Source organism: Crotalus tigris, unplaced genomic scaffold, assembly GCF_016545835.1.
Source record: "Crotalus tigris isolate CLP2741 ecotype Arizona unplaced genomic scaffold, ASM1654583v1 scf7180000018197.359167, whole genome shotgun sequence".
Taxonomy (NCBI): Eukaryota; Metazoa; Chordata; class Lepidosauria; order Squamata; family Viperidae; genus Crotalus; species Crotalus tigris.
In genome coordinates, this window is record NW_024096876.1 from 21,291 (window position 1) to 309,648 (window position 288,358).

The window sequence follows — 288,358 nt, forward strand, 5'->3', positions numbered from 1 at the left end:
CTCTAGTTCCTCTGCCTCTTCGAAATCCTGCCTGTACTTCTGGTAGTTCTTGATCTACATACTGCTGGAGTCTAGCTTGTAGGATTTTAAGCATAACTTTACTAGCATGTGAAATGAGTGCAATGGTGCGATAGTTTGAACATTCTTTGGCATTGCCTTTCTTTGGAATTGGAATGTAAACTGACCTTTTCCAATCCTGTGGCCACTGTTGAGTTTTCCAAATTTGCTGGCAAATTGAGTGTAGCACTTTTACTGCATCGTCTTTTAAGATTTTGAATAGCTCAGCTGGAATACTGTCACCTCCACTAGCTTTGTTGTTGCTCAGATTTTCTAAGGCCCATTTCACTTCACATTCTAGGATGTCTGGTTCGAGGTCAATGACCATCTCATTGTGGTTATCTGGGATGTTAAGCTCATTCTTGTATAGTTCTTCTGTGTAGTTTTGCCATCTCTTCTTAATCTCTTCTGCCTCTGTTAGGTCTCTGCCATTTTGGTCCTTTATCATGCCCATCTTTGCATGAAACGTTCCCTTCATATCTCCAATTTTCTTGAAGAGATCTCTGGTCCTCCCTATTCTGTTGTTTTCTTCTATTTCTTTGCACTGTTCATTTAAGAAGGCATTCTTATCTCTTCTAGCTACTCTCTGGAATTCTGCATTCAATTGGGTGTATCTTTCTCTTTCTCCTTTGCCTTTCGCTTCCCTTCTTTCCTCAGCTATTTGCAAAGCTTCCTCAGACAGCCATTTTGCTTTCTTGCATTTCTTTTTCTTTGGGATGGTTTTAGTTGCTACCTCTTGTACAATGTTGCGAACTTCCATCCATAGTTCTTCAGGCACTCTGTCTATCAGATCTAATTCCTTAAATCTATTTGTCACCTCTACTGTATATTCATCAGGAATATGATTTAGTTCATACCTGAGTGGCCTAGTGCTTTTCCCTACTTTTTTCAATTTAAGCCTAAATTTTGCAACGAGAAGCTCATGATCTGAGCCACAGTCAGCTCCTGGTCTTGTTTTTACTGACTGTATAGAGCTTCTCCATCTTTGGCTGCAGAGCACATAGTCAATCTGATTTCTATGTTGACCGTCTGGTGATGTCCATGTGTAGAGCCGTCTCTTGGGTTGTTGGAAAAGAGTGTTTGTTATGACCATCGTATTCTCTTGACAAAATTCTATTAGCCTGTGCCCTGCTTCATTTTGTACTCCAAGGCCAAACTTGCCTGTTATTCCGGTTATCTTTTGGCTTCCTACCTTAGCATTCCAATCCCCCATGATGATAAGGACATCATTTTTTGGTGTTAATTCTATAAGGTGCTGTAGGGCTTCATAGAACCGGTCAATTTCATCCTCTTCAGCACCAGTGGTTGGGGCATAGATTTGGACTACTGTGATATTGAATGGTTTGCCTTGGATTCGAATTGAGATCATTCTGTCATTTGGGGATTGTATCCCAGTATTGCTTTTCCTATTCTTTTATTGACTATGAAGGCTACTCCATTTCGTCTGAGGGATTCTTGCCCACAGTAGTATACCTGATGGTCATCTGAGTTAAATTCACCCATTCCTGTCCATTTTAGTTCGCTGATTCCTAAGATGTCGATGTTCAGTCTTGTCATCTCTTTTTTGACTACATCTAGGTTGCCTTGATTCATGGATCTTACATTCCAGGTTCCTATGGAGAAAAAATCTTTACAGCATCGGACTTTCCTTTCACCACCAGATATATCCACAGCTGAGCGTCCTTTCGGCTTTGGCCCAGTCGCTTCATTCTTTCTGGCACTACTAGTACTAGCCCTCTGCTCTTCCCCAGTAGCATATTGGACACCTTCCGACCTGAGGGGCTCATCTTCCAGCGTCATATCTTTTTGCCTTTTAGTACTGTCCATGGGGTTTTCATGGCAAAGATACTGGAGTGGTTTGCCATTTCCTTCTCCAGTGGATCACATTTTGTCAGCACTCTCTGCTATAACCTGTCCATCTTGGGTGGCCCTGCACAGCATAGCTTATAGCTTCATTGAGTTACGCAAGCCCCTTCGCCACGACAAGGCAGTAATCCATAAAGGGGGGAGTACCTAGTGTTATGTCCCGAGCCTTGCAAACGGGCTCGGGGCGTTTGCAGGCAGTCCCGGGCAGGTGCAAGCTGCCTGGGACCAGACAGGCTGTCGCCAGCGCCTGTGCGCATGCGCTGGCGCAGGAAAAGTAACACATTGACCCGGGAATTGCCTATATAAGAGGCTGGGAGCTTTGGGGCATTGCTGAAGCCTTCACCTGTAAGCTGAACACAGAATAAAAGAAAACCTGAGAACTACAACTGCTTCTCGTGTCTGCTTTTCGCCAAGGACTCAACACTGGCGACGAGGGTGGGATGCCTTACATCGCCTGGAAAGGAAGAGGTGTAAGCTAACCCAAGTGAGTCCTGAGCGGCGGAACGGCGTTGACTCGGCAGCTACTCGCCAATCCAGTGCGCATTCGGGGGTAGGCTGGCTGATAGACCCGTCTCCTGAAAATGGCAAAAGTTGGAAGGCTTTCGGAATTCGACGTCTCACATCCAGAGCGGTGGGAGTCCTATGTAGCCAGGGTGGAAAATTATCTCAAGGTAAACCAAGTGAGGGAAGATAGCTTGAAGGCTGCCACCCTGCTTTGTGTCTGTGGTCAAGACGCCTTCGAAATCGCAGAGAACCTTGCAGCACCTGTCCCATTAGAGTCTGTCAGCTACGCAGATCTAAAGAAGCTATTGAAGGAGCACTTCCAGCCCAAGATGTCCGTCATCGCATGGCGCCACACCTTCGAGCAGAGGGATCAATGATCCGGAGAGTTGGCCAAAGAATACATCGCCGCATTGAGGAAGGCCGCCAAGCACTGCGAGTTCAAGGACCTCGAAGAACGACTGAGGGACCGATTTGTGTGCGGCTTAAGGCATCGAGATCTACAACAGAGGCTTTTCGCCAAAGAAGACTTGTCGTTCCAAGATGCCTTAAGAGAGGTCACCGCAGAAGAAGCAGCAGGCGGCGCCGTCAAAAACATGCGGCCGATCAGGAACAGTCCAGATGTTGCATCCGTGCACCAAGAGGACGTCCAAGGGAACTCCGAGGAGGGTCCGGAGGAGGAAGTCGACTGTCTCCACCCCACGAAGGAAGGGAATCAGAAAGGAAGCTCTGCAGCTCCCCTCAAGTGCATCGGCTGTGGAGGTCGCCACAGGAGAACCGACTGCAAGTTCCGCTCCGCTATCTGCCGGGCGTGCGGGAAACAAGGACATATTGCAGCTGTGTGTCTGGGCCAATGAAAGGTACAACCTCAGGAAGAACTGCGCCTGAAAGGTACCAGGGTCCCCAGCCAGAATAGGGTAGGTTTTTGCGCTTCGCGAAGAAGCATCTTCAGGACAGGCACACACAAGCCCATCAAGAAAAAGCTGTCACTCAAGGTGAAGCTACAAGGGGTTCCATTAAATATAGAACTAGATACGGGGTCTGCCCTTTCAATCATATCCTTACATACATTTAGGAAGATTTGTTCCGGCAGTGGAACTCAGGCTAAATTAAGGCCTTCTGACATTGTGTTAACAGACTTTCAAAATTCGAGAGTGTGTGTTAAGGGGGAGGCCACCCTTAACGTACAGTATAAGAATTTTGAAGGTCCACTAGACCTATTAGTAGTAGGGGGTGAACGAACGAGTCTCATAGGATTCGATTGGTTTGAAGCCTTGGGGATACACGTCACGGGGCTCAACAGCTTACAAACACTCGACCTACAAGAAGTCTGCAAAGAATTTGCATATGTTTTCAGCCCCCAGCTGGGCACATTCAAGGGACCCCCTGTGTCCTTAAAACTAGACCCCACTGTCACTCCCATTAGAATTAAAGCAAGAAGGGTCCCTTTTGCTTTAAAGAGTAAAATTGACACTGAGTTAGACAAACTGATCCCACAGGGAATCCTAGAACCTGTTGATTCCAGCCCTTGGGAGACCCCCATTGTCACGCCTCTAAAGGCAAATGGGGACATTCGCATTTGTGCTGACTACAAATGCACTCTTAATAAGGCATTGCAGCAACATGCCTATCCTGTTCCTGTGGTCAGTCATATTCTGGCCTCCCTCCAGGGGGGGCGCGTTTTTGCAAAGCTTGACCTAGCTCAAGCGTATCAACAGCTGCCTGTTGATGATGATGCTGCTATAGCTCAGACTATTGTGACCCACAGGGGAGCCTTTAAGGTAAAAAGGCTACAGTTTGGAGTGAATGTCGCTCCTGGGATTTTTCAAAGCGTAATGGAAAACACACTACGGGGCATACCGGGGGTTTGCCCTACTTTGATGATGTCTTAATTGCAGGAGACTCCACACACATTCTAGCTGAAAGGCTAAGGGCTGTTCTGTTAAGGTTCAGGAAAACAGGCCTCAAGCTCAAAAAAGACAAATGCAAAATTGGGGTGCATTCTACTGAATTTCTGGGATTCAAAATTGATGCTGCTGGGATTCACCCTGCTGAATCCAAACTAACTGCCATTTTAGAAGCACCTAGGCCAAAGTCTAAGGCCGAACTTCAGGCCTTTCTGGGCCTCCTGAATTTCTATAATTCCTTTCTTCCACATAAAGCTAGTGTAGCTGAGCCTCTTCACAGGCTATTAGACAAACAAGCAGTGTGGCAGTGGTCACAAACACATGAGGCTAGTTTCAATGAGGACAAGGCCTTACTCACTTCTAACAGTGTACTTGCACACTTCAATGAGTCCCTTCCTGTGTGCATCGCTTGTGATGCTTCCCCTTACGGGGTAGGAGCCGTCCTGAGCCACCTCAGGTCTGATGGAACTCAGATTCCTGTTGCATATTACTCCAGAACACTGTCTTCTGCTGAGCGCAACTACGCTCAGATAGACAGGGAGGCTCTGGCTGTTGTTGCTGGAATTAAAAAAATTCCATGATTTCTTGTATGGCAGGCATTTCACGGTCTTCACTGACCATAAGCCTCTGCTGGGACTGTTTACCACACGTAAACAAACGCCCCAAATCATTTCCCCTAGAATGCTTAGGTGGTCTATTTTTCTGTCTGCATATGATTTTTCCTTACTCCACAAGCCTGGGAAAGAAATGGGCCATGCTGAGGGCCTCAGTAGATTGCCCCTGCCAGTAGTAGAAGCTGACCCTGCGCCAGCTGTCAACATTCTATCCATCCAAGCCTTGCCCGAGTCCCCTCTGAATGCCAGGGATGTTGCCGATGAAACAGGCACAGATCACACACTTTCACGTGTCCTTTCTTGGGTTTTGTCTGGATGGCCTGAGCACTGCCCTAGTCCTGAGTTTCAGAGTTTCTGGTCCAAAAGGAACGAACTGTCCCTTTCTCAGGGTTGTCTGCTTTGGGGAAACAGAGTTGTCATTCCCACCTCAATGAGGATTAGGATCTTAGAGTCCCTCCACGAGGGTCATCCTGGCATTGTTCGCATGAAGGCCCTTGCGTGCAGCCACTTGTGGTGGCCTGGTTTAGATAAGGACATTGAGGCTAAGGTGCATGCATGCCACCTGTGCCGGCGCTCTCGCCCAGAGATGCCCCAAGCTCCTGTGCATAGATGGGAGGATACACAGTCCCCATGGTCTAGGGTGCACATTGACTATGCTGGGCCCTTTCAGGGCCAGTTCTTCTTGGTCCTCGTTGACAGTCATTCAAAATGGCTTGAGGTTGTACCTGTCTCATCCACCACCACTGCAACGACTATTCAGGTACTGAGGGGGATTTTTGCTGCACACGGGCTCCCAGATGTCATCGTGTCTGACAACGGCCCTCAATTTACTTCCTCCGAATTCCAAGCTTTCTTACAGGCTAACATGATTCATCATGCCACGTCTGCACCCTTCCACCCGTCCACCAACGGTATGGCTGAACGCATGGTCCGCATCACAAAGGACGCCTTGAAAAGACTCACCTATGGGGACTGGCCTCACAGGTTGGCTGACTTTCTCCTTTCTTACCGCACCACACCGTCCACTTCTACAGGGAGAAGCCCAGCTGAACTTCGCTGGGGGCGCAAACTTACTACGAAGCTTGACCAGTTGCATCCGGACAGACTGCCTTCATCTACCTCACATCCTAGGGCACCTAGACAACTACTTGTGGGTGCCCCGGTTTGGACTTGCAATTACGGGCCTGGTCATACATGGGTCCCCGCTTCTATTTCCAGGGTCATAGGTCCTCTATCCTATGAGATAGCCCTGGACAACGGTCGTATCCTACGTCAACACATCGACCAACTCCGCCCTAGGCGGGATCTTTCAGATGAGACTCCTGGGTCTTTTCCAGGGGGGGAAGGGGACCCTTTAGAGCAAAGGGAGGGGCACGAGCTGCTGCCTACCTCCAATGATGGAGCTACAAATGGCCCATTCCAAGATTCCGCGAGTGCCCCAAACAGGAATTCTAAGAGCCTATCCAACTACCAGGCATTCACGCCTACTCCAGCCAGGGAGTCACCCCGGGGGTACAATCACTATTCACCTGCACAGCACAGTACTCCAGTCAGGGAGGATACACGGGAGCATCCCAATAAATCATACCCCGCAAGAGAGCTGGCACATAATCCCCAGAGTTGGCCTGACCTTACCCCAAGTCCTACAGGGGGTCAAACATACAGGGAGGTGGTCGAGGAACCAAGTCCGACCGCAACACCTCTAGCCCAAATCAGGGAGTAACTGAGTTTTGGGAAGGTACAGAAACCCACACGAGCCCAGACACAGAACGGGGTTTAGGGAATGGACAGCCTCCTGACAGGTCTTGGACGGACCTAGGAGGTTCTACAGAGATGCCCAGCAGTGGCTATCACTTCAAGGGGCCCGAGGGCCTACAGCTAGGCAGGTCAACCAGGTCACAAAGTGACAGAAGCCCTGGCCTGACGAGCCTGGTGGGCGAGCAAGCAGGCCAGGCATTGGGGCACAGTCCTTGGAAGGCACCAAGGCATGATAAGGAGAACAGGCTCTTGTCTCCCCTCAGTCAGGGAACACCAGTCAGAAACCCAGAGCTGAGAAGGTCACAGAGAGCAAGGAAATCTCCTAAACACTTAGAGGATTACATAACATTGCTGGCCAAACAAAAGCCAGTAAACAGTAGAAGCACTGGGGAGTAGAACATTGCATCAAGAAATAATTGTATGTTGGTAGTAGTCTTAGCCCGGGGGAAAGGGGTGTTATGTCCCGAGCCTTGCAAACGGGCTTGGGGCGTTTGCAGGCAGTCCCGGCAGGTGCAAGCTGCCCGGGACCAGACAGGCTGTTGCCAGCGCCTGTGCGCATGCGCGGGTGCTGGCGCGGGAAAAGTAACACATTGACCCGGGAATTGCCTATATAAGAGGCTGGGAGCTTTTGGGCATTGCTGAAGCCTTCACCTGTAAGCTGAACACAGAATAAAAGAAAGCCTGAGAACTACAACTGCTTCTCGTGTCTGCTTTTCACCAAGGACTCAACACCTAGTACCCAGGTACTAATTAGCACTAACACACTCTCTCTCAACAAAAGACAAACTATAGACATCCTATTAAAAGAAATACAGTCATATCCTATCCTGCCTGTCAAATGAAGACAGTTTCTACATTGCAGTTTAGGAATATTAAAAATTATCAATTACAGTAGTGGCCAAAATTGTGGAAAGCTTTTGGGAAAAGTGTAGTTTTGAGGTTTGATGGCTAATAACATCACTTCTTTTTGGAGTAGTACCATAAAATTATATATCAATGGAAAGATAATTTAATCAAGAATATAATGCAACATAGTTTGTTGAATTATCTGTACTGCATTCTGTAAAATGTTATAGCCAAATAACCAGAAAAAGGAAGCACAACTTGCTTAGGTTGATTTCAGGTAGCTTTCCTTCATCTGATTTTAGCCAATGAACATGAGTGTTTAGAGAACCAATCAGGTATCTTCTTGCTTTGGCTAAGAGCCAATCAGATCACAGTAGCATTCAGTTATTGATGTCATGTATTGAAGCTGAGGACATTTGTCAGTGTGTTACGTGATTGCTATCAAGTTAGTTGGGTTTTTTTGTGTTCTTTCATTTAGTTAGCTTGTAAAACTTAATAAAATTTAACTAATGGTGCAAAGAGTTGACTGGTTGCCCAGAAAGCGATGTAAAATTATTACTTACTTAAATATATTCTTATTCTATTGCATAAACATTTTCTATTTCTCACCCTAGTACATCCACTTTAATGATCGAGTATCCTTTGTTAGCTCAAGTCCGTCATCTATATTATCTGGGTTAAGCAATAGTTCAAACCTATTTCCTAATAGTTAGTTTCATACTATTTTCCAACTATTTTAAGTCTCATAATCAAATTTCCCCTTGTCTCAAAGTCTCCTTTTAGCCCACTGGTTGGCAATTTAGGATACTCTCTAATAAATGAAAAGACCCCAATTTAGCAACCTAATTCTAGCTTTCTTCTTATGCCAACCAGACTTCCATACAAATGTTTTTAAATCATCAAATAGATCTCCCTTCATTCTTGTGTATGTTACTTGAATTAAAGGAGACCATTTAGTTGCCAGTTTTCTGGAAGAACTGGCCCATTTATAATCATTAAGTTGTCACCCATTTTTGCTCTGGTATAGTTGTCTTCTATTCCATCTGGTCTTCTTCTTTCTCTGGTTTCTTCTGGTTTGCGTAGAAAGTCATTTCCATTTTTAAAGTTGTTGTTTCATTGTCAGGATTTTCAGTGAACTGTACTTGTTGATCTTTAAGGCCCTCTGTCTTGGCATTAATTTCCTCCGCTTCTGTTGTTTTTTGGATTATAGGTTCTTTAGTTGCAGTCAGGGTTTCACTTTGTAGATTTAAGCTGGCACTTTTGTCTTTCAGTCTAGATTTGATTATCTTGGTGACTTCAAGAATTTTTCCAAGTATAAGTTTAAACATAGCCGAAGTATTTTGCTGCCCCTCCTCCATTTCTGACATGTTTATAGATAGTCTTTTAGTGAAGGCTATATATTAAACAAAAGTCGGTAAGTGTTCACCTCCACAGTTCCTAAAAACCACTTTCACTGCCCAGCTGCTCTCTCAGCTTTTAATCTCTCTTAGATAATACCAAGGTCAGATCTGAGCTATGAGCAAGTCTCTTTGTCAAAAGTAATAGCTTGCTGTACCAAGCTTCGCCACAAAATGTCCCCGATAGCATTTAAAGCAGCGGTTCTCAACCTGTGGGTCGTGACCCCTTTGGGGGTCGAATGACCCTTTCACAGGGGTCGCCTAAGACAATTGGAAAACACATATTTCCGATGGTCTTAGGAACTGAGACACTGCTCTGCATCTGTCTCCGCATCGCCTCCTTCGCCATTTGCAGAGAAAGAGACAGAGGCACTTTCGCTTCCCTTCTCTCTCTCTCTCTCTCTCTCTCTCAGGTGGACTTACCTCCTGCAGGGCTCCTGATTGGCTCTGCCCCTGGGAGAAGCGTGGCCAGGGCCTCGTGGTTTTGGAGCCGCCCGAGGAAGCCCCGGGATCCCTGCTGGGAGTGGCCCACTGGAGGCTCTGCTGGGTGGGCCAGCCCTCCCACAAGCTGCGGCTCAAGGGAGACCAGCCCCTGCAATCCCCAGCCAGCCTGACCATTGGCCCTGCTGGTCGGGAAGGCGTGCCAGAGTCCAGGCTGCCGGGAAGGAAGAAGGAGATGCAGCAATGGTAGGAGAGGAGAGCCTCCTCCTGGGGCCCGACACTGGCGGTGGCTTCCTTGCCCTCCTCTTCCTCCTCCCCTTCTTCCTTCTGCTGCCCCCCCAGGTGGCTCGGGTGGGCGCTGGGACAAGAGGGGTGCCTAGGGAGTGAGCAACCAGGCTGGCAGAGCGGCTGACAGGGGCTGCGCAGCACCAGCCCCCACTGTGGCTCCAGCGCGGAGTCCTGGCAGGGGTGGCTGCTTCCTCACCCTCCTCCTCTCCTTCTTCCTCCTGCTGCCCCCAGGCGGCTCGGGTGGGCACTGTCCCCACCATGGCTCCATCGATGGGCAGCGGGTGAGGCTGGGCAGTGCAGAGTCCTGGCAGAGGCGGCAGCTGAGCCAGGTACGGCAGGAACCCCCGACGATGCAGCCGTGCCACCGCCGCCGCCACCGCCGCCACCAGAGCCGCTGCCTCCCATCCTGCTCCCCCTCCCTGCCCATTTGGCTGAGGACATGGCGGAGGCTGGGCCAGGGGCGGCGGGGACCCCCAACAATGCTGCTGTAAGAGAGAGAGAGAAAGAGAGAGGAAAGAGAGAAACAGAGGAAAAGAGAGAGAGAGAGAGAGAGAAAGAGGGAGGAAACAGAGAAAGAGCGAGAGAAAGAGAGAGAGGAAAGAGAAAGAGAGGAAAGAGAGAAAGAGAGAGGAAAGAGAGAAAGAGAGAGGAAAGAGAGAAAGAGAGGAAAGAGAGAAAAAAGAGAAAGAGGGGAAGAGGAAAGAGAAAAAGAGAGGAAAGAAGGAAAGAGAGAGGAAAGAGGGAGAGAGAAGAGAGAAGAGAGAAAAGAAAGAGAGAGAAAGAGAAGAGAAGAGAGAGAGAAAGAGAAAGAGAGGAAAGAGAGAAACAGGAAAAGAGAGAGGAAAGAAAGAAAAAGAGGAAAGAAAGAGAAACAAAGGAAAAGAGAAAGGAAAGAGAGAGAGAAAGTGAGAAGAAAGAGAAAGAGAAAGAGAGGAAAGAGAAAGAGAGAGGAGAGAGAGAGAAAGAGAGAGAGGAAAGAGAGAGAAAGAAAGAGAGGGAGAGGAAAGAGAAAAAGAGGAAAGAGGGAAAGAGAGAGGAAAGAGAGAAAGAGAAAAAGATAGAGGAAAGAGAGAGAAAGAGGGGGAGAGGAAAGAGAAAAAGACTGGAAAGAGGAAAGAGAGAAAGAGAGAGAGGAAAGAGAGAGAAAGAGAGAAAGAGGGAGAGGAATGGTGCCTCTCATATCAGGCTGAGTGGAGCCGGCGAAGCAGCCTTCCTGCCCCCCTCCCCGGCCAGCTGGATGGGGGGTTGGGGGTCACCACAACATAAGGAAATGTATTAAAGGGTCACGGCATTAGGAAGGGTTGAGAACCACTGATTTAAAGTCTTTTTCAAATCACGGGCTAGGTTTTTATCCAATTTAAGTTCTTTTTCTTCTTTTTTACAAGTAAACAAAATAGCAGGTCCCCGTAAGAGTAGGAATTTTTTGGGTCCCCAAATTCCAAAAGGAGGTAAGTCCAATTATATTAAATTGTACTTTTCAATGCTTTGTTTCCCCAGGTAGTCAGATGCCGCCATTTTAGAGGGTGGGAGGAAAAAATTCCCTTCCCTCTCTCCTTGATGAGGAAAAAGTTTTCAGGAAGCTTTTAACAGGAAAAATACTTGGGGTACAGAGAAGGTAAAATCTCACCAATTCCTCCATATTGCTTTCAAGGTGCTTGTTAGTGAATTGGGCCTCAGCGGTCAGCAGCTTAATGAGGGCCATGTTGATGGCCAATCTTTTCCCCTTCAGTTTGAAGAGCTGCCCTGGATCAAACAGGAGGGCTGCCACCTTTCTGTGATCACTCGGAGATGCTCTTTGTGCTCATTGCCCCTACAGGGAGATTTTTGACCCTCTTCAGGGTCCCCTGGCAAGAGAAAACTGGATGGCAGAGAGAGCAATTGCTGGTCACATCCGCCAGAGCCACGATCGCAAACCAGAAGCCAGCATTACATTTCCATACAGTATTCTATTACCCTGTATGTCATTAGATAGTATATAAGCCTCAAATGAGAAGAAGAAAATGCTGTTCTTGTACTCATTTCTGTTCTAATAATAAACGCTTCTGAATGTGCCTAAATAATATGTTTACTAAGAACGACCAAATGCATCCTGGAAGTAAACACTGCATCAAACATACTGGAGCACGTTTTCTATCCAGAAGAAACTTCTATTGTCTCTGCCTGTCAAAAGAGATTTCTTTGATCATGGTGACCTAAGAGATAAGCTGGCTTCAAGCTTGGATTCTGAGTGAGAGAAAAGCAAGAGTGCACAACCTGACACCCTGTGTTCCATGCCAATGCCTAAAATGTTGGGTGCTGAGTTTTTACAAAATAGAAAATGCAAATTGATTGAATGCATGGTGAGACATCTTATTAACACCATTTAAATACATCTAAAGGCCTTCCCTTAGTCTCTGACTAGTTCCCTATGTTCCAGTATAGACTGCTCCTAATGCCTGTAAGGACAGATCTATAACATTCACATTTTGGCCTAGTTTTCTAACCACCTGAAGCAAATTTTTGCTTGCTACCTCAGAGAGAGATTTAGAATTTCTTTATTGTATTATTTTAATGTTATTCTTGAGAGTATTGTTGCATGGAGACTAAGAGTACTGTTGCCTTTTTCTGCTGCACGTCATACTCCTGCTTCCTCCTGTCAGCCCATGAACCCTTCCCCCCCCCCAGGAAAAACATTCTTCATGTTTTATAAAGAGAGACAAAAGATGTGTATATGTTCTGTGGCTGCCTTGTCATTGCTGTAAGTGCCCAAATCCAAGCGCGCTCTTTCTCTCTCTCATGAGAATTTAATTGAAAACTAAATACACACAAACAATGCAGATAAAACATTGTCCCATGTTATCAATCTTCAGTGTGATCCTAGGCTTTCTTGGTAAGAAAGAAAATCCAGTTGCCTTTTGGAACAGCATGTTTTGGATAACCATGACCTGGATGATTGAGAATCCCCACAGACAACTAGCAGCACTTGTGCCTCACTGATTATACCACTTATGATGAAAAATAATCAGCTGTCTTAACTAATATTGTTTCTGTTTTTGTTCTTAAAAGTCTACAAAACCAAACTACTTCTCATAGAAGAAAAAGATGGTAATGATATCTATGTGATGGACGTTTTAGAAATTATTAAAAGAGGTAAGATTTTTTCCCCCTAAAACAAAGCATATATTAGATCATGGGTGTCAAACTCATGATGTCACATGATGTGTTGTGATGTATCGCAACTTTTTTCCCATTGCCAGCAATGGGGTGGGCGTTGTGTTGACGTGACGCATTCGGCCCATGGGCCGGCAGTTTGACACCCCTATATTAGATAGTGGAAACATTTTCTTTAAATCTGAAAGTTCATATGAACCCCATTTGAAAGTTCAGATTAGTCTATTTAATTTGGTTTAATTTATTCAGTTTCAGTGTCATCCCACTTTTAATTGACTATTGACAATGTACAATAAATTCAAACAAAATAATAAATGAAGTGTAGTAAAATTACTAATGGAATAGGAAAAAAGAATAGAGAGCAAGAACAGATGCTGAATCCAGCTGATATCATCCATATCCCCAAATGTATCTGACAGGAGCCCAATCACCCTAACCCAAGGGCTTGAAGCCAGCTCTTGAAGCTTTCTAGAAGGCCAACAGGGTGGGAGTTACCAAGATATCGGGGGAATGTCACCTTCCTACTAAGTCTTTATGGTCAGAATGTCAGTGTTTCCTAGAATTTTCCTTGCGTAAGAGAGCTGTAATTCTCTCAAAATGTAAAAGAGGGCAGCCATTAAAAACCCAGTGGCTCAAGTGTCAGTAGAAAATATTTTATTGCATAGAAACTCACATTTCTATGGAACAGCAAAGTACTTCCCATTGGCAGTCAGATAGAAATTCTCTCAAAATGTGCATGATTGAATATTTCCCCTCAAATTTTATAACACTTTAAGATTCATCATCCTCACTGGAAAAGAGCTGATGTAGTTCCCATCTACAAAAAAGGAAAAAAAATGGACCCAGGAAATTACAGACCTATCAGCCTGACTTCAATACCTGGAAAGATCCTGGAAAAGATAATCAAACAACGAATCAGTGAACACCTAGAGACAAACAAAGTCAGTACTAAAAGCCATCATGGGTTTGTCAAAAATAGATCATGCCAGACAAATCTTATTGCATTCTTTGACCAAGTGACAAAATTAGTGGATCAGAGGAATGCTGTGGAGATAATTTACTTGGACTTCAATAAGGCATTTGATAAAGTAGATCACAACCTACTCCTTGACAAGATAGAAAAATATGGGGTAGACAGAATCACCACCAGATGGATCCGTAGCTGGCTGACCAGCCATACTCAGCGTGCGGTCCTCAATGGAACTGCATCTACATGGAGGGAAGTGTGTAGTGGGGTGCCCCAGGGCTCTGTTCTGGGCCCAGTGCTCTTCAACATTTTCATCAACAATTTGGACAAGGGGATAGATGGGGAACTCATCAAATTTACAGACGGCACCAAGCTGGCAGGAATAGCCAACACTCCAGAAAACAGGCTTAAGATACAGGAGGATCTTAAGAACACTGGCCGCTATCTAACAAAATGAAATTCAATGGTGAAAAAAGTAAGCTTCTACATTTAGGCAAGAAAAATCAAATGTACAGGTATAGTATAGGTGGTACCTTGCTCAATAGTAGTAACTGTGAGAGGGACCTCAGAGTCCTAGTGGACAATCACCTAAATATGAGCCAGCAGTATGCTGCAGCTGCCAAAAAGGCCAACACAGTGCTGGGCTGCATTAACAGAGGGATAGAATCAAGATCATGTAGAATGTTAATACCACTTTACAATGCCTTGGTAAGGCCACACTTGGAATACTACATCCAGTTTTGGTCGCTGCAATGTAAAAAAGATTTGAGACTCTAGAAAAAGTATAGAGAAGAGCAACAAAGATGATTAGGGGACTGGAGGCTAAAGCATATAAGGAACGGTTGCTGGAATTGGGTATGTCTAGTTTAATGAAGAGAAGGACGAGGGGGGACATGATAGCAGTGTTCCAATATCTCATGGGCTGCCACAAAGAAGAGGGAGTCAAGCTATTTTCCAAGGCGCCTGAAGGCAGGACAAGAAGCAATGGGTGGAAACTAAGCAAGGAGAGAAGCAACCTAGAACTAAGGAGAAACTTCCTGACAGTTAGAACAATTAACCAGTGGAACAACCTGCCTCCAGAAGCTGTGAATGCTCCAACACTGGAAGTTTTTAAGAAGAGACTGGACAGCCATTTGTCCGAAATGGTATAGGGGTTTCTGCCTGAGCAGGGGGCTGGATTAGATGACCTCCAAGGTCCCTACCAACTTTACTATTATTATTATTATTATTACAAATGTATTTCAGTAATTCCTTCAAACTTCCCTTATTCGTACCTTTATGAATTATCAAAAGGAATATGGGATAGCATACAACTTAACAAATCAATGTTTCTTAAAATTTCCCTTTTAGTGCTTCTGGTTACAGTAAGGATGCACAAATAGATGTAGGTCTGGTGTATTCTTTTGCTTGTAAGAGGAGCATGCCTTTAAATTGATCTCTTCACTCTTTTTTTCTGTGTTTTAAAGAGAGAAAATGTCTTATTCCTCATCATTATCACTGTTATTCAAACTCACAACAGGGCTTTTCTAAACAGAATGTTTCTGTTTTAAATAAGGATTCAGGATTTTATCTGTGAGGATGAGGAACTAGGGATGAGTTACACCAGAAAAAGAGAGAGGAGCCATTTTTATCATTCTATCAGTTTTTTATATCCTGATCAATCTGCTCCAGTGAGTCAGAAGATCCTCCAACAAGTGTGGAAAGGATCTGTTGTAGTGGGGTTGCCAATGGCCTCACTTCACTCTGCAAAAATGGCCTCCCTTTCACATCTGTTGACAGGAATCTTCTCTGGATGATCCACAGACAGATGAGGTTAGCCTGAAAAGTGCTCCAGTATTGAGATAGGGAACTGGTTTTTCAGTGTCAGATGCTGTGGTATCTGTGTGGCATATAATTGGCTTTTCTGAGGAAAAGGATAGAGCTGAGAAGATGGTTTGTTTCCCCCAGGGTGATAAATATGGTTCAGTAGCAATTGAAGAAAGAACCAATGCACCCACTAAATACAGCTATTCCTTCTTCTCTGATTACATAACATTACTTGCCAATGTAACACCATACCTCTATTGAAATATATATTCAGATTTTGTCTAATTTCTGCAGGCACTGACCGAAATCCACAAGCAACGCCCCGCCAGTATGTCAGTCAAAGGAAATGCCAGGAAGCTCTGAATCTGAAGGTGAACAATGATTATCTGATACTCAGCAGAAAAATGAGTATGTATTTCACTATTTTTTTTAATTTTCTAAAATTTTGTAGACTTTGCTGTTCTGCTATCAAATCCACAGAACACCTAACAATATATCTACAGTACCATTGAAAAAGCAACCAAATCTGAATCTGTTAATATCAAAATAGCCATTCTTCCTCAGATTTATTGGATGCCACAGAAGATTTCTGTAGGTTACATATGACCTTGTGGGGAAGACTGTGGAAGACTTAACCGGGATTTTTAGATTGCTTCATGAATGGTTAGCAGCATCTCCCCAGCAAAGTCTCTCTGGGAATATCTGAAGCTTTTGCCCGGATGCTCCAAGCCACACAGTCGGTATCCTGAGGAGCTGTGCTTGCCTGGAGGTGTCTTTTCTACCACAACCTCAAGTTTCCCAGAGCCTCCAGATCTAGCCTGCAAGGATCTGCATATGTGAGATCTTTCACTTAGCAAAGAATGAAAGTTGTCTGTATCTCTTTGCTACTGTCTAGTGGTTGCCCAGATTTTTGCAGCCCAGACCTACTAGTCCCATCCATCCTGTTCACTTTGTTCTGAATTATTTCCACCATTGTTTTTTTTAGTACAGACAGTTCAATAGGGGAAGGGTTGCACCTAGTTGTTCCTCTCTATACACTCAAACATGTAAATGAAAAAGAGTGGGTAGATTATCACTGTATGTTTAGGAACGTGCACCTGTTGTTTTAGATGTTTTGGGGAACATTAAGGTTGATACTCATTTACCTGAAGAAGATCAAAGTACTGCCTGGATGGTTTAACCTTCCAAAGCAACATAAGGATTTTCTCATTTCTATCTAATACTTCTTAAAGTCTTCCTGAATTTAGGGTTGTCTTAGATGCCACAAGTCTGATGCATCTCTTATTCTCCTTGCCTGGTTGACTTTGAGAAGTTCTAGCTATGAGCCATTGGAGGGATTATTCATTCCATTTGGGTTCTACAAACATACTTTAAAAATTTTGTTGATAGTATATATCTGTAGCATTCAGATACAATTTTCTATTATGTGTGTCAACTGAAATGTGTAAAGTCTTAGACTGGGAAGAAGCAATCTATGAGGCAAAACTGATTTGTCATTGAATTCATTCATTCATCACATCTGTATACTGCCAAATATTGCAACTCATGAGGTTGTATTTTTCCATTGTTTTACTAATAACATTTTATGGCAGGAGCCATTTGAATTTTATAGAATTCAGTTTTTTCAGGATTTGGATTTTAAGGAAAAAGAAAAGTTTCTTCTCTCACCCTAAAATCAAAATCTAAATTAAAATGTCATACTCATAGGATGAAATAATTAGAAACTATACTTGGATTCAGTTTAAACCAGGAACATTGCTCCAACAGTTGAACTAATTTCCTTGCAGGGTTAAGTTTTAAGCTAGCCTGTTTCCTCTTTCCAGAATTTCCTACCTGATTACAAAGAACACTTGGATAGAGAGGTGGCCAAATGAAGACGAATGTCAGGATGCAGAATTCCAGAATTTGTGCAATGACTTTGCTCAGTTGTCCAACACACTGACTATTTTTGGCTGCCCTAATTAAGGTACAATTGAGCCATAAATTTCTGTTGTGAAGTGGGACAGTTTTTAAGTGATTTTTGCCCCATTTTATGATCTTTGTAACCACAGTTGTTAAGTGAATCACTGAAGTTGTTAAGTTAGTAACATGGTTGTTAAGTGCATCTAGGTTCCCCATTGACTTTGCTTGTCAGAAGATCACAAAAGTTGATGACATGATCCTGGGACACTGCAACTGTCATAAATATCAACCAGTTATCAAGCATCCAAATTTTGATCATGTGACCATGGAGATGCTGCAATGGCCATGTGAAAAATGATCTTAAGTCACATTTTTCAGTGCCGCTGTAACTTTGAACAGTCACTAAACAAAAGGTTGTAAGTTGAGGATTACCTGTATGTCATCTTAAACCTAAAACTAAAGTATATTTTTAGAGTACTGGCTTTGATTGTTGAAAATCTTAAAAGTTGAGCTGGGCATTAAGGTTTGAATGTCAGGGCAAACTTAAATAAAGCACAGTGCATTGCCAGGGTAAAATGACAGAACATGGACTTTTGTTACATGAGCTTTTTAGCCATGAAAACTATGAGAATGGATTTTATTGCTCAGATTGAACATTAGAAACCTGAGCAGCAGCTTCCCAGTTCTTTTCAGGTCATCAATAGATATTTTTCTAGAATTTCTGCAGATATTTCTTTCCTATCATTTGACAAGTTCATAGTTTAAAGTCTTCTTGGCTTTGGAGTCTCCTAGCAACCTGAAACTTTATTGCATTGATACAACACCACGTATGCAAATAACTACTCTGGCAATCAGTAAAGGTCAATAAAAGAAACCCGTTGACTGTCAATTAATTTGCATAAAACTGTTAAATATCAAAGCATGTATTTATTTATTTAGCCTATGAAGAGAATATGACAGAAGAGATAACATATACACTCAATCCACGTAATTATATATAAAACTTCTATGTAGTATGGCAGTGGCCTCATATCTGGATGTCCAGTTCAACTATCCAGGCAATTTCCTCTGGATTTGCTTCATGTAGATCTTCTAGGGAACCAGAGGATACATGTCATAGGCAATCTTGCACAATATATTTGATTGTTTGCATATCAGCACCACAATAGCAACAAGGGGATATTAAAACAAAAGGAAATTTCTTTAATCTTGAAAGCTGATCACACTTTGAAAATAGAATCAGTTTTCCCTGTTAAGTTCAGAGCCACATGTTCCTTTTGAGTGTTTATTGTAAATTCTTAGAGGGAAGGTTATTGCCCACTGTCATGTCTCCAAAGCAAAGAGCAAAATGATCAAAGTTCTCTACCTCTTAATAATGTTTATCAGCATGCCAATAAAGTAATCCTCTGCTCTGTGTCCACATTGGGCTCACTCTTTCCCAATCTCAGTGAAGGTCAGAAAGGGGAGGTAAATTCTCCCAAATCCTGGCTGGTTCCCGGAATGGAGAGGAAAGGTGCTGCTGCTAGTGATGCAGTCTGTTGCAAGCTGGGTAAACAAGGTCAAGCCTTAACGCTCTCTTCATACAGACTCCAGATGTAGTAGCCTTTTTTGGGGGGTGGGAATGCCAATGAAAGAGTCTAAATGGGTGGTTCTCTCCAAGAGGACTAGGTGCATTGAGATTTTCAAAAGGAAAACAAAAACCTACAGAAATCCATGAATCTCATTGAATGAGCTTTCCTCATCTATCACTGACCCTCATCTCATTCCAACTCATTGTGGAAATAAATAGGAGAAAAAAATCTGTGTGTTGCCTTGTGTTCATTGGAGCAAGAAGTTTCATCTTTAATAAAATAAGTATGTTGCAGTGTCTTCAGAGCAGAAGTGGCACTGCAAAGGCCATTTTTCTGCCTTGCTCTGGTGTGGTCCAGTCTTGGGGAAAACTCCACTAAACCCATAGAAACACTCCCCCTGTTTCCAGGAACAAGCATATGTCTGGGAAAGAAGCATGGACAATCCATTCTTTCCATTGGGAAGAGGCCCTCCTGGGAAAAAGTGCTGCATCCTCCTGAAACGCCCTATGACCAAAAGAGAAGCAGGGCTTCAGAGCCTGCCTGAGTTAGGGGATGATATCTGTTGGCAGGGGTATCCACATGAAGGGGGCAAGGGGATCACATACATTGTGATATCAAGATATAAGCTCCACTCTACCTCTTATATTGTCAGATACAATATAAAAAGGAAGATTTCTGTTGGTTCTTTAATTGGGTGTACCCCTGGCCAAAATAGCATCCAAGCTGGAAAGCATCTTTTATTTATGCATAAGTAAAGATTAAATCTCCCACCGGCACAAGGAGAAAAGACTCTTAGATAGGGGAGAAATTGATTTATATACAGTTCAAACATATTGGGTTTGGAATGTTTTCTCTCATTGCCTAGTATAATTTGGGTCATAAGATGTCTTAGAGAGCATGCTCAATAACTATGTATCAGTGCTTGCTAACCAATAATATTTGTGTCAAACTACTGGCCTGCAGGCTGGATGCGTCACAAGGAAGCTGCACCCACCCCAGGGCAAAAAGTCGCACTATGTCGTGACGTGGTGAGTTTGACACCCCTGATTTAAATGAACTTCAAGAAACCTATGGGTGGAGAATTTAAAAGTTAATAGGGAAACTTCATGAAGTTACTTAGAGTCCATGAAGAGACAAACCAAATATCAATCAACACTAAAGAATTCTCTATCTTATCAAAAGAAAAACTACAGACATCCTGTTAAGACAAACACACTCCTATCTTATCCTCAACTGGAAAGCAAAGAGTTTATTTTGCAGTTCAAGAATGTTATAAAGTATCAATCAATAAATCCAACCACAGTCACAGAATAACAGAGTTAAAAGAGACCTTGGAGTCTTCTAGTCCAACCTCCTAATACTATTCCAGACAAGTGATTGTCCAGTCTCTTCTTAAAAACTTCCAGTGATGGAGCACCACAATTTCTGAAGGCAAGCAGTTCCACTGGTTAATTGTACTCACTGTCAGGAAATTTCTCCTTAGTTCTAGGTTGCTTATCTCCTTGATTTGTGTCCATCCACTGTTTCTTGTATTGCCTTGTTGACCCCCTTTTCTTTAAGGCAGCCCCTCAAATATTGCATCATTGCCATCATGTCACCCCTAATCATTTGATCTTGAGTCTATTCCTCTGATAATACAATCTAGGATTGCATTGACTTTTTTGGCAGCTGCAGCACACTGCTGGCTCATATTTAAGTGATGTTCCACTAGGACTCACGGTTACTGCTATTGAGCCAAGTTTAATCTAATCTGTATCTGTATATTTGGTTTTTCTTGCCTTAGTGGAAAACCTTACTTGTATAAAGACCTGCCTCAACTAGATCTCCCAAGAAAGCAGAATTCTTAAAGCAGGCATTGTCTCAAAATGAAACTTTTATTGAGAGTTAGTGATAGCAAGAGAGCAAAGCGAAGTCTGAGATTTGGTGTATAAAGGATTACATCAAAAAGGCAATTCACAAATCCTCCCTCCAGGGTCCAACCATCCAGATGAAATCCAGCCAATCCACAGGTGCCACCGTGTTATGAGAAGCTGGATATTAAGCACGCTTCTCAAGGTCTGTTTTGGTTTCATTTCCCAATGGCCCCAGGCTCCATTATCTGGAGATAAGGCAGATATTTTCAGGTCATATTCCTCTCACTCAGAGGGAGGGCATCTCGTACAGAGCAGAGCAAATAATAATCCCCATGCAGGTACCTCCCTCAACAGTATGGCAAGCCCTGAAAATACAAAGCCAAAGCAGGAAAGGGAAAAAGGGAGGGATTAAAGGCAAATATATGTGAGGGGCTATGACAACTTGCCTCTATACTGAATTTCATTTTTTAGGTAGGGCTCAGTGTTCAAATCTGTCAAGAATCATCTGGATCTTGAGCCTATCTTCTGTGGTGTTGGCTACTCCTGACAGCCTAGTGTCATCTGCTAATTTTATGAGTTCCCCTTCTATTCCCCAATCTAAATCATTTATGAAGATGTTGAAGAGTACAGGGTGTTAAGAATGAAACTGGCAGCTACCTGCTTCTTTGTTTCTACTTGCCATTAGAGAAGGGGGGGGAGGTATTGCTTTAGAATTGGTTAAGATGGAGAAATGAAACCTCTATGATTTTGCTAAAGACCATGAGAGATTGAAACCTTTCCATGGACACTGCAGCAGATGTGGAGAAGAAGAAAACAGTTCCCATAGCAAAGTAAAATTGTTTACATGAACTACGTGAGAGGGTGGGGGTTAGGCCAAGAAATTATTGTTTAATTCTATGAACTGGTGTCTGGGAACTTCAGAGTTAGTTTTGCTTCAACATTACCATGCCATATATTCAATAAACAGTAAAATTTTCAGAAACGGAAATGAACCTGGACTTTTATTTGGATCCTCAAGCTGGATATTGACATTAGGCCTAAAATGAAACCTGATGGTACCCCACTACTTATTTCCCTCCATACATGACTTTCTTTTCCCTAGTTAAGTCTGGGATACTTTTCTTCCTGCCATAGGAATTCTAGGTTGTGCATCTTTTTCAAAACTATTGATGACTGCTCTTTTATAAGTGTACGTATACTTTCTTCCAAAGGGAGGCTATGGAAATGATTGTTCAGTTCCAGAGGGGTTTCATTGGAGTAGGCTAGGGAAGTTAGTAGGAGCTATGCTCTCAGTTATTTTTTCTTCTTCTAAAAGTGACATGTTTCCATTGGTCTTTCTTTTTAGGTTCATATATAGGGTCATTTTTTACAGAAGGTGTTTGTTCACTAATGTTCAATTTGAGCATATTGGGTTTATTCTTTAGGTTCATATATGGGGCCATTTTTTAAGAAGCTGTTTACTTCCTATTGTGTTTAATTAAGATGTAGTCTTCTTCAGAAAAGCTAGAGTTGCCTCTAGATCAGTGGTTCTCAACCTTTCTAATGCCGCGACCCCATAATACAGTTCCCCATGTTGTGGTGACCCCCAATCACTTATATATCACCGGTTGCCAGGGCCGTGTCCAAAGAAAAGGGGGAAAAATGGCGGACAGCCTTGTTTGGCGACCCCCGTGAAATGGTCGTTCGACCCCAAATGGGATCCCGACCCACAGGTTGAGAACCACTGCTCTAGATCTTTTACTTTTTCTTCTTGGAATTCATATAATTTACATTTGATACATATATAGTTTGAGTCTTCCGTAGGCATAAGCTCAAATATATGATATATTTTGCCATATTGCTCACAGCCACCAGTCTGCTGCTACCTAGCTCCATTTCACTGCTGCTCGGCTGGCCTCTGTTTGCACCGCATTGTATTGGCTCAGCTGCCAGGCTGGGTTGCTGAGCTGCCTCTCCATCTCTCAGCTGGGCTGTAGAAATATTGCAGTAAAAATATTGTAGAAATATTGTAGTCTCTGACAATTTGTAATCCACAAAAAAAGTTGACTGATAAATGCAGCTCAGGACAATAAAAATTTACTATCCTCAGTTTTTCACAGGATCATTTAATATATATATATAAATTCATATTCAATTCATTCAATTAATAAAGACTATAATCTTTATAAATCCTTATAAATATGCAGAGAGAAAAAGGGAAAAAAATACTGTTGCAAACAGATCTGCACCTAATTCATGGCAAACGGGGAAAGAACACTTGTGCTGTACCTAATTCATTTTGCAATTATGTCTCTGTAAGTATGCACTGTTAATGGTAAAAAAACTATGCAGTCAACATTGAAGAAAACCGGTATAGTCCATATAGAGAAAGTTATCTCAATGCTGAGATGCTGTAATGTGCTTTGTCCCTTTCTCTTCAGCACAATAAAGGTAGCTGCAGAGAGCACACACTACTCAGCAGAACTTATCAGAATATACTTGCATCCAAATAAATGTTTGATTTTCAGGTTTTCTCTTCTCTTCTCTTCAATTCCAGTCTTTTCCTCTATTCACCTTTTTTTTTTCCTGTGGGGGCAATTCTGTGCATGTTTAGTAGGTTTTTGGGGCTTTTAAATAGATTACTCAGGAGAGTCCACTTCAGGAGAGCACATAGTCTTTTTTCTAGGCTGTAGAAGTGATAGAAACACCACTTTCAGATAGCATTATTTGGCTACCATGAAGCTTTATTCCTCAGGAAATAGAAGATAGGCTCAAATCCAGATGGATCTTGACAGACTTGAAAATTAACAAAATTAAATTCAATATAGAGAAAAGTAAGGTTTCCACTTAGGCAAAAAAAAACCAAATGTGCAAGTACAGATTAGGTGAAACCTGGCTGAATATAGAAGTAACTCCGAGAGGGATCTTGGGGTCCTAGTAGATAATCACTTAAATATGAGGGCAATTTGGAAATAAACCTCAGTTTGATTATCAATAACAGACACTCGCAGATACAGAACTTTTATTATACACATTAGAAAACTACAACATTACATTATTTTTTGACATAATCATTATTCAAATTGAGGCTCTTGTCATAACGTCTTACAAGATTTGAAATTCCTTAGTAGTAGTTGCTTGGCGCCAAATCTGGGCTATAAGGGGGGTGATCAAAAACATCCCACTGGAACTGCTTGAAAAGTTCTTGGGTGCATCTAGCAGTGTGTGCAGGTGAGCATTATCATGAACCAACATCACACTGGAAGTCAGTATGCCCCAATGCTTGTTATGGATGGCTCATCTGAGTTTTCATAAGGTTTTACAATAGACTTCTGAACTGATGGTCGAACCACGCTCCATGAACTTCACTAACAGTTGTGCTTTGGCATCTTCACATTTGGCGGGATTTTCTATGGCACCACTTCCAGTGTAGTGTTGATTCATGATAATGTTTGCCCACACACCGCTAGATGCACCCAAGAACTTTTGAAGCAGTTCTGGTGGGATTTTTTTGATCACCCCCCCTATAGCCCAGATTTGGTGCCAAGTGACTACTGTGTTTCCCCGAAAATAAGACTGGGTCTTTTTTTTTGCCTCCAAAAGAGGCACTAGGTTTTATTTTCAGGGGAAGTTTTACCTCCGGCACCGACAGCTCCACCCAGCAGGTCCACTTCTTCTTGGGCCAAGGGAGCAGCTGCATTCTGCACCTGCATTCTGGCCTGCATTTTGCAGTCAGGCCTTTCCAGAAGGCCTATGCAATCCATAGCTCAGTTCTCGGCTGCACAGGCCTTCCAGAAAGGCCTGACTGAAAAATGCAGGCCTGGCTACAAAAGACACTACAGAACTGGGCTGGTGAGGAGAGGCCTGGCTGCAAGGTAAGTGGGTACGGGGCACGTGGGGCAGCTCCTCCCCCCACCCGCACCCTAGCTTGATTTTTAGTTGGTGCCTTGCCCCAAAACTAGGGCTTATTTTTGGGGTAGGGCTTACTTTCAGGGAAACACGCTACTACTAAGGAATTTCAAACCTTGTAAGACGTTATGACAAGTGCTTTAATTTGAATGGCGATTATGTCAAAAGTAACATAATGTGTATAATAAAAGTTCTGTATCTTCAATGCCCTCCCTCCCTGAGCCTCTGGCACTCCACCTGCTGCTTTGGTGGCTCTGTAAGCAGAGCTGCGAAGTTCTCTTCTCTGTCAGAGAAGAGAGCGTCACAGCTCTGCCTACAGAGCCACCAAAGTTGTAGCTGAATGGGCAGGTTAAGGGGGAACCTTCCCCACTTGTTCCATGGCCACTTTTGGCTGAGTCGCATTGCAGCAGCATTGAGCGCAATACATGAGGCGGCAAACAGCCACGCCGCACCAAAACCAGCCGTTTGCTGCAGGGCAAGGCAAGGTGAGGCAGGGGCAACTGCTGCCTGACACCATTGGCCCCCGAACACAGTGAATACATGGGAGCCAACTGTGTCCATCAGCAGCCACAGTCTTCTGGCCCCTCAGTTTCGGCACAAGGTGGCTGTTTGCCGCCTTGCAAGTTATACCCAATATGGCTGCCATGAGGCCATGGAACAAGCCGGGCAGAGGTAAGGAACCAGTATACCAAATCCCTTCTCCCCTCCTCTGCCTGCTGCTGGAGGGCTGGCCCAGTATTCTCAGTGGGCTGCGGAGCCTCAGAGTGCACTGGTCGAGGGGCTGGCAGGCTGTGGCTGCTGACAGACACAATTGGCCCTCATGTGCTCACTGTGTGCTGGGGCTGATGGTGTTAGCAGCAGCCGCCCTGGCCCCTGCCTCGCCTTGCCTTGCCCTGCGGCAATGGCACCCCTGCCCTACCCCCTGCCTCGCCTCCCTCACCCAGCAGGATGAGCCTCCTATCCACCGTCCCACCCACCAGAGACCCCCTGGATCTCCCCCAACCCTGCCTGGTCCCCACAGGCATCCCTCCCCACAAGCAACATTGAGGTGGCCATGCCCACCCCGGCCACACCCATCCAGTTTGCCATGACCACCGCAGCCATGTCCACCCAATGGGCCACACCCACCCAATGGGCCATGCCCACCTGGCACCCAACAATATATAAGTGGGTTTTGGGTTGCAGTTTGGGCACTTGGTCTCTTAAAGGTTCACCATCTCTGGATTAGGGGCAGCATGATAGCGGTGTTCCAATATTTGAGGGGCTGCCACAAAGAAGAGGGGTCAGCCTATTTCCAAAGCACCAGAAGGCAAGACAAGAAACAATGGATGGAAACTAATTCAACATCTCTTCTAACTATGATGATGATCATGATATCATTTTGGAGCCCAATACCTCCCATTTTCTACTTCCTCATCTGCCTTTGCAGTTACAAACACATGTATAGATTAAAGAGCACTTTCCACACCTAAACATACTTTGCAGTAAACCAGAGTATACAGGTAGGTATGATGTGATTTATTGTCTTTGGAGAATGTCCAGACTTCACTGCTATCCAGATATCCTGCCAAGAAAAGCTCTTACTGGAAACCACCTGATAAATTGTATTTCCTGATTAACTCTTTACTGATGTACAGTTGTAAATAAATAAAATATAATAAAATGCTTCTTAGCTATCTTTTCTATACATTTTGTCTGGCAATAAGTGCAATCCATGGTTGTGGTACCCATGACCATATTGCAAATCTGCTCTGGATCATGGAAAATTGGGAATATCAAAAGATTATTTACATGTGTTTTATTGACTATAAGAAATCCGTCAATTGTGTTGATCCTGCAAAGCTATGGAGAGCCCTATAAGATCTAGCACATCTGGTCAAGTTGGTGCAATCACTGTACCCAAATCAGGAATCCACCCATATGGAGAAACCAATTGGCTTAAAATAGAGAAACGAGTGTAACAAGATTGCATTCTCTCCCCTTTCTTATTCAACCTGTGTGCTGAAATGATAATGATGAGGCAGCCAAAGAAGAATAAAAAATTAGGGTAAAGATTGGAGAAAGAAACATCAACAATCTTTGATATGCTGATAATACAACTCTCTTCTCAGGACCCAAAGAAAGTGTGTAACATCTGATAAAAAAGTCAAAGAAGAAAATGAGAATTTTGGTCTCTTCCTGAACATCAAAAAGATAAGCTCATAACCACTGCAAGGAATGAAAACCTCAAAATAGAAATTGATGGTGAACAGAAAGAATGTGTGGAAAACTTCATTTTCCTAGGATAGCAGATTGCTCAAAGCTGGGAATGCAGCCTACAGATAAAACATTGGATTGCACTGAGTTGCATAGAAATGATGAACATGAACCAAATATGGAAAAGCAAGGACATTAGCCTGGCAATGAAATGTAGATTAGTCCACTCTATTGTAGCTACCCATGCTTGGACCTTAAAAAAGCAAGACAGGTAGAAAATCAACTAATTTGAACTCTGGTGCTAGAGAAGGCTTCTGCATATTCCTTGGTATATGGCAACCAACAAGCAAGTACTGGAGCACACGTCACCAGGCATGTCATTGGAAGGCAAAATCACAAATCTGCGTCTTACCTATTTTGGCCATTTGTGTGGAAGAATTTAATGGAGAAAGCAATTATGTTCAGAAGAGTTAGCGGTAAAAAGAAACCAGGCTGCCAAAGAACATGTGGCTGGACACCATCAAACTGACACCAGCTAGAGCAGAGGTGTCAAACTTGATTTCATTGAGGGCTGCATCAGGGTTGTGGTGGACCTCAGGGGAGCGAGGTGGGGTGGTTGTGCATAGAAGATGGCGAGCGCACAGAGATCGACGTCCCCACTTGCTTACCTAGCCTCGCAGCCACAACTTCCCTTTCACCGGGACCACTTCCCTTTCACTGAGATAGCCATGGATGATGGCAGCATGGCCACCAGCAGTGCTGGCAATCTCTCCCCCTCCCATCATTCCTTCCTGAGAATGGAGGAAGGAAAGAAATGGGAATGACAAGGAGGGAGGGAAAGAGGAAAAAAGGAAGGAGAGGCAACTTGGTTGATCTGACTCTCGGGACAGCCCTGGAACTGGTGATGGGCTGCCCTGTTGCCTCTGCCTCGCCCAGGGTGTGCACACAGGAGGCTGCAAGCGCTAGTGTCCTGAGTGAAAGGGAAGCACTCGGAATGGGGCAAGATGATCAGTAGGCATGCTGGGCTCTGTGCACTCTCCACCTCCTGCATGTGCGCCCAGGGGGCAAGGGAGGCCCCTCACTGATTCCTGGGCTGAGCGCATTTTGGTGTAGAAAGCCATCACAGGTTGTAGACCAGCAACTGGTCACTCCTGGGCTGGACCAAGATGCCATGGGCCAGTCCTTCGCTGTTTCCAGGACAGCTCCACGGGCCAGATATAACCACAAGGTGGGCCAGATTTGGCCCACGGGCCTTGTGTTTGACATGTCTGAGCTAGAGCATAGAACAACTCAAAGATGTAGTACAAGTATTGGAAGATGTGGAGAGACCTGACCTGTACAATCACCAAGGGTCGGACAGAACAGATTGGATAACAGCATCATCATTATTATTCCTGTTTGTGTGGTGCCCTGCCAGAAGAGCACACATCCAAGGTATTGCTAGCCCAAAAAGGGGTTAAAAGGTACTGTACTGTGTAGCGAAGTAGATTCCTTTATTGCTTGCTTATTTATTTACCCATTCATTAATTTTTTTCACTTAGATTGTCTGCTCCATGAGACATGAGTCTAGGCTACTTATATCTAAACAAAAATAATTTCTAACATATTCAAACATGATTAGAATCACATCAAAAATCATCATCAGGGTCACATATCACCAGCTTCCCAAGTAGGTCATTTCCAAATAAGTGTCATTTCCTATTCCCAAAACCTGTGGAAACAACAGCAATGCCTTAATAAAATTACTGTGATATATTTAGGAACAGACTTTGGGGTGAGTCGCTGTAACCCAGAATTGGGCTACTTTAAAATCGCTTCCAAATGTGTGTATAAGGGAGAGGGGCAAAGTGAGTTTTTGAGTTCCAGATCATCAGATAAAAGAATATTTGCAGATGTAAATGAAGAATTACACAAAAACTGCTACTGAGCCATTGCATTGAACCCAGAGAAAAAAAGACAAATAATCCCACGTGATTTTTCATTAATTTCTCTGAAATTGCCTAGTTATTCAAGCTCCTCCTCCCTCTTGTGTACTGATTAAACATTCAGCAATTGCAAAAGGGCTTGGATTCAAGCAGGCTCTCTGGATAAATACTGGAGTTGTCAGCACGCCTCTTGCCCCTCTGGACTATCATGGAGGGAATGGCTCTCTCTCTGGTGGCTGCTCTATTGATTGGTTTTCCAGCGTCTTCCCTCGGGGGTCTGTAAGTATCACAGATATTTGACAAGTAAAGACAAGAATAAAGCAGTGCTGGGAAAGGCTTTCTCTTCCATGACAGTCTGTGCTAAGCAGAACCATCACGTCCAAGGCTGTGGTCCTTTACAGGGTAATGAATTTCCTTGCAGGTGGTCCCAAACTATTTGGAGCTTTCTCAGAAAGGCCAATATATCCCATGACAGGAATAAAAGTATTACAGTCATCAGTAAGGGGAACTGACAGACCCTGAAGTTCTTAAGCTGAGAATTGTCCTTGAAATGAAAATTCTCTGGACAAATATAAACACCTCATGTTCTCAGTTATGGCTAGTGTGTGTGTGTGTATGTGTGTGCATTTAAGCGTACTATTTTTGAAGGGTCAACAACTTCCAGAAAACAGTCAAGTTGGATAACTAGACAACAGTCATCCTACGTTCTTTGTTTCTGATGTCTTCAAGTAATCTTTAGCGATCATGACTTAAGACAGTGACATAGAGACTGACCTGCCTGCTTGTTTTGAGAAGATATTTATTTTGCTGTGTGTACCTATACTGGAAAACCAGGTATGACTTTGCAGCAGGTATACACTTTGTGTAACTAAATGATGTACAAGTGATAGCAGCAATGAGGCTGACTATATTTCTCTGGTCCCAGTATGGAGAATCAGCTACTGCAAAAGCAAAAGACAGGAGGAGGAAGAGGAGGCAAAAAGGTGGTTTGTCAGTATACATATAACAGCTTTTATTGCAGGAAAGAACAGTAAATGTGCAATTCTAGTCCAGAAGGCAATGTTTAAGCCCTTTACCATAGGAACCACTTCCTTTTCACTTTAGGAAGGCAATTTGAAGTGCAGGATTTGTTGTGTGTGGGATGTTCCAGTGGTGTTGTAAACAGCAAGGTTTGTGATTTTAGACAAGGCCTCTTACCTTTCCCTTCAGAATACAACCATTAATGGATAATTAACTCCTTGTTAAGGTTTCAACAAGCAGAAATTCAGAAGGGTTTTATTGGTTTGTTCATTTAACAATAATGAGCATTATAATAACAAAAGTGACATCTGTGCAAAAATGGGAAATATGAACATTACATCAGAAGAATGGAATGGAATAGAATGGAATGGAATGGAATAGAATAGAACAGAACAGAATAGAATAGAATAGAATAGAATAGAATAGAATAGAATAGAATAGAATAGAATAGAATAGAATAGAATAGTCCTTGGTGCTCTCTGAGCTTGCTTGTTTTCTTGCAAACGTTTCATTACCCTGACTAGGTAACATCATCAGTGCTAGTAAGGAGTGCTGTTTGCTGTCTGTTTATATTCTGGTGTCTTGCCTGTCTGGGGTGGGGTGGGCGGTCTTAGGGATTCTTTGGTTGGGCTGTTTACTGTTGACTTCGTTGGCAGTTTCTTGATTGGGGTATTGCTTACTTGATTGTTGGTCTGAAGTTGATCTTGTAGCTAATCTATGCTGATCTGAGTGCTGATTACTGGTGGAGGGGTGCTGGAGTCTTTTTCTCTTTTGGGCCATTAAAGGAGCTTTTTTTTCTTTTTTCTTTTTTAATTAAAAAGTTTTTATTTTCCATTTATTCATACAAAATACAATTAACCATTGGTACCGCCTGCCCATTCCCCCCAGGCTGCGTCCATCCTCTCTAAACCTTCCCTACTTCCCTCCTCTTTCTCTCCTCCCCTCCTACTCTCTTCCCCTTCCCTTCTCCTCTAACCATCCTACTTCCTCCCTACTCCTTCCTCCCCTCTCATCCTTCTCACACACATGAACGCAGCATAGGGGAAATGCCCAAGCATTTACCATGACTATATTATCATTACCCACCCACTCACCCACCCACCCTCAACCCTCCCCCTCCTCGCTTCCCAGAGCAGAGTACAGGTTTATTAATAAGAAGGTTAACAATAATGAAAAAAAGAAAAAAAGAAAGAAAAAAGAAAAAAAAAAGAAAAAAACCCCATCATACTTAACCTTTAACTCCCCTTAAATTAAGACATATAAACAAATCTCTACAACAGTTACTATAAAATTTACTCATAAAATAAATGAAACTTTATAGTCCCGTATTTTTTCTGAATATAATCTATCCATCTTCTCCATACAATAATATATATTTCTTGTGTATGATCCTTCAAATAAGCAGAAATTTTTGCCATTTCTGCAAAGTCAGAAACTTTAAATATCCATTCTTCTAAAGTAGGCAACGAGTCCTTCTTCCAATACGAGCCTACTAATAACCTTGCTGCAGTTAATAAATTCAACATTAAAGTAGTTTCTTTGTCATTTAAATCCACAAAGATAACCCAATAGGAATAATTGAGGGGTGAACTTTATCTTTCTTTTAAAAATCTTTTGAATGTTCCACCAAATCATAATCCAAAAAGCCTTTACCTTTTTACAATTCCACCAAACATGAAAATATGTCGCATCCATATTACCACATCTCCAACATTTGGGTTGTAAATTTGGATACATACAAGATAATTTTTTAGGATCTAAATACCATCTGTAAAACATTTTATAAAAATTTTCCCTCAAATTTTGAGCTTGTGTAAATTTAACATTTCTAATCCAAATTGTCTCCCATAAGTCCAATGGGATCAGTTCCTGGATATTCTGAGCCCATTTAATCATACAGTCTTTTAACCAATTCTGTTTCAGAATCTAATTCTATTAAAGCATTGTAAATTCTTTTTATATGAGCCTGATTCTGATCTTTAATCTGAATAACCAGATTTTCATCTTCTAATGTTATTCCAACTTTCTTATCTACAGTCCACCTGTCCACTATTTGTAAATATTGAAACCATGATATAAAATATTTTCTTGCCTTAATACATCTAAAGATTTTAAATGCCAGTCCAACCTGACCAAATTAATAATTCTTTATACGAAATTTTATCAAAATTCATCCCCTTAGAAATCCCCTCAATTGCATGTCCAGGAATCCCCCAAATAGGTATTTTATAATTTAACCTATAATAATACTTTTTCCAAACTCGAAGTAAAAGCATTCCTCAAAATATGTATTTAAAAGCCCGATCAACTTTCTTATTAAAAATTAAATATGCATGCCAACCATACATTAAATCCCACCCTTCAAGAGAAGAATATCCTTATTTGTTAAATTAAGCCAATCACTTATCCAAGTTAAGGCGGCTGCATCATAGTATAATTTCAAGTTAGATGCTTTAAGTCCTCCTCTTTCTCGGGCATCTTGCAAAATCTTAAACTTAACCCTTGGTTTTTCCCCAGCCCAAATGAATTTATTGATACCCTTCTGCCATTCCTCCAAATTTACATCTTTTTTTAAAATAGGTATCATCTGAAACAAGAAAAGAAACTTTGGTAGAACATTCATTTTTACAGCTGAAATTCTCCCCAACAGTGACAATTGCAGTTTTTTCCAGTCATTTAAATCCTTTTGCACTTTTGCCCATAGTAATTCATAATTATTTTTATACAATTTTCCATTTGAGGCAGTTAAATATACTCCCAGATATTTAACCTTTTTCACCATCTGAAAACCTGTGGCTTTAACCAAACTTTCCTTGTCATTGGCTAACATATTCTTAGATAATATCTTAGTCTTATGGTTATTGACTTTAAAACCAGAAACTTTTCCATACTGTGTTATAAGTTCTAATAGACAATCAACCGCTCTAATCGGTTGTTCCAAAATCAAAACCAAATCATCCGCAAAAGCCCATAATTTATACTCATTTTTTCTTATCTTTATGCCCTTGATTACTGTTGATTCTCGAATCTGGATCAATAAAATCTCCAATGTTAAAACAAATAACAATGGAGATAGTGGACATCCTTGTCTTGTCCCTTTTTCAATATTAAAAGTCTCAGTCAGTCCCCCATTAACAACAATTTGAGCATATTGTTGCTGATATATAGCTTTAAGTGCATGTAAAAAATTATCCCCCAAATTCATTTTCTCTACCAGTGAGAATAAGAATTGCCAATCTAATTGATCAAAGGCCTTTTCAGCATCCAAAAATATAAAAGCCGCAGGAATACTCAATTAAGTTAATAATTTGTTTAACATTATATTTCATGTATCGCCCTGTTATGAATCCTGATTGATCACTGTGAATCAAATCCTTCATAACCTGTATTAATCTATTTGCCAAAATTTTTATAAAAATCTTGTAATCTACATTTAATAATGATATTGGCCTGTAATTCTTAGGCTCTGTAAGATCTTGATCCTCCTTTGGAATCAATGATATAAACGTTCTTTTCCAAGAAGGAGGAACTTGTGCTCCCAGCAAGATACTATTAAAAAGCTCCTTTAATGGCTCCAACGTTTCTTCATATAAATTTTTATAATACGTCGACGTCAATCCATCTGTTCCTGGAGACTTTCCCACCTTTAACTGCTTGATAGCTAAGCCAATTTCCTCCACAGTAATTAAACAATTCATCCCATTTTGCTGTTCCTCAGAAAGTTTAGGAAAATGTACTGATTGTAAATATTTATCTATATCCATTCCCTTTATATTATCACTTGAGTATAGTTTTGTGTAAAAATCTAAAAAACTCTTTTTAATCAAATTTTGCTGAAAAACCTCAGTACCTTTATATTTTACTTTCTCTATAATCCTAGCCTTCTGTTTCTTTCATAACAGATAAGCCAACCACCTCCCAGGCTTATTCGCATTACAAAAAGTATTATGTCTCATATAACACAAATTAGTAGCCACCATCAACATATTAAATTGTTCCCTAAGCATCTTTATAGAAACCTTTAAGTTATTATCAGTTGGGTTAAGAACAAGCGCTTCTTCTTTTATTTTAATCTCATCTTCTATTTCTCTACGTCTTTGTATCCTTTTATCCCTAGAAACTTTATTTAAATGAATTAAATTTCCCCTCATATATGCCTTACTAGTGTCCCAGACCATGGGCATCGATGTACCCTTATTCATTTTTAAAGAAAAAAACTCCTTTAAATACTCTTTACATTTTTGTACAAATTCTCCCCGGGTAAACAAATTCTCATCCAGTCTCCAAGGCCTTCTGTTCCCATCTTCCAAGTATAGCTCCATCCACACAGGACTATGGTCTGAAAGGGTCCTGGGAAAGATTTTTACCTTCCTCACCCTAGAAAGAAAATCACTAGTAATCAAAAAGAAGTCAATCCTTGAAAATGACTGGTGTCTATCCAAACAGAAGGTAAAATCTCTATCACTTGTGTTTCTTTCTCACCAAATGTCAATAAGTTCCAACTCTTCTTTCAAATCAAAAAAAGTTTTGGGTAATTTAGTTTGAATGAAATTTTTTGAAGAGCTCTTTTTATCTATAGTTATATCCAAAACTCCATTCCAGTCACCCATCAAAATTACAGATTTATAATCCAACTGGGATATCTTCCCATGCAAAAGCTTATAAAATTGCTTCTTTTGTTGATTAGGGCCTTTAATCCAACAATAAGAACTTTCTTGCCTTGTAACAGTAGTTCCACAAAGACATATCTTCCTTCAAGATCAACCTCAATTAATTTAGCTGATAAATTTTTCTTCACATAAATTACAACACCCCCTTTTTTCCCTGGAGCTGGAGTTATAAAATGTGATCCCAAACGAGAATTTGTCAGATATTTTGAGTCTTTTGAAGTTATATGAGTCTCTTGCAAACATATCAAGTCATTATTATGTTGTTTCAAACAGTAGAAGACCTTTCTCCGTTTCTGAGGTGAGTTTAAGCCATTAACATTCCAGGTCAGGAACTTGGCCATCTACACCAGCCTGAAGCCTTTGAAGCATAGCCTGAAGATCAACTGTTGAAGATCTTTTAGGTCTTGCCCCTCCCACAGGCTCTGTAGTAACCATTCCTTCTACTTTATCGCCACTCTTCTGCTGCTGCTTTTTTTTCTTTGCGTTTATGGGCAGCTCATGTCATCCTTTGATCTTTTATCTCAAGATTCTGTACAGGCAACACCGCTTGTTCCATGACCATCAATGAGGAAGCTCCTGCCATAACGGGCTCTTCAATTATCCTTGTTTGTGGAGGTGAAGATGGTCTTGCCTTTAGAATAGAGTGATAGAAATCTCTTGCCTTTAAAACTGTAGTTAATCTTTAACGTATTCCATCATAATTCACTACTATTCCTCTCGGAATCTCCCATCTGAACTGGATTTGACAACATTTTAACTCATCAGACAGAAAAGTAAAATCTTTTCTACCTCTTAAAATTTTTGGAGGTATTTCTTTTAAAATTATCACATCTTGAGCTGCAATTTGAAACCTCTTTTTATAAAAAGCCTGTATAATTTCATTACGAATAGATCTTCTGGAAAAGTAAATAACCACATCTCTTGGTAAATTTCTCTGTCTGGCAACTTGTGAGTTGACTCTGAAGATTTTTTCTATCTCATTCCCAACTATTCTGGTCTCCATCCAAGATTAAAAGCAATATCTCTAACAATAAGCATCTTCAAATCTTCCTGGGAATTTTCTTTCAATCCTCGGATACGCAATGCAAACTCCATTTCTCTGTGTTGTGAAATAGTTTGTTCATCCTGTGTAACTTCTATCTTATTCTCCACTTCCTCCATTCTAAATTCCAGTTTTGCTGCATTTTCAGTAATCTCTTCCATTTTATCGTCAATCCTTTCAATATGCAGGGCAAGACCAGAAAACGCAAATAGTATGTCTTCTCTGACTTGCTTGTTCTTTTTCTCCAATAATTCTTCTGTAATAGCCCTCTCTGCAATTATAAGATCTTTTACCTCCTCTTTAATATCCAAAGCAGTCATTTTTAAAGCCTCTTGTAAGTCTTTGAGAGAGATTGCAGGAGGAGGAGAGGGTGGGGGTGATTTTGGTTTAGACTGAGAAGCAGGCTGAGTCATTGGGAAGGAGATGGAAGCTTTAGGGACAGAGACCAAATGTTTTGAAGCCATTCTGTTAAGTTCAAAGGAGCAAAATTCTTGCCTCTATAATATCACAGTTCTTTAAATAATAATAAAAAGAAAAAAAAGAAGGAAAAAAAAGAAAGAGGAACAAAATTCTTGCCTCTATATTTAAAACATGAACTTTTAACTTTGTTACAAAGTCAAACAAGAAAGACAGTCGCCATTTTGCCTTTCACTTTCCCTTTCTTCAAAAGGGAAAGTAAACAAAAAAGGGGGGGGGAGATGCTTGCAGGAGTTAAAGTCACAATCAATCTTAAATCCACTTTCTCCTGGTCTGCTCCATCTGCATTTGAATACTCACAAGCCTCCAAAAAAGCAGATGTGGGAGCAGCGCCTTGCTTCATCCCAGAACTTCGGGACAAAGACGTCCTGGAGTGCGGAGTTGGCTCAGGCTCCGAGGGAGCTCTACCCTCCGATCCCCAAAATTATGGGGATCCAGGGGAGCTCTTACCTCTACTTGAGCAGCTCTTCTCTTCCCAGGGAAGAGATTCAAGCCGCGGGACAGTTGATTGTCAAAGTCCTACGGCTTTTACACAACCCAGGAACGGGCTGCTTTGTGAAAAGCAGCCATCGTAGCTGCTTGATCCACAGGAAGTCCCGAGCCATTAAAGGAGCTTTTTAATAGTATTTTGTTGGGAGCTCAAGTTCCCCCTTCATGGAGAAGCACGTTTATATCACTGATCCCGAAGGAGGATCAAGATCTTACTGAACCTAGGAATTATAGACCTATATCTCTTTGAAATGTGGATTACAAGATTTTTTCAAAAATTTTGGCAAATAGATTAATAGAGATAATGAAGGACTTGATTCATTGTGATCAATCAGGATTTATAACAGGAAGATATATGAAATATAATGTAAGGCAGATTCTTAACTTAATAGAGTATTTGGATAAGAATAATCAGATCCCTGCAGCCTTTATATTTCTAGATGCTGAAAAAGCTTTTGATCAACTAGATTGGAAATTTTTATTTTTATTGATAGAGAAAATGAATTTTGGAGATAAGGTTTTACATTTTATTAAGGCTATATATCAGCAACAGTCTGCTCAAATTATTATCAATGGGGGTCTGAGTGAGACTTTTAAAATTGAAAAGGGAACAAGACAAGGATGTCCATTATCGCCATTGTTATTTGTTTTAACAATGGAGATTTTGTTAATTCAGATTAGAGAGTCAACGGTAATTAAGGGAATAAAAGTAAACAGGAATGAGTATAAATTGAGAGCTTTTGCAGATGATTTGGTTTTAACTTTAGCACAACCTACTCAAGTAGCTGGTCATTTGTTGGAAATTATATCTCAGTATGGAAAAGTTTCTGGTTTTAAAATAAATAATAATAAAACTAAAATGTTATCTAAAAATATGTCTAATAAAGAAAATGAAATTTTAGTTAAACTTACAGGTTTCCAGATGGTGAAAATGGTTAAATATTTGGGAGTATATATAACAGCTTCTAATGTAAATTATATAAGAATAATTATGACTTATTATGGGCAAAAGTACAAAAGGATCTAAATGATTGGAAAAAGTTGCAGTTGTCATTGTTGGGGAGAATATCAGCGGTAAAAATGAATGTTCTACCAAAGTTTCTTTTTTTGTTTCAAATGTTACCTATTCTAAAAAAAGATGCAAATTTGGATGAGTGGCAAAAGGGTATCAACAAATTTATCTGGGCTGGGAAAAAAACAAGGGTAAAGTTTAAGATTTTGCAGGATGCCCGAGAAAGAGGTGGGCTTAAAGCACCCAATTTGAAATTATATTATGATGCAGCCACCTTAACTTTGATAAGTGATTGGCTTAATTTAACAAATAAAGATGTTCTTTCTATTGAAGGGTGGGATTTACTGTATGGTTGGCATGCATATTTGGTTTTTAATAAGAAAGTTTTTTTTTTATTTTTTTTATTGAAAATTTTTATTTTTTAAAACATACAATCATTTATAAAAATACAATAAAATTTTAAAATAGAGAACCCCCCCCTTACCCTCCCTCCCACCCCCACCCCCCCTCCCTTCACTTCCCAGAGCAGAATACAGGGTTAAGAAAAAAAAAGAAAAAGAAAATTATAATAATTAAAAAAAAGAAAAAAAAAGAGAAAGAAAAAAAATATCATAATTAACCTTTAACTCCATAACTTATAAAACAATTCTCTATAATATTTGATATTCATTCATAAAATAAATAAAACTTTTTAATTCCATATTTTTTCTGAATATAATCTATCCACCTTCCCCATACAGTAATATATCTTTCTTGTGTATGATCCTTTAAATAAGCAGAAATTTTTGCCATTTCTGCAAAACTAGATACTTTAAATATCCATTCTTCTAAAGTAGGCAAAGAATCTTTCTTCCAATATAGACCTACTAGTAACCTTGCTGCAGTTAATAAATTCAACATCAAAGTAGTTTCTTTTTCATTTAAGTCAACAAAAATACCAAGTAAAAATAGTTGAGGAGTAAACTTTATCTTCTTTCTAAAAATCTTTTGAATGTTCCACCAAATCATAATCCAAAAAGCCTTTACTTTTTTACAATTCCACCAAATATGAAAGTATGTCGCATCATTATTGCCACATCTCCAACATTTGGGCTGTATGTTGGAATACATACAAGATAATTTTTTAGGATCTAAATGCCATCTATAAAACATTTTATAAAAATTTTCTCTCAAATTTTGAGCTTGTGTAAATTTAACATTTCTTATCCAAATTATCTCCCATAAATCCAATGAGATCGGCTCCTGTATATTCTGAGCCCATTTAATCATACAATCTTTAACCAATTCTGTTTCCGAATCTAACTCTAATAAAACATTATATATTCTTTTTATATGAGCCGGACCTTGGTTTTTAATCTGAATAACCAATTGTCTATCTTCTAGTGTTATTCCCTCTTTCTTGTCTACAGTCCATCTATCCATTATTTGTAAATATTGAAACCATGACTGTAGAATATTTTGCTGCCTTAATACATCTAGGGATTTCAAATGCCAATTCGAACCAGAACAAATTAACAATTCTTTATATGAAATTTTATCAAAATTTGTCCCCTTAGAGGTTCCCTCAATTGCATGTCTGGGAATCCCCCAGATAGGTATTTTATAATTTAATCTATAATAATACTTCTTCCAAACACGAAGTAAGGCATTCCTCAAAATATGTGATTTAAAAGTCCGATCAACTTTCTTATTAAAAATTAAATATGCATGCCAACCATATATTAAATCCCAACCTTCCAAAAAAAGAATATCCATATTTGTTAAATTAAGCCAATCACTTAACCAAGTTAGGGCGGCTGCATCATAATATAATTTCAAATTGGGTGCCTTAAGTCCCCCTCTTTCTCTTTCTTAATAAGAAAGTTGATCGGGCTTTTAAATTACATATTTTAAGGAATGCTTTTCTTCGAGTTTGGAAGAAGTATTATTATAGGTTAAATTATAAAATACCTATTTGGGGGATTCCTGGACATGTAATTGAGGGTGTTTTTAAGGGGATGAATTTTGATAAAATTTCGTATAAGGAGTTATTAATTTGGTCAGGTAAAGACTGGCAGTTAAAATCTTTAGATGTATTAAGACAAGAAAATATTTTATATTCATGGTTTCATTACACACAAATTGTGGATAGTGGACAGTAGATAAGAAAGTTGGAATAACATTAGGAGATGAAAATCTGATCGTTCAGATTAAAGATCAGAATCATGCTCATATTAAAAGAATCTATGATGAGTTAATAAAATTGGATTCAGAAACAGAATTAGTAAAAGATTGTATGATTAAATGGGCTCAGAATATCCAGGAACTGATCTTATTGGATCAATGGGAGAATATTTGGATTAGAAATGTTAAGTTTACACAGGTCCAAAATTTAAGGGAAAATTTTTATAAAATGTTTTATAGGTGGCATTTGGATCCCCAAAAATTGGCTTGTATGTATCCTAACTTACAGCCCAAATGTTGGACGTGTGGTAGTACTGATGCAACTTACTTTCATGTTTGGTGGACCTGTAAGAAGGTTAAAGCTTTCTGGATAATGATTTGGTGGAACATTCAAAAGATTTTTAAAAAGAAGATAAAGTTTACTCCTCAACTATTTTTATTGGGTATTTTTATGGATTTAGATGTTAATGAAACTATTTTAATGTTGAATTTAATAACTGCAGCAAGATTACTTGTAGGTTTATACTGGAAGAAGGATTTGCTGCCTACTTTAGAAGAATGGATACTTAAGGTTTCTACTTTAGCAGAAATGGCAAAAATTTCTGCTTATTTAAAGGACCATACACAAGAAAAATTTATTATAGTGTGGAGAAGGTGGATAGATTATATTCCACTTTAAAACTTTAAAAACTTTAAAATTCCATTTATTTTATGATTAATTTTTTCTTGAGGTTATAATTACTAATTTATAGATTCTTATAATATTTGATTTATAGTAGATTTGTTTATATTATTATTTTTTTTAAGTTTAGAGAGAGTTAAGGGTAATATATGAATTTGTTTATTGTATAGAATTTTTTTTTGTTTTAAAAGTTATAGATTGTGCTTGTTTTGTTTATAATAACCCTGTATTTTGCTCTGGGAAGTGGGGGGGGGGTAGGGGGGAGGGGAGGGGTGGGATTAAGTATATATAGAAATATTAAAGTATGAAATAGATGGAGTAATTTAGAGGGAGGTGCCGCTCGGGTGTTTCCCCTGAACTGTATCCGAAGAGGGATAAGAGGGGAGGAGGAGGGATGGAAGGAAGTTGGATGGGAGGAAGGGATGAGGGGAGAGAGGAGAGGAAAGGACAGGAGAGGAGAGGAGAGAGGGAGTAGGGAAGTAAGGAAGGCTGAGAGGGCGGACGCAATTGGGGGGAGATAGACGAGCGACACCTAAGGTCTTATTTTAAAGGTATTTTTTTAGTTTTATATATAATGTATGGAAAGTATTATATGTATTGAAAATTTAAATAAAATTTAAAATAAAAGAAAAGAAATCATGAAATTTCTTAATGCCAGCCACTATGGCCAAGGCTTCTCTGTCAATTTGAACGTAATTTCGACAGAGTCCTTGAATAATAGGCCACAGGGACCTGCGTCCCATCAGCCTTCAGGTGATTGAGTACAGCTCCAACCCCATAAGGAGATGCATCGCATGTGATGCAAACAGGCAGTTGTTCATTGAAATGCGTTAAAACAGCATTAGAAGTGAGCAAGGCTTTAACCTCATGGAAACTCTTTTCATGTACTTTGGTCTACTGCCAAGAAGCCTGCTTGTCTAAGAGCCGGTGTAAAGGCTCTGCTGCTGCAGCTTTATGTGGGAAAAAAGCATGGTAAAAATTTAATAGCCCCAAGAAGGCTTGCAGCTCACTTTTAGACTTAGGGCTTGGGGCCTGCTGGATAGCTTGCAATTTAGATTCAGCAGGATGAATGCCTTGAGCATTTATCCTGAATCCTGAGAAGTCAGTAGAAGTGACTCCAATCTTACACTTATCCTTCTTTAACTTAAGGCCTGCTTTTTGAAAATGAAGCAAGACAGCCCTTAATTTCTCTGCTAAATTTTGAGATGATTCCCCAGCAATAAGGACATCATCAAAGTAGGGACAGACCCCAGAAATACCTCGAAGTGTGCTTTCTATGACACTTTGGAATATACCAGGGGCTACATTTACCCCAAATTGTAGTCTCTTGACCTTGAAGGCCTCCCTGTGAGTTACAATAGTCTAAGCCTCAGCAGCTGCCTCATCAACAGGCAGCTGTTGATAGGCCTGTGCCAAGTCAAGCTTCACAAAAATGCATCCCCCTTTGAGGGAGGTCAGAATGTGACTTACCACAGGCACTGGATAAGCATGCTGTTGCAGTGCCTTATTCAGTGTGCACTTGAAGTCTGCACATATACGTATGTCCCCATTAGCCTTTAAAGATGTTACTATGGGGGTTTCCCATGGACTAGGATCTACAGGTTCTAAAATGCCCTGCTGGAGCAGTTTGTCCAGCTCAGCATCAATCTTGCCTTTGAGGGCAAAAGGTACCTTCCTAGGCTTAACCCTGATAGGCATGATGTTTGGGTCTAACTGTAGTAAAATTAGGGCCCCTTGTAGGATCTTAACTCTGAACTAAACACATCTGCAAATTCCTTGCAGACTTCTGCAAGGCTTAACATTTGCAAATGGTGCAGCCCAATGACCTGGATTCCCAGGGCCTCGAACCAATCGAGTCCAATAAGACTCGTGCGTTCACTCCCAACAACCACCACATCTAGGGGACCTTCAAAATCCTTATGTTGTACTCTAAGGGTGGCCTCCCCCTTAACACACACCATAGAATTCTGAAAATGTGTAAGTATTAGATTAGATTGCCTGAGTTTAACTCGAAGGCCACTGCAGCTGCATATCCTTTTGAATGTATTAATGGAAATAATGGAGAGAGCGGACCCAGTATCCAACTCCATTGATAAGGGGACACATAAGCCCCTTAAGAAGAAGCTGTCCATCAATTTAAGGCTGCAAGGGGTTCCCTTATCAATGGAGTTGGATTGTCCTTAAAATACTCCTGCACGATGCACAGAAACCCACCCTATGTTGGCTGGGGACCCTGGTACCTTTCAGCCACAATTCTTCATGAGGTTGTACCTTCTGGTGACCCAAACAGACAGATGCAATGTGGCCTTTCCTGCCACACGCTCTGCAAATGGCGGAGCGGAATCTGCACTCAGCTCTCTTTTGGTGTCCTCTGCACCCAACGCATTGAAGAGATGCTGGGGTCTTGTCTGGACTTTCGTTCTGCATCCTTCCAGCTGGCTGGTGAAGTCTATCCACCTCTTCTTCAGGATCCGCTTCCAATTCTTCTCTAGCATCCTCTTGATGGACGGTAGCTGACTCTGGAGGGCTCTTGGTGGGCCGTATGGTCTTCACAGCCCTGCCTGCTGCTTCCTCAGCTGTCACCTCTCATAGAGCATCTTGGAAAGAGATATCTTCTTTGGCAAAAATCTTCTGCTGTAAGTCTCTGTTCCTTAAACCGCATACGAAGCAATCTCGCAGCATCTCTTTCAGATCTTTAAACTCACATGGTCTAGCTGGTTGCCTTAAGGCCGCAATAAAATCTGTAGCAGATTCACCCGGCCTCTGGTCTCTCTGCTCGAACGTGTGCCTCCAAGCAATAACAGATAACTTTGGCTGGAAGTGTTCCTTTAGCATTTTCTTCAAATCAGTATACGTTACTGATTCCAGAGGTGTAGGGGCCACCAGATTCTCTGCAATTTCGAAAGCTTCCTGTCCACAAACACACAAAAGCGTTGCAGCTTTCAGGCAATCCTCTCTAATTTGATTTACTCTGAAGTAATTCTCCACCTTTGCAACGTAGGAGTTCCATCTCTCTGGGTTTGAGACATCAAAATCAGACAAACGACCAATCTTCGCCATCATATCTTTACTACTTTCACCACTCGCTCCTCTGCAAATTTCTGTTGGGGAAAGGGTTTTTTAGCCGAGCTCAACCTCCAGTGATGCTGTACTGGCAGGCTGGGACGCTGATTCAGATGCCATCTTCCCTCTTCAGTACTTCCTTGGTAAGTCCTTAAAACCTTCTATTTAGTTTGCAAAGGATCCCACCTTTGTCGCCAGTGTTAAATACTCCGTTCGCTTGCGAATGATGAATAAACATGGCGAAGTTCAACAGCTCTTCATTCCTCTTTAATCAATATTCGAACAGAGAGCAACAGGCACACAGGCCTCTTTAAGCGACCAGAGACCCGGACAAAAACAAAACAAAGTAGCAGGGCGTTTTCGTGCCTTGCGCATGCGCACAATGCCGGTGCCACTCAGTCTGGTCCCAGGCAGCTTTTGGAATGCAACATCCCGAGCCTGCTTTTGTAGGCTCAGGACACAACAAGAAGAATTCTGGAATGATGGTATTGAATGCTGAGCTGAAGTCTACAAAAAGGGCTCTTGCATAGATTCCTGGAGATTCAAGAAGTTGCAAAATGTAGTGCAGTGCCATGTTGACAGCATCTTCTGCCAATCTATTTGTTTGGTAGGCAAACTGCAAGGGGGAATAAAAAGAATAGAATAAAAACTGCAAAGGGTCTGTAAGGACCCACCCCACTTTGCATCTTAAGAAGACAGAATTCTTGGAATATTTCTTCCAACAGGCATCCTTTATTAAGAGAAAATGATTGCAGGCATTCTAGACAGGACCTGGGGCCCAAGCCCTACAGTTCAAGGTTTTAAGGGGTCCCCAGCAGCCCCACCCCACCATCTTTCCAGCGACAATCCCAGGTGTTACTTTTCCACCCCCTTTTTCCTCACTGCCGGTGGAAGGGAGATTTCAGAGAGGAGTAGATGAAAGCTGATGGCCCCATTGTTATGATTAGTCCTTTTGGTGCTATCCACATTCAGTCCCTTTGAAGTTGTACCGAAGGAAGTGAGGGCCGTAAAACCCCTTTGTATGACAGAATCCAGAGAGGGCAGAAATGGGGTTTTCCATAGTCGATAACTAGAGATGAAATATAATTGGATTCTGACAGGGTCTAACAGTGGATCCATGATGATTTTCAGATGGGACAGCACTAGCCTCTCAAAGGTCTTAATAATGACAGATGTCAGAGCAACCAGTCTGTGGCCTTTCAGCTCCTTGATTGAGGATTGGGAACCAGGATGGTAACAGAACATTCAAAGCAAGAAAGAACATCTAGTGATGTATTAAAGATGCTGTCAACCCCTGGCTGATGCTGTCAACCCCTGGCTGATGCTGTCAACCCCTGGCTGACAGCAAGCAAAATATCAGAGCCATTGCAAACTTCTAAGGATTACTTTTATTGAGCAGAATCAAACTGGTAGGGTCAAAGGGAAGCTAACTCTAAGGAAATGGTGGGAAGCACTTAATTAAAAGAATAAAACTTTTCCCATCCCTCTCTAATAGTACAGGTCACATTGTCCAATGCATCTTCTAGAAATTATTATGAGAACAGATGTCATGGTTCTGATAGATGAAACCATTTAAAAGAACTTCAAGGCAAAGATTTATTCCCCAAAGAACATTTTATTCAGGAAACAAAGTATCGGCACTTACATAGTTGAACCCAAGACTAAAATTCCCTCCCCCCCGATACAAAGTAACAAGTTGCAATTCCCACCCCAGAAAGGCTGTCATAAATCATATTCACCAATTATTCTAAAATGCGGGTTCTCCTCCCAACTTCTCAACCTGTCAAAATCTTATCTAACATTGATCTTGATTCTCACCCAACTTCAAGTGTTATGGCTAACAGAAAACATTCAAGCATTCCTCCCTTCTCCCCTTCTACATCTGAGAATCCCAAATAACAGAAAAAAGCACAAGGAAAACAAAAGGTAAAATGGTTATAGTTTCTCAATTGTCGCAGTGCTGACAACAGACTTTAGATTCCCAAACACGATTGTTCAGCAGCTTCGAGTCTCACACTGATAAAGTACACCTGTAAATTGAAATCACTCTTCTCTTCCTCCCCCCTTTATTGGCAAGTTAGAAGCACGCTGCGGTCCTAAAGGCAGTAGGGTTTGTAGCTTGACAGATGCAGGTGAAGATGGGGCCATTTGTTCAGCACAGCTTTTCAAGCAGGAAGGAGTTATTCCATCTGGGCCTGGTGCTTTTCCAATCTTGACAAGAAGTGCTTGTATGTGTTGGATACAATATTAAAAGAAAATAATTATGAAAGACTATTGAAACAAATAAAAACTGATCTGGAAAAGTGGAAAAATCTTCAACTGTCATTGTTAGGAAGAATAGCGACAGTGAAGATGAGTATACTACCGAAGTTACTCTTTTTATTTCAAACAGTTCCTGTAAAATTGGGAAAGAAATTCTTTGATGATCTCAATGCAACAATATTGAGATTTATATGGCAAGGGAAAAAAGCACGAATGAAAAATAAAATGTTACAAGAAGCTAAAGATAGTGGAGGATTTGGACTTCCAGACCAGAGACTTTATTACCAAACAGCCAATTTGCTCTGGCTTAAAAAATGGATAACATTGAGAAATAAAAGACTTTTTTACTTAGAGGGATATGGCTTACAATTGGGTTGGCATGCTTTTTTGTGGTATGGGAAAAATAAAGTACAGAAATATTTCCAAAACCACGCTGTAAGGAATGTACTTTTGCTAGAATGGGAGAGAATTAAACAAAAAAATTATACTAAAATACCTGAGTGGTTTTCAACAATGGAAGTGTTTGCTTACCCAAATCTAATTAATTATGATAAACTTGTTACCTATAAAGATGGAAGGAAAACTTAAAGACAGGCAAGACCTTCAACAACAAGGTATTGACTTAGCATGGTGGTTCTATCTCCAAATTCAAACAAGATAGGGAAAAGACGCAAAGTCAATGGGATTCTATAAAGAACAGATACAACTTGATAAATTACTTTTGAAAACAGATGAACATTTGATTAAGAAACTCTATAAATTTCTAAATTGGAAGATGGAAGAAGAACAAGTAAAAAAAACAATGATAGTCTGGGCAAAAAACTTCAGATATTCTAAAGATTTAGAAGACTGGCAAAAGCTTTAGGACAGAAATATTAAACTTACTAAAGCAGCCTCATACAAAGAAAATTTATTTAAAATGTTTTATAGATGGCATATGACACCAGTTAGATGGGTGAAAATGTTTAAAAATGTATTGAATAATTGTTGGAAATGTAAACAAAAACCAGGCACTTACTATCATATCTGGTGGGTATGCCCTAGCGCAAAAAAACTCTGGTTTAAGATGCATATATGGCTGGAAAAGATGACTAAATTACAGATAGAATTTAAGCCAGAACTGTTTTTGTTGGGAATACTAGGACTTAATTATGGAAAAGAGAACGAATATTTAATATTACATGTATTGACAGCTGCGAGAATAGCATTTGCCCAATTGTGGAAAAATGAAAATGTACCATCTGACCAGATTATAATTACAAAAATTTTTGAATGTGCAGAAATGGACAGACTAACCCTAGAGATTAAAGAGAAAGAAGATTCAGTTTATTTTAAAACATGGGAAAATTTTTTTATCAATGGTTAGTAATACAATCTAGTGAGAAAGGATTGTGAAGTCTATTAGGATGAATGATATCTATGGATGAATTAATATTTTTATGATTACTGTTATTTTTATTGACTATAGCTATTTATCATTATATTAATTACTGCTATTTAATACTTGTATCTGGACGACAGTCTACTTGCTAAAGCGTGGAATTATTGTTGGGGATAACCCCATTTTTGTACCTACCCTTACCCTAATCCCACTCCCGAACCCTACCTAATACCCATATTGACCCCACCCTTCCCCTATCCTTGTTAAACCTAATAAAATATTTTTTTAAAAGTGCTTGTACGTGTATTATCATAACTAACTTAATTAATTATTGGCAATTTTCACCATGAAATCTTATCTACACTTCAATTCTTGGATCAAGGGAAGGAACACTTTGTTAATCCAAGGAAACTTATATGGAGATGTACATTTTTAGGCATTTCTCTGCATTCTGTGGAGTGCTGATCAGTGGTGTTATTTGAAGTGTCTTATATTTTTTTAGTACAGTGGGCCTGGGAGATCCTGCTGGCTGGACATTTTATGAATAAACTTGCTCATATCTGCTCTAAGATGGATTCTGGATGGGCAAGGTCTCATAGCACAAGAGAAATAAAATCCTGAAAGTCATCTGGGATTTGTCCAGGCCTGTGGCACTGAAGTAAACATGGTCGTCTATGGAATAAGTTCAGTCTTCTGTAAAGTAGATTCGGGCCCTCCTGGCTAATATGTACCGCTAGAGAGGAAAGGGTAGCTGGACACAGGAGGCGGCACATTCATCTTTGAGGGATGGATGATGCCCTCAGCCGTGAAGGAGATGGTAATGTATTTCCTTGTCAAGAATCCATTACTTGACCTGGCTATTTAAGACAACTATTGACTGTTTTAGCATATCCCTTTAGGTGAGGTGGTTGAAATATAAATATATGGGAGTATATTTCATATAAACTTTTATATAATTTTTTTTAGCTCTACAGTGAAGGCGAATCTATGACACATTTGTCAAATTGACTCAGCACATTTTTGAGTGACATGTCAGCCTTCACCAACACCCAACAATTATTCTTGAAAGTGGTTTTCAGAGGCCAGTTTTTGTGTGGGGAAATCTTTTCTCTCCATGCAAGAGGACCATGTTCCCATGCATCCTCCGAAGCCTCCAAAAATCACAGGAGGAAGGGATGAGTTTTCACAGGATTTTCAGGGGCTGCAGAAGCCGCAGAAGAGCTTTCTCTGAAGCTGCCTCAAGAACAAAGGTCTCAGGCAACATGGAGCAATCTCAGGTAGGCCGCAGGGACCTGTCAACATAAAGAGAAGGCTGCCTGAAGATAAGTGGCATGAAGCAGATCCCGGGGAATCACACACATGATTGCACTGTATTTTTTTAAAAAAAACAAATGAATATATAAATAAGGTGACCAACTTTTTTACAACAAAAAGGAGGACACGAATAAATTTAAGAAAAAAATATCGTAAATAAAAGAAACATTGTATTTATTGCAACAATAATACAGAATACACTATAATATGATAAATGCATAATAAAAAACATTTGTAACAATAACATTTTATATTGTAATTATGCTTACATGCCTATTAATTATTTAAATGAGTACTTTTCCATTGAATGAATATTTTTTGTCAATGTATCATCTTCTAACAATATATTGGAAATATCTGAACAAGAAATATCCTTCATATTGAATTTTACGGCAAGTGCTGCAGCTAGAGTATCAATATTCAATCTCGATTTCTCACTTGTCCAAAAATCTACATGGCTGGACTGCGCGGGGGTGGGCGGCGGAGGCAGGTGGTGTGAGCCAGGCGCTCCAGGATGGCCATGTAGATGTGCAGGGTGAGGTGGTGGCAACGCAGGTCAGCACTGTGTAGACCACCAGCTGGTGCAGCCCATGGAAGGTCAACTGCCCGCCGCGCCCCCGCCCACAGCCGCCCCGCCAGCACTGCTGCCCTGCCATGGAGAGCCGGCCCTACGGCTCGCAAAGCACCAGCTGCGCCAGCTCCGGCCCTGCAGCCGCCCCCCAGCACCACCGCCCCCCCTGCCCATCCCCGTAGAACCAGCCCCGCGGCTTGCGAAGCACCAGCCCCGCTGGCTCTGGCCTTGCAGCCGCCCCCCCAGCCATCCCCCAGCACCACCGCCCCCCCCAGTCGCCTCCAGCACCACCGCCCCCCTGCCCATCCCCGTAGAGCTGGCCCCATGGCTTGCAAAGCACCAGCCGCGCCGGCTCTGGTCCTGCAGCCACCCCCCCAGCCGCCCCCCAGCACCACTGCCTACCCTGTGTATCCCCGCATAGAACCGAACAGGGAAGATCAAGTGAAACTTACCGCTCCAGTCTCCTCCAGCTATCTTTGGAACTAAGAAGTAGGAGATCGTGTAGTTGGGTAGCAGTGAGGGGTGCAAGTTCCTGCAACTTGCACGTGCAAAGTTTGCCGCCCGGGTGTTTTGTTGCGCTCAGCAGCAATTCCTATTGGCTTTCGAAAGCCAATAGGGGGAGTAGATGCAAAAGTTGAAAAAAAATTAAAAAAAAGGTCCCGGAACGCCTTCTGAGCATTCTATGAGGAAACAAAAGCCCTGAAGATTAGTCGTCAAAAAGAGGACATTAAGGAGGACATTTTCGAGAGAGGACAGAACTCACAAAAGGAGGATTGTCTTCCCAAAAGGAGGACGGTATATGGAAAAGGAGGACATTTAGGAGGACACTTTTCAAGGGAGGACAGAACTCAAAAAAGGAGGACTGTCCTTCCAAAAGGAGGACGGTTGGTCACCTTAATACAAAGAAGTGTTTCTTTTTAGTTGAGGGCATGCATGTGTGTGTGTGTGTGTGTGTGTGTGTGTGTGGTGTATGTGTGTGTGTGTTTGTAGAGACACAAGGAAAAAAAATAGCCATTTCCAGAATTTTTGACACACCAAAAAGTTCTCCACCATTGTCTAGCCAGGAAGGGGTGCTATAGATGCCCATCTTTCACCAGAAAATCCCCTTAACATGGCCTTCTCAGTAGCAGCTTCTTCACTTTGGAGCAGCTTGATCCCCAAGTTATTATCATTATTTTTTCTGTTGCCTTGCAAGTAAACTGAGTGCTTCAGTATGGAGATACATTCCTTGTGTGTCTAATCACACTTGGCCAAATAAAGTATTCAATTCAATTCATTTCAATTCAACTCAAATGCCTATCATTCAGGAGGAAAGGGAAAACTGTCCTTTCTTTTAGGGCTTCTGGAATGGGAGACCCCTCATTAGACGGGAATAATTTGCATGGATTTGAAAGGATTGATAAATAAATACATAAATAAATGCAATTTCTAATCTGTTTGTGTTATGTCCTGAGCCTGTTGAAGCACTCAGCAGGCTCAGAAATGTTGCAAATGGTCCCGGGCAGACCAAAAGCTGCCCAGGACCAGACTGGCTGTTGCCAGCCTTGTGCACATGCGCAAGGCGCGAAAACAGCCAGCTTCCTATTGGCTGACACTGTCCAGCTTCAGGACTATATAAAAGGTCTGCGTGCCTTTTGCTGCTTGCTTGGCTGTAGGGAGAAGATCAATAAAGAGATCACTTGTTCATCATGTCTCTTTGTCAATTGCCTAAGAACCGAATACATAAAAATTTGCATTAACCGCCCCAAGCATTGGAGAATTTTAATAGCAGGAGTCATGCATGAGTTTCTAATGCCACTTCATGCCACATGGGAACAATATTTCTTTCTCAGAAATGGACCCCCAACTTTAAATTGGTTGTGCCATTGCGGATTCCTATCCTGCCTCTTATTGCTTCTCTGCCCAATATTTTGCCATCACTTGACTTTCCTATACATGGGCAACAGCCAATTCTGACAATCATTTGATCTGTGCACTCTGATATAATGGTGCAAGTGTGATCGTTATTATCATTTATTATGTCTGTGTGGGGATACATTCCTGCAAGAATTAGTGATTACTCCAGTCTCCATATTCGGCATAGTTTGTAGTAGTAATCAGGTAGCTCTGAGAAGCCAATTAATTTACATTGCAGACAGTTTATGTGAAACTGCACACTTGTCAGATTACAAAGAGAAAACCTCCAAAGGCTTTACTTTCAAATTGCTCTGTTTAAAGGCAAACAGAGTGAGAGCCAATAAAATGCGATTCAGGATGTCAAGATATGTTAATAAGGCATTTGTTAAAAATATATAATATATAACCTCCTTCATGGATTACTGCCTTGTTGTGGCGAAGGGGCTTGTGTAACTCAATGAAGCTATGAGCTATGCCATGCAGGGCCAGCCAAGATGGACAGGTCATAATAGAGAGTTCTGACAAAATATGATCCACTGAGAAGGAAGTGGCAACCCACTCCAGTATCTTTGCCATGAAAACCCCATGGACAGTACCAAAAGGCAAAAAGATATGACGCTGGAAGATGAACCTCTCAGGTCGGAAGGTATCCAATATGCTACTGGGGAAGAGCAGAGAGCTAGTACTAGTAGCGCCAGAAAGAGTGAAGCGACTGGGCCAAACCCAAAAGGACGCTCAGCTGGATGCATCTGGTGATGAAAGGAAAGTCCGATGCTGTAAAGATCTTTTCTCCATAGGAACCTGGAATGTAAGATCCATGAATCAAGAAAAGCTGGACGTGGTCAAACAAGAGATGACAAGACTGAACATCGACATCTTAGGAATCAGTGAACTAAAATGGACAAGAATGAGTGAATTTAATTCAGATGACCATCAGGTATGCTACAGCGGGCAAGAATCCCTCAGAAGAAATGGAGTAGCCTTCATAGTCAATAAAAGAGTAGGAAAAGCAATACTGGGATACAATCCCCAAAATGACAGAATGATCTCAGTGCGAATCCAAGGGAAACAGTAGTCCAAGTCTATGCCCCAACCACTGATGGTGAAGAGGATGAAATTGACTGGTTCTATGAAGCCCTATAGCACCTTATAGAATCAACACCAAAAAATGATGTCCTTATCATCATGGGGGATTGGAATGCTAAAGCAGGAAGCCAAAAGTTAACTGGAATAACAGGCAAGTTTGGCCTTGGACTAGAAAATGAAGCAGGGCACAGGCTGTTAGAATTTTGCCAAGAGAATATGATGGTCATAGCTGTTCTATCCCAGCCTATAGCTGTCCTTGTTAAAGGCACAAGGACCAAATCCCTGTTATTAAAATAGGCTGGAGACTTTAAAACAAAACAAACCCCTTTTAATATGGGTGACAAACCTGCCAAATAGTCCAAAACACAAACAGCAAAACTCAATCCAAATGAAGGAAACAGTCCACAGGAAACACGATGCAAACAGAAGAGCAGTCACAAGCAAGATGAACAGAGCAGGATCCAAAGAAGTACTTTGCAAATGGTTGCCTTCAGCAACCAGCACCGCCCACACCTCCTCTTTTTATACAGCAGTCCCAAGGCGTTGCCTCTCAGTGCCTTCTCCTTTTACCCTGGAGTTGCTGTATTGACTGCTGCTGATTTACTTTTGCTAATTAACGTGTGTGCATCAATTAGCATGTCCATCAGGTGTGAGTCCTCCAAGTCTGACTCATTCTCCTCACACAGCTGAGCTTCATCAGGAACACGACTGGAGGGCTCAGGCTCTGCATCAAACCATGAGTCCTGTAATTCATTAGAGCCTCCCTCTGCCCCTGATGGCCCTTCAAATGCCTCCTCCACCTCCTTGTCAGATTCCTCAGACTCAGCTGTTGGGAGCACAGGCTGGCACGGAATCACAACAATAGCAAACACTCTTTTTCAACAACTCAAGAGACAGCTTTACACATGGACATCACCAGACGGTTAACACAGAAATCAGATTGACCATGTGGTCTGCAGCCAAAGATGGAGAAGCTCTATACAGTCAGTAAAAACAAGATCAGGAGCTGACTGTGACTCAGATCATGAGCTTCTCATTGCAAAATTAAGGCTTAAATTGAAGAAAGTAGGGAAAAACACTAGGTCACTCAGGTATGAACTATATCATATCCCTGATGAATATATAGTAGAGGTGACAAATAGTTTTAAGGAATTAGATCTGATAGACAGAGTGCCTGAAGAACTATGGACGGAGGTTCTCAACATTGTACAAGAGGTAGCAACTAAAACCATCCCAAAGAAAAAGAAATGCAAGAAAGCAAAATGGCTGTCTGAGGAAGCTTTGCAAATAGCTGAGGAAAAATGGGAAGCGAAAGGCAAGGGAGAAAGAGAAAGATACACCCAATTGAATGCAGAATTGCAGAGAATAGCTAAAAGTGACAGTATTCCAACTGAGCTATTCAAAATCTTAAAAGACGATGCAGTAAAAGTGCTACACTCAATTTGCCAGCAAATTTGGAAAACTCAATAGTGGCCACAGGATTGGAAAAGGTCTGTTTACATTCCAATTCCAAAGAAAGGCAATGGCAAAGAATGTTCCAACTATCATACCATTGCACTCATTTCACATGCTAGTAAAGTTATGCTTAAAATCCTACAAGCCAGACTCCAGCAGTATGTGGATCGAGAACTTCCAGAAGTACTGGCAGGATTTCGAAGAGGCAGCGGAACTAGAGATCAAATTGCCAACATATGCTGGATCATGGAAAAAGCTAGGGAGTTCCAGAAAAATATCTACTTCTGCTTCATTGACTATGCTTAAGCCTTTGATTGTGTGGATCACAACAAATTGTGGCAAGTTCTTAAAGAGATGGGAGTACCAGACCATTTTATTTTTCTCTTGAGAAACCTATATGCAGGTCAAGAAGCAACAGTGAGAACTGGACACGGAACCACTGATTGGTTCAAAGTTGAGAAAGGAGTCCGGCAAGGCTGTATTCTGTCACCCTGCCTATTTAACTTATATGCAGAGCAGAGCACATCATGAGAAAGGTAGGGCTAGATCAGGGGGCAGCAACCTGAAACACTGAAAGAGTCACTTGGACCCGTTCCCTCACAAAAGAAAAAACTGGGAGCCACAAAATGTGTGTGTGTGCGTGTGCACATGTGTGAGCGTGTACGCACAGAATAGGGCACTTAATTGAAGAGGCTGGATCAGCTTCATTTTCTTCCCTCCGAAGCTGGAACCCCCAACGCCCCTCCCCGCCTTGATCCAGAAAGATTTGCACCTTTCCTGGACCCCGAATTGGTTCCTTCCAGCGAGTTACCCAGCCTCCCCTCCCTCCTCCTTCCCTGGCAGCTACTGTGTTTAAATTTGCTTTTTCTTGGGTGGCTACAGAGCTTCCTTCGTTTTCTTTCCTTCCTATCCATCTTTTTCCCCCTCCCCCCACCTTCCCTACAATGCCCTTGTGCTGCGGTGTATCCTCCTCTCCCATACATGTTAAAATTTTAAAGTATGGGCAGTTCTGCCATCCTGGCTTCTCCTCCCCTCGGAAAAGACTGCTCTCCCCCCACCCCACGTTCTCCCTCTCTGGGACTTTCTTCTTTCTGCCTTTTGGCACGAAGGTTCTGAGGGAGCGGAGGAGGAGGCTTACAGGGAGAAGGAGCTGCTGCGGCAAATCTTCTGAGGCAGCAGTAGACGGCCGCTCAGGCTTGCCTATCTCAGCCTGCTGCAGGAGGCTGGAGTTCTGCCTCTGGAGGAAGGCAAAGGGACACGGCTGCCCATTCGCTGCCCCAGATGTGACTGCCACCTGGCCCGGCCCAGCCCAGGGAGGCACATGACTGGCTCAGCTTCCCAGAGAGCAAGGCCCCCGCCGGCCGCTGCCCGAGCCATGACTGCCGCTTGGCCCAGCCCGGGAAGATGCGTGGCTGGTTTGGCTTCCTAGGGAGTGATGCCCCCGCCAGCCACCAGCCCAGCTATGACTGCTGCCTGGCACGGCCCAGGGAGACGCGTGGCCAGCTCAGCTTCCCAGGGAGCGATGCACCAGCAGGCAGCCAGCCCAGCCATGACTGCCGCCCGGCCTGGCACAGGGAGACGCGTGGCTGGCTCGGCTTCTCAGGGAGCAATGCCCCCGCTGGCCACCACCCTAGCCAGGACTACCACCCAGCTCAGCTGCCGGGGGCGTGCCACCTGCCCCATGGCCATTTCGTGGCAGTGCTCCACGAACCCAGAGCCCCCTCCCTCCCTCCCGCCACTGACTCTCTGGCTCTTCTGCTGCTTGGCCAATGTCACACCGGCTGGGCATCAAAGGAGCTGCTCTCCCTTGGGACCACAGTTTGCGGGAGGGCTGGCCTGCTCAGCAGAGGCTTGGACGGGCCACTCCCAGTGGGGATCTTGGGGCTTCCCTGCACGGCTCCCCAGCCACGTGTGCCTGGGACTTCCTGGCTGCCCTTCTCCCAGGGGGCGGGGCACCCGGGCACAGGGCCAATCAGGAGCCCTGCGAGGGGGCAAGTCCACATGAGACAGAGAGAGGGGGGGAAGTGCAAGTGTCTCTCTCTCTCCTTGTCTTTCTCTGCAAATGGCGGAGGAGGCTTCGGAGCCGCGGGTTGCCGACCCATGGGCTAGATGAATCAAAAGTTGGAATTAAGATTGCCGGGAGAAATATCAACAACTTAGATATGCAGATGATACCACTCTAATGGCAGAAAGTGAAGAGGAACTAAAGAGCCTCTTGATGCAGGTGAAGAAGGAGAGTGCAAAAATTGGTTTGAAACTCAACATTAAGAAAACCAAGATCATGACATCCGGACCTCTCAATTCCTGGCAAATAGATTGGGAAGAAATGGAGGTAGTGACATATTTTATCTTCCTGGGCTCCAAGATCACCACTACAGCCAAGAAATTAAAAGACGCTTGCTCCTGGGGAGGAAAGCTATGGCAAATCTAGACAGCATACTAAAAAGCAGAGATATCACCCTGCCAACAAAAGTACGTATAGACAAGGCCATGGTTTTCTCAGTTGCAATGTATGGCTGTGAAAACTGGACCATAAGAAAGGCTGAGCGCAAAAGAATTGAGGCCTTTGAACTATGGTGCTCGAGAAGACTCCTGCAAGTCACCTGGACTGCAAGGCGATCAAACTGGTCAGTCCTAGACGAGATCAACCCTGACTGCTCTTTAGAAGGCCAGATCCTGAAGTTGAAACTCAAGTACTTTGGCTACCTAATGAGAAGGAATGACTCACTGGAGAAAAGCCTAATGGTGGAAAAAATGGAGGACGATAGAAGAAGGGCACAACAGAGAATGAGGTGGCTGGATGGAGTCACTGAAGCAGTAGGCATGAGCTTAATTGGACTCCAGAAGATGGTAGAGGACAGGAAGGCCTGGAGGAATGTTGTCCATGGGGTCGCAATGGGTCGGACACGACTTCGCAACTAACAACAAAAAATATGTATAACATGAGATTGATTTGATTTACACAGCTTAATCTCCCATTCACATAAGATAATATGTTGATTAATCTGCTATCTAAAAATATTTTTCTTTTCTCCATTGCTTTGCTTTTGCTTTTGTACATAAATATGCCTGTGGTGTTAGCAACAAAACCTCCCATTTCTTTCCCTGCAAGTTCTGTAAAGCCTTTCAACCGTTGACATTCCAGTATTGCAAAATGGCAACACAATACCGTTCTCCTCATGGCCCTTACTTGGGGCTGACCAACTATACCAATTTTTTAGAACCGAAGGCTGCCTCTGGAAAATACTGGATCAAGTAGGTAGGTACTGTTTTAACACCAGTATAGCCAGTTTGGTGTGGTGATTAAGTGCCGGCCTGGAAATTAGGAGACTATGAGTTCTAGCGCAGCTGAGTGACTTTGGGTCAGTCCACCAAAAAGTGGCTATCGGTTCTGCCGAACTGGTGCAAACCAGCTGAATCCCACCACTGGGCCAGTCCCTTTCTCAATCCAACCCACCTCACAGAGTGAATTTTGTGGGGAAAATAGGAGGCAGGAACCTTTTATAAGCTGCTGACTTGAGTTGTACAAAACAAAGGCAGGATATAAATTTATATTGGTGAACCTGATTTAAGACTCTCTGTGGAAGAGGGACTGCAAACCCAGGCAACTTCTCTGTGTGCAGCAGCCCAGGCACAGAAAACCATAAACCAGCGCCCAAAACATTGTAAATTTCCATCTTATTTTAGGTAAAGGTGGGGGTTAAAGATGGGCATCCCTAATTCCTAAAAAACAGCTTGATCTCATTTTGTCAGAATCTAGCCATTTTGCAGCCAAATTTCAGCAATGTAGTTTCAGATGCTGGGGTCTGCAGATGGGGTTACTGGAGGACTGCAGGCAGGCTGGGAGCTGCCTAACCTTGGCTGAAGGCACAATTCTAATTTTCCTATTCAAATCTGAGATCAAACTCTGCTCTTTCCTAAAAAAAAGATTGTCCTTCTTTTAGCTGCAAGGGGACACTGCATTTTTCATTATGTTGTGTACATTCCATTGTGCCCTACCTGCATCATGATCCATACCACTGTTTTTTATTTATAAGGCATTTGGTTTTGATGTCAGCTGTGATAGACAATCACATCAGAATACCACACAGTTTACTGTAACAGTAATGGTCAGTCCCAGTTTATAATTAAAAAAAAATTTAAAAATGCAATAAATTTACTCATTTTTCAAATGTATTTGAAAGCTTTCTGGGTCACAAAAAGGTAATTCAAGAGTGATCTTTAACCATTTATTTCTTCACTTTTCTAAAAAAAGAGATTATGGAGATGCCTCATCAAATTACACACTTTTGCTAAACAGATTAACTCAGGAGATGTTCTTTTTCTCTTCTGCAGCTACACCCTCATCACCCCTGGTGTTCTGCGAACAGACACAGAAGAGAAAATTTTGGTGGAGGCCCATGGAGACAATGCTCCGAAACAGCTTGACATCTCTGTTCATGATTTTCCACGAAAGCAGAAAATCTTGTACCAAACCAGAGTAGATATGAATCCAGCAGGAGGCATGCTTGTCACTCCAGCTATAAAGGTGGGTGAGTGGTGATGGTTGCAGTACAGTCTGTTGTACCCCTACCAGAAACAAACAAAAAAACAAAACAAAACCCAAGCTAAAATCCTGTCCAACCTGGCTTGAGGGAAAGTCCTATGCACCTTAGTCAAACATGACTAGATTGTCAGACGTGATAGCAGTGTTCCAATATCTCAGGGGCTGCCACAAAGAAGAGGGAGTCAAACTATTTACCAAGGCGCCCGAAGGCAGAACAAGAAGCAACGGATGGAAATTAATCAAGGAGAGAAGCAACCTAGAACTAAGGAGAAACTTCCTGACAGTTTAACAATGGAACACTTAACAATTAACCAATGGAACAACCTGCCTCCAGAAGCGGTGAATGCTCCAACACTGGAAGTTTTTAAGAAGAGACTGGACAGCCATTTGTCTGAAGTGGTATAGGGTTTCCTGCCTGAACAGGGGTTGGACTCGATGACCTCCAAGGTCCCTTCCATCATCATCATTATTATTATTATTATTATTATTATTATTATTATTATTATTATTATTATTATCATCATCATCATCATTATTATTATTATTATCATTATCATTATTATTATTTCTAAGGAGGAAAGAAAAACAGAGTTATGGGATACATATCTTTTTATTTTACAGTTCTTACTGCCACAATTGCTGAAAGCAGCATTTCACAGCAAACAAGTAAAATATAATAAATATTTAGATCAAAATCAATATCAAAACCAAGAATTAACCACAAGGTAAAATCTGTCACATAACAAAGTATAGCAAATTAATGGTTAGTAAAAATAGGGTATCAGTAGGCAAAAGAGCTGAATTTTCAGATCTAGAATATAGATATCTCAGGAAACTCCAAAGGCTTTTGGGCAACCTCTGTTCTCCCTTACTCAGGGAGGAGAAATTGGGTTAGTCTGATAGAACTATGTTCACTCTCAACATGAACAATGTAAAGGAAAAAAAAGAAGAATGCTGAATAATATATGTCTCTGACCAATCTGTTTCCAACAGTCCTGGATTTTCCAGAGGGCTTCAGTGTTGAAATGTGATTGCCTGACCAAATCCCATCCCAGGTTTCACTAACTCCGACTCTGCTATGTACTTGAATCCAAACAATGTCAAACAGCTGTTGTCATCTGGTGAGATAGATAAATTGAGAAAAGTTTTGCTAAATTTCTATATGCAACTATTTCCATGAGAAGGCACATTAAATGTCCTGATCTTGCAGTGATGAAATTACAATTTTTTCCTTGTTCTTTTCTTGTTTATTCCATTTCTATTTTATCTTGTTTTATTACATCTTGCTCAATCTTCCCCTTTTTCCCCATTGTCTTAACTTTTAGTTTTATATGACCATACACTACTCTTCCTATACATGATTTGGTAATTGCTGCTATGTTTTTAATCTTGTTGGTTAATGACTATATTTAAATAAATCTGTTTTGATTTGATTAACACTAGTTAAATAACATTAGTGTATATTTTCATTTTTTCCTGAATGAGTACGCTTTTACCTTGTTCTTATTTTGACTGCTTTTTGTTTAAGATGTAATAATTTTAATGAAATAAATTCAAATCCTAGGCAAACTCTCACCAAATAAGCCCTGCAAGGTTCAGAGACGCCTCTGCCAACGGGGTGCCCTCTGCAGTCCTTAAACTGCAGCCTCTGCCAGCTGCTTTTAATGGGAGTTGTAGAGCCAGAAGGCAGAGGTTGCCCAGTAATTCTCAGACACCCTTCTCAAAGAAATGTTCTTCACTGCAGTGCAGGTTGGGGATGTGGAGAAATTCTGAAAGTCACAGATTCTAACCTTGGTATAATTTCAGGGGGCATTGTTTACCTGCCAGTAAAGGGCAGGAATAATTAATGTGATTCCCTAGCTCTGGGGTGTCAATCTCTCAGCCTGTGGGTAGCATGAGATCACTTTAAAAAAAAAATCTGTTTGCAACAGCTCTTATGGATTAAAAATAACAAACCATAAAATAAACAATGTTCTATGGATGTCAAAGTCTCTCTGTTTTGATTTTATGGTGGATTTTGTTAGCTAAATGATTTTGGCTGGTTAAACGTAAGTTGTTTTCATGTAAACCTTAGATATTTTATTATTATTACAACTATTGCTATTATTATTACTACTACTATTATTATATTATACAAATATACATATATACATATACATACATACATACAAAAGGCAAAAAGATATGACGCTGGAAGATGAGCTCCTCAGGTCGGAAGGTGTCCAATATGCTACTGGGGAAGAGCAGAGGGCTAGTACTAGTAGCGCCAGAAAGAATGAAGCAACTGGGCCAAAGCCGAAAGGACGCTCAGTTGTGGATATATCTGGTGGTGAAAGGAAAGTCCGATGCTGTAAAGATTTTTTCTCCATAGGAACCTGGAATGTAAGATCCATGAATCAAGGCAAGCTAGACGTAGTCAAAAAAGAGATGACAAGACTGAACATCGACATCTTAGGAATCAGCGAACTAAAATGGACAGGAATGGGTGAATTTAACTCAGATGACCATCAGGTATACTACTGTGGGCAAGATCCCTCAGAAGAAATGGAGTAGCCTTCATAGTCAATAAAAGAATAGGAAAAGCAATACTGGGATACAATCCCCAAAATGACAGAATGATCTCAATTCGAATCCAAAGCAAACCATTCAATATCACAATAATCCAAATCTATGCCCCAACCACTGGTGCTGAAGAGGATGAAATTGACCAGTTCTATGAAGCCCTACAGCACCTTATCATCATGGGGGATTGGAATGCTAAAGTAGGAAGCCAAAAGATAACTGGAATAACAGGCAAGTTTGGCCTTGGAGTACAAAATGAAGCAGGGCACAGGCTGATAGAATTTTGTCAAGAGAATACGATGGTCATAACAAACACTCTTTTCCAACAACCCAAGAGACGGCTCTACACATGGACATCACCAGACGGTCAACATAGAAATCAGATTGACTATGTGCTCTGCAGCCAAAGATGGAGAAGCTCTATACAGACAGTAAAAACAAGACCAGGAGCTGACTGTGGCTCAGATCATGAGCTTCTCGTTGCAAAATTTAAGCTTAAATTGAAAAAAGTAGAGAAAAGCACTAGGCCACTCAGGTATGAACTAAATCATATTCCTGATGAATATACATTAGAGGTGACAAATAGATTTAAGGAATTAGATCTGATAGACAGAGTGCCTGAAGAACTATGGATGGAAGTTCGCAACATTGTACAAGAGGTAGCAACTAAAACTATCCCAAAGAAAAAGACATGCAAGAAAACAAAATGGCTGTCTGAGAAAGCTTTGCAAATAGCTGAGGAAAGAAGGGAAGCGAAAGGCAAGGGAGAAAGAGAAAGATACACCCAACTGAATGCAGAATTCCAGAGAATAGCTAGAAGAGATAAGAATGCCTTCTTAAATGAACAGTGCAAAGAAATAGAAGAAAACAACAGAATAGGGAGGACCAGAGATCTCTTCAAGAAAATTGGAGATATGAAGGGAAGTTTCATGCAAAGATGGGCATGATAAAGGACCAAAATGGCAGGGACCTAACAGAGGCAGAAGAGATTAAGAAGAGATGGCAAAACTACACAGAAGAACTATACAAGAATGAGCTTAACGTCCCAGATAACCACAATGAGATGGTCACTGACCTCGAACCAGACATCCTAGAATGTGAAGTGAAATGGGCCTTAGAAAATCTGAGCAACAACAAAGCTAGTGGAGGTGACAGTATTCCAGCTGAGCTATTCAAAATCTTAAAAGACGATGCAGTAAAAGTGCTACACTCAATTTGCCAGCAAATTTGGAAAACTCAACAGTGGCCACAGGATTGGAAAAGGTCAGTTTACATTCCAATTCCAAAGAAAGGCAATGCCAAAGAATGTTCAAACTATCGCACCATTGCACTCATTTCACATGCTAGTAAAGTTATGCTTAAAATCCTACAAGCTAGACTCCAGCAGTATGTGGATCGAGAACTACCAGAAGTACAGGCAGGATTTCGAAGAGGCAGAGGAACTAGAGATCAAATTGCCAACATATGCTGGATCATGGAGAAAGCTAGGGAGTTCCAGAAAAACATCTACTTCTGCTTCATTGACTATGCAAAAGCCTTTGATTGTGTGGATCACAACAAATTGTGGCAAGTTCTTAAAGAGATGGGAGTACCAGACCATCTCATTTGTCTCTTGAGAAACCTATATGCGGGTCAAGAAGCAACAGTGAGAACTGGACACGGAACTACTGATTGGTTCAAAATTGGAAAAGGAGTCCGGCAAGGCTGTATACTGTCGCCCTGCCTATTTAACTTATATGCAGAGCACATCATGAGAAAGGCAGGGCTAGATGAAACAAAAGTTGGAATTAAGATTGCCGGGAGAAATATCAACAACCTAAGATATGCAGATGATACCACTCTAATGGCAGAAAGTGAAGAGGAACTAAAGAGCCTCTTGATGCGGGTGAAGAAGGAGAGTGCAAAAGTTGGCTTGAAACTCAACATTAAGAAAACCAAAATCATGGCATCCGGCCCTCTCAATTCCTGGCAAATAGATGGGGAAGAAATGGAGGTAGTGACAGATTTTATTTTTCTGGGCTCCAAAATCACCTCAGATGGGGACTGCAGCCAAGAAATTAAAAGACACTTGCTCTTGGGGAGGAAAGCTATGGCAAATCCAAACAGCATACTAAAAAGCAGAGACATCACCCTGCCAACAAAAGTGCGTATAGTCCAGGCCATGGTTTTCCCAGTTGCAATATATGGCTGTGAAAGTTGGACCATAAGAAAGGCTGAGTGCCAAAGAATTGAGGCCTTTGAACCATGGTGCTGGAGAAGACTCCTGCAAGTCCCTTGGATTGCAAGGCGTTCAAACTGGTCAGTCCTAGAAGAGATCAACACCGACTGCTCTTTAGAAGGCCAGATCTTGAAGTTGAAACTCAAATACTTTGGCCACCTAATGAGAAGGAAGGACTCACTGGAGAAGGGCCTAATGGTGGGAAAGATTGAGGGCAATAGAAGAAGGGGATGACAGAGAATGAGATGGCTGGATGGAGTCACTGAAGCAGTAGGTGTGAACTTAAATGGACTCCAGAAGATGATAGAGGACAGGAAGACCTGGAGGAACATTGTCCATGGGGTCGCGATGGGTCGGACACGACTTCTCAATTAACAACAACAACAACATACACATATATATATATATGTCTCTGTGTGTGTGTTTTCTGAGGTTTTCGTGGGTGTTTGTATGTAGGTCTTTGGTTATTCGGGTTTTCTCCCACGTAAAATTGGAAGTGTCTTGGCGACGTTTCAACGAAGTCTCATTCGTCATCTTCAGGCTGGTGCTTTCGGCTTCGTGCTTCTAGGAGCAATGTGTGATTGTAGCTGTTTCCTCCTTTTAACAGTTAATATATATATGTATATATATATATATTCTGAGGTTTTCGCGGGTGTTTGTATATAGGTCTTTGGTCATTCGGGTTTTCTCCCGCGTAAGATTGGAAGTGTCTTGGCGACGTTTCGACGAAGTCTCATTCGTCATCTTCAGGCTGGTGCTTTCAGCTTCGTGCTCCTAGAAGCTTCTTGCACATGCATCAAAGGGAAGCAGGAAGAGGGTGGATATTGGTGCTATGGATACTTTCAGAATACAGCCCAATCAGCTGGGACCGGTAACAAGCTGATTGGGCTGTATTCTGAAAGTATCCATAGCATCAATATCCACCCTCTTCCTGCTTCCCTTTGATGCATGTGCAAGAAGCTTCTAGGAGCACGAAGCTGAAAGCACCAGCCTGAAGATGACGAATGAGACTTCATCGAAACGTCGCCAAGACACTTCCAATCTTATGCGGGAGAAAACCCGAATAACCAAAGACGTATGTATGTATGTATGTATGTATATATATATATATATATATATATATATATATATATATATATATATACACACACACACACACACACACACACACACACACACACACACACACTAGAATAAGAGAGCATTCTACTTATGAACAGGTTATGTTTTGAGAATTCACAAGTCCAAACAAGCGTATGTAAATTAACCTTCTCCTGACTTCCAAACCTTCTAGGTTGGAGTTATGGACAGATTTGTTCATCTTGGTAAATGTGTGTGTGGGTGTGTATTTGGGTGATCCAATAACTGCCCAATGAAAAAAGTTTCAATGTGTTTGGATTCATGATTCTTCAGAAAGGGGGTGGTGAGACCAGGAAAGTTGATGTGGGATGTCAGGGCCAAAACCTCATCCCAAGAAAGCAGGACTCTTGGATCAGTGTTAAGTCCCCTGTGAGAATGGAGCTGATAACGGAGTCCCTTCCCATGCCTGTGAAGATGTTGTTGGGCTTCGCGCCTTTCTCTTCTGCAACAAGTGATAAGCCAGCTGGCCGGAGGCTCATTTCTTTCTTGCCCCAGGTTGACATCAAGGGGAAACAGTTCAAAGAGCAAGCGGATAGAAACAGCAGAGAGTGAAAGGAGAAATAGTGCATCCCATGGAGCCTCCCCCTCCCCCTCAGGAGAATGACAGAAAGGTACCCACAGAAAGGTACCTGGAAGGTACCAGCCCCCCCAACAAGGAAATGGGTTCTGACATGGGGTGAGAGTTCCCTCACTCTCCCTCCGACTTGTTTTGAGCTTGGAATTGGGTGATGAGTTTTCTTGGTGTGTAAATTAAGAGGGAAAAAAGAAAACAGAAAACAAGGTAAAGTTTATGAGTGTACTGCAGTGGACAAATGTGGCTTATAACAGCAGAGTGGCAAGGTGAGATCTCGGGGATATGTTCTGCATTAGTTTCATTGACTGCTTTTTGTACCAGGAAAGATCAGAAACGTCCTTAGGAGAAGTAAGCAGCAAGTTTTTAAGATATAATATGTCTATGTTTGGCATTCTGCGATCCTCCTTGTTTTAATTTTTGACTCAGTAGTCAAACTTTTTGGATCAATGTTTTAGTTGCCTAGGGCTAAGGAATGAGGCCTCAGGTGGCCCTTAGTAATGATTAAGTTTGAAGTCTCTGCTCTACTGATCTTCTCATCCAGATTCCTGCGGAAGAACTGGATAAGGACTTCAGGAAAAATCAGTATGTGGTTGTGCAAGTAACTGCTCCTGGGGTGAACCTGGAAAAGGTGGTTCTCCTTTCTTACCAGAGTGGCTTTGTGTTCATCCAGACAGATAAAGGCATCTACACCCCAGGCTCTCCAGGTAAAAGCTTTTTCTGTCTCTATTGCTTCGCTCTCCTGGGATCCCACTGTGGTTATGTGATGAATAATACTATAAATAAAACCATTCCTGGGATTTGTGGTTGAAGTATCTCCAGAGAATGGGGGAAAGGAATAATGTATCTCTTGTGAGTGTTGCCATTAATGATACTGAGAAATATGTTTTGGAGACTTCAATATCAAGCATTAAATGTTCAAAAAATATTTTAAAAACACATTTATAGATGATGCAGTGGAATGCAGTCACAAATCAGGAAGAGAATGGAGAATCCATTCAAGCTATAAATCATGCAAGCTATAAAGGAGGGGGGAGCCTTGAGGGTTATATGAGTGATTTTAAAAAAAAAAACCCAATTCTTATTATGCTTCTTTAAAAGAAGAAGAAAATTTGTCAACTTGAAAACAAAGGCCTTTTTAAAGTTTTTTTTTTTTTTTTAATTTAGGTGGTGCTTTTGTCTCAGTTACAGAAGATCCAGGCTGAAGTAATCTAGAAACATTTATGCTGCAGTAAACCCATTTGTCAACTTTAAAAATGAGCATGGCTGTATGCAAGCCTCAGAGTTCTGCTTTATTTGTCTCTGTCTGTTGGAACCATGAAACCATTGACCTTAAAGTGCCTGAGGATGCTGCTAATTGGCTGCTTTTCTAGAAACCGTCCCACATCTGTTTTTTAAGGTTTACAGTGAGCCTGGCAGGCAGCCACAGAATAGCGGACAATGCAAACTTGTTTTGTATGATGCAAACCCATATCTTCTGAATTTTATTACAAATTACAGTTAGTCTCTTTTTTTCTTAGTGCGCTATCGTGTCTTTTCTATGGATCACAACATGCACAGGATGGACAAAACTGTGATTGTCGAGTTTCAGGTGGGAATCATGTCTGCAATCCTGTATGGTTAATATAGGAATGATAGTTGGTTCTTAACTGAAGTTTCCCATGTAATCAAAAAAGATGTTGAAACTATAGAAAGAGTGCAGAGAAGATCAACGAAGAGGATTAGGGGGCTAGAAGCTAAAACATATGAAGAACAGTTGCAGGAATTGGGTTTGTCTAGTTTAATGAAGACATTAAATTAGGGAAGACATGATATTATTATTATTATTATTATTATTATTATTATTATTATTATTATTATTATTATTATATCTAAGAGGATGCCACAAAGAAGAGGGGATTAACCTATTCTACAAAGCACCTGAGGCAGGACAAGTAGCAATGGATGGAAACTAATCAAGAAGAGAACCAATGTAGAACTAAGGAGAAATTTCCTGACAGAACAATTAATCAATGGAACAACCTGCTTCCAGAATTTGTGGGTGCTCCAACACGGGAGGTTTTTAAGAAAAGATTGGATAACTAAAATGGTATAGAGTTTCCTGCCTGCAAGTAGATCCAACCACTCTATGAAGCTTTGCTTGGCCAACATTTTATATATGCATTTTCCTTAAATGTTTAATTTTAAGTTCTGTGCTAAACATTAGACTGTATCAAAGATTTGAAATGTTTCATTATAAAACTGGAAAATAATGCTGAGGTTGAATGCATGCATTTGTGTATGTGCATATGGGGAAAGGAACTAGCTGTTGTTTTCATCTGTACCATGTTTTTTTTTAATCTACAAAGGCTTCAGGTGGCAAATGTTCTATTTTCAAGGCAAATTAGGCTGAATGATCTGTTCTGGGCTATTAGTTGACATTTATATCTAGGAGAAAATTTAAATAATAGCTTTGCATCTTATAACCTATTGCCCCATCTGCTGGGTTGCATTTGTTCTCTATATTGTGTGATCATGTACAAAATCTAGTATTCCAGCTGGGTTTCGATCATATAGAATGCAAAGGAAATAATGTGCAACACTTTTTGTTTGTTCAACACACCTGTATTTTATTTCCTTGGGCCCAGACTCCACAAGGCATTGTTGTCAGTTCTAATCCAGTCAACCCAAACTTGATCCGGCCTTACAATTTACCAGAGCTTGTCAGGTAATTTAACATGAATATTGTCATAGGGCTACCTTTTTTTGTAATTGAGTTGAAACTCTGATGGGGGAATAAAGCCATTCAGCTATCAAAGAGTGATTAGACAAGAAGGCTGTATAGTATGTTCCTTTTTAGCCTGCTTCCTTGATCTATTACTAAAGTAAGAAAAAGATCCAGGTTTGATATTTTGCATTTGTCCATCACATTTCTATTTCCTCTTGTTTTTGGGAGAACCTGGAGCAACATACATGGGACTATAATGTTATTTGTATGGCAATTCTGTGAAATTGAATAGACAAATAATAGATACAATCTCACCATCATAATGTAAGCTCAGTGAGCAAGAGGAAATTCATTGCAGAAGTAAGAGTCACATTTCAACTTCCACATATTTGAATCCCAAGATTTCTGAATCAGGCATTTTCTTCGTTCTTTATACTTATTCTCCATAGGACAAATAAACCTATTAGTATCAGAAAGAAGCCTCGTATCCCTTGTTCATATCATTACTGTCATAAATCGATTATAAAGTCAAAAGAATGAAAAAAATCTCTTCATTTTCCTTCTGTAGTTTTGGGACATGGAAGGCTGTGGCCAAATTTGCGCATTCCCCAGAGGAGAGCTATACTGCATATTTTGATGTCAGGGAATACGGTAAGAAGCAGGATCATTTTTGTTCAATAAATCCACTTCCTGATCCTGCGTTTCTTCCCTTTCCATTTTGTTTCTAAAAAACAAACTAGTTCTATCATTTGTAGAAGTGGGAAGTTTTGAGAGCCAATCTGGTCTAGTGGTTAAGGTAGCAGTCTAGAATCCTGGAGACTGTGAGTTCCAATTCCACCTTAGCCATGAAAGCCAGCTGGGTGACCTTGGCCAGTCATTCTCTCTCAGTCCAATCCACCTCAAAGGGGTGTTGTTATGGGGAAAATAGGAGGAGGAAAGTGTGTCGGATATGTTCACTGCCTTGAGTTATTTGTAAAAATACAAATAAATAAATAAAAAGAGGAAGGAGTACTAGATATGCTCAACACTTGAGTTGTTTACAAAAATAATAAAGGTGGGATATAAATAAAATAATAAATAAAATATATTGAATAAAACCTGTCAGTGCTAGACTTCTACCCTTTCATCTGTTTTTTTTTTCTGTAGTGTTGCCGAGCTTTGAAGTCCGTCTGCAACCGTCAGAGAAGTTTCTTTACATTGATGGCAATACAGATTTCCACGTGTCTATTACTGCAAGGTGTGTGCATAGTTACAACTATGAGTAGCTAAAGAAAATTATTTCGGCAGTGAGTAATATCTGCTTGAAATTGGATTTTCTTTGGATCATAATATTCAGAAAAAAATATGATTTGGTGACTAGTTCTGATCTCAGTACATTTGAAAAATAGACCCTAGACTTTACTTAGGTTTATTAGTCTGATTGCTTATGATATCAAACCCAACTATCTCTTATAGCTTTGATGCTGTGTCTTTTTAGTGTAAAGGGTAAGGTGGTAATCCAGTCATAGCAGTGATCAAAGGGACAGTAATCAAACCCATTATAATCTGAAATTATAATTTGAAAAAAATGTCCCCAATCCCACTCTCCCATTATTTAGGAAGCTACAAATATGTTCCTTTCATCAAGCTCTTAGTTACGTATTTTAATGACTGATTTTATTGTATTAAGGCTTTAATTGTGGTATGTTTTCTACTCCATACTTTTTATTTTTGCAAGCCGCCTTGAGTGTTGGAATGAAGAGAAAGGTGAGGCCATACATTTAGAAATCAGGAAGTACAATGGGCAGATGGGTGGAGGAACTGATCTTATCAACCTTCCCCCCCCCCTCAAATTCTGTTGTCTCCTGCCCACCTTTAGCATAAGAAATGACAAAGGTTTGGAGAAAGATGCCTGGATCACTAGAGCTGAGAGGAAATAAGGAGCTGTGAGAAATAGGCCAACACACTCACTGATGTCTGTGGAGAATTTCAATCATAGTTGTCTTAAAAGGCAGCTGGAATGTTTTTTCCTTAAGGAAGAAGAAGAAGAAAACATTTTGATTCTCATCCAAGAAGCTTCATCAGTTCTGATGGTGGGGGAAATGGAAGGATAGGTATTGACAGTTGAGACTGCATGGTGGGGGTATGGAAGGATACATTCTGATAGGATGGGGAGGGATGGAAGGATTACATTTCTTTGCATTTTTATTGTATTGTATTGCATTGTAAGCTTCTTAGATGAGAAGTGAAATGCTTTCTTCTTCTTCCTCAAGGAAAAAACAGTCCATCTGCCTTTTGAAGAAAAAAGCACATTTGACACACCCTGAGTGATGTACCCCTCTTGTGTCAAAGAAGATCAGCAGGAAAAGCAAACATGTATAATTGGGCCTTTACTTTCATTATGTCATTACAGGTACTTGTATGGAAAGAGCGTGGAAGGTGTGGCCTTTGTCCTCTTTGGAGTGAAAATAGATAGTGATAAACAGAATATTCCAGACTCGCTCACGAGAATCCCGGTAAAATATAACAGGGGTGTTTGCATATAGGAGTGTGCCTATGGAGTGTCAGATCATCTACTAGATAGAACAAATCACAACATCAATTCCATTAAAACTACATTTATTGAGATTGTCTATAGTAACAGAATCTTATAAATCTGGTTGTGCTATAATTTCCTTTACTTCCAATAATTTAGTGAATAAGGGAGTTTCTGCTTCAGTCTCTTCTGAATGTTATTGGAATATTCTGGATTTAAAATGTATTTTACTCCTTGCTGTTTTGTCCACAGAGGTTGCATTGTGGCAGACCGCTTGATTTCCTTCCTTATGTTAGCTTTTGTGAGGACTTATGTGTGCCAACCAGAACCTTACACATCTACAATAATAATAAGCTTTGATTCACAGCTAAGCTCAAATATCTACACTGTGCCAAAGAGGAAGCCTACAGGAAACGAGCTACAATATTGTATAATTAGGCCAGGAATGTATTAACAAGGGAGATTAGGGCAGCAAAGAGAAGCTATTCAGAAAAGCTGAGGAATCAGCTCTCCACAAATAAACCAGAAAATGTGTGGAAAAGCCTGAAAAATATCACCAGCTACAGCAAATCGCCCTCTCTTGTGGAAGAGAACCAGCAACTGGCAGATGACCTGAATGTGTTCTACTGTAGGTTTGATAGGAGATCAGTGTCAACTATTGCTACCCTCTCCATCTCAGATACACCAACAACAGCTAAGTCTCTTACACCTGATTCCATCCCTCTGGGCTCCCCACCGTTGGTGATCACATAAAAATTTGTGCAAGGTCTATTTCATAGACAAAAAGGTGGAAAAACACCAGAGCCAGATAGGGCAACCCCCTCTTGCTTGAAAGTCTGTGCTGATCAACTGGCCCCCATCTTCACCCGCATCTTTAATAAATCACTGGAGATGTGTTATGTCCCTTCTTGCTTCAAATGCTCTGCTATCATCCCAGTGCCCAAGAAACCCCCATCAAGGAGCTGAATGACTACAGACCGGTAGCTTTGACACGTTACGGAAACGTTCAAAAGGTTAGTGCTGGCCCACCTGAAAGCTATAATGGATCTGCTGCTAGACCTCTTGCAATTTGCCTACCATGCAAATAGCCTGGCAAATGATGCTGTCAATATGGCACTGTACTATATCTTACAACATCTTGAATCCCCAAAGACCTATGGAGGGGTCCTTTTTGTAGACTTCAGCTTGGCATTGAACATCATCATTCCTGAAATCCCCCTCTCTAAACTGACTCAGCTAGTTGTGCCTGGCCATACTTGTAGACGGTTTTTTTTTCACAGAACGCCCAGAACGGAATTCCGGCACCTTTTTTGGATGGAACCTTGGAGGGTAGGCAAGGCGGGTTGTATGACATGTGTGAGTTCCGGCACCTTTTTTTTTTTTTTTTTTTAGAAAAAAAGCACTGCTTGTAGATGGATTATAAGTTTTCTAACAAATAGGAAGCAGCAAGTGAAGCTAGGGAAAATCACATCAAATACCCATTCAATTAGCACAGGAGTCTCCCAGGATTGTGTGCTCTCTCCATTACCCTTCTCTCTATATATCAATGACTGCATTTCAAAGCATCCCTCTGTTAAAGTGTTTGCAGATGATACAACAGTCATTGATTTCATTTGAGACAATGATGAGTCTGCATATAGACGAAAGGTAGATCAACTGACCCTGTGGTGCAGCTAGAACAATATGCAGCCAAATGCTGTTAAAACTGTAGAGAAGAGAAGAGAAGAGAAGAGAAGAGAAGAGAAGAAAAGAGAAGAGAAAGGGACCTTGGAGGTCTTCTAGTCCAGCCCCCTGCTGAAGCAGGAGAACCTATACCATTTCAGGCAAGTAACTGTCTAGTCTCTTCTTAAAAATCTCCAGTGATTTTGGAGGCAAGCTGTTCCACTGATGGTAGTAGATTTTAGATTGTAGATAGTAGAGATGATAATAAATTTTAGAAGAAGCTCTCCTATTCTGCCACTTCTTACAATATTAGACCACACAGTGTCAACAGTAGAGACCTTCACATTTCTAGGTTCTATTATCTCCAAGGACTTAAAATGGATACTTAACATTAGAACCATCATTAAAAAGGCACAACAAAGAATGTTCTTCCTACATTAACTCAGGAAGCTCAGATTGCCCAAGGATCTGCTGATACAGTTCTATAGAGTCTGTTATTTGTATCTCAATAACTGTCTGGTTCGGCACAGCAACCAAACAGGACAGGTACAGACTTCAAAAGGTAGTTTAGAACTGCAGAAAACACAACCGCAGTCGGCCTGCCTTCAATTGAGGATCTGTATACTGCACAAACAAGAAAAAGGGCTGAGAAAATGTCTACAGAACCCATCACATCCTGGACATAATCTATTTCAAGTTCTCCCCTCAGGACATCACTATAGAGCATTGCATGCCAAACAGCTAGACACAAAGTTTCCTCCCCCCTGTGTCATTACTCTTCTAAACATTTAATTTGCACAGTACTGTTTCATTTCTCGTCTTTTCTTATCTTCTATTATATTATCTTTTCCTATTGGTTTTTATGATTTTATTTTTTTAACTTATGATTTATGATTGTAACTATGATTTATGATGTATGACCTATTACTTGCTGTTTATATGTATACTGTGAGCTTATGCACCAGAGACAAATTCCTTGTGTGTCTGATCACACTTGGCAATAAAAAATTATTATTTACTTGTTTTTTGTTTATTTTCAGATTATCGATGGAGATGGGGAAGCAACACTAGAAAAACATACCCTAAGTCGCCGATTTCAAAGACTCAATGAACTTGTTGGGCGTACTTTGTATATCTCTGTAACTGTGATAACAGACTCAGGTGAGCAGGGAGAAGAGAAGGGTAAATTGATTCCTTGAACAGAGACATACCACACTTTCAAAGATTAGCAGATTGCAATTTTAAGTATCAGGGACCGCAAGTAACTAAAGAAAAGAAACCATCACCAGATACATCACTGATTTGTGACTCAAGTTTTTAAATTCTCCCCTTTGTAATGATTATTCACCTTTATCCTGAAAAATCCACAATATTATTGGATTAAAAGAGATGATCTATCCAAAATGCTGTCCTCTATGTATTGTGTCTATTAGTTTTTTCCACTAAAACTGTTTCTAATCATTTGGTGTGAGGCCTAATTTTGGAACATTAATACCCTTCCATTCCTGGGCTATAGGTATTGCTGCATCAATCTGATCTTGTCTTTGTTTCTAACATTTTCACTATCTTCTTGAAACACCAATAAAACATTTAATTGCTATGGCAGGTGGTATAACAGATCTTATTGATTTTCATAAAAATTTCTCAAAATGTTGGCTTTTTGGACAATGCTACCGGATTTATCAGTTACCAATTATTAGATATTGTCTTCAAATGTTTGCTAAAAATTAGAGTATGGTATGAATAATTTTTTATATTCTTTCCAGAATAAGGTAAAGGTTACCTCCTCCCTAAAGCTTTTTCCTGTAGAAGTTTTACTGCATTCTGGAACTCTTGAATGATATCATATAAATTTTTGACATGATTCTTTAGTATTTTCCTTTAGTTCAGAAATTATTGCTTCAAAGTCAGTCAGGGGGCATAAGGCTGCTTTCTTTATTTTTTCATCTTCAAAAAATGATAAAGTCTGTACATATTTAGTCCTGAAGCATTAGATCTCTGCCTTTTTTTCTAAATCAGAAATTGTTTCTCCATTTATAAATCAGTCCTATATAAATTTGCATTTGTGAAGTGCTTTAAAATTTTTGGAAAATACTGAACTTCTATCAGGTGCATAATTGAAAAAAAATTATGGTGCTACTATTTCATATTACTTTTGCCAAATTTCAATTTCAAATTTCATTTTTTTTTTGTCAATTTTCTTCAAGCAATTTTAAATCTATACTCTTGTATAGATTTAAATCCAGGCTTTGTTTTTGAAGCATTTTAAGGGAAACAGTATGTCTAGTTGCAAAGCCACAAAATAAAACATATATTAATATATTAATAAATCCCCCACATTTCCCAAAGTTTTAATATGCTAATTTTCTATTTCTAAATTATCATTTTCCACATTACTTTCTCTAACTTCTTAAGACCATTTACATGGCAGAATAATACAATTTACAGTCAGCACAAAATATGATGCAACAATCTTTTCTAGAAAAAGGGATAGCAATAGAGAAGATGTAGAGAGAAAACTTGCAAACTGAATGTATTGATTTTTTATTAGGTTTGAAATTAATAGTGCTTCAAAATCTTTACAGGATTTTTCTCCTGTACTTCTGAATTTGATTTCTTATTTTAAGTTGCATTCCTTCTGTTTCTAGCTCTTCCTTAGACTTGAGGTCACCGAAATTAAAAGATATTATTTTACCATAAACCCACCAGTCTGGCTTCATCACCATTTCTTTTCTAAAAAAAGCTTCTTGGGCGGGGGACACCCAAAGAGGCAACTTCGTAAAGAAGGTCATGTCTGCCATTGGTTTACATACTTACAATTGAAAGAAAGATTTAAACTAGATAAAAAGATTTATGGGTTTGATTTTGTTAAAAATGAATTGGAAACTTTACTATGTGGTAGTTGTTATGTCCTGAGCCTGTGGAAACAGGCTCGGGGCATTGCAAGCGGTCCCGGGCAGGTGCAAGCTGCCCGGGACCAGATAGGCTGTCGCCAGTACTTGTGCGCATGCACGAGTGCTGGCGCGCCAAAAGTTGCAGATTGACCCGGGAATGGCCTATATAAGAGGCTGGGAGTTTTGGGCGTTGTAACCAGTATGCTGAACAGAAATAAAGAAGTTCCTGAGAACTACAACTGCTTCTCGTGTCATTGCCATTTCGCGAAGGACGCAACACTGGCGACGAAGGTGGGATTGCCTTACATCGACCAAAGACAGGTGTAAGCTTACCCGAGAGAGTCCTGAGCGGTAGGAACGGCGTTGACTCGGCAGCTACCTGCCAATCCAGTGAGCAGTCGGGGGTAGGCTGGCTGATAGACCCTTCTACAAAAATGGCAAAAATTGGAAGACTTTCAGAATTCGACGTCTCGCATCCGGAAAGATGGGAGTTCTACGTAGCCAGGGTGGAAAACTATCTCAAAGTAAATCAAGTAAGAGAGGATAGTTTAAAAGCTGCCACCCTGCTGTGCGTTTGTGGTCAAGACGCATTCGAAATCGCTAGAGGTGCACCTGCACCTCTAGAATCTGTCAGCTACGCAGATCTCAAAAAGCTACTAAAGGAGCACTTCCAGCCCAAGTTGTCCGTCATCGCGTGGCGCCACACCTTCGAAAAGAGGGATCAGCGACCCGGAGAATCAGCCAAAGAATACATTGCTGCGCTGAGGAAGGCCGCTAAACACTGCGAGTTCAAGGATCTAGAAGAACGGCTGAGAGACAGATTTGTATGCGGACTAAGGCATAGAGAATTACAGCAGAGACTTTTTGCCAAAGAAGACTTATCATTCCAAGATGCCTTGAGAGAGGTTACTGCAGAAGAGGCAGCGGGCGGCGCCATCAAGAACATGCGGCCGATCAAAAGCACTCCAGAGACTGCGTCCGTGCACCAGGAAGGAGTCCAAAGGAACCCAGAGGAGGATCCTAACAATGAAGTAGACCATCTCTACCCCACGAAAGAAGAAAAACAGAAAGGAAGCTCTTCAGCTCTTCCCAATGCCTCAGTTGTGGAGGTCGCCACAAGAGGACCGACTGTAGATTCCACTCCGCTATCTGTACGGCATGCGGAAAGCAGGGACACATTGCAGCTGTGTGTCTGGGCCGTCCGAAGGTACAATCTCAGGAAGAATTGCGCCTGAAAGGTACCAGGGTTTCCAGCCAAAACAGGGTGTGGTTCTGCGCTTCGTGAAGAAGCATTTATAGGACAGGCACACAAGCCCATTAAGAAAAAGCTGTCACTTAAGGTGAAGCTACAAGGGGTTCCATTGGCTATGGAACTGGATACGGGGTCTGCACTTTCGATCATTTCCATGCACATGTTTAGGAAGATTTGTTCTGGCAGCGGATTTCAGGCCAAGCTGAGGCCTTCCGACATTGTGTTAACAGACTTTCAAAACTCCAGAGTGTGTGTTAAGGGGGAGGCCACCCTTAACGTACAGTATAAGGATTTTGAAGGTCCACTAGATGTAATAATAGTAGGGGGTGAACGAACGAGTCTCATAGGACTCGATTGGTTTGAGGCCTTGGGGATACACGTCACAGGGCTCAATAGCTTGCAAACACTCGACCTACAAGAAGTCTGCAAAGAATTTGCAGATGTTTTCAGCTCTCAGCTGGGCACATACAAAGGACCCCCTGTGTCACTGAAGTTAGACCCCAATGTCACCCCTATTAGAATCAAAGCAAGAAGGGTTCCTTTTGCTTTAAAGGGTGAAATTGACACTGAGTTGGACAAATTGATTCAGCAAGGAGTTCTAGAACCTGTCGACTCCAGTCCTTGGGAGACCCCCATTGTCATGCCTCTCAAGGCAAATGGGGACATTCGCATCTGTGCAGATTACAAATGCACTCTAAATAAGGCATTGCAGCAACATGCCTATCCTGTCCCTGTGGTCAGTCATATTCTGGCCTCCCTCAAGGGGGGGCGCGTTTTTGCAAAGCTTGACCTAGCTCAGGCGTATCAACAGCTGCCTGTTGATGATGCTGCTGCTGTAGCTCAGACCATTGTGACCCATAGGGGGGCATTCAAGGTAAAGAGGTTACAATTTGGAGTAAATATCGCTCCTGGAATTTTCCAAAGCGTAATGGAAAACACACTACAGGGTATACCAGGGGTTTGCCCCTATTTTGATGATGTCTTAATTGCAGGAGACTCTACACACAACTTAGCTGAGAGATTAAGGGCTGTTCTGCTGAGGTTCAGGAAAACGGACCTCAAACTTAAGAAGGACAAATGTAAAATTGGGGTGCCTTCTACAGATTTTCTGGGATTCAAAATTGATGCTACTGGGATTCACCCTGCTGAATCCAAACTGAAAGCCATTATGCATGCCCCTAGGCCAAAGTCTAAGGCTGAACTACAGGCTTTTCTGGGCCTTCTGAATTTCTATAACTCCTTTCTCCCACACAAGGCTAGTGTATCTGAGCCTCTTCACAGGCTCTTGGACAAACAGGCAGTCTGGCAGTGGTCACAAAAACACGAAGCAAGTTTCAATGAGGTCAGGGCCTTACTCACGTCTAACAGCGTACTTGCACATTTCAATGAATCCCTTCCTGTGTGCATCGCTTGTGATGCTTCTCCTTATGGGGTGGGAGCAGTACTAAGCCACCTCAGATCAGACGGAACTCAGGTTCCTGTTGCATATTACTCCAGAACCTTGTCTTCTGCTGAGCGAAATTATGCTCAGATAGACAGGGAGGCTTTGGCTGTTGTTGCTAGAATCAAAAAATTCCATGATTTTTTATATGGCAGGCACTTCACGGTCTTCACTGACCATAAGCCTTTGTTGGGACTGTTTACCACATGTAAACAAACTTCCCAGATCATCTCCCCCAGAATGCTGAGATGGTCTATCTTTCTGTCTGCCTATGATTTCTCCTTACTTCACAAACCTGGGAAGGAAATGGGCCATGCTGATGGCCTCAGTAGATTACCCCTGCTGGTAATAGAAGCTGACCCTCCACCAACTATCAATCTCCTTTCAATTCAGGCCTTGCCTGACTCTCCTTTAGATGCCAGGGATGTGGCCACTGAATCAGCCACTGATCTCACACTTTCACGTGTCCTTTCTTGGGTTTTATCTGGATGGCCAGAGAGCTGTCCTGGCACTGAGTTTCAGAGTTTCTGGTCCAAAAGGAACGAATTGTCCACCTTCCAGGGTTGTCTGCTTTGGGGAAGCAGAGTTGTCATTCCTACCTCAATGAGGACTAGGGTCTTAGGTTCCCTCCACGAGGGTCATCCTGGCATTGTACGCATGAAGGCGCTTGCGCGCAGCCATTTGTGGTGGCCTGGGTTAGATAGAGACATTGAAGCTAAGGTGCATGCATGCCACCTTTGTCAACGCTCACGCCCTGAAATGCCCCAAGCTCCTGTACATAGATGGGAGGAAACACAGTCTCCATGGTCTAGGGTGCACATTGACTACGCTGGGCCCTTTCAGGGTCAATTCTTCTTGGTCCTAGTTGATAGCCATTCAAAATGGCTTGAGGTTGTACCTGTCTCTTCCACCACCACTGCAAAGACTATTCAAGTACTGAGGGGGATTTTTGCTGCACACGGGCTTCCAGACATCCTCGTGTCTGACAACGGCTCTCAATTCACTTCTTCCGAATTCCAAGCTTTCTTATAGGCTAACATGATTCGTCATGCCACATCTGCACCTTTCCACCCGTCCACCAATGGTATGGCTGAACGCATGGTTCGCATCACCAAGGACGCCTTGAAGAAACTCACCTACGGAGACTGGCATCACAGGTTGGCTGACTTCCTCCTTTCTTATCGCACTACACTGTCCACTTCTACTGGGAGGAGCCCAGCTGAACTTCGTTGAGGGCGCAAACTGACTACCAAGCCTGACCGGTTGCATCCGGACAGATTTCCTTCCACACTCACACACCCCAGGGCACCTAGACGACTGCTTGTGGGTGCCCCGGTTTGGACTCGTAATTATGGGCCTGGCCATTCATGGGTCCCTGCTACTGTATCCAGGGTCACAGGTCCTCTGTCCTACGAGGTGTTCCTGGACAACGGTCATGTCCTGCGTCGACACATCGACCAGCTCCACCCTAGATGGGACCTTCCCACTGAGACTCCTGGGTCTTTTCCAGGGGGGGAGGGGGACCCTTTTGGGCAAAGGGAAGAGTACGGGCTGCTGCCCATCATTAATGAGGAAGCTACAGACAGCTCATCCCAAAATTCCGCGAGTGCTCCAAACAGGAATTCACGGAGCCCAACTAGAACTCAGGCATCAGTGCCTACTCCAGCCAGGGAGTCACCCTGGGGGCATAATCACTACTCACTCGCATCACTCAGTACTCCAGTCAGGGAGGATATCCGGGAGCGTCCAAACAAACCACACCCTGCAAAAGAGCTGGCACACATTCCCTCTAGTTGGCCCGACACTAACCCTGTCCCTAGAAGGGGGCAAGCACACAGGGAGGTGGTCGAGGAACCAAATCCCGACTACAATACCTCTGACTTCACTCAGGGGACAACTGAGTTTTGGGACAGCACTGAAACCCCCACAAGCCCGGGGACAGAATGGGAACAAGGGGACAGACAACCTCCTGACGTTCTTGGACGGACCTGGGAGGTTCTACAGAATCGCCCAACAGTGACAGTCACTTAAAGGGGCCAGAAAGCCTGCAGCTAGGCAGGACAACCAGGTCAAACAGAGAAAGAAGCCCTGGCCTGACGAGCCCGGTGGGCAAGCAAGCAGGCCAGGCATTGGAGCACAGTCCTTGGGAATCACCAGGGTATAACAGGGGGGACAGGTATGCATCACCCCTCAGTCAAGGGCCACTTGGCAGGTACCCAGAAGTAAGGAGGTCACAGAGAGCCAGAAGATCTCCTAAGTATTTAGAAGATTTTGTAACTCTACTGGCAAAACAGAGTTAACAAAGAACATTCCTGTACAAACAGGAGAGAGAACATTGAGACTGATAGAAGCAGGGGAAATACCTGGCATTAAGTAGTATGGGCACTATGCTCGCACGAGGTTGTATGTTATTATTGCATGATCAAAGTCTTAGCTGGGGGGGAAGGGGTGTTATGTCCTGAGCCTGTGGAAACAGGCTCGGGGCATTGCAAGCGGTCCCGGGCAGGTGCAAGCTGCCCAGGACCATACAGGCTGTCGTCAGTACTTGTGCGCATGCCCGAGTGCTGGTGCGCCAAAAGTTGCAGATTGACCCGAGAATGGCCTATATAAGAGGCCGGGAGTTTTGGGCGTTGTCGGCGTCTTGTAACCAGTATGCTGAACAGAAATAAAGAAGTTCCTGAGAACTACAACTGTTTCTCGTGTCATTGCCATTTCGCGAAGGACGCAACAGTAGTGATGAACATATTATTGCTAAGGTTTAAAAATGTTATTGAAATTGAATTTGGAAAGTGACCATGTAAAACACTGTATGATTCAGTGGGCAAGGAACTTAGATATAATGTGATGCTTGAACAATGGAAGAATATGGGGGTGAAAGGCTTAAAATTCACAAAAAATATAATTTAAAAGAATTTTTTATAATATAATGTATTGTTGGTATTTAACACCAAATAAGTTATTTAGAATGTATAAAGTTATCTCAAATGAATGTTGGAAATGTAAATGTAAAGAAGAGACTTTTTATCACTTATGGTGGACATGTGATAAAGCAAAGAAATATTGGAGTATGATTCACATCTTAATACAGAAGATTCTCAAAGTGAATATAAAGATAAAACCAGAAACTTTCCTTCTGTGTCTAACGGAAAAAGACTTGGAAAAAATTTGGAACTCTGATTTTGTATATGTTGATGGCAGCAAGACTACTTTACGCACAAAAATAGAAGGATGTTTTGATTCCCACTATGGATGAACAGCTACAAAAGTTGATGAAGTTAGCAGAGATGGCTAAATTGGCTGTTCTGATCAAAGAAAAGTATATAAGTATTTTTGTTTCTACTTGGAAACCACTTCTGGATTTTGTGCTTGAAGTGGGAAAAAAATGATACTTTTGATTTTGGGTTTTAGTGATTAGATTGATTTGTTGCTATAGAAATGGCTAATTTATACTATTATAGAAAAGTAAAAAGTTGAAGTTCGATACTAATGTCTATTTTACTGCAACAGAGGAAGTCAATGCCTTTTTTCTCCCCCCCCCATCTCTTTTTCCCTTCCCCTTTCCTTTGTTTCCTACTATTTGCTTTTGTATTTTTATATTTTATAGTATAAGCTAATAAAATTAAATATGTAAAAAGTCGCACTCCTTTTTGTTTTGCAGGCAGTGATATGGTAGTGACTGAGCTAAATGGCATTCATATTGTGACATCTCCCTATCAGATCTCCTTCACAAAAACCCCCAAATACTTCAAACCAGGAATGCCATATGAACTGACGGTAATAGAAATTGCAGTCTCCTACTCTGTCAAAGAACCATATTAGCAATACCTTCCTCCACCTTATTGGGCTTCTGAAGAGCTGTCCAGACTTGGTTTTTCAAGAGAGGTGTCGAGGCTTCAGCTTACCTCGGGACTTACGCTGTCATTGTAGAGGATTGATTGATTGCTTGGTATTGGTACATTGGATGATTTGCTGTAATGTGTCTGCATAGAATTTACAGGAATTTAGTGACAAAAGGCTTTAGTAAATCAATTTATGATCTGTCTGAAGTCACTGTAAGTGAGTTGGGCAGCCATATACATCTTTTCAATAAATAATAAATAAACAAGCAAACAAATTGATTTAAATTCAGAGGAAGCTGCCATGTTCCATGCTGAATCACCCCTTCTGGATTGTTTTAGGTGTGTGTTACCAACCCCGATGGCTCACCAGCTGTCGATGTACCTGTGGTATCAGAGTCCATTCATTCTGAGGGAACCACTTTGAGCGATGGGACTGCTAAGCTCATCCTGAACACACCCCTGAACACTCAAAGCCTATCCATCACTGTAAGTCAATCTGACATTCTGTTAAATTCCACTGAGTGCACTAATAAGAGGGGATGTTATAAGGAAGTAGAGTCCTAGAAGGGAGGGGGTGCATTCCAGAGGAGTAAGAGGCAACTCAATCTGAATGCTTTGCGTGAGAGAAAGAGGGTGAAGACAACATCTCCCTAATAATTCTCAGAATATATTGTAGATACAGATTGTAAACTCCTCAGTCTGGCAAGATTTTGTCTATAAGTTTGAAAGCAATAAAAAATTCAATTTGGAAGAAGTGTTGTTCTTGGTTTTGGGCCTGACATCTATGTTGGAATGTAGGACCACATGAAGAGAGGGTTGTCAGTTGCCAATTACAAAGAAAGTGAAGGAGACACAGTGTCAGTAACATAAGCTCACTTGCTTTGCACATGCACAGTCAGACTCTGAGAGCAGAGACACAACCTATCACTGAAAAGAAAGTCATTTTCTCATTTTTTTCAGTATTTCTCAGAATTAAGAAGTGGTGATACTCTTTCACAGGAACAATGGTTTTTGTAAGTCCCTGATTTGTTTTGCCATTAATTACCCCATTTGCTTTTTTGTAGCTAGTTCATCATCCCACCTGACCTTCAGGCTGCAACTCACTTTGCAATTTTGTTTTATTCAATAGGTACACCCTCTTTCCACATCCCATTACAATATAGCATTTGTTACACCCATAGTAACATGGAGCTCTTTCCCCCCCTAAAGATGCAGATCATATAACAGGAGCTCAGATTTTTTTAAATGAAAACAGGATGTTAGCCATTATTGTATTCTTTCAGCAGCCTTCATGTTAGTGTCACTAAGTGCCAGCCTTAAAAGGAGTCGTAGCTGTTTCCTGATTAGGTTAATGTTCCATATTTACCCTGTCTAGGTTAAAACCAACCATGTAGAACTCCCAGAAAAACGCCAGGCAAAGAAGTCCATGACAGCCACAGCCTACCAAACCCAGGGAGGATCTGGAAACTATCTTCATATAGCCATTACATCTACAGAGATTAAGCCTGGAAATAACTTACCTATCAGTTTCAGTGTGAGGGGCAATGCAAATTCGCTGAACCAAATCCAATATTTCACATACCTCGTAAGTATTATAGACCTGGAGGAAATCGAGGGGCTGTGTTCTAATTCATATTGTAGCCTTAAAGGCACTGGCTTAACCTATCATTTCTAATCTTTCCATTAATCAGTATTTGTTCACCCTCAGATCTTGACCAAAGGGAAGATCTTCAAGGTCGGCAGGCAACCCAGAGGAGCTGGACAGAATCTGGTGACCATGACTCTGCCTATCACTCCAGACCTCATCCCTTCCTTCCGGTTTCTGGCTTACTACCAAGTAGGGAACAGTGAAATTGTGGCTGACTCTGTCTGGGTGGATGTGAAGGATACCTGCATGGGAACGGTAAGTCAGTCTTCCCAGTGGCTGCATGGGAATGGTAAGTCAGTCTTCCCAGTGGCTTTCTTAGCAATGATGCAAACCTCCTTATCAGAGCTGCATCAGAAGTGCATAAATTTATTTTAAAGCATTTTTATGGTATTTCCCCCCAAAACATTTTTTTCAGTTCGGAGAGAGAAAGCCAAATATTTTTCCTTGAAGTGGCAGTCTTTCTGTCTGTTAGAGATCTGAATTATTCTTTGCTTTGTTTAAACAGTTGGTTGTGAAAGAAGCATCTTCCAGAGACAATCGAATACAAAAGCCAGGAGCTGCAATGAAAATCAAATTGGAAGGGGATCCAGGTGCTCGGGTCGGTCTTGTGGCTGTGGACAAAGCAGTATATGTTCTCAATGATAAATACAAGATTAGCCAAACTAAGGTAAGGCCAGAAATTCCTTGAGTTACAAGAGTTCACCTTTCAAGAGTTTTCCAAGTTACAGTACTGAAGAGAATCATTTTTTTTTTCTATGATGTGCACTAGATATGGGACACAATAGAAAAGAGTGATTTTGGCTGTACAGCTGGCAGCGGCCAGAATAATTTGGGTGTGTTTGAAGATGCTGGACTGGCCCTGGCAACCAGCACTAGTCTCAACACCAAACAGAGATCAGGTATTTTGGGGATGGATGCTAACATCTGGGAGATGACAGAGGTTTTCTAGTCTATATAATAATAATAATGATAATAATAATAATAATAATTAGAATAATCAGAATAATAATAATCAGAATAGACGAGAAAGAACTGGAGAAGATAACAAAATACAAAGACCTACAAATAGAAATAGAAAGACTGTGGTAAAAGCAAGCAAGGGTAGTACCAGTAGTCATAGGCGCCTTGAGTGCAATCCCAAAACAACTGGAGCACCACTTGAACACCATTGGCATTGACAAATTCACTATTAGTCAATTGCAAAAGGCGGCCTTACTAGGAACTGCTTCCATCCTGGGAGGATATCTGTAATACCATCAAACATCCACATCTGCCTATCCCAGGTCCTGGGTAAGGACTCAATAGGTAGACAAAATGCCAAATCCAGTCTGAACATCTGGCTGACTATTATGATCCTTAATAATAATAATAATAATAATAGCCCCAGTGAGGCACTACCTTGACCCCCAGTGAGGCACTACCTTGATGTGGTTGACCTCCAGTGAGGCACTACCTTGATGTGGTTGACCCCCAGTGAGGCACTACCTTGACGTGGTTGTGGGGCTTGTATACTCTGAGGAAGATGAGAGCTATGCTAGAGGTTCAACCATACTGGACAGGTCTCATCAGAGGAGTCAGACAAAGAGTGTCTCTCCCATAAAAAATATGGTGAGACGTAAATTTCAGAATGCCATACCGGCTCGGATGTCGCCCGGGTTAACAAGGTCCGCATTAGATATTGGAGTTCCTGGATATCTGGTGAAAAATGGGATACAGGACTCAGGACTGTTGGCTGAGCAACCAGGGCCAGTAGCTGTAGAACTACTGGAAGAAAAGGTGTTTACCCATCACAGATACACAGTGATGGAAAACAAAGAAATAATGATCTGTTACTACAGAGCAAGTCCAACAAGAAGAGGATATCTAAAATGAATGCACCAGTTCTGGAAAGAACAACATCCAGAATCAGAAATAACAGAACAGAGACTAGCAGATCAATGCCGATTTATAACACGAAATAAAGTATTCACAGAAACAGAATTGGACGAACTGCAAAGGTTTACCCAGGGCAAAGAAATCAAAGCCTTACCAGAAGTAATTCAGAATGTAGAGGCAAACCAGGGGGAGTTGGCAGTGAAGGAATCCAACAGAGATATACAACTGTTCTCATTTGGAAACCAGGCACCACTTCCTCAGGAAGAACAAAACCCTCTAATTAAAGAAATAAAAGAATTGAAACAAAGAATAACTGAGCATCTAGAACAGCACAAAAACAACAGAATAAGGCTGCCTGCATTGAAACTTGTTCCAAAGAAACAGCTAGCACAAGCATTAAAAAATGCAAATACTGCAATATCAAGTATAAGCACCAATTCACTGCAAGAAACAAACCAACTAATGTACTGCACAGCTGCAGTTATAACTGAATACCTGGGATGCAAAATCAACAAGGAAGAAAAATAAACAAACAGTGCACCACAAAAATGGAAGTTTAGACTAGAAAATAAGATCAGCAAGTTAAGATCACATGCAAGCAAGCTAGAGCAGATGAAAGAAAAGAAGCTGAAGAACAAGAAGACCAAAGAGTACCTAATCAAGAAATACCACTTAGAAACAAGGAAGATCAAGGAAGCACTGGAAATAATAAAGCAACAAATAACAGCTATAGCCAGGAAAATCAGTAGATATGAAGCTCGAATTGCAAACTATATGCAGAACCTCCAATTTCAATCCAATCAGAAACGTTTCTACCAATCCATCAATGGAGAAACTGCAAGGAATCAGTCAGTACCTGACAAGGAAGAAACAGTGCAATTCTGGAAGCAGATATGAGATAACCCAAAGAAATACAACAAGGATGCAGCTTGGTTAAAAGAGGTGGATACAAATAAAACAGAAGTTGAAATGAAAGAACTAGTAATAACAACAAAAGTGGTATAAAAAAGAGCAAGGAAAATCAAAAATTGGTCAGCACCAGGTGAAGATGAACTGCATGGGTTTTGGTTGAAACATCTAACTGTTACACACCCACTCATTGCCAAGCAGTTCAACAATATACTACAAGGAGGAAAAATTGAAAAGTGGCTAACAACTGGGAAAACCTACTTAATAATGAAAAATCCAGCAAAAGGGGCAACACCAGGCAACTACAGGCCAATTACCTGCTTACCAACAACTTTCAAATTACTAACTGGTGTGGTAGCTGATGCAGTACAACAGCATCTAGTTGAAAACAATCTCTTTCCACCTGAGCAGAAAGGAAACCACCCCAATAGCAGAGGAACAAAAGATCACCTCCTAATAGACAAAATGATCTTGGAAAACTGCAAGAGAAGGAAGACCAACCTGAATGTGGCATGGATTGACTACAAAAAGGCATTTGACTCTCTGTCACATGATTGGATAATAAAGTGCCTAGAAATAACAGGAGTCAGTAGAAACATCAGAAAATTTGTGCAAAGATCGATGGCACAATGGAAGACACAGTTGCAGATCAATGGTGAGAGACTGGGAGAGGTTAATATCAAGAGAGAATATTTCAAGGAGATTCATTGTCACCATTACTATTTGTTATTGCACTGTTTCCTCTGTCAACAATACTGAATAACTCAGGACATGGCTATCAAACATCAAAAACATCTACCAGACTATTCCATCTCCTTTACATGGATGATCTGAAGCTTTATGGAAAAACATCATCTGAAATAGAATCGCTGCTCAACACTGTCCGTATATATAGCCAAGATATTGTTATGGAGTTTGGCTTGGACAAATGTGCCACACTTACTATCAAACAAGGAAAAGTAGTGAAAACTGAAGGAATCAAGATGCTCCACGAAAATAACATTAAGAGTCTGGATGAGGAAGAGTACTACAAATACTTGGGTATCCTTCAAGCTGACAACATCAAGCACATTGAAGTCAAGAAAAAGATTAGAGGTGAATACATCAAGAGAGTGAAGAAGATCTTAAAGTCCAAACTCAATGGAGGAAATACCATAAAGGCAATCAACACCTGAGCAATTCCAGTCATTAGGTACACAGCTGGAATAGTGGACTGGACTCAAGCAGAACTAAAAGCAATGGATAGGCAGACCAGAAAAATAATGACAATGAATCATGCCCTTCATCCATGCAGTGACATTGACAGACTTATCTACCAAGGCAAATAGGTGGGCGTGGAATGCTACAAGTACATCAGATGGTTGAAGAAGAAAAAAATGGCTTTGGAAGAATATCTGAAAAACAATGATGAAGATGCACTGAAATTAGTATATCAGGAAGGCTTACTGACTACTGGAGAGACCAAACTGGCCTACAAGAAAGACCAAATGAAGAACAGAATACAGGCATGGGGAGACAAAGCACTACATGGTCAATACATTAAAAAAATAGCTGGGAAAGCAGATATTAACAAGACTTGGCAATGGCTAAGAGCAGGAAAATTGAAGAAAGAGACCGAGGGACTAATTCTGGCTGCACAAGACCAAGCCTTAAGAACAAATGCATATATAAAGTCAAAATTGAGAAGACAGCAACAGACAGTAAGTACTGCCTATGCAAAGAAGCTGAAGAAACAGTGGACCACCTGGCAAGTTGTTGCAAGAAGATTGCACAGACTGACTACAAGCAGCGGCATGACAAAGTAGCAACAATGGTGCATTGGAAGATCGGCAAAAAATATCATTTGCCTGTAAGCAAAAACTGGTGGGATCATAAAATAGAGAAAGTCATAGAAAATGATAAAATTAAACTGCTCTGGGACTTCAGAATTCAAACAGACAAGCACCTGCAACATAACACCCCAGACTTAACAATTGTTGATAAGAAAGACAAAAAAAGTCTGGATAGTGGACGTGGCAGTGCCTGGAGACAGCAGAATAGACGAGAAAGAACTGGAGAAGATAACAAAATACAAAGACCTACAAATAGAAATAGAAAGACTGTGGCAAAAGCAAGCAAGGGTAGTACCAATAGTCATAGGCTCCTTGGGTGCAATCCCAAAACAACTGGGGCACCACTTGAACACAATTGGCATTGACAAATTCGCTATTAGTCAATTGCAAAAGGCAGCCTTATTAGGAACTGCTTCCATCCTGCGACGATATCTGTAATACCATCAAACATCCACATCTGCCTATCCCAGGTCCTGGGTAAAGACTCGATAGGTAGACAAAATGCCAAATCCAGTCTGAATATCTGGCTGACTGTGCGATGATCCATAATAATAGAACTTGGAGGTCATCTAATCCAATCCCTTGCTCAGGCAGGAAACCCTATACCATTTCAGACAAATGGCTGTCCAGTCTCTTCTTAAAAACTTCCAGTGTTGGAGCATTCACCGCCTTTGGAGGCAGGTTGTTCCATTGATTAATTGTTCTAGCTGTCAGGAAGTTTTTCCTTAGTTCTAGGTTGCTTCTCTCCTTGGTTAGTTTCCATCCGTTGCTTCTTGTCCTGCCTTCAGGTGCTTTGGAGAATAGCTTGACTCCCTCTTCTTTGTAGCAGCCCCCGAGATATTGGAACACTGCTATCATGTCTCCCCTCGTCCTTCTCTTCATTAAAGTAGACATACCGAATTCCAGCAGCCTTTCCTTATATGTTTTAGCCTCCAGTCCCCTAATCAACTTTGTTGCTCTTTTCTGTACTCTTTCTAGAGTCTCAACATTTTTTTTACATTGTGGTGACTAAAACTGGCTGCAGTATTCTAGCTGTGGCCTTACCAAGGCATTGTAAAGTAGTATTAATACTTCACGTGATCTTGATTCTATCCCTTTGTTAATGTAGCTCAGCACTGTGTTGGCTTTTTTGGCAGCTGCAGCACACTGCTGGCTCATATTTAAGTGATTTTCCACTAGGACTCCAAGATCCCTCTCATAGTTACTACTATTGAGCAAGTTACCCCCTATATTATACTTGTACATTTGTCACATACCTTTGCACCCCACTACACACTTCCCTCCATGTAGATATGGTTCCATTGAGGACCACACATTGAGTATGGCCAGTCAGCCAGCTACGAATCCATCTGGTGGTGATGCTGTCTAAGCCACATTTTTCAATCTTATCAAGTAATAGGTTGTGATCTACTTTATCAATGCTTTACTGAAGCCCAAGTAAATTATATCCACAGCATTCCTCTGATCCACTAATTTTGTCACTTGGTCAAAGAATGCAATAAGATTTGTCTGGCATGATCTGTTTTTGACAAACCCGTATTGGTTTTTAGTAATGACTTTGTTTGCCTCTAGGTGTTCACTAATTCGTTGTTTGATTTTCTTTTCCAGAATCTTCTCAAGTATTGAGGTTAGGCTGATAGATCTGTAATTTCCTGGATCCATTTTTTTTTCCTTTTTTGAAGATGGAAACTACATCAGCTCTTTTCCAGTCCTCTGGTAGTTCCCCAGTGTTCTAGGATCTTTGAAAAATATAGTTCACTGGTTCTGAGATCACATCTGCCAGTTCCTTGAGAATCTTAGTGTGTAATCCATCTTGATTTTGCTTGACAGCAAGGTTGACATTCTTGTCCTCACACACATCTATGTTACATGCACTGTTAGGCCTATAATTTTTAGATTGCTGGGGACAGGGATGTTCTGTATCAATTAACTCTATGTCCCCGCTGTTTAGTTTAAATATTCCTCCAGAAAATCTGTGAATTTATAGCCGAGTAACTCAGTTCCTTTCTTTGATGGATGCAAACCATCTCTTTTGTACATTTTTTCATTGGACCAGCTACAGACATTGTGACTAATATATCCAAAGCCTTCCCCTTTACACCACTCCTTTAGCCACATATTGAATTGTGCTATATGCTGGCCTTTTCCATTTTGCTCCTTATCCACTGGTAAAACTTCTGAAAAAGTAAGCCTACAGCCTATTCTGTTAAGTTCCTGCCCCAAGCTCTGGAAATCATTCTGCACAGAGAATACATCTTTTTGGGGCAGATGGTTAGTGCCAAGTTGTACAATAGCCTCCACATCACAGTCCTTGCTGGCATTCTTGATTATTTTAGAAATGTGCTTCTTGTCCCTACCTGGAAGACACCTGACCTCTTTCAAAACCTCTGTGTCTTTCCTAAATTTACATCCCTTGTAATTGAATCACCTACCAGAAGGTGGCTTCTCTTTTTGGATGCCTTTCTATTCTTGCATGACTGATGTGTAATACCTGATTCACACTTCTCCCTGTCGAAAACAAGTTCTTCATCTCAGATCACGATCCCCTGTTTATTTGAGTTATCATCACAAATACCTTTACCTGTTTCCTTAATGTCTCTATTAAGGTCAACAAGGGCACTGTATCTGTTGTGCAGGGACACAGCGAAAGCTTTGTGTTTATAGTTCACAGCTTTTACCCTGCCAGATCCCATGGTTCTCCACATTGCCCTTCTTCTGCAGGATCTTTGTGGTGGAGGGGGCTGATAGCGGGGAGGCTCAATAGAGTAGAAGGGCTGAATTGGACATCTAATTTCTGTCTGAAGAACACATATTACAGACCCTAGATAAGTAATCTGTCCAAGAATTTGCTCCATCAAATACTACTGGCATCATATGGGAATCAAAACACATAATCAAGTCTCACTGCAGATTCACTTGGTTGAGATGGTGTAAGGACCCACCCCACTTTGCATCTTAAGAAGAGAGAACTCTTGGAATAATTCTTCCAACAGGAATCCTTTATTAAGAGAAAATGGTTGCAGGCATGCTAGACAGGACTTGGGGTTCAAGCTCTTCCATTCAAGGTTTTAAGGGGTTCCCCAGTAGTCCCACCCAATTAACCCCCCTTCCAGTGATAGTTTCAAGTATCACAATTCCACCCCCTTTCTTCTTTCTTCCGTCTGGATGGGGACTTCAGATAACTACATGAAAGGCAAATACCCTCCTTTGGTATGCTAACGCTTCGAGGTTACAATAAACACACATTCAGCATTCAGCTCTTTGAAGTGTACTGAAAGGAAGTGAGGGCCATAAAGCCCCTTTGTTCTCCCCCTTCTCTCCCTCTTATGGCAGAATCCAAAGATGGCAGAATTGGGAGTTTCTATATTTGATAATTAAAGATGAAATATAATTGGATTCTGACATCCGGCCCCTCTTAACAATAAGAGAGATCCACCTGAAGAAAACACAAGTATAAAATTTAGTCAGGCTTGTTAGGATACTCTGTGTGAAACTTCTTCAATAGCTTCGGGGCTCTGACATGACGTTTATGGACCCACTCATTTTGTGAGGGAGGTAGGTGTTTCCAGGAAACTAGGTACTGAGTTGCCCCATGATATCTCCTAGAATCAAGGATTTCCTTTATTTCGAAGTGTTGTTCACCCTCCATCATGAGTGGAAGTGGTGGTGGGGGGATTTTTGGCCGTAGATGTGACTGATGCTCTCTTTTCAGTAAGCTACAATGAAAAATTGGGTGTATTTGCCTGAGGTTTTTGGGTAATTCTAATTCTACTGTTACTGGATTTATGATTCTTTTAATTGGAAAAGGTCCTATATATTTTGGTCCAAGTTTTTTTTACAGGGCTGTAGGGACTTTAGGTATTTTGTAGATAAGTACACCATTTCTCCTATAATGAATGGTGTAGGCTCAACCCTTTTTTTTATCGGCTTGTGCTTTGTATACCCGCCTAGCTTCATCTAGTGATTTTCTGACTATTGGCCAGGTGTTTTGTAGGTTTTCCATCCATTCTTTCAGTGAAGGGATCGTTGGTTCTTTTGGGGTTAACTCTGGCATAGGGTTGAAACTTTGGCCGTTGGCTATTTGAAAAGGAGTGTAGCCTGTGCGGGAGTGGACTGCATTATTGTAGGCAACTTCTGCAAAAGGAAGTAAGTCCGTCCAATCACTCTGTTGGAAATTTAAAAAACATCTCAAATATTGCTCACGTACCGACTGGCAGCGTTCCGCTTGTCCATCTCCTTGAGGGTGGTGGCTAGATGTCAATCCCTGAGTGGTCCCTAAGAGGGATAAAAATTCCTTCCAAAATGCAGACGTAAATTGCACTCCCCTATCAGAGATGATGCGTTGGGGTGCCCCTTGCAATCTGTAAATGTGCTGGATGAAAAGTTTTGCTAAGGCCTTTGCAGTGGAAATTTTTTGGCAAGGGATAAAGTGCACCTGTTTGGAAAATAGGTCCGTGACTGTCCAGATAACAGTATTCCCATTGCTTTCTGGCAATTCCACTATAAAATCCATGGCTATTTCCCTCCAGGGGGCTGAGGGACTTGCCACTGGTTGTAATAGCCCTGGCGATTTCCCTTGCAACCTCTTTGCTGATTCACAGGTTGGGCAGCTGGCAACATAACTTTCTATGTCCTTTTTTATTGATGGCCACCAAAATTGCCGTTTAATTAAGTGTAAAGTTTTTACAAATCCAAAATTCCCTGCTGATTTTGTGTCATGGCAAAGGTGCATGAAAGTTAGTCTTTGAGTTGTTGGTATATATAACTTTTCCCCTACCCAAGGCAATCCGTCTCTCATTGTGCACACATGTTTGTTTTTCTGGAATCATTCATCTGTTTCCAAACTTTTTCTGAATTCAATCCCAGTTTGGCTGTCCAGTTGTGGTTTTATTTTGGCTTGGGTTTTTGTGGTTACTGGCGCTGCCAGTTGTGACTCTGCCATTATTGGTCTAGAGTCTGTGGTTCGTGCGCTGTTATATTGGGGCATGCGAGATAGAGCATCTGCCAGGAAGTTCTTTCGTCCTGGTAAATGTTTGAGCTTAAATTGGAATTGGTGAAAATGCTGGGACCAGCGGGCTTGTTTGGGATTGAGTTTCCTGGAAGTTTTCAGGGCTTCTAAATTTTTGTGATCAGTCCACACCTTGAAGGGGATTTTGTTGCCTTCCAGGAACTGTCGCCACATGAGTAATGCCCAACGTATCCCATAAGCCTCCTTCTCCCATACGGGCCAGCGCTGTTCTGTTTCCGTGAGGTTCTTGGATGTATATGCACAGGGTTGCAATACTGCATCATTATTTTCTTGTAATAGCACAGCCCCCACTGCCACATCACTTGCATCTGCCTGTATTATGAAGGGCTTGTCCATGTCTGAGTGCCTTAGTACTGGTTCGGCAGAAAAAAGTCTCTTTAGTCTCTTAAACGCTGCTTGGCACTCCATTGTCCATGTTAGTGGCTGGCTAGGTTTTACTGAGGATGTTCCCTTCATTTTTAGTAAGTTAGTGAGGGGCAAGGCTATCTGTGCAAATGAGGGGATGAATTGGCGGTAAAAATTTGCACAGCCCAGGAAACTTTCTAGTTGCTTTCTTGTGCGGGGTGGTGCCCAATCTAGTACTGCTTTGACCTTCTCCGGGTCCATTTCAATGCCCTGTGGGGATATGCGATAGCCTAGGTAGTCTATTCTTTCCTGGTGGAATTCGCATTTTGAGAGTTTGGCTTATAGGTGAGCGGCTCGCAGCTTCTTTAAAACCGCTCTGACAAGTTTGACGTGTTCTTCTTTTGTTTCAGTAAAGATAAGAATGTCGTCCAAGTAAACAAGGACCCCCTTAAATAGGTGCTCCATTAGAACGTCATTGATTAATTGCATAAAGACTGCAGGGCCCCCTTGTAATCCAAATGGCAAGACTTTGAATTGATAGCACCCCATGGGGCAGTTAAATGCAGTCTTCCATTCGTCCCTTTCCTTGATTCTCACTCGATAGTAAGCTTCCCTTAAGTCTAGTTTAGAAAAAATTTTCCCTTTCGATAGGTGTGACAGCATGTCTTTCATGAGGGGCAGCGGGTATAGGTTGCTTTCACTGATTGTATTCAGGGCCCTATAATCCACGCATAAACGTAAAGAGCCATCCTTCTTCTCTCTAAAAAGGACCGGGGCAGCCACTTTAGGCTTGGCTGGCTCAATGAAACCTCTCTCCAGGTTTTTTTTTATAAATCTTTCCATTTCCTCCTTCTCCTTTGGGCTCATGGAGTATAATCTGGGCTTCGGGAGTTTTGCCCCAGGCTTGAATTCAATGGTACAGTCTGTGGGTCGGTGGGGGGGGAAGCTCATTCGCCCTCTCCTCACTGAAGACTTCAGCAAGGTCCCTATATTCCTCTGGTATTTCTGTTAATCTTTTTTCCTCTCCTATGGATGCTTTTTCTATTCTTGATTCTGGTAGCCTCCCTTGGGGTTTTAAGTCCATAGGGTCCCCCTTCGGGAATTTGATTTCTGTCGTCCTCCAATTTACCCAGGGGTTCCATTTTTTCAACCATTCCATCCCTAGAATCATTGGGCATTCCATACCTGGGGTCACCACAAACGTTAAGTCCTCTTCATGGTTGCCCAGGGAGAGGTGTATTGGCAGAGTGGCTAGGGTAGCTGGCACCCCCCCTGCTATGGATCCATCTAGCTGGCCAAATGAGATTGGTTGTTCCAGTCTCCTCGATGGGATGCCAAGATTCCCCACTAGTGTTGGGCTAATGAGGCAGCGGGTGCAGCCAGAGTCTATTAAGGCTTTCACCTCACAGCTTCGGGCATGGGGGGAATTAATATAGTCACTGTCTTGAGGATGGGTGTGATGTGTCCACTTACCAGGGGTTCGCCCTCTGAGCTGTCATCTGAGGATTCCACCGGCCTGTGGTGTAGATGGACGGTTTTCCCCTTGGTGAGCAGAGGCTGGGGGTTTCTGCAATTTCCATCATTCTCAGGCTGTTTCTTTTGGTTAGCTGAATACTCTCTGGGTTTGTTGATTGGGAGCTGTCTGGGTTGGCTGGAGAGGGCCTCTGAGCGGCTATTATACAGCTCGATGCCCTTCTCTTCCGCACTTGAAACCACCCCATTTGCTTCTTGGCTGTGTCCGATGATATTCACGGTTTGGTGTGTAACTCAGGCGGGGGGCGGCTCCATTGTTTTCTTCGGCAGGTTGGCTCTTCAATGTGTCGATCTCTAGCTCTCTCTGCCAAGACGTACCATTCCTCAAGATCGATGTGGGTCCCCTCGGGGCAGGCCAATAAGATCAAAGATCATAGTTTAGTCCGTGCTTTGAAATGGCAAGGAGGATGTCTTCTGGCCAATTCAGTTTGCCTGGCAATGGCCCGGAATTTCTTGTGTATATTCAGCCACCGGGCGTTTGCCTTGCCTCATCATTTTTATCCTTTCACGGGCTTTGCAATCAGCCAGGGGGTCTTCAAATCGTCTTCTCAAAGAGGACATGAAATGGTTGAAGTTACTGAGTTCTGGGGCATTGGAGTCATGCAAGTTCACTACCCAATCCGCAGCTGGTCCATCCAGGGAAGATTGCATGATCCGGATGCGGGCTTTGTCGCTGGGAATGTCCTGCCCATATTCCTCCATGTAGCTGAGGACTTGGGTTAGGAAAAACCCCAAGCGTGTTGGCTCCCTTTGAATTTCACTTCCAACGGTGGACGTCTTGGAATGGATCGTTGCCTCTGTTGTGGGTGGTAGTGCCTTCCGTCCAGATTGCCATCTGTGGTCCGGTAGGGGGTGGGGGCTCCTGGATCAGTAGATGTCCCTGGGGTTGCAGGTTCCACGTCCCCCTCGGTGTCTCTCCCTTTGTGGCTCCAGGAACTGGGGCGGCCGTAGGGCTCAGTATTCTCCTCTCCTAGGGAGCTGAGAGTTCTCTTCATCAGGTCAATAGCTTTCTCTAGGATCCAGTCTGAGTACGGTACCCAGCTTCCTCCCTCTTCACTTGCGTGCAGGGATTTCTCCATCTCCTGCTTCCATTCTGGTTGTTGGTCCCCGTCTCAGGGTCACCTTTCTTGATTCCTTTCTCCACTCACTTTTCTTTCCAACGTTCATCGACCAGCGAGGCTTGTGGTCCTGTGTCTCCACCACTTCTTCGCCCGAGGAATCTGACCTCTCAGATCCCAACATCTGGCAAGGTTCCAACTGGGTCAGCGGCTCTCTTTCCAGGGAGTTTTCCCCCTCTCTTTCTCCATTGTCTGACATGGTAAATTTTTTGCAAAATCCCCCGGCAAGGTTCTCCCTTCCAGGTGGATTAATTTTGCAAGTCCTGTCTAATGTAAGGACCCACCCCACTTTGCATCTTAAGAAGAGAGAACTCTTGGAATAATTCTTCCAACAGGAATCCTTTATTAAGAGAAAATGGTTGCAGGCATGCTAGACAGGACTTGGGGTCCAAGCTCTCCCATTCAAGGTTTTAAGGGGTTCCCAAGTAGTCCCACCCAATCAACCCCCCTTCCAGTGATAGTTTCAAGTATCACAATTCCACCCCCTTTCTTCTTTCTTCCGTCTGGATGGGGACTTCAGATAACTACATGAAAGGCAAATACCCTCCTTTGGTATGCTAACGCTTCAAGGTTACAATAAACACACATTCAGCATTCAGCTCTTTGAAGTGTACTGAAAGGAAGTGAGGGCCATAAAGCCCCTTTGTTTTCCCCCTTCTCTCCCTCTTATGGCAGAATCCAAAGATGGCAGAATTGGGAGTTTCTATATTTGATAATTAAAGATGAAATATAATTGGATTCTGACAATTAACCAAACATACAAATAAGCAAGCAAGCAGCAAGCAAAATGTATTGTTATCAGTGTGCCCTGGAGGAACTTTCTCCAGAAAATAGTAGGGGGAACTCCAGCAGACAAAAGGATTTACTCATATTTATACATTTCGGAAAGGAGGAGAAAATGGTAAGAGTCAAACATATGCAGAAGTAATAGATGATGTAAGCATAAATATTCATAATTAACAAACCCCATATTACTTCTATATTCAAGAAAGAATTATTGTCTTAATAAAAGAAACAGATCAGTCTGGTTGCCATAGAAATCTTGGTCAGGCTTACTGAGAACCAGGCAGGCACTTCAAGGTTGCCTTTTTCATGTGTCAATTAGCACACATTCCTTTTATGTTTCTCTTTTGCTAAAATGTCCCACTCCTCTAAGGATTTTTCCCCCCTCACACCTGAAAAGTATGTTTCGGCATCTCAAGCGCAGAATATTGGCCTTTGGGTTCTTGAACTGCATGCAACGGTTCCAAAGTCTTCCACCAAGTGATTACTCAAATAGTAGGACAAATTCCGTATTGCTGTTTCTAAGGGTGGTTCTAGAAGAGAGAGTTATAGTACAGACATCCTACTTTATTCCTACAGTTTTAGGAGGGGTCCACTCTAATCCTCCCCTGGTATTTTCCTGCTTTTTCTTATCATTTGTGTTTCAAGGGGAAAAAAAAGAGTCCAGTAAAACAGGAAACAGCTGGAGATGCTCTTTGACTTCTTCCACCATGAGCCCTTCAACTCAGGCCCAATGAAGCGTTGAGCTATGCCTTCCACCTTACTGCAGCCTCCCAGCAGTAAAGTGAGCTTTCCGTGAGCTGCTTTGGATCTATTAGATATAGATCCAAATAACACATAATTAAGGCTTCAGATTGCATTTCCAGCTTGTTTTAAATGGGAGGAAGTCCCACAGATGGCAGCAGAACTCACTTACTGTAAACCCATTGTAAAGCTAATCGTCACCGGAATTAGCGCTGAGCATTATCTTCTTACTTTAAAGAATAATTGTTCCTGCCTCTTCTCCCCTGCCTGGTTCAGATGCAAAGTGCCCTCAGCCTGAAAATCGGAGGCGTCGCCGCTCTGTTGTGCTGCTTGACAGCAAGGCAAGCAAAGGTATGTGACAAATAATGAAGTTTCTGGTAACAGAATAAAACTGCCGTCCCTTTGCATTTATTGAATCAATCGGGAAATGGATAAAGAAATGGAAGAAGACTATTCCTCTTTCTCTTCTTTCTCAAGCAAAAGGCATCCTTTGTTTCAGGAGAAAACTAAAAATAAATGCATTTAACCCTCTAGTAAGCTTAAAACAGAGATCATGGATTAATAAATACAACAAAAGAACCATGTTTAAAATAGAGAAAAAATGTATCGAAAATTCTGCATCCCCTGCTCTGGTGATGGAATTAATTATTTGCATGATATTAAAAATTGATAAAATAAACATTTGGCTATACTTAGAGAGATCAGTCAACCTGTGAATTTAGGGGCCAGAATTTAGTGGCAGAAGACATTTTCTGCATGCAGGTGTTGAACTGCAAGCCTTCAGACAGCATTCAGTCCACAGAAGCCTTGGAGGGTAAGCACTGAAAACCTCCAAAAGTTATTACTTTTACTTATTATGCAAGGAAGGGAATTTTGTTGAAGACATATCTTTAAAATAATTGAAATGCAAACCAAGTGAAATGAGTTGTGTTTCACCTTGGTTACCTGGTAGTTTATAGAAGCATGTCCCTCCACCCCTACCCCCACTCCCTGCATGCCATTCAAAGGCCAAGGGGAGCCCTGAGCCTGGAAGACATTGCCCAGGGTCAGTGCAGAACAACCAGCACTGTAAGAAGCTGGCCATGCCTCTCAGCTAGAAATGAACTGGTGGCAGAACTGGGATTTCGGGATGCCTTAGTGGAAAGAAGAGGGAAAAATAAAGAAAAGGGTCTTTATGTGATTTAAACCCCATGTTTTCTTCAGGAGGTGATGATAGCTTACTCAAGCCTCCTGTTAGCATGTGGCACCTAGATCACTCCATTTAGGAGTTAGAGATACACTGCAACATTTGATTGGTTTTCAAAAACAGAGCATGTTCTGGCAAAACTGCAGATGCAGTAATAAGCCATAAAGCAATCTTATAAACATGACAATCCCTATTAACTACATTAGTGAAAAATCAAAGGATGTTCAACTGTTTCTAGCAGCTGTCTGGGAGAAGATAAACAATTAACTCATTTGAATAGTTTATTTAGATACAGTATTCATTGTCTCTTGTTTCTCTTTATGCATATGACTATGAGAAATAGGATTGTGTAATGTTTCACAAATTTTGCATATTTTAGCGGCACAGTTTCCGGACCAAGCCCTGCGTAAATGCTGTGAAGATGGCATGCATGAGAACCCCATGGGGTACAGTTGTGAAAAGCGTGAAAAATACATCCAGGAGGGAGATGCTTGTAAGGCTGCCTTCCTTGAATGCTGCCGCTACATCAAAGGGATCCACGATGAAAACAGACGGGAGGACGAGTTGTTTCTGGCAAGAAGTAAGTAGCTGGTTCTGGGTTTATTGAAAGAAAGGAACATTCAATCCACAATACTTGGATGACATGGCACTAACAGCATCACCAAGGCTTGGAAACCCATTTGGAATACATTATTATTAGTATGTATTTAGATGTAATTGATGTTAATTTATAGCTCAGCTTTAGTACAAAATGCAGCCCTGTAAATGCAGAAGGATCATTAGAGGTTGGGTTGAGTGAGAACTCACTCGCAGGAATCACATTACATCCAGCCTCCCACTCCCTGACTCTCTCAGTCCCCATCTAGGTAGGTCTAGGTAGTGCAGAGACATTCTCTCATTAAATCACTGTTTTTAACTGAGTGGACCCAGGAATCTGCTCCTTCCTCTCATAGCAACCCACCATGTTTTTTAAAAACATTGCTGACCTTTTGGTTCAGCTAAAGCGCCAGCAGCTTTTGGGGAGGTCTCAGAGATTGAAGAAAGCTGTCAGTGGAAAATGATTTGGAGGGCTTGTTGAGTGAAAGTGGTGGCTGTGCAGATCTTTCTTTGGTGGTAGTCTGCTTCGATTTTATTCCAGCAGGATGGATGGACAAAGAAATTAAACCCTGATTTAATTAGGTTTGAAAAGAGTTTGAAAAAAGGGTAAAGTAAAAAATGGTCAAGATGGCAGCCATAATAGTGTGGTTGAAACACTACCTGTTTTCTATGTCTGTCTGAAAATGTGTTATTTCTTAATTTCATTTTAGGTTCACATGTTAATCTAACAGAGAGTGTAAAATAAGAATGGGAGAAATAGGTGGCTATGGAAACAATTATTAATTCCTATGGTGTCCTTGCTACTACATCTAATTCTGTGAGAGAAACAGTACCAATTGCCCTACAGAGTGCCCCATTCTGAACAGTCTGAGCTTTCAACAAAGAAATGTTGCAGCATTGTGCCAATTTGCATGTTCAGTACATTTATCAGAATAGCAAGAGAGAGAAAGTATACGTTGATTAACCAAAATACAAAGATGCCTACAATGTTGCTACTTTGACAATAACTAATCTACTCAAAGGATGAAATAGAATTATCCTCTTCAGCCAATGTTTCCATGAAGAAGCATTTTCCCAAATAAGTCAGAACATGCATAGTCTGAATTGAATTGATACTAGTAAACCCATCTTATAAGGTATAGATTGATGAGTTCATTGTGTTGACACAGTGGAAATGACTGATCAATAAATTATGTAATGTAAACTGGGTCCTCTATGAAGATGTTTTCATATCAAACTTAGGGCCTCAAATAGTACTGACTGTATCCACTCCATTAACCTTAATATTAAATTAAGACATTGCTAATAGTTTCTTTTTTCTTACACCAGCTAGTTTGTGTTTTCACTTTTTGAAGAAACTCCAGAGTAAAAACATCATTCATAAATTGCCTGGGTTTTACATAACATTTTGGATTTGATTTTGTATTTTGGGTTTTGTACGGACAATTTATTGTTTGTTGCAATACATGAATCTAGTTAATTGTGGGTTGTTTAATAAAGTATTGTTAAAAAAACAGTACCTTATACCACCTTGCTTTCCATTTTCCAGGTGATTTTGAAGATGAATTCTTTGGAGAAGATAACATAATCTCAAGGTCTGATTTTCCTGAGAGTTGGCTGTGGCTAACGGAGGAACTGACTGAATCTCCCAACAGTAAAGGGTACTGCTGTTGTTTATATTAGCTCATTTTTCAGTTGAAAGGAACATCCAGGGCTTTTTTTATCATAGAACGCTCAGAACGGAGTTCCGGCACCTTTTTTGGATGGAATCTTGTAGGGTAGGCAAGGCGGGTTGTATGACGTGTGTGAGTTCTGGCACCTTTTTTTTTTTTTTTTTTTTTTTATAAAAAAGCACTGAGAACATCTAATGATTGCAACATTTAAACAGGAACAGGGATGGTGTCTCTACCAAGAGGAAAGAATCAGAAAATTTGGAGTTTATTTTTCACCTCCTTTAGAAGAGAAAAGTTTTGCTCATTTCTAAGACAGCAACTTGTCAGCCAGTCTGTTCTTCATTATGGTCAATGACTAGAATTCCATTTTAAAAAGGTAGAAATGATGATTAATTATAGTTGCTTTTGCAAACAATAAAATAAAAGTTTGCGACTTTTGAAGAAATTGATATTGGTCATTTGTAGTGAAACTAGATGATTACAACAATTCTCCATAAAATAAATCTGAATGACCCAGAAATTTATTTAATGAAAATATAAGATCTGGACCTATGTTTTTTATGTGCTCGATACATAGATTATGTTTTCAATTGCCTCTTTGCCAAGAGGCAAAGTCTTAAAAATATGGAATTTCCCCATACTTTCCCTCAGGAACTATGTTAAAATATGGTCAGTTTAGGTTCTATGAAATTTAAAGATGGATATTTAGTTTTAATATCTTACTGCTTTAAAAAAGGAAAACTGTCTGCTTTAAAAAACTATCTTTAGGGAGGGTTGAAACGTAATTGTCTTTCTGCTTCCATAATTTATTGCTTAAGGCTTAGTACACCCTGATTAAACTCACATCACTCTGTGAAAGGCCATGAATTCTGATAAATTAATCTTAATTAAGTTGATCCAGAGTTATCAGCCAGGATCAAAGGACCTAAGTCCACTGGGAAAACCAGCAGTTGCAACCAAAAAGAAATATACATTGGCATATGTTGTTTTTCCGCTCCTTACACTACTTCATGATGAAGGGCCCCATTAGCAGCAACAACACATCTTTCCCCTTGGATTCTCCTTTATGGAAGAAAGTAGAAGGCCAGGAGATAGTAGTTGCAGAGAAAGCTGCTTTTCAGCTCTCGCCAGTTGGATTAGACTTGTTCTGCATCGTCTCCCATCCCAGGGCATCTTTGGAAGCTATTAGTAGAATATTGAAGGAAATATAGATAAAGAAAATGTGAAAGTGAGTCACCTTGAAGTTGATTTCAAAGTTATGAATAGATAGTTGGGGATTATTTTTCCAGCAGCAATATCTACCGTAAATGCTGGCGTACAAGGCAACCCGGCGTATGAGACGACCCCCGTCTTTATAGCCGGGCCGCATTCCTAGAACGTCATCTTATACGCCGGAAACTACCAGTATTTCTGGCGTATAAGACGACTCGGCGTATAAGACGACCCCCGTCTTTGGCGCCGATTTCAGCGCTCGCGGAAGTCACCTTATACGACGGCATTTACGGTATTTCCCCTTCAAAATAAATGAGTATTTTATTATGAAATCTCTCTGTTGCAAACATGGAATTTAATGGAAGCTAACAACAAATTTCATTTGGAACTCCTTTGCGTTCCCACTGATTCTCAGATTTTTTTGGAAAGAAGGATGCTGTATGATTGGTAGCTGTAAGAGTTGTCTATCTGATACTAGCTTCCAAGTGCACACCGTAATAGCTCTGCACAGGAATCATGTGACATATTTCATTTTGTCCCTAGGATTTCAAGCAAGACAGTGTCTTTTTATCTGAGGGATTCCATCACAACCTGGGAGGTGCTGGCTGTGAGCATTACACCCACAAAAGGTAAAGAATTATGAATGATAGAGCTAAAATTGGTAGATATGAAAAGCACCTAAGAATTAAAGTAAAATTATTGTTGGGGGGGGCTTTGCCATTGGCCTTCCTTGCAGGGATCTGTGTGGCTGAACCTTATGAAATAACAGTCATGAAGGATTTCTTCATTGATCTGCGACTGCCGTATTCAGTAGTGAAGAATGAGCAGGTGGAGGTTCGAGCTATTCTGTACAACTACGTTGATGATGATATTGATGTAAGTTTTGGGACTGTGACAATAGTGGGGAGTTTAGAAATTAGGAAATGTACATGACTTGTGTTGCTATCAATTCTTTGACAGCCAAAGTTTATGTATTTCCAACTCTAAGCCACTGTCAGAATCCAATTATATTTCATCTTTAATCATCAAATATAGAAAACCCCAATTCTGCCTTCTCTGGATTCTGCCATAAGAGGGAGAGAAGGGGGAGAACAAAGGGGCTTTATGGCCCTCACTTCCTTCAGTATACTTCTAAGGAATTGAATGTGTATTGCAACATCAAAGAGAGACTTTGAATGTAACTAGCATCAAAGAACCTTACCATGACAAAGAGAACTAATTACCTTTCATGTAGTTTATCTGAAGTCTCCATACAGACGGAAGAAAGGAGCAAAGGGGTGGGATTATGATGCCTGAAACTATCACTGGAAGGGGGGGGTGATTGGGTGGGACTGCTGGGGAACCCCTTAAAACCTTGAATGGGAGAGCTTGGACCCCAAGTCCTGTCTAGCATGCCTGCAACCACTTCTTATTAATAAAGGATTCCTGTTGGAAGAATTATTCCAAGAGTTCTGTCTTCTTAAGATGCAAAGTGGGGTGGGTCCTTACATTAGACAGGACTTGCAAAATTAATCCACCTGGAAGGGAGACCCTTGCCGGGGGGATTTTGCAAAAATTTACCATGTCAGACAATGGAGCAAGAGAGGGGGAAAACTCCCTGGAAAGAGAGCCGCTGACCCAGTTGGAACCTTGCCAGATGTTGGGATCCGAGAGGCCAGATTCCTCAGGCGAAGAAGTGGTGGAGACACAGGACCACAAGCCTTGCTGGTCGATGGGCGTTGGAAAGAAAAGTGAGTGGGGAAAGGAATCAAGAAAGGTGACCCTGAGACGGGGGACCAAGCAACCAGAATGGAAGCAGGAGATGGAGAAATCCCTGCACGCAAGTGAAGAGGGAGGAAGCTGGGCACCGTACTCAGACTGGATCCTAGAGAAAGCTATTGACCTGATGAAGAGAACTCTCAGCTCTCTAGGAGGGGAGAATCCTGAGCCCTACGGCCGCCCCGGCTCCTGGAGCCGCAAAGGGAGAGACACCGAGGGGGACGTGGAACCTGCAACCCCGGGGACATCTACTGATCCAGTAGCCCCCACCCCCTACCGGACCACAGATGGCAACCTGGACGGAAGACATTACCACCAACAACGGAGGCACCGATCCATTCCAAGACGTCCACCATTGGAGGTGAAATTCAAAGGGGAGCCAACACACTTGGGGTTTTTCCTAACCCAAGTCCTCAGCTATATGGAGGAATAGGGGCAGGACATTCCCAGCGACAAAGCCCGCATCCGGATCGTGCAATCTGCCCTGGATGGATCGGCTGCAGATTGGGTGGTGAACTTGCATGACTCCAATGCCCCAGAGCTCAGTAACTTCAACCATTTCATGTCGTCTTTGAGAAGACGATTTGAAGACCCCCTGGCTGATCGCAAAGCCCGTGAAAGGATAAAAACGATGAGGCAAGGCAAACGCCCGGTGGCTGAATATACACAAGAATTCCGGGCCATTGCCAGCAAACTGAATTGGCCAGAAGACATCCTCCTTAGCCATTTCAAAGACGGACTAAACTATGATCTATATGATGCTTGCCTGCCCCGAGGGGACCCATACCGACTTGAGGAATGGTACGTCTTGGCAGAGGAAGCAGAGATCGACATATTGAAGAGGCACCGCCGAGGAAAACAATGGAGCCACTCCCCACCTGAGCTGACACACGAACCGGTGAAATCATCGGCTACAGCCAAGAAGCAAATGGGGTGTTTCAAGTGCGGAAGAGAAGGGCATCGAGCTGTAGAATGCCGCTCAAAGGCCCCCCAGCCCAACCCAGACAGATCCCCAATCAACAAATCCGGAAAGTCTTCAGCTAAGCCAAAAGAAACGGCCATGAGAATGATGGAAATTGCAGAACCCCCCACTCCTGCTCACCAAGGGGAAAGAACTCCAGCCTACACCACAGGGCCGGTGGATGCCTCAGATGACAGCTCGGAGGGCGAACCCCTGGTAAGTGGATGCATCACACCCATCTTCAAAACAGTGACTATCTTAATCCCCCCCATGCCCGAAGCTGTGAAGGTGAAAGCCTTAATAGACTCTGGCTGCACCCGCTGCCTCATTAGCCCAACACTAGTGGGGAATCTGGGCATCCCAACCAGGAGACTGGAACAACCAATCTCATTTGGCCAATTAGATGGATCCATAGCAGGGGGGGTGCCAGCTACCCTAGCCACTCTACCAATACACCTCTCCCTGGGCAAACATGAAGAGGACATAACGTTTGTGGTGACCCCAGGTATGGAATGCCCAATGATTCTAGGGATGGAATGGTTGAAAAAAATGGAACCCCTGGGTAAATTGGAGGACGACAGAAATCAAATTCCCGAAGGGGGACCCTATGGACTTAAAACCCCAAGGGAGGCTACCAGAATCAAGAATAGAAAAAGCATCCATAGGAGAGGAAAAAAGATTAACATAAATACCAGAGGAATATAGGGACCTTGCTGAAGTCTTCAGTGAGGAGAGGGCGAATGAGCTTCCCCCCCACCGACCCACAGACTGTACCATTGAATTCAAGCCTGGGGCAAAACTCCCAAAGCCCAGATTATACTCCATGAGCCCAAGGTAGAAGGAGGAAATGGAAAGATTTATAAAAAAAAAACCTAGAGAAAGGTTTCATTGAGCCAGCCAAGCCTAAAGTGGCTGCCCCGGTCCTTTTTAGAGAGAAGAAGGATGGCTCCTTACGTTTATGCGTGGATTATAGGGCCCTGAATACAATCAGTGAAAGCAACCTATACCCTCTGCCCCTCATGAAAGACATGCTGTCACACCTATCGCAAGGGAAAAATTTTTCTAAACTAGACCTAAGGGAAGCTTACTATCGCATGAGAATTAAGGAAGGGGACGAATGGAAGACTGCATTTAACTGCCCCATGGGGTGCTATCAATTCAAAGTCTTGCCATTTGGATTACAAGGGGGCCCTGCAGTCTTTATACAATTAATCAATGACGTTCTAAGGGAGCACCTGTTTAAGGGGGTCCTTGTTTACTTGGACGACATTCTTATCTTTACTGAAACAAAAGAGGAACACGTCAACCTTGTCAGAGCGGTTTTAAAGAAGCTGCGAGCCGCTCACCTATATGCTAAACTCTCAAAATGAGAATTCCACCAGGAAAGGATAGACTACCTAGGCTATCGCATATCCCCACAGGGCATTGAAATGGACCCAGAGAAGGTCAAAGCAGTATTAGATTGGGCGCCACCGCGCACAAGAAAGCAACTACAAAGTTTCCTGGGCTTTGCACACTTCTACCGCCAATTCATCCCCTCATTTGCCCAGATAGCCTTGCCCCTCACTAACTTACTAAACAGGAAGGGAGCATCCTCAGTAAAATCTAGCCAGCCACTAACATGGACAATGGATTGCCAAGCAGCGTTTGAGAGACTAAAGAGACTTTTTTCTGCCGAACCAGTACTAAGGCACCCAGACATGGACAAGCCCTTCATAATACAGGCAGATGCAAGTGATGTGGCAGTGGGGCTGTGCTATTACAAGAAAATGATGATGCAGTATTGCAACCCTGTGCATATACATCCAAGAAACTCACGGAAACAGAACAGCGCTGGCCCGTATGGGAGAAGGAGGCTTATGGGATACGTTGGGCATTACTCACGTGGCGACAGTTCCTGGAAGGCAACAAAATCCCCTTCCAGGTGTGGACTGATCACAAAAATTAGAAGCCCTGAAAACTCCAGGAAACTCAATCCCAAACAAGCCCGCTGGTCCCAGCATTTTCACCAGTTCCAATTTAAGCTCAAACATTTACCAGGAAGAAAGAACTTCCTGGCAGATGCACTATCTCGCATGCCCCAATACAACAGCGCACGAACCACAGACTCTAGGCCAATAATGGCAGAGTCACAACTGGCAGCACCAGTAACCACAAGAACCCAAGCCAAAATAAAACCACAACTGGACAGCCAAACTGGAATTGAATTCAGAAAAAGTTTGGAAACAGATGAATGGTTCCAGAAAAACAAAAATGTGTGCACAATGAGAGACAGGTTGCCTTGGGTAGGGGAAAAGTTATATATTCCAACAACTCAAAGAGTAACTTTCATGCACCTTTGCCATGACACAAAATCAGCAGGGCATTTTGGATTTGTAAAATTTCTGACCAATAAAAAAGTGCCAGCGATGGAGGCAATGGTTGTTTGCAAAGGCTGTTTGGATCAGAGTTGCTTAAACTTTTTGCTTTCAGGGCCCCTTCCCCCTTTTGAAAATTATGGAGGTGCCCCAAAGATCTTTTATTTGTATGGGCTATATTTCTCAATCTTTACCATATTAAAAATTAAAATGGATGCATTTGTAGAATATTTATTTACTGAATCATGTAGAAACAGCATTAAACCCATCACATATTAATAAAAAAAAATTCATCAAAACCCTATATTTGTAACAAATAAAAATAATCATGAGAACAATAACATTCTTTTAAATGTTTGCAGATGTCTTTACTGCCTGGCAAATAACTTTGATTTTGTGGGCCCCTGTGTAGGTCTTAGAGAACTCCTCCATGGCTCTTCAGATCGCAGTTTAAGAAACACTGGTTTAGATCATCATCTCTGCTCCATTTGTGTTATTCACACAGTCCTACTTTCTAACAATCTATGAAGAAGGGAAGGGAAAGACAAACTGCATGATACGATTATGTGTGTTTGTGTGTGCTCTATGTGTATCCCTCTTCTACATGTCCTTCCATGTATCACAATGACTTGCTGATGCAGGAATAGACTCAGTGGGGAATGTGTTTGTGTCATCTATGGGAGAGCTGGATTTTAAATGATTCTCATGGCCAAAGCTGCCTCGTGGCTCATCTGCTTTTCTCATCCCTACTAGGTGCGAGTGGAACTATTACACAACCCAGCCTTCTGCAGTGTTGCCACAGAAACACAACGATACCGAGAGCAGGTCACGATTAAAGCCCTGTCCTCCTGGGCAGTATCATTTGTCATAGTCCCATTACAGCAAGGATTGCATGATATTGAGGTCAGAGCAAGTGTCCGGGGACAGTTGGCGGCAGATGGTGTGAAGAAGAAACTGAAAGTTGTAGTAAGTAACAAGTGGGCTTACCTCATGGCTCTTGGACAAGAGAGGCTGTAACCAAAAGTTGCTGTAGATAAAGACCATTTACACATAATTGTGTTAATTTAACTTCCCCCATTTCAATAGAAAAGCATTTTGGTCTCAAAACTTTACACAACATGGCATATCTATCATGATGGCTAAAATGGTCTAATTTGTTATCCATCTTGGACTGTCCTGTTGTTCTGATTGTCCTTTGAAAACTTCTAGAATCTTCCCATAGCAAAATTTATTGGTTTGAAAATGACAGAATGGGAGCAGGTTCACTGCTTGGGGAGTTCTTTAAATATTTTTAAATAATTTTTAAAATTTAAGTAAATATGCTCAATGTTGCAGCCGGGCAATGGTCTTCTTTTGGTTCAATCTTTCTCCCTCCACCCCCAATCCTTCCCCCAGCTGCAATTAAAAAAAAAGTCCTTGTCACATGAAACAATTACCCTTTACACTGCAGTACTGTTGTTTGGTGGGTAGGTGGGTGGACGGATGTGAGACTTGGCCAAGGGACTAAGATTGTCCATAACAACAGCAATATTGCCAAAAAGAAAAAAAAATTTGCTGGGTGACTAGCCAGATAATCTAGGAGTTCCCTTAGCTAGTCTGCCTTCCTGGGCTTGAGGCAGGGCACTGTGGCATTGCCGGGGTTGATCACGGAGAGATGGTGGTCTTTCCATTCAATCTGAGAAAAGCCCTCCAAACCAGCAGAGGAAAGACTGGCTACATTCTGGTGGCCAGCCATTAACTGCTAATAATCAAAGAAGAAAAGCACCAATTAATACATCGTAAACAGCATGTTTGGAGCTGGGTGAGAATATTGATCCTTTCTTTACTCTTTTACAACTGAATTTCCTGGGAAAGGCTCCCAAGAAGTTAAATACCTCGAAATGTGAATGGAAGTGGCATTTTAATTTCTGTGGGAGACAGAAATACACAATATTGAAGTGGAAGTAACATAAAGCTACAGTTTTGATAAATTTGAGAACTGAGATAATTATTAAGATTTTCTCTTTGAAAAAAAAACAAAAAAGAAACATTGAGATGAAATATAAGAAATCAACCCTTTGTCTTAAGAGTGGAAAATGAATTTTTAGTGACATCTAATGGTGTATTTGAGTATAGCACTATAACTAGCTTCCTGGCTACTTGGTGACTCCTAGCTTAAGGGAGAACAACTGGCAATAAAGGAAAATATTTTGGCATACTTTTCAACCTGACCTTTTTGGATTATAAACACCTACTGAGCTCGGACTTTTAATCTCAAGAGCTAGTCGGAGAGAAAGAAAAATTTGACCTTTGATTATGTCTGGCTGGGAGAGACTTTTGAGCTGTTTTCAGGGAGGTTGAACATTTTGAACACTTTGAACATTGTGGATTATAACCTTGCCTGACTGACAATTTTTGGATGCCTGAGACAAAGGATCACTATAAAATATTGGTTTTGAGACTGGCCCTGTATTCTGGAACCTATTGGATTATAAAGGCTACATATAAAGACCAGAAAATGAGAGGAAACTTTGTTCTACTCTTGCTGAGACTGGTGATATTAGAGATCTCCAGGAATCAAGAAAAAACAAACACTTTTCAGAAGAAAATATACTCTACGCTACAACTAATTCACTAAACAATTGTTGCATACAAAGAGGACATAAAAGGAAACCATAATGAGACAAAAAATAATTTAGGTAATATAAATGAGCAAATCTCCAAACTAAATCTACAACTAGAAAGTTCCCAGACAATGACTACAAAGTATGAACAAATAAACCAGAAATCAGAAGATGAAGCAGAGGAAATGGCCCTAGAGACAGAAGAGATAAAAGAAGGGAAATATAAACTACCATATACAAATAAAATAGTGCAAGACTTACCCATGACAATGAAAATGCAAAAGATCTTTTACCCCTTAAATCTGCAAAATACATCTGATGACAAGGAAGATTTTTAAAAATGGAACATAAAGGTGTCAGGGGAAATGTTACAACTTGGGAAGCAAAAAATGAAAAGAGAAATTGAGGGAGAAGGAAAGTGGGAGTTGCTTAAGGAACATAAATGGGCAGAATTCCCCCCCCCCAAATTCCCTACCTAAATTGTCTTCCCCATGCCAAACAACTTGCATAAAAATACAAAGAAAATTCCTGGGTGATTCAATTGCCTTACCTTGGAAAGCAACTTGGCAAAGAAAGAAAGCAAGAGTTAGATTTAAAAAATAGAACATTTGACCTATTAGAGGGGCCATTATATGTTGAAATACTTGTTTGAATATCATTAAAAAAATGGATGAGCCTTAGATATAATTAGACTTTTATAATGAAAGATATGATTTAGAATTAAAATAGCATTTTTTCTTTTTCATTTGATATGGGAAATATGAAAATAAGAGAAAGATTTGTATGAATAAAAATGTTAGCTATATAAATGTAATTAATATTGAGAAAATCATAACTGACAAAGATAAATCAAATATTGATGGGAAATCAAACATCTTGACTGACCATAGACATTCTTGTGTCCCCCCCCCCCAATCTGAGATAAGGAAACTCAGGCTTCCAGGATGAATAGAAATTAATCCTTAATAGAGGGCCAATTTGGCTATTAAGAAGATATGAGAGTGACCTAAGTCTTTTCATCCAAGCACCAATTTTATTGCTGAATATTTTACTACATTTCTAAGAGATGCTACAGGGGATTCTTTGTATTTTGTAATTGCCATTTTGAAGTACTTGCTGCTGTCATGCTTGATATTTTTATTTGCAATGAGGGTCTCAAAAGAGATTGCTCTGGTTTTCATTTTTTCTGTAACAGCCTGAAGGGATACGGAAAGATATTGTGACTGTTATTGAACTGGACCCACATGCAAAAGGAATCGGTGAGCAACCTTCATTCTTACTCATTAATTCCAATTTTACCATATATTAAGTACCTTAAATAAGATATACTGGGAATAGCACAGTCCTTTCACCCACATGCTTCACTGTTTCCAGAAAAAAGAGAGGATCTTTTTACCATGAGTTACAAAATAAAAGTTATTTTACTTTGCAAACTTATGTGCTCACAAGCTGTTATGTTCCTTCCTGTTAAGTGCCTATTAAGTTAACTGTGTTGAATACCATTTACAATTGATTATTAAAAACAATGCCAAAGAGGCACTTAATGTGGAAGTAACATTAAGTAGTATTTTTCTTTTCCTGGAATTTTCCTCATTTTTTTATTTTTCAGGGGGAACACAGGAGCAATTGGTCAAAGCCAATAAATTAGATGACAGGGCGCCTGAGACAGAAACTGAAACCAAGATTACTGTCCAAGGTAAGAACTAGTTATTTGAAATCCAGGCTCCTACATCTGGCACTGGAGATGGACTCCTGGATAGGACAATATCTCCCTGCCCTTCCATTCATGAACAGATGGAGGGGTAGGTCAGAGCCTTCCTTATTGGGACAATGGATCTATCCCACTTCCAACACTGAACCTTATTACTTCTGCCTATCTGGTGATATCAGACCAAGTAGGTGTGTTCCAGATCCGGTTGTTTAAACCAGGGCTTTTCAACTGGTGGTATGTGTACCACTGGTGGTACATTGGCACCTGGCAGGTGGCACACCACCATCCTAGAGAAGTGGTAACAGGGGAAGGGAATGAGCTGAAGTGGTGGCAGCACTGCACAAGCCTGAGCGAGAGATGGCTGGAGCTGCAGGCCAATCAGAGCTCAGTAGAAGTGCCAAGATCAGTGCCAGGCTCCAGCTGATCAGTGCTTCTGCAGAGCTCAGCAGAAGTGCCAGGATAAGCACGGGCTTCCAGCTGATCAGTGATTTTGCAGGGCTCAGCAGAAGTGCCAAGATGATCCGGGCTTCTTTGAGGCTCTGCAGAAGTGCCAGGATCAGTGCCGGGCTCCAGCTGATTGGTGATTTTGCAGGGCTCAGCAAAAGCACCAGGATCAGCACCAGGCTCCAGCTGATCGGCACTTCTGCAGGGCTGTCAGGGCTCAGCAGAAGTACCAGGATAAGCGTCGGGCTCCAGCTGGTCGGTGCTTCTGCAGGGCTCAGCAGAAGTTCCAGGATCAGCTAGAACCCAGCGCTGATCCTTGCACTTCTGCTGAGCTGCCCAGAAGCGCCGATCAACTGGAGCCTGGCGCTGATCTTGACGCTTCTGCTGAGCCCTGACACACCTTCAGAAGCGCGATCAGCTGGAGCCCGGCGCTGATCCTGGTGCTGCTGCTAAGGCCTGACAGCCCTGTAGAAGCACCAATCAGCTGTTAGGGCTCAGCAGAAGCGCCAGGATCAGGGAAGGAAGGAAGGAAGGAAAGAAGGAAGGAAGGAAGGAAGGGATGGTAATGAGAAGGAGGGAGGCAGGGAGGGAGGGAAAAAGGAAGGACCCCCCCCCCCAGGGTAACCACAATGCTAATGTGTCCCTCAATGAAATTGAGTTTGACACCTCTGATATAAAAGGTTGTTAAGTGAATCTGGTTTCCCCATTGACTTTGCTTGTCAAAAGGTTGCAAAAGAGGATCACATGACCTTGAGACACTGCAGCCATCATAAATATGAATCAGTTGCCAAGCATCCGAATGTAAGTCACATGACCTTGGGAATGCTGAAGCAGTCATAAATGTGAAAAATGGTCATGAGTCACTTTTTTCTGTGCTGTTGTAACTTCGAACAGTCACTAAGTGAACTGTTGTAAGTCGAGGACTACCTGTACTTTATCACTTTTTTCCTTTTTTTTTTTTTTTTTTTGGTCACCAAGTTTTTGACACCTTGCTAAGTGACTGGTGCTACTCGGGTAGTGCCATATCCTAAAAGTGGTACAATGAGTGAAAAGGTTGAAAAGCCCTGGTTTAAACAGTGTAATCTCAAGAGAATTAGGAAACTTTCCTTCTTTGTTGCAGTGCCTGCCCTCTGGAATGCCAACCTCCCCCAGATCCATGCAGGTCCAATCATAAAGACATTTTAAAAAATCATTTAAAATTGGTGGTTTTTCTCATGGAGCCCCTGCAATAGTTTGGTCCTGCAACCTAATTACCTTGGGCTCAATGCTCTAAAGGAAGGGTAGTGGAGTTGGAAGCAAGATTAGACTAATCATTTGCCATAAAGATATTGAAGCTTAAAGCAAAGTACCCAGCTTCTAACAAGCTTGGCAATTTTTTCACATTCAGGTGACCGTGTGGCTCAGTTGATTGAAAACTCAATTGATGGAAGTAAACTCAACCATCTCATTATCACTCCTTCTGGCTGTGGGGAGCAAAATATGATGTACATGACCGCACCGGTTATTGCCACCTACTATCTGGACACAACAGGGCAGTGGGAGACTCTTGGTGTGGATCGCAGGGCTGAAGCTGTCCAACAGATCGAGAAGGGTAAGACAAGCTGTCTTCAGACATGTTTTTCCTCAGGGATGGAAATGTCAGATTCATTTATCCCTAAAATGAACAAATATAAGACCCACAGAAGTCAAGAAGCCAAGTATTCTTAAATATATTGCAAGATTCTTTTTTGTTTTTTTCCTTCACAAGGCAGGTTTTAGCTAGCTTAGTTAATGATATTACATCATTGGCCTGGGAGTGTGGGATGGAGAGGTCATAGTTATTGCTGAGAAATATTTACATATCAGTTCATGGAATTATCACAATATTCTATTAAAAAGAAAGACATTTTCATCTCTTTTTGTGGTGAGTTTGGAAATATTGTTCTGATATCAAATGCCAGGACAGTGGTATAAATTTTATTCTTCAGTTCCTTTTGCTATTGTTGTTAAGGTTACTTGCTTTCAGAATCTCAATAGCAGAGTGGGGTAGTTTTACACTGAGACCAGAACACAAATCAAAAGAATTGTGCTAAAGAAAAGCAGCTCCAATGAGACTCACAGCAAAGAAAGAGGAATGCAAAACTGCTCTGGATGCAAATGTGTTTTTGTATGGCTGGAGCTAAATTTCACAGCTCTTTCTACTTTGTCCCTTTTCAGGTTATGCCCAGCAGTTGGAGTACAAGAAGGCCGACCATTCCTATTCAGCATTTCCAAAGCGTGACTCTAGTTCTTGGTATGGACAAACCTGTAGCCATTACTTTGAGATCATGGAAGGGCTTTCCTCTAACTTCCTTTATAAATGTTCATATATTTTCATTTTCTAACTTCTGCTGGAGCATCTGATTCTCTGACTTTACACTTTGTCTTTTGCTTTCTTCATTTCTTTCCACCTACCATTCCCTTCTTCCCAGTAGCTCCTTCCCTGGCTGTGCTTCAGTTCTTGACAATATCCTGATAATGCCTTACCCATATAATATGTCTTCCTCTTTTTCCTCTTGTCCCACATCTAGCATTTAATGTCAATCAGTTCTACTGTTTTTTTTCCCTTAAGTTAAGAATGGAAATTTGTTCCTCCTACAAGAATAGAACAGAACAGAACAGAACTGGAAGGGACTTTGGAAGTCTTTTAGTCCAACCCCTTGTTCAAGGAGGAGACCCTATACCATTTCAGACAAGTGACAGTCCAGTTTCTTCTTAAAAACCACCAGTGAGGAAGCACCCACAACTTCTGAAGACAAGCTGTTCCACAAATTACTTGTTCTCACTGTTAGGAAATTTCTCCTTAATTCCAGATTGCTTCTTTCCTTGGTTAGTTTCCATCCATTGCTTCTTCTCCTGCTCTCTGGTGCTTTGGAAAATAAGTTGACCCCTCTTCTTTGTGGCAGCCCCTGAAATATTGGAACACTGCTATCATGTCACCTCTAGTCCTTCTTTTCTCTAGACTGGCTATTCCCAAGTCATGCAACCATTCTTCATATGTTTTAGTCTCCAGGTTTTTAATCATCTTAGTTGCTCTTCTCTGCACTTTTTCCAAAGTCTCAACATCATTTTTGTAGTGTGGTGACCAAAACTGGATGCAGTATTCCAGGTGTGGTCTTATTAAAGTTTTATAAAGAAGTGGTAGTGACTTCCAGTTCCAGATCGCAGCCCCTCTAGCCTCACGAAGATACTCGTCTCCTTGTTGACTAGCTTCCCTCCACTGGTAGACTCTTATGCGGGTTGAAAGTCACCCTGGAGGGTGCAACTTCCGTCGAAGAGGCTTCGCTCAGCTGTGGAGGAGCAGCGGCTCCCCCAGCTGTCCGAGCCATCTCTGAGGGCCGACAGAGAAGAAGATCGGCCAGTAAAATGGCCGATCACCTAGCCACTCCAAACCACAAGTCAAAGAACATTTAAACTTTAAGAACCACCGTGGTGAATCCGGGTGAGACTTTTCCTTGCTACTCTCTCTACTCTATCTTGGTTTTTTTTTTGCCTGTAAGAGCCTTGTTGGAATTATTTCCATGGCTTGAAAAAGCAGCTTCTACATGTTTGGGAAGAAAGGCATTGTACAAAAGAATAGAACAAAATTTTAAAGATTATACTTTATTTCCACATTTTTTGGGGTACAGTTTTACAGTTCTAAGAACTGTACTATTATTTTATGCTGAAAGACTATTTCTTTTTTCACATTATATTTTAAAAGACAGAAAAAAGGGGAAAAAATGGTGTCTGGAAAAGATTTTTTTAACCTACTGAGGACATCTAGCGGTGAAAACCTAATACTGCAACTTCTGGTTATTCTTTGAAGATGGAATAGACCTGATCTTCAAAATACTTTTGAAGAGAAAAGATAAGCTGATGCAGCTGTGGGAACTGTGGGGGTGGACACTGCTTAACTTTTCTTAAATATAGCCTCCACAAAAAAAGAGACTCTTTTTAATTATTATCAAAATGGAGAAATCTCATTTACAATTAAACCTCAAGCTTATATTGGAAAAGATTTATGAGGCTACTGCAGAAATATGTGCTACAATGAAAGAGTTTACTACAGAATTAAGATCCAGAAGTCTCACTTCAAATCTTCAAACTGATGTCCAGATTACATCTGACCATTCTATAAATCAAAACATACTAGAAAAGGAATCAACAGAGATAAAAGAGGAACTTTAAGGAACAGAAGAAGCGAAGATTGAGACTTGAAACTACAAAGCAACGCTGCTTTAAGGATGAGAGAAATAGATGCCTAATGCAGAGGATGGGATTCCTATCTTTTCAAAGGGCACTGCAAGCAACAAAAAGAGATCTACTGGCTGAAAGGGAAGCTTGGTTATGGAAACCTGTCTGGCACAGAAAAAAAGCCAGAATAAGACTGAAAAGAGAATTTTAAAATTGTGTAATGGATTAAAAGGCAATATTTGATTTATGGACTGTTTTAAGGATTAAGATTTAGAGTTAGAAATAAAAAAAAGGGTGATTATTAGAACAGATATTTTAAATAGGTTAAGAATATACCTTTTGGAATAATAGGTTTATTTGATGAAAATTATTATGCATTGGAATTGAAAAAATGTTGGCTTTTTAGATTTGGATGGTTTCAATAATTAACTGAGTGTTTTAAATTAGTAAGATGATCTTTTTGCATGATAACATAGATGTGATAAGGCATGATAATCAATTGGATGAAATTTGAATTTTGTTTAATGAACTGAAATGATTTAAGGTTTAACATTATTTTGTTATTTTAAAGAGATTGATCGATTGCGAGATTATATATGTATAGGCTAGATTCATATTTTTCTGCCTTAGGTATGTGTCCCTCTTTCCATTTTTGTCCTTGTCCTTTTTTGTTTCAGTCTGTCAGAGAGATTTTTGTGCAACCATGCTGGTTTCTTCTTGGATTTCTTATTTTTCTTTTTCGGTGGTATTGCGCTGGACTGGGCTTTTTAAGATTGTATTTTTCAGAGTTTCCCATGCTTCTTGAGTTGTTTTCCCCTTTAGGATTTTCATCCATGGAATCTTTCCTAGGCTCTCTCTGAGTTTGTTAAAATCAGCTCTTTTAAAGTTTAAGACATAGGCTGAATAATGTTTTATTGCTTGAGTTTGTATTATACTGAATTCCAGTATGATGTGGTCACTCTCGCTCAAAGTTTCGGTAACTTCAACTCCTTCTATTACTTTTTCTCTGTTAGTAAGAATTAGGTTCAGTATAACTTTTCCTCTAGTTCCATCCTCTATCTTTTGGATGACAAAGTTGTCTACTAAGTTGGTTAGGAATCTGTCGATCTCTCACTTGCTGTCTCTCAGTTGATATCAGGGTAGTTAAAGTCTCCCATTACTATTGTGGTATGCTTCCTACATACATTTATTAATTGGTTGGCAAAGAGGTCATCTATATCTTCTTATTGCTGGGTAGCCAGTAATATACACCTATGGCTATGTCACTCTTTTTTCCTTTTATATTGATCCATATACATTCTAGGGGGGGTATCTTTGATCATGTGCTTTTCTGTAGCTATGTAGTCATCTCTTACATATAGTGCAACTCCACCTCCTCTTTTTGTAGACCTGTTTCTTTTTAACAATTGTATCCACCCATCGGTACATTCCAGTCATCCGTGTCATCCCACCAAGTTTCTGTAATGGCAACTGTATCATACCTCCTTTCACATATTATTGTTTCTAATTCAACCTGTTTGTTCCCCAAACTTTGAGCATTTGTATATAAGCATTTGAGCCTTTTATGCCTGTCCATACAGTAGGTATGTTTCCTGCATCTCCTATTTGGTATTTGAAATTTTATTTTTTCTCATCACTCCCCACCTTATTGTTTGTTTTCTTGGAGTTTATGTTTTTTTTATGTTCTAGAGATTCTAAAGTTTTGTCACCTTCCTCCCTCAATTTTAGTTTAAAGCCTTCTGATGAATTGAGCCAGTCATTTTCTGAGTATGTTTTCCCCTGTTGTCGTGAGATGCAGCCCATCCCTTGCCAAGAATCCTTCATGTAGTAATGCAATCCATGGTCCAGGAAACCAAAGTTCTCTTGGTGACACCAACCCTTTAGCCAGCAGTTTATTTCTAGAATTCTTTTTTCCCTAATGGGTATTGACCTTTCATTGAGAATACGGTTGAAAACACCACTTGTGCTCCTAGCTCCTTAACTTTTTTGCCTAGTTGCTCATAAATTCTCAGTGTTGTACTCAGGTTCTTTGTTGTGTCAAGTGGAAGCACTTGGAACACTGATTCCCTGGGACTGAGTTGTTATTGCTGTTGATGTTATTATTATTATTATTAGATTTTTATCCCACTTTTTCTTCTCATTGGTCAGCTCAAGGCAATGAACGTACTTAATATTCCTGCCTTCTATTCCCCACAACAGTAGCCCTGTGAGGTGAATTGGGCTGAGAGAGGGTGACTGGCCCAGCTGGCTTTTATGCTTAAGGGAGGTCTAGAATGCACAATCTCCTGCTTTCTAGGCCAGCACTTCAGCACTACACCAAAGAGGCTCTCTGAATAGATAGTTATGCCATTTCAGTGGGGAGCTACCCTCTGAAAGTACTCACTTCCACTGACTGTTATTAACCAATATAGAGCAAATGCTAAGAGTTCATCTTTGATAGTCACAAGAACCGAATTAAGGAATTCTCATTCTCTTAACTCTTACCCTGCATTTCTTCAAAAGATGTAGTTCATATGTAGTGTTGTGATATAACAACTTTATAACAACAATATAAACTGACTCAGATGCACTATTTCTCTTGATACGGCTTTGGCTTGGTTAGTTGAGCTTTATTTCCTTCCTAGGTTGAAGAAGAGATGAGGGTGACTGATTTTAATTTTGATTGTTTCCCATCATAACAACAATATTGGTCTAGAGGCACGAGCTACTTCTACTGTTTTTGTGCCATAATGTAGTACTGTGGTGACAAGCCACTCTTCCCCTTTCCCTCCTAGCTAGCAGTAACCTAGTCATATTTGGCTTACAAAATCAAGCAAGCAACTACTTGTATTAAGATCATCATTGAACTGGTTGGTTAATGTGTTCCATTCTTTACAGGCTAACAGCATATGTTGTAAAAGTCTTTGCCTTGGCTGCCAAAATTGTAAAAAACATTAACCCTGACATCATTTGTGGAGGTGTAAGGTGGCTGATTCTAAACAGGCAACAACCAGACGGAGTGTTCAAAGAAAATGCCCCTGTACTTTCTGGAACAATGCAGGTATGGTTTCTTTCTTTCCTTCTTTTCTTGCTTCCTTTCCAATAAATCCAGGGGTTTTTAAGTTCTTAACTGAAAAAAACCAAGCCCAGGTATTAGAGAAAAGTTTGTACTGTACAAAATAGTTCATTGCTAATTTCTATTCTAATGACATTGGCTAGCCAAGAGCTGTAGAAGAGCTCAGATAAGGCATGAGGATATCAATAGCAAGAGCACTTATAGACTTATATACTGCTTCATAGTGCTTTACAGCCCTCTCTAAGGTTTATAATGTCAGCCTATTGTCCCCAACAATCTGGGTCCTTATTTTGTCGACCTCAGAAGGTTGGAAGGGTGAGGCAACCTTGAGCGGGTGAGGGTCAAACAGTCAGCAGAAGTAGCCTGCAGTACGGCATTCTAACCCCTGCACCACCATGGCTCTACCCTTAAAAAGGGTGGTCTTGGTAAGATTTGGCTTAATGAGAGAATAGTTCTCATGGAGGAATTTGAAGATGAAATCTGCTTCAAAGACAAGAAAGCCTATAGTAGAAAAGAAACCAACACAGAAACAATAGCAGATGAAGCTCTACAGAAGAAATTTAGGGACAAATCTACACAGCCTCCATGCTCTAGTAGGAGATGGTCCATTCAACATTTTTCCTAAGCACTTATCTTCATGCCTCCCTCTGTAATGCAATCTCTCTGTCAACAACATTGTTCTTCACAATACCCTACTTCAGGAAGCTGTACACAGACAATATTGGATATGTTGATATGGACTGGATAGTAGGCCTGAAATGAGTGCTCTGTGTAGCTTCAATTCTGTTCTTTTCCTGTGGGGATCATCCCTTCAGTCTGGTCCTTGATCTCTTGCCTGCCCTCCAGTCCTCTTTTACAAGAGGCTGGAATTCTGATGTCTACAAATCATTATTTGTCTTTTTAAAATAGTGTAAATAGTAAATAATTAAAAGTTTCATTAAAAGGATTCATTTCTTATTCTTCTATAAACTGTCTGACCGAATATTCATTTCCTAGAGTTTGCTATCCCTTGTTCTTGCTTTCTCTCCTCATGTAATGTTGTTAGGGTAGTTTATAGCTACAACATGGTTACACAAAGTTGAATGATTACCTCAGCTCTTCAACAACACTGCATCTTGAATGGGCAAACGTGGATGGTCACTAGATGGCAGCCAAGAGATACAAAAAAAACCCTTAATTTTTGCTGCTCCTCTCTTGTATCCCCTGTGTATAACTACAGAGAAGTATTTATTTCTTAGCATTACCTTTATCTTTTTGTCTCTCCCCCTCCCCCCCACATGCACCATTTTCTTCTAGGGAGGACTTCAAGGTGCTGAACCAGAGGTGTCTTTAACAGCTTTCATTCTGGTTGCATTGTTGGAATCCAGAACTATCTGCAATGAATATATCAATGTACGTATGGATGTTGTGATAGGGTTTTTTGATCACAGTATTCCATTTTTGCAACTTCTTGGCCCCAGTATTATAAGCCTTCAGGATCTCCAAGTAGACTAACCAGCATTGCTGTAGTTTATACCTTATTAATTTAAAATCAAATGAAACCAAGATAAATAATCAATTCAATAAAGATACTATTAGGAATTTACACGTATACTTTCAAGCCAGCAAGGTATTTAGATCAGTTAATGACCTTTAAATATCAAAGAGCCTTTCCACTGCTGCAGTGTAATTTTTATTACCAGTGCTCCTCAAATTTAGAGGAACATTTAAAAAGATCTATGCAGAAATGGTTTCTGCAAGTGGATCATACAATATTGCAGGTTTTACAGAAACTGCAGCTTTTATAGAAATTTTAAGACTTTCTTAATTAATTTATCCTCAACATCTCTTCTTGCATAAAAATCTTAAAATAACACATATGATGGTTAAATTTGCATTTTTAGCATGTGCAAGCAGGAAGTAGCAGCACACATTTATTTTATTTATTTATTATTTATTGGACAAATTTATATGACTGTCCAATTTACAAGTAGTTGATTCTGGCCAACTTACAAGATTTAAAAATCTACCACATAAAAAAATCCATAACTTTTCCGCTCCCCTCATCCCTACCCATGGCAGTAACAGCACCATCAAATCAACCACTTGATCAGCTCCATCTCCATATGTGGTCCTCAAGCCCAATGCAAAAACCATGTTTTTAAGGCCTTTCAGAAAAGCAACAGGATGGGCACCATTCATACCTCAGGGAAATGATGTTCCATAGAGATGCCTAAAACATTCCTAATGGATTTCTTCTCTTCCCTCTCCCCTCACTTCCAGAGTCTAGACAGCAGTATCAACAAGGCCGCAGATTATTTACTCAAAAAGTACGAGAAACTGCAAAGGCCTTACACTACGGCCCTCACAGCCTATGCTTTGGCTTCTGCAGGCCTTCTGAAAGACGACAGGGTACTCATGGCAGCATCAACAGGTACATACATGGATTTGTTTTAGATAAAAGAAACCAGGTGTTGGAAGAAAAAACAGGTCCAGTTCCAAGCCAGGAGTAAGACACTAGAAATAAAATGGAGGCTGACTGCTTAGGAACGAAGGTTTAATGATGAGTAGAACCAACAACAGCATGTAGTTCTGAGACAGCTGACAAAATGGAATTGAGAATGGGTAGGTTTTTATACCTTCTTTGGGCTTTGTATTTGAGATGCCTGTTCCTGTGCAAAAACGTGTCCTTTAATATTCTAATGGCTGTTACCAGATTCCTATGGGGTCATGTAAGGGTCATCTCTGGCTCTATAGATAAAAGGAGAAATGCAAATCCTAGGTGTTTGTCTGAGCTAATCGTGTCCATTTTTGGTTTAGCTAATTGTGTTACTTATCTGGAGTTTCTGATAGCTCTTTGCTTATGAATAGACTGGCCCAGTCTTTCTGAATGGATTACAGTCTTTTTTTTTATTGAAAAGTTTTACAAAAATTACAAAATATACCCCAACCCCCCTCCCCCTCCCCCCACTTCCCAGAGCTGAATACAGGGTAACAAATATAATAATCATAATCTAACTAACATTAACCAACTATATAGATAAACAAATATAATGCGCTTTAACTCTCTTTTAACACAGAGTAAACAATTTACAAATAAACTTTATCATAAACAAATTAAAATCCCAATTTATAAACAATATGATATAATAAAAATTCCACTACACTAAACTATTATTAATAATAATAATAATAACAATAATATTCAATAATTTATTCATAAAATGAAACTTTTTAGTCCCATATTTATTCTGAATATAATCTATCCATCTTCTCCAGATCGAAATGTATCTTTCTTGTGAATAATCCTTCAAATAAGCAGAAATCTTAGCCATTTCTGCTAAATTTGACACTTTAAGCGTCCATTCTTCTATAGTAGGCAAACAATCCTTCTTCCAATATTGCCCTACCAACAGCCTTGCTGCTGTTATTAAATTCAACATCAAATTAGTTTCCTTAACATCAAAATCTACAATAATATCTAACAAAAATAGTTGAGGAGTAAACTTTATCTTTCTTTTAAAAATCTTCTGAATGATCCACCAAATTTTAATCCAAAAAGCTTTTACATTTCTACAAGTCCACCAAATATGAAAATAAGTTGCATGAATGGATTACAGTCTTGTAAAGACTGGCCTCTTCATGTCAATTCTGTTCTTATAAAATTCACATTTTGAAAGCTTAGCATACAGCTTAGCAGCTTGGAGCTTTTTCAAGACTGCTCTGACCAATTTCACATGTTCTGCCTTAGTCTCAGTGTAAATCAGGATGTCAGCCAAATACACCAAAACCCCCCCTCATGGGGGACCTCATTGATCAGTTGCATGAACACAGCAGGGGCTCCCTGTAGCCCAAAAGGGAGCACCCTGAACTGGAAGCAACCTAAAGGGCAATTGAAAGCAGTCTTCCATTCGTCTCCCTCCTTAATCCTGATGCAATAATAGGCTTCTCTCGGGTCTAGCTTAAAAAAAATTCTCCTTTTCAACAGGTGGGATAACATGTCCCTCATGAGAGGCAAGGGGTACACATTTTCCACTGATACCATGTTCAAATATCTATAATCCACGCAGAGGAGAAGAGACCTATCCTTCTTTTCCCTGAATAGGACAGGGGCTGCCACCCGGCGTCTGGCAGTCTGGATGAAACCCGGGCTAAGTTCTTGTCGATGAACCTGTGGAGCTCATCTAATTCTCTAGGGGTCATCGAATACAGCTTCAGCTTTAGCAACTTAGCCCCGGGGATGATCTCAATAGCAGAGTCCGTAGGTCAGTGAGGGGGAAGCTTATCCAACCTCTTCTCACTAAAAACCTCAGCTAGGTCTCGGTATTCTTTTGGGATGCTCTGAACTCTTGCTGACTCAGCATGGAGGCAAGTTCCTGCTTTGGACCCATCTTATCTCCAGGCAACCCCAGGGGAGGTGCCCTCCTCCTGGGGAACTTTAGCTGACCCTCTCTCCAATCAATTAGGGGGGTCCATTTCTTTAACTAAGATAACCCTGGTACCAGGGACCATTCCATACCAGGAGCCACGATGAATGCTAAAGTCTCTGAGTGGCTTCCCATGGCTAGTCCCAGGGGCTCAGTTACAAACTGGCTACAGACCCATCAAGCTGGCAAAAAGCGATGGGGTCCTTGAGTTTCCTTAGGGGAGGCCCCAACTTCCCAATTAAGTTGGGGCTTATTAAGCACTGCATGCATCCCGAGTCCAGCAGAGTAATTAGGGCCATTTCCCTGCCCATGCCAGGGACTGTCAGTTCCATGGACATGGTTATGGGGTCAATCGGCCCACTTACCAATGGATTGTCATCATAATTGCTCTCTGATGTTCCTGACTCATCGTCCAGTGGGGCTGGAGCTCTATCCCCACGTTTGGAGCTCGGGGCAGCTCCACGACCTCCAAAGACTTCAGGTGGTATCTTTTGAGTGCTGGGTGGATTTGCTGCTTGACTCCCCCCTGGAGGCTCAACTTTCTGATTAGGGTTTTGCTACAGCACTCTGCAGCATAATGCCCTTCCTTGCTATACTTGAAGCAGGTGGTGGAATGCTGTTGGGTGGCAGAGGCTCTGATAGATTCTCCCTTTCTCTTGAACTGGCTTTGTCTCCCCGGTTTCACGGGACAGTACAGGTTCAAAGTCTGGTCATTTTCCAGTTCTTTAGCCAGGAGACACCATTTGTAGAGATGAGCAGGTGCCCCATGTGCCACACAGATGTTGTACAAGTCATCATTCAGCCCGTCCTGGAAATAGCTTATGAGGATGTCTTTGGGCCAATTCAGGCAACAAGCCCAATCTCAAAACTCCTCTCTGTATTCAGTTTTATGGTTTTGATCTGATCCTTGGCTTTTTGGTCTGCCAGGTGATCTTTAAAACAGCATCTTAGTGCAGTCATGAAATGGTTAAAGTTCTGAAGTTCAGGAGCATTGCAGTTGTACAGGGTGACCATCCACCAGGCAGTGGTTCGTTCTAGAGCTAGGGTGATATCCCGGATTTTGGTGTTGTTGGGCAGAGACTTCCCATACACTTGCATGTAGGTGAGGACATGAGCCAAAAAGAAGCCTAGCTGCTGGGGATCCCCATCGAATTTGACTCCCAAGAGAACCAGCTTCATTTCTTTGGGGGGAGTCTGGGCAGTTGTGGGGTCCGAGCTCTCCAGGGTGTTGCTCGCTATTGCACCACTGGAGTGGTCTCCGCAGTCTCTGTGGCCCCCCATGGCCCTTGCTGCCGTCTCTGCTATAGCGGTTTTTCCCTCTCTGCTCCTGGTCTCCTCAGTTAATTCTCCCCCCCTTCTCTGAGTAGCTCAAGGACTTGGCTTTTAGGTCCTTGAAAGCCTCCACCATGTAATGCATGGCTCACTTCAGGATCGCCTCCATCAGGTTTGTTTGCAGGTCTGGATATTCCCCATTGGACGGCAGCCCTGTCTTTTTCTTGCAAGTTCTTTTACCCCCTCCTCAGGTGAGGGTCACTTTCTGGGACCTTTCCTCCCAATCTTCTTTTCTCCCAACCCTGAGAAACCATCTTGGTCTTGAGGCTTCTTCTAGGACAGCGGCTTCCTCCACCCAGGTGAAGGTGCCTTCTTCAGGATAAATCCAAATGGCTGCCTCACTGCAGTCTTTGTTTCTGATGTCTCCCACTTTTCTGCCATGCAGAAGCATGCTGTGCATACCCCGCCCCCCCCCCACTGGTAGGGCAGATACTTCTCTGGGTTGGGCACTACTGCAGAGCTTGCTTTATGTAAGGACTGCCTCAACTAGATCTCCCAAGAAAGCATAACTCTTGAAACAGGCATTCTCTCAAAAGGAACTTTTTTGAGAGTTAGTAATGGCAAGAGAGCAAAGCAAGGTCTGAGATTTGGTGCGTAAAGGATTACATCAAAAAGTCAATTCATAACTCCTCCCCCCCCCCAGTGTACAACCATCCGGTTGAAATCCAGCCAATCCACAGGTGCCACCGTATTATGAGAAGCTGAAGATTTAGTGGGCTTCTCAAGGTCTCTAACAGTTTTGTTTCCCAATGGTCCTAGGCTCCATTGTCTGGAGATGTTTTCAGGTCACATTCCTCTTGCCCAGAGGGAGGGCATCTCACCCAGAGTAGAAAATAACAAATAATAATTCCCCTGCAGGCACCCTCCCCCAATAGTATGGCAAGGCCTGAAAATACATAGGCAAAAACAGGAAAGGGAAAGGGGGAAAGATTAAAGGCAAATACAATTGAGGGGCTCTAACAAAAATAGTTTGACCCCCTAGGGAAATGGATGGAGGATTTAAAGAGTTGAAGTGAGAGAAGTGAGAGGAAGATAGGCTGATTATATAGATGCAGGAGAGAGAGGGAGGGAGGGAGGGAGGGAGAGAGAGAGATAACTAATCTTAGCCTTTCTGTCAAGTTGACTCTCCTACCTGATGGAGCTGACCATAACTGGGTATCATCAGCAACTCCATGTCATTGAGTAACCTAACCCAACAACTCACACGTAGCATCTGCTTTCTTGAAGAATGGGTAACTTAATCAATTGTTAAATTTCCCAATCTTTTCTCTCCAACCAAAAGTCATCTTCAATATTTTTATCTGTTTGGCTAAATTCTGTTTCTGTGCTGTTTTTTAGAAGGGAATCGCTGGGAAGAATATAATGCTCACACCCACAACATTGAAGGCACTTCTTATGCCTTGCTGGCCCTGCTGAAAATGAAGAAATTTGATCAGACCGGTTCTGTAGTCAGATGGCTGACAAATCAGAAATATTATGGGGGAACATATGGACAAACTCAAGTGAGCCTTTGCTTTATTGTCAGATTATGTATATTGTCAGAATACACAGATTATAATCTTTTGAACTCTATTCTACTTCAGGCTGCTTAAAACAAAGCAATAGTCTGAATTGTTGCATGTTTTGCCTAAAGAAGAGAAGGCAAAGTTGAGACATGATAGCAGTTCTCATAATATTTGAAGTGCTGTCATGGGGAAGAGGATGTGGATTTATTCTCCGTAGTGCCTAAGGATAAGACAAGAAATAGTGAATGGAAGCTTTACAGAGAAAGTCCTCTCCCCCCACACACCAAAAAAAGAAGGAGTGCTTTTCTGACTGTACTCTTTCAACCGTCCCGTTGGCATATACAGTAAAAGAAACTCCTGGGACATTTTTCATTTTACCAAGTGTATAACTTTACTGACATATCCATATAGATACAGAAGAAACAAACCCAGTTCTAAGGTTTTGGTGTGAAGCGCAACATAGTAAACGCTCCTTTTCCTTCCTTGGGACACCCAGTGGCCACTATCCACCAATCCAGATTAAGCATTTTATTTTGTGAAAACAATCTGCATCTTTTGAAAGTCCTCTGCGTCTGACCTTGGAGTTGCAAGATTTTCTCAGGTTGCAAACAACTCACGTAAATTCCTTTTCCCCCTCCCAGCTCCCCACACCTTCTAATCATACCCCTCCCCTCCCATAGCTTCTTTGTCAAGTTGTGAGCAGAAAGAAGCTCCTTGCAAGTCAACCTTGACAACTCAGCTGTTAGGATAGCTGCTATAGGATTTGACTAATTCTGATAGACTGAAAGAAACTACAGGTTTCACTTCAGTCATCTGTAATTTTTTTTTTGGCACAAAATATTCATAGGAGAAAATTCTTTGTGCTGAGAAAAGATCAGTACAAAACATGGAAGACAGAGAATTGTTTATCTCTATTTGGTTAGCAGACAAGCACATGAATCTTTTAATGTGCAGGACTAAGAATAGCTTCTGAAAGAAAAATTTACCTGAAGATTATCTAGGGCCGTGGTGGTGAACCTATGGCATGTGTGCCACAGGTGGAATGCAGAGCCCTCTCTGTGGGCACATGCGCCGTTGCCCCAGTCCTAGCCTTTAGCTGGGTTTTATAAAACCCTTTTTGCTTTAGGCCTCTACCGCCATGTGCAAAAAAAAAAAAAAAGGTTCAATCAATTTCAACTTCTTGCGGGAAAAAAAAGATCTCGCAAAGTTGGAATTGATTGATTGAACTTTTTAGTCCCACCCAGTCTGCCATTACCACCACAGCCACACCCACTCAATAGGCCACACCCACCCAATTGGCCATGCCCACCCGGCACCCAATGATACGTAAGTAGGTTTTGGGTTGCAGTTTGGGCACTCGGTCTCTAAAAGGTTCACCATCACTGATCTAGGGTTTATGTCCTACCTATATCCATGTTGAAATTAAGGGAACTAAGGGAAATTTCATCCATAGACTTCCCATTGTCCTAGATCATTTAGTTCTACAGATAAAAGGCTCTTTAAAGATGTATGTATGTGTACATAAGTCAACCCTGTAAATTTACTTATTCAATTTGTAGCCCATCTTCTCATTTATGATCACATGATCTAACAGACAATAGTAAAAATTAGAAAGATAGTTTGGGTATTTCAACAAGCTCCAACACCATGTTTTTCCCAATGTGTTAAACATTTATTTCTCTGGTACAATATATCACTGGATTTTCAGTTCCTTTTTGAGATTCTCCAAGAAAACAATCTCATTTTTCCTTTCTCCCATTCCAGGCAACAGTTGTGGGGTTTCAGGGTCTTGCTGAATATGAGATTGCGATGCCTTCCCATAAGGACTTAAACTTAGATATTGTTATTAAGCTGCCAGAACGAGAAGTACCTATAAGCTACAGAATTGATGCTACCAATGCTCTCCGAGCCCAGACAACAGAGGTATAGTATTTCAGCAAATTTATTTATTACTCCTTTCATTGGAAATATTCATTTTGGAGTTTAAAGTTCAAATGCAGCTTTTTTCAAGGACTGGGAAAAACGATACAGAATTTAGTGAAACAATGAAAGAAACCTTAATCAGTTCTCCCTATTGGAATTGTGGTGGTTGGAGATTAGCCCACGTTCAAGCACCAGATTTGGGGAGACTGGCTTAAGGCTACTTGTTTGTCAACATACAGTGTAGTTTTAAATGACTTCCCTTTCCTCCCACAAAGCTGCAAAAGGTTGTGCTCCATACAATATTCCAAAATTGTTTCTGTATTTTCAAGAACTATTCCATTTTTGATAGGAAAGAGATTTTAATGGCTCTGGGGGACTTCTGGAGCACTTTGCAACATTTTCACTTAGTACATGAAGATAAAGTCCTTAAAATGATCTATCACTATTTACTATTTCTAATATTGTAGAAGCAGGTTAGAGCTAAAGTAGATGTATGATACTAATAGAGTTTAAATATGTTTATATATAGATCTGGTAAAATCAAGTAGAAATAAATATTTGTGAAACAGCATTTGAGGGAAAAACACATGAAGGAATATAAACTATGGCAAGGATAATTACCAATATACCAATAGCAACAGGGGCCTTTGGTGCAATCCCACAACAACTGGAGCACCACTTAATCACCTGCGGCATTGATTAATCACTATCAGTCAATTGCAAAAGGCAGCTTTACTCAGAAAAGCTTACATCCTGTGATGATTCTTTTAATGCCATCAAAGAACAAAATCTGTCTATCCCTGGTCCTTAGGGATGACTCAGCAGATGGATAAAAATGCCACACCCAGTCTAAATATCTGGCTGATTGTGAGAACAACCAATAATAATGACAAAGTGATTCAACATATTTTTATGTCCAGTTATGCATTATTTTTCTTTGGACCGGCTGTGATTGTAAAGTCAAGAATTATTATGGTTCGTCGTATAGTCACCCAGATATTAATGAACTTCTGTAATTAACTGATGTGGGTGTTAAATGAATCATGCCCAATTCTATGACCATCGAAGCAAATAACTGTGGTTAATAAGTGAATCATGTAGCTGTTAAGCAAATCCAGCTCCCCCTATTGACTCAACTGGTCTTTCTAATTGCCTCCAGTTGCCTCCAGCCATTGCTCTTCTGAGGTCTCTTCTAGTTTTTCTGTGTTGAGCTGGTCTAACAGGCCCTGGTCTACTGCTGTCTGTAGCACCTGGTCTGCTGCCATCTGTAGGCCCTGGTCTATTACCGTCCATAGCACCTGGTCTACTGTGCTGCAGTGTTCCACCATCCCCACCAATAGTTCTGCAGCCACATGGCTCCCGTTTGCTGGTCCATCCTGCCCAGTTTCTGCTTCCTGCAAACAGGGCTGCCTGGATGGTTCACAGTAAGCTCTCCTCTTCTCTCCCTGACTGGCTCTCCTCCCTGCTCCACTATTTCACCAGCTCTCCTGATTCTCCTCTCTGCCAGTTGTTGCGCTGCACTCAGTCCGCTTTCCTCTCCCCTCCACAGCTAATTCTCTTCTCTGCTCTGCAGATCTTTCTTCTTTTCTCTTCTCCAGTCTTTTTTATTTTTCTGACTTATCTTTCCCTCTTTCCCTCTCCCCCTACCATTTTGTCTTAGTTTAAGATAGCTTAGTTTAATAGCAACCTCTCTTCCCACGATGTAACCATGCTTCCTCTGTGGCTGGCATCTTGGATTTGTAAAATCAAAGTAGCCAGGGAACTGCAATTGAAGGTCATGCTAACCCTGATTGCTTTTCAGACCAAGCTCAATGAAGACTTCACTGTGTCAGCATCAGGTGATGGAAAAGCAACAATGACCATTTTGACAGTCTATAACGCACAAGTACAGGAGGAGGAAAATGTTTGCAACAAATTCCATCTTGAGGTTTCTGTTGAAAATGTCCACTTGAGTAAGTTTGGCTTCCTAGAAATAGTAGATTGAAATGAAATTTGTGTATGTGTGTGTGGGGAAATTAAAGTTTTTGTGTTCACTATGTCAGGATCTCAATGTGGAACAAACTTACTCTGCTATTTATTCACAAAAAAGTCTCCCATTTGATAGAAAATAATATTAACTTCATACTTAGTTGAGAGCCAGTTCTTGCAGTAAACAAAATAATTCATTTCCTTTTGCCTAAATAAGAGGGTGTTGAGAACACTGAAGGACAGGTTTTAGTGTTGAAATATGTGGATTGGACAGGAATTGAAGTGGCAAGCAACAAGCATGCTATCTTTCCATTGTATTTCTTCAGAGGCAAAGGGAACAATCCTGTTGGGTGATGTCTAGGAAAAAATATGAATTCTACCTTTTGAGGGAGAGGACCACTGACTGGGCTGCTATGGGGAGGCTGTGCCAGGCATGCAGTGCTTCCTCCTGTAGCCTGACTCAGGCAGGGACAGGGTGGGCCCTCCTCTCCTTGTCCCATGAAGGGCCTGGGAGCCCCAGCAAGTCAGGCTAGATGGGAGGGAGCTTTCCTGCTTCCCACCCCTCCTTGCTGCATCAAAGGGAAGCACATTTAATTGTCCACTGCAGCGAAAAGTTAAGGGACAGGCATCCCTCAGTGAATTGCCCAGGAGAGGGGGGCGGGGTAGGAGTGCTGGCAGGCCATTGCCAGGGAAGAATGCCAGCGAAGTGCCCACCAAGCATAAATACTAGTGGTGGGTCAGTTGTGGTAGTGGGGCCATGAAGAAATGGGTGCGAAATTGTGGCTGACTCTAATTGTCCTAGACCCATTCCAGACTTAAGTTTGACAAATGAGGATAGGGTACCAGAAGCTGAATTGGGGGGAAACGTAAGTTCCAGTGATCACCAATGCCTTTGGTTTGACATTAAAACTAAAACTGGTATAACATACACTAAAACTAAAGTCTTAGACTTCAACCAGACAAATTTTAACAAAATGGGAGTGTGTCTAAAACTTAATTTTGAAAGTTGGCATAAAGTGACAGGAATGAAGGCTCAGTGGATGCTGATAAAATCTGTCATCTTGGAGGCAAATACAGGTAGTCCTTGACCTACGACCACAATTGAGCCCAAAATTTATGTTGTTAAGTGAGACATTTGTTAAGTGATTTTTTTCCCGTTTTACAACCTTTCTTGCCCAAGTTTTTAAGTGGATCACTGCAGTTGATAAGTTACTAATCCAGTTGTTAAGTGAATCTGGCTTTCCCATTGACTTTGCTGGTCAGAAGGTAGCAAGAGTTGAGCGCATGATATTGGGACACAGCTATGGTCATAAATATGAATCAGTTGCCAAGTATTTGAGCTGAGGTGGCGCAGCAGTTAGAGTGCAGTACTGCAGGCCACTTTAGTTGACTGTGTTCAGCAGGTCAGTGGTTCAAATCTCACCGGTTCAAGGTTGACTCAGCCTTCCATCCTTCCGGGGTAGATAAAATGAGGACCCAGATTGTTGGGGGCAATGTAAATATATATATATACATTGCTTACTGGTGTACACCGCTTAGAGAGTGCTTGCACTTAAAGCGGTATATAAGTCTCATAAATAAATAAATAAATAAATAAATAAATTTTGATCACCTGATAATGGGGCTGTAAAAAATGGTCATAAGTCACTTTTTCTGTGCCATTTTAACTCTGAATGGTTACTAAATGAACTTTTGTAAGTCAAGGACTACCTATAGTCTCTGTGTGAGGCACATAAGTAAAAGCAAAAGAAAGAGAAACCTACTCTGGTTCATAGCAAATGTTTAATTAGTCTCTTCTAACAGGACTGGTTCCCAGTACTAGTGAGCAGCTAATATTATACCCATCCACAAGAAGGGGAAAAAGCTAGCAACTGTAGGCCAGTGAGCTTAACACTTGTAGTAGTGAAATCAATGGAATCACTCCTGACAAAAAAAAGGAATGAATATTTAAAAGTGCACAACTTGATGGACCCAAAGTACCATGGCTTTACTGAAGGAAAATCATGTCAGACTAATCTGACTGATTTTTTAAAAACTATGTCACAAATGTTTTGGATGAAGATGATGCTGTGGACATAGCCTATCTGGATTTTGGCCTATCTGGAAGTTCGGTAAGGGATAGATCCCAGTGTGTGTTTGTTAATGGGGCACAATGTGAACAGAGACAAGTCACAAGACTCTTCCTGCATCCTGTTCTGTTCAACATGTTTCTACATCAGGGGTACCCAACCCCCGGTCTGTGAACCGGCACTGGTCCATAGCATGCCAGCAACTGGGCCGCGTAAACAAACGAAACCCCATGGTTGAACCAATGGCATAGTTCTCATCTTTCTCAGAGCACACAAGTCCCATAACCATGTCAAGGTAGCACCTCAGTGGGTATTGTTGTTATGGTTTGTCACACAGTCAGCCAGATGTTCAGACTGGATTTGGCATTGTCCATCTATCAGGATGCAGGCAGCATGCAAAGCCATGCCCCCCTCTGGTCCATGGAACCGATCCCTGGTGCCCCAAAGGTTGGAGACCACTGTTCTAAGTGATACAACAGAAGGATTGCTAAGTAAGGTCTGAGTGGGGTTGTTTGTTTTTTGTTTTGTTTTGTTTTTACTGATAACAGAAAGGTTTGTAATAAAGTTGATGTTTTTGGGGGTATTCGTAATATGGAAAATAATTTGGCACTGCTGGAAAATTGGTCCAAAGTGTGAAGACTGCAGTTCAATGTTGCTAAATATAAGATGATGCACTTGGGGGGAAAGAATTCTTTGGCAGGGTACAATATCAAGGATTCAGTGTTAGATAGAACAACAGAAGAAAAGAATTTAGGTGTGCTCATTGCAGATGTCTTCTCAATGAGTAAATGGTGTGGTCAGACAGCTATGAAAAACAAAATTCTGAGATATATCACTAGAGGGATCACAAGCAGGAAGAAGGCGGTCCAAATGCTGCTATATAGGGCTTTGGTCACACCCCATATAGAATAGTGTGTCCAGTTTTGGAGATAAAACTTAAAAAACGATGTTGATAAGATTAAGCGAGTCCAGATATGGGCAAGAAAAATGGTGCAAAGCCTGAAGGAAAAAAACATATCAGGAGAGATTGGAAGAACTAAATATGTACAGCCTGGAGAACAGAAGGGATGTGGGGGGGGGGGACATGATTAAAATATTTAAATATATTAAGGTTGTGAATAAGGTTCTAGAAGGCAGTATCTTCAATATTAAGCAAAATCAAGAACACAGGGGCATAACCTCAAACTGACAGGAGGGAATGTAATGTTAGATAGTATTACTACACAGAAAGAGTAGTGGAAGCTTGGAACTAACTTCTAGCAGCAGTAGTAGGTCAGTCACCAGTAACTGTTTTAAACATGCTTGAGATAAACAAATATCCATCATCCAACAAAATTTTAAAAGTAGAATTAAATAATAATAGCATAGATAGTACCAATAGTAATAGGCTTCTTGTGCAATGCTGCTCCACTTGAACACTATTGGCATTGACAAATACACCATCAGTCAATATGCAAAAGGTGGTTTTGCTGAGCTTCCATCCTGAGACTATTTCTGTAACATCATCAAACATCCACATGTCCTATCCCAAGTATTTGGAAAGAACGTGATAGGTAGACAATGCCAAATTTAGTCTGAACATCTGGCTGACTGTGTGACAAACCATAACAACAATGACAACACCCATTGAGGCGCTACCTTGATGTGGTTGTGGGACTTGTGTGCTTTGAGAAAGATGAGAACTATGCCAGAAGTTCAACCATAGTGGACAGGTCTCATCAAAGGAGTCAGACAAAGAATTTCACTCCCATAACAAATACGGTGAGATGTAAATTACAGAAATCCATACTGGCTTGGTTGTCGCCCAGATTAACAAGGGCCACACTAGATGTTGGAGGATGTTCTGGATGTTCAGATTAGCCCAATTTTCACCAGTTATGAAAAATGTGCTAGTCTCAGCTTCTGGCTCTCTGTGCAATAAACCAATAATAATAAAAATAAATAACTTAGGACTATTGGCTGAGCAACCAGGACCAGCAGCTGCAGAACTACTGGAAAGAAAGATGCTTACCTTCACAAATATCTAGTGATTGAAAAAAAAATGATGATATGTTAATTATAGATCAAGTCCAACAAGAAAAGGATATTTGAAATGGATGCACCAGTTTTTGGAAAGAACAACATCTGGAATCAGAAATAACAGAACAGAGGCTAGCAGAACAACACTGATTTATAATAGAAAATAAAGTATTCACAGAAGCAGAATTGGAAGAACTGCAAAGGTATACAAAGGACAAAGAAATCATAGCTTGTAGAGGCAAATCAGGGGGAGTTGACAGTAGAGGAATCCAGCAAAGATATTTGGAAGCCAGGTGCCTTTTCCTCTGCCTCAGAAGGAACAAAACCTCATAACTACAGTAGAAGAATTGAGCATCATCTAGAACAGCACAAAAACATTAGAACAAGGTTGCCTGTGTTAAAGCTTGTTTCAAAGAAACAGCTAGCATAACATTAAAAGATGCCATTACTGCAATATCAAATATAAGCACCAGCTCAATGCAAGAAACAAACTAATGTACAGCACAGCTGCAGTTATAACTGAATACCTGGGATGCAAGATCAACAAAGAAGAAGAAAAGGCAAACAGTGTGCCACCAAAATGGAAAGTCAAACTGGAAAAATAAGATCAGCAAGCTGAGAGCAGATGCAAGCTAGAATAAATGAAAGAAAAAAAGCTGAAGAAAACCAAAGAACATCTAATCAAGAAATACCACTTAGAAACAAGGAAGATCAAGGAAGCACTGGAAATAATAAAGCAGCAAATAATAGCTGTAGGCAAGAAGATTAGCAGATACAAAGATCAAATTGCAAATTATAGGCAGAACCTCCAATTTCAATCTAATAAGAAACATTTCTACCAGTCCATCAGTGGAGAGACTGCAGTAAATCAGTCAGAACCTGACAAGGAAGAAACAATACAGTTCTAGGCTTAGATGTGGGATAACCCAAAAAAATACAACAAGGATGCAGCTTGGTTAACATCAAGAGAGGAATCTTCTAAGGCAGAGGTGTCAAACTCGCAACATCACATGATGTGTCACAATGTATTGTGACTTTATTGCCATTGCCAGCAATGGGGTGGGTGCAGTTTCACTATGATGCATACAGCCCGTGAGCTGGCAGTTTGACACTCCTGTTCTAAGGAGACTCACTATCACCACTACTATTTGTCATTGCACTGCTTCCTCTGTCAACAATACTCAGGGCATGGCTTTCAGCCATCAAAAACATCTGCCAAACTATCCCACTTCCTTTACATGGATGGTTTGAAGCTGTATGGAAAAATGCTATCTGAAATAGAATTGCTGCTCAACACTGTCCGTATATTCAGCCAAGATATTGCAATGGAGTTTGGGCTGGACAAATGTGCCATACTTACCATGAAACAGGGGAAAATAGTGAAAACTGGCAGATTCAAAATGCCCTATGGAAATAATATCAAGAGTCTGGATAAATATAAATACCTGGGCATCCTTCAAGCTGATAATATCAAATACAATGAAGTCAAGAAAAAGGTTAGAAATGAATACATCAAGAGATTGAAGAAGATCTTAAAATCCAAACTCAGTGAAGGAAATACCATCAAAGTGATCTATACCTAGGCAGTCATTTGATAGATGTTGGAATAGTGGACTGGATTCAGACAGAACTAAAGGCCCTGGATAGGAAGACCAGAAGAATAATGACAATGAATCATGCCTTTCATTCACACAATAATGTTGCTAGACTATAACTACCAAGGAAAATGGGTGGGCATGAAATGTTGCAAGTACATCAGATGGTTGAACAAGAAAAAAGGGCATTGGAAGAGTATCTGAAAGACAATGAAGAAGATGCGCTGAAGCTAGAATATTAGGAAGACATAATGAGTATTGGAGCGACCAAACTGGTCTACAAGAAAGATCAAATGAAAAAGAGAAAGGAAGCATGGGAAGACAAAGCACTACATGGCCAGTACATTATAAAAAAAAACCAGCAGGGAAAGCAAATAATAACAGGAGTTGGTAATGGCTAAGAGCAGGAAAGTTGAAGGAAGAGACCAAGGAGTTAATTCTGGCTGCACAAGACCAAGCCTTAAGAACAAATGCAAACAAAGCCAGAACTGAGAAGACAGCAACAGATAGCAAATGCCATCTCTGCAAAGAGGCTGATGAAACAGTAGACCACCTGATTGGCTGCTGCAAGAAAATTGCCCAGATTGACTATAAAGCAATGTCATGACAAAGTAGCAACAATAGTGCACTGGAAGATCTGCAAAAAATATCATTTGCCTGCAAACAAGACCTAGTGAGACCATAAAACAGAGAAAGTCATAAAAATGAAGAAGCTAAATTGCTCCAGGATTTTAGAATCACTAATCTTTTTCTTCCTTCTATTTTCAGTGTTTCTGTTTCTAGGATACACAATAGTAGAAACAAATACACACACTCAGACAAACACATGCACAAACTTACACATAGAACAGCACATACTGTAGATATAAAGAAAAATATAAATCTAGTTCTTGCAAAATGATGATGAGAGGCATTTTACACCCAGCTTGAAAGTTCCTAGCTCACACAGTTTAGAATCTATGCAACCAGTTCTTTAGTGATTGAAATTGGGTCTGGATTTAATTTATTATTCTTAAGTTAAACTTTACCTATTCATAGACCTCTTTCAAAAATTCTTTAAAAAACCAATCAATTATAGAAATAGAAGGTAAAAGTGATTAGGTTAATTCTTGGTTTTCCAAAGAATATGTTATAGCCAGTTGGACAAGAAAAAAAAATCTAAATTTGGTTCTTGCAAAATGAAGAATAAGTTGCATTTTACACTCAACTTGAAAGTTCCTAGCTCATACACTTTAGAATCAACACATCCAATTCTTCAGTTATTGAAATTGGGCTTATGATTCTTTGTTTAAACATTCCTTTATTCACGTGATTTCTTTCAAGAGGGAATCAAGCAAGCATAAAAATAGAGGGTAAAAATGATTGGTTTAATCTTTTGTTTTCCAAAGAGATGTTACGGCCAGTTGGACAATCAAACTTCTCACTTTAAAAAAAAACTGCCAAGAATTTGTTCAGAGTCTGATTCCCCCCCCCCCTTTCTTTTGCAATTTTTAGACTCAAAACAGGCAAAGGGAGCCAAGGGAGCCCTCAAGCTCAAAATCTGCACTAGGTAAGAATGTTGAATATTAAAGAAAACTGGATTGTAACAAGATATTTAGAGTAATAATTTGGAGAAGCACTTGTGTTACTTTTCAACAAAATAGTTATACTTCTCCCAACTTTAAACTCTATGTCTACTTGTATATTGATCTGTTTTCTGTGCACCTTCTTAATTTGTAACATTTTGTTTTTGGTGGATGAAACAAAGAGCAGGATTTAAGTCACCGCAGTTCTTTCAGATTGATTTAGGGATGTAGAAATTGCAATATGCTACAACAAGAGGGCCACTACATGAGCGGGAAACCTCCAGTGTAGGCTAGATTCAGAAGTTGGAAAAAAAAATAACCCAGGAGAGAAGGCAATGGCCAAGATATTCCATGTTAATGGGCAAATTTTACAAACTTATTCATGAATCCATCAGATGTTGAGCCGGACTCAAGAGAATTATAGAGCGAGATTAATTATAGGTCTTCAGCTTGGTTTTTCCATTTAAAAGACAAAAATACATTCCATTTTATGCCTCAATGCTTCTGACTCAATTTTCACTCAGATTCATAAACCTTGCAAAAATGTCCATGAAAATTGTTAAGGTGTTAGGAGCAGACACATTGTGATGGCTCATATTCCAGCCTATAGGGTCTGCCAATAGCTGGATTTCTCCCCTTCAAGATGAATCATTTTGAAAAACACAGAACTGCCCTCCTAGCAATGAACAGGAACCTATTTGTGAACTTGGAAATCCATCTTTGGTCATTTTTTCTCCATTCTTGATTTTAGATATCTGGGAGAAGTTGATTCTACAATGACAATAATTGATGTTTCTATGCTGACTGGTTTCCTCCCTGATGCTGAAGACCTTACAAGGGTAGGCAAGCTTTGCATGGGGCTTGAAATGGCTGTTTCTACATTCACTGAAGATGCTGAATTAGAGAATGTATTATAGCTAATCATTTGCCAATATGATTAAAACTGGAGAGAGAATGAATGAATCCTCACTTATCAATAAATAAATCAATAAGAGGCTGAATTTAATTTCAGTGACACATAATAGGCATTATCTTTTAATAAAATCAGAAAAGTATTCATCTCTTTTAATGAAGACTTGATTTTGGAAAACTTTGCAATGTAGTCAAAGTTATTTTAATTTTCTTGAAAATCACTCAGATGTTGTATGATTCAGTGGGCAAGAAACTTTGGATATAAAGCAATACTGGAACAATGGGAGAATATGTGGACAAAAGGTATAAAATTTACACTAAATTATAATCTAAAAGAACAATTTTATAAGATGATGTATTGTTGGTATTTAACACCAGATAAGTTGTCAAGAATATATAAAGATATTTGAAATGAATGTTGGAAATATAAATGTAAAGAAGGAACCTTTTATCATTTGTGGTGGACATGTGATCAAGCAAAGAAATATTGCAGTAGGATTCACATCTTAGTACAAAAGATTCTCAAAGTGAATATAAAGATAAAACCAGAAATTTTTCTTTTGGGTCTAATGGAAAAAGACTTAGAAAAAAAATGGAACTTTGATGTTATATATGTTGACAGCAGCAGGATTACTTTACGTACAAAAATGGAAAGACAGTTTAATCCCCACAATGGATAAATGGTTGCAAAAGTTGATGGAGTTAGCAGAGATGGCCAAATTGATTGCTTTGATTAAAGAAAAAAGTACAATTACATTTGTTTCTACTTGGAAACTGCTTCTGGACTTCGTGCTTAAGGTGGAAAAAATGAATCTTTGTACATCCTGGGAACCTTGAAAATACTTTCAGATTTTGCTTTAAATGTAACACGGAGCCAGTACAAATGTCTTCAGTCATCTGCAATTTCATGTATTTGAATCATCTGCAATTCCTAAAGTCAATGTCATCTTTCCTTTCCTTGTTTAGCTTTCTAAAGGAGTCGACAGATACATCTCCAAGTTTGAAATTGATAATAAAATGGCTCAGAAAGGAGCTGTTATCATTTACTTAGACAAGGTAAATACTTAAGGAATCAATTTCTTTGAGTAGTGGCATGGTTTGTTACTTGGTTTGCTAGACAAACCCTGGAGTTTGCTATCCTGAAAAAGATAGGGTGTATATTCAGCAAAATAAACCTACATAATCCATCATTAATTGCAACACATCATATATCTAGTAAGAAAGAGATATAATAACCTCTTGCATTGTGGGATACATTATATTTAAAGACTGCATCTCTGGTACATTTTTCCATAATTGCATAAGTGTAATACTGCCTCCTGTCTGTTTTCCATGATTGCAGTAACGTGTGTGCCACCAGCCCTTGAGCCAGTAAACATATGCTGGCCCAAATTATGCCGAAACAGTATTTTCCCCTTCATGCAATCACTGCTCAAAGGGATCTTCACATCATGTGAAATTAGTTAGTCTTTAGCATCTGTTCCTTTGGAGGGAGGTCCAGTGATTGCTGGCCTAGGTCACTTAATCCTGTTTGGATAGTAAAAAAAAACCAACATGAAATATATATATATCTGAAAAGAAGATACGACAGAATAATATGTTAATTGTTTTGTGTCCCAATTGATTAGTAATCAATTGGGACACAAAAAGATACAGATTGGACTCTGTCTTTAAAGCAGTGGAGTTTTATGATAGACATACTGTAGAGCCTTCCTCAAAGAAAGAAGTCCGGAATTCCAACAGAATAGTGTGTTAATTCTCTAACTTTTGACCGGTATTTTCTGAGACACCATTTGAACCTGCTGGTCCTCTCACCTTTTCCATTGCTTACCCCTTATTCTGGGAAACCTGGACAGACTTGCAGAATTTAGTCCTTCAGTCACTGGTCAAACCTGAGGAACTTGGAACAAGCAGTTTCCTTGAGGTTATTTAGAGAGCTTCAGAAAAAAAAAAAAATATCTCCACAGGCAAACTACCACTCACAAAATTATCTTCTCTCTCCATCCCAGGTCTCCCACTCTGAGAATGAATGTCTGCATTTTAAGATTCTCAAGCATTTTGAAGTTGGCTTCATTCAACCAGGATCAGTCAAGGTGTACAGCTACTACAATCTAGGTAATGGCAGACATATTGAACACCCCTTCCTTCCCTTAATTTCCCCATAACAACAACAACAACCCTGTGGAGTTAGTCAAGTTAAGAGAGAATGACTAGCCCAAATTCACCCAGCTGGCTTTCATGGCTAAGGCGGGACTTCACTCACAGTCTCCCCCTTTCTAGCCTGGTGCCTTAATCATTAGACCAAACTGGCTTTTTCCAAGGAACGTACTGGAGCTTGGCAAAATTAGACAAAAGCCTAACAACAATTGATAATTTATAAAACATTCTTGACTTTCCAAAAATCTCTTTATAGCCATTTTATAAAGGCTGAAGTGAAAAATGAATCATTTGAGAACATTGAAAAATATTGACACAGAGCTCTGTCTGATGTTATGGCAGCCTTCCAGTCTGAGCTTCTTTTGCTTGCCTCCTGAAGGGCAGAGAACAAAGCTGGTGGGGTCTAGGACAACTCGCCACCGCCAACTCGCCATGGGACAGCTCCCCACAGAGCAAGAGTTACCCTAATATCAAAGGAATGGTAGAATAGAATTATTAAAGAAAGGATGCCAAAGGAGGCACAAAGTAAAATGTGAATGGCAAAAAATAAAATCATGTTTTAATTATTTTAAATAATTAAATTGAATTGTTGAATTGCCCCATAGTGAGTTGTCCTGTGGTGAGTTGGCTGAAACTAGTTGGCTGAAGCACGTTGGCCAGAGACACCAAGATCCTGTTTTTCTCTGCTCTGGCGGGCAACGTGATGCTCATCTTAGGGGGGGAAAGTGATACTGAGACTAAGGAGGCTGAGCTTATCATGGCTGAGGAAGAGTTTTCCCATTCTAATTAATATTTTGAAAGTTCATTGTCATTTTTATTTCTGAATAGCATTTTCAGTGCAGCTTTTTAATCACAAAATGTACAAAATCATGAAAATATGTTAGAGAAAATTACCTGTATATAGTAGGCAAAATTGCAAAAAGCCCTTTGTTTGGAAAAAGCATATACATTTATAAAATGTTAAAAAAATATAAATTAACAGTTTAAAAAATCTCTAATCCAACTAATCAGAGCTGACATATTTGCAAAATTGAAAAACCAAAATCGACAGACACATAGGCCCAGTTTTGTGGGCAGCACAGATCAACAGGTTGTGCTTTAATTTCAGGAAAGAATATGCCCACCCAAGACATTCTGCTGCGCAAAGCAGTTGCACTGATTTTGCATATATGTGCAACCCTAAAGATTGCCTGCTGTGTCATAGGGCTACCTAACTTACCTGGGAGGTCAATTTGTCCCCATTTTGATCTCACTCTTGCTAAGTCTTGTTAGCTTCAGTGAAAATATGACATTATTGGCCTGTGATCTCATTTATAAGACCTCTGTCATTCTCACTTACCAACGGGCATGGGACCCTGCAACCGTTCAAAGGCACAACGGTGCTAAAAATTAACTTTGTGACCAATCCTTGCATTTACAACCATTGTAAAATCCCTCAGTCATGTGATTGCCACTTTGAAACTAGTATACATATTTACCTGCAACAATACTGTACAGTTTGGAAAGTGAAAGTAAAATTATAAGTCACAATCATGTAGTTTTTCACTTAGCAACTGCATCCCTTTGCTTAACAACCAAAGGGGAAATAAGTAGTGGCCAAGTTGCATGTCCCAATTGTGATTACTAAGTGAAAACAATAACAATACTGTATTTTAGTATTGGTATGGCTAATACCAGAGCCAGGGGTATTATATGTAACGCTGCACAGAAGCTCCCGAAAATTGGAGATTTTAATACTAGAAGGCTGTAAGGACCCACCCCACTTTGCATCTTTTTTATTATTATTATTATAATTTTTACAATTTTACAATAAAAACCCCTTTCCCAATCCCTCCCAACCCTCCCCAAAACCCTCCCCCGTTCTTCCCAGAGCTAGATACAGAGTTGACTAAAACTTAGTAGAAAAAGCTTATAAACTCAAATAAACCACAAACAAATATGATTATATTCAATGAACAAATTGTTAAATGCATTAACTCCATTATATATAAAAAAACAGAAAAAGAAGAAAATAAAGAAAATTAAAAAAATAATAAAAGGAGAAAAACTAAACTATTCTACACTTCTAAATAATATCTTAAACTTTAAATATAAATTATTCAAAAGCTAAATAATATTTTCTAATATCATACCTATATTGTATAAAATTTATCCATCTTTTCCACACCAAGAGATACTTCTCTTGCGATTGATCTTTCAAAAAAGCCGAAATTTTTGCCATTTCAGATAAGTAAGAAACTTTAAAAAAACATTCCTGCAAAGTAGGCAAAAATTCCTTCTTCCAATACTGTCCTATTAACAACCTTGCCGCTGTAATTAAGTTTAACATTAAAATAATATCTTTGTTGTCACAATCAGAGACAATACCCAACAAAAACAATTGTGGAGTAAATTTTATCCTTCTTTTGAAAATTCTTTGTATATTCCACCATATCTTAATCCAAAAAGCTTTTATGCTTTTACATGACCACCAGATATGATAATAAGTGACTTCCAAGCAACCACATCTCCAACATTTAGGCTGCAAGTTTGAATACATACGAGACATTTTTTGTGGATCAAGGTGCCATCTATAAAACATTTTATAAAAATTTTCCCGTAAATTTTGGGCTTGTGTAACTTTAACATTCCTCACCCAAATAGTCTCCCATATATCTAATGAAATTGGTTCATCAAAATTTTGAGCCCATTTAACCATACAATCTTTAACTAATTCTGCTTCTGAGTCCAATTCCACTAACACACCATAAATTCTTTTAATATGGGTTCGACTTTGATCTCTAATTTGTTTTAACAAATTCTCATCCTCTCTAAGCAAGCCCACATTATAATCTATCTTCCACCTTTCCAATAATTGTCTGTACTGAAACCATGAATAAATAATATTTTCTTCTACTAATTCATCCATAGATTTTAATAAAAGAAGTAAAAAATCCTTTTTTGTCTCTGTAAGTGTCTAAAACTCCATTCCAATCTCCCATTAATATAACAGATCTGTAATCCAATAAGGTCAATTTTTGATGTAATAGCCTATAAAATTGTTCCTATTGTTGATTTCCCCTTTATGGATTACTGCCTTATCGTGGCGAAGGGGCTTGCGTAACTCAATGAAGCTATAAGCAATGCCGTGCAGGGCCACCCAAGATGGACAGGTTATAGCAGAGAGTGCTGACAAAATGTGATCCACTGGAGAAGGAAATGGCAAACCACTCCAGTATCTTTGCCATGAAAACCCCATGGACAGTACTAAAAGGCAAAAAGATATGACGCTGGAAGATGAGCCCCTCAGGTCGGAAGGTGTCCAATATGCTACTGGGGAAGAGCAGAGGGCTAGTACTAGTAGCGCCAGAAAGAATGAAGCGACTGGGCCAAAGCCGAAAGGACGCTCAGCTGTGGATATATCTGGTGGTGAAAGGAAAGTCCGATGCTGTAAAGATTTTTTCTCCATAGGAACCTGGAATGTAAGATCCATGAATCAAGGCAAGCTAGACATAGTCAAAAAAGAGATGACAAAACTGAACATCGACATCTTAGGAATCAGCGAACTAAAATGGACAGGAATGGGTGAATTTAACTCAGATGACCATCAGGTATACTACTGTGGGCAAGAATCCCTCAGAAGAAATGGAGTAGCCTTCATAGTCAATAAAAGAATAGGAAAAGCAATACTGGGATACAATCCCCAAAATGACAGAATGATCTCAATTCGAATCCAAGGCAAACCATTCAGTATCACAATAGTCCAAATCTATGCCCCAACCACTGGTGCTGAAGAGGATGAAATTGACCATGAAACCCTACAGCACCTTATAGAATTAACACCCAAAAATGATGTCCTTATCATCATGGGGGATTGGAATGCTAAGGTAGGAAGCCAAAAGATAACCGAATAACAGGCAAGTAGTACAAAATGAAGCAGGGCACAGGCTGCAAGAGAATCTGGTCAGAGACCTCTACACATGGACATGGGTCAGAAATCAGATTGACTATGTAGCCAAAGATGGAGAAGCATACAGTCAGTAAAAACAAGACCAGGAGCTGACTGTGGCTCAGATCATGAGCTTCTCGTTGCAAAATTTAGGCTTAAATTGAAAAAAGTAGGGAAAAGCACTAGGCCACTCAGGTATGAACTAAATCATATTCCTGATGAATATACAGTAGAGGTGACAAATAGATTTAAGGAATTAGATCTGATAGACAGAGTGCCTGAAGAACTATGGATGGAAGTTCGCAACATTGTACAAGAGGTAGCAACTAAAACCATCCCAAAGAAAAAGAAATGCAAGAAAGCAAAATGGCTGTCTGAGGAAGCTTTGCAAATAGCTGAGGAAAGAAGGGAAGCAAAAGGCAAGGGAGAAAGAGAAAGATACACCCAATTGAATGCAGAATTCCAGAGAGTAGCTAGAAGAAATAAGAATGCCTTCTTAAATGAACAGTGCAAAGAAATAGAAGAAAACAACAGAATAGGGAGGACCAGAGATCTCTTCAAGAAAATTGGAGATATGAAGGGAACGTTTCATGCAAAGATGGGCATGATAAAGGACCAAAATGGCAGAGACCTAACAGAGGCAGAAGAGATTAAGAAGAGATGGCAAAACTACACAGAAGAACTATACAAGAATGAGCTTAACATCCCAGATAACCACAATGAGATGGTCATTGACCTCGAACCAGACATCCTAGAATGTGAAGTGAAATGGGCCTTAGAAAATCTGAGCAACAACAAAGCTAGTGGAGGTGACAGTATTCCAGCTGAGCTATTCAAAATCTTAAAAGACGATGCAGTAAAAGTGCTACACTCAATTTGCCAGCAAATTTGGAAAACTCAACAGTGGCCACAGGATTGGAAAAGGTCAGTTTACATTCCAATTCCAAAGAAAGGCAATGCCAAAGAATGTTCAAACTATCGCACCATTGCACTCATTTCACATGCTAATAAAGTTATGCTTAAAATCCTACAAGCTAGACTCCAGCAGTATGTGGATCGAGAACTACCAGAAGTACAGGCAGGATTTCGAAGAGGCAGAGGAACTAGAGATCAAATTGCCAACATACGCTGGATCATGGAGAAAGCTAGGGAGTTCCAGAAAAACATCTACTTCTGCTTCATTGACTATGCAAAAGCCTTTGATTGTGTGGATCACAACAAATTGTGGCAAGTTCTTAAAGAGATGGGAGTACCAGACCATCTCATTTGTCTCTTGAGAAACCTATATGCGGGTCAAGAAGCAACAGTGAGAATTGGACACGGAACCACTGATTGGTTCAAAATTGGAAAAGGAGTCCGGCAAGGCTGTATACTGTCGCCCTGCCTATTTAACTTATATGCAGAGCACATCATGAGAAAGGCAGGGCTAGATGAATCAAAAGTTGGAATTAAGATTGCCGGGAGAAATATCAACAACCTAAGATATGCAGATGATACCACTCTAATGGCAGAAAGTGAAGAGGAACTAAAGAGCCTCTTGATGCGGGTGAAGAAGGAGAGTGCAAAAGTTGGCTTGAAACTCAACATTAAGAAAACCAAAATCATGGCATCCGGCCCTCTCAATTCCTGGCAAATAGATGGGGAAGAAATGGAGGTAGTGACAGATTTTATTTTTCTGGGCTCCAAGATCACCTCAGATGGGGACTGCAGCCAAGAAATTAAAAGACGCTTGCTCCTGGGGAGGAAAGCTATGGCAAATCTAGACAGCATACTAAAAAGCAGAGACATCACCCTGCCAACAAAAGTGCGTATAGTCCAGGCCATGGTTTTCCCAGTTGCAATGTATGGCTGTGAAAGTTGGACCATAAGAAAGGCTGAGCGCCAAAGAATTGAGGCCTTTGAACTATGGTGCTGGAGAAGACTCCTGCGAGTACCTTGGACTGCAAGGCGTTCAAACCGGTCAGTCCTAGAAGAGATCAACCCCGACTGCTATTTAGAAGGCCAGATCCTGAAGTTGAAACTCAAATACTTCGGCCACCTAATGAGAAGGAAGGACTCACTGGAGAAGGGCCTAATGGTGGGAAAGATTGAGGGCAATAGAAGAAGGGGACGACAGAGAATGAGATGGCTGGATGGAGTCACTGAAGCAGTAGGTGTGAACCTAAATGGACTCCAGAAGATGGTAGAGGACAGGAAGACCTGGAGGAACGTTGTCCATGGGGTCGCGATGGGTCGGACACGACTTTGCAATTAACAACAACATTGTTGATTTGGTGCATACAAACCTACTATAAGTATTTTCTTGCCATACAAACTCACTTCAATCATTACATATCTCCCTTGAGGATCAGAATCTATTAAACAGACTGATAGATTTTGCTTAACATAAATAACTACACCCCCTTTTTTTCCAAGAGCAAAAGATGCAAAATGAGATCCCAATCGAGCATTAACTAAATATTTTTGATCCTTAGCATTAATATGCGTTTCCTGCAAACAAATAATGTCATTATTATGTTGCTTCAAATAGTGAAATATTTTTTTTCTCTTCTGAGGGGAATTAAGGCCATTCACATTCCATGTCAGAAGCTTTACCATCTCCATCTTCCAATAGCCTAGAGAAGACTGCTTGAAGATCTACCATTGAAGATTGCACTGAAGATCTCTTAGGTCTTGCTCCTCCCACAGGCTCAGAAACAAACTCTTGTGAAGCTTCTTTAACCTCTTTCTTTTGTTGTTCCTTTTCCTTACGTCTATGTGCAGCTCGAGTCATTCTCTGCTCTTTCATCTCAACTTGTTGAAACCACTCAGCCTGTGGTTTCCAGCTTTCATCAATACAACTTCTTCAGACTGCTGTTCTCCCTCTTTTTCATCCAAAGCTTTGAACATTATAGGTGTTGAAGAGCGTGCTCCCAGGACCGAAGTATAAAACTCCTTTGCTTTAAAAACAGTGTTTAGTCTATAACGTGTCCCCGCACAGCTCACCACAATTCCAGTCGGAATATCCCATCTGAATGGCATCTGTCTCTTTTTAAGTTCATCTGCTAAAAAAGCAAACTCTTTTCTTCTTCTTAAAATTTTGGATGGGATCTCCTTTAGAATTATAACATCTTGTGCAGCAATCTGAAACCTCTTATTATAAAAGGCTTGTATAATTTCATTACGCAGAGATCTTTTCCCATAGTAAATTACCACATCTCTTGGCAGATTTCTTTGCTTTGCAACCCAGGAATTGACTCTAAATATTTTTTCAATTTCTCTAAGTATTTCCTCTTTTTCTCTGTCCAGAATCACAGCAAAGTCATTTGCTACCATCTCTCTCAAATCTTGTTGCATATCCTCTTTCAGACCCCTAATTCTTAAAGCATACTCCATCTCTCTATATTGAGACATAACAATCTCATCTTGTGAATTTTCCATCTTTTTTTCCATACCTTCAATTTTTTCCTCCAACACCTCCACTTTATCTTCAACTTCTTCAACACGAGAATCCAATTTTTCAACCACAGAAGCAAGTCCTTTTAAAGCCATAACTATATCTTGCCTCAAAATATTATTATTCTCCCCTAAGATCTCTTTCATTTCTCCTCTAATTTGAGATATAACATTTCCCATTACATCTTGCAGGTCTTTTACCGTTAGTGGTTGTACAGGAGGAGAAGATGGTGGTGTAGTTTTAAGTTGTTGTGCTGGTAATATCGCTGGAGAAGAAGCCACCTGTGGTACTGTAGAAGTTGCTTGGCGCTTTGAAGCCATCTTTTTTTTTTAAAAAAAATTCTTCTTTCCTCCTTCTTAAGAAATACAAAAGAAAAATCCCATACGGAAAATAAAGAAAAATAAACAAAAGAGAGGGAAAAAGATCCTCCTAAAACTCAAATCCACCTTCAAAAAATCATTATAATAATAAGAAAAAAAAATAGAAAAAGTAATTAAATAACCAAAACCGTTCCGTCTCCCTAAAAAAAAAAAAATCCTCAAATTGCCATTTTACTTTCCCTCTCGACAAAGAAAAAAAAGAAAGTAAAAGGGATTCTTAAAATTAAAGTCAAAAAAAAAATCAAAAAGTAAAAAACCTCTTATCAGCTCTGTCCGCTTTTTAAATAACTCACCAGTTCTCTTTAATCGCGGAGGTGGGAGCGGCGTCTTGCTTTGTCCCAAGCAACGAGAGACAAAGATAGCTGAGAAGCGGAGACACCCTGAATTCCGTGGGAGCACTCCTTTCAGCCCCCCCAAAAAATTCTTTGGGGGATTTCAGGGGCTCTACCACTATTCAGGGGGATACTCCCCTCCCCCCTTTTGCCCAGGAGGGAGGTTTTAAACCGCTGAACAGCTGATGCCTGCTGTTCTCAGCGGTTTTAACACTTTCTCAGGAGGACGGCTACAAAGTAGCCGCCAGCGCCAGCGCTACACCACCGGAAGTCCCCACTTTGCATCTTAAGAAGACAGAACTCTTGGAATAATTCTTCCAACAGGCATCCTTTATTAAGAGAAAATGGTTGCAGGCGTTGTAGACAGGACTTGGGGTCCAAGCTCTCCCATTCAAAGTTTTAAGGGGTTCCCCAGTAGTCCCACCCAATCACCCCCCTCTTCCAGCGACAGTTTCAGGCATCACAATCCCACCCCCTTTTCCTTTCTGCCGGCTGGATGGAGACTTCAAAGAAAACTACATGAAAGGCAACAGCTCCATTCTTATGGTTAGCTCTTTTGGCAATACACACAATCAGCTGCTTTGAAGTGTACCGAAGGAAGTGAGGGCCATAAAGCCCCTTTGTTCACCCCTTCCCTTCATCGTATGGCAGAATTCATAGAAGGCAGAAATGGGTTTTTTTATAATTGATAACTAAAGATGAAATATAATTGGATTCTGACAAAGGCATTGGTTTCATAATAGACTGTAAGAATCATGACTATAGGTAGTCTTTCAGCAAAAAACCCTCCCATTTGATAAACTGGATTCAGACTTACAGCCACATGGTTTGCTTAATAACCATGTGATTCACTTAACAATTGCAGTGACTCACTTAACAACCATAATTAAAATGGTTATAAAATCAAGTTTAGTCATGTGAAGACTCAATGTTTGACAGCAATGATTTACGACCAGAATTAAGAGCTCAATTATGGTTATAAGCTGAGGACTACCTATAATCTATTTTATGCTGTCAAAAAGTGGCACATACAAGAAGGTATCAAAGGGGGCTAAAATGATAAATGTAAACATTATACTGTCACACCACATGCCCCACCTCTTTTGTTTGTTAATTGTGGCATTGTGTGCATGCCCAAAACTTGCAGTGCAATACCATATGACAAGAGAAGCAGAATTCTACAGATGTTCATGTTCCAACTTCCTAACTCCATTAGATAAGGGGATATCCTCTGTTATATTTCTTATTGCATTGTAGGGCTCTGTGCTTCTTGGGTAAATGCTTAACAAAACTCAGTCAGCCAATCAACATTCTTAATAAGTTTCCATTGCACTGTCAGGTCAGATGTGCCCCAAATTGGAAATCTTCTTGAGAAAAATGGGTTATTCTTTGTTCTTCCAAGTAATTATATCTATAATCATAAATTTCTTGATGTGATATATGGATATAACTTTTAATTCTTCCTTTAGGTGAAAAATGCACCAAGTTCTACCATCCAGATAAAGGAACAGGCCTTCTGAATAAAATATGTCACGGTAGCGTTTGCCGGTGTGCAGAAGGTAAGTTGGGATACACCAAGCTGGCAGAAATAGCCAACACCCCGGAAGAAAGGCTCAAAATCCAGATGAATCTCAATAGACTTGAACACTGGGGCTTATCTAGCAAAATGAAATTCAATGTAGAGAAAAAATAAGGTTCTACATTTAGATAAGAAAAACCAAGTGCACAGGTAGAGTATAGGTGATATTGGTTCAATACTAATAACTGTGAGAGGGGTCTTGGAGTCCTACTGGACAATCATTTAAATATGAGCCAGCAGTGTGCTGCAGCCTCCAAAAAAGCCAATGCAATCCTAGGCTGCATTAACAGAGAGATGGAATCAAGATCATGTGAAGTATTAGTAGCACTTTATAATGCTTTGTAAGACCACACTTGGAATACTGCATCCAGTTGTGGTCACCATAATATAAAAAAAGATGTGCAAACTCTGGAAAGAGTGCAGAGAAGATCAACAAAGATGATTAGGGGGCTGGAGGCTAAAATATATGAAGAATAGTTGCAGGAATTGACTTTGTGTAGTCTAGTGAAAAGAAGGACTGGGGTGATATGATAGCAGTGTTCCAATATCTAAGGGGCTATCACAAAGATGAGGGGTCAGCCTATTCTCCAAAGCACCTGAAGGCAGGACAAGAAGCAACAGATGGAAACTAACCAAAGAGAGAAGCAACCTAGAACTAAGGAGAAATTTCCTGACAGTTAGAACAATTAATAGGTGGAATGACTTGCCTCCAGAAAGTGGTTGCTCCAATACTGGAGGTTTTTAAGAAGAGATTGGACAATCATTTGTCTGAAATAGTATAAGGTTTCCTGCCTGAACAGGGAATTGGATTAGAAGACTTCCAAGGTCCCTTCCAACTCTATTATTCTGTTATTACTGAATTATTATTTCCGAGCATAATAAACCTGGTATTAGAGTTGCTTTTGAAAAACCCGGTCCTTTCTTTGCTCCTTAAATACAGTACAAATCTTATGCGATTTTCTCTTCAGAGAACATAAGACAGTGCAAGCATTTGAAATACCGCATTTCACCCTCAAATGCCACATTATTAAGTAATTATGTAGATTAGCTTTAGATCAGGGATGTCAAACTGCTGGCCCGCCGGTTGCATCATGCAGAGGCCGCAGCCACTCCAGCTCCAGCAATGTGAAAAAAGTCATGATACGTCATGACACATCACATGACGCAGTGAGTTTGACACCTGTGCTCTAGATAGTAGGGTCTCGCAATTAAATTAGTGTTATTTGTTTCTTATCAAACACATATCTTCTAAAAATGAGATGTTAGTTGCTCTGTGCTGGCTACTTTTTGCCCTAGCAATGTCTTTTAATGGGAACATGTATCCTCAACAATCAATCCAACATGTTGTCTTCTCTTTTCTCCTCCTGAAGAAACCTGTTCCTTCCTCAATAAGCAGAATGATGTTACTCTGCGGTTACGAATTCAACAAGCCTGCGGGCCAAATGTGGATTATGGTATTTATATTGTAGAATCTTATTAATAAAGTGGTGGTGTCTTTCATTGTTAATGGTCTACTTTTAACTATCAAGAAGTCATAATTTGGAGCAGCCATTTTGAACTTATTCATAATCAGTTTTTTTTTACCCTCCTGGAGTGATATTTTTCTAGTTTACATGGTGCTGCTTGTTGGTGTGTTATAGACCTCCGGTGTTGGATAATAGTTCATGGCTCCTGGAAATGGATCTGAATCAAGGAGTAAGCAGAGCCAAAGGACTGAGATTCAGAGAACATTTCCATGCTCCTCACTTCCACTGTTTTCAATCTCAATCCTTCAAAAAGCAGCATGAAGCCAAACTGCAATCATCTGCATGGCCCCATCCCCAAACCCAGGGGCTAAACACTACAGTACTGTGAGGTGGAGTGAGGTGAAAGTTTTCACAAGTGGGGGAAAGGACTGCTTGGAAGCTTACTGTTAGCCCTTGGAGGTAGTCCAGACAAGAAGAGCAGCCGGGTGCATCAGAAGAATCTTTAGCATAAGGTTACATTAAGTGGATTCTTGAAGACTGGAAGTATTTCTCCCATCCTCTCTTTCTAGTCTCCGGAAAACTAGGGAGGGTCCCCTCTGACACACTTCCTGTGCTTTTCCCACCCCCACAGACTGAGCTGCCTCTCATCAGCCCGTTGCCTAGGTAGGCTGCAGGTCCTCCTCTTGTCTCCCAAGGTCATTCCAACAAGCCTGTAATGGTATCTGGGAATGACCTTGGGAGATGACTGGATAGGGGGCAGCTTAGCCTACAAAAGGAATTCAGGTGTGGCAAACGTCTCCCAAAAGATCCTCCCTAGTTTCTTGGGCTGTAAACGGGACAGGGAAGTAATGTACTTCCAGTCTTGCAAGATTCTGTTAATGCAAGCTTACAATAAAGTAGTTTTAGTCCATCTGGCCTTGCTTCCTGTCTGGACTACCTCACATGACTGATAACACTATCACATTCATAGAACCATGGCGCCTCAAGAGAAATACACAATTTGCTTCCATGTACCCCACGATGGAGCTAGTACTCAATGGCCCTACCTGAGGGATTCTGGACTGCCATAAAGATCCAGCCTGGAAGTGCCCATAGTCTAGGTGGAAACGTTAACAGTACCTGTCCCAAAGCTGTTTTTCTGAAAAGTAGCTGGACTTTCTTGGTAAGAAAGAAAATCCAGTTGCCTTTTGGAATAGCATGTTTGGGGTAATCATGACCTGGATGAATGAGAATCCCCATAGACAACTAGAAGCACCTGTGCCTCACTGATTATACCACTCATGGTGAAAAATAATCAGCTGTCTTAACGAGTATTGTTTCTGTCTTTGTTCTTAAAAGTCTACAAAGCCAAGTTGCTTCGCATAGAAGAAAAAGATGCTAGTGATATCTATGTCATGGACATTTTAGAAGTTGTTAAAAGAGGTAAGAATTTTTCCCTAAAGCAAAGTAAATATTAGGTAGTGAAAGTTGAAAGTCATTTGAACCCCATTTTAAAGTTCACATTAGTTTATTTGATTTGATTTATTCACATGCCACCCCCTCTTAATTATTGACAATGTACAATAAGAATCAAACAAAATAATAAATGCAATATAGCAAAATCACTATTGGAATAGGAAAAAAGAATAAAAAGCAAGAACAGATGCTGAATCCAGCTGATATCATCCATATCCCCAAATGTATCTGACAGGAGCCCAATCACCCTAACCCAAGGGCTTGAAGCCAGCTCTTGAAGCTTTCTAGAAGGCCAACAGGGTGGGAGTTACCGAGATATAGGGGGAATTTCACCTACCTACTGAATCTTTATGGTCAGAATGTCAGTGTTTCCTAGAATTTTCCTTGCGTAAGAGAGCTGTAGTTCTCTCAAAATGTAAAAGAGGGCAGCCATTAAAAACCCAGTGGCTCAAGTGTCAGTAGAAAATATTTTATTGCACAGAAACTCGCATTTCTATGGAACAGCAAAGTACTCCCCATTGGCAGTCAGATAGAAGTTCTCTCAAAATGTGCATAGTGAATATTTCCCAGAAATTTTTGTAACACTTTAAGATTCATCATCCTCACAAATGTATTTCAGTAATTCCTTCAAACTTCCCTTATTCATATCTTTATGAATTATCAAAAGGAATATGGGATAACATACAACTTAACAAATCAATGTTTCTTAAAGCAAAATTTCCCTTTTAATGCTTCTCTTTACAGTAAGGATGCACAAATAGATGCAGGTCTGGTGCATTCTTTTGCTTGTAAGAGAAGCATGCCTTTAAATTGATCTCTTCACTCTTTTTTCTGTGTTTCTGTTTTATATAAGGATTCAGGATTTTATCTGTGAGGATGAGGAATTAGGGATGAGTTACACCAGAAAAAGAGGGAGGAGTCATTTTTATCATTCTATCAGTTTTTTGTTTCCTGATCAATCTGCTCCAGTGAGTCAGAAGATCTTTCAACGAGTGTGGGAAGGATCTGTTGTAGTGGAGTTGCCAATGGCCCCCCTTTCACTTCTGTTGACAGAAATCTTCTCTGGATGATCCACAGACAGATGAGGCTAGCCTGAAAAGTGCTCCAGTACTGAGATAGGGAACTGGTTTTTCAGTTTTGCAATAGTGGCGAATATCTGTAGCTCGGGTGTAGGATGAGGGTGAAGGTTCATTCTCCAAGCTTGTGGGTTGGTTTCTAAATATTTCATTACCAGGCTAGGTAACACCTTCAGTGGAAGTTAGGTGATGTCTGTGTTAGTGCTCTTCTATTTATAAGGGCTTTAACCAATGTGTCAAGTGAGGGTCATGTGATGAGTGTTCAGAGAGAGGCTTGTGATGGGGATGTTACTTCAGGTCAGGGTCATTGGAAGGTGTGAATTATCAGTGGGTTGGGGTGAGTCATCAGTGGTTTTTCAGTGTCAGGTGCTACAGTATCTGTTGTGGTTTATAATTGACCATTCGGAGGAAAAAGGTAGAGAAGATGAGTGATAAATATGGTTCAGTAGCAGTTGAAGAAAGAACCAATGCTCTCACTAAATACAGTTATTCCCTCTTCTCTGGTTACATAACATTATTTGCCAATGTACAGCAAGAACATTTCCCTATTGAAATATATATTCAGATTTTGTCTAATTTCTGCAGGCACTGACCGAAATCCACAAGCAAAGCCCCGCCAGTATGTCAGTCAAAGGAAATGCCAGGAGGCTCTGAATCTGAAGGTGAACAATGATTATCTGATCTGGGGTCTGAGAAGTGACCTGTGGCACAAGAAAGATGAGTACGTATTTCACTAATATTTTTAACTTTCTAAAATTTTATAGACTTTGTTTTTTTGCTATCAAATCCACAGAACACCTAACAATATAATAATAATAATAATAATAATAATAATAATAATAATAGTAGTAGTAGTAGTAGTAGTAGTAGTAGTAGTAGTAGTAAAGTTGGAAGGGACCTTGGAGGTCATCTAGTCCAACCCCCTGCTCAGGCAGGAAACCCTACACCATTTCGGACAAATGGCTGTCCAGTCTCTTCTTAAAAACTTCCAGTGTTGGAGCATTTACTGCTTCTGGAGGCAGGTTGTTCCACTGATTAATTGCTCTCACTGTCAGGAAATTTCTCTTTAGTTCTAGGTTGCTTCTCTCCTTGATTAGTTTCCACCGGTTGTTTCTTGTCCTGCCTTCAGGTGCTTTGGAAAATAGCTTGATTCCCTCTTCTTTATGGCCGCCCCTGAGATATTGGAATACTGCTATCATGTCCCCCCTGTCATATCTACAGTAGCATAGAATGTTGTGTTACATCTTTGAAAGCAACCATAATCTGAATCTATTAATATGATGATGATGATAATGCTATCCGTTTAGTCGAATCAGCTTTTGGCAATGTTATGGTTCAGGTCCCAAAGGAGTTTTTTCAAAAGGCAAAGGGATTTTATTGCCTTTTCAAAAAGCACTTTTGGGACAACAATGACCTGGATAACTGAGAATCTCTATAGACATTAGGCTATGGTACAGGTCTCTCCACATCTTCTGATCTTGCACTATTTATTTGAGTTTTTCTATGTTCTGGCTAGTGTCAACTTTGATAATGTTCAGCCACCGTGTTCTTTGATGACCTGGTTTCCTTTTACCACTAATTCTTCCAAACATAATTGCTTTCTCTAGTGAATTCCCCCACATGATGTGGCCAAAGTAAGTGAGACTCAGTTTCGTGATTTTGTCTTCTAGTGACATCTCTGGTGTTATACACTCCAGTACTTGCTTGTTAGTCACATGTGCTGCACCACAGCTCAAACAAGGGATTTTCTACCTGCGTTACTTTTTTAAGGCCCAGCTTTCACAACCATAAGTAACTTTGGAGAACACAATAGAGGGGACTAACCTACATTTGGTTGCCAGGCTGATGTCCTTGTTTTTCCATATTCGGTTCACGTTTATCATTACTGTCCAACTCAGTGCAATCTGTTGTTTTATTTCTGGGCTGCATTCACCACTTTCTTCCTAGGAAAGTGAAGTTTTCCACACATTCTCTCTCTTCACCATCAATTTCTATTTTGATATTTCCTTTCCTTACAGTAGTCATGAGCTTCGATTTTTTTTTTTTCATGTTCAGGAAGAAACCAATATTCTTACTTCTTTGATTTTATTTAAAAGATAACAGAATAAGAGTTGGAAGGGACCTTGGAGGTCTTCTAGTCCCTATACACTTGGTGGCGAACCTATGGCACATGTGCCACAGGCAGCACACATAGCTGTCTCTGTTGGCATGTGCACCATTGCCAATGATAGAGGGATGCCAGGCCAAGCTGCTCCCCTCCCCCTCTCCGCACATGTGGAGTCTGGGAATAGGTGAGAGATCTGGGCGGGGTGAGGCTATAAAAGGAGCAACTTTGGGTGGAAACAGCATTTGATACAGACAGCGAGTGAGTGAGCACGAGCGGACAGTGGTAAGTTTCAGCACCCAGCTATGCAGGGGAGGAGGAGGAGGAGGGCAACCTGATGTCTGAAGCTGCCTCTGCTGGCCGCTGGCCTCAGCAGGCCCCAACGAGGTAGCATTCACTCACTGGCTGTCCAGCCTCATGGGGGGGTGGCGATGGTGGCAGCAATGGTGGCAGCGATGGCGGCGGTGGCAAAGAAAGGCACGTAGTGGAGGGGGGGCAGCCTGCCTGGTGTCTGAAGCTGCCTCGGCCTGGGGTGATGGCAGCGGCGATTGCAGTGGCAGCGATGGCAAAGAAAGGAACAGAGGGTGTGTGTGGCCTGCCTGGTTTTTAAGTTGCCTCAGCCTTGTGGGGCGATGGCAGCAATGATGGCAGTGGCGGCGATGGTGAAGAAAGTCGCAGTGGGGTGCCCTGCCTGGTTTTTAAGCTTACCAAGATTTAGGTTGTGCTCTACACTGCTAAATGCCTTATTGAAATCCAAGTATACCATGTCCACAGCATTTTGCTGGTTCACTAATTTAATCACTTTGTCAAAGAATAAAATAAGAAAAACATGATCTGTTTTTCACAAACCCATATTGGCTTTTGGTTGTAACTTTGCTTGCTTCTAGGTGTTCGCAGATCTGTTGCTTGATTATCTTTTCCACGATCTTCCCAGGTATCGATGTCAGGCAGATTGTCTGTATCTCCTGGATCCATTTTCCAGACATTCTTTGGTTTCTGAGAATTGTATCATCAGTATATCAAAGATGGTTGATATTTCTTGCACCAATCTTTACCTCAGTTTTTTATTCTTCAAAATCTAACTTCCTCATGATCATTTTGGCACACAGGTTGAATAAGAAAGGGGAGAGAATGCAACCTTGTAACACTCATTTCTCTATCTCAGACATGTCAAACACAAGGCCCGGGGGCCAGATGCAGCCCACAAAGTGGTTTCATGTGGCCCACGAAGCCATCCTGGAAACAGTGAGGGAACAGTTCCTGCTGCCTTGGCCCTGGCCCAGGCCTGCCAGGAGCCAATGTATAATTTTGTGGTGGCCATCTATGCTGAAACGCATTCGGTCTTAGCTCCAAAGGCCGTCTGGAAACAGCGAGGAACCAGCCCCTACCATGTCGGCCCCACCCCCTGGTGCATGCTGGGAAGGTGTCATCTTTTGTGAGGAATGAAAAAATGCACCATCACCTGGAAGTGGCCAGCAAATGGCCCTCGCCTATTTCACATATCCGGCTTGATGGGCTCTGGGGGAAGGGTTTCGGCAGGCAGTGGGGCGCTCTCTTCACAGTGTCGAGAGGCTAAGCCGGGCGGGGCAAATCCCAAAAGAAATGCGAGGCTAGCTCCCAGCAGGCAGTGGGGCGCTCTCCTCATAGCGCCAAGAGCTGAGACGGGTGGCACGAATCTGATGAGAAGTCCAATGCTGCCTAGCCCCCAGCCTGCCCAGTTTCAGCAGGCAGCAAGCTGCAAAGCTGGTGAGCTTTGCACTGCCTGGCTCAACCTCTCAACGCTGTGAGGAAAGCGCCTCGCTGCCTGTTGAAACCGGGCAGGCTGGGGGCTGGACGGCATCACGCTGCTCATGGCATCCCCTCCCCCAGAGTCCACCAAGCCAGATATGTGAAGTAGGTGAGGGCCATTTGCTGGCCATTTCCAGGAGATGGTGCATTTCTTCATTCCTCACAAAGGGTGACACCTCTTCAGCTGCATTTCTTGCCTGTTTTTCTCGCTCCCTCGTCTCAGATATTTTCCCACCATTCTGTACTTAGGAAAGAAGGAAAGAAGGAGAGGGAGGGTCTGAGGGATGTCCTGCCTTAGTCCTGCCCTGCTGCCTTTTCACCATCTCATTACCCCCTCCTCTGGTCTATCCTGGGGGTCTCCCATCTATTGCTAAGGAAGCTTTGGATACAAAGCTGGGTCTCCTCCCATAGAGAGGGAATGGGCCTCCCTCTGACTTTGCCTTCGTACCCATCATGAGCAATCTGGGTAAGGAGAGCAAGCACAGCAGCAGCAGCTTTGAGGATGAGGTAAATGCAGCTGGGCACCCCCTTGGGGAAGTGGGGCTGGGCTTGGTGCCGCGGGTGCTCAAGAGCCAGGCTGGGCATTTGACCTCTGCTGTCCAGGGCTCCCGGCAGCCCACACCACCATTGAGCCCCCCCCTGCATGTCCTGGGAGGAACAGTGAGGCTCCTCCAGTGGACCATGTCTCTTCTGCCAGAGACCCTCAGATTTGTCCCACTCCTACCCCGGCCCCCACATGATGTAGAGCTGGCCACGCCCACCCAGTAGGCCACACCCACTCCATCCACACCCACCCAGTAGGCTGCACCCACCCTGGCCACACCCACTTGGCCCCCGAGGGCAACCACAATGCTGATGCGGTCCTCAATGAAATTGAGTTTGACACCCCTGCTCTATCTTAAATCAATTGGTTTCTCCATATGGTGTTCCTACAGTGGCTTCCTGATTTGTGTACAGTGATTGCACTAACTTGAGCAATTGTGCTAGTAGCCCTAGGTCTTGTAGGGCTCTCCATGGCTTCTCATTATCAACACAATCAAAGACTTTCATGTAATCAATAAAACACATGTAAATGATCTTTTGATATTTTCAAGATTTTTTTGATGATCCAGAGCAGATTTGCAATATGGTCATGGGTATCACAACCTCTTGAGAAGCTGGCTTGGACCTCTGGTAATTCCCTTTCAATGGTTGGTGTTAGACATTGTTGTATAATTTTAAGCAGAACCTTGCTGATGTGAGAGATGAGAGCAATTGTGTGATAATTGGAGCAATCAAAGGGAGAGTCATCCCTTTTTTTTTGGCAGTGGAATGAACACTGGGCTTTTCCAATCCTGTGACCATGAATTGGTTGCCTAGATTTTCTGGCACAGGTCTCTAATGACTCTGTGTGGTACAGGTCTCAGTAATTCTGCAGGGAAAGTGTCAGCACCTAGAATCTTGTTGTTTGGGAGTTGGCTCATCACCCATATGATCTCTTCCTTAAGGATGGCCGGTTTAGAATAGAATAGAATAGAATAGAATAGAATAGAATAGAATAGAATAGAATAGAATAGAATATTCTTTGAGGTCTTCTAATCCATCCCCCCGCTCGAGCAGGAAAACCTCTACCGTCTTAGACAAGTGACTGTCTAGCCCAGGGGTGTCAAACTCAATTTCATTGAGGACCACATCAGCATTGCAGTTGCCCTCAGGGGGCTGCGTGGGTGTGGCCAGGATGAGTGAGGCCTACTGGGTGGGTATGGATGGAGTGGGTGTGGCCTACTGGGTGGACGTGGTTTCAGCAGACAGCGGGGCACTTTCCTCACAGCGCCGAGAGGTTGAGTCAAGCGGTGCGAAGCTTGCCAACTTTGCATCTTGCTGCCTGCTGAAACTGGGCAGGCTGGGGGCTAGGCAGCATTGCACTTCTCATCAGATTTGCGCCACCCAGCTCAGTTCTTGGTGCTGTGAGGAGAGCACCCCGCTGCCTGCCAAAACCCCTCCCCCAGAGCCCATCAAGCTGGATATGTGAAATAGGCGAGGGCCATTTGCGGGTCACTTCCAGGTGATGGTACATTTCTTCATTCCTCACAAAGGGTGACACCTCCCCAGCATGCACCCAGGGGGTGGGGCTGACGCAGCAGGGCCAAGGCAGCGGGAGCCGTTCCCTCACTGTTTCCAGGATGGCTTCGTGGGCCACATGAAACCACTTTGTGGGCCGCATCCGGCCTCCAGGCCTTGTGTTTGACATGTCTGGTCTAGCCTCTTCTTAAAAATCTCCAGTGATGGAGAGTCCACGATTTCTGGAGGCAAGCTGTTCCAGTGGTTAATTGTCCTCACTGTTAGGAAGTTTCTCCTTAATTCCAGGTTGCTTCTCTCTTTGGTCAGTTTCCAACCATTGTTTCTTGTCCTGCCCTATGGTGCTTTGGAGAATAATTTGACCCCCTCTTCTTTGTGGCAGCCTCTCAAATACTGGAATACTGTTATTATGTCACCCCTATTTCTTCTTTTCTTTAGACTAGCCAAACCCAAGTCCTGTAGCCATTCTTCATATGTTTTAGAATCCAGGCCTTGGAGACTACTTTCTACTTCTCTTTCCTCCTCATCCTGAGGCTGGGCCCCTTTGCTACCTGCCTGCAGCTCTTCTGTATATTCTTGCCATCTGTTCTTGATTTCTTGTTGGTCAGATAGTTCTTTCCCTTACTTGTTTTTAATGATGCCTCTACAAGCAATAAATGATACTCTGATTTTTTTTTATTTGCATAAATGCATTCCTGGAGTGACCCTTCATGTAGTCCACTTCAAGCTGTTTACATCGCTCATCCCAGTAAAGTTCATTGTCTTTCCTTGTTGCCCTCTGGAAAGCTGCATTCAGTCTTCCTGCTTCTTCCCATTTGCCTGCTGCCTTGGTTGCTTTTCTTTGCTCAGCTATTTTGATGGTTTCATCTGAGAGCCACCTGCACTTTTTCTATGGCTTCTTGTGTTGTATCTTCTGTGATTCCAATAATGTTTGATTGAATTTCATATCACAGTTCCTCAGGCATCTTGTCAGCAGTGTCCAGTAGTTCAAACTTATTTTTCACCTCTATTGTATATATAGTTGGGATTTTGGTGACATCAGTCTTCTTTGGAGGCATTGCCTTTTTGATGGTGCACAGTTTGACTTTAATCTTTGCCATTAACAATTCATGATCTCAACTGCGATCAGCATTTGGATATGTCTTAAACACAAGGACTGAGCTGGTCAATCTATGACACATAGGACATAGTCAGTCTGATTACGGTGAAGTTCATTTGGTGAGGTCCAAGTGTATAAGTGGTACTTGTGCTGTTTGAACCATCTATTCATGATCCTAAATCTTGGCAAAATTGAACCAAACAATTACCTGCCAAAAGACTCTCTCACTTAGTTCAAAACAACCAGTGATGCCTGTTCCTGTTTGTTTGCCAACATTTGCATTAAAATCATCCAGAATGTAAACGTTTTTTAGGGGCACTTGTTTCATTGTTTATTGGACCATGACATAAAATCCCTCTATTTCCAGATCTGTTGCAGTAGTCACTGGGGCATAGACTTGGACAACTGTGATGTTGAGAGACTTGGCATGAATTCTTGTGATCATAATTTGGTCACTGACTATTGAGAAGCTTTCCATTGCTCTAGCAGGTTTCTTACTTATAATAAATGCCACTCCATTTGTTCTCCTAGTAGCATGTTCTGAATAATAGACAGTGAAGTTGTCAGACTGGAAAAAAGCTATTGTTCAACCAGTGTAGTTCACTGACACCAAGGAAATCGATTTCCAACTTGATCATCTCACATTTGACAATATCTAATTTACCCTGACTCATTCCTCTGACATTCCATGTGGCTCTCTGGATATACAACACAGACATTTGTTTCTGCCATAGGCTGCCTCAGCAATTGGGCACCCTATCTGACGTGTTTGAGACAACTTTCCATAAATTTTTACATAGACCCTTTCTATAGAATTTTGAGTTTTTTGCAGAGTAGGTTGCCAGGTCTTTCTCCAACCCTGTAACTCATTTTTCGACAGCTGCCCAAGGACAGCAATTGCCATGGTTATTGTTAACCTGGGAGATGATCGGCATGGGATTCTTTTTCTGTTATCTCATCATGATTCTGTGTTTATGGATCCTCTGAGTCTGACTCCTCAGTTGAGACCTGTCTGACTTGGTATACTTTCTGGTGGTATACCTCCAGCATAGCTCTCTATCTCAACAGAACACACAAGCCCCTTCCCCGCAACAAGGGGGTATCCATGTGGAGGGGTCTGTTAATATAAAAGTAATCATTCTTCCTCAGATTTATCATATACTGCAGAAAACTTCTGTAGGTTAGATGTGACATTGTGGGGAAGACTATGGAATAGCCTTAACTAGGATTTCTAGATTCCTTTATGTATGGGTAACACCATCTCCTCAACCAGCATCTCTCTGGGAATATCTAAAGCTTTTGTCCAGATGCTTCAAGCCACACATTTGGTATGCTCTATGTCCTGCTGAAGAGCTGCACTTGCCTGGAGGGGTCTTTTCTATCACAATTTCAGGTTTCCCAGTGCCTCCAGATTTGGCCTGCAAGGATCTGCACATATGAGATCTTTCACTCTGCAAAGAATGAAAGTTGTCTGTATTTTTTTGCTACTATTTAGTGGTTGCCCAAATGTTTGCAACCCAGACCTACTAGGCCCATCCATCCCGTTCACTTTGTGCTGAATCATTTCCACGATTGTTTTATAGCACAGACGGCTCAATAAGGGAAAGGTTGCATCTAGTTGTTCGTCTCTAAACACTCAACATGTGCATGAAAGAGAGTGAGTAGATTATCACTGTATGTTTACGAACATACATCTGTTGTTTTAGGTATTTTTGGAAGCATTAGAGATGATATTCATTTACCTCAAAAATATCAAAATACTATTTGGGTGTTTTAACTGTCAAAAGGAACATAAGAATTTTCTCATTTTTATCTAACACTTCTTAAAGTCTTCCTGAACTTAGCTACCACAAGCCTGATGCATTCTATTCTCGTTGCCTACTTGAATTTGAGAAATTCTAGCTGTGGGCTGTTGGAGCTCTTTTTCATTCCATTTGAGTTCAACAAATATACTTACTATGTTCTGTTGATAGTATACATCTGTAGCCAATGCTTTTTTTATAAAAAAAAAAAAAAAAGGTGCCGGAACTCTCACGTCATACAACCCGCCTTGCCTACCCTACAAGGTTCCATCCAAAAAGGGTGCCGGAACTCCGTTCTGAGCGTTCTATGATAAAAAAAGCCCTGTCTGTAGCATTCATATCCAATTTTCTGTTCTACATCTCAACTGAAATGCGCAAATTCTTAGACTGGGGAGAAACAATCTATGAGTTAAAACTGATTTATCATTGAATTCATTCATTCGTTTGTCACATCTGTATTACTGCCAAATCTTACAACTCATAAGGGTATATTTTTCCATTGTTGTAGCAATCATGTTTTATGACAGCAGCCATTTGAATTTTCCAGAATTCAAGTTGTCACAGGATTTGGATTTTAGGGGAAATAAAAGTTTATTCTCTCACCCTAAAATCAAAATTGAAATTAAAATGTTATATTCATAGGATGAAATGATTAAAAACTATATTTGGATTCAGTCCAAGCCCAGCACATTGCTCCAACAGAAGACAGTTGAACTAATTTCCTTGCAGGGCTAATTTTTAAGCTATCCTCTTTCCTCTTTCCAGAATTTCCTACCTGATTACAAGGAACACCTGGATCGAGAGGTGGCCAAATGAAGATGAGTGTCAGGATGAAGAATTCCAGAATTTGTGTGAAGAGTTTGCTCAGTTGTCTGACACACTGACTATTTTTGGCTGCCCTACTTAAAGTTTAGAAGAATCAATGATAGGAAGGAAATTCTCAGAAGACAGATTTTTGAGCCAATACATATATGTTACTTTTCCTCTTGATTTTTTAGTTTTCTATCATCTTGCTCTGCTATTTTTCTTGTTTATACATAAAATAATTGATTTATTATTTAGTGTCCTGTTGATTATTAATAAGTAATGATGTTTCAGATTACTATTTTTTTTCTTCTGATCCATCTAATAATTGAAATTTTCTGAGAAGATTATATAGTTTTAGTGATGGATGAATGAGTAGGTGGGTCAATATTAACTGGGACTGGTGAGGTTGGGGGACAGAATTAGGTGGCACAACTCAACAAAATGCAGAATAGAAATTTACTTCCTTGTAATTTTATCCCAGTAATTTGAATAGATAGCTCTCTGCATTTTGCTGAGTTTCTACCAAAGGCAAAACTCAAAGTGCTTTTTCATTTCCTGCAAATTGCAAAGGCATGCCCATATATAATTCTCCAATGCATATAGTTTTCTATCAATTACAAATTGCATAACAAGTTGATATATGGGTCACAAAAGAAACATTGAATATAATTTGCAGCTATCCCCACTTTAATGTTCTTCAAAGTTATATATAATGAGCAGTACTGTCACAATGATTAAAATGCAGCATTGCAGGCTAAATCTGCTGACTTCCAGCAGTTTGATTTTCACGGGTTCCAGGTTGTCTCAGCCTTCCAGCCTTCCAAGATCGGTAAAATGAGGACCCAGATTGTTGGGGGCAATATGCTGATTCTGTAAATGCTTAGAGAGGGCTGTAAAGCACTGTGAAGCAGTATATAAGTCTAAGTGCTATTGCTAATGTACAGTGCTTTTTTTGTAAAATAAATAAATAAATAAAGTGCTGGAACTCACACACGTCATACAACCCGCCTTGCCTACCCTACAAGGTTCCATCCAAAAAAGGTGCCAGAACTCTGACAAAAAAGCCCTACTAATATATTTAAAAAAATGAGAAATACTGATTTTAGAGCAAAAAACAAGTATTAATCAAGGAGGATCAGAGTACTGACTGTCTACAGGTACCCTCCTCTGAGAAGCTTTTTAAAAAGAATGTATTAATATATGTAGTGCCACCCCTGAAGGGACTGCTTAAAGTCTTGACCCTCCTGACCTCCTCTTCGCCTGGCTGCCGGCCCAAGGGGTCTCTCACGTTGGCCCCTCTGCTTGACAGGGCACGTAGCACAGTGATGTTCAGTCATGGTTGGCAGCCACGCGCATGGGGAGGTGATGGTCGATCTCTTTCAACAGTAACTCACGTGGACTGATGATAGTTGACCTCAGGCAGTAAGACTTATAGGAGATTATGGTAGTCAGGTCCTGGTAACAGCAGCTGGTGTACAACAATAGTAGTCAGTCCCTAGTAAAAGCAACCTGCTTAGGATGATGTTAGCCAGTCTCTGATAGTAGTAACTTGCCTATGACAATGGTAGCCAGTCTCCAGTGACAGCAACTTGCCTAAGCCAATAGTAGTCAGTCTCTGATAACAGCAACTTGCCTAGAGTGATGGTAGTCTCTGATGATAGCAACTTGCCTAAGACGATGGTAATCAGTCCCTCTCTGGAGCTCACAGGGGCCCTCCTTTATCCACTCTCCTCATCTCTCTCTGCCCTCATTATACTTAATCCCCTCCTCCCTTCCCTATCCCCTTTTTGCCTCCTCCAGTTGATCCTATAAAATCACCTCTACTTCCCATTAAAAGACATACCCTCAACCCAGTCAAACTCTTTCCTGGCTCTCTCTCTGCCCAGCTTGCTCCAACAAGTGAGAAGAAATAAAACTCCCCAACCTATCCTCTCTCCCTCTCTTCATCTGGCATGCCCGCAATGAAGGAAAAAAACAATAAAAACTTCAGCAAGCTACTCTCACTCTCTATTCTGCCTCTTCGTCCGGCTTGCATACAACAAAGCAGAAAACGCAAAGACTCCACCTTCTTATTCTATCTTTATCTCTTCACTCACTGGCTCTGGACGGCAGGCTCCAATAAGCTACTCTCTCCCTCTCTCTCTTAGCTCAGCTAGCTCTGGATGGCAGGCTCCATTAAGCTACTCCCTCTCTCTCTCTCTCTTTCTCAGCTGGGTCTGTTCGACATGCAGCCAAACGCCACCTTCCGGTCTCTTTCTCTTCGCTCAACTGGCTCTACTTGACGTGCAGCCAAATGCCACCTTCCAGTCTCTTTCTCTCTCTTCCTCAGCTGCCTCTACTCGATGTGCAGCCAAACGCCACCTTCTGGTCTCTTTCTCTTCACTCAGCTGGCTCTGCTCGACATGTAGCCAAACGCCACCTTCCGGTCTCTTTCTCTCTCCCCTCCCATTGGCTGCCTCCTCCCTTTTCTTCCCTCCTCAGAGCTACACCTCACCGCCAGACCCACAGCAGCTGTCGGAGCTCCTCATTTATCAGCAGGGCTCCGCAAAACCTCTCAGCCAGCCCCATTCTCACCCCAGCTCCACTACATATAAAATAAAATCAATTAAATAACCAAGAAACAAGGACAACCCACTATCCGCAACTATTCCCTCCTCTAATATTGTTTAAATAATTCCTAAAGGCAAAAAACAAGAATAATTTGTAAGCAAGTTTTTTTTCCCAATGGAAAAATGGAAAGACACTGAGGGGAAATATGATTCCCACCAAACAACTGAAAATTAAGAAAAATTGGTGGGCTCCAGGTTGGACAATTCTGTTTATTAATATACACTATTCCTTTTGGTTTTGTGGGTTCTGGGACAGATATATCACTTGATCTGTCTTTAACACAGAGAAGAGAACTGACCCAAATGCTTGACTGATTGATTTACTGGCTAAAACTCTTAACTGATTGAGTGTGATCAATAACTCCATATATTCCATTTAAAGTATACAGTTCTTCTTTGGGAACTCTTAAAATCTTCAGGAATCCATTCATCCAGACCAAAGTGGTTTTTTACCCAAAAAGCAATTAAAGGACAATGTGGGGACAGTTCTGAATGTCTTAGAGCAGGGGTTCCCAACCCCCAGTCCGTGGACTGGTACAGGCTGCGGCATGCCAGCAATCATTCCTCACAAGCAAAGCCCCATCTGCGAGATGCAGGCAGCACACAAAACCACACACTCTCTGGTCTGCAGAAAAACTTCTCTCCATAGAAGTGGTCCCTGGTGTCCAAAAGGTTGGGGACCTCTGTCTTAGAGTACCTACAGCAACACAGCAAGAAGCAAACTGTATTAGTTTTTTTAGATGAAGAAAAAGCTTTTAATTATCTCAGTTAGCTATTTCTGATTGTCTTGGAAGTTATGGATTTTGGTGAGAGCTTTGTACAGGTAATCCCTGAGTTACAAGCATTCACTTAACGCTCGTTCAAAGTTATGTGATCAGCACCTCCTAGTGCTTACGAGCAAGTCCCAAAATTATGACTATTGCAGCACCACGGCAGGCGTTCGCCCTTACGAGCGACCGCAGAGGTGCTGCAATATTCACCCTATTCCCCTCCCCGTTCCTCACAACTGCTTCCCCCTCCCATCCTGCTGCGCTGGAGTCACTTACCTTGCAAAATCTGTCTTCTCTCTGCCGTGGTTTCTTTCCTTTGAGGGAGAGAAGAAAAGCTTGCAAATGCTTTTCATGCTGACAATGGAAGGTCCTGGGTGTCGTAATACCATGCGAGTTCAAACACCCATTCTTTGCAAAAGAGATCTTGACACACGGAAGTTTCCATTCTCTGGGGGGGGGGAGAAGAATTTGCTTCATTTGTACGCCTATGGGGCAAAATGTGGAATTGGAGTCAGCTAGGCACAGGAACCAATACTGTCCGTGGTCCAGCTGAGCAGCTTGCAGCAACCACCTGAGCGGCCATGATCCCCCTCCCCAACCTAGTCCTTGCCTGGCCGGCCAGCTGGTACAAATCCTCACTGCTCTTCTCTTTCTCCTTGTCCTCCTGATTCAAGCGGTGGCAGGAGATTGGGTTTCTCAGCTCCCTCTGAGTGGAGGAAAGTAGAGGCGCAGCAGCAAGATTGTTCTCAAATAAATGGTGTAGGGTCTCCTGCTTGGACTAGATGACCTACAAGGTCCCTTCCAACTCTGTTATTCTACTCTAATTCTAAATTGTATTATGAATGACTAAAGGAACTATGTTTAGCCTAATGAAGAGAAGGCTTAAGGGTGACATGATAGCCATCTTCCAATACCTGAAGGGCAGTTACAGGAAAGAAGGGGTCAACCTAGTCTCCAAGCACCTGAGGGCAGGACAAGAAGAAATTGTTGGAAGCTTATCATACTGAGATCCAGCCTGGAACTAAGGAGAAATTTTCTGACATTGAGAATAATTAATCAATGAAATTGTGGGTGTTCCATTGCTGGAACTTTTCAAGAAAATATTGGACAACCTTTTGTTGGGATGATATAAGGACTCCTCGGTTGGGCAAGAGGTTGGACTAGAAGACTCCCAAGGTCCCTTACAGCTCTATGATTCTAGGACTCTAAAGCACTATGCCATTCTATATAGATTCTACTAGTAGAATCTTTCTTTAAATAATGCTTCACTATTCAAGTTTTAAATTTGTTCCTTTTAACACAGCAATAATATGTTTCTCCATGTATTTGCTATTTTTGAAGCCTGAATAAGCTTAGATTACAAAGCCTGTCTTTTTAGAATCACCTATTCAGTTCCTAATTCTGTAGATCTACCTTAAACTTCCAATATGATTTCAAATACTGCCCAATTCATAAATCAAAGCTTTTTTTCAGACTTCCCAATGCTGAGTAGCGAGTGATCTTTTTTCTCCTGCTGACAAACAGCTGATTATGCTGCCCAAATTAGCTATTTGGTGGGTTGCTTCCCAGATGAGAATGGGAGAAACTAGGAATGACCCAAGACAACCCTATGATGATTGTGAACGTTCTGAGAAGAGGGATCTTGAAGATCACAGTTCTCGGTAGGAGCAATCAGAGGGTTGGGTCTTTAACCAATTGTTCTTTCAGCTGTTTGTTTTTTAAGCACACTTTGATTTTAATTGTGCTTTTTAAACCTTTTCTTTACTTTTTGATTTACACTCTAATCAACTGGTTGAATGCTGACTTTTTCTATAGTCCTTTGCTGGACTTTAATGTACACTTTTTTTTCCCCAGCAACAACACACATTCATACCAGCTGTTTAATGGGCTTCATCCTGCTCTGGGTTCCCCAGGCCCATGTCTTCAGGGCCTTTCAAAAGAGTGTTAGAGTGGGGGCCAGTCTAATTTCTGGAGGGATGATGTTCCAGAGGGAAGGAGCCATCAAGGAGAAGGCCCTTCTTCTGGGTCCCACCAGATGTATTTCCTTGCCTCCCTACTTTAGTGGGTTGGGTAGATGTGACTGGCAGGAGACGGTCCCTCAGATAATCTGATCCCAAGCCATGAAGGGCTTTAAAGGTGACAACCAGCAACTTGAATTGCACCCAAAAGCAAATCGGCAACCAACGCTCCTCCTGCAGGAGTGGTGACACATGTGCATACCGAGGTTTGCACAAAACTATGCAGGCTACTGCATTTTGCACCAACTGGAGCTTCCAGGTGCTTTTCAGGGGCAGCCCCATGTAGAGGGTGTTGCAATAGTCAAGACAAGAGGTGACTAGGGCATGAGTGACCATGAGTAGGGAATGTTGGTCCAGGAAAGGGTATAACTGGTATACAACCCACAGTTGCACAAAGGTCCTCCTGCCCACAACTGCCACCTGCTCTTTGAGCAGGAGTTGCGAGCCCAGGAGAACCCCCAGATTATGCACAGGGTCTGTTTGAAGGAAGTGCTGACCCATCCATGACCAAAGTTGGCAATTCTCTATGGGCCAAAGAACACCAAACCCAGAGCCAGTTGGTCTTGCCAGGGTTCAGTTTCAACCCATTGCTCCCCATCCAGCCCCTGACAGCTTCCAGGCACTACGAAAGGGAGGTCATGGCATTGCTTAACTCACCACAGACTGAGTTATACAGTTGAGTATCTTCAGCATGGTGATGGATGATCTCACTCAGCGGCTTCATGTAGATGTTAAATAGGAGTGGAGACCCCCCAAAAAACAGTAGGTGAGGGCTGGATCTCTTGCCTCCTATTAACACCAACTGGGAGCAGCCACAGAAGAAGGAAGTGAACAGGATAGCACTGGGTCCCCCCACTCCCAATCCCTGAAGCAGTTCCAGAAGAATACCATGGTCAATGGTATTGACCTTGAGAGGTCAAGTAGAGCAAGGATGGATGCACTACCCCCATCCCATTCCCTCCAGAGATCATCAAAAAGTGCAACCAATGCCATTTCTGTCCCATATCCTGAATCCTGACTGGTAGGGGTCTAGATAATCTGTTTCATCCAGAAACCTTTGGAGCTGCTGCACAATCACCTTCTTAACAATCCTTCCCAAAAAGGGAAGATTAGAAACAGGTAAAAATTATCCAACAGGGTGGAATCCAGTGATGGCTTCTTGAGGGTGGACCACAGCCTCCTTACAGTGCTGGGGGACTACTCCTCCTGTAGGGAAGTATTAATCACAGCTAGAGTCCTGCCACCTGTCACCTCCTGGGAAACTTTCACAAGCCAGGAGGAACAAGGGTCTAAAACACAGATGCTTACGCACATACTCCCTAGGATCCTGTCCACTTTCTCAGGAGCAACTGGGTCAAACCATTCCCAGATAACAGGGCAAGAACCTGCCTCAGGAGCCTCCACAGGACCAGCAACCATGCTGACATCTAACTGGGAACAAAGTTGAGTGATTTTGTTTTCCAGAAAATCCACAAATTCCTCAGCGTGCCCCTTCAGTGGACCTCAGTCTCTTCCTTCCCCAGGAGGAGATGGCCTATCTTAAAGAGGGATGCTGGTCAATTATCTGCAGAGACATATTTACACTATGCCCATGAATTGCTATGAGATAGGCTTTAATAGCAGCTCCTACCCATGTTTGGTTGAGTTCATTCCTTCTCTTCTGCCAGAGGCACTCTAGACATCTCTTCATCTGTATAATCTCTCTCTGTTCCTCTGTATACCATAGAGGACAGAGAGATCTATGGGTGAAGAGAGGTTGTATAGGTGCAATCTCATCTAGAGCCTCAGTCACTTTCCTATTCCAAAGAGCAACTAAGAGCTCAGCTGGATTGCACAGCAGATCTGCAGTTATAACCCCCAGTTCCTTCTGAAACCCATCTGGGTCCAGTAGTCACTGGGGGCAGACCAAGCTATTAGGTCTGCCTCCCTGTAGTGGGGAGGGGGTACAGCTCTGAGAAACTAATACATCTGAAACACTAGAATGGGACATCCAAACAGAGCTGGCAAAACAACAACTATTCAATCTTTTCTTATTTCTTGGTGAACAGCAAAACGATAGTCAGTGACCATTACAAGTAACCTACCGAAATACCTGCTCCAGGGGATCCAAAACAAAGCCCAAAAATAACAATAAAAATTGGAACACAGAGAATCTACTATAGGAATACTCAACTGAATTAATGGCAAAACAATGCCTCATCACAGAGCAAACTGTTATCTTAATATCTGAGCAGCTTACAGCCATAAAACATAATTTGGAGACATTGAAAAGAGATATAGTTTAGATTAGAATATAGAATAATAGAGATGGGGGACTTTCAGTTTGTGAAATGGGTGCAGGAAGATGGGGCTCTGTCTTCTGTGTTCGATTTTGCCCCGCTGGGGACCCTAAAAAAGGTCAAAGTCACCCCAGAGAGGTGACAAAGAAGAAGGGGACCCTCAATTGCAAAGGGGCGGCAGCCCTTCATTTGATCCAAGGAAGCCCTCCAAACCAGCAGGGGAAAGATTGGCTACATTTGTGTAGCCAGTCAGAAGCTGCTGACAACCGAAGGAAATAAGCACTAACAAGCAACTTTTGAGCAATGTGGATGAAACTGGGTGAGACTCTATCTTCTCTTTATAATTTTAAGACTTCTTCCTGGAAAAAACTGCCCAAAGCAAAGAATCCTCCTCTATGAGAGAGGGAAAGGGAATTTCTGCCCTATTCCCTCAGGGAAAAAAAGTGGCAAACTAACTACTTGGGGGGAAATGGAGAAAATTGTAAGATTAATTTGGAATCAATATAGATATATAGCCTTGAAATCTGGAGACTAAAAGTGCTTTTGAGACTTTAAAAAAAAAGAGATTTGAAAAGCTTGCAATACAAGTTTGAAGCTGGAAGAAGGCGTTAATGATATCTAGTGGTGAACTTTGGCACTACAATTTATTATGCTTAAAGGAAATTTAGCCTGAAGTCCAGACTCAGATAAGACTTTGGTTTTCCTTGTAAACTTTCATTTTTAAGACTGCAGCTGGAGAAGGAAAAAAAAAACTCTTGGGCTGCTTATCTGCATGGCAGAGATGATAAACTATTTTGAAATTGGCCTGTTTAGATTATGAATATAAATACTAACGGACTTTTAGAGCTGTGTCATGGAACTATTCCCCTGTAGAAGAAACAAGCATCACTGATCGAGATGATGGAACACTTTGGATTATAAACTTTTGATTGATGAATATCTTTTAATTATTTCTTTTCTAACTGGACAGAAAGGACGTGTTTTTCATTGGACAGAAAAACCTGGACTCTGCTTATATTTGTTTAGGGGAGGCCTAATGATGGACTGACAGGCAGGCTGGATAATTTGGAGTTCAAATGACAATTGACTGAAATTATATGTGGACTATAAAGACCACATACAAAAACAAAATGGATGTTCCACACTTAGTCTTAAATGGTAAAAAAACCATCTCTAACATTTGTCTCCTAAACCCCTAGCTTCACATACTAACAAGAAAATGTTGATGAATCTCAGAAAGAAATTCTTTCTATGTTGAAATCAATATAAGAGACAATTGTCTTAGCTCATGATGAGACTAAAAATAACGCAAAGAAGATAAAAGAACAACTTTTTAATCTAAACTTACAAATTCAGAAAATGACTACAAAGAAGGAACCAGAAAACCCAGAAAATAGAAGGAAAATTAGAGGAAGCAGATCCAAAGACAGAGGACCTAAAGGAAGGAATTAACAGACAGACTCAGACAAACGAAGAATTAGAAGATGCAGCGATAATACCAGAAATGGAAGAGATATCTTACTTGTCAAGATCATAGAACACATTTGAGGATAAGGAAGAAGAGCTGATTGAATGGAAGATAAAGCTGTCAGGAGAATTGTGGAAAATTGGAGAAGGAGAGAGGCTGTTTAATGAATATAAATGGGCTGAGTGTTCTTCCAAAAATACTTTAATCAAATTGTCTTCTTACTTCAAACAATATAAACAAAAATAGGGGAAGAACTACTTGAAGATTCAAATGCATTGACTTGGAAAGCTAATTGGCAAAGGAAGAAAGCCAGAGTAAGACTGAAGAAAATAGAGGTTTTGACCCATTAGATGGGACATTATATTATTAAATAGATGTTTGAACATGGCTAAGAGAATAGATAATTGTTAGAAATAAAAGATTACTATAACTAGAAAGATAGAATATGCAACTAGAATACTATATTTTGGTATGAGAAGGGAAATATGAAAATGCCAAGAGGGAAACTTTTGATTATCCAAATATAGCCTACTATGAGAACACTATAAGTGATAGAGATGGGATATTATATTATTAAACAGATGTTTGAATATGGTTAAGAAAATAGATAACTGTTAGAAATAAAAGTATTATTATAACTAGGATAGGATTTCTAACTAGAATATTATATTTCGTTATGAGTTGGGAAATATGAAAATTCTAAAAGGGTTTGAATTAGGGAAGCTTTTGGTTACCCAAATATAATATATTATGAGAAAATGATAAGCAATAGAGATATTTTGAACATTGATGGAAAATTAAAAAAAAATTAAAAGTGGGAAAAACAGGATACTGATGGAACAAATGGATTTTAAGTGCAAATGCAATTGAGATATGTTTTGGATAGAAAAGATATTATAAACTGACAATATTGATATTATGTATAGTACCAGGAAAATGCGATGAAGATGTCTATATTTAATTGTATATGTATTAACAGTAACAAGATTTGTATTTGCCCAATATGGAAAAATGCATATTACTGGAAGAAGAGAGGATCAAGGAAGCACTGGATGATGTGGTATTGGAACTAGACTGAGAAAGTTAATATGTACCACTGAATTACCAATGGACCCAGAGAATACGTTGTTTATTAAGTATTTATGACTGTAAAATTAGAAAATTAATAAAATGTTTACAAAAAAAGAATAATAGAGATGGAAAGAACACTTGGGCCCATTGTTGAAGTCTGTCAACATCTTTTGGAATCCTGGGCTTGTCTTCTGGGGTGTTGGGTAATCCTGCCAGCTTAGTGTCATCTGCAAATTTGATGTCCCCCTTCTATTCCCTCATCTATATCATTTATGAAAATATTGAAGAGTATTGGGCCCAAAACTGAACTGCTTACTTCCCTCCATCTAAATATAGTTCCATTGAGGACTACACATTGAGTAAAATTTGTTGCCTGATACAGATCCATCTGGTAGTGTGCTGTCTATCCCACATTTTTCTAGCTTGCCAAGAAATAGGTTGTTTACTTTATCGAATGCTTTATTGAAATCTAAGTATATTATGTCCACAGTATTTCGCTGATCCACTATTTTAGTCACTTTGTCAAAGAATGAAATAAGATTTGTTTGGTATGAACTATTTTTGACAAACCCAGGTTGACCACTGGTTATAACTATTTTGCTTGTAGTACTTCACAGATTTGTTGTTTGATTATCTTTTTGAAGATCTTCCCAGATATTGATGTTAGGTTAATTGGTCTGTAATTTCCTGGATCTGTTTTTTTTTTCTTTTCTTTTTTTGAAGATGGGGACCACATTGGCTGTTTTCCAATCCTCAGATAATTCCCTGGTGCTCCAAGAATTTTGAAAGATATGTTTCAATGGTTCTGAAATCACATCTGCCAATTCCTTCAGAATTCTAGGATATAGTCCATCAGGACTCAGTGATTTGAATCTCTCTAGAACTGACAGGTGTTCTCTTACCCTATTTTTGCATATTTTAATTTGCAATCTTAAACTGTCATTTACTGTTCTATTTTGGAAAAGTTGAGTATTGTTTTCTTTTTGTGAGAAGATAGATGCAAAGTATGAATTAAGCAGTTCTGCTTTCTCTCTACTGCTTGTTTGTCATTTTCTCCCATAAGTGGACCGATTGTTTCTTTGACTTTTTTTCTTGTTTTTTATGTGTTGAAAGAAACTTTTATTTATTGTTTTTGACATTTATTGCAAGTTTTACCTTGTTCAAAGCCTTAGTTTTCCTAACTTATTCTTTGCAGGTTCGAACTATTTGTTGGTATTCTGCTTTACTTACGTGTCCCTCTTTCCATTTTTTGTACCTATCCTTTTTTCTCTCAACTGGTCTGAGGGTTCTTTGTGCAACCATGTTGTTTTTTTCTTGGTTTTCTTGGTTTTCTTTTTTAGTGATATTGAACTGGACAGGACTTTTATAGTTGTGTTTTTCAGAGTTTCCCAAGCTTCTTGAGTTGATTTTCTCTTTAAGATTTTCATCCATGACAATGTTGACTAAGAATATGTCACCTCAGGCTAATGATATACTGATTAATAAATTGGGATTTAAGGTTGAGGAAAAAAGGTGAACTATTTGGGGGTTATGTTGACAAATACAAATATAAAATTGTTTCAAAATAACTATGTGCCACTTTGGAATGTTATCAAAAATGGGATAAATTACATCTATTATTACTGGGTAGGATCTCTGTAATCAAGATGAATGTTTTACCAAAGATGCTTTTTCTGTTCTAGACATTACCAATACTTGCAACTGATGTTCCATTCAAACAGTGGCAATGGAATATTTCCAAGTTCATACGGCAAGGGAAGAAACCAAGAATTATATATAAGTTATTGCAAGATGTAAGGAAAGATGGGTTTAGGGTTTACCAGATTTGAAACTGTATTTTGATGCATGTTGTCTGGCCTGGTTAAAAGAGTGGGTGAACCTCCAGAATAAGAGGCTACTTGATTTGGAAGGTCATGAACTAAGGTTTGGATGGCACGGTTATTTATAGTATGATAAAGTTAAAGGTAATATTGATTTTAATCAAGAAAGAAACATACAAACTTCAAGCTTATGCAGACGACTTAGCATTTATATTAGAAGACCCAGAACAATCAGGCCAGAAATTATTCGAAATATTGGAAGAGTATGGGGATCTGGCAGGTTTGAAAATAAATAGAACAAAACAAAGATTATCACAAAAAACATGACTAGCATACAAAAAGGAAACCTCGAGGCAAAATTAGGTATACAAGTAGTTTCCAAATTAAAATATTTAGGGATAGTTATTTCAACTGCTGCTCATCAATTAAAGAAGACAATTATGGCAAATAGGTCAAGAATATAAAAGTAGATTTAGACCACTGGAAAAATTTACATCTCTCATTACTCAGGAGAATTGCCGCAGTGAAAATGAACATCTTACCTAAAATGATATTCCTGTTTCAGCCTGAGCCAATTCAATTAGACAAGAATTTTTTCAAGGAGCTGAATAAATTAACCTTAGAATTTGTGTGGTCTGGTAAAAAGGCAAGAACAAAATTAAAGGCACTACAGGATGCCAAAGAGAGGGGAGGTTTAGGTTTCCCAGATTGGGAGCTATATTACCAAGCAGCGGCCCTAACATGGATTAGAGACTGGATAACCTTAGAAAATAAAAGATGTTTACATTTAGAGGGTTATGACCTCCAGCAGGGTTGGCATGCTCACATATGGATGGGGCAAAGCAGAAACCACCAATATTTTTTAAGACATAAGGTCCAGCAAGAATTAATAAAAAGCTGGAATATAGTTAAACATCAATATTACACAAAGATCCCGGCTTGGCTATCACCATTGGAGGCAGTCACATACCCCAATTTGTACAGGATAGACAAAGCTATTATATATAAAGACATTTTGACAGAAGAAGGTTATTTAAAACAAAAACAAGAGCTAAAACAACAAGGAATAGACATGGAGTGGTGGTCTTATCTCCAGATACAAGCAAGATACATGAAGAATGGGGAATTAACAGACAAGATATGGGGTTAGATAAAATACTGCTAGGCCTGGAGAAAAAACAAATAAAGAATATTTATAAACACCTGTTGGAACATAAGCTATATGAGGAGCAGGTTAAAGAAACAATGGTGACATGGGCAATAGATCTAGGATATAATATAAATATGGATCAATGGCAGCAAGTATGGGAGTGAAATAACAAAATCACAGTGGCGACATCATATAAAGAAAACCTGTATAAGATGGTTTACTGATGGCATCTCCCTCCGGCCAGATTAGCCAAAATGTATAACGGATATTCATCTATGTGTTGGAAATGTAAAAAAGAAAAGGGCACCTTTTTTCATTTATGGTGGACATGTTGAGAAGCACAGATGTACTGGCGTATGGTCTGGGATTGGGCAATAGAAATTACTAGACAAAACGTTCAGTATAAACCAGAGACATTACTATTAGGAATACTAGAGAAAAATGTAAATAAAGAGGACACATATTTAATTATCCATGTGGTCACAGCAGCAAGGATACTATTTGCTCAAAAGTGGAAAGCAATGGAAGTACCAAGTGGGGAAGCACTAATAAAGAAAATTATGTATTGCGCAGAACTAGATAGGATAACTAAAAGATTAAAAAATCAGGAAGAAACAGAAGTTTATCGAATATGGAATAAATTTTATAGATGGAGGGAAAAAATAGAGGTCACAGTAAAGGGATAAACTGAGATAGAGACTAGAAATGTATAGTTATATACAGTATAAGTATATTATATGTAATTAATGTACAATATGGACTGAGATGTCAGTCAAAGACGATTTACTATGTTCAATGTTTTTAATCCTTTTTTTTCTTTGTAAATAAAAATTATTTGTGGGACTTCCGGTGGATCAAGCAGTGACGATGGCAGCTTTTCACAAAGCTGCCCATTCCTGGGTCATGTAAAAGCCGGCGGGACTTTGACAATCAGCTGTCCCGCGGCTTGAATCTCTTCCCTGGGAGAAAGGGAAGAGAAGAGCTGCTCAGGTAGAGGAAAGAGCTCCCCTGGATCCCCACCTTAGAGCCGAGGTGGCGCAGCAGTTAGAGTGCAGTACTGCAGGCCACTTTAGCTGACTGCTTACTGGTGTACACCACTTAGAGAGTGCTTGCACTTAAAGCGGTATATAAGTCTCATAAATAAATAAATAAATAAATAAATAAATAAATAAATAAATAGAGCTCCCTTGGAGCCTGAGCCAACTCCGCGTTCCAGGTCATCTTTGTCCCAAAGTTCTGGGATGAAGCAAGGCGTCGCTCCCACATCTGCTTTTTTCGGAGGCTTGTGAGTACCGTAAATGCCGGCGTACAAGACGACCCGGCGTATAAGACAACCCCCGTCTTTATAGCCAGGCCGCATTCCTAGAACGTCATCTTATACGCCGGAAACTACCAGTATTTCTGGCGTATAAGACGACTCAGCGTATAAGATGACCCTGGTTAGCTTCTAGGATTATACGCCGGCATTTACGGTACTTAAATGCAGATGAAGCAGACCAGGAGAAAGTGGATTTAAGATTGATTGTGACTTTAACTCCTGCAAGCATCTTCTCCCCCTTTTATTATTTACTTTCCCTTTTGAAGAAAGGGAAAGTGAAAGGCAAAATGGCAGCAGTTAGAGTGCAGTACTGCAGGCCACTTTAGCTGACTGTGTTCAGCAGGTCAGCGATTCAAATCTCACCGGCTCAAGGTTGACTCAGCCTTCCATCCTTCTGAGGTAGATAAAATGAGGACCCAGATTGTTGGGGGCAATGTAAATATATATATACATTGCTTACTGGTGTACACCACTTAGAGAGTGCTTGCACTTAAAGCGGTATATTAATCTCATAAATAAATAAATAAATAAATTTTGCAACAAAGTTAAAAGTTGGATACAGTTCACGTTTTAAATATAGAGGCAAGAATTTTGTTCTTTTTTTTCTTTTTCTCTTTTTCTTTTTATTACTATTTAAAGAACTGTGATATTATAGAGGCAAGAATTTTGCTCCTTTGAATTTAACAGAATGGCTTCAAAGTGTTTGGTCTCTGTCCCTAAAGCTTCTATCTCCTCCCCAATGATTCAACCTGCTTCTCAGTCTAAATCACCCCCACCCTCCCCTCCTCCTGCAATTTCTCTTAAAGACTTACAAGAGGCTTTAAAAATGAATGCTTTGGATATTAAAGAGGAGGTAAAAGATCTTATAATTGCAGAAAAGGCTATTACAGAAGAACTATTGGAGAAAAAAAATAAGCAGGTCAGAGATGATATACTATTTGCGTTTCAAGGTTTTGCTCTGCATATTGAAAGGATTGATGATAAAATGGAAGAGATTACTGAAAATGCAGCAAGACTGGAATTTAGAATGGAGAAAGTGGAGAATAAGATTGAAATTACACAGGATGAACAAACTATCTCACAATATAGAGAAATAGAGTTTGCATTGCGTATCAGGGGACTGAAAGAAAACTTGCAGGAAGATTTAAAGATGCTTATTGTTAAAGATATTGCTTTTAACCTTGGATGGAGACCAGAAGTAGTTGGGAATGAGATAGAAAAAATCTTCAGAGTTAACTCACGGGTTGCCAGACAAAGAAACTTACCAAGAGATGTGGTTATTTACTTTTCCAGAAGATCTATTCGCAATGAAATTATACAGGCTTTTTATAAACAGAGGTTTCAAATTGCAGCTCAAGATATGATAATTTTAAAAGAAATACCTCCAAAAATCTTAAGAGGTAGAAAAGATTTTACCTTTCTGTCTGATGAGTTAAAACGTCATCAAATTCAGTTTAGATGGGAGATTCCAAGAGGAATAGTAGTGAATTATGATGGAACACGTTACAGATTAATTACAGTTTCAAAGGCAAGAGATTTTTATCACTCTGTTCTAAAGGCAAGACCATCTTCACCTCCACAAACAAGGATAATTGAAGAGCCTGTTATGGCAGGAGCCTCTTCATTGATGGTCATGGAACAAGCGGTGTTGCCTGTACAGAATCTTGAGATAAAAGATCAAAGGATGACACGAGCTGCCCACAAACGTAGAGAAAAAGAGCAGCAGCAGAAGAGTGGTGATAAAGTAAAAGGAACGGTTACTACAGAGCCTGTGGGAGGGGCAAGACCTAAAAGATCTTCAACAGTTCATCTTCAGGCTATGCTTCAGTGACTTCAGGCCGGTGGAGATGGCCAAGTTCTTGACCTGGAATGTTAATGGCTTAAATTCATCACAGAAACGGAGAAAGATCTTCCACTATTTGAAACAACATAACAATGACTTGATATGTTAGCAAGAGACTCATATAACTTCAAAGGACTCAAAATATCTGACAAATTCTCGTTTGGGATCACATTTTATAACTCCAGCTCCAGGGAAAAAAGGGGGTGTTGTAATTTATGTGAAGAAAAATTTATCGGCTAAATTAATTGAGGTTGATTCTGAAGGAAGATATGTCTTTGTGGAATTATTGCTACAAGGCAAGAAAGTTCTTATTGTTGGATTATATGTCCCTAATCAACAACAGAAGCAATTCTATAAGCTTTTGTATGGGAAGATATCTCAGTTGGATTATAAATCTGTAATTTTGATGGGTGACTGGAATGGAGTTTTGGATATAACCATAGATAAAAAGAGCTCTTCTAAAAATTTCACTCAAACTAAATTACCCAAAACTTTTTTTGATTTGAAAGAAGAGTTGGAACTTATTGACATTTGGCGAGAAAGGAATACAAGTGATAGAGATTTCACCTTTTATTCGGATAGACATCAGTCATTTTCAAGGATTGACTTCTTTTTGATTACTAGTGATATTCTTTCTAGGGTGACGAAGGTAAAAATCTTTCCCAGGACTTTGTCAGACCATAGTCCGGTGTGGATGGAGCTACATTTGGAAGATGGGAACAGAAGACCCTGGAGACTGAATGAGAATTTGTTTACTCGGGAAGAGTTTGTACAAAAATGTAAAGAGTATTTAAAGGAGTTTTTTGCTTTAAATATAAATAAGGGTACATCGATGCCCATGGTCTAGGACACCAGTAAGGCGTATATGAGGGGAATTTTTATTCATTTAAATAAAGTTTTTAGGGATAAAAGATTACAAAGATGTAGGGAAATAGAAGATGAGATTAAACTAAAAGAAGAAGCGCTTGCTCTTAACCAAACTGATAATAACTTAAAGGTTTCTATAAAGATGCTTAGGGAACAATTTAATATGTTGGTGGCAGATCAGGTGGCTACCAATCTGCGTTATATGAGACATAATACTTTTTGTAATGCGAATAAGCCTGGGAGGTGGTTGGCTTATCAGTTACGAAAGAAACAGAAGGCTAGGATTATAGAGAAAGTAAAATATAAAGGTACCGAGGATTTTCAGCAAAGTTTGATTAAAAAGAGTTTTTTAGATTTTTATACAAAATTATACTCAAGTGACAATATAAAGGGAATGGATATAGATAAATATTTACAATCAATACATTTTCCTAAACTTTCTGAGGAACAACAAAATGGGATGAACTGTTTAATTACTGTGGAGGAAATTGGTTTAGCTATTAAGCAGTTATAGGTGGGAAAGTCTCCAGGAACAGATGGATTGACGTCGACGTATTATAAAAATTTATCTGAAAAAATGCTGGAGCCATTAAAGGAGCTTTTTAATAGTATTTTGTTGGGAGAACAAGTTCCTCCTTCTTGGAAAAGAGCGTTTATATCATTGATTCTGAAGGAGGATCAAGATCTTACAGAGCCTAAGAATTACAGGCCAATATCATTATTAAATGTAGATTATAAGATTTTTACTAAAATTTTGGCAAATAGATTAATGCAGGTTATGAAGGATCTGATTCACAGTGATCAATCAGGATTCATAACAGGGCAATATATGAAATATAATGTAAGACAAATTATTAACTTAATTGAGTATCTGGATAAGAACAATCAGATTCCTGTGGCTTTTATATTTTTGGATGCTGAAAAAGCTTTTGACCAATTAGATTGGAAATTTTTATTCTCACTGGTAGAGAAAATGAATTTTGGGGATAAGTTCTTACATGCACTTAAAGCTATATATCAGCAACAATATGCTCAAATTGTTGTTAATGGGGGACTGACTGAGACTTTTAATATTGAAAAAGGGACAAGACAAGGATGTCCATTATTCCCATTGTTATTTGTTTTAACATTGGAGATTTTGTTGATCCAGATTCGAGAATCAACAGTAATCAAGGTTATAAAGATAAGAAAGAATGAGTATAAATTATGGGTTTTTGCGGATGATTTGGTTTTAATTTTGGAACAACCGACTCGAGCAGTTGATTGTCTATTAGAACTTATAACACAGTATGGGAAAGTTTCTGGTTTTAAAGTCAATAATCATAAGACTAAGATATTACCTAAGAATATGTCAGTTAATGATAAGGAAAATTTGGTTAAAGCTACAGGTTTTCAAATGGTGAAAAAGGTTAAATACCTGGGAATATATTTAACTGCTTCAAATGGAAAATTGTATAAGAATAATTATGAATTATTATGGGCAAAAGTACAAAAGGATTTAAATGATTGGAAAAAACTGCAATTGTCACTGTTGGGGAGAATTTCAGCTGTAAAAATGAATGTTCTACCAAAGTTTCTTTTCTTGTTTCAGATGATACCTATTTTAAAAAAAGATGTAAATTTGGAGGAATGGCAGAAGGGTATCAATAAATTCATTTGGGCTGGGAAAAAACCAAGGATTAAGTTTAAGATTTTGCAAGATGTCCGAGAAAGAGGAGGACTTAAAGCACCTAATTTGAAATTATATTATGATGCAGCCGCCTTAACTTGGATAAGTGATTGGCTTAATTTAACAAACAAGGATATTCTTGTTCTTGAAGGGTGGGATTTAATGTATGGTTGGCATGCATATTTAATTTTTAATAAGAAAGTGGATCGGGCTTTCAAATCACATATTTTGTGGAGTGCCTTACTTCGAGTTTGGAAAAAGTATTATTATAGGTTAAACTATAAAATACCTATCTGGGGGATTCCTAGACATGCAATTGAGGGAATTTCTAAGGGGATGAACTTTGACAAAATTTCATATAAAGAATTATTAATTTGGTCAGGTTTGGACTGGCATTTAAAATCCCTAGATGTATTAAGGCAAGAAAATATTCTACAGTCATGGTTTCAATATTTACAAATAGTGAACAGGTGGACTGTAGATAAGAAAGAGGGAATAACATTAGAAGATGAAAATTTGGTTATTCAGATTAAAGATCAGAGTCAGGCCCATATAAAAAGAATTTATAACGCTTTAATAGAATTAGACTCGGAAACAGAATTGGTCAAAGATTGTATGATTAAATGGGCTCAGAATATCCAGGAACCGATCCCATTGGACTTATGGGAGATAATTTGGATTAGAAATGTTAAATTTAAACAAGCTCAAAATTTGAGGGAAAATTTTTATAAAATGTTTTACAGATGGCATCTAGATCCTAAAAAATTATCTTGTATGTATTCAAATTTACAACCCAAATGTTGGAGATGTAGTAATATGGATGCGACATATTTTCACGTTTGGTGGAATTGTAAAAAGGCAAAGGTTTTTTGGATTATGATTTGGTGGAACATTCAAAAGATTTTTAAAAGGAAGATAAAGTTTACTCCTCAGTTATTCTCATTGGGTATTTTTGTGGGCTTAAATGACAAAGAAACTGTTTTAATGTTGAATTTATTAACTGCAGCAAGGTTACTAGTAGGCTTATACTGGAAGAAAGATTCATTGCCTACTTTAGAAGAATGGATATTTAAAGTTTCTAATTTTGCAGAAATGGCAAAAATTTCTGCTTATTTGAAGGATACACAAGAAAGATATATTATTGTATGGAGACGATGGATAGATTATATTCAGAAAAAGTATGGGACTACAAAGTTTCATTTATTTTATGAGTAAATTTTATAGCAAATGTTGTAGAGATTTGTTTATGATGATTTAATTTAAGGGGAGTTAAAGGTTAAGTATGATATTTTTTCTTTCCTTTCCTTTTCTTTTTTCTTTTCCTTTTTTATTGTTAACTTTCTCATTAATAACCCTGTACTCTGCTCTGGGAAGTGAGGGGGGGAGGGTTGAGGGTGGGTGGGTGGGTGGGTGAGTGGGTGGGTAAGGATTATATAGCTATGGTAGTTTACGAGAGACGTGCTGCTTGAGCATTTCCCCTATGTTGCGTTCATGTGTTTGAGAGGGATGAGAGGGGAGGAAGGTGCAGGGAGGAAGTAGGATGGTAAGAGGAGAAGGGGAGGGGAAGAAAGTAGGAGGGGAGGAGAGAAAGAGGAGGGAAGTAGGGAAGGTACCAGAGAGGGTGGATATGGCCTGGGGGGAATGGGCAGGCAGTACCAATGGTTATGAATTTATTTTATCTTGTGAATTGTATTTTGTATGAATAAATGGAAAATAAAAAAAATTATTATAAAAAAAATTATTTTTTAAAAAAAGGTAATATTGATTTTAATAATCACTTTGTTAGACATGCCATATTAAGAGTATGGAACAAGTATAAAAGAAGATTCTCCATAAAGTTGCCTCTTTGAGTATTCCCACAGAAAGCTTTATTTAGAAAAGAAATTGTTGTGAAACGGGACTAGTGGACCTACGGTAAAATAATAATTTTCAACTCAGGTGACCCTATTCTTAAATCGAGTGAAGAGTTAGAATCAGAGGGTTATGTTTATCATTGGTTTACATACCAACAACTGAAAGAAAGATTTAAACTAGATAAAAAGTATTATTGACTTCATTAAAAATTAATTGGAAACATTATTGTGTGGCAGTAATGAACATATTTTTATAAGAATTTTATTAGTTTTTCTCTTACACACATATGTTAATTTTTCAACCAACGTGCTGTCTGGATTCAAAAATGCTAATACATAATCAATTCCTAATCCTTGGTTCTTTCCTCTAGCCATTTGTGGAATAACTCCCAAATTTGGTAGTATTCTGTTTCTTCTTTATCTTTCAATCTCATAGTTAATCTGTCCATCTCTGTGCATTCCAATATTTTTTAATTACTTCTTCCTCTGGTGGTGCTGCTTCGTTTTTCCAATATTGCGCGAATACTATTCTTGCTGCTGTTATGGTGTGTAAAACCAAATATAAACTTTGTTTATTAGTCTTTTCTGGCATTATATCTAGTTTAAAAAGTTCAGTTTTAAATTCCACATGTTCTCCCAAACATTTTTCTAACCAAACATGTATCTTTTTCCAATAAATCTTTGCTTTACCACATGTCCACCAAATATGATAATACGTGCCTAAATTATGTTTACATTTCCAACGTCTATCTGACATAGTTTTAAACATTTTTGCTAATCTTGCTGGTGGCAAGTGCCATCTATAAAACATTTTATATAATTTTTCTTTATACAAGGTTGACATTGTCAATTTATAGTTTCTCTCCCATAATTTTTGCCATTTTACTCAGATGTTGACTATAAGCAGTGATTTCCATATTGACCCAGAATTTGACTGTGGGAAGAATTTGATTAGAAGGATGTGTGGGATTTCTTTGGCAAATTAATAATATTAAAACTTTTTTTGGCTGTCTCAAAGTCTCTCGGGTGTATATCCTGGGAACCTTGAAAATACTTTCAGATTTTACTATAAATGTAACACGGAGCCAGTACAAATGTCTTCAATCATCTGCAGTTCCATGTATTTGAATCATCTGCAACTCCTGAAGTCAATGTCATCTTTCCTTTCCTTGTTTAGCTTTCTAAAGGAGTCGACAGATACATCTCCAAGTTTGAAATTGATAATAATATGGTTCAGAAAGGAGCTGTTGTCATTTACTTAGACAAGGTAAATACGGAATCAATTTCTTTGAGTAGTGGCATGGTTTGTTACTTGGTTTGCTAGGCAAACCGTGGAGTGTGCTATCCTGAAAAGACAGGATGTATATTCAGCAAAATAAACCTACATAATCCAACATTAACTGCAATGTATCTGTGGACTGGAACCGGGCCACGGCATGCCAGAAACCAGGCCACACAAACAAGTGAAGCCTCATCCACGGGATGTAAGCAGCATGGGAAATCATGCCCCCTCAGGTCCTCAGAAAAACCTCTTTTCACGGAACCAGTCCCTGGTGCCCAAAAGGTTGAAGGCTGTTGGTCTAGGTCACCTAGTGCTCTTTGGATAATAAAAAAGAAGCATGAAATATAAATAAATAAATAAATGTGCAAAGAAGACATGAGAATAGAATAGAATAGAATAGAATGGGACCTTGGAGGTCTTCTAGTCCAGCCCCTACTCGAACAGGAGAACCTATACCATTTCAGACAAGTGACTGTCTAGTCTCTTCTTAAAAATCTCCAGTGATGGGAGCACCCACGACTTCTGAAGGCAAGCTGTTCCACTGGTTAATTGTCCTCAGTGTTAGGAAGTTTCTCCTTAATTCCAGATTGCTTCTCTCTTTGGTCAGTTTCCAACCATTGTTTCTTGTCCTGCCCTCTGGTGCTTTGGAGAATAGTTTGATAACCTCTTCTTTGTGGCAGTTCCTCAAATACTGGAATACTTCTATCATGTCGCCCCTGTTTCTTCTTTTCTTTTTTTTTAAACCATGTTTTATTATTTTTTTACCATCACAAATCCTTAGTATCTTCTTTTCTTTAGACTAGCCAAACCCAAGTCCTCCAGCCATTCTTCATATGTTTTAGTCTCCAGGCCTTTGATCACTTTAGTTGCTCTTCTCTGAACGTGATATGACAGAATAGTCTCTTAATTCTTTAACTTTTGACCAGTATTTTCTGAAGCATCATTTCAACCTGCTGCTCCTCTCATCTTTTTCATTGCTTACCCCTTATTCTGGGAAACCTGGACAGATTTCCAGAATTTAATACTTCAGTCAATGGTCAGACCTGAGGAACTTGGAATAAGCAGTTTCCTTGAGGTTATTTGGATAGAGCTTCAGAAAAAAAAAATATCTCCATGGGTAAACTAGCACCCACAAATTATCTTCTCTCTCCATCCCAGGTCTTCCACTCTGAGAATGAATATCTGCATTTTAAGATTCTCAAGCATTTTGAAGTTGGCTTCAGTCAGCCAGGATCAGTCAAGATGTACAGCTACTACAATCTAGGTAACGGCAGACATATTGAACACCCCTTCCTCCTCCTAATTTTCCCACAACAACAACCCTGTGGAGTGAGTCAGGTTGTAACAAATGGTTGTAAATGGTTATAATTAAATCTATATTAATCATAGATTTCTTGATGTGATGTATAGTCAGATATTTTAATTCTTCCTTCAGATGAACAATGTTCCAAGTTCTACCATCCAGATAAAGGAACAGGCCTTCTCAGTAAGATATGTCATAGTAATATTTGCCGATATGCAGAAGGTAAGTTGGGATAAATAAGGTAAATGTTGTCTCTGAGCACCAAAATGGACAATTTGAGGAAGAGATAGTATGGAATCTGCCCCCCTTTTTAAATCTAATAGTATGACCAAAGCAAATAATACCAAGGAAATAGAGAAAAACAAAATGTATTCATTCAATATGAATATTTAACACATGCCATTCTCCTGTGGGACATGCCCCTGTCTCATGACCGTGGCCAATTTCCTTCCTTTTGCCTGTTTCTCATTCCCCTGAGAGTCGGTCAGCAGTTGGACAAGCAACTGCAGAAAGAATGATCAGGGAGTATGGTAGAAGATCAGAAGTTGGTACGTCTTTCTCTTTGTCAACTCAGAGCATGTGTCTTTTGGCTCCCTGCTTCCCAGTTGATCTCTCTCTCTCTCTCTCTCTCTCTCTCTCTCTCTCTCTCTCTCTCTCTCTCTCTCTCTCTCTCTCTCTCTCTCTCTCTCTCTCTCTCTCTCTCAATCTCTCTCCCTCCCTCTCTCCTTCCCCCCCCCCTCTGACATAGAAAGAAAAACAGATTAGGAAACAGGCAAACAAGCTTAGTGTCTCTGCTGTTGTACTCAGGTATGACATACATAACAAAAATGAAGATTAGACAATCAGAATGAAGTAGCAAGTTGCCAGAACATTATGTTTAGAACCATTTAAGTCCTGCTCATCTACAAAGTGTATCTATTGATTTAAGGCTATTTCTTCTATCATTGTTGTGAAAATAATGTAAAAAGAACTGAAATGATTTGATATTCCTATAGATTAAATGAATTCGCATTCTGAAATTAATCTATAATTAACCACTAAATGGTTAAACCATTAATAAATCCCTATATGAGTGATAAATTCCAGATAATTTATAGATCTCTTCTCAAAATGCAATTTTCTTGCTGAAAATCTTTGTTTTGTTTTATTTATAGTTGAAAAAGAAGATACAAAAGATTGCTAGAACAGAGTTTGTTGCAGTTATTATTTCAGAGCATAATAAACCTTATATCAGAGCTACCGGATTTACTTTTGAAAGACCCAGTGTTTTCTTTGCTCATTAAATTCAGTACAAATCTTATCTGATTTTCTCTTTAGAGAAAATAAGGAAGTGCATCTGATAATGTAGACCACAACCTACTACTTGATAAGATATAAAAATGTGGGAAAGACTTCATCACCATCAGATAGATTTGTAACTGGCCGACAAAGCACACTCAACGTGAAGTCCTTAATGGAGCTGCATCTACATGGAGGGAAGTGTGCAGTGGGGTATTCCAAGGGTTAAGCGTAGCACTCTTCAATATCTTTATCAATGATTTAAATGAGGGGATAGATGGGGGACTCATCAAATTCACAGAGGACACTAAGCTGGCAGGAATATGCAATACTCCAGAAAATAGGTTTAAGATACAGTAGGATCTTGACAGATTTGAACACTGAGCGCTATCTAACAAAATGAAATTCAATGGTAAAAAAGTAAGGTTCTATATTTAGGCAAGAAAAAACAAATGCACAGGTATAGTATAGATGGTACCCAACTCAATAGTAGTAACTGCAAGAGGGATCTTGGAATCCTAGTGGACAATCAGTTAAATATGAGCAACAGTGTGCTGCAGCTGCCCAAAAAAAAGTCAACACAGTCCTAGGCTGAATTAACAAAGGGATAGAATCAGGATCACGTGAAGTGTTAATACCACTTTATAATGCCTTGGTAAGGCCACACTTGGAATACTGCATCCAGTTTTGGTTGTTGTTGTTGTTAATTGCAAAGTCGTGTCTGACCCATCGCGACCCCATGGACAACGTTCCTCCAGGTCTTCCTGTCCTCTACCATCTTCTGGAGTCCATTTAAGTTCACACCTACTGTTTCAGTGACTCCATCCAGCCATCTCATTCTCTGTCGTCCCGTTCTTCTATTGCCCTCAATCTTTCCCAACATTAGGCCCTTCTCCAGTGAGTCCTTCCTTCTCATTAGGTGGCCAAAGTATTTGAGTTTCAACTTCAGGATCTGGTCTTCTAAAGAGCAGTCGGGGTTGATCTCTTCTAGGACTGACCGGTTTGAACGCCTTGCAGTCCAAGGGACTCGCAGGCGTCTTCTCCAGCACCATAGTTCAAAGCCTCAATTCTTTGGCGCTCAGCCTTTCTTATGGTCCAACTTTCACAGCCATACATTGCAACTGGGAAAACCATGGCCTGGACTATACGTACTTTTGTTGGCAGGGCGATGTCTCTACTTTTTAGTATGCTGTCTAGATTTGCCATAGCAAGCATCTTTTAATTTCTTGGCTGCAGTCCCCATCTGAGGTGATCTTTGAGCCCAGAAAAATAAAATCTGTCAGTATCTCCATTTCTTCCCCATCTATTTGCCAAGAATTGAGAGGGCCGGATGCCATGATTTTGGTTTTCTTAATGTTGAGTTTCAAACCAACTTTTGCACTCTCCTTCTTGACCCGCATCAAGAGGCTCTTTAGTTCCTCTTCACTTTCTGCCATTAGAGTGGTATCATCTGCATATCTTAGGTTGTTGATGTTTCTCCCGGCAATCTTAATTCCAACTTTTGATTCATCTAGCCCTGCCTTTCTCATGATGCGCTCTGCATATAAGTTAAATAGGCAGGGCGACAGTATACAGCCTTGCCGGACTCCTTTTCCAATTTTGAACCAATCAGTGGTTCCGTGTCCAGTTCTCACTGTTGCTTCTTGACCTGCATATAAGTTTCTCAAGAGACAAATGAGATGGTCTGGTACTCCCATCTCTTTAAGAACTTGCCATAATTTGTTGTGATCCACACAATCAAAGGCTTTAGCATAGTCAATGAAGCAGAAGTAGATGTTTTTCTGGCACTCCCTAGCTTTCTCCATGATCCAGCGTATGTTGGCAATTTGATCTCTAGTTCCTCTGCCTCTTCGAAATCCTGCCTGTACTTCTGGTAGTTCTTGATCCACATACTGCTGGAGTCTAGCTGTAGGATTTTAAGCATAACTTTACTAGCATGTGAAATGAGTGCAATGGTGCGATAGTTTGAACATTCTTTGGCAGTGCCTTTCTTTGGAATTGGAATGTAAACTGACCTTTTCCAATCCTGTGGCCACTGTTGAGTTTTCCAAATTTGCTGGCAAATTGAGTGTAGCACTTTTACTGCATCGTCTTTTAAGATTTTGAATAGCTCAGCTGGAATACTGTCACCTCCACTAGCTTTGTTGTTGCTCAGATTTTCTAAGGCCCATGTCACTTCACATTCTAGGATGTCTGGTTCGAGGTCAATGACCATCTCATTGTGGTTATCTGGGATGTTAAGCTCATTCTTGTATAGTTATTCTGTGTAGTTTTGCCATCTCTTCTTAATCTCTTCTGCCTCTGTTAGGTCTCTGCCATTTTGGTCCTTTATCATGCCCATCTTTGCATGAAACGTTCCCTTCATATCTCCACTTTTCTTGAAGAGATCTCTGGTCCTCCCTCTTCTGTTGTTTTCTTCTATTTCTTTGCACTGTTCATTTAAGAAGGCATTCTTATCTCTTCTAGCTACTCTCTGGAATTCTGCATTCAAGTGGGTGTATCTTTCTCTTTCTCCTTTGCCTTTTGCTTCCCTTCTTTCCTCAGCTATTTGCAAAGCTTCCTCAGACAGCCATTTTGCTTTCTTGCATTTCTTTTTCTTTAGGATGGTTTTAGTTGCTACCTCTTGTACAATGTTGCGAACTTCCATCCATAGTTCTTCAGGTACTCTGTCTATCAGATCTAATTCCTTAAATCTATTTGTCACCTCTATTGTATATTCATCAGGAATATGATTTAGTTCATACCTGAGTGGCCTAGAGCTTTTCCCTACTTTTTTCAATTTAAGCCTAAATTTTGCAACGAGAAGCTCATGATCTGAGCCACAGTCAGCTCCTGGTCTTGTTTTTACTGACTGTATAGAGCTTCTCCATCTTTGGCTGCAGAGGACATAGTCAATTTGATTTCTATGTTGACCATCAGGTCATGTCCATGTGTAGAGCCGTCTCTTGGGTTGTTGGAAAAGAGTGTTTGTTATGACCATCGTATTCTCTTGACAAAATTCTATTAGCCTGTGCCCTGCTTCATCTTGTACTCCAAGGCCAAACTTGCCTGTTATTCCGGTTATCTTTTGGCTTCCTACCTTAGCATTCCAATCCCCCATGATGATAAGGACATTATTTTTTGGTGTTAATTCTATAAGGTGCTGTAGGGCTTCATAGAACCGGTCAATTTCATCCTCTTCAGCACCGGTGGTAGGGGCATAGATTTGGACTATTGTGATATTGAAAGGTTTGCCTTGGATTCGAATTGAGATCATTCTGTCATTTTGGGGATTGTATCCCAGTATTGCTTTTCCTATTCTTTTATTGACTATGAAGGCTACTCCATTTCGTCTGAGGGATTCTTGCCCACAGTAGTATACCTGATGGTCATCTGAGTTAAATTCACCCATTCCTGTCCATTTTAGTTCGCTGATTCCTAAGATGTCGATGTTCAGTCTTGTCATCTCTTTTTTGACTACGTCTAGCTTGCCTTGATTCATGGATCTTACATTCCAGGTTCCTATAGAGAAAAAATCTTTACAGAATCGGACTTTCCTTTCACCACCAGATATATTCACAGCTGAGCGTCCTTTCGGCTTTGGCCCAGTTGCTTCATTCTTTCTGGCGCTACTAGTACTAGCCTTCTGCTCTTCCCCAGTAGCATATTGGACACCTTCTGACCTGAGGGGCTCATCTTCCAGGGTCATATCTTTTTGCCTTTTAGTACTGTCCATGGGGTTTTCATGGCAAAGATACTGGAGTGGTTTGCAATTTCCTTCTCCAGTGGATCACATTTTGTCAGAACTCTCTGCTATAACCTGTCCGTCTTGGGTGGCCTTGCACAGCATAGCTTATAGCTTCATTGAGTTACGCAAGCCCCTTCGCCATGACAAGGCAGTAATCCATAAAGGGTTTTGGTTACCACAATGTAAAAAAGATATTGAGACTCTAGAAAGACTGCAACAAAGATGATTAAGGGACAGGAGGCTAAAAGATATAAAGAACGGTTGTGGAATTGGGTATGTATAGTGTAATCAAAAGAAGGACTAGGTGTGACATGATAGCAGTGTTCCAATATCTAATCCATCCTCAAAGAAGAAGGGGTCAAGCTATTCTCCAAAGCATCTGAAGGCAGGACAAGAAGCAATGGATGCAAATTAACCAAGGAGAGAAGCAACTTAGAACTAAGAAGAAATTTTCTGACAGTTAGAACAATTAACCAGTGGAATGACTTGCTCCAGAGATTGTGGGTGCTCCAACACTGGAAAATTTTTAAGAAAAGACTGGACAACCATTTGTCTGAAATGGTCTAGGGTTTCCTGCCTGATCAGGACCTAGACTTCCAAGGTCTCTTCCAATTCTGCTATTCTGTTATTTGAAATATCACATCAAATAACAATTTTGTAGATTAGCTCTGGATATAGGGTCTCACATTTAAATTAGTATTATTTGTTTCTGATTATCAAATGTCATCTAAAAATGAGACGTTACCTGCTTCTGTGCTGGTAACGTCTTTCCCTAGCAAAGTCTTTTAAGTGAGAACATGTACCCTCAACAATCAATCCGGCATGCGGTCTTCTCTTTTCTCTTCTTGAAGAAACCTGTTCCTTGCTCAACCAGCAGAAAAAGATTGATCTTCAGTTACGAATTCAAAAAGCCTGCGAGCCAAATGTGGATTATGGTATTTATATTGTAGAATCTTATTAATTAGGTCTGTTATTATTTAATTAATTAGGTCTTTTGTCATTAAAGATCTACTTCTAACTATCAAGAAGTCATGATTTGAAGCAACCATTTTGAATTTATTCATAATCAGATGAATTTTTTACCCTCAGAATACACATCCTCATCCTGGAGTGATATTTTTCTAGTTTACATGGTGCTGCTTGTTGGTGTGTTATAGACCTCCGGTGTTGGATAATAGTTCATGGCTCCTGGAAATGGATCTGAATCAAGGAGTAAGCAGAGCCAAAGGACTGAGATTCAGAGAACATTTCCATGCTCCTCACTTCCACTGTTTTCAATCTCAATCCTTCAAAAAGCAGCATGAAGCCAAACTGCAATCATCTGCATGGCCCCATCCCCAAACCCAGGGGCTAAACACTACAGTACTGTGAGGTGGAGTGAGGTGAAAGTTTTCACAAGTGGGGGAAAGGACTGCTTGGAAGCTTACTGTTAGCCCTTCAAGAAGAGCAGCCGGGTGCATCAGAAGAATCTTTAGCATACGGTTACATTAAGCGGATTCTTGAAGACTGGAAGTATTTCTCCCATCCTCTCTTTCTAGTCTCCGGAAAACTAGGGAGGGTCCCCTCTGACACACTTCCTGTGCTTTTCCCACCCCCACAGACTGAGCTGCCTCTCATCAGCCCGTTGCCTAGGTAGGCTGCAGGTCCTCCTCTTGTCTCCCAAGGTCATTCCAACAAGCCTGTAATGGTATCTGGGAATGACCTTGGGAGATGACTGGATAGGGGGCAGCTTAGCCTACAAAAGGAATTCAGGTGTGGCAAACGTCTCCCAAAAGATCCTCCCTAGTTTCTTGGGCTGTAAACGGGACAGGGAAGTAATGTACTTCCAGTCTTGCAAGATTCTGTTAATGCAAGCTTACAATAAAGTAGTTTTAGTCCATCTGGCCTTGCTTCCTGTCTGGACTACCTCACATGACTGATAACACTATCACATTCATAGAACCATGGCGCCTCAAGAGAAAATACACAATTTGCTTCCATGTACCCCACGATGGAGCTAGTACTCAGTGGCCCTACCTGAGGGATTCTGGACTGCCATAAAGATCCAGCCTGGAAGTGCCCATAGTCTAGGTGGAAACGTTAACAGTACCTGTCCCAAAGCTGTTTTTCTGAAAAGCAGCTGGACTTTCTTGGTAAGAAAGAAAATCCAGTTGCCTTTTGGAATAGCATGTTTGGGGTAATCATGACCTGGATGATTGAGAATGACTACTAAGCACTAAAAAAATTAATAAAACATTTTTTTAAAAGAGAATGTCTGTAGACAGCAAGCAGCACCTGTGCTTCACTGATTATACCACTCATGGTATTGTTTCTGTCTTTGTTCTTAAAAGTCTACAAAACCAAGTTGCTTCACATAGAAGAAATAGATGGTAGTGATATCTATGTCGTGGACGTTTTAGAAGTTATTCAAACAGGTAAGGATTTCCCCCTAAAATATATCACATATTAGATAGTGGAAATATTTTCACAAAATCTGAAAGTTTATTTGAAGCCCATTTGAAAATTTACATTAGTTTATTTAATTTGATTTAATGATTCATTTTAATTGCCCCCCCCCCCATCTAAAGTGACTCTGGGCAATGTACAATAAAATCAAACAAAATTGAAAATACAGTATAATGAAATTATTAATGGAATAGGAAAAAAGAATAAAGAGCAGGAACAGAGGCTGAATGCAGCTGATATCATCCACACCCCCAAATGTATCTGACAGAAGCCCCATTCGGTCTAAGCCAAGGGCTTGGAGCCAGCTCTTGAAGGCTTTCTAGAAGGCCAGCTAGGTGGAGATCACCCAGATATCTGGGAGAACTTTACTTATCTACTGAATTTTCATCTGTATGATCAGCACTTCAGTGTCTGCTAGAATTTTCCTTGTGAAATAGTGTCATGGTTCACTCAAAATGAAAAAGAGGGCAGCCATTAAAAAAACCCAGTGTTTCAAGTGCTAATAGGTCATAGTTTATTGTATAGATGCTCAAATTCTAGAGAAGAGTGACGTATTTTCTGCTGGCAATCAGATAGAAATTGTCTCAAAAAGTGCATGATTGAATATAGGTAGTCCTTAACTTACAACCCTTCGTTTAGCGACCATTCAAAGTTACAATGACCCTGAATGGTCTTCACATTAACAACCTTTGCCACATCCCTACAGTCATATGATCATCATTTGGGCACTTGGCAACTGCCACATAGTTTTGAGAGTTACAGTGTCCTGAGATCATAAGATCTCCATTTGTGACCTTCCCAGCCACCTTCCAACAAGCAAAGTCAATGGGAGAAGCCAGATTCACTTAACAACTGTGTGATTTACTTAACAACCATGGCAAAAAAGGTCATACAATCGGGCAGAACTCATTTAAGAACTGTCTTGTTTAGCAATGGAAATTCTGGTCTCACTTGTGGTTGTAAGTGAAGCCGTGTTGGTGCAGTGCTTAGAATGCAGTATTACAGGCTAATTCTGCCAACTGCCAGCAGTTTGATCCTAACCAGCCCAAAGCTGACTCAGGCTTCCATCCTTCCAAAGTCGGTAAAATAAGGACCCAGCTTGTTGGGAGAAATAGGATGACTCTCTAAACTGCTTAGTGAGGGTTGTAAAGCACTATGAAGCGGTATATAAGTCTAAGTGCTATTGCTATTACTTGTATTTCCAAAATGCTTTGTTAACACTTGGGGATTCATTATCCTCACAAATGTATTTCAGTAATTCCTTCAAACTTCCCATATTAGTACTTTATGAATTATCAAAAGGAATATGGGATAGTATACAACTTTAAAAATGAACTAATGTAATTTTTTGCTTTTAAGAGGAAGATGGCTTTAAACTGATCTCTTCACTCTTTTTTCTATGTTTTAAGCAAGTACCTTATTCAATATCATTATCACTGTTATTCAAACTCACAATAGAGTTTTTCTAAAGAGAATGTTTCTGTTTTAAATAAATATTCAGTATTTTGTCTGAGAGAATGGGAACTAGAGACAAGTACCATCAGAAAAAGGGGGAGGGGCATTTTTATCAATCTACCATTTTTTTGGATCCTAATCAATCTGCTCCAGTGAGTCAGAAGATCCTCTAAATGAGTGGGGGAAAGATCTGTTGTAGGGGGGTTGCCAATGGCATCATTTCCCTCTGCAAAAATGTCCTCCCCTTTCAGTTTTGTTCATAAGAATCTTCTCTGGATCATCCACGGCTCCAGTACTGAGATAGGTTTTTCAGTGTCAGATGCTGCAGTATCTGTGTTGCATATAATTGGCCTTTCTGAGGAAAAAGGTAGAACTGAGAAGATGGTTTATTAACCTCAGGGCAATAAATATAGATCAACAGTAGTTGAAGAAAGAGCCAATTCACCCACTAAATACAGCTACTTCCTCTTCTCCAGTTGCTTGCCATTAGTTATGTAATACATGCAATATATGTATTGAACCAATGTAACACCATACCCCTACTGAAATATATATTCAGATTTTATCTAATTTCTGTAGGCACTGACCAAAATCCACAAGCAAAGCCCCGCCAGTATGTCAGTCAAAGGAAACGCCAGGAAGCTCTGAACCTGAAGGTGAACAATGATTATCTGATCTAGGGTCTCAGCAGTGACCTGTGGCACAAGAAAGATGAGTATGTATTTCACTAATTATTTTAATTTTCTAAAATTTTATAGATTTTTTCTGCTACTAAATCCACAGAACACCTAACAATATATTTACAGTACCATAGAATGTTGTGTTACACCTTTAAAAGCAACCAAATCTGATTCTGTTAATATCAAAATAGCCATTCTTTCTCAGATTTATTGGATGCCACAGAAGGCTTCTGTAGGTTATATATGACCTTGTGGGGAAGACTGTGGAATGACTTTAATAGGGATTTTTAGATTCCTTCATGTATGGGTAGCAGCATCTCCCCAGCAAAGTCTCTCTGGGAATATCTGAAGCTTTTGCCCAGATGCTTCAAGCCACACAGTCGGTATGCTCTATTGCAGTGGTTCTCAACCTTCCTAATGCCACGACCCTTTAATACAGTTCTTCATGTTGTGGTGACCCCCAACCATAAAATTATTTTTGTTCCTACTTCATAACTGTAATTTTGCTACTGTTATGAATTGTAATGTAAATATCTGATATGCAGGGTGTATTTTCATTGTTACGAATTGAACATAGTGATTAATCACAAAAACAATATAGCAATGCTCGCTGGAGAAACTTACTCTTCCTTGCTCAAAAATGTTGGGAGGGAGGGAAGGGGAAGGAAGGAAGGAAGATTGAAGGGGAAAGGAAGGAGATGGAGAAGGAAGGAGATTGAAGGGGGAAGGAAAGAAGGAAGGAAGGAGAGAGAGATTGAAGGGGAAGGGATGGAGATGGAAGGAAGGAAGGAAGGTTGAAGGGGAAAAGAAGGAGATGGAGAAGGAAGGAGATTGAAGGGGGAAGGAAGGAAGGAAGGAAGGAAGGAAGGAAGGAAGGAAGGAAGGAAGGAAGATTGAAGGAGAAAGGAAGGAAGGATGGAGAAGGAAGGAGACTGAAGGGGGAGGGAAGGAAGGAAGGAAGGAGAGAGAGATTGAAGGGGAAGGGAAGGAGATGGATGGAAGGAAGGAAGAAGGGAAGGAAGGAAGGATTGATCCTGGAGAGTCATGTTTTCCCAGATGGTGATGAACTGCAACTCCCAGCATTCCCCACTCTTCCACAGTGCTTTTTAGGGCTGCTGGAGATGGTAGTCTGGTGGAGAGACTGGCGGAGAGCCAAGTGGTGGCACCTCCGGGGTCTCGGAAGCTGCGTGGAGGATCCACGCGCCTCAGAGCCACCAGCCGCCCTCTCATGCCTGCCAACCTGGAGCCCTCCATCCTCATCCCGGCTCCTCTTGCCCTCTCCCAGCTGCCCCCCGGGACCTGCCCGCCCCTCCAGCCTCCTGAGCGCCATCCCAGTGGCAGGGTCACGGGAGCCCCTTTCCACGCCGCGCAGCCCTTCACCGCCACGATCCTTCCCCGACTCGTCGCACACAAGAGGGGCATGACCGAAGCACCAGCTCTCACTCGGAAGGCGCTGCTTCTCCCTTCTTGGCCCGGCCAGCTGGCCTCTGATGTACATGTGGGCATCTCTGCCGCCTCGCCCTTTTCCCTGCCACATGGCTGCTTCCGAGGCCCAGAGCCCGGCAAGCCGGGAAGGAGCCGCTCCTGCCCACCAGCCCCAAATCCTTAATCTCTACCCACACCAGCACCATTTTGATTGAAGCAACACAAAAATCATCACTCACACTACTACCCGCCATACTTTTGGGTTCATTGAAGCCTGGCACACCACAAATGATTCCATCAACAGACACATTGACTTACAATCAGCCTACAAACCCCTCAGAATCCAAATCAACTACACAGCCAACCAGAGACAGCACCGAACCACCAGCCCCCCATCAGTTCACCTCCCAATGACCCTGACCTGATGTAACCTCTCCATCACAAGACCCATCACAAGACTCACTGATGATTCACACCTGACCCATCACAAGAACCTCACTCAACACATTCACAGCCCTGCTGAAGATGTTACCTAGCCTGGTAACAAAACATTCGGAAACCAACCCACAAGCTTGGAGAACAAAGCTTCACCCTCATGTCTTGAATGTTTTCCATTTCTGAATAATCTTCCTCACTGTAGAATGATGTACTTAAATTGTTTGGAAATGGCCTTATGACCCTTTCCAGACGGGCAGCAAAAATTGCTTCTCTAAGATCATTGCTGATGTCTTTCCTCTTTGACACTGTGTTAACAACACACCTCAATGCTGGAGAGAGCAAACTCCTAAAACTTCAGCTTTTATAGAGGTAGTCACACTTGCTGATGATCAATTAATCAAGGGCACTTGATTAGCAGCTCCTGGCTGCTACTCATCACTGGAGGCTTTTAAGAAGAGACTGGATAGCTACTTCTCTGAAATGATATAGGACAGTGGTTCTCAACCTGTGGGTCGGGACCCCATTTGGGGTCGAACGACCATTTCACGGGGGTCGCCAAACCACGCTGTCTGCCATTTTTTTCCCTTTTCCCTAGCTGTCCTACTCCCTCTTATTGGTGGCCACACCCACTTGGGGTCACCACAACATGGGGAACTGTATTATGGGGTCACGGCATTAGAAAGGTTGAGAACCACTGATATAGGACGTCCTGTTTGAGCAAGGAGTTGGACCAGAAGACCTCTAAGGTCTCCAACTCTTTTTTGTATTCTGTATTTATTGTTGTTCATTTAAGGTTGTATTTACCTACTTTTAACAACTGCTGAGGGCCAGATGATTTTTACTGATATGTAAAACTATAAAACTCAAAGAGGATATACTTTCTTATCATTTAATGGTATTAACATCAGAAATGCCAAGGGGTGGGGAAGATGCACATGCCTGCATTTTCCTGTGGCTGGAGCATACAAAAAATAGACATTAAGTGGGAAAATCTTTTCCTGCACAACATGGTTTTTGAAATAAATGGAACCTCTGAAATATCAATTGCTCTGCCTTAATGTTTTCCAGTATGCTTTTGCCCAGTATGTTTCCCCTTCAAATTTCCCCTTGTAATTTCCACAACTACCAGATAACTGTTGCTTAATTTTAAGGCACACACAGGAAGAGAGAGTGGTGAATGAGACCTAATGATATATAAAATTAAAATTTTATCTCATTGACTTTATTTTGGTCCCATAAATGACAATACTATTAGTTTCAATTCTAAGTTGGGGAAGGCTAACAGATATAAGCATCTTAAAAAGGATAAGAGAAAAGATAAAATGAAGCTGAAAACTAAGAAGTGATGATGAAAAAGTACTGAGACGATGCCTGTTGTGATTCTAAACAACTTATATTGGAACAGTCAAAATGTCTCATTGAGTAAGTTGAATCTTAGTGTTTCAAGGCACTCCCATCTCACATAAGGAGGGTGAAGAATCAGTTGCACTGGAAGAGAGATGATCTTAGTATCTGAGGAGGATATTGGATAAAGTATGCCGTGATAAATCTGGCATGGATTTAGTAGCCCAAAAATTATTTGGCTATGCATATAGTTATTGCCATTTACCAGAAATTTCTGCCAGCTAATGCTATTAGACAAAACATTTCATTAAACAGTAGAACTGAAACTTAGAGGATTTCCTAAGAAAAGGATAGAAACAATGCTAGCTCAGCAGCACACAATCACCCAACAGTCCAAGGACCTTGTTGATCAACTTCACTCCTCAGTACATGATATATGCTTTTATTAAGAATTTTTATTTTAAATAGTAAATTCTAACACAGATTAAATTCCAAGAATGAAAATGGAATAGAAACAAGAAAAAGAGAAAAGTAAAAATATAATAAAGAAAAAGAAACATACAAAGAAACTACTTCCAAACTTCATCACAAGCATAAACAATGATGCTTCACTCCTTCAAAGGTTACAAACATTTATCGCTTCTTCCCATATCTCATGTCTTATCTATAAACAAATCCATAAAACTCCTTTTCAGCAGAAAAGTCCATTAAGTATTGCCAAAAGTAACATCATATCTTGCTTTAACCTTGATCAAATGAACCAACTTTAAATGCTTTTCTTTTACTTCTAGCAGCCAGTAGTCTTCAACTCATTCCAATATTGTAGGATTTGATTTCTCTTCATTGCTTTTGTTCCATTTCACAAAGTTCTTCAAGGATTTTAAAAGTCTGTTTTGTAAATCCAATAGGAAAAAATTACTCAGGTCATTTTCTTGGTTTGTCACTTGTATTTCCCTTTTAAATTTTAAAAACCTAGCCAGTTTCTTTTGTAGACCCTTTTTAGAGCCTTTTCTAAGTCATACTCTCAGCCTATCAGTTATAAATCCACATTTATATCTTGTCAGCTAAAATTTGTTCTACATCTGTCATTTCTTCAATAACTTCTTTTGGACATAGTCTATCCATAGAAGCAGGCATCATTACTGACACTGTTGATATTGTGGCTACTATTTTCTGATTCCATTCTTCAAAAATCTCATTCAGTATTTTTATTGTTATAATGTATAATGCAACATTTGACAGGCTTGTAAATTTTTCCTCTTCCTGAAAATGTTAGTCCCTCTAGTGTCCAGTTTTTGAAATCATGAAATTACTTATCCTTGTTTTTTCTTGTAAAAACCGAAACAGAATCCATTGTCCAAAATAAACTCTTTGTTCTTTATAATGAATTCCAAAATCTTATTGTAAAGGCTTAACTATTCTAATTTTATCTGGGCCCTTAGTCCATTTATAATATTCTAAAATAAAAATCTTATTTAGCTTTTGTTGGTCATTTCAAATCTTTTAAATTCTTAAGCTTATGATTAATTTTTTTCTTTTCTTCAGGATTGAAGGCAGACTCACTTGGTGAATGTGTGCATGGTATTCTGCTTCAGGAATGGGTGCATAAGATTGATGTGTGTAATGGTCCCCTATTTTTAGTTTCAACCTGCTCTTTCAGCAGGAGCCATGAATCCAGAGGACCACCCAAACTGCCCACCAGATCTGTTCTATGTGTTACCCAATCCAGAATCAGAGAGGTTAACTCTTCTGACCGCTGGGGACCTAAACCATCAATCACTACACTTAGGATTGTATCATAGCTGGTTTCTCCCCATCAAGGTCCTAATAGCCTCCAGGCATGATCCAGCACCTGAATAGCGTCACTTGCCAAGCATGGGGTAGAGATGTATAACTGGGTATCATCAGCATACTGATGATAATGAAATCCATGTCAGCAATGACCTCTCCCACCAACTTTATGTAAACATTAAATAGGAGTAGAAAGAGCCCTGAGCCAAACCATATTACAGGGGCCAGTGGCTGGACCTCTCCTTCCCCACAAACCAACTCATGCTTGCTATGGAAAAAGGAGAAGCACTGGAAAATAGTGTCCCCCATTCCCAATCTTGGAGATGATCCAGGAAGATACCATAGTTGATGGTATTGAAAGCCACTGAGAGATAAAGGCCAGGATGACACAGCATCCCAAGTCCTCTAGACTAGAGGTCATCTACAAATGCAACTAATGCTGTCTCAGTAAATAGCTTGGCCTAAATCCTGATTGAAAAGGATTTGCTTCATCTAAGGCAGACACGTCAAACTTGCGACGTCACGTGACATCACACAACGTATCGGGACGGTTTTGCCATTGCTGGCAATGGGGTGGGCGTGGCTTCTGGATGACACATCCAGCACATGGGCCAGCAGTTTGACACCCCTGATCTAAGGAGTTTTATAACTGAAAACTAGTCTTTTTTTCTTGAAGTTCCTATAATGCAATTCCAAATAAAAAGGCCAAAAGTAGGCCTTGTTATTTTAATTGGTACAAATCTTCAATTTAACTTCATTTTGTTCCCTCCTTTGAGCTGTTTAGTTTTATTATTTTATTTATTTATTTATTTCTAAAATTTATATGCCGCCCAATCCCAAGGGACTCAGGGCGGTGTACAAAATTAAAACAATAATCTGACAATAAAACAATAAAATAAATACATTCATACAGTGTGTCCGATCATATCCCGCCCCCCCCGGGGGACATCAGCCCCAGGCCTGCCGGAACAGGAGAGTTTTAATGGCTTTCTTAAAGGCCGGCAGGGTGGGAGTAGTTCGAACCTCTGGGGGAAGTTGATTCCACCAGGTCGGAGCCACCACAGAAAAGGCCCTTCCCTGAGGGCCCGCCAGCCGACATTGTCTGGCCGACGGGACCTGAAGGAGGTCCAATCTATGGGACCTCACCGGTCTCTGGGAACTGTGCGGCAGTATGCGGTCCTGTAAGTATCTATTTTATTGAAATTCTAACATTTCAATGAAACATTTTTCTATTTATATTTCCCCTGCCTCTATGTGCAAAATTAAAGCACAGCAAGTAATTGTTCTTGTTATTTCAAACCGTGTTTGAGAGACACACAGGAACTGCCTTTTTTTCATCTCATTTCCAAGAAAGATAAGAGTGAGGCTGAGTTCACAGTCACACATCCTCAAAATATGGTAAATTTGGGTTTAGTGTGCTATGCAAAACCAGCCACTAGTTTATGAGTCATGGTTTATGGCTTGATGCAATATGTGAACATTGCAGAGATATAACAAACATGAACTCATGTTTGATGTTACATATCAAGAGTGGAATGAAATAACCATCCCTTGACTTTGAAGAAGGCAAAGTCAGAAGAAACTGCCTTTAGCATCAATGGTACACCATGAACTGGACTGAATTAGAGGCAAGGCTGAGTTACAAAGGCCTGTATCTAGCCATTACAAGTTTTCAGGGCACTTAAAGGGAGGCAAGAGAAATCATATGCATCATGACATCTTTACTCAAATGGTCATCTGCACAATGATGTTATGATGTATGTGATGTCATGATGACTTGTCATCAATGCCAGTGCAGGTCTGAATTGGACCTTTAACTGAAACTGCATTAAGAGTATAAAGTTTAATGCAGTTTCAGCTAAAGGTCCAATGCAAAGTTAAGAAAAATAGTCCAGTGGAAATTGGAGGAGGAAATGTCATATGAAAGATGGCTTTGCAAAAAATTGGAGCCAATGGTTGCTGCAAAGAAGAAAGACCTGGCAAGTGGACCAGCTCTTAAAACCTATTCAGACAAGGAGACAACTTGAGATCCCTGGCAAATGCTCCAGACAGCTGTTCCTCACAAGGAGACTGCAAGTCAGTGATTGCCAGTGGTTTTAGAGCTGTGGGAGAAATGATGCAAGATGCCATCCTGCTCAGACACTGGCAGGCACCTACCTTTAAAGGACACTATGTTTTTTTAATTACTTTTGCAAATTGCTTGTTAGCTGTTTTTCAGTTATTAGAAATCTTTGATTGACAAGTTTCTCTTCAATCCATAGCAAAAGAAAGTTTTGACTACAAGATTTAAAAAAAAATAAAAACAGCAAAAGAGTGATTAAAAGTTTGATTTTAGAAACCTACAAATGTACTAAAGATCCAGATAAATTTAAAATAAGATTTTGGAATTAATTATAAAGAATCCTTCCCGTGAGATAATGCTTTTGTTTTAAACCTTTTTAAAAAACATAGTAAGATACAATTTTAAAAATTAGACATTAGAGGGAACTTGAGGGAACTAAAGTTTATAATTAAAGGCGAACACATAAACAATTTACAATTACAGAATGGAGCAAAATATTCTAATATTGGACATACTGAACGATGCTTTTGAAAAAGTGGATTTGGAAATTATTATTAATAGTATCAACAGAGAACATCTCATCCTATGGAGAGATTTGTCTAAAAGATGTTATGGAAGAGAAACAAGTTTCATCTGACAAGTTCAAGACTGAATTGAAAGTGGATTTACAAATGATTGGCTACAATGATCTGGGAAAAGATGTTACACTGAACATTCAAAAGAAACTGGCTGATGTTTTAATAATTAAAAGAGACATACAAACAATAAACCAAGAGAATGACTTGAATAATTTTTCTATATTGGATTTATAATAGAGGCTTGTTAATGTTTTGAAGAGTCTTTAAAGAAGGGACAAATATAACTTCTACATTCTACAAAATTATTAAAGATTAAAATAGTTAGAAGTAAAAAGAAGAAAATATAAAATTGTTTCTTTGGATCAACTTTAACATAGATATGTTGTTATTTTTGTAATCCTTAGTGGACTTTTGCTAACACCAGGATTGAAAAGGCAATGCTTTTGTTTATAAATAAGAGAGAGAATGTGAAAGAAGTGCTCAATTGTAGTATTTTAAGAGGAGGTGTTAAGTTACTAAAATTGCTTATACTTGTTGCGATGCAGTTTGGAAGTCAGTTCTTTATCTCTTTTCTTTTTCTTTACTATAGTCTTATTTTTTTCTTTTCTATTTTTCTTTTCTGCCTCTTTCTGTTTTATATTTTTTAAATTGTATTACTTTTTACTTATGTAATTACAATTTTTAATAACATTACTATTCTAAATATTGTGACGCTTATGCACAAGACAAGAACATCACTTTAGAACAGAGAAAAGATCTTATTTAGTAGGATTACTACAATCGGCTTAAACTATAATTCTGCAGAATATTATCTAATACAGATCAAGTAAGTGGCCAGTCAAATTTCTATTCTTCTGTGCCAGAAATGTTGGAAGATTACGTTCTTATGGTGTAACCAGTGGTGGGATTCAAATACAGTATGTGAACAACCAGTTCTATGTGTGGATGCTGCTTCCGGAAGTCCATTCTAGGCCTGGGCAACAAAAAATTAGCTATCGGTTCTGCCGAACTGGTGTGAACCAGCTGAATCCCACCACTAGGTGTAACTAGATAGAAGCTTGCCTGCAGACATTTTCTTAAAGAGGTCTGTGTGTCCCTCCTCCACACTACCCTTAAATATAGCATAATATTCTGATCACATGGTCTGGAATATACACAAGACTGCTTCCCCCACATCCACCAGCTACGTCCTCATTGTTCCAGTCCCCACATATGATTACAAGTATGAATCAGGTTTTAACTGCCCAAGCCTGAATAGTTTGCTGAGAACCACAGATGATTAACCAAGACAACTATGTGAGGAAGTTCTATATTTAAAACATTTAAAATGTTCTAGATAGGAAAAAAAATAGCCCATGTTCCCCCACCCATACCCTTCCAACAAAAATTCTTCGTGGGAGAAATCATCTTCTATCAGTGCTTGGTCATTTCACAGTCAATAATATACAAATGAAGCCTATGAGAATAATCAGATATTGAGGTGGAAAGGGCTGGAAAGGCAATGATGGCTCAGTGGTGAGATTCAAATATGTGAAGAACCAGTTCTCTGTGTGGATGCCACTTCCAGAAGTCCATTCTGGGCCTGGACCACAAAAAATTAGCTACTGGTTCTGCCAAACTGGTGCGAACTGGCTGAATCCCACCATTGGATGGGCTGCATAAAAATGAAATGCAGGCCTTGGGGAATGGATTGATCAGTGTGCAGGTGGGGGGGAGTTATATTTTGATCATCCTAATGTGTATTCATTTATGGAGACATTTGATACAACGGAAAATTTGAAGAAACGGGAGGCAATGGGGACATTGCAATTTACACTGGGGGGACAGCAGTTTAGCATGAACATCTGTCTTGCTAGAAGCTCTGAAAGACAAAATAAAATTAATATTTCCATCAAGAAAAGCTAAAAGTTCAGTTCAAGCAGGCAATGGTGAAAACAAAATTGTCCAGCAGTAGACTCTGAAGAGTGATCATTTCAAATCATTGCGTGAACCTCCTCTTTTGTTCAGCACCAAGCTAGGCCATCTCCTCAATCAGTTGCCTCCCTCTCTGTACCCCAAGCACTCACGAGGTAGCAGCCCAAAGCTATTCAAGACCAATCCCAATATGAGTTTGATATACAAGCTGCCTTGCTTTCAATATGCATCTCATTTGAAAGTCCTTCACTGGGCAGCCTTCTATAACCCAGGCTCATCTAAATATGTAGTTAAAATTTAGATTCATAAACCCAAGGCTTCTGGATGACACTGACTTGGGGAAAGCTTTCCCAAGTTAATGAAACTAAGACTGATATAATATTGGAAAATCCAGCATTTGTCATTGCATCAGGAGGATCTATAAGATCTGCAGCCTTCCTATTTCCATGACACGAACCAACAAAGGGAATCATATTTGCCTCTGAGAGCAATTGGTGGAAAATGATTTTTCATGGGAGGAAGGTCAGAGGGAAAGCCGACTGAAGAAAGAAGGAAAGTGGAACTCAGATGTATTGTTCTGTGTTGTCAAGCCCACAAACACAGACTATGCTTAGATTTGCTTATGATTACATTTAACATTGTCAGCCAGTGGTGGGATTCAGCCAGTTCGCACCACTTTGGCAGAACCGGTAGCTAATTTTTTGTTGCCCAGGCCCAGAATGGACTTCGGGAAGCGGCATACACACAGAGAACCGGTTGTTCACATGGCTGAATCCCACCACTGCTGTCAGCAGACATTATTCAGTGGATGGGACTCTTCAACTGTGTCCCCAGGGACAGATCATCAGAGCAAGAGGATCACAGTCATGTGAAACTTCCAGTCATACCAGTAGAAGTTAACCTATTCAAATGGAATAAGGGACATGATTCCGTCAGAGCAATCAGTTTAGTTTTAGCTGAAAAGAGGAAGTGTATATGACCACCCAGCACTTCCTGGAGTGCAATAGTCTGATGGATTCCTTTGCAGATGTCACTCATGTATAGAAGTTACATACAGAGAAGGAAGGGAAGCAACATATTGTTGATTCCTGCCCACAGTGTAACCCATTTTGCTAGGAAATTTTGGGGGCTGTATTTCCAACATTTCAGAAGAGTGCCAAAGATTAAAAGGCTGGCAAGGACAGAGGTTTGTCCTTTCTGCTAAATTTTCTATGTTTTGGATTTAAATATTTCCTACCCATATGCATGCATACAGCATTATAAGGAGAGACATATTTTCAAGAAGCAAAGCTTGCTTCTGGTGTTTTTATTTGCTGTTATTTTCATTCAGAGTTCTCACCAAAGCATTCACCTCAATCAGAATTTTTTATATATATTGGTTTATGGGTTTTAAAAGTAGAGGTTTATTTATTGTCTAGCTGACCACACTTTTCTTACATAGTGAGTAAGATGCTCGCCCCAACACTTCTTTCCACCTACCTGCAGTCCAAGGACTTCTCTTTTCATGGACTTTGGGTTCAGTTTTCACTGGTCATGAGTTGGGAGCAGACAGCAATCCTGAACAGAGGAAGGACAGCCCTTCTCCTAGTTACACACATCTTTTCCTTCATGGCAACAGGTGGAAAGTGCAAAATGTCAATGTTCAAACAAAAAACCTGATGTACCCACCCAGGAAAAGACAAGAGAAGTAGCTTCCCTCGAGGAAGTCCCAGCCCACCAAGTCAAACATGGCCAGTGCATGTATAAAGGACAGTTGAGTAACCTTGTGGTTTCCTCCCCAGGGGTTGTGGGCGTTGCATGCTTTCTCTCTCTCTCTTTCTCTCTCTCTCTCTCTCTCTCTCTCTCTCTCTCTCTCTCTCTCTCTCTCTCATGTACAAGACTCAGTCTGTAGATAAGCAGCACGCCTCTGGGTTCTACAGTTCCTTCCACACTTCCCCTGAAGGATACATGATGGAAGCAGCCACAGGGTACCCATCTGTTTTTGTTGTGGATCCAACACTAAGGGATGTTCCCTTTGCGCCACCCAGATGGAGGAGTCGGAAGAAATGGCAAGCTGGTCAGCTGTTCTTGGGATTCTTGGTGCTGCTGATGCTGAGTGGCTTAACCATCCAAACCTATCTTCTGATTTCCTTTCGCAAGGAACTGGATACAGCAATGGCACAGGTCATAGAGAGTGATCAAGTGTGGTGAGAATGAGGTTCTAGTGGGGCAGGAAGGAGAAACCAGGGAGTTGGAGGAGGAACCTACTCAATGAATATGTTGGACCATGTGTCCTTGGTGTAATAGGGTTTGGCTTCTCTTCAGTTGAAACCAGGACAGCTATGCTATCATTTGTTGGTGTAGTTGGCTCCACATATTAAATGTGTGCTCTTGTATTTGTGCAGGGGTATGTGTGGTCTGTTGGAGAAAAGAGAATAATAATTTCTTAGGTATGATAAATTCAGAGGGTGGTACTGACAATGACCAAAGTAGCTTTCAAAATGCAAAAATTGGTGGGAGACAGAGAAAGAGAAAGGCACTTCCAGCAAGTTAATTGAACAGCAGGATTTAGATTTCAAAGGTCATTTAAAACAATGGAGCTTTTAAGAGCTATTCAATTAATCTGATCTAAGCATGAGGCCAATATTTAGTGTATGGTACTGCCATTTCTAGTCTCTTTTAATGTATCTTGTATGAGATGGAAATACAAAGGGAAATTAAACAATTACCTTGCCTCTTTCAGGGAATTTTACAGATAAGCCAGCAGAGAATATCTTCTGTTTTGAACCCTTCTATATTTTACAACTATTTTCACTTTTTTTCTTAAGGAGAAAATGACAGAAGCTGGGCTTCATATATTTATCTATGCTATATCAATAGCTTGCCTGATTTTGGTAGCATGTTCTATAATTTAACCACTGCATACTTTCTAAATCATTGCTAATAGCTAAACAAAATGTGTGAACCAACCCACTGAGGGTTGACATTCATAAATCAAGACTAATTGTGACTTAGCCTGATGTGTGATTCCAGCCACTGTAGCTCTGCTGTGCAGTTGGCTTCTTATCCTAGAATCCTCTCTTATTTTTTGCTCACTTCTGGATTATTAACTACTGATAAAAATGCAAAAATCGGAGGAAATGGTATCCTTCTATTCTGGCTTGGGGTTAAAACCTTTTATTGACAGAGATTCTAACTTCATACATGTTGCAAGCCACATAACCTAGGAAGGGTTTCCATGTTGAATTGAATTCTATATTAGATTTGTTTTACAAATTTGTCATTTTTACATCTCCTACAATTTAATTCGCCATTATTCTATAGACAGGATTATATGTAATTTCCAATGAGACGCACAACTTTCTTTTTTTACAGCTAACCCCTGGTTGTCATGATACAATAAAAGCCAAAATAATAATAACATAACATAAATGCATACCTAAACTAATGATAACAATTATTATTTATCATTATTATTCATGACTTTCTGTGATTTAAGATTTATTTCTATGCATATGTAGGCTAAGCATGAGACCAGGATATACAGCATTAGGAGGTTTCTTTTCTTATCACATTTCTAACAGAACCATAGTAGCATAGGTTTTCATGCAAAAAGGAGAGTTCTCTTCCTCTGTTTTTGCTGGCTTCCGTTCAGACTGACTTTCTGCTCTTGCAAATGCAATTAGATTTGGGGGCAGGGATAGGCAGTTCTAAGAAATATAAGCTATTTTCACTCCTATTTATGCCTTCACCAATTTACCCTCAGTGAAAATTCAACTCTTCAAAGTGAAGAATGACTGAATGTTAAAAAATCCTGTGAGGATATCTTGACCAATTCCATCCCATGCATGATCTCTGTCCATATAAACAGTTAATGCAAGACCAAACTTTGTGGATACGTGCACAGTTGGTGAATTCACCTTAATTTAACTTCTGTTATGGTTGTCCCAGCGGTCTGTTATTGTAATGATTGCTTTTTTCAAATATTTATGTACCTGTTGGAGAAATAGAGGGGAGCAACATGTGGAATCCAGATTTTTAAACTCTAGTTTTCTTTCTTTTGGTGGAAATTAATATTCCAAAGAAATATGTTAAATAAATAAGAATGTTTGTGGAGAGGAAGCATGTATGTGTAGCAAAAGGAGAGCTGTTGGGTAGTGAATTTCTCGTGCTTTTTCATTTCATTTATTAACAATTGTCTACTGGGTTTGGGTTTTTTTAGGGAACAGCCAATGCGACTGCTGAAAAAATTATACAAGGTAAATTTCTCTTCTCTTTTGTTTCAGTCTTCACCTACAGTTGTTTCCATATGATACCTTTAAGTGCCTCAATGTCATTATTTTTCAGCAATTAGCAGGAAGTAGAATTAAAACAGATTTCAGAGATAGTTTAATATAATATAACAGAAAATTCCATTCCCACATGACAGCGCCACAAAGAAAAGGACCAGGTTAGGGAGAGAGGGTCATGGAGCAAATCTATCTGTGGTCATTAAAATTCAACACCAACTTGATGGCACACAACCAATCCATCCAATGCTAAGTGACAATTTCTATGCTGCAGTTTCAGTCAATTTACATGCTACTCCTTCCCTCTTTGCAGAATGGGAAGTTTATTGATGAATGCCCCTTAATGGTGCTCTTTTAGCCCATTCTGACCCACAAAAGAGTATGCAAATGTGTACATGCATATTCACAGTTACTGGTGTCATCTCCTTACTGTTTTTCCTTTTCATTACAATAGCGAGTAGTCCCAAAAGTGCTTTTTTCCAAAAGGAAACTGTATGTTTCGCTTCATGGATGAGAAGTGAAATGTCTTCAAGGAGAAAACAAAGTCCAGTTGCCTTTTGGAAAAAAAGCACCTTTGAGATAACCATGACCTGGATGACTGAGAATCACCATAGACAATAGTGCTTGGTCATTTCACAGTCAATAATATACAAATGAAGCCTATGAGAATAATCAGATATTGAGATGGAAAGGGCTGGAAAGGCAATGATGGCTCAGTAGCATTTCTCAGATTCATTTTGCAATAGAACATAGTAAGTGCTAGGTGAATGATGGCAAATCATTTGGATTCAGCATGTCAAAAATTAGGGGGAAAAACCTAATTTGACCCTCTTGGCATGTCAACCCCTCTCCCAAACAAAAGAGAAACAATTCTCTATCTCCCTTCCACCTAGGCCACTCTGAACAACAACACTAGGTGACAGCACTGAGGCTGAGCCTGAAGTAAAGGCCCTGGGCCTCAATTTCACCCCTAGTGCCACCACTGCCATTCAAAAAGGCCATTCAAAAAGACCCTTCCTCAAGTCATGTGAGCCTTGGAGAATGGCATGATTGCTCTCATGGCCCGGTGTTCCCCAGAATTTGGTGCATGCTGCTTACCGTTAGGCGGTCTTCTGCAGCCTACCTGAAGTTTTTATTCTTAAGCAACTTCACAGAATGTTCTCCTGCACCCTCTGAAGACTGTACAAAAATCATTCTTTCACATCCTTCATGGTCTCCGAACAGTGCATGAAAATGGGGCATGTTTTTGAACAGTGGTTCTCAACCTGTGGGTCAGGACCCCATTTGGGGTCAAACGATCATTTCACGGGGGTCACAAAACAATGCAGTCCGCCATTTTTTCCCCCTTTTCCTTAGCTGTGCTACTCCCTTTTATTCTATTGGCTTTTGAAAGCCAATAGAATAGACTTTCTTGAATAGAGTCTAATTCTATTGATTTTCAAAAGCCAATAGGAATTGTCCAGGCTGTCTCTGCCCTGCTGAGCCTGCCAAAAGTCCCATTCTGCAAACGGTGCTGCACCAGTTGAGTAGTCCTCAACTTACGACCGGTTGGGGGTCGCAGCATTAAAAAGGTTGAGAACCACTGCTTTTGAGAATACTGTAGTTGGTGTCGAATGTTGTGAACGAAGATGTGTTGTGCCATGTCATCTTTGACATACATGTCATAGGTTTACCATCACTGTATTAGATGTATCAGTAGTCAAAGATCCTCCATCCAATCTTTTAAAAAAGACATTCAGGAATACTATTTTTAAAAATCACCATTTCTTAATTTTTTAATAATTCACTGATTGTAGTGGGTATTGCTCCTGTAATACAGTAAAAATACTCGCATTTCATCTCTTTATTCCAAAGCATTTCTTTGAGCTGAAGGAAAGTTGAAATGATCTGGATTTCTTAGCACTGCCCAGTTGCTCTATCACCAGAACAGACAGGCAATTATTTCTGAAAGGCAAAAAATGGAGGGCTCTATCACCTGTAGATAGATAGATAGATAGATAGATAGATAGATAGATAGATAGATAGATAGATAGATAGATAGATAGATAGATAGATAGATAGATAGAATCTCCCATTCCCTGTCAAAGTATTTGACAGGGAATTTTTCTGCTCCATTTCTAAAGTGCACGTTTCCCTGATATGTTGCCTGGGATGCTCCTGTCCATTTGGGGTAAAATTCTGCAAGTGAATTTCACTGGCTCCTATGGAGCCAATGCTTATCATTTACTCTAATGGTTTTTAGACCTAAAGAAGGTAGTATAGTCACTATGATCTGGCCTTTGAAACATTATTATTAGTTTTTCCCCTGGGATTTTTCTTTTTAAAATAAGTTCAGGACTCAATGTTTTTTTATTAATCTGAGGTAGAAAGGGTGGGGTTTTTTTTACATTTTGATACTTTACCTTTGTACATACGTGCATGTGTTGTGTTGTCTATATAAGATCTGCTTAAAACTGCTTAGAGTCAGGTTTGTGGAGGGCTGGAAGATTATTGATGAATGCCCCTTTAATGGCCCTCTGTTAGCCCTTTTGATAAGGCACCAAATGGCAAAATAATAAGGAATAATAAAGTGTTTTGTGGTAAAAACTACCAGTGTTATTCTGGCATAAACTTTAGTGAGCTACAGTTCATATTATTAGGGCTAACTAAGAGTCAGTTTGGTTTAGTGATTAAGGCACCAGGCTAGAAACCAGGAGACTGTGAGTTCTAATCTCATCTTATCATGCAAGCCGGCTGGGTGACTTTGAATCAATCCCTTTCTCTCTGCCCTTGATGCCAGGCTTGGGCAACAAGCTGGTTGGTCAATTCCTGTCACAAACAATGGATTAGTTGATTTAAAAAAAGTATACTGCACTTGTGGGAAAACACTAGGAAGAAAACTGTACCAAAGGTGCTTTTTCCAAAAGGCAGCTGGACTTTCTTGGGTTTTTTTTCCCTCTTGAAAACATTTTGCTTCTCATCCAAGAAGCTTCTTCAGTTTGTTATTATCAGAACTGAAAAAGCTTTCAAAAAGCTTTCAAAAGGAAAAATAAAACCAAGAAAGTCCAGTTGCCTTTTGGAAAAAGCACCTTTGAGACAACCATGACCTGGATAATTCAAAATCTCCATAGACTATATTTCCTTGGGTGAGTTAAAAAAAAGTCAAATCAAGTCTTTAAACTGATTACATTACCATTGCCCACCCTCTCAGTTACACTTCTGCTTACATACTGTGTCAATTTTTCCACACTTTAAGGGAATAATGTATAATACATTAGTGGAACAATTCATAGTAACCTATTATAAGCATGGAATAACGCTGTGGGTGAGACACTGTAGGAATATGGAGGGTCTATAAAAAAGATATACAGTATACATCTTGATAGAAACAGTGGAAAAAGTATTACCAAACAAACCATAAGAATTACTTTTTGAGAACTGTTTTTCCCACCAGGTCCCTCCCCCCAATGAAATATGACATTCAAAATTCTCAATGAGCATAACTATTGAAACTTGGGAGTTGTAGTCTCAAAACTTCTGAACACAACCAGGCTAGTAAAGGCTGAATGAGCAAGTGAAACATCAATAAACACAATTTGTCTAGCCAAGTCATGCAGTTTTCTCAAACATTAGTTGACAGTTACCTTGGTTCACCCAGCTGAATAGGAAAGAGCAATATGATGTTCTTCTTTAATTCCCATCAATTCTGGGAGGAATGTGCCTAGACTGCCATCTTTTTTGGTGCATAATTTAAGGCCCTGACACTGATTTACAAAGTCCTAATCAGCAGGACCTGATTATCTGAATGACTACATATTCCATTCTGCATCTGTCTTGGCACCAGGTCCTGCTTCAGAAAGATGCTCCTACTCTTCAAAGCCTAGTTAGCAAATGCATGGAGAGAATTTCATCTCTTGCTCCCAAATTACAGAACAATTCCCTGTAAAAACAGGTGATCCTAGTGGTAAAGACACTCGCCTCCCACTTGGAAGGTTGAAAGTTCAATCTTAGGTAGCAGCAGATGTTTCTCTCCTAAGGTGCATAGAAAAAATATCTGCTGCAAACTCCATTTAAGCGCCAGGAAGGGCATCCAACCAGTAAACACTCAGCTCCATCCACTCGCCTGGATTCTATCTGAATAGGGACTATAGGGTCATGAAAGAGAGTTTTATGCTATTGATAGTTTTGAATCTTTTGATGCATACAATTAATGTATTTTATTTTTCAATATATAATTACAGTCTATCATTTGCAATGTTTGTAATATGCCTTCGTTAGCGTGTATAGAGCTTGTACAGAGCCTTCTCAAGCAGGTACCTGTTTTGATAACAATCAGTTTCATTTTATTCCTTTTAACAGCTCCACTCAAGCTTCCTCTCAAAAGGCCATCTGCTCATCTGACACTAGGTAGGAAATCTTCTCATAAAGCCATATTTCTATTCATCTTTTAAATGCATGGAAGCTGAAGTAGGACTAGTTCACTGCATGTGAATAAGACAGAATCCTTGAGACCTGGCTGGGGGATTCTGGGAGTTGAAGTCCACACATCTTAAAATTGCTGAGGGTGAGGAACACTGCTTTAGACACATGTGAAGCTAACTCAGCCATTATGGTTGTCGTTTATTCCTCTGTTAGATTTCTATACCACTTTCCTTCCAGAAGAGTAAGGTGGTACTCTCTCCTTCAATTTATCCCTGTGATGGAAGGTACATTAAGAAAGAGAGAGGAATTATCTACTAAAATCACCCAGTGAGCATCATAGCTGAGGGGAGATGTCTCATACTTACAGCAAAGCAGCATCCATATGTGAGGATATTACGTTGAAATAAACCTGGCTGTTGGGGGTAAGGGAGGTAAAGCTCAGAGCTCACTGCCCTTTCCCTTCCCAAAATGTAGTTTCAGCTTAAATTGAGATAACGATTCTCCAACGTTCACAGTCCCCTCCATGCATATATATGTGTATGTGTGTGTTTTGAAGCCAGATTTTTAAAATTAGTTTTCATCGCTGATCTATTAGTGAAGGTTCTATGCAAATTGTTTGATTACCTCTCTGCCCATCTATGAAACAAGGCTGGTTGTGTTTTCCAGAACCCCCCGACACTGCAATTATAGACGGAGTCCTGCAGTGGGAACATCAGAACGGGTTTGCTTTTCTGCACGACATGGATTACAAAGCTGGTTCACTGATTTCCAATGAGCCTGGCTACTACTATGTCTATTCAAAGCTCACTTTGACATATTCAAGCTGTCTAACCAAACACCGGGGAAATTCCCTGTTCACCCACAGCGTTTACAAGAGGACATCTCAGTATCCCGAGGAGTTATTACTGCTGACCAACTACATTACCTATTGCAACTCTAAGGACAGTGAACAGTGGCAGGGCAATAGCTTCCTTGCTGGGGTGGTGTATCTAGAAGAGGAGGAAGAAGTGTTCATCAAAGTAACAAACGGGGAGCTGTTGTTCTACAGGGATGACTCGATATCACATTTTGGCACCTTCATGATCTAAAGGCTTGAAGGTTGTGCATAGACTTGATTTTAGTTGAGCAATGAGAAGGGCCTCTTTCTTGTACTGCAGTGGAGTCACCTCTCAACATTGCTTCAGCCGTTTTTCAAATACACTGAAGGAAGGGCAAGGGGCCTGCTCATTTTTTCAGAAGAAAAAGTTGTTTGATAAACTGTTGGATAGCCATGACCAAAATAGAAAAGGATGAGAAAATATTTGGGGGTGGGAGGGAGGACATAGAGCTAGCTGACATTTCTTTGACTGGCATCCCAAATGTATGCCTGTTTTAGGTGACAGGCGCACTTCTTTTGGGAGAGGGGGCATCTAACTCTGTTTTTTATACATTATTATTTGAAAAGCTGTAAAATCCTGCAAAGGCAGTTTTATAAGGAGTCATGGTGGACAAAGAAAATGAGAAGACAATGTATCACCTCATGGTCTCTGAAAAGCTGCTGTATGTACAGGAACCTTTCCTCACTTGCACCTACTCACAACATAAACCTGCCCTGGCAGTCTCTAGGTTCTGCCTTGTCCCCATGAGGTTGCCTTTGTCTTGTTCCCAGCAGCCCAGCACCGAGAAAAACCTTGTAATGATATTTTCCTCTCTTATCTTGACCCTTCCTGAGGGCAGCCTTGAGTTGTGTAAACTTTGTTGGGTTTTGTCACCCTTGGAGTGAAGTCAGGGAACTACCCCTGAGTGGAAACAAAAGTAATGGAGGCAGGGCATGGATGGGCTCTGGGCAGAGACAAGTTCTGCCTGGATGAGCTTGGAGGATGGGCAGCACTTCAACTCTGCAGTAGAGGAAGGCCCTAAGATCAAGATTGTGGACTCATGAGTCACTTCATCCTGAATGGTCTAACCAGCACATTCCAGAATGCCATTTTATAATTACACTGACACAGCATTGTTGAGCCAAGGAGCTTCCTGTGCTGGCGACTGTTGCTTATCATTGCAGTGAAATGTCAAATGTAAGCTAAGCTTGAACGACTGAGCAGCTTTCTGACTATGACATGGGTCCGATAGTCAGGAATAAATAGCCATTCCTTTGTTATTGGCTTCAGAGCCCAGGAAGCCATTTAGTACTTGGATAGACATTGCCACTTTGAGCCTTTAGGCCTTATTTATTCTCTGATGCTTCTCCCTCATCTCCTACCAAAGGATCTTGGAAGGGGTTATATTAACCATTCTCTTCTATGAGTGCCTAGCTGCTTTTCCTTTTGCACAGTGGCTGCATTAACATAGGAATATCCATAGAATAGTATTGGATCACGTGATCGTGTCACTACTGTAATGCCCAAAGAGGGCAGCCTTTCCTGGATTAGTCACTGGCTCATGCTAACCGATCAGGAATTATGTACTAAACAGAGCAACTCTTGCCAAACCGTTTGACCAATTATATTTGGTTACATAATATCTCTTAAGGAAAAGAGGAGCATTGAAATATTATTGAAAGCAGAGGAAGTATGATACTTTTTGAAATATGTGTGGATGGCCACCTTAATACTGAAGGTATGATTAAAAGTAAATCTAACCAAAATGACCTTTGCTCTAGTGCTTAGAGAAATCATTCAGTCCTTTATTAAATAAGAAGGAAATGGATTAATTCCAAATCTTGTATTGAATGGGATCACTATACATTGGCGTAAACCAGGGTCCCAAAGAAGGGCACTAAGCAATTTTAATGAAGCAGCTACTGTATGTATGTGATAAAATAAAATTTCAAAGATTAATGTGTCTTTACTGAAATATATTGCTTGTGGGACTGCTCTGAAATAGGACTTGAAAACTGCAGCTATGATCAAATATGGCAGCCAGGGATGTTCCCATGCCATATTACATCTTGTTTAAGTTACACTGGTTTCCAGATTATTTCCCAGCACAGTTCTTGTACTCTATTACCTTTAAAGCTTTCATCAGTTTAGATGGAGGTTTTCCTCATTGCCTCTTGACCTTGCAGGACACAGGTTAGCTGGCAGAAATGTCTGTGGAGTAGCAGAGGAAAGGTCCAAAAAATCAACAGCCAATTGAAGTCCTTTTTATCTGTGTTGCATGTAAAAATGGGGTAAGATCTTGATCATACAGTTGCAGCATGTTCTTTTTTTTAACCTCCTCTGCAGACATTCTGGGATAATCTCACTTGCAGGACCATGCCCTGGAAAATTTAGTTAGCTCCCTAGCTTTCACTCTTGAGAGATTGGTCAAAGCCTCTTCTTTTTCCAGGCTTTTTGGGAGAGTTAAGCTTGGCATCCTGCTGCTATACTTGATTGACTATTATTCAGTTACTTCCTATTCTTTTATGTTTTATTGAGATATTGCTATGATTCGATACTATAGGCTTTTCATCTGTATAATAAGTAACCTTATTATTTGTTTTGGAATTGAAAGACTGGTTTTATATCTCTGAAATAAACAAATACGCTTTTGCAAAAGCTATCTAAATGGTGTGGTCATGCAGTGCTGAGCAAAGTTCAAATGAAAAAGTTGGGATGACAAAAGATGTTGAGATGGCATAAGCCAGTTAGGCCTTGTTTTCTCTTATTTCATAACTTATTTGCCAATTCTGGTCAAAAGATACACATGCATATATGTGCCTCTCTCAGAACCATTTTCACATCTCTGAAAAATTCTCTGACACTAGATTCCTTGACTTTTCAATGGCTCTTTAATCTCTATTGTATTGTCTAATGATGTGTATAAGTCCTTCCTTCAAGAAAAGAACAATGGAATGAGACATCCCATGAGATGGTAGCATTTCACAGATGGCATCCAGAGCATGCTAACTCTGCTAGATCTTATCTGACAGATTGAAGCCATTGGACAAAGATGATTCCTTTGCTATCCAGTCCCTGAGCCTTACAGGGCTTTAGAGTTGTCTACCAAACCTGGAACCAGCTACTTACTAGTGCAGCTTCTGAATCGGAGTGTCACTTGTGTGGCTATAGGTTACGCTTCACTGTCTTAGCCACAATGAGCCGACTGTGGGCCTCCAGATGTAATGAAAAACATCATCTAGTATCCTTTATCATGAAATGTATCTCCTGGTGCAGCAGCTCCCCTGGAGATTGCAGACTATCTGCCTGGGTGGAAGATGCTACTTTTTTTAATGCTAGGGAATTACAATAAAACTGAGAATAATATAACTCTGCTTATTATGTATAGGGGGAAAGGTTTCTGGATAACTATGGATGAAAAACAAATAATAATTAGGTTCATTTGGAGATAAATAGGAAAGTGTTGGCAATAGATGTTTGCAATGTTATTATAAAGATTCACATGGTTTCTGCTGTGCCTCACACTTGCTTCCTTTAGTCAAACCGCATCATAGGGGGCTCGATAGCATTACAGAAAGGATTTCCTGTGGCCTGCAATGCTTGGCTGGCTGGAGTGTGTTGAAGAGAAGGGCGGTAGATGGAAAACTGCAACATTTTTGTAACCTGAACCAAAACCATGAGCTCAGTTTTAGCAGCATTTGTGGTAGAAAGCCATCCACTATGAGCTTCATTTACTGAATACTGGCCCTTGTGAAAGGAACAAATGAAATTCCAGGACATTAACCTGAGGCTCCAGGTTCCTCCATCAGCAGCATCCTGTAGTCCTTACACTGAATGTTCACGAAGATGAGTGAAACCTGAAAAATTACTGAAAATACACAGGGTGCTTTCAAGTACATGAAAATCACTCTCTCTTTAGCTTAGAGCTTATCCCCATTTGCCCTTAACCACAATACAAAAATCTCAAAGCGAAACAGGTACAAGCCACCATTATCTGTTCAGGGTTAAAACTTCTATTTCCACCCTTAAGCCGGACATCATCTATTGAGGCTTTAAAAGCTGTTGTGTTTCACTGATTTATGTCAGAAACAGGTCAGGAGGGGGGGGTTAATAGTCTTATTGGACATTTTAGACTGCACCCTCTGCTTGTAAGGGTATGTGGGAATGACCCCGGGAGACTACGGGAGGGGAGACGAAGATGCTGCCTAGGGAATGATCAGATAAGGTCTGATCATAGGGAGAGAAGGCATGGCCTGCAGCTACATAATGGATGGAGAAAGAACCTCAGAAGGGAACCCTCCCACCCACCCCACAACTTCTCAAGCTGTAAAAGAGAGGATGAGAGATTTGTACTACCAGATCTGCAGAACTGATATTAGCCTTCCCAAGTAGACCAGACAGGAAACAATAATAGATGAGCTATTCTATTGTAAGGCTACATTAACACATTTTGTTAATTTGATTGGGGGGCTTTTCAAATCCCCCACCATCTCTTTTTACATCCTCAGAAGTTACGCAGTGATGTGGAACAGAGGGACATAGAGGCAGTGCAGGGAAGGCAATTAGAGCCACAAATATCATGCTGGTGCAATTTGGGGTCAACATGAGGATGGGTGGAAATAACCCAGCAGCACGGAAGGCCCTCAAACCAGTTGTTACTCAGATATCCCCAAAGCTCAAATGGCTTGTGGCTGCCACCACTGCCGCTGATGGCTCGGTGCATAGAATTTTGTGCAAACCATGACCTACATCCAAGTTTGTCAGGAAAATTCTTTTAGTGGGCAGTTCTTAAAACTCCCTTCCCTTCTCTTTAAAAGGCCCCGTTTCTGAGAACTTAAGGCTAGGAAAGTACCAATGATTGTATCAAATAATGCAAGTCTTTTATTCTAACTTTTCTTCTATCACAAATTCGATCAAGAAAACCACCATTGCCATTATGTGGACAGGAGTAATCTGTCCTTCTGTACTGTTAGGAAGTTCATTTTCCCCCAAGATATATATCTCTTCTTCCGTGTATGGCACTAGCACAAATCTAACATGTATTTGAAACAAACACCAGTAAGCACTATACATTCAATCAAATCATATCCATTAAGAGTTTCTATTGGGGAAGTTGTGCATCTGAACTAGGGTAGAAAAGTAATTTATGCATAGTATAGAATTCCATATCCTACTTCTCCCAAACTGCTTAAGATAACTAGAATTTATCCTTACTACAAATATACAATATTTCTATAATGATAATAAATCTAATCATCAAATAAAATAAAAATAAAAATTTAATTTTTATCTTTTTCAAGCAAGGTCCAAAAGTGGTCTCCAAATAGAAACAAACCTGGATAAACTTTTGCCTTTCATCAAATACATGATAGATGATTTTGTATCTTTGCCAGTTCTATTAATTTCACAACCCACTCTTTGATTGGCAGAGTTTGTATATCTTTCCATTTCTGCGCATACAAAAGTCTTGCTGCTGTTGTCATAGAAAGAAACAAAGTCCCATGTTCTTTCAATCTTCTTATCTGTAATACCTAAAAGAAAAGCTTCTGGTTTCAATTGTATATCCATTTATAGTATCTTCTGAATCAAACAGCATTCACTGGGCACAATACTTCTTGAAATTGTCCACCAAAGATAATAAAAAGTACGTTCACGCTGATTACCTTTCCAACACTTATTTGATATATCCTTATATACCTTTCACAATTTCTCGGCATTAAATGCCAAAGATACAACATTTTAGTTTAAAAAAATCTTTGATATTATAAATCACTGAAAATTTTAATCCATTAATCCACATACTTTCCCACTGATCAAACAATATTATATCCAAAGTTTTTGGACCATTTTAATCATTTAATCATACATTCTTTAACATATTGATCCTTTTGATTTGTTTTCAACAACAGTTTTATACCTTTAATTAATTATATACCTAATGATGAATAATAATAATATATCATCATTAATATATAAATCCCTTTCAAAATCTGTTTTATCATATACAAAAACAGTTCTTTTTATCCAGTTTCAATCTTTCTACCATAGGGAAACCGTTGGCAAATATGACCTACTTTTCTCAACTCTTCTCTTGTTTTTAATCTAGGTACTCTTTCAATAAAGGTCAATAAATCAGCATAGGTCAACCAGGTTTGTGTAACTCTCATTTCTCTTCTAAAAACAGCTTCCTGGGGTAACAACCATAATGGATTTTTGGAGAAGATCTTGCTGTCATGGCTGCGATGCCACATATCACAAGCTGACAGCCTGACATCAGTAACCGAGGGTGGGAGCAGGGAGGGGTTAGGGACGCAGGGAGAGAACCATGAATCAAAACCAAGCCATGCCGTCTCCTGAGAAGCATCAGCCATTTCAAGGTCACACCAAAAGAATGCTGAACCGGTGAGTGCATGAAGATAGGGACCGTTTCCCAAACAATTTGTTACAACCTAATTGGACATTGACTAATAATCGGGAGGGGGGGTTGGCCAAGAACCAGGGAAAGTTAACTGCATCTTTTGTATGTAAAAATCTCAGATCGAGCTTTGCTTCCTCTGTGACCACTTTGGCTTTGGTAAAGTATACTTCTGTCTAACTATGGGCCAGGAGTCTTTCTTTCCTAACTACCAAGTTGGGATGGTTGACACTTGCTTTATGTGTACAGGGAGTCAGGCTGTCTGTTGAAGGGGGTGGTGTTCCCCACTTGAAAGAGGCAGTGGTGTGCCCCCTCTTTAAGAGGCCATCCTTCCCTTTTGGGAGAAGGTTGTTGAGAAGGTGGTCAGTCTGCAACTGATGAGAATTCTGAAGGAAACAAATTATTTAGATCCATTTCAATCAAATTTCAAGTTAGGACTTAATATTGTGACAGTTTGGTCATAGAGGTTGATAATCTGTGGCAGAGCTGGGATGGCAGCTCTGTGTACTTGTGTACTTGTGTTCCTTGATCTCTTTGTCATTTTTAATACTGTTGACCACAGTATCCTTCTGAGCCAGCTACACGAGTTGGGATTGGGGGCATCGTTTTATGGTAATTCTCCTTATTTCTCTGAGGTTGAGAAAGATTGTCCCCAAGACCCCTAATTTGTGGAGTGCTTCAAAACTCTATTCTCTTTTCCCTCCTTTTCAACATTACATGAAACCATTGGATGAGGTCAAATACCCAAATTACACAATTCTAAATTACATACCCAATTAACTTATGATACCCAATTATATCTTTTGACTTTGATGTTATTGATATGAGAACAAACTTGGGAAAAGAGCACAACCAAGGCAATGGTCAGATAAGAGGCAGCTTACTCTACAGCAGGAATTGGGGCATGGCAACTCTCAGAAGGGACTCTCCCTAATTTCTTGGGCTGCAAAGGTGTCAAGGAAGAAATGTACTTTCAGATTTGCATGATTTTGTGAATTTAACCTTACAATAAAAATTAGTTTATCTGGGCATCCCTTGGGGTGGACTACCTTGCAAAGCTGACATCTGGGCTAGCCAAGTGAAGCTGGCCAGGTTATTTCCCAGTACCTGGAGGCTGTGTAAATTTAGATGGGGGAGAACCATTTCCAATGCAATCCTACCACGATTAGGTGATTGTGAGTATTTAGACTGACAAGATCTGGAAATACTGCAACTTTGACTTTGGATGGGGTTGTTCCTTTCCATTCAAAGGTGGAATATAATTTGGGCATCTTCCTGGACTCACAGATGAGCAAATGGCAACTATGGCCAGAATGACTTTTACCCAGATTTATCTGTGCACCAGCTGTTGCCCTTTCCTATATTAGGAGGCACTTTAAATAGTTATTCATGCCTTGATCTCCTTACAGCTTGGCCAATGCAATGCACTACATGGGGGTGCCCTTGAAGACCATCTGGAAACTTCAACTGATCCAGAATGCAGTGGTGTGGGCAGTGATGGGCCTGCCTCAGTATGCCCATGTAGCATCTCTGCTTTGCAAGCTGCAATGGTTGCCAGTTTGCTTCCAGTGCAATTCAAGGCATCCTGCATCCTGGTTGCTTGAAGACCTTCTTGTCTCCCACAGTAACTGCCCAGGTGTTTCAATCTGGTGTGATTGGTATTGTCAGACTAAAAAACCCCTCACCTATTCCCTTTTGTCTTCTATTCTTTTGGGGCCTGCCATTCTGTTGGGGAGGGGGTAAATGGGGGATTGTGTTGGTAACTTTCACTTTCCTCTTTCTTTGTTTGATCTCCTCCTTCTGAGATGGAATATGTCTCCTTATCTAGGAGACAGTTGCAAAGAAACGAAAGCTGGAGAAGACCTTGAGATGCACACCAGTCAGCCAGCCATCAAGCCACCTTTGGATTGCCTGGAGTTCAAATGGACATTATGACTTTGGTGGGATGGGGCATATTGCTTGCTTTCATTATATCATTCATGCGGGCTTTTCTTCAGATCTCGCCTTATATTACCTGCTATCACTAGTCCCTAATAAAAGTTTCCTTTTGAGACAATGCCTGTTTCAAGAGTTCTGCTTTCTTGGGTGATTAATTGAAGTGAGTCTTGACAGGCATACTGTGGGTTCCACTGATTAAAAAATGTCACCTACTAAGATGGTGCCTGCCCACTGAAGTGAGGTTTACCCCAATATCATGATATCTCCCAACTTGCTAGTGTTTTGAAAATCTTCACCCAGGCCTTTGAATGACTGATGCCTCTTTCTTCCTTTTTGCCTTCTCTAGATTTGTTTCCTTTGCCATTGTTGTTCTTTTGTTTTGTGCTGCGGCTGTGTTTTGTATTGTTCTATGTTTTTAACAATTGTAAATGGTCCAGAGTTCTGGGAATCAGGTGGTATATTATTATTGTGGCCAAATGCACAGTCAGCCCAAATTTTAGACTGGATTTGGCATTTTTTGTCCACCTATCTAGTCCTTCCCAAAGACTTGGGATAGACAAATATGGCTGTTTAATAATATTAAAAGTATTGTTGTGGGATGCAAGCTTTTCCAAGGAAAGCTACCTTTCGCAATTGACTGGTGGGGATTTTTTTTTGTGTGTTGATGGTGTTCAAATGGTGTTTCAAATGTTTTGAGATTGCCCCCAACATGCCTATTACTGTTGGATTATATTTGCTTATTATTTCTGTTATGTCCCGAGCCTTGCAAATGGCTCGGGGCGTTTGCAGGCGGTCCCGGGCAGGTGCAAAGCTGCCCGGGACCAGACAGGCTGTCGCCAGCGCCGTGCGCATGCGCGGGTGCTGGCGCGGGAAAAGTATCGCATTGACCCGGGAAATGCCTATATAAGAAGCTGGGAGGTTTTGGGAGCTGCTGAAGCCATCTACTTGTGAGCTGAACACAGAATAAAGAAAGCTGAGAACTACAACTGCTTCTCGTGTCTGCTTTTCGCCAAGGACTCAACACTGGCAACGAGGATGGGATCGCCTTGCATCACCTGGAAAGGAAGAAGTATAAGCTTACCCAAGTGAGTCCTGAGCGGCAGAACGGCGTTGACTCGGCAACTACTCGCCAATCCAGTGCACATTCGGGGGTAGGCTGGCTGATAGACCCGTCTCCTGAAGATGGCAAAGGTTGGAAGGCTTTCGGAGTTCGACGTCTCACATCCAGAGCGGTGGGAGTCCTACGTAGCCAGGGTGGAGAACTACTTCAAGGCAAACCAAGTGAGGGAAGAGAGCTTGAAGGCTGCCACCCTGCTTTGTGTTTGCGGTCAAGACGCCTTCGAAATCGCAGAAAACCTTGCAGCACCTGTTCCAGTAGAGTCTGTTAGCTACGCAGATCTAAAGAAGCTACTGAAGGAGCACTTCCAGCCTAAGATGTCCGTCATCGCATGGCGCCACACCTTCGAGCAGAGGGATCAACGATCCGGAGAGTCGGCCAAAGAATACATCGCCGCATTGAGGAAGGCCGCCAAGCACTGTGAGTTCAAGGACCTCGAAGAACGACTGAGGGACCGATTCGTGTGCGGCTTAAGGCATCGAGATCTACAACAGAGGCTTTTCGCCAAAGAAGAACTGTCCTTCCAAGATGCCTTAAGAGAGGTCACCGCAGAAGAAGCAGCAGGCGGCGCCGTCAAGAACATGCGGCCGATCAGAAACAGTCCAGAAGTTGCATCCGTGCACCAGGAAGACGTCCAAGGAAACTCCGAGGAGGATCCGGACGAGGAAGTCGACCGTCTCCACCCCACGAAGGAAGGAAATCAGAAGGGAAGCTCTTCAGCTCCACTCAAGTGCATCGGCTGTGGAGGTCGCCACAGGAGAACCGACTGCAAGTTCCGCTCCGCTACCTGCCGGGCATGCGGCAAACAAGGACACATTGCAGCTGTGTGTCTGGGCCGACGAAAGGTACAACCTCAGGAAGAACTGCGCCTGAAAGGTACCAGGGTCCCCAGCCAGAATAGGGTAGGGTTTTGTGCTTCGCGAAGAAGCATCCTCAGGACAGGCACACACAAGCCCATTAAGAAAAAGCTGTCACTCAAGGTGAAGCTACAAAGGGTTCCATTAACTATGGAACTAGACACAGGGTCTGCCCTTTCAATCATCTCCTTGCATACATTTAGGAAGATTTGTTCCGGTAGTGGAACTCAGGCCAAGTTAAGGCCTTCTGACATTGTGTTAACAGATTTTCAAAATTCAAGAGTGTGTGTTAAGGGGGAGGCCACCCTTAACGTGCAATACAAGAGTTTTGAAGGTCCACTAGACTTATTAGTAGTAGGGGGTGAACGAACGAGTCTCATAGGACTCGATTGGTTTGAGGCCCTGGGGATACACGTCACAGGACTCAACAGCTTACAAACACTCGACCTACAGGAAGTCTGCAAAGAATTTGCAGATGTTTTCAGCCCCCAGCTGGGCACATTCAAAGGACCCCCTGTGTCCTTAAAGCTAGACCCCACTGTCACTCCCATTAGAATTAAAGCAAGAAGGGTCCCTTTTGCTTTAAAGAGTAAAATTGACACTGAGTTAGACAAACTGATCCAACAGGGAATTCTAGAACCTGTTGATTCCAGTCCTTGGGAGACCCCCATTGTCACGCCTCTAAAGGCAAATGGGGACATTCGCATTTGTGCTGATTACAAATGCACTCTTAATAAGGCATTGCAGCAACATGCCTATCCTGTTCCTGTGGTCAGTCATATCCTGGCCTCCCTCAAGGGGGGGCGTGTTTTTGCAAAGCTTGACCTAGCTCAAGCATATCAACAGCTGCCTGTTGATGATGCTGCTGCTATAGCTCAGACTATTGTGACCCACAGGGGGCCTTTAAGGTAAAAAGGCTACAGTTTGGAGTGAATGTCGCTCCTGGGATTTTCCAAAGCGTAATGGAAAACACACTACGGGGTATACCAGGGGTTTGCCCCTACTTTGATGATGTCTTGATTGCAGGAGACTCCACACACATTCTAGCTGAAAGGCTAAGGGCTGTTCTGTTAAGATTCAGGAAAACAGGCCTCAAGCTCAAAAAAGACAAATGCAAGATTGGGGTGCCTTCTACTGAATTTCTGGGGTTCAAAATTGATGCTGCTGGGATTCACCCTGCTGAATCCAAACTAACTGCTATTTTAGAAGCACCTAGGCCAAAGTCTAAGGCCGAACTTCAGGCCTTCCTGGGCCTCCTGAATTTCTACAATTCCTTCCTTCCACATAAAGCCAGTGTGGCTGAGCCTCTTCACAGGCTACTAGACAAGCAAGCAGTGTGGCAGTGGTCACAAACGCATGAGGCTTGTTTTAACAAAGTCAAGGCCTTGCTCACTTCTAACAGTGTACTTGCACATTTCAACGAGTCCCTTCCTGTGTGCATCGCTTGTGATGCGTCCCCTTACGGGGTAGGAGCTGTCCTGAGCCACCTCAGGTCTGATGGAACTCAGGTTCCTGTTGCATATTACTCCAGAACATTGTCTTCTGCTGAGCGCAACTACGCTCAGATAGACAGGGAGGCTCTGGCTGTTGTTGCTGGAATTAAAAAATTCCATGATTTTCTATATGGCAGGCATTTCACGGTCTTCACTGACCATAAGCCTCTGCTGGGATTGTTTACCACACGTAAGCAGACTCCTCAAATCATTTCCCCTAGAATGCTTAGGTGGTCTATTTTTTTATCTGCATATGATTTTTCTTTACTCCACAAGCCTGGGAAAGAAATGGGCCATGCTGATGGCCTCAGTAGATTGCCTCTGCCAGTAGTAGAAGCTGACCCTGCGCCAGCTGTCAACATTCTATCAATCCAAGCCTTGCCCGAGCTCCCTCTTAGTGCCAGGGATGTTGCCGCTGAAACAGGTACAGATCACACACTTTCACGTGTCCGTTCCTGGGTTTTGTCTGGTTGGCCTGAGCACTGCCCTAGTCCTGAGTTTCAGAGTTTCTGGTCCAAAAGGAACGAGCTGTCCATTTCTCAGGGTTGTCTGCTTTGGGGAAACAGAGTTGTCATTCCCACCTCAATGAGGACTAGGGTCTTAGAATCCCTCCACGAGGGTCATCCTGGCATTGTTCATATGAAGGCTCTTGCGCGCAGCCACTTGTGGTGGCCTGGTTTAGATAAAGATATTGAGGCTAAGGTGCATGCATGCCACCTGTGCCAATGATCCCGCCCAGAGATGCCCTAAGCTCCCGTGCATAGATGGGAGGAAACACAGTCCCCATGGTCTAGGGTGCACATTGACTATGCTGAGCCCTTTCAGGGCCAGTTCTTCTTGGTCCTTGTTGACAGCCATTCCAAATGGCTTGAGGTTGTACCTGTCTCATCCACCACCACTGCAAAGACTATTCAGGTACTGAGGGGGTGACAGACCACAGTCCTAGGTCGTCCAGAAAAAGGGTCAGGAACGCAGGAACTTGGTGCACATTAGCAATTTTTTATTTACTAACTGACAAAGTCAGCACTGGGGATAACTTCTCCCCAGAGCCCTTTATACTGTGTCCACGCCCACATCCCCACCCTCCACCCACAAACCACCATCGGTCAATTATTCTTATAACCCCACCCCTGTGCCCTAACCCCCCTCCCCGTGCATTTCCACCCCCTATGGTCCAGCGTCCGCCCGCCTGCTGTTGCTGCCGCATGTTTGCTGTTTTCAGTTGCAACGGTAAGTTTATGTGCTCAGCTGTTGGCCAGTCCTTTCCAGCCATACTGACAGTATTGTGCGCCTCCTTCCCTTCTAGGGCCACGCCGGGGTTGGCTTGTTGCTGGGGAGGGTGCTCTGGGCCGGCTGCGGGACCCCCCACCACTCCAGAGAGGGACCGCACGCTGTCCGACATGTCCGGCCGCTCCCCGTCTCCCCGCTGGCCGGTAGTATCCAAGATTGGCTGGGAGGCTGTCGGCCATCCCTGCGCTCCCAGCTGGTCGGCGGGGTGTTGTAGTCCAGTTCCGGCACCCTCCGCGGCGCCGGGAAGAAGCCCCATGCCGCCAACACCCTCCGCGGCGCTGGGAAGAGGTCCCACGCCGCCCGCCGCTGTCAGTTCCTCCCCGCCTCCCAGCTGGGCAGCAGGACGCCTTGCAGCCGTAGCGCCTTCTCTGGTGACGAGGGCCGGCCGGGAGGCGGCCGGCCGCTTCCCTGCTTCCGGCTCCTCCCCGCCTTCCAGCTGAGTGGCGGGGCGTCTTGTGGTCGTGGCATTGGGGACTGGCCGGGAGGCAATAGGTTGTCTCCCTCCTCCCGGCGAGCGGTTGCGGCAGGGCGGGCTGGCTCCGGCTTGGCGTGTGGGCTCCTTTCCCCCCCCCCACCGAATGGCAAGCCCCTTGGGGCTTGACATGCGGCTCCTCCTACCACGTCCTCACCTGCAAGAAAATGACAAGAGAGTGAGTTTCCTTGGTTGTGATGTGCCTGGCCCGGTTTCTCCGGCCAGCGCTTGTGGAAAGCCCGTATGAGTCGTGGGGCATGCACGTCCCCCTCCCTCACCCAGGATGCTTCCGACAGGGGATATCCCTTCCATTGGACAAGGTACTGCAATTGGCCACGTCTCATTCGAGAGTCGATTATCTCCTGTACCTCATACTCTTCCCCAATAACTGGTCCAGGCCCCTTAGCCCCCACAGCGGTTCCTTGTACTAACTTCAACAAGCTACTGTGGAACACTGGGTGCACCTTTCCTAGGAGGGGGGGTAGCCTCAGACGTACTGTGACTGGATTGATTACTTTGACCACTTGAAAGGGACCTACGTATTTTGGGCCTAATTTCTTATTAGGTACCGGCAGCCTAAGATATTTTGTCGATAAGTAGACCCAATCCCCCACTTTAAAGGGTGGGTGGTCAGTTCTTTTTTTATCGGCCTGAATTTTGGTGGTTGCCTCTGCTCTTTGTAGAGCATCCTTTATTACTCCCCAAAGTCCTGTTAGTCGCGTCATCCACGCTTGGGGCGTGTACACGTTACCCGTCCCGTCGGACCACTCCGGAAAGAGGACAAACTCCACCCCGTTCACCACCCGGAATGGAGCGAACCCAGTACTACTATGTACGGTGTTGTTGTATGCCACCTCAGCGAATGGCAGTAAATCTGCCCAGTCAGTTTGCTGGAAGGTGACGTAACTATGTAAGTACCGCTCAACCATAGCATTCGCCCTTTCCGCGGCACCGTTGGTAGACAGGTGGTAGGCCGAACTAAGACCTTGGGATGATCCAATTAAGGTTAGGAATGTACGCCAGAATTGAGCTGTAAACTGTACTCCTCTGTCCGAAACGATACGTCGTGGCACGCCGTGTAGTCGGTAAACATGCTGTACGAACATTCTGGCAAGCCGCTGCGCCGACGGCAACCCTTTACATGGGATGAAATGGGCCTGTTTCGAGAAGAGGTCGATTACGGTCCATATTACTGTGTAGTTGCGGCTTGGGGGTAACTCTACAATAAAGTCCGTGGATCTGCTACTTTCTGTAGTAGGCCCATTGGCTTTCCCACTCGAGGCTTTGCGGTAGCACAGACGTGACAGGCTTTGACATACGTTTCCACGTCAGGTTTTAGGCGGGGCCACCAAAATTGCCGTCGAATGTGATGGAGGGTTTTCAGGAAGCTGAAATGTCCTGCTTGCTTGGCGTCGTGGCATCTCTTAAGGACAACTGAGCGTAATTTTTCAGGGACATAGAGTTTGTCGGCTTTCCACGCTAGCCCATCCCTTTGGGTTAGTAGGCCTGGATGGTTCTGTACCCACTCATCATGCATTACAGCCTCCCGCAACTCTGGTAGTGTAACAGTAGTTGTTCGGGATGTCTTTATGCCCGCTACCCTGTGAGTACAGGTAGGGATCATTGCCTGTACAACCTCCTCTCGATCACTATGGTACTGGGGAAGGCGGGATAGTGCATCCGCAAGAAAATTTTTTCCTCCCGGTACATATTTCAGAGTAAACCGGAACCGAGTAAAATATTGGGCCCACCGGACGTGTTTTGGTGATAAGCGCCGTGGTTTCTGTAGCGCTTCAAGGTTTCGGTGATCAGTCCACACCTCGAATGGGTGAGGGGAGCCTTCCAGCAGGTGTCGCCAGGTCATTAAAGCCCATTTGACCGCATAGGCTTCCTTTTCCCAAATGGCCCATCCGCGCTCTGTCGCAGTGAATTTACGAGACGTATATGCGCACGGCTGCAGTAACTCCTGTTGATTTGGTTGGAGTAGGACAGCCCCTACAGCCACGTCGCTCGCGTCAGCCTGGACGATGAATGGAGCATCGGGGTTTGGATGGAGCAATATTGGCTCCTTTGCAAAAAGCGCTTTAAGGTCCTCGAATGCTTTTTGGCAGGCCATAGTCCATCCTACTGGCTGGCCAGGTCATGGCTTACCTTTCAGGTGTTTCGTTTTTAATAGTTCTGTTAAAGGGTGAGCCACGCCAGCAAATGACGGAATAAATTGCCGGTAGAAATTGGCGAACCCGAGGAAACTTTGTAACTGCCTTCGGGTGGTAGGGGCCTGCCAATCGAGAACTGCTTTAACCTTAAGTGGATCCATTTCCACTCCTGCCGCTGATATGCGATAGCCCAAATAGTCTAACTGCGTACGATGAAACTCGCATTTGGATAGCTTGACGTACAATTTTGCCTCCAATAGTTTCTCTAATACCTGTCGTACCAAAGCAACATGCTCCTCCATAGTTGTGGTATAGATCAGGATGTCGTAAAGGTAGACGAGGACCCCCCGATAAAGGTGTTCGTGCAATACTTGGTTTATTAATTGCATGAAGACGGCGGGAGCCCCCTGTAGCCCAAAGGGCATAACACGGTACTGGAAACTCCCCAGGGGACAATTAAATGCCGTCTTCCATTCGTCCCCTCGTCGTATTCATATTCGGTAATACGCCTCCCGCAAATCTAGTTTGGTAAATATCCTCCCTTTCCCTAATTGGGCCAGTAGGTCCTTCATTAGGGGGAGTGGGTATAAATGCTCCACGCACACAGCATTTAATCCCCGAAAGTCAACACAGAGACGTAAAGACCCGTCTTTTTTTTCTCGGAACAACACAGGGGCCGCAACTCAAGATCGAGCTGGTTGGATGAAGCCTCGGGCCAGGTTCACATCAATGAACCGTCGCAGTTCTTCCAATTCTTTGGGTGTCATGGTATACATCCGAGGTTTTGGAAGTTTAGCCCCAGGTTCAATTTCAATGCCACAATCCGTCGGCCGATGGGCGGGTAGTTGGTTGCACTCCGTTTCACTAAACACTGCAGCCAGGTCCTGATATTCGTGGGGAAACAGGTCCTCCCCTCTCCCACTCACCCCACGCACGGGGGCCGGTGTATCCATCCCTGGAACCCGACACTGACTGGGGGGTTGAGGTCCCACCCCCAAGCGTACTCTACGATACCCCCCTTCCCACCAAATAGTGGGCTCCCACTTATCTAGCCATGCCAGGCCGAGGATCACAGCCTCACTCATGGCCGGTGCTACGACGAACCGGATAGTTTCCCAATGGGCTCCCAGCTCCAACCGTATGGCCTCGGTAATGTGGGTCACCGGAGCCCCACCCAGCAAAGAGCCGTCCACTTGTTCGAACCGTACGGGCTGGGCCAACCTATGTAGACGGATCCCATGCTCCAGAGCCAACGTCCGGCTAATTAAGCAACGGGTGCACCCTGTGTCTATCAGTGCCTTACATTCCCACCGTTCCCCGGAGCGGGGACTCGTTAGGACTATAGGTAGAACGAAAGGGGCTATAGGTTCGCTTACCATCGGGTCGTCGACGGGGTCGTCATCACTTTCCTCATCGACTGGCCGATACTGCGCCGTCGCCATAGTATCCAGTGGTGTTGACAGGGTCTTCAGATGGGCTGCAGCTTTCGTCGCGTCGGGACCCTTCCGAGGTGTTTGCGCTGGGGTCCTCGGGGTACCGGACGCTCGTGGCGCGGGAGCCGGACACTCGGCTGCCCGGTGTCCCGGCTGATTACACCAGAAGCACCGAAACACCGTGCCACTAGCCGGACCGGCCGGTCTGGGGTAGCTAGCTGGACTAGTGGGTGGTCTCTGTCCGCTCTCCCTCGGTTTCCCCACAGGTGTCCGTGCCTGGCGGCTGTCCTGATTCCTCTGGGCCTCCCTGAGATTGGTATCGAGGTCCACAGCTGCGCGGAACCATTCCCGGAGGTGATTGGGAATGCCCCTGTAAATACATGCCTGGCGCAGCTCTTGATCCAGCTCGGCCCGGAAGTGATGGATTAGTGACCTATCCGGCCAGGACGAAGTGAGCCGGCCGGCTAGTCGCCGGAAGTCGCGGATATATTCCGCAACCGGTCTGCCACCCTGCCTCAGGGACAGCAGCTCCGACTCAGCCCGCTGAACCCATGAAGAGTCCTCAAAGCAATGATGGAGTGCCTCCAGGAACGAACCCACATTACTGAGTACCCTAGCGTGATCGCTATATAGGTCGACGGCCCAGGCCACCGCCTCTCCTTGTAGCCCCGCTGTAACACCCACTACCATGGCCCATTGGGATGGGTATAAATGGCCATAGCGGTCCAGGTGGCTAACCACGTGGCTTAAGAACATTGCCAACCTGTCCGGGTCTCCGTCAAAAGTAATGGGGTGGGCTGGCGGGCCCCATTGCGCCGGCGGTACTACCCCACCACCTCCGGCTGATGTGGCTGGACCAAGCACCGCAACTGGACTGTGTGCCCTCCTGCCAGAAGGCTGTGCCCAGCCGACAGGGCCCGTGCCAGTATGCCACGATGCCGGACCCAAAGGGCCTGTGGAATCCATCCCAGAAATTGCAGGCCCCACTGTCAAGGCATCCCCCTGCTGGGGTAGTCGAAACCGCGGACTGCTCAGCCGGAATTGCGAGGTGTCCGCCCATCCGGAAGTGCCCTCTGATCGTTGATGTGAGGAACGGCCCTGGCAGCTGCCCTCACCGAACCGTTCACGTAGGACATCCAATGTGTATTCACCAGGAGCGGTGGAGTAGCTCCATTCATCCTCGTCCTCGCCCGTTAATCGCCTCTCCCTCCAACCCAGCAGGGACGGCCTACCCGGCGGGCCGCGGGACCGCCCAGCCTCCAACGATGTCAATGCCGGGCTCTGCCACCACTCCTCCCTTGGCTTGACAGCCCCAGCCTCCGTGGTTACCACCACAGGGCCGGACCCCTGGATGGTTTTGGGCCTTACTACCGGCTGCTCCTCCCCTGCCACGACAATCTGGGCAGGTCCTGTGGGGCCAGTGGCCACAGACCCAGGCAGCGATGTATCCTCCACCTGGGTTGCATCCTGCTTCCCTTCTGCCATCCCTCAGAGGTGAAGTGAGGACAGAAAGTAGGCAAAATAAAGTAATGAGTGCTGACTTACTGACAGACCACAGTCCAGAAAAAGGGTCAGGAATGCAGGAACTTGGTGCACGTTAGCAATTTTTTATTTACTAACTGACAAAGTCAGCACTGGGGATAACTTCTCCCCAGAGCCCTTTATACTGTGTCCACGCCCACATCCCCACCCTCCACCCACAAACCACCATCCGGTCATTTATTCTTATAACCCCACCCCCGTGCCCTAACCCCCCTCCCCGTGCATTTCCACCCCCTATGGTCCAGCGTCCGCCCGCCTGCTGTTGCTGCCGCATGTTTGCTGTTTTCAGTTGCAACGGTAAGTTTATGTGCTCAGCTGTTGGCCAGTCCTTTCCAGCCATACTGACAGTATTGTGCACCTCCTTCCCTTCTAGGGCCGCGCCGGGGTTGGCTTGTTGCTGGGGAGGGTGCTCTGGGCCGGCTGCGGGACCCCCCACCACTCCAGAGAGGGACCGCACGCTGTCCGACATGTCCGGCCGCTCCCCGTCTCCCCGCTGGCCGGTAGTATCCAAGATTGGCTGGGAGGCTGTCGGCCATTCCTGCGCTCCCAGCTGGTCGGCGGGGTGTTGTAGTCCGGTTCCGGCACCCTCCATGGCGCCGGGAAGAAGCCCCACGCCGCCCGCCGCTGTCGGTTCCTCCCCGCCTCCCAGCTGGGCGGCAGGACGCCTTGCAGCCGCGGCGCCTTCTCTGGTGACGCGGGCCGGCCAGGAGGCGGCCGGCCGCTTCCCTGCTTCCGGCTCCTCCCCGCCTTACAGCTGAGCAGCGGGGCGTCTTGTGGTCGCGGCATTGGGGACTGGCCGGGAGGCAATAGGTTGTCTCCCTCCTCCCGGCGAGCGGTTGCGGCAGGGCGGGCTGGCTCCGGCTCGGCGTGTGGGCGGGGGTGGGGTTGTTCGCTCCTTTCCCCCCCCACCGAATGGCAAGCCCCTTGGGGCTTGACAGGGGGATTTTTGCTGCACACGGGCTTCCAGATGTCATTGTGTCTGACAACGGCCCTCAATTCACTTCCTCCGAATTCCAAGCTTTCTTACAGGCTAACATGATTCGTCATGCCACGTCTGCATCCTTCCACCCGTCCACCAACGGTATGGCTGAACGTATGGTGCGCATCACAAAGGACGCCTTGAAAAGACTCACCTACGGGGACTGGCATCATAGGTTGGCTGACTTTCTCCTTTCTTATCGCACCACACCGTCCACTTCTACAGGGAGAAGCCCAGCTGAACTTCGTTGGGGGCGTCAACTTACTACTAAATTTGACCGGTTGCATCCGGACAGATTGCCTTCATCTACCTCACATCCTAGGGCACCTAGACAACTACTTGAGGGTGTCCCGGTCTGGACTTGCAATTACGGGCCTGGTCATACATGGGTCCCCGCTTCTGTTTCCAGGGTCACGGGTCCTCTATCCTACGAGGTAGCCCTGGACAACGGTCGTGTCCTGCGCAGGCACATCGACCAACTCCGCCCTAGGCGGCATCTTCCAGCTGAGACTCCTGGGTCTTTTCCAGGGGGGGAGGGGGACCCTTTGGAGCAAAGGAAAGGGCACGAGCTGCTGCCCATCTCCACTGATGGAGCCACTGATGGCCCATTTCAAGCTTCCGCAAGTGCTCCGAAAAGGAATTCATGGAGCTTACCCACACAACAGGCACTCACGCCTACTCCAGCCAGGGAGTCACCCCGGGGGCATACTCACTTTCCACACACATCACACAGCACTCCAGTCACGGAGGATACCCGGGAGCATCCCAACAAATCATTCCCCGCAAGAGAGCTGGCACACAATCCCCAGAGTTGGCCTGACCTTACCCCTAATCCTACAGGGGGTCAAACTTACAGGGAGGTGGTCGAGGAACCAAGTCCCGACCACAACACCTCTAGCCCAAATCAGGGAGTAACTGAGTTTTGGGAAGGTACAGAGACCCACACGAGCCCGGACACAGAACGGGGCTTAGGGATTGGACAGCCTCCTGACAGGTCTTGGACGGACCTAGGAGGTTCTATAGAGACGCCCAGCAGTGGCTATCACTTCAAGGGGCCCGAGGGCCTACAGCTAGGCAGGTCAACCAGGTCACAAAGTGACAGAAGCCCTGGCCTGACGAGCCCGGTGGGCGAGCAAGCAGGCCAGGCATTGGGGCAAAGTCCTTGGAAGGCACCAAGGCATGATAAGGGGAACAGGCTCTTGTCACCCCTCAGTCAGGGAACACCTGTCAGAAACCCAGAGCTGAGAAGGTCACAGAGAGCAAGGAAGTCTCCTAAATACTTAGAGGATTACATAACATTGCTGGCTAAACAAAAGCCAGGTAACGATAGGAGCACTGAGAAGCAGAACGCTGCATAAAATAAATATTATATGTTGGTAGTAGTTTTAGGCCGGGGGAAAGGGGTGTTATGCCCCGAGCCTTGCAAACGGCTCGGGGCGTTTGCAGGCGGTCCCGGGCAGGTGCAAAGCTGCCCGGGACCAGACAGGCTGTCGCCAGCGCCGTGCGCATGCGCGGGTGCTGGCGCGGGAAAAGTATCGCATTGACCCGGGAAATGCCTAAATAAGAAGCTGGGAGGTTTTGGGAGCTGCTGAAGCCATCTACTTGTGAGCTGAACACAGAATAAAGAAAGCTGAGAACTACAACTGCTTCTCGTGTCTGCTTTTCGCCAAGGACTCATCAATTTCCATATTCTACTTATATTTCCTGGTCTTTAAGTTTTATGATTTTCTGCAGCTCTTCTATTCTGCTGTCTCCAAGTTTTGCAATGTCCACTATCCAGAGTTTTCTTATCAACAATTGTTAACTCTGGGGTGCAGTGTGGCAGATGCTTCTTTATTTGAATTCTAAAGTCCCAGAGCACCTTATTGTCTTCATTGTCTGCTACTTTGTCTATTTTGTAGTCCCACTAGTTCTTGCTTGACAAATGGTATTTCTTCCAGATCTTCCAATGCATCATTGTTGCTACTTGTTATGCACCGTTTGTAGTCTGTGTGATCTTCTTGCAGCAACTAGCTAGTATAAGATTGCAATTGTTGAAAGAAAAATCTTCATCAGAGTCCAGTCCAAGCTAGGAATAAGCAAAATGGAAGCTGCTTTAGAAAGAAGGTTAGAGTTCATTGAAGAGCAGAGCCAGACAGAAGCATGGCTCTGGGAAAGCTGACCACATGTACTAGAGAGTGGTGGGTTTTTATACCTTCTTGAGCTTTTGTTTGGAGTTGTTCCTGTGGCATGAACGTTGACCTGAGTCTGAGTGTGCCTTTCTGGTATTCTGTTGGTGGTGGCTTAATCCTATTATGTCCCAAAGCTCATATCCTGCTTCCCTGGGTATGTGGCTGATGACTATGTCCTGTGTTGGATTTTTTGTGTGTGAGGGATTGTTGATTCTAGGGATCTTTGTCTTTCTAATCCCATCAGCTCTAAGCATCCAGGTGCCAGTTTTTCTGAAAGGATTATGATATTTGCATTTCTACAAAGCTGGTGTCTGCGTGGGGGAGGGACACTTGCAGCTATTAAGAAAAAACTGGGCATGCTTTTCTGCCTTTTTAAGATCCTTTGAGGAAATATAATATTCTGCCCTTTTTAATATTTCCTTCTCAGTAGGGGGCTGACTTCTCATGCTACTGTTTCTTTAGCTTCTTTGCAGAGACAGCATTTATTGTCTGCTACTATCTTCTCAATTCTGGCTTTATCTGCATTTGTACTTATTGTCACAATTTTGATTGATATTTTATTTGTCTCTACAAATCAAATAATGGTCCAAAGTTTCTACATTTATTAAAATGTAATTTTTGCTTTTCTGGTGATCTGTGCAGGCATGACATATTTAATTACCGCAGAAACAAGCAAGAGGATGTGGGAAGGCCAGTGACTTTCAGCGAGTCTCTTCACACCCATTAGGTCTAGGAAAAGAAAAAATACTAAAGCACAATGCACCAAACCTTCTTCCTCTTTTGTCACGGGAATCACTATTCAAAAAAGCATTTGTCACACATAACAACTGGGAAATTCCACAGCCACACTTAAGCCACTTTCGATCATGGGATTGCCCCTCTCTTCTTTTGGTCACCAGAATATTCCTGCAAATAATTCTCACAGTTCTGTAAAGAAAGATGAAGCTAAAAAAATCACTGAGTATCTTCAGGACCACCGTCTCTCAGTGGTTTCTGCCCTTTTAATCAGATCTGGAGAAATGGCCATTCTTTAAGTCCCTTCTCTCCAAGACTGTCATCTTAAGGAACTAAAAGGATGAAACTCTCTAGTTGGAATCTCTTCCTTTGGACCTTTGTGCCCTCCAAATCAGATGGTCCTCTAGCTAGTGTTTAGGAATACCACGAAAACATGGCTTTTCAGGGAGTCTTGGCCAAAGGCATGGTTATGAACAGTGCCCTCCTGATTATTGATGTCTTCTTGTATGGTGTTCTGATTATTCCTGGATTTATTAATTGAATTTTACTTAAAGTAGGAGGAAATTAGAAGATCTGACTTCCAAAAGAATTAATATTTATCAACACTAGAGGAACAGTGTTTTCTTCATGGAGGGGAATGCCTCCTCCCCCACTGTAATGCCTCCTCTATATTCAATCTGTAGTAATGGATTGCCCATAAATATGGCACGTTAATACATTAAGGTTTAAAAATAAAAAAAGACAGAGGGATAAGACATAGGATTCTAGAGCAGGGGTCCCCAACCCCCGGTTCATGGACCAACACTGGGCCGCGACAAGCCAAAAGCCAGCTGCGCGAACAAGTGAAGCCCCATCTGCGGGATGTAGGCAGCACACAAAACCATGCCCTTTCTGGCCTGAGAAAAAGCTTTCTCCACGGAACTGGTCCCTTGTGCCTAAAAGGTTGGGAACCGCTATTCTAGAGACATCCTTTCATGTTTTTCGAATTGCTTTGATCATGAGTTAAGTATCAAGGCTGTTACATCTTTTTCTTGTTTGGCTAAATATAAATGTTATACTATATTTAACATTTCTATATGCAAACATTAACCCAGCAGTCCCCAACCTTTATGGCTTGTCGGCCTGGCAGGGAGGGGGACAGAGGATAATTCCCTGCTCACATGAAGGAAGCTTCATGCATAAATGCAAGCAGCCGCCACTCGCATGAGAGGAATTTTGCACATGAGTGCAAGCGGCCACCTCTTGCCAAAGGGAGCTACGCACACACACTCACCCACCACTTGTGTGGCCCAATTCCAAACAGGCTGTGGCCCAGTAGCGGGCCACGGCCTGGGGTTTGGGGACACCTGCATTAACCTTTGTTTTATTTTCTGCAAAGTATATTTGAAAAACAACCCAAGAACATAAAATGGCCTCAGTTGGGAGAGGTGCAATGCCTTTAGTTGGGAGTCAGCAATGAATGCACAGATTTGCCATTGGCATCAAATTATTCTGAATGGTAAAAATTAAAGTACTAAAAGAAATCTCTGTAGATTACCTGGATAGGCAATAATACTGCAAATTAAGTTCAATGTAGTAAGTGTAAACTGATATAAGGGGGTAAATTGTTTCTAAATTCTCAGCTGCACTATTGGACTCAAGTGGGAAAGTCAACACAACTCTTTATCCCTCACACTAAACTATAATGATTCACTTTGTTCTGGTTTACCAGAATATATAAATCTAGCTGATACGAGGATTGATGCCTTACTGTGTTGCTCAAGCACAACTAAGTTATTCACCATCCCATGGTTAAATAATCAAATATTAAAAATAATTCATAAATCAAGCCACTAAATGGTAACTATGAAGAAGGCAGAAGTCTAAGCTATGGTTTTTTTTTTCAGAAAAGGAACTGAAAAAAAATTCTTTATACAAATGTTTAGTGGGAGAAATTAGGAATGAGGCCTATGATGCTTATAGGCATGACTGCCTCATGATGTTGACCCGCCTCAAAAGAATATTGTAAAGCTGGAATATATACAAGAAGGGGCAAGCAAAATTATCACAGTGTTGGAGACGTCTTCTAAGATTAAAACATTACAAAAAATTGAGATTGTGAGGGAAGATATTACTTCATAAAATTCTGTCCAGTTGGAAAAGAGTAGGCAGAGTAAAGGTTTTTCTTCCTTTCTGAGAGACAATAAATTCAGGATTGAAGAATTTTATGTTTTTATATACAGTACAGCATGATTGCTAATGGAATTGTGGTACCTACTATCTCAGGTCCTGTCAAAGGAAATTAGGCACATTTCTGTGGAGAGTATCATGACAAACTAATACTGTATTTTCTTACTTATGATGAAGTGAAACCAGAAGGAACTACAATACAGAACGTCTTTGAGTTCTTCTCATAAACTTCCTGAAAACCCTCAGCTGGCCACTATGAGAAAGAGGATGGTACATGATGTAATGTTTTGTCTCGATACAATCCAGCTTCTATTCAAAGCACCACACAAGCTAGATTGTAGAGACTAGGTTTTCCTTTCCTTCTGAAAAATCTAGCCAGAATTAAATTCATATACTACTTGATTGGTTTTCAAGGAATTTTAGCACATTTTTCTCAAAGGAAAAAAAAAAAATATTACAAATGAAGGCAAATATACTATACATGTCCCAGGATAATGTTGCAAGATCCAATCTGGGCAGGTCACCAGTACCAGAGGTTTAGTCTTCTACAATTTCAGGTTTGTGATGGAGCCCATCCTCAGGGAACTTCTCTCTATAGAATATATGCTTTGGGTTATTCTATGCTTTGTATTTATGTGGTGCCTTCCTACTGGTTGATTGGTGTGTGTCCTGACAATTAGCTATTGTTTCTTTGTGCTGCCAAGTCTTCGTCTCCTAAGTATTTGATAAGCTGGTAGTAAATCAGCACTCCTGTTCACTGACAAGGGGCCATTTCCCAGGCTTCTGGTGAAAAACCACATGCAAGAAAAAATTTATCCCAGGTTTGCTTTGCTTAGAATGTATGAATGCAGTAGTGATACTGTATGTACTGTGTTTCCCTGAAAATAAGACTTACCCAAAAATAAGACCTACTTTGATTTTTGGGAGTGGGCCTTATATAAGCCCTACCCCGAAAACAAGCCCTACTTATTTGCTAAGACATGAGGTGAGGCAAGATCAGGGGAGAGGGGGAGCTGCCCCATGCGTCCTGCTTACTGTGCCACAGAGCTTCGGCTGTTGCTACCAGCGCAAGGCATGTCACACCACTGTTGCTGCCACCGCCTCGAGATGCATCTCATTGCTATTGCCACTGCCTTGAGGTGAGGCCCACTGCCATTGTTGCCGCCTCTGCAAAGCACGTCCTGCCACCATTGCAATCAACATGAGATGCATTGCACCATTGCAAGGTGCATCCCACTGCCATTGCTGCTGCCGCACATCCTGGTACTATTGCCACTGCCACGTGGCACGTCCTGCCATTGCCACCACCATGAGGCATGTCACAGGACGCGCCTCAGAGCAGCAGCAACAATGGCAGCATGCCGTATCTCATGGTGGCAGCGGCAATAGTGGCAGGACGCGCTTTGCGGCAACCACAATGGTAGCAGGACACGCCTTGCAGTGGTGGCAATGGTGGCAGGGGTCACCTCTGAGGCACAGTAAGCAGGTGTGGGGCATATGGGGTAGCTCCTGGAAAAAAAATAAGACATGCCCTCAAAATAAGACCTAATGCCTCTTTTGGAGGCAAAAAAATATGTAAGATTGGCTCTTATTTTGGGGAAAACACGGTAGGTTGCAAGAAATTCAAGGTTTAGCAAGTGGCCACTAGGAGGTCTTGGAGCCACTGGATTTTGGAACTGACCGATGTCTCTAGTTCAGATTCTACTTCCAAGCCTCCCTTGAGCTGCAGCATTTTTGAAATTAGTTTTGTTACACTGTCAATATCAACATACAATAAATATTATAGCAAATACCCTGTTCCCCCAAAAATATGACCTAACTGGAAAATAAGCTAGCATGATTTTTCAGGATGCTCATAATATAAGCCCCACCCCAAAAATAAGCTGAAGTTAAGATTGTCAGCCAGATGGACACATTAACTACATATTTCCCTGAAAATAAGACCTAACCAGGAAAATAAGCTCTAATGTGTCTTTTGGAGCAAAAATTAATATAAGACCCAGCCTTATTTTCAGGGCGGGTGGAGGTTATATAAGATCATGAAATGAATGACTTCATCTCTTTATAATTTTGTCTTCCAGAATCTAGAAAAAATAGGAAGTGTTAGTTCAGGACAATTGTAGAAAATCAGACCTTGGAAAATAGCTCATTAATAACAGATTTGGGTTTTTCCCTACATCACCTTCTACATTCTCCAACTTGTAATAAAGATTTCAGTACTTTTTATTATGTTTACATTAGAGAAAATAACTTTCCTCTCAAAGACTGGAAAATGAATGGAAAAAAGGATGCTAGTTTGAGAAGGGGCAAAACCCTAAAATACTTGAACTTTTGGTGAAGTAAAAAGGAAAAAAGAGAGGGAAAGGGGAGAGAGGGGAGAACATTTGATATTATTTGGGATGCCTCCTTCACTCCTGCCTCTACTATCTCCCACAAAGACAATTTGTGAGCGAGAGGCTAAGAAGAGAAACACAGGACTGTGTGCAAAATGCCAGAGCCATGACTAGCAATGAATCATTTCAGTGAAACTGCTGGCCTTTTGTCCTTTCAAGTATCTTGTATGAGCAGGAATGAAAGTACATTTATGCACACATGTATGCGTTGTCTGACAACTTAGTCTGTGTTAGAAATTTGTGGTTTACTTCTACAGAAACAATTATTCAGAAATTGTACATAATATTTTTACATAATTTGTTTATCAAGAACACAGCACAGCCAAACCCTAACAACTTCCCAAGTTTTAGAGACAAAAAATAGAAATTTATAGAACTGAATGCAATGGATATTTGTTTTGGAATTAACTATTTTGTTGGGTTCTCTCTGAATTATTGGAAAGCGTACATTCAAATAGGGTACCAAGGCCACCACTCATGATAAATAACCAATAAATTAGTCAGTCTATTGACAGTGCAATGCATGGTACTAGGAGTTCAATTTGAATGTAATAGTAATAAAAGTAAAAATGGATTTTAAAAAGGGGGGGTTGAAATGAGTATGATATTGTTGACCAGATTCATGAATTATAGTTGCAACATGCATTGTAAAATCCTGTGACCGTCTTTCGTGCTACTTAATTTTACATATTCCAGTCTGCCTATGTAGTTGCAATTAAAAAGAAAATAGTTCTTGTTTTGCTTCTTATTGACCGGTTCCTAGGACTACATATTTATTATTGAGATTTATTTTCAGTATGCGTACCCTTGACCTGTATTGTGTATTAAAAGAGAACATGGAAAAAAGGTGGGGAGGGGGAGATGTAAAACAATTTGAGATGTGACCACCAAAGAGAAGACCTGGGAAGGGTTGAACCTTGCAGCAAATGATTAGCTACAGGAGTTGTGGGCAGAGACAGTCAAAGAGAACCTCTTTGGAGAGAATTGGAGAGAGTGGGCAGGGCAGAGAGTTGCTTGATTACATTTCATTCCATAGCATAGTAAACAGTCCCTAGTATTCATGAATTTGGATGTGGTTGTTCCCAACAGTGTAAGGAAAAGCTGTGGAAAAGTCACAGTTAGAGATGGGATACTAGATGGCCAGAAAGGGAGGCAAGGCATCCCCTAGACCTCCCCCTGTTGGTGGGAGAGTTGACCACAGCACATTTGAGGAACTTCTTCAGTGTAGAGCTGGAACTAGATGCTGTTAAGAACCCTAACTGATACCATTTACACTTTAATGAAAACATGTTTGTTTATTACATAGATGCTCCCAAGACAGGCAGGAGGAGCAGTTTTCAATAATCAGTCCTAAAATACATAAATTAATAACAACAACCCAGAATCCTAATAATCATGGTAACAAAATCAACAGTTTAAAAAGTTTGTTCCAAAACTATATTAACATAACTGTTTATGTTAATATTTCTGATAGCTCTTAATAAATTTTTGCTGATTAGGATTGAATGATATGTCTTTGCAATTTGCCAATTGATAAAGGATGAGATACAGGAAGACTTTTTTTTAATTGAAGTGCAAAGAAAGTGGTAAGTTATTCAAATTTTTTATATTTATCTGGAAGGAAAGGGAGCCATCTTTTATATATTTTCTTTTACTTTTTTGTTTTATTTTTTCTACTTCTTTTCACTTCTTTTTATATTAGTTTGTATTTGTAAATTTTAATAAAATTATGGAAAAAAATGTTCTGTGATGTAAGTGTTCTATATAGAATGTTCTATAGCAGGGGTGTCAAACTCACAATGTCATGTAACGTGTTGTGACATATCGTGACTTTTTTGCCATTGCTGGCAATGGGTTGGGCACAGTTTCACTATATGCATCCAGCCCACGGGCCAGTAGTTTGACATCCCTGTTCTATAGCATCAATGGTGATTTAAAGAACCATCTTGTAACTAGGATCTTGGGAGACAGACTGAAGAGCTACAGTCTGAAGAATCATCATGCAGTTCTCAGTCCACAGAAGCAGAAGACCCACGGTATTCCTGAAGGGACTTTTCAGACAGTAAAAGGAAAGGAGGGGATACTTTTCAAACTTGCAAGATTCTGTATTCCTGCTTGTACTTCTTGTCTGGACAAACTGGAAGGGCTAACATTCCTGTATCTCCCAAAACCGTACACATCTTTTGAGAGTTGATCTCCTTAACAAATGCAGCAACAACAACAGAATTTTGAAACTAATTGGCTGACAAGCCAATGAAAGTTGTGCATTTTTTATCTGCTTGATATGACCCAGTGCAAGTGTTGTATACTCATCACTGTGTCATTATCTCTATCCCACCCTCTTTCCCATAGATCACTGCTAGAGATAAAAGGAGGCTATCCTTACATGTATTTTGCATTTGTGCTCAACTATTCAAATCTCTTGTAATTTAAAAAGCCCTTGTATGCCAAATGTGTTAGAAATATGTATCTCAGAACAGAGACATCTATGCAACATATTACTCTACTGACCTGAATAATGTCTTGCAAAAAAATGGCTATTTTTATTTCTGCTTCTCAACAAATCAGGATGGTGCTACCTGCAATTAACCATGCAATGCTGTTCAGAGATCTCTGTAAAAAAATAAACAACAAACCACAGCCAAAAAGACCCTTCTACACCCACAATTGCATCAACTTAAATATATAGTTACTTAAACTTAACAACTTAAATATATAATTTTCTAGGACACTGCTTTTAAAATTATTTATTATCCTTAAGTTATCTTTTTATACATCAATTCTTTGTACTTTGTTTACACCTGCTTTTCTAAAATTAGATACTTCCATTTAAGAGTTTTATTTTTACTCTTAAATGCCATACATTAGCCCAATAACCATTCTACATTTTTAGGCAAAACGTTTTATGGATCAGGGCAATCTATTAGGAACACCATTAATATACCATTAAATATCGCATCTACTATAGGTTTCCAGCCCCCTGCTTAAGTTATACTCCTGACTTGTTTGTGAACCAATCTTGTTAATACTTCAATTTGCAGCACTTCATCTTGATAGGAGGTGATGGAATTCACCTCTCTGAAACTTGGAGGTAACACCAAGGTGTTTCATGTTAACTAAGAGCCTTATCTGCATTTCCAGAGGCCATGAGAGGTTCTGTGCTGCATTGCACAAGAATAGAAGCTTCTTTTGTCACTTTCAGTCGCTACTAAGACACTCTGACATGGCTTCACCTTGGCTGCTTCACTTTTAGGCACAGGCTTGATGCATTGTTTTGTGAATCAATTACATCATTCTCAGTTCCCACAGCTCAACCTCTTCTTTCTTATCACAAAAAACTAAAGATGTCAAATAAAATATAATGTACATTTTCTCTTGCTTTATAGAACTGAGCTGTTGGTATGGAAGTACTCACAATGTATTCATTATTGTCCATGATTCAAAAATTAACTGTACTTCATACTGTAAATTTAATGTTAGGTAGTCTTCCTTCTCTCACTCAGATTTGTGTGTCCAAAATCCACACAGGAAGACTTCCAGTACTTTTCCATTCTGTCCTCCTCTTATAGCCAAACGTGCCACTGTTCCGAAATGCTTGAATCATATTTTGCTCATTGCAATGAAAATGTTTAGTAACAGAAAATAGGAAGGAAGCAGCAATTTTGAAGTCAAACAAATCTGATTCAGATTCCAGTAGAAGATGCAATCTCTGGACTTGGTAAATAACTAACATGGGATTTAGGGGAAGATGTAGCATTATAGAGATAGAGGGTATTAGCAGATGACATCAGAATCTCTAGAATCATCAACATTTCATTTAAAGAAAAAAGGGATCAGAATAACAGAATAACAGAGTTGGAAGGGACTTGGAGGTTAGAATAGAATAGAATAGAATAGAATAGAATAGAATAGAATAGAATAGAATAGAATAGAATAGAATAGAATAGGAGCTGGAAGGGATCTTGGAGGTCTTCTAGTCCAGCCCCCTGCTTGAGCAGGAGAACCTATACCAGGGGTAGGCAACCTTGGCTCTTTTATGACTCATGGACTTCAACTTCCAGAATTCCTGAGCCAGCAAGAATAGAATAGAATAGAATAGAATAGAATAGAATAGAATAGAATAGAATAGAATAGAATAGAATAGAATAGAATAGACCTTGGAGGTCTTCTAGTCCAGCCCCCTGTTTGAGCAGGAGAACCTATACCATTTCAGACAAGTGGCTGTCTATTCTCTTCTTTAAAATCTCCAGTGATGGACTGCCCACGATTTCTGGAGGCAAACTGTTCCAGTGGTTGATTATCCTCACTGTTAGGAAGCTTCTTCTTAATTCCATGTTGCTTCTCTCTTTGATCAGTTTCAATCATTGTTTCTTGTCCTACCCTCTGGTGCTTTGGAGAATAATTTGACCCCCCCTATTCTTTGTGGCAGTCCCTCAAATACTAGAATATTGCTATCACGTCTTCCCTATTTCTTCTTTTCTTTAGGCCTTCTAGTCAAACTCCCTGCTCAGGCAGGAAGCCCTATACCATTTCAGACAAATGGTTGTCCAATCTCTTCTTAAAAACTTCCAGTGTTGGAGCATTCACAACTTGATTAGTTTCTTGTCCTGCCTTAGTAATTATGGGCCATTTTGAGGATTTTGGAGGTTAATCAGAATCAGGAGGATTTCTTCCCAACAATGGAAGAAAGGGGGATGGGGAGTGCTAAAATTGGTATATCTGGTATCAGCTGAGATGGAATGTACATAAATGCAGTGCAAAATGTAGATATTGAGTAACTTTGGTCTGAAAGTCTGAGATAAGAAATGAGATGTCCACCTCACCTTCAGTACCTAGTGAAGACGGGAAGGATTACAGTCACTCTAGCAAATTGTAAGAGAAAGTCAACCTATTCTCCAAATCACCTGAGGGCAGGACAAGAAGTAATGGGTTGAAGATTTTAAAGAAAGATCCAACCTAGAATTAAGAAAAACAATTAATCAGTGGAATGGCTTGCCTCCAGAAACTGTGGATGCTCCATCACTGGAGGTTCTCAAGAAGAGTTGGACAACTATTTATATGGAATGGTATATGGCCTCCTCCTTGGATTAGAGGAACTCTAAGGGGATTGGACTAGAGGAACTCCAATCCTGTTATTCTATGTTCTATTCTCACTGTCAGGAAATTCCTCCTTAGTTCTAGACTGGATCTTCCTCTAATGATCTTCCACCCATTCCTTCTAATCCACTTTTCAGGTACTTTGGAGAATAGATTGACTCCCCCCCCCCCTCTTCCCTGTGACAGACTTTCAATATTGGAAGCCTTCTGTCAACTGTCCAGTTGGTGAATCCAGAGAAAGAAACTCCTGGGACATTATTTTACCAAGAGTATAAAACTTTACTGAATAAACCACATTGACACAGAAGAAGCAAAACCAGCTCTGGATTTTCCATGCAAAAGCAAACATAGTTAATCCCCCCTTTCTCTATGGGCCACCAACAGTCCATTACATCCACCAATCACTTCTGCTCATTTTGTTATGGGAACCAGCCAGCCATGCTAGGACATCTGTTCGGTGTATCCTTGAAACGGAAGCAATGTCTCACAAGAGCTGACGGATACTTGAATACTATTCTCCTACCCCTGCATTCCATCTACCCGCCCTCCTGTTGTTGTCAAGCTCTTTCCATTTTTTTTATATTTGTCCTTTTTGACTTTCAGTTTGTTAGAGAGCTCTTTATGCAATCATACTGGTTTTGTCTGGAGTCTCTTGTTTTAGTTTGGGCCTTTATTATCTCATTTTTCAGAATTTCCCAAGCATCCTGAACTGTTTTCCCTCTAGGATTTTCCTTCCTAATCTCTTTCTTAGTTTGTTGAAGTCAACTCTCTTAAAAGTCTAAACCACTAATCTGATTTTGTTCAGTTACCTGTGCCTGCATTATGATGAATTCTAATATGACATAGTCACTCTTCCCCAAAGTTCCTACAATTTTCAGTCCATCAACCATTTGATTCCTAAAAGTAAGAATTAAGTCCAGCATAGCTAACCCTTCAGTTCCCTACTCCACTTTTTGGACAACAAAATTGTCAGCTAGATACATCAGGAACTTGTTCGATTTCCCACTTCCTGCAGAGTTTGTTTTCCAGTTGATGTCAGGGTAGTTAAAGTCCCCATTACTACAGTGGTATGTTTTTTGCACACCTCAGTTAACTGATTAGCTGATCTATTTCCTCTGCTTGGTTGGATGGAATATAATACATACCTACAGTGATGTCATTTTCTAATATCCACCCAAATACTTTCAAAAAGGCTTCCATCCTTGGTATTGTATATTTCTGTAGAGGTGTAGTAATTCTTTACATGTAATGCAAATCCTCCTCCTCTTTTGTTGCATCTGTTCCCTTTCCTTCCTCATAGTATGTTCCAATCATAGCTTTCGTCCCACCACATGTCAGTAATAGCAACAATATCATGCCTGCCTTCAGGGACTAAGACTTCATGTTCTACCTGTTTGTTGCCCAACCTTTGAGCATTATACAAGCGTCTGAGTCCTTTTTTTGATTGACTCTGCATTTGTTTCCTGCATTGCCTGTTTATAGATGTCCCTTCCTTCTCACTACTCCATTACTCATTGTCTGATTTGTTTGTAGGGGTTTATGCTTTGGGTTTAGTCCTAAAGAATGGTCTCCTTCATCTTCCAGTTTTAATCATTAATCATCAACACACACACCTTTTTTTCTTTGGGGAAATCTGGGCTACTTTTCTTCCTTTCACTGGAACACCCAATGAAGACCCTTCTCAGGATGTCCACATATTCCTTCTTCCAGGGGGATATGAAATTGATTGTTCAGCTCCAGCAGAAGGGACGGTCTTCTCTGGATTTTTTTTTTTTTTTTTTTTTTTTTTTTGTCCTCTGAGTCATATTCTGCCATTAGTCTTCCATGGCAGTCTCTTCCTCTTTCTTGGTAGTTGTTTCTTTCTTGCTGTGTTCATTTTGGATGCAGACTTCTGCCCTTATTAGTATTTCTTCATTTTCATGGATGAATCTCAGAGTAGCGAGTTGTGCCTCAAGATCCCCACTTTCTCTTCCAGCAATCCAATCAATTTACATTTGGTACAGGTATAATTTGAGTCCTCCTTGACCTGGAATGCAAACATGGCACATACACTGTAACTACAATGCTAGCCTCTTTCTCTATGGCTTTGTTATTCTTCATGCAAATGCTCCCAATAAATGCAAGGCAAACAGAGTCTATTTTTAACTATTATATCAATACTATTAGAATCTTTCTAATTCCTTTCTACAGAGGAATTATTGAGTCCATCATTTGCACCTCTATAACTGTCTTGTTTGGCATTGCAACCAAACAAGACAGACACAGACTTCAACGGATAGTTAGAACTGCAGAAAAAAACTATTGCTACCAGCCTGCTTTCACTGAGGATGTGTATACTGCACAAGCAAGAAAGAGGACTGTGAAAATATCTACAGACCCCTCACATCCTGGACATAAACTGTTTCAACTTCTCCCCTCAAGACGACACTATAGGGCATTGCACACCAAAACAATAGTTTTTCCCCCATGCTAAACAACTAATTCCCACAACATTGTCAAACTACCTAGTAGGGTTGTATTATTATTATTCTCCTCATCTTTTCTATTACCTATCTCCTTATCTTCTTATGACTTAATTGCTCATATCTTACAATTTATATTGTTTCATTTATGTTATTGTTTTGGTTATGTTATGATTTAAGTTATTTGCTTATCTAGTATCTAGTATCCTATGACTAAATATTGTATCTTATGATTTATGATGAATGCATTTTTATGCTGATTATGATCATGATTATGTACACTGAAAGCTTATGCACCAGAGACAAATTCCTTGTGTGTCTTGGCCAATAAAGAATTCTATTCTATTCTCTTGTGGCAAAGAGTTAATTCAGCAACCTTCTGTTAAAAATTGATCTCAGAAAACTGTTTATAAATCCACAAAGAAACAGGCAGAAAAATCAAGGGAAAAATAAAAACACTCAGCTCACCAAAAAAAAATATATATTACAGCCATATATTTGCAAGTAATGTAAAAAGGAATAGAGAAAGTAACTCTGAGTTCCCTCTTGTGGCTGATACTGAAATAATATTCAAATACAATAAAGCGAAGGCTTGTTCGTCTTAACCAATTATATCATAGAAAGCCTCATACTATCTCAAAACAGTTTATAAAGCAGTTTATAATATAGCATATAAGAATAGAATAGAATAGAATAGAATAGAATAGAATAGAATAGAATAGAATAGAATAGAATATTATTTGAGGTCTTCTAGTCCAGCCCCCTGCTTGAGCAGGAGAACCTATACTATCTCAGACAAGTGACTGTCTAGCCTTTTCTTAAAAACCTCCAGTAATGGAGCACCCATGATTTCTAGAGGCAAACTGTTCCAGTGGTTAATTGTCCTCACTGTTAGGAAGTTTCTCCTTAATTCCAGGTTGCTTCTCTCTTTGCTCAGTTTCCAACCATTGTTTTTTGTCCTGCCCTCTGGTGCTTTGGAGAATAATTTGACTCCCTCTTCTTTGTGGCAGCCCCTCAAATACTGGAATACTGCTATCATGTCTCCCCTATTTCTTCTTTTCTTTAGATTAGCCAAACCCAAGTCCTGCAGCCATTCTTCATATGTTTTAGTCTCCAGGCCTTTGATCATCTTAGTTGCTCTTCTCTGGACTTTTTCCAAGGTTTCAACATCTTTTTTGTGATATGGTGACCAAAATTGGCTGCAGTATTCCAGATATTCTATTCTATTCTATTCTATTCTATTCTATTCTATTCTATTATAAATACAATATAGTTTAAAATATAGAAATTAAAAAAGCACTCAGCTTACAAAAAAAAAAGATTTACCCCCTAAGTTAATGTAGAAAAAGAATGGAAAAAAAGTAGATCCGAGCTTCTTTAGTTCTTTTATCACACCTCCCTCCTGGCCACTTTCTTTACTAGAGGAACTCCCTTTAGTTTTCTTCCAATCATCCTGCAAGGAGAGCAAGAGAAGCCTTTAGGCAAGTGAGTTAGGAGCAAGTCAGTGCAAGAGAGGAGATGCAGAGTTTAGAATGGAAAATCTCTGGAATCAGGGGGCCATAATACTCCCTCAGTCCTTCAGGCTGAGCTGAAGCCTGTTCACCTTAGCCAGGCCTTCATAACCTCCAGTCCCTGGGAAAGGACCTTAACAGCATTGCTTGATCAGCCCAGGGTGGAGAGGTAGTACAGCAACTTGCTTCAATATCAGGAGTCAGAATCAGCATATTAGATCATGTCTGCTACTTGGTTAAGGGTAAGATGTCTACATAGGTTGGCTTATCAAGGGAAAAAGAACAGCCTTGACTTTCCAAATAGTCATAAGAATGTGGTGATGAAAATAGTGTCTGAAGGAAACAGAGTGGGTGAGTTTGTGTTCCAGCCCTAAGGCCTAAATCACAAGAATAACTCATCATTGTTGCTGGGCACAACGTAGAGGAAAGAATCATCAGCTTTTTAGCATGTTGAAAAGTGCTGAATGATAACCAAGCTGCTTTTCATAAAAATCTCCACTATGGGGATGTGGTTTCTTGCTCTGACTTCCCTTGCTATTGTTGGTGTGCAGGAAGATGGCAATGATGCAACTTAAGCATCACTTTCCACCAAAGAGAATCATTCCACTTGCTTTCTCTGAACAGATCCCCTCCTTCCCTAATATGATGTCTTCCCATGACAGCTGTTCCACCAGTAGCCTGGCCCAATTGCTCCCCTGCCTGCTATGGCAGTTTCAGAATGAAGGGCCATGCCCAAGGACTTTCCAGCTCTAAAGAGAAAAGGGAGAGCAAGGGAGAGAAGTACTATGGACAATGAAACCAGGAATCCACTCAAAGAACTGGTTATAGGGAAGTATTGCTCTAAACTAGTGTTTCTCAACCTTGGCCACTTGAAGATGTGTAGACTTCAACTCCCAGAATTCTGGCTGGAGAATTCCAGGGGTTGGTCCACACACATCTTTAAGCAGTTGACACTGAGAAACATTTCTCTAAGCATTTGGTAAGAGAAAGGGGGGGGGGGAATCATTCACTCTGGAACTGTTCCCAAAGTGAGATGATTTCCAATGCATATTTTTAAAGCCGTATGTATCATAATTTATTCTTTTAAAACATTAAATTTCCATACAGTTCTGTGACTGTAATAAAGATATAATTTTTATAGAACTTTTATGGCTGCACAGCTCATTCAGTGGCTCACATCAATCAAAAAAAAGCAAAAGTAAAAACAAAACCACCCTTCCCACCACGTGCCAACCCAAATAAGATTTGATTTTTTTTATTTTACGTAACTCAGTCCTGAGGAAATTAATTAGAGAGGTTCTCAAAATCATTCTTCATAAAAAAGCACACATCATAATCAAAACCATTATTGTTGTAATGGAACTATCATCACATTCAGCTAAAAAGCCTTGCCTGTAGCACAACAGCGACACTCATAATGTGGCTTTACAAGGTTAGGATTTGGGTCATCAGGAAATTTCAGCTGATCCAGATTACAGCTATGGACTGTTAATGACTAATCCACCAAGGAATTGAGATCATTGTTTATTTGGCCATATTTCAAGATTCCGATCTTAATCATAAAACTCTTAAATCAGGATAGAGAAAACATTTCTCTTACATCATCTTCACGTGTAGGATTTTGAGTCATTTATAACTCCTCGAACTACACTGGTCCCTTCATGTTTTTTAGAGCTGAGAGAGAGGGCCTGGCCCAAAGTCACCCAGCTAGCTTTAAACTCAGTCTCCTGGTGTCTATCCTCGTGCCTTAACCACTACACCAAACTGACTCTTTAAGTCTGACCTTAGGCTCTATATAATGTAGTTGCTGACTGCATGCAGAGGACTCCAATGCTTAGCTCTGTTCTTTCATTGTCTTTGGAAACACAGGTGAGCAATCTACTGTAGAGAAAAGAGCAGTGGAGGCTATGAAGATGGGGATAAAGACCAACCACATTCAATGTGTAGTCCTCAATGCAACTATAGTATCTACAGTACTATAAATTTATAGTAGAGAAGGGCAGGGATGGGGGAGTGGCAGTCATCGCTCGGAGGTCCTTGAGTCCTCATGGGATTCCTGCCCCGGAGGTTGTTGGGTGTGAGTCCCTCCTATTGAAGTTGGGTTCACGGGTTCAGTTGGGCTTGCTGCTGACGTACCTACCTCCCAGCTGTGTTGCAACAGCCCTGCCTGCGCTGCTGGAGTCAGTAGCCGGGTTGGCGGTGGAGTTCCCCAGACTTATGGTACTGGGGGACTTTAACCTGCCATCACTCGGCAATCGCTCAGAGGCGGCGCAAGAGTTCATGGCTTCCATGGCAACCATGGACCTGACCCAGGTAATCCAGGATCCAACTCATAGGGGTGGTCACACACTCGACCTTGTGTTTCTCTCGGGGCAATGGAGACATGATCTGGAATTAAGGGGAATAGAGATCTCTCCCTTGTCATGGACAGATCATTTCCTATTGAGGCTGGACTTCAGAGCATCACTTCCCCATTGCAGGGAGAGGGAGCCGACTAGGTGGTTCCGCCCCAGGCGCCTAATGGACCCAGATCGGTTCCAGGAGGAGCTTGGGGAAATACCTGACTCCCTTGTCCACAACTCGTCCGGGTCCCTGGTTGTGGCCTGGGATGAGGCGGCGTCCGGGGCCCTGGATCGAATTGCGCCTTTGCGACCTCTCTGTGGTGGTGGTCCCCGGAGGGCGCCTTGGTTTACTGAGGAGCTCCGGGAGATGAAGCGCCACAAGAGACGTCTAGAGCGACGTTGGAGGGCCAGTAACTCTGAATCTGACCTATCACTATTAAGAGCCTATCTTAGGACTTATTTAGTGGCGATAAGGATGGCAAAGCATGTTCACTTTTCCGCACTTATTGCGTCCGCAGAATCTCGCCCGGCCGCCTTGTTTAGGGTGACCCGCTCCCTTCTTAAAGTGGAGGAGGCGGAGGAACCCTTGCAGGGGAGAGCTGAGGAGTTTGTTCAGTTTCTTTCGGACAAAATCGCTCAGATTCAGAGAGACCTGGACTCCGACTGGGCAGTGCCAGCCGAGTTGCCGGGGGCTGGTCTTAGTCATGTTATCTGGAGCGAGTTTGAGCCTGTGACCCCTGATGAAGTGGACAAGGCCGTGAGGGCAATGAATGCCGCCACCTGTTTATTGGACCTGTGCCCCTCCTGGCTGGTTTCTGCCAGTAGGGAGGTGACACAAGGCTGGCTCCAGGGGATAATCAACGCCTCCTTGATGGAGGGGTCTTTCCCGCAACCTTTAAAGGAAACGGTGGTGAGGCCCCTCCTCAAGAAGCCTTCCCTGGACCCAGCTGTTTTGAAGAACTTTTGTCCTGTCTCCAACCTCCCCTTTGTGGGGAAGGTTGTAGAGAAGGTGGTGGCGTCCCAACTCTTGCAATCCTTGGATGAAACTAATTATCTGGACCCTTTTCAATCTGGTTTCAGGCCTGGCTACAGCACTGAGATTGCTTTGGTCGCACTGACCGATGACCTCTGGCGAGCCCGGGATAGGGGTCATTCCTCTATCTTGGTGCTTCTTGACTTCTCAGTGGCTTTCGATACCATCGACCATGGTATCCTTCTGCGTCGTCTCGGAGAGGTGGGGGGGGTGGCACCGTATTGCGGTGGTTCTCCTCCTACCTCTCTGACAGATCGCAGTCAGTGTTGGCGGGCGGACAGAAATCGCCCCCTAGGCGCCTCGATCATGGGGTGCCTCAGGGCTCGGTCCTGTCCCCCCTCCTTTTTAACATCTACATGAAACCGCTGGGTGAGATCATTCGGCGACACGGGGTGAGGTATCATCAGTACGCGGATGATACCCAATTGTATATCTCCACCCCGTGTCCTTTCAGTGAAGCAGTCGACGTGATGTGCCAGTGCCTGGAAGATGTGAGGGTCTGGATGGGGGTGAACAGGCTTAGACTCAACCCTGACAAGACTGAGTGGCTCTGGGTCTTGCCTCCCAAAGGTCAACTGGATGGTCCATCATTAGTCCTGGGGGGGGTAAATTTACCTCCCTCAGTGCAGGCACGCAACTTGGGTGTCCTCCTGGACTCACAGCTAAATTTCGAACAACATCTATCGGCTGTGGCCAGGGGGACCTTTGCCCAGGTTCGCCTGGTGCACCAGTTGCGGCCTTATTTGGACTGGGAGGCTTTACTCATGGTCACTCATGCCCTTGTCACCTCAAGACTGGATTACTGTAACGCGCTCTACATGGGGCTACCCTTGAAGAGCGTTCGGAGGCTGCAGTTGGTTCAGAATGCAGCCGCGAGAGCGATTGTGGGCGCGCCAAGGTACGCCCACGTGTCACCTATCCTCCGCGAGCTGTACTGGCTTCCTGTGGGTCTCCGGATGCAATTCAAGGTGTTGGTTATCACCTTTAAAGCCCTTCATGGCATAGGGCCAGGTTACTTACAGGACCGCATACTGCCGCACAGTTCCCAGAGAGCGGTGAGGTCCCACAGATTGGGCCTCCTTCAGATCCCGTCGGCCAGACAATGTCGGCTGGTGGGCCCTCAGGGAAGGGCCTTTTCTGTGGTGGCTCCGATCTGGTGGAATCAACTTCCCCCCGAGGTTCGAACTGCTCCCACCCTGCCGGCCTTTAAGAAAGCTATTAAAACTCTCCTGTTCCGGCAGGCCTGGAGCTGATGTCCCCCGGGGGGGGGGGCGGGATATGATTGGACACGCTGTATGAATATATTTATTTTATTGTTTTATTGTCATATTATTGTCCCCTAATTATCTTGGTTGCTCTTCCTGTACTCTTTCAAAATTCTCATTTTCTCCCAGACATGCTTGCCTGGATCTTGAGATCTCATTATCTGAGATGATGTGGATATTATTGCCAACCTTAATGCGATTAGGTAAATGCATCACCTGGTAAAGTTAGCACCATATGAGCATATTGATGATGCTACTGATTTAAACTACCAATCTTCTTGTTGTTGTTGTGCCATATCTGTTATCGGACGTTGGCGATCCTGTTTTTATCAGCAGCAGCACGAAAAACTACTGCTGAGTTTTGTCCAAACCAGTCCCTTAGATTTTGAAGCCATGATGTTCTTCTTCTGCCTGGACCTCATTTGCCTTCAGTCTTTCCCTGGAGGATTAAATGGAGTATGCCGTATTTTTCTGAGTGTTACATCACATGTCCAAAATATTCTAATTTTTGTTTTTTAATTGTTTTGATGATTTCCCTTGGCTTTCCCAGGCAGCTTATCACCTCCTCATTTCTGATCTTGTCAACCCAGCTTATACGTAACAGCCACCTGTAAATCCACATTTCAAATGCTTTTAGTCTCTTCAGGTGGCCTTCTGTCAGAGACCAACTCTCTACTCCATAGAGAGGATAGAAAAAATATAGCATCTGACAAGCCTGATTTTCAGTCTTAGGCTTATGTCATGACTGCAGAAGACCTTTTTCATTTTGAAGAATGCTGTTCAAGCTTTCTCTATCCTTGTCTTTACTTCAGTGGTCATGTCCCAGCTTTCATGTAAATAAACTACCAATAAACTTCCATTATATGTTAGCATATACTGCTGAAGTCTTTTTTGAAATTCATTTCTCTTTTCCATGTTCCATTAGGTTTCTGCAATGTGATCTCAAGTCTCCTCCTTCTCATGATACCAGATTTTGTATCTCTTACTCCTTGTTCTATATTTTATTGCTCAGGATAGAAAATTTTGAGCTTTACCTTAATTAGCATAATTTGGTGCTTTTTGATATTGTAATAGAAACAGTTTTTCCAGTCCTTTGCTGCTGTGGTTTTCTATAACTCCTAACCACATGTAGCATTTTGACTGCATCGTTTTTTCAGGTTTTAATAGTTCTGTTGGGATTTTCTCAGCTACTGAAGCTTTGTTTTAGCAATGTTTTCTAAGATTCATTCCAACATTTATTTCCAGAACATCTGGTTCTGTTTTGGTGATCAATGTATGTACATATTGATTTGGGGAACTTCTTTGTAGATTGCTTCTGTACCATCCTGTAAATCCCTGGAGCTCTTTCCAATATAATACCCATCAATGGAATGGTAATACTCTGTATGATCTTGATGCTACTTCATTTTCATTTTTCTACAGTAGGTCTGTGCTGAATTCAGAAGGAGACTTAAAACTGCATCTCCAAACTTTCTAAACACCTGCTTCTAACTTAGTATCAGAAGATACAGGTCCAACTTCTGACGTGATGTGTTATTCTGCCTAATCAGCGTCTGTTCATCACTACTCACTATGTGACTGTTTCTTGCTGAAGGCTTTCATGAAATTAAAAAGCAGGAGGCAAACGAATCACCTCTCCCAAAGTAGCATCAGGCACTGCACATTTTAATGGGCAATATATGTATCAGAGCTTGTAATGGGGAAAGTGGACGTGAATGTATTTGCTTCTTGTAGCAAGCAGGATTATCAACAGTAAAGTAGCATCAGTTCCGAATATCATGTTATGTACCGGTGTTTATGCATATATTAATGGGCTTTTTCTAAAAATTTGCATTCTGAAACTTTAAATATATTTAACCATTTCTTAAAATGTTATGGCTATAAAAATGCAGATCTATTGAGATCTTACTTACTGTATATTAGATTTGTTTGGCAAATAATACCATAGCTTCCCCAAAAACACTGAGAAACATACTTGGAAAACTAAAACAAAAAGTTATTTTGTTAAAAAAGTAATCTTTATTCAATGTTCAAGATATAAATATGGTTAATATATGCATCATTGTCTATTTCCTATGCTAAATAAAAACTATTCAGTGAATCAATGTTATGAAGGACTTGCAGTCTAGTCATGTGTTTGTTTACTGTTCACATCTATTAATATGATACACAGTGATACAAAGCAAAAATTAAAGCAGACAAATATGTATCAGAAATCTATCAACAGAGATAGAGTGATCTGAAAACCCTTTTTCAAAATATTAAGAGGGAACCAACTTGTAACAGTAAAGTCAAGGGGTTCATGTCCCATTAACCAATTTTTAACACCATGACATTATGATATTGCCTTCCTTTCTACCCCTGGTCCCAGTTGAGGTAGTTAAAAATTGCCTGTAGCTGTTGCAGTTGTAAAGTAGCATTTTGCTATGGCCCATCTCAGCAAATGTCTCTGTATGACTCACAGTTCAGAAACATGTATTACAATTAGAATCTTTAAAACACTTTAAAACAATAAACAATAATCATCATTAAAATACTAAAAATATTAAAATGTCTAATTTGAGTACATACAAAGCAAGACATCTGGCCTGTTAACAATATAGCCAGGAGGCGGGGGCCTTGGTGCATGTAGCACCCTAGGCATAGACAGGTCAGGATTGGAGCCATTCTAATCTCTGAAGAGAGGACGTTCTACAGAGCAGGGGCTGCTGCAGAAAAAGCTAATCCTCTAGTCCCCATTAGCTGGCATTCTTTGGCTGACGGGAGCTGCAGCATGCTCAGCCTATTTGATCTAGTTGATCGAATAGAAACTCTGGAAAAAAGGTGATCCCTCAGGTACTCTGGTCCCAAGCTATGTAGGGCTTTATAGGTGACTACCAGGAACTTGAATTGCATCCAGAAACACATTGGTAACCAGTGTAGCTCACGCAGTAGTGGTGTTACATGTGCCATATATCTGGCACCGGTTACCATCCGCACGGCTACATTCTGCACCAATTGAAGTTTCTGAATGGTCTTCAAGGGCAGCCCCATGCAGAACGTGTTACAGTAGTCTAACCTGGACGTTCAACGGGCATGAATTACTGCAAGCAGGGCCTCCTGGTCCAGATGTGGGCACAACTGACGTACAACACAAAGGTATGCAAAGGCCTTCCTGGCCACAGCTTGCCACCTGCTCTTCAAGAAGGAGCTGCAAATCCAGGAGGACTGGATTGGGGCAATGCCATCCCATCCAGAACCAAAAATGGAAGATCCTTGTCTCAGGGGGGATCCTCATATTCATAGCTACTCCACCTTACAAGAGTTGAGTCGGAATTTGTTTCAACCCTTCCAGTTCCCAACAGCCCCCAAACACTGGGGTAGGGCATCCATGGCATCACTTAAGGGGCCTGGGATAGAGATACACAGAGCTGCTGTGATCCTCATACTGATGTTATCTCACTCTAAACCAACAGATCACCTCAACCAGCAGCCTTATGTATATGTTAAATAGAAAGAGAGAGAGAACAGAGCCCCAAAGCAGCCCCAAAAGTAGGAGGAGAACCAGCACAGTACAGTGGCACCCACCCCAGAATTAAATCTTTGTTTTGTACTTAATAGAGTTATGCCCAGAACAACAACAACAACAACAACAACAACAATAATAATAATAATAATAATAATAATAATAATAAAAAGTTGGAAGTAACCTTGGAGGTCATCTAGTCCAACCCCTGCTCAGGCAGGGAATCCTATACCCATGGTGGCGAACCTATGGCATACATGCCACAAACAGCACACAGAGACGTCTCTGTGGGCACGCGCACCATTGCCACAGACAGAGGGACGGCCGGAAGGAAGCCCGGCCCATCCACTCGACAGCTCGGACAGGGACGGCTTCTGCTGCTGCTCCGACTGGTCAACCATGCAGAGAAGCAGGAGGGGCAGCTGGTGCATGAGATCCATGGCACAGCTTCACTTCCAGATCTGCTGCCGGCCAGGCTTGGCGATGCAGGGATCACTGCCACCACCTCCTGCTTCTATGTGTGGTTGGCCAGTCAAGGGGCTTGTAGCAGCAGGAGGAGCAGCAGGCGCCGCCCCCGTCAGAGCCATCATGTAGACAGGGCCCACACCAGGTGAGGGCTCCTTTCCGGCTGTCCCGGGACCATTTCCGCCTACACCAATGGGGCTGCCATGATGCAGGACAGCCAGCAGGCTGTGGCTGCTGATGGATACTGTCAGCCCGCAAGCGCTCACTGGCCTCTGTATGTGGGGACAGATGATGTCAGGCAGCGGCTGCTCCGGCCCTTGCCTCGCCTTGCCTTGCCTCATGGCAATTGGCACACCCACCCTGCATTGCCTCAACTCACCCCGCAGAATGAGCCTCCAGCCCACTGCCCCACCTGCCAGAGACCCCCTGGATTTCCCTCAACCCTGCCACACCCCCACAGGAATCTCTCCCCAATAGCATCATCGAAGTGGCCACACTCACCATGGCCACGCCCAGTTGGCCATGCCCACCTGGCACCCGGCGATAAATAAATGGGTTTTGGGTTGCAGTTTGGGCACTCTAAAACAGGGGTGTCAAACTCAATTTCATTGAGGGCCACATCAGCATTATGGTTGCCCTTGGGGGGCTGGGTGGGTGTGGGCAGGGTGGGTGCGGCCTACTGGATGGGCATGAGTGGAGTGGGTGTGGCCTACTGGGTGGGCATGGCCAGCTCCACATCGTTCGCATCAAGGGTACCTGTGGGGGCCTGGGCAGGAGTAGGACAGATCTGAGGGTCTCTGGTAAAAGGGGGTGGGACTGGGGCAAGTGCCAAAGCATGGTCCATTTCTTCATTCCTCACAAAAGGTGACACCTCCCCAGCATGAACCCAGGGGGCGGGGCCCACACAGCAGGGACTGGTTCCTTGCTGTTTTCAGACGGCCTTGTGGAGCTAAGAATAAATGCCTTTCAGCATAGAGGGCCACCACAAAATTGTACATTGGCTCCCAGCCGGCCCGGGCTAGGGCCAAGACAGAGGGGGCCGTTCCCTCACTGTTTTCAGGATGGCTTCACGGGCCACATGAAACCACTTTGCAGGCCGCATCCAGCCCCCAGGCCTTGTATTTGACATGTCTGCTCTAAAAGGTTCGCCATCACTGCCCTATAACATTTCAGACAAATGGCTATCCAGTCTCTTCTTTAAAATTTCCAGTGTTTCTGGAGGCAGGTTGTTCCACTGATTAATTGTTCTGTCACAAAATTTCTCCTTAATTCTAGGTTGCTTCTCTCTTTGGTTAGTTTCCATCCGTTGCTTCTTGTCCTGCCTTCAGGTGCTTTGGAGAATAGCTTGACTCCCTCTTCTATGTGGCAGCTCCTGAGATATCATGTCACCCCTCGTCCTTCTCTTCATTAGACTAGATATTCCCAATTCCAGCAACCGTTCCTTATATGTTTTAGCCTTTAGTCCCCTGATCATCTTTGTTGCTCTTCTCTGTACTCTTTCTAGTCTCAACATCTTTTTTACATCGTGGTGACCAAAACTGGATGCAGTATTCCAAGTGTGGCCTTACCAAGCCATTGTAAAGAGGTATTACCACTTCACGTAATCTTGATTCTATCTCTCTGTTAATGCAGCCTAGCACTGTGTTGGCTTTTTTGGCAGCTGCAGCACACTGCTGGCTCATATTTAAGTGATTGCCCACTAGGACTCCGAGATCCCTCTCATAGTTGCTACTATTGAGCAAGGTATCACCTATACTATACCTGTGCATTTGGTTTTCCTTGCCTAAATGTAGAACCTTACTTCTTTCACCACTGAATTTCAATTTATTAGATAGTGCCCAATGTTCAAGTCTGTTCAGATCCTCCTGTATCTTAAGCCTATCATATTGACCTAATAAAGAAGCAAGGTAAGCTTACTAGGAGTTCAGCACCATATAAATTTAATAAATTATTAGTAGTAGTACAACCCCTTAGATGCAGAGGTTTGGAGGTTTCAAGTTAATAATGGGACTTCAGCTTTGTATAATATCCTCAGTGATTTTATTGGTATTAAAATCCAGCTCTCTCTGTATGTAATAAATATTCCATAAATTATTTATGTAAATAAATATTATATCAAACCAAGATTTGTTCTGTTTCTTTTGGGCACCTGATGGTATTTAAGAACATGTAGCAAAAATTTATGTAAAAGACTAGTAAATACTATATTTTGTTTGCAAATATTTCTAAAGAGATCTTTCGCTGAATAAAAGGGGAAATAAGGTAAAAAAAACAACAGTGCCATTAATTGAAAACTGCTATTAAAAAAGTAAATATTACACCTATTAATACAACACTATATTTTATAATTATGCATTAGACTGAACAAATATATTATTATAACTCTATAATTATGCATTTAAGAAATATATCCTAAATTGGACCAAGAGACTTTAGAGGTCTTTTTTTTTTTGTCCCCTATCCAGGAAACCAAATTTTTTGAATTAAATTCCAGAAACAGCGAGGTCCCTCCGAGTGCTCAAGATTGCTACAAAGGTACAAGAAGAATGAAATGAGCAGAAAGAGGGGTTATCAAAACTTCTTTGCAACTACAGTGAAATGTGCCATCAAAGACTTTGAGAATTGTTGTTGGAATGAAATATTATACACACACTTGATTTTAGTGCAGTTCCTTAACAATACATTTAGCAACTCTAAACATCTGAAGTTCTTCATCTGAGAAACAATGCTGAAACTGCCATAACTAAAGATGAAACTGCCATAACTGCCATAACTAAAGAGGAATGTAATAGGGTGGACATAATCCAGGAATCTTGTCTAAAAGATACCTTAGGGGGATAGTTAGGAAGGAACCAAGTTGTTAAGGAAACAAAAGAAAAAAATGCCACATGAACAAGACAAAAGAGGTTGGGCCCATCAACAGCCACCAGACTTAAAAATTAACAAGGCAAGAGTAGCTGCCAATCTTGTCAATCAACAAAGCAAAACAAGCGAGGATTGGGGAAATAAAAGTACCGTATATGCTGGCATATAAGGCAACTTCCGCAAGCGCTAAAATCGGCGCCAAAGACGGGGGTCGTCTTATATGCCGAGTCGCGTTATACGCCGGAAATACTGGTAGTTTCCGGCGTATAAGACGACGTTCTAGGAATGCGGCTCGGCGACAAAGACAGGGGTCATCTTATACGCCGGGTCGCCTAGTACGCCAGCATATACGGTAGTGTATTCTGGGAGGGATATTTAGAATCTAGAAAGCTGTACAAATTAAGAGAAGGAAAGAAACAGAAAGATTTATTTTATTTATCAAAATATTATTTATCAAAATTTATTAAAGTTTGAAACCACCCCTCTCCCTCACAGAGGGACTTTGAACATTGTACAAATAAAATATTAAAGCATAAAAAAGTATATAAAATTTTAAAAGTCAAGGATAAATTAAAAATCAGTGCTAAAAATTAATTATATGTAATTCTTTGAGCATCCTAGATGTCCTGCGCAGCTGCATCTTGTACCAGCTGAAGACTCAGGATACTTTTCAAGGATAGCCCATATACAGCACCTTGCAATAGTCCAAACAGGAGATGACCAGGGCATGAGTGACCAAACGGAGAGCCTCCCTTCGTACAATACAAAGTTAAGCAAAGGCCCTCCTAGCCACAACTGCCACCTGCTTTTAGAGCAGGAGCTGTGAGTCCAGGACCACCCCCAGATTACCTACCAGGTCTGTCTGGGATAGTGCAGCCCATCCAAGACCAAAGATGATAAACTCCTGAATACAGAGGGGGCCATCCACAGCAACTCTGTCTTACCAGAGTTCAGCTGAAGTCTGATGTTCCCCATTCAGGACCCTACAGACTCCAGGGGCCACAAAAGAATGTCCACAGCATCACTCACTCCACCCTGGAAAGCAGCTGTCAGGGCCACATAGCAGATTAGCAGGCATTTTCCTCAGTCCCTTTGAAACCCAATTGGGTCCATCAGTTGCTGGGTGTGTACCTCCTCTCTCAGATCACATTGCTACTGCCCTGACAAGAAAAGCATATCTGGAGTCTAGCCACTGTCCCATGTGAGATTAAGAATGAGAGAGGTCCATGGCCATAATGGATAGTCAGGAACTCCCCAATCACTTTGGAAGTACCCCTAGCAACAGAAAGTTGAAGTCCCCCAGAACCATAAGTTTGAGGAACTCCACAGCCAGCTCTGAGATGGCCTTTAGCTGCTCATGCAGGGAAGTTGCTATACAGCAGGGAGGCTGGTACAATAGTAACAATCCCAACTACTCCCCTGAGCCTATCTTCAAGAACTGGGTCTCACAACCGACAACTTGTGGAGCAGTGCCTCTGATGCCTACCAAAGATTCCCGGATGACAACTGCTACCTGTATTCCCCTGCCGTCTTGCCTGGTGCCAAACTGTAAACAGTGTGTGTGTGTGTGTGTGTAAAAGAGCAAATATATATTATAACCAATAATGTTTTGCTGTTATTTTAAATTCAGTGGGTTTCTATGTATTCTAAAGCAGGGCTTTTCAACCTTTTCACCCATTGTACCACTTTTAGAATATGGCAATATCCGAGTACCACCAGTCGCCTAGCAAGGTGTCAAAAACCTGATGACCAAAAAAAACAAAAAGGAAAAAAGTGATAAAGTACAGGTAGTCCTCGACTTACAACAGTTCGCTTAATGACTGTTCGAAGTTACAATGGTACTGAAAAAAGTGCCCCCCAAGCCACAGCCGAGCAAGACACCTACCTGCCCACCCAGCAGTGCTCTTCCTCCTGTTCGAGATTTTCATTGTTGTGAGAATTTCTGTTGGGGATTGGCAGTGGGGGTTGGGTGGGGGTGTTTTGTTTTTATTCCCCCTGTGTGCTGAGTTGTTGCAGCAGGTTTTGGTCACTTCATATGACCCTGGGACACTGTGATCATAGTAAATATGAATCAGTTGCCAAGCATCTGAATGTAAATCACAAGACCCTATAGATGCTGCAACATTCCAGCTGATTGGCGCTTCTTCTGGGCTCAGCAGAAGAACCAGGATCAGCACCGAGCTCCAGCTGGAGCCTGGTGCTGATCCTGGTGCTTCCACTGAGCCCTGACAGCCCCGAAGTACCAATCAGCTGGAAAGTGGCACTGATCCTGGTGCTTCCGCTGAGCCCTGACAGCCCCGCAGCTCCAGCCATCTCTTCGCTCAGGCTTGTGTGGTGCTGTCACGGGTTCAGCTCATTCCCCTCCCCCGCTACCACTTTTCTAGGATGGCCGCGTACCACTTGCCAGGTGCCAATGTACCACAGGTGGTACCAGTACCACTGGTTGAAAAGCCCTGTTCTAAAGAACAGATTGTGCCTCAGTGTTTAGTTGAAAGTGATTTGAGTGGAGCTGTTTTCCAGGGCTGCAAATGTGTGAGTGAGTGACCATAAGCTGAACCTCGGGGCCTGTATGTAACACATCTGTCTTCTTTGAGAAAAATACTGAAAGCCAGCTTCAATAGAACATTGAGATTGAGCCATAGTGCAGCGTGGTCATCATCCCAAATATTTCAACAGCTACTTGAGATTGTTGGCCTGGTAGCTCCACCTTTCTTCTTTTTTATCCTATCATCCTCAGGGCAAGCTTCTTCTCTAGGGATGGAGAGTCCTTGTATAAGCACTGTGAGAATCACAACAGAAGGATCTTTCCAGAGAGAAAATCCTCAGAAATTCCACCCAAAGATGAGGCTAGGAGGGCAGTACACCAATGCCTCTGTCTGCTTTTGCATGGATGCCAAATAAGACACAATCACTTTCGATGGAATGTCGGGTTGCTTTAGTAGTCTATGCAGGACCTTTCCACGGCATTACTTGCATCTTCAGCATTACATGAAGCTTTTTTTTTATAACCCTTCTTGAGCTTCTCCTCCAGTTCTGCTATTTATTACAGTCTCTTTTGAATAGTCTCTTTTTTATTAATCCTGAAGACACCAAAGAAATTGCCAGAGTTTTGGAGACCCCAGTTATTGTCTTCCTCAGTAGATCCCTTTAATGTCCCATAGAGTACGTCATTACTTGACAATTGATAAATCTGAGATACGGAGTTTGTATATGATTCCTTTACAGTATTAGACAAATTCAAAGTGAGAGTCAGAAGAGCAGGATTTGAATCATTGTTATGATGAATATAGAAATCAGCTTTCATCGTCTTGTTATTACCGGCAAAATAGCTACGACGAGCAACATTGATCTGGGCATAGATACAGTACAGCCCATCCTCTTTAATCTTTAGCTTCCGAAAGCTATATTCAAGCGATGGTCCAAGGAATGCTCCTTCAACGTCACGGTAAAACCAGTCTATTGTCCCTCGATTAAGGCTAGCTGCAAAGAGAAGAAAGAATCAGATAGAAGCATCAACTAGTGTCCAATACTGGAGTTTAACTTTCCAGCATATAATAGAATAACAGAGTTGGAAGGGACCTTGAAGGTCTCTTAGTCCAACCCTCTATTCTGGTTATTCTTGGTGTGGCTCTGACAATATGAATTCATGCATTACAATCTAACAGGTACAATATGAAGAATGATTCCTGCATTACAATCTAAGAGCTACCTTTAAATGCATATATTTTCTATTTTTAAGTTGGTAACAATAGAATGGGTTCATAACATAATTATGTTAAGCTATAACATAATTTGGCTATGGCTTAGTGTTGTATACACAGGTCACACCCATTTTGCTTTATTCGGGGAGAAAAAATCATGCTTCTCAAAGTTTGAGAGAAACCGATCCAGGCATAGCCAAGAGAAAGATCCTACTTATAAAGTACTGTAAAGTACTTTTCTATGTAAAATGTAAACACATTACTTGCATTTGACCTTAAGAAACAAAGTTCTCTGCTAGAGAATACAGGTATTCATTAATTTGCAATTTGCAATTCGGACTGTCATTTCTGTCATTCAGAAATGTGACCATAAAGCATAATCACATCATTTAGCAATGACAAACCTTGCAGTTCCTACCACTGATGTTAACGGATCCCAGGGTCATTAGGTGTGGCAATGTCCTGCCAAATCACAACCAAATCAGTGAAAAATCTGGCAGGAAGTTGCAAGTCTCAGATGGTTTGCAAACTGGCTAGCAGGCAGGTGACTGGCTGCTGCCAGGTGGAGGAGGGCATGAGGAGATGCATGGAGGTGGGAGGGAGATGTGGCAAGAGAATGGGAGGGAAGCACGCAGTGAGGATGTGTGAGGATGCCCAAAGGTATGAGGAAGGTGCAGCAAAGCATGAGGGATACAAGGGAAGTGTTGCAAGAGTTAGGGAGAGTTAGCAAGGGCAGCGTGGTGAAGTTGTGTGAGGACACAAGAGGGTTGAGAATAGAACAAAATAGAGCTGGAAGGGGTCTTCTAGTCCAGCCCCCTGCTCAAGCAGGAGAACCTATACCAACTCAGACAAGTGACTGTCTAGCCCAGGGGTAGGCAACCTTGGCTCTTTTATGACTCATGGACTTCAATTCCCAGAATTCCTGAGCCAGTTGTTCAATTCTGGGAATTGAAGTCCACGAGTCATAAAAGAGCCAAGGTTGCCTACCCCTGGTCTAGCCTCTTTTTAAAAACCTCCAGTGATGGAGCGCCCACGATTTCTGAAGGCAAGCTGTTCCACTGGCTAATTGTCCTCACTGTCAGGAAGTTTCTCCTTAATTCCAGGTTGCTTCTCTCTTTGGTCAATTTCCAACCATTGTTTCTTGCCCTGCCCTCTGGTGCTTTGGAGAATAGTTTGACCCCCTCTTCTTTGTGGCAGCCCTCAAATACTGGAATACTGCTATCATGTCTCCTCTATTTCTCCTTTTCTTTAGACACTAGCCAAACCCAAGTCCTGCAGCCGTTCTTTGTATGTTTTAGTCTCCAAGCCTTTGATCATCTTAGTTGCTCTTCTCTGAATTTTTTCCAAACTCTCAACTTTTTTATGATATTGGCTGCAGTATTCCAGGTATGATCTTGCTAGGGTTTTATAAAGCGGTACTAATATCTCGCATGATCTTGGTTCTATGCCTCTATTTATACAACCCAGGATTGTATTAGCTTTTTTGGCTGCTTTTTTGGACAATCATGGTTAAGTGATTGTCCACTAGGACTCCAAGGTCCCTCTCACAGTTACTGTTTTTAAGCCAGGTCTTGCCCAATCTGTACTTGTACTTTTGGTTTTTCCTACCTAAATGTAAAACTTTGCTTCTCTCCACACTGAAACTCATTTTATTGGATAGGGCCCATTGTTCAAGTTTGTCAAGATCTTTTTGGATCCTGAGTTTGTATTCTGGGGTGTTGGCTATTCCTGCCAGTTTGGTGTCATCTGCAAATTTAATGAGTTCCCCTTCAATTCCCTCATCTAAATCATTGATGAAGATATGGAAGAATACTGGGCCTAAGACGGAACCTTGTGGTACCCCACTGCTTACTTCTCTCCATGTGGATTGAGGACTATTTGTTGAATATGGTTTGCTAGCCAGCTGCATCCATCTGTTGGTGATGTTGTCTATTCTACCTTTTTCTAGCTTACCAAGGTTGTGATCTACTTTATCAAATACCTTACTGAAGTCTAAGTATACTACATCCACAGTATTTCACTGGTCTATTAGTTTAGTCACTTTGTCGAAGAATGAAATAAGATTGGTTTGGCATGATCTGTTTTTAACAAACCCATGCTGGCTACTAGTTATAACTTTATTTGCTTCTAGTTGTTTGCAGATCTGTTTTTTGATTATCTTTTCCAATATTTTCCCAGGTATTGATGTTAGATTGATTGGTCTGTAGTTTCCTGGGTCTGTTTTTTTTCTCCTTTCTTGCCCTTTTCCAATCCTCAGGTACTTCTCCAGTGCTTCAGGATTTTTGAAAGATGTGGTGCAATGGTTCTGAGATAACATCTGCCAGAGGGGGTGGAAGGGAAGATCACATGACCATGGGATGCTGCAACCCATCATAAATGGGAGCCGGTTGCCAAGTGCCCAGACCAGGGCATGCTAAAGTGGCGGGAACTCCCAGGACTGGTCATAACCACCATTCATCCAGTACCATTGTAACTTTAAATGAAATGGTCACTGAACGAATGGTTGAAGACTACCTGTACTATTGTATATTACATAGTTGCCTATAAAGTCACATGAAAGTGAGATGACAGGTTATATAAATTGAATGAATCAATCTATCTATCATCAATAAATACACTGTAATAAAGCAAACCTATCACACAAAGCCATAGTTTGCTATAACTATATTTCATACAATTCTAAGATACAAATAATGATTTATATAAAATAAGCCTTCGCCCTTCAAGGATCTTTTAAGTTATCATATCCATTTGACAGGCTTTTTTACATCATCATAATTTAAAAATATTTTCCAGAACTCACAACCTTTCATTTATACTATCTTGTCAGTCCATATAAGAGATCTAGTGTTAAAGTCATTTACAAACAGAAGAAAGAGTTGATAACACACTCTTGAAAATATTTAGCTATACTGTAAATATAATTCAGGACTTGCCGAAAAGCTTGGTTTTATCTAATATGTTCTGAAACTAATAAACTCTAAGTGGTCACCTTGGAATTTTTTGAGTCCGACAGAGTTCAAATCATACAAAGCTCCAGAAAGAAAGAAAAACACCATACTCTTTACAATTTAGCATCCAGCTCTTAGGCTCCTAATGAATAGCCTGGTAGTATCTGATGCTATTTCAGTGCTGAAAATAAGAAGATAATTCACATAGTTTCACACAGTTTTTGGGATGACAGGCAACTAAAAACTTTATATAAGAAACAACAACAAACTAATGCAAAGTCCCTTTATACCAACTCAACTTAACTCTTCTAAAAATGATTATTTTTCTGACTCTTCCATGAAACAAAAAAGTTTATTTTAAGCTTTGAGACACCTGAAAATAGCACACAAAACAAACCACCCATGCTGACTATAAGCATGTATATGTGCACATCACAGTTTTTTTAATTATTTATTAATATTCCATCTTTATTATTTTTATAAATAACTCAAGGTAGTGATCATACACAATACACCTTCCTTCTCCTATTTTCACCACAACAACTCTGTAAGGTGAGTTGGGTTGAGAGACAGCGACTGATCCAAAGTCACCCAGCCGGTTTCCATGGCCAAGGCAGGACCAAAACTCACAGTCTCCAGGCTTCTACTCTGGTGCCTTAATCACAGGACCAAACTGGCTCTCTTAGTGGTCTTTAAAAGACCACTGAATTCCTGGAAGTAGTGCTCACTTCTAGGAATCTTTTTCAACTATCAGCCCAAGATTACCAAGATGACTCTTCCCTCAAGCACCTATCCATATTGGACATAACTGACTTCTGAGATCAGCCAGGATGGTTGGATACTGCCACCAACTGAGGTAAGTGATCTTTACTTCTTTTTATAATAATGTTTATTAAAGTTTAAAATTATAAAGATAAAAAACTAATACAAATGAAGGACAATAGAAATAAGAACAAGAATAGAAAGTGCAAGGGGAACGGGGAAGGGGGGGGGAGAGAAATATAAGTAAATAGCAATAGCACTTGGACTTATATACCGCTTCACAGTGCTTTATAGCCCTCTCTAAGCGGTTTACAGAGTTAGCATAATGCCCCCAACAATCTGGGTCCTCGTTTTAGTGACCTTGATCTGGTGACACTTGAACTGCAAAACCAGTAGCATATGAAACAAAGTCTGAGACTTATTTCCACTCAGCTCCCACAACATTGCAGCTGGTATTAATACCCAGGGCCACTTGGAGTAGCCTTCCCATAACCAGGCATTCTCCCATTATTTATTATTTTACTCATCTATTTATTGGATTCACCTACAGTACTGGTTTATTCATGACTCAAAACAGGTGGAATTATAACCCTCGCTATGCCACCAGACACAGGGCTAGAGCACCTGAAGAGTACCAGTTTGGGGAAACAATAAAACTTTGGGGCCTTCAGAGCTAGTAACCAGATATCAAGGACATTTACTTACCATTTCCATTCAGCTTAAGGACCAGATGAGCAGCGGATACCTGAAAAAGAAGGGGAAAGCCGATTTAGCCCTTTCAGAATAAAGTTGACCACAGTGTTTCCTCACTCACCTCAGGGAGGGGTTGTGGGATGCCAGCTAAGGGCTACCTCTACCCTCCAAGCTGAGGGCTGGAGCAGTCTCGGCTCTCACTACGGTACGGCTCCCTGTTATTTGCACACTCCTAAGTACCTGGCTGGCGGTACTTGTCTGGTGCGGCGGAGACTGCTGCTTCGTCAGACTCAGGACCAGCACGATGAGCGAGGCGATGAAGAAGCAGATGTTCCCCAAGAACACCGCGCAAACGGAGGCAGAGCGCCAAGACCACCGAGTGCCGTCGACCCGCTCCATCAGACTGCTGCTCGGCTGCAGAAGCCCCGGTTCTTGATCTCTGGGCTAGTTCAGGCTCCGCCCCACGGGGCTTTCTGGTGATTTCCTCCGACGCGTCGGGATTTGGATGATGGACCCGCCCCTCCGCCTTTCTGCTCCGGAGCCAGAGGCAGTTCTTCAGCTCTCTTTTGACCACTGAAAGCCATTCTAATTTTAATTTTTTCACTAACCGCACCTTCAGATGGGAATCGCTTCATGAATGATTTCCCTTTTTGCTTTGAACTCGGCCACGCGTAAGGGTGAGGTTTTGAGGGAGAAAACCCCAATTCTCAGCGCTTTCCACAACTTCCCTTCCTTTTCTCTGTTTCGTAAAGATCGCGGATCGCGTGGGAGAGAGGAAATCCCTCCGGGAATTCTCAAATGAAACTCGGCGTTGTAACGCGGATCTCTCAGAACTCCTTGGACCGACTTCCCCCAGGCAGGGGCTCCCCAGATAGGTCAGACCACCGTTTCCATAACCTCCAGTTGACACCCGCAGAGGGGATTATGGCTGTGGAAGTCTAGTGTATCTAGGGAGGTTGGGAAAGGCTCTGTTGGTGGGAAGACAGGGATGATCTACAATATACATCTTGATCCTTGATTATATCTTTAAAACACTTTATGGCCCTGGACCAGGTTCTCTGCCCAGCCTTCTGTTTCTGAGAGTTATCTGCCCACCCCACTAGATCAGATGGATAGCAGGCTCCAGATCCCTTCCTTGAAATACTGCTATCTAGTGGGACCTCAGAAGTCCTTGCCTTTTCTCTGGCTGTCCCTGACTTATGGTCCATCTTCTCTCCGACAGTCTAGCAGACTACACACACACACACACACACACACACACACACACACAGCCTTCTGGAAAGCCATTGAAACCTGGCTTTACTAGGCACTGGGATAGAGTGATGGGAACCTGCACATGGGTTTGGAGGCACCCTACAAGGATTATTGAGGCACAGTGTTTTTTATGGTTTTTGTAGTTTTACTATTGTGAGCCAGCCAGATTGTTGTAAGATGAGAAACCATACAAATCTTCTAAATAAAATAAATACTTTTTGTTAAGCTTATGAAAGAATGAGATGTGGTAGAAGAAGCACTGGAAGAAATTGACGGAGATGACCAGAGGTCTGCAGAAATCTTGCCCCATTCCTGTTAAAGCATTCTGCTGGAAATATGTGGAAGAAGGAAGGCAACCGAGGCAGATAAATCCTTCAGCTTCCTTAAAATATGTTCCACAGGTTAAATTATATCCATAGTGGCAGTAAAGAGACCAAAGCACAGACTTTGGTCTCTTTACTGCCACTACGGATATAATTTAGATTTTGTGCTGGTAGAGTTTGCTATGATTCAAAGATGGTGTAAATTCAGCAATGCGAAAATGCTCAGAGTGCCCTAACTATGCTAATCATTATCAAAATTTCCACCAAGACAACACTGAACCAAGTTTGCAAAGGGATGTTTTGCATGTTTATTCTTAAAACATGCCTTGCTGAGCCATTACGATATCATAAAACCTACTCCAAATGATTAATCTTAAAAGCTGGTGAAGCACGGCAAGCAACTAATAAGGGAAACCTGTTATTGCTGGGTATCCCATTGGAAGATAGAAATTAAATCTGTGCCTCAATTTCTGAGAAAATCTGGATAAGAGTTCATTCTATGAGGCAAATGATGCAGGACTTACTTGGTTTTACACTACGGATTGTTTAACTCCAACCATTGGATATCAGATGAGAGGTAGCTGTCCCTAAGTCATTACTCTCCAGATAGGTTGATGATACTTTCCATAAGGTGACAGGCAGCAAGGAGAAAGCAGAACTTCTTAATTATTTCTTTGCATCTGTTTTTACACAAAAGGAAGAAACAGCCCAACCTATCAATCCAGCACCAAGGGAGATAGAACATGTATACAAGTCAAAATACTCAAGGAATTAGTAAGCGAATATCTATCCACCCTGGATGAGTACAAATCACCTGGGACAAATGGTTTACATCCCAGGATTTTGAAGGAGATGACAGATGTAATTTCAGAATCACTGAATATAATCTTTCAAAGCTCATGTAGTACAGGGGAAATACCAGCGAGGACTGAAAATGAGCTGATGTAGTTCCAATATACAAAAAAAAAAAAGGGGGGGGGGAGAAGGATCCAGAAAATTGTAGGCCAATAAGCTTGACCTCAATACCTGGTAAAATTCTGGAAAAGATAATTAAGTGGAGAATTTGTGAGTACCTAGAAACAAAGAAGATTACCAGAAGCCAGCATGGGTTTGTCAAAAACAGATTATGCCAGACAAACCTTATCACCTTTTTAAATAAGGTAACTAAATTAGTGGATAAGTGGGTTAGACTAGAAGACCTCGGAGTTCCCTTCCAACAGATATGATTCTATTATATCTCCCAATCAATATAGACATGATGGATACCTTGACTGGGGATAAAGGGATTGTACTCTAACCAAACACATCCAGAAAGGTCTAAGTGCTGCAAGACTCTTCTGAACTGTACACATTTCATGCAGGCATTTTGCTAGTTGTTTCTCAAACTTTCCTTTTGGCACATTTTGTTCCTTCTTGATGGAGAATGTGCTGTAGTGTAAAACCAAATAGACAACCACCATCCATGATTAATTCCTTTAACAACTGCTGAACTTGTCTTGTCATCAAAATTATGTTCAAAGCCACTTTTGCAATTCAGCAACTGTACCCATTCACACTTTGTGGTTGATCTGACAGTGTGAGTTATTTCCTCTAGATGAACTGGTAACATGGAAAAAAATCTTTTATTTTAAGAATCTGTATCAATCCATCAAATCTTTATTTTATCAGCATAGTGAAGCTTTATCTAGAGACATTTTATTTTTTTTTATAAATCAAAAGTATTGCCCAAAATGAACCCTCCACTTTTCTGAATATTTTACCATTATCTCCTGCAATGTAAGTGAGGTTTATTCATTAGAGAAATGGATCTATGATACCCTTAGGCTCAAGTAACTAATTTAAGTAACTTTATATCGGGATTATTTCCAAAAATAAAAAAGGATATAGATGTTATCAATAGGTTTTAGATTTATCTGTTAGATTAGATTTATTAAATTATTAATTAATTAATTGACTGATTTGATGTATTATTAATACATTATTACATTAGATTGATTAATACACCACATTATTCAAACTTTGAGCATGCTATGCCTAGTCCTTTGCTGACTAGGTCCTAACTAGGCGTAGAGTCATTTTGATAGGGAGATCGGCAGTATATAAATGTAATAATAAATAAAAGAATATAACAGCTTTAGAAGAACTGCTTTTGTGACATTACATGAACTCTATAGATCAATTTCATTATTTTCATTTTAATTTTGCTGCAGAAGTGGTCCATCTCTAACACTGAAATAACCCATTGAGGCCATATTTAACTTTCAGTATCATTTCTTCATAGCACAAATATTGCTCTTCTTTCCCTCATATTGCCCACAACTATTGGGGGGGTTCAGATAGTCAAAAACAAAAGCAGTGTTTTCTATGTGCATGAAGGTACACCGACATGAGACCTAAAGGATTTTTGTATCTAGCAGCGTTAGTATGTGCTACATCGTCTGCTAAAAGTCATTTTATCAAAGCCCTTCCATTGAGTTGAAATTCACATCTACGTAGAGAGACTGAGAGAGACCCAGCCATCAGGAGTGCTTTGAACAGCTCTGCCTATTTCAGTAGGACTTATCAACGCCAATCTTCTGGTCCCAGCTGGAACTGATGTGCCCTGTCTGATTCTGCTGCCATTGGTGCCATCCCAGATTTTTCATCAAGATTTGGACAAAACTTTTGAAGATCAGTAGTACAATTATTTCAGAAAGAAATAATTGGCAGAGGTCCTCTCTTTAGGCATTACCATTTGTGGACTACACGTCTGCATTCTAATGTCTCATTACAATGTGTAGCTCTCTATATACACCTTTTGGCTCCATAGACAAAAGATCCTGGCTGGTTTGCAAAATAAGTCTGGCACAAAAGAAAGACCCTCCTTTCATACACCTGCCTAGTCCTTCTTCGAAGTTGGCCCAGCCAGGGCGTGGCTTGACCTAGACCAGTGGTTCTTAACCTGGGTGATATTGCCCCCCAGGGGGCGATTTTTTTTTCTGGGGGTGATGGAACGAAAAGGGGTGACATGGGGGCGAAGGAATGAAAAGGGGGTGATATGGGGGCAATGGAGCGAGAAGTTTTGAGGACACTTTTGACACTTTTTTGTACAATGAATCGCTGTATATCTGTTGTACAAAAACATCAGATCGCTCACTCTTAGTGGATTGAATTGTGTTTTCAAATGTTCCTCCAGCTAGCTTCAGTACAGAACGGCGTACATATGTGAATACACATCGCTTATCTTCATGCACGTTGCGCAGCAGCATCTACCCATACAGTGGTGCGCCAATGGCCAGAATGGGCAATGATGGAGGGGGGAGCGCTTCTTTCGAAACATCGCATGCTGAGTGGCTGTCCCCTGGGACATCAGCTGTAATGTTGATGTCACAGTTTGAGTTTTCAGCTTTGTTTTCGAATTCTTGTTGTGCTCTGTAAAACATTCTGTGTGTCTCTTTGTATTGTACTTTTTTAGCATGCATTCCAGTTTGATATTATATTTTCTTTGTGTCTTTTTAATCCTTTTTACAGTGTGCGTGACTATATATACTTTCCTCAAATCTTAATTTAGTTTCAGAGTTTTCGTCTTGAAATTCTTAGTTCCTGCATTGCGGTTTGTTCTTATGCCCTTTTTATATTTCTTTTTGCGTCTTAAATTTCACTTGTAATTCAATCATTAAATGTTACTGTTTTTCTTTTCGGGCATTTCACTTTCTTGCAATTGAATTTTGTTTTCAGTGGTCATTACATTTAAGTGTCTTGAATAAATAAGATAATAATGAAATACATGTATCACGAAGTTTGGGAATAAAGTGCCGGGTGGCACCAAAATTTTTCACACAGTTGAGATATGGAAAAAAGACTGGAAATAAACTATTTGCTTCGATATGTCCTGATGACAATTTTAAAGAAAACAAAAAAAAGTGCATAAATTGAAGAATTATTTCCTATGTTGTGATTGAAAGGTTATGTTGGGGGAGGGGGGCGATGACAACATCCTCATTGGCTCAAGGGGGCGATTTGTTCAAAAAGGTTAAGAACCACTGACCTAGACCTAGAACATTCTTCAATCACTGTTGCTTCAGATTCTTTATCATCTGATGGACATCATTTTATTAAAAATTCTTTTAAATTATAATTCCATGTAAATTTTAAGCTCTTCATCTACATATTTTTCCCATTGTTCAAGCACTATATTAGTTTTTGTGCATTGAATCATACAATGCTTCACTTATTCACTTTACAAGTTTAATTTCAGTAATAGTTTATAAACTTTGGTAGTAACAGTGACAGACACATCCTTCTGTTACTCTTTACTCTTCTTTGGACTTGAGATTAGACTCACCTTGTTTAAAAAATATTATTTACTCCTAAATCCACCAGTTTGGTCTCACCATCATTTCATTTGGTTTCCTGAGGTGACACCCCAGAGAGGAACCGTTAGAAGGGCATGCCTAACAAAATAATACCTGAAGTCAACTTTTGTTTTAACTTTGTCATGCCATTAATACATCCAGATCTTAATTCATGGCCCTCTTAACCTCTTGTTCCGGAGGGTCATTCACTCTTTCAACCAGCCCAAACATCAAAATACAATTTCAAATCTGGTTAAACCCAAACCTCTTCTTTTTTGGCATCTTGCAGTAATTTGTGTTTAATTCTTGGGTTTTTTTCTTGCCATTTAAGTTTAGAAATATCCTTTTGCCATTGTTTAAATGGAACATCAGTTGTCACTATCAGGAATGTCTGAAATAAAAATAACATCATTAGTAGAACATTCATCTTAATTACAGAAATTCTGCTAAGTAGGGAAAACTGCAATTGTCCTGTCTTAATAAATATTTTTATATCATTTCAAATAGGTCCAAAATTGCTTTGAAACAATTTACAATTTGTATTTGTCAGTATAACCCGAAGATTTAACCTTATTTTCCACCTTGAAACCCAACATTCAAGGTTTCATAATCTTGAACAGCCATGTTCTTAACAAGCATTGTTGTTTTCTTTTTGTTTATTTTAAAACCCATTAAATCTCCAAAGTCATTTAACTTCTTCACTAAATATCCCATACCAGCTTTGGGGTCTTGCAGGAATATAACTAAGTCATCAGCAAAATCTCTTGGTTTCTTTTAAATTTTTATTCCCTTTATTTTCTTGTCATGTTTGAATATCTCTATTCAAAACTTTTAGTACTGTGCTAATATATACAACAAAGGAGACTCCTTGTCTCATGCCCTTTTGAATTTCACAAGGCTTGATTAAGTCTCTACTATTAATAATATTTGCTTGCTGTGATGTATATATCACTTGAATCTCTTGAATACATTTCTCTCTGAACTCCATATCTTCCAAAAACTTAAATTGTCAAAAGCTTTCTTTGCATCCAAAAAGTCTTTAAGAAGTCTTTAAGAAGAGATTGGACAGCCATTTGTCTGAAATGGTATAGGGCAGTGATGGCGAACCTTTTAGAGACCGAGTGCCCAAACTGCAACCCAAAACCCACTTATTTATCACCAGGTGCCAGTTGGGCATGGCCCATAGGGTGGGCGTGGCTGTGGTGGTCATAACAGACTGGGTGGGTGTGGCCAAGGTGGGCATGTCACCTGGATGTTGCTCATGGGGAAGGACACCTGTGGGGGCCGGGCAGGGTTGGGGGAGATCCAGGGGGTCTCTGGCAGGTGGGGCAGTGGGCAGGAGGCTCATCCTGCAGGGTGAGGCGAGGCAAGGCATGGCAAGGCGGGGGTGCCATTATCGCAGGGCAAGGCAAGTCAAGGGCCAGGGAGGTTGCTGCCTGACATCATCGACTCCCGCACACAGAGGCCAGTGAGTGCATGGGCCCAACAGTGTCCATCAGCAGCCACAGCCTGCTGGCCCCTGGACCGGTGCACTCTGGGGGTTCGCAGCCCACCGCCAGCAGTTCAGAGAAGCCGCCTCTGAGCTGGACGGCCAGCTGACAGTGAGGAGGCAATGCAGTGGGTCGTGCCCGGGAAAAGGAGAGCATGCAAAGCCAGAAGGGACAGGACAGGCAAGAGGGAAACCAGCCGTGCTGGGATGCCTCTGGCCACGTGGGACCTTGACAAGTTAGAGGCAGCTGGTTGAAGAGGGACAGTTGCCATCTCCAGGGTATGGCATGCGTGCCCATAGAGAGGGCTTTGAATGCCACCTCTGGCATGTGTGCTATAGGTTCGCCACCACTGGTATAGGATTTCCTGCCTGAGCAGGGGGTTGGACTAGATGAACTCCAAGGTCTCTTCCAACTTTAGTAGTAGTAGTAGTAGTAGTAGTAGTAGTAGTAGTATTGCTGTTTGCTTCCCTTTGTGGTATTGCAAATATTCAGTAACATTCAAGATAGTGCTCACATTGTCTCTATTGTCTTTTTGGTAAGAAATCTGATTATTCTTCATGAGTGAAAGTCTGTAAGACTTTCTTTAATCTTATGTTTCATTTAACCACCACACCACAATAAAATTACTGGTCCCAATTAGGGTCATTTAGTAAGAACTATCTGTATAGCATATGATTGAGTCTAGGTCTCAAATCTCCTCTCTCAGAGTCCCTTAGGTTTTCACATACTATCCCTGCCTCCTGCTTTGTAATAGCAGCTTGTTAACTCCTGCTCCCAGCAACTACAGTATCTTCCTTCTCTCTAACCCTAATGTGTAATATAGATAAGGCTTTCACAATCTGTGCTGACTTTCTGGTGATTAAAAATACAAACACTGAAATAATTTCTATAAGGCCAAATCTGGGCGACTTAGCATAGAGGGTTTTTGTTTACAGGATTCAAGTCCTTCCTCTTGGGCACAGACCAATTTCGCAGATAAACAAGATGAATATTTACTTTAAAAGAAAAGAAAAATGTAAAATCTCCTTTTAAAATTTAATATTAAAATGTGTCAATGTTGGTAACATTACACAATAAAGCTGTTGATATCATAAAAGAAAAGTGCAGTGTTCCAAACAGACTGCAAATGGCCAGAGTCTGTAAAGAACAGAACAGAACAGAACAGAACAGAACAGAACAGAATAGAATAGAATAGAATAGAATAGAATAGAATTGGAGGTCTTCTAGTCCAACCCCCTGCTCAAGCAGGAGAACCTATACCATTTCAGACAAGTGACTGTCTACTCTAGTCTCTTCTTAAAAACCTCCAGTGATGGAGTGCCCATAATTTCTGGAGGCAAGCTGTTCCACTGGTTAATTGTCCTCACTGTTGGGAAGTTTCTCCTTAGTTCCAGGTTGCTTCTCTCTTTGGTCAGTTTCCAACCATTGTTTCTTGAAACGGGCTCATTCCAGAGGCCTCATCTGAACTGTTTAATACAGTTTGAGGCAGTTTGGCCGGGGGGGGGGAGTTTTGGCGCGATTCTTATAGTCGCCATTTTGGTTACAGCATCCAGCTGGACTTCGGGCCTAGTCTTCCTACACCTTCCGGCCTGGGGAGGGCAAGCTCGTCCCTGCAAGGACGCACGCCTTATTTGACCCCCATCACCCCCCCTCACCTGGGTGCAACATTCCTGAAATTAGATCTTCAGTGGCTGATTACAACACTCGGGGGGCGCTTCACCACTGAATTGATCCTTCTGAGGCCTCAGTTAGTGATCTTCACCAGCAAATAGACCCAGGACCATGGCAGACAATTCTTACCCCTCATCTTCAAAAAATAATGCAGAGCCCCCAGCCAAGAGGAGACAAAAAGCCTCTACTGAGGCTGAGGAGCGGAACACATCCAGGCCCAAGACAAGGTCCTCCAGGATGCCCAAGAGCAGTGGCAGAGAGAAGCTTGGCCTGCAGCAATCTTGGGAACAGATCCATCTAGGCCAAGATCAATTATTCCTAGGGCCATGGACACCATTCCCTCTGGGAGATCCATATTTGAGCCTCTGTCAGCTCACTGTAATTCTGCCCCAGGGGCCTGGTCCCCTCCTAGGGACACAGTGCAGTCTGATCCTGGCAGGACAATATTAGATGTTGTAACACAGGGACCTACTAGCCAGGGCATGGCGGGGCCTTCAGCCACTGCAGCAGGAACCCATCCTACAGAGGTTCAGCCTTTAGGAGCAGAGCAGGTCCAGGCCATGATTACCCAGGCTCTGGCTCAGTTCAGGGCCACATCTGCCCCACAGCGCCATCCTCAAGCTCCAGCCTTACAACTTCATCCTTATCCAGACTCACCAGACCTCATGGAGGACATCTCATCGGAGTCAGAATCAGATGACTATGACTCCTCTCGCTTAATACTATCAGATGATGAGGGCACCCTGGCACCAGAACCAGTACCACCTACCGGGCTCTTCAATCACTCCCTCTTCAATTCCTTGCTCCTCAAGGCTTGCACCACAGCCAACCTTTCCCCAGAACAGGAGGCCACGACCCCTTCCACCTCAAAGGGTCCAAATGCCATATATGCTGAACCAGTGGTACTACAGAACCATGTTCCTTGTCCCCCTTTCTTCCTAAATGCAGTGCAGAAGCAATAGGACAACCTAGGTTCACTTCCCAGCCCGGGATCCACAGAGAAGATCCTGTTCAATGTAGCGCCTTCCCTTGCCTCCTTGCTGGAGATCCCGCAGGTGGATGAGCCTCTAATGTCGCTGTTCCCCAACATCAATATTCCAGGGGACATACCTGAGGCTCTTAAGGCTGAGGATAAAAAGATCGAAACGGTCTTACGCAGATCTCATCAGGCGATGGCCTGGGCGATTAAGGCCTCCACATCCATGGCCTTCTTCGCCAGAGCTTCGGTTCTGTGACTGCGCGAACTTCAGGCCATGGTTCCTCCTGACCAGCTTCGCATCCATCAGAATTTGGGCAAACTAGTAGCTACTTCCCAATACTTGGCGGACGCTTCCTTACATTCCGCCAGGTATTCCGCACGAGCTATTGCAGCGGACGTTTCTGCCCGCAGATTCCTGTGGCTTAAGAACTGGTGGGCAGACCTCAAAGCCAAGTGGCATCTCACCACCAAGCCCTTGCCGGGGGCCATCTTTTTGGGGCGGCACTAGAACCCTACCTGATTGAAGGTAAGGACAAGCGCAAGTCTCTAGTCAATACCAATAAGAAGGGAGACAAGCGCACAGGGGCTGGCTCAACCCAGGCCTTCCATCGTAGGCAGTCCTTTCGATCCACCCCAAGCTGGGATTGGGCCCAGCCCAGTCGCTCCTTTCATCAGAGATCGGAGCAACAACAGGATCGTTCCTCACCCAGAACCCAACCACAACTCCAGGGCAAACGGCCATTTCGAGGCCAGGGAGTTCGCCCCTTCAAAAGGCAAATGATTCCACAGGTGTACCTCCCATAGGAGGCCGGCTGTCCCTTTACTATAACGCATGGGCAGCCACAACCACAGACTCATGGGTTCTTGATACAATATCACAGGGTTTAATGTTAAAGTTTCGTTCCATCCACTGGACCGTTTCTGGAGTTGTCCCGCCCCCATTAGTAGGAATAGAGCGGCCCTCATGTCAGAGGCCATCTCCCACCTGTTACAAATACGGGCCATAGAACCAGTCCCACAAGACCAAGCAGGCCAGGGGTTCTACTCAACACTGTTTGTCATTCCCAAGCCTTCAGGCGGTTGGAGAGCAATCCTTGATTTAAAGAAATTAAACCATTATTTGATGTACAGGAAGTTTAAAATGCAATCATTGCAGTCAATTCTGGCTAGTGTCTGGCGGGGAGACTTCCTGACATCAATAGACTTAACTGAGGCCTAGCTCCATATTCCTATTCTCCCTGGACATCTCAAATTTCTCAGATTTTGCTATAATCACCAGCACTACCAGTACAGAGCCTTACCATTCGGCCTATCCGCAGCTCCTAGAGTTTTTACAAAGGTATTGGCAGTGCTGGCAGCTCACCTCAGACAGATTCCGGTCCATGTCCAATGTTACCTAGATGACATATTAATACAGTCCTCCTCATTCCAGAGGGCTCAGTCAGATCTCGCCCTCGCTATCAGGACCTTTCAGGAGCATGGGTTTTCTGTTAATTTCCAGAAAAGCCATACTACACCTTCAACCCGGCTCCTTCATTTAGGGGCAGTCATAGACACCAGCAACTGCACGGTCTATTTATCTCAGGACCGACAGGACAGCATCAGGGCCCTGGTGCAGAGAATACGACATGACAAGGTAGTTACCCTAGCCTTATTGTCCCAACTACTGGGAAAAATGGCATCCTGTGTACACATTGTACCGTGGGCCCGTCTTCACTCCAGGGAACTGCAGTGGGTCCTTCTTCCCTTTCAGAGGCTACGCATCAGCGCTTCCAGGCTGAAGGTTCGAGTTCCGCAGTCAGCGTTGAACTCCCTTCGATGGTGGGCCTCTCCAGTGCTAGCACGGGGCACAGAGTTCAAGGAACCAGCCAGAACTGTCCTCACCACGGATGCCAGCCTATCCGGTTGGGGAGCACACCTCCAGTCGCAATGGGTTCAGGGGCGGTGGTCCCAGCAGGACTTGAAAAACAATATCAACTGGCTGGAACTCAGGGCCATCCATCTGGCACTACAATATTTCAAAAGTATGATAGCGGGTCAACACATATTAGTGCTTACAGACAACGTAGCTGCCAAAGACCATGTCAACAGACAGGGGGGGACAAGGTCCAAACCCCTCATGCAGGAGGCCAAATGACTGGGGTCTGGGGCAGAACTGAACCTTGCTTCCATCAAGGCGGAACACATATCGGGGGTGACCAATCACCAGGCGGACTCACTAAGCAGAGCTGCCGTGGACCATGGCGAATGGCGACTGGACCCGGGAGTTTTCCGGGAAATCACGGTCAGGTTTGGTGTTCCAACCTTAGATCTTTTTGCATCCCCAACCAACTCACAACTTCCAAGGTTCCTTGCCAGGTTCCTGGCTCCATCAGCAGAGGGAACAGATGCCCTCTGCAGTCCCTGGCCCAGGGATCTACTTTATGCCTTTCCTCCCCTACCGCTCCTTCCAGCCACAATCCACAGAATTTTACACGAGAGGGCGGAAGTTCTCCTGGTCGCCCCTCATTGGCCACAGTGACTGTGGTTCGCGGACCTGGTTGAGCACTCCGTCTCACCCCCATGGAGGATTCCGGCAGGTCGTATCTCCCTCACTTAAGGGGATATCCAGCACCCGGACCCGCAGTGGCTCAAACTAACCGCTTGGCACTTGAGAGGCGGGCCCTGAGCCAAGACTCATATTCGTCAAGAGTGATAGCACTGATTCAGCAATCCAGGCATCCCTCAACGAATAGGATATATGATGCAACCTGGAGGAGTTTCTGCAATTGGTGCACAAGACATAAGGTGGAACTCACGGGTGTCTCGGTTCCTATTGTGCTAGAATTTCTGTTGGAGGGGTTAGATAAAGGGTTATCCCCAAGCACAATCCGTAGACAGGTTGCTGCTCTCGCTACTGTTCTCACGTGCGAAAATGCCACTCCTCTGACTCACCACCCCTTGGTTCGTTCCTTCTTGAAGGGAGCAACCGACGCCAAGCCACTGACAGTTCACCGATACCCCTCGTGGGACCTACAGCAGGTCTTGCAAGCCCTACTTGCCCCCCCTTTGAACCTGTGGAGACATGTTCACTTGATCTGTTATCCATGAAGGTGGCATTCCTCGTGGCAATCATGTCGGCCAGGTGAATTTCAGAAATGGCTGCTCTTTCAGTCAGAGAGGACCTTTGCATTTCTTCCCAGACAGAATAGTCCTCAGACTTGACCCTTCCTTTGTGCCCAAAGTGAACTTCCTGTACCATAGATCTCAGGAAGTGGTCTTACCAGACTTCTGCCCTGACCAATCCCAAGACAACAAGAGTCAGTGGAGTACACTGGACGTCCACAGGGCGTTACAGTGTTATATCAGTCGGACTTCGGCCTTCCAAAGATCTGAGGCCTTGTTTTTTTCCTTCCAACCTTCGGCTAAAGGTCAGAAAATCTCTTCATCGACTATAGGGAGGTGGATCAGGGCTTGCATTGCCCTGGCATACAGAGCACAATCATTACCGGTCCCTAGAAATATTACGGCCCATTCCACCAGAGGTGCCGCTACTTCCGCAGCCTGGGCGACACAAGCATCTATAGGGGAAGTTTGCAAGGCAGCCACGTGGTCTTCCCCTTCGTCCTTTATCTGTCATTACAAAATTGACCAATATGTATCTTTGGATGCCTCCTTTGGCCGCAGAGTTTTGCAGAGAGTATTGCCATTTAGAATGTCACAGGTCCAAACTGACTCCCTCCCTTAGGGACACAGGGCTTTGGTAAGTCCACTAGTGGAATCTCCATCCAATCATGCTAGAGAAGGGGCGTTGTCTTACCTGAACGCCTTTTCTCAGCATGATGATGGAGACTCCACCCCCTCCCAGATAAGGTCAGTTGGTCCGGATTCCAATGAGAGGAACGCAGGTGCGTGCACCAATGTCTGTACACCGACTCAGTCTTAAACTGGGGCATGGGGACAAAGGGAGGCGAAACTTTAACTCTGACTTAGTCTGATTGGAGCAGGAAGATTAAGACAACCCACTAGTGGAGTCTCCATCATCATGCTGAGAAAAGGCGTTCAGATAAGACAACGCCCCTTTTCCACATTAAATTTCATTTTGTTAGATAGGGCCCATTGTTCAAGTTTGTCAAGATCTTTTTGGATCCTGAGCTTGTCTTCTGGGGTGTTGGCTATTCCTGCCAGTTTGGTGTCATCTGCAAATTTGATGAGTTCCCCTTCTATTCCCTCATCTAAGTCATTAATGAAGATATTGAAGAGTACTAGGCCTAAGACGGAGCCTTGTGGTACCCTATTGCTTACTTCTCTCCATATGGATGTAGTACCATTGAGTACAGTTTGTCAGCCAGCTACAAATCCATCTATTCCACCTTTTTCTAGTTTACAAGCAGTAGAAGACATACTTGGCAGAAAATTCCAAATCATCTTACAAAACACTGATAATTTCTAAAGAACAAAACTATAATGTATAGCCTGAGATTCTGAGTAAAAGCTGGACTTATACACAATCATCTAACTTGTACCAAGAAATATAGAATATTAAACTATGAGTTTTTAGTATAGCACTGAAACAGATTAAACAAAAAACTATTGGATTTACATTTTCCTTAGAAGTAATAGGCTTCCCCTACTTTTTTTCCTTTCAGTTTTTGGTAAAGTTTAATCAGACTGCAGTAAATAATCATGTTCCCTTCTTTTTTCAACTTTAGTTCTCAATATCCAAGCACTCTGCCCTTTATTTTTTAAAGAACTAAACCAGCGGTTCTCAACCTGTGGGTCGGGACCTCATTTGGGGTCGAACGACCATTTCACGGGGGTCGCCAAACAACGCAGTCCACCATTTTTTTCCCCTTTTCCTTAGCTGTGCTACTCCCTTTTATTCTATTGGCTTTTGAAAGCCAATAGAATAGATTCTCTTGAATAGAGTCTAATTCTATTGGCTTTCAAAAGCCAATAGGAATTGTCCAGGCTATCTCTGCCCTGCTGAGCCCGCCAAAAGCTCCAGTCTGCAAACGGTGCTGCAAATCGCCTGCAGTGAAGGCGAGCTGTCTGGAAGCTTCCACCCCTCCCTGCTGAGCAACTACTAAAAATGTAAGTAAAAGAGGGCCAGGCGTGGGAGGTGGGAGGCCGTCGGGCGCAGGGAGGGTTGCTGGCGTGCGTGGGGCCTGGCGGGTGCCTTACCTCCCTTGGGCTGGACCAGCTGATGGCCCAGCCAGTGGTTGGCCTGTGCCGTCTCTGCCGCTTGGCAGCTACGCCAGCTTGCCAGCTCCTGGGGCAGTCTGAACTTCCTAAGTTGACACAGGAAGAACATTCTTTATTGTGCCTTTTTGATGATGGTTCTAATGTTAGGTGTCCATTTCAAATCCTGGGAGATTATAGAACCCCAAAACTTGAAGGACTCTACTGCTGATACTGTGCTGTCAAATATAGTGAGATGTGGTAGAGTAGGAGGGCTCTTCCTAAAATTCATTCTTATGTCTACACTTTTAAGCATATTCCGGCTGCACCACAGGACCAGTTGTTTAACCTCCCATCTATATGCAGACTCATTGCTGTGTCAAATAAGACCAATAATTGTTTTGTGAACAATTATTACAAAATAGGCATGCAACATAAAAGGACTATAGCCCAAAACCTGCAAAATTTCAAAATAAGTGCAAGTGATTAATGTTAATTAATTTGATTTGATTAATTTAAAACAAATTCTGCTCATCCTGGACCACACTCTAACGTTGTAGACAATGAATGTGGGACAAACAGTAGAAGAATAGAACGACATAAACTTCCAGTGTTTTCTAAAAAAAAGAAAAAAGCATCCAGTGCTACATTATCCCAGTCCCAGTTGATTTGGATTCTGAGGGATTCATAGACTGGTTGTAGGTGGACCCCCTCAGAATCCAAATTAACCACACAGCCCACCATAGACAGCACCAACCCTCAACCAACCCACGCAAGCCCCCACACACACCAGCAGTTCACCTTCCAATGACCCTGACCTGAGGTAACCTCCTCATCACAAGACCCATCACAAGCCTCTCAATGACGACTCACACCTGACCCATCACAAGACCTGTCACAAGATCCTCATTTGACACACCCACACCTGAAGCCCTATAAACAGAAGATAATACTGACATTGATATCCCTTAAACTCTGCTGAAGATGTTACCTAGCCTGGTAAAGAAACATTTAGAAACCAACCCACAAGCTCGGAGAATGAACCTTCAACCTCATTTGAATATGTATTGCCTATACACTAACATCCCCACTGGGAACAAAAGCTTGAAGATGGAAATGGTAATTTAACTTTAAATTACCATTTAAAAACCAAATGTACAGGTATAAAAACCAAATGTACAGGTATAGTATAGGGGGTACCTTGCTCCATAGTAGTAACTGTGAGAGGGACTTCGGAGTCCTAGTGGACAATCACTTAAATATGAGCCAGCAGTGTGCTGCAGCTGCCAAAAAAGCCAACACACTCCTAGGCTACATTAACAGAGGGTTAGAATCAAGATCACACAAAGTATTAATACCACTTTACAATGCCTTGGTAATGCCACACTTGGAATACTGCATCTAATTTTGGTCACCACGATGTAAAAAAGATGTTGAGACTCTAGAAAGAGTACAGAGAAGAGCAACAAAGATGATTAGGGGACTGGAGGCTAAAACATATAAGGAACGGTTGCTGGAATTGGGTTTGTCTAGTTTAACAAAGAGAAGGACAAGGGGGGACATGATAGCAGTGTTCCAATATCTCAGAGGCTGCCACAAAGAAGAGGGAGTCAAGCTATTCTTCAAAGCACCTGAAGGCAGAACAAGAAGCAACAGATGGAAACTAACCAAAAAGAGAAGCAACCTAGAACTAAGGAGAAACTTCCTGACTGTTAGAACAATTAACCAGTGGAACAACCTGCCTCCAGAAGCGATGAATGCCTCAACAATGGAAGTTTTTAAGAAGAGACTGGACAGCCATTTGTCTGAAATGGTATAGGGTTTCCTGCCTGAGCAGGGGGTCCCTTCCAACTTTATTATTATGGATCATCGCATAGTCAGCCAGATGTTCAGACTGGATTTGGCATTTTGTCTACCTATCAAGTCCTGACCCAGGACCTGGGATAGGCAGATGTGAATGTTTGATGGTATTACAGGTATCGTCGCAGGATGGAAGCAGTTCCTAGTAAGGCCGCCTTTTGCAATTGACTAATGGCAAATTTGTCAATGCCAATGGTGTTCAAGTGGTGCTCCAGTTGTTTTGGGATTGCACCCAAGGCGCCTATGACAATTGGTACTACCCTTGCTTGCTTTTGCCACAGTCTTTGTATTTCTATTTGTA

General features: G+C 41.7%; 4 protein-coding genes and 1 long non-coding RNA gene across 6 annotated transcripts; 3 read left to right on the top strand and 2 right to left on the bottom strand.

Annotated features, from left to right (window-relative positions):
• Positions 1-29,063: 29,063 nt before the first annotated feature.
• LOC120310464 (venom factor-like) lies at positions 29,064-163,441 on the top strand. Of its 2 annotated transcripts, XM_039348887.1 has the most exons (40): positions 29,064-29,212; positions 57,852-58,044; positions 65,098-65,260; positions 66,074-66,144; positions 67,181-67,260; positions 67,829-67,911; positions 68,407-68,497; positions 69,653-69,755; positions 72,478-72,598; positions 80,683-80,798; positions 81,203-81,349; positions 82,239-82,448; positions 82,572-82,766; positions 83,017-83,178; positions 83,281-83,410; positions 96,956-97,030; positions 98,245-98,445; positions 100,012-100,123; positions 101,891-101,976; positions 102,084-102,223; positions 107,177-107,389; positions 110,222-110,285; positions 110,636-110,722; positions 112,569-112,772; positions 113,378-113,453; positions 118,253-118,415; positions 119,727-119,822; positions 120,693-120,843; positions 125,507-125,670; positions 127,438-127,596; positions 129,398-129,548; positions 136,742-136,796; positions 137,564-137,651; positions 138,691-138,780; positions 139,734-139,839; positions 149,427-149,516; positions 150,907-150,990; positions 152,341-152,424; positions 154,119-154,254; positions 163,150-163,441. In XM_039348887.1, the coding sequence occupies exons 1-40, from the start codon at positions 29,142-29,144 to the stop codon at positions 163,289-163,291; spliced, it is 4,953 nt and encodes a 1,650-aa protein (XP_039204821.1). In that variant the 5' UTR covers positions 29,064-29,141; the 3' UTR covers positions 163,292-163,441. The 2 variants fall into 2 exon arrangements, with proteins under 2 accessions (XP_039204821.1, XP_039204822.1); XM_039348888.1 differs by lacking the exons at positions 29,064-29,212; positions 57,852-58,044 and having other exon boundaries at positions 65,133-65,260; positions 65,721-66,144.
• A 2,993-nt stretch (positions 163,442-166,434) lies between these two features.
• LOC120310467 lies at positions 166,435-207,452 on the bottom strand. The gene is made up of 3 exons (XR_005557367.1): positions 207,128-207,452; positions 166,847-167,055; positions 166,435-166,497 (listed from the first exon to the last, which is right to left on the bottom strand). It is a non-coding gene; the product is annotated as an uncharacterized LOC120310467 (long non-coding RNA).
• Positions 183,834-187,102, top strand: LOC120310466 (A.superbus venom factor 1-like). The gene is made up of 3 exons (XM_039348890.1): positions 183,834-185,193; positions 186,367-186,472; positions 186,644-187,102. The coding sequence occupies exons 1-3, from the start codon at positions 185,155-185,157 to the stop codon at positions 186,745-186,747; spliced, it is 249 nt and encodes an 82-aa protein (XP_039204824.1). The 5' UTR covers positions 183,834-185,154; the 3' UTR covers positions 186,748-187,102.
• Positions 207,453-207,497: 45 nt separating the features above from the next.
• TNFSF14 (TNF superfamily member 14) lies at positions 207,498-217,811 on the top strand. The gene is made up of 4 exons (XM_039348889.1): positions 207,498-207,811; positions 209,850-209,886; positions 214,255-214,302; positions 214,984-217,811. Exons 1-4 carry the CDS (start codon positions 207,518-207,520, stop codon positions 215,403-215,405), a joined length of 801 nt encoding a protein of 266 aa, XP_039204823.1. The 5' UTR covers positions 207,498-207,517; the 3' UTR covers positions 215,406-217,811.
• Positions 217,812-265,250: 47,439 nt separating this feature from the next.
• Positions 265,251-271,385, bottom strand: LOC120310468. Its single transcript, XM_039348891.1, has 3 exons — positions 271,227-271,385; positions 270,999-271,038; positions 265,251-266,359 (listed from the first exon to the last, which is right to left on the bottom strand). The coding sequence occupies exons 1-3, from the start codon at positions 271,383-271,385 to the stop codon at positions 265,923-265,925; spliced, it is 636 nt and encodes a 211-aa protein (XP_039204825.1). The 3' UTR covers positions 265,251-265,922.
• Between the last annotated feature and the right edge of the window lie 16,973 nt (positions 271,386-288,358).

Excerpts from the sequence above, each read along its gene's own strand:
- LOC120310464 (XM_039348887.1), top strand. The coding sequence starts at position 29,142 with ATGGAGGGAATGGCTCTCTCTCTGGTGGCTGCTCTATTGATTGGTTTT. Across the intron at positions 72,599-80,682 it reads AACTGTGATAACAGACTCAG|GCAGTGATATGGTAGTGACT; the intron begins GTGAGCAGGGAG and ends TTTGTTTTGCAG. Across the intron at positions 149,517-150,906 it reads CGTTTGCCGGTGTGCAGAAG|AAACCTGTTCCTTCCTCAAT; the intron begins GTAAGTTGGGAT and ends CTCCTCCTGAAG.
- LOC120310466 (XM_039348890.1), top strand. The coding sequence starts at position 185,155 with ATGGTTCAGAAAGGAGCTGTTGTCATTTACTTAGACAAG. Across the intron at positions 185,194-186,366 it reads TTGTCATTTACTTAGACAAG|GTCTTCCACTCTGAGAATGA; the intron begins GTAAATACGGAA and ends TCTCCATCCCAG. Across the intron at positions 186,473-186,643 it reads GTACAGCTACTACAATCTAG|ATGAACAATGTTCCAAGTTC; the intron begins GTAACGGCAGAC and ends TTCTTCCTTCAG.
- TNFSF14 (XM_039348889.1), top strand. The coding sequence starts at position 207,518 with ATGTACAAGACTCAGTCTGTAGATAAGCAGCACGCCTCTGGGTTCTAC. Across the intron at positions 207,812-209,849 it reads TGGATACAGCAATGGCACAG|GGAACAGCCAATGCGACTGC; the intron begins GTCATAGAGAGT and ends GGGTTTTTTTAG. Across the intron at positions 209,887-214,254 it reads TGCTGAAAAAATTATACAAG|CTCCACTCAAGCTTCCTCTC; the intron begins GTAAATTTCTCT and ends TCCTTTTAACAG.
- LOC120310468 (XM_039348891.1), bottom strand. The coding sequence starts at position 271,385 with ATGGAGCGGGTCGACGGCACTCGGTGGTCTTGGCGCTCTGCCTCCGTT. Across the intron at positions 271,039-271,226 it reads AGACAAGTACCGCCAGCCAG|GTATCCGCTGCTCATCTGGT; the intron begins GTACTTAGGAGT and ends CTTCTTTTTCAG. Across the intron at positions 266,360-270,998 it reads CCTTAAGCTGAATGGAAATG|CTAGCCTTAATCGAGGGACA; the intron begins GTAAGTAAATGT and ends TTCTCTTTGCAG.